Source organism: Salmo salar, chromosome ssa24 (assembly GCF_905237065.1).
Source record: "Salmo salar chromosome ssa24, Ssal_v3.1, whole genome shotgun sequence".
NCBI lineage: Eukaryota > Metazoa > Chordata > Actinopteri > Salmoniformes > Salmonidae > Salmo > Salmo salar.
In genome coordinates this window covers 152,046-390,122 of record NC_059465.1, presented here as the reverse complement: position 1 = coordinate 390,122, position 238,077 = coordinate 152,046, and the positions used below count along the sequence as shown (strand labels likewise).

Sequence of the window (238,077 nt, the reverse complement as noted above, 5' to 3'; positions counted from 1 at the left end):
GTGGGTGTAACAGGGTTAGAAATGTCCCTGTTGACTGACTTTCTCCATAATTATTTGTTTTTCATGCTATTCATGAGTTAAGTGACATCTACTGGCGTAATGTGGTACTGCAGTTCTGTGGTTACATCCTTTAGTTTAATTGACAATTTCTTGAGGTATGTATTGTGTGCCAGGCTGTCCCTTGTATTTTGATATATTTTGGGAAAATAACTTGTTTTAAGCTGTTAAACCATGTTAGCATGTATTGTGAGGGTTTAATTGGACTTCTTTCCAGTAAATGTAACTGTATGGACATTTTGGCAATTCGCTTCAGCTATGCTAGCTAGCTCCGTCCACTGTGTATTAATCAAATCAAATTTTATTGGTCACATACACCTGATTAGCAGATATTATTGTGGGTGTAGTGAAATGCCTGTGCTTCTAGCTCCAACAGTGCAGTAATATCTAACAACATATACCCAAATAGGAAATAGTATTTATTTATTTAACTAGGCAAGTCAGTTAAGAACAAATTCTTATTTACAATGATGGCCTACCAGAGAACAGTGGGTTAACTGCCTTGTTCATGGGCAGAACGACATATTTTTATCTTGTCAGCTCTGGGATTCAATCTTGCAACCTTTCGGTTACTGGCCCAACGCATTAACCACTAGGCTACCTGCCACCCCAGAAGGTGAGGTGAATTAAGACTATATACACATATGGACGAGTGATGTCAGAGCGTAATGGACTAAGATACAGTAGACTAAGATACAGTATATAAAACAGTATATACATATGAGATGAGTAATGCAAGATATGTAAGCATTATTAGGTGAATGAGATACCGTAGAATATTATAGAAAACAATATAAACACATGACCTCGCCTTCTGGATGATAGCAGGGTGAACAGGCAGTGGCTCAGGTGGTTGATGTCCTTGATGATCTTTTTGGCCTTCCTGTGACATCGGGTACTGTAGGTGTCCTGGAGGGCGAGTAGTTTGCCCCTGGTAATGTGTTAGGCAGACCGCACTACCTTCTGGAGAGCCTAGCGGTCGCGGAGCCCAGTTGCACACGGCGGGGTTCAGACCCAGGGCCTCAAGCTTAATGATGAGCTTGGAGGGTACTATGGTGTTGAATGCTGAGCTATAATCAAACAGCGAACTTACGTAGGTATTCCTCTTGTCCAGATGGAACAGGGCAGTGTGCAGAGTGATGGCGATTGCATCGTCTGTGGATCTATTGGGGCAGTAAGCAAATTGAAGTGGGTCTAGGATGGCAGGTAAGGTGATATGATCCTTGACCAGCCTCTCAAAGCACTTCATGATGACAGAGGTGAGTGCTACAGGGCGTTAGTCATTAAGTTCAGTTACCTTTGCCTTCTTGGGTACAGGAACAATGGTGGCCATCTTGAAGCATATGGGGACAGCAGACTGGGATAGGGAGAAATTGAATATGCCCGTAAACACACCAGCCAGCTGGTCTGTGCGTGCTCTGAGGAAGTGGCTAGGGATGCCGTCTGGACCGGCAGCCTTCCGAGGGTTAACACGTTTAAATGTTTTACTCACGTCAGCCACGGAGAAGGAGAGCCCACAGTCCTTGGTAGCGGGCCGAATAGGTGGCACTGTGTTATCCTCAAAGCATGTGAAGAATGTGTTTAGCCTGTCCGGAAGCAAGATGTCGGTCTCGGCGACGTGGCTGGTTTTCCTTTTGTAGTCTGTGATTGTCTGAAGTCCCTGCCACATACGTCTCATGTCTGAGCCGTTGAATTGCGACCCCACTTTCTCTATATTGACGTTTAGCATGTTTGATTGCCTTGCGGAGTGAATAACTTACACAGGTTATATTCTGACATATTACCAGTCACCTTGCCGTTGTTTTAAATGTGGTGGTCGCACTTTCAGATTCGCGCGAATGCTACCATCTAGCCACGGTTTCTGGTTAGGGTAGGTTTTAATAGTCACAATGGGGACTACATCTCCTATACACTTCCTTATGAACTCAGTCACCGTATCCCTAGATTATTTTTACTATGGGTCATGCTAACTGTCTGCTAATGTTAGCATGGACTTTGTGAAAAGTGAAATTATTATTTGGAAACAAGCGTTTTAATTCATACTATCAAGTGATATCCTCTGGGTCCACATTGTACATTTTGTTGTATATGTCTGTTACCCAAAATAAATTCAATTAAAAAATATATATTTTGTGATATCCAGATCCTGTGTCTTAACTTCAGTAACCAAGAGAATTTCCAGGTACAGTACCAGTCAAAAGTTTGGACACACCTACTTTAAAAAAAACAAGTTTCTACATTGTAGAATAATAGTGAAGACATCACAACTATGAAATAACACATATGGAATCATGTAGTAACCAAAAAAGTGTTAAATCCAAAATATATTTTATATTTGAGATTCTTCAAAGTACCCACCCTTTGCCTTGACAGCTTTGCACACTCTTGGCATTCTCTCAACCAGCTTCATGAGGAATGCTTTTCCAACTGTCTTGAAGGAGTTCCCACATATGTGACTCACCACTTGGATTCGGTCTTATGTAGCAACATTTTAAATTCTGTTTTTTACATTTGATAAAAGTAGAGACTCAGAACTACAAAATTATATACCATACACTGCATTTGAGGAAACAATGGGAAAGTAATTCTGCTTTGAATGTTGATCAACTTGTTAACCTCTCTAGGCTAGGCGGGACGAATTCGTCCCACCTACGTAACAGCCACGGCTATCCTGTGGCGCGATTTTCAAAACCTTAAAAATCCTATTACTTCAATTTCTCAAACATATGACTATTTTACAGCCATTTAAAGATAAGACTCTCGTTAATCTAACCACACTGTCCGATTTCAAAAAGGCTTTACAACGAAAGCAAAACATTAGATTATGTCAGCAGAGTACCAAGCCAGAAATAATCAGACACCCATTTTTCAAGCCAGCATATAATGTCACCAAAACCCAGAAGACAGCTAAATGCAGCACTCACCTTTGATGATCTTCATCAGATGACAACCCTAGGACATTATGTTATACAATACATGCATGTTTTGTTCAATCAAGTTCATATTTATATCAAAAAACAGCTTTTTACATTAGCATGTGACGTTCAGAACTAGCATACCCCCCGCAAACTTCCGGGGAATTCGCTAACATTTTACTAAATTACTCACGATAAACGTTCACAAAAAGCATAACAATTATTTTAAGAATTATAGATACAGACCTCCTCTATGCACTCGATATGTCCGATTTTAAAATAGCTTTTGGTGAAAGCACATTTTGCAATATTCTAAGTACATAGCCCAGGCATCACGGGCTCGCTATTTAGACACCCGGCAAGTTTAGCACTCACCATAATCATATTTACTATTATAAAAATTTCATTACCTTTTGTTGTCTTCGTCAGAATACACACCCAGGACAGCTACTTCAATAACAAATGTTGGTTTGGTCCAAAATAATCCATCGTTATATCCGAATAGCGGCGTTTTGTTCGTATGCGTTCCAGACACTATCCGAAATAGTAAAGAAGTGTCACGCGCTTGGCGCAATTCGTGACAATAAAATTCTAAGTATTCCATTACCGTACTTTCGAAGCATGTCAACCGCTGTTTAAAATCAATTTTTACGACATTTTTCTCGTAGAAAAGCGATAATATTCCGACAGGGAATCTCCTTTTCGGCAAACAGAGGAAAAAATCCCAAAGGCGGGGGCGGTCGGGGTCACGCGCATAAGCTAGTGTCTCTTGATCGGCCACTTGAGAAAGGCGATAATGTGTTTCAGCCTGGGGCTGGAATGACGACATTCTGTTTTTTCCCGGGCTCTGAGCGCCTATGGACGACGTGGGAAGTGTCACGTTAGAGCAGAGATCGTTAGTAAATGATAGAGATGGAAAAGAAGTTCAACAAATGGTCAGACAGGCCACTTCCTGTAAAGGAATCTCTCAGGTTTTGACCTGCCATTTGAGTTCTGTTATACTCACAGACACCATTCAAACAATTTTAGAAACTTTGGAGTGTTTTCTATCCAAAGCTAATAATTATATGCATATTCTAGTTTCTGGGCAGGAGTAATAATCAGATTAAATCGGGTACGTTTTTTATCCGGCCGTGAAAATACTGCCCCCTATCCATAACAGGTTAAAGTATGGGTTGTGGCGTGTCAGAGTACATTTTTTTATTATTTCACAAATTACTGGATTTGATTTGGCCAAGTGCGCTCTCTGCTTAGCAGTGGCCTCTGCTCAGTTTGGCAGCTGCGTGAGCGTGCGAGGGAGATGCCCATGTGCTTCATGGTTTACCAGATCTTTTTTCTGCTGTTTTCTTGAAGATCACTCCGCGACACACGTGATGTTCAGCAGCAGATGATGCATTGTCTGCCACTGACTTGTCATTCCCACTCGCAATCACTCACCACAGTCATCAAATGGATTCATGCTAGCCACAACTTCTGAATGAGCTCAATTGTCATGAAACACATATTTTTTGTATTTATTTTATTTCACCTTTATTTAGCCAGTTAGGCAAGTTGAGAACAAGTTCTCATTTACAACTGCGACTTGGCCAAGAATAAAGCAAAGCAGTTTGACACATACAACAACACAGAGTTACACATGGAATAAACAAAACATACAGTCAATAATACAGTTGAAGAAAATCTATATACAGTGTGTGCAAATGAGGTAAGAACAGGGAGGTAAGGCAATAAATAGGCCATGGTGGCGAAGTAATTACAATATACCAATTAGGCACTAGAGTGATTGATGTGCAGAAGATGAATGTGCAAGTAGAGATACAGGGGTGCAAAGGAGCAAGATAAATAAATAAATACAGTATGGGGATGAGGTAGTTGGATGGGCTATTTACAGATGGGCTATGTACAGGTGCAGTGATCTGTGAGCTGCTCTAACAGCTGGTGCTTAAAGCTAGTGAGGGAGGTAAGAGTCTCCAGCTTCAGTGATTTTTGCAATTCATTCCAGTCATTGGCAGCAGAGTACTGGAAGGAACAGCGATGAGTTTCTCTTTCATACAAACTTATAACGAGGAGCGCCCACAATGTGTTTTGTGCGGGGAAGTGCTTAGTAATGAAACGACACCTCCTGACCAAACATCCACAGCATGATGGTAAGCCCAGGGAGTTCTTTCAGAACAGGGCAGCATGCTTCAGGAAATAGTGCTACGACAGTGGAAAAGTAAGTAAGCTATCAAGGCATTGTTGTCATTTTATAACAGGTGATGATAAGCAGAAATAAGGGAGTACTAACTAACTCTCATAGTAGTAGATGTGAGTTTCTCTTTCAAACAATCTCCTGGCCTTGTACACAGCTAATAGCTATCATTCGCCAAAGCAAGCTAGCTACTGATAGTGCAACCCTAGTAACAGTACAGATGAAGATGAAAATGATCAGGCCTAGTGTACATCTTACTGTAGAAATGTTAATTGACCAAGAAGTTTAATTGACCATGCCTGGAGATCCTGTGTCATAACTGCAGTAATCAAGAGAATTTCACCAAGATACTGTGTGTGGTTGTCTTTCCAGTGTGTCTCCAGAGAATAAATATATCAAGAGTGAGGGGAAAAAAACCTCCTGTGTCCAGTCTCAGTTCATTTGGCCATTGTTACATTGGCAGTAGCCTAACAGGGGAATGCCATATGCCATTTGGGTGTCATGAAAGCTCCAATAGCCCCTCCAGTGGTCGAGTCAGAGACAGCAGCACCACACCACAAACACACCAATACACTTATACACACACACGAACACATACATGACCCCGAAGATTTAAGTAATGGGACACCAGATAATGTGATTTTCAGTTTATGTTCTCTGATAACTTATCTTATGTTCCCTGTCGATGGTATAAGGTGAAGGGGAGAAAATGTACTGAGAATCAGGCCGAGACTGACAGTCTGAACATGCCATGCTGAGTTAGCATTCTGTAACCATTCAACAGTTGGATAGACATCACCACCTGGTGACCGAGAGGTGGCTGCAACTTTGGCTCTGTTTTTCATCTCCAAACCAATTGCATGTAATTGAAGCAAGCCAGCTACATACCAGTGCTTCCATCTCGTGGTATGATATATGATGGAATCTTTGTATGCCATCTGAGCATGCAACAGGAAAAAAATTAACAGACCATGACAGATTATTAAAGCTACTGTCTGAGATTTGGGAATCAATTCAATGGTCATTTCAACTCTTGTCAGTCCTTGTATGGACTGGAGAGCTGTCTATGATTTTGAGAGGGTTTATATTTCCCCTAGCCTCATCGTTAGGCTGTATATCAAAAACGTAAAATCTCAGATTGTAGCTTTATTGCTAATGTTTCGTAACAGGATGATCTTTTATTCAATGACTCAAATCTGCTTTATTTGATCAGATAATTTGATTAAGCTACTCTTTTAATTTGCTCATTCAAAACCAGTTTCTTACGGTGCATTCAGAAAGTATTCAGACCGCTTGACTTTTTCCACATTTTGTTACGTTACAGCCTTATTCTAAAATTGTTTAAATAGTTTTTTCCCCCTCATCAATTTACTCATAATACCCCATAATGACAAAGCGAAAACAGGTTTTTATAAATTTCAGCAAATTCATAAAAAATGTAAAACTAAAATATCACATTTACATAAGTATTCAGACCGTTTACTCAGTACTTTGTTGAAGCACCTTTGGCAGTGATTAAAGCCTTGAGTCTTCTTGAGTATGACACTGCAAGATTGGTACACCTGTATTTGGGGAGTTTCTTCCATTCTTCTCTACAAATCCTCTCAAGCTCTGTCAGGTTGGATGGGGAGCGTTGTTGCACAGCTACTTTCTGGTCTTTCCAGAGATGTCTGATCGGGATCAAGTCCGGGCTCTCGCTGGCCACTCAAGGACATTCAGAGACTTGTCCCGAAGCCACTCCTTCATTTTCTTGGCTGTGTGCTTAGGGTTCTTGTCCTGTTGGAAGGTGAATCTTTGCCCCAGTCTGAGGTTCTGAGCACTCTGGAGCAGGTTTTCATAAAGGATCTGTACTTGGTTCCGTTCATCTTTTCCTCGATCCTGACTAGTCTCCCAGTCCCTGCCACAGAAAAACATGTTCACAGCATGACGCTGCCACCACCATGATTCACTGTAGGGATGGTGTTAGGTTTCCTCCAGACGTCCCGCTTGGCATTCAGGCCAAAGTTTTCAACTTCGTTTCACCAGAGAATCTTGTTTCTCATGGTCTGAGAGTCCTTTAGGTGCATTTTGTCAAACGTCAAGCGGGCTGTCGTGCCTTTTACTGAGAACCTTCCAGTAGGACAATCATATCTGCAGCACTCCACCAACCAGGCCTTTATGGCAGAGAGGCCAGATGGAAGCCACTTCCATCTGGCCTCTCTGCCATAAAGGCCTGGTTGGTGGAGTGCTGCAGATATGATTGTCCTACTGGAAGGTTCTCCCATCTCCATAGAGGAACTCTGGAGCTCTGTCAGAGTTACCATCGGGTTCTTGGTCACCTCCCTGACCAAGGCCCTTCTCCCCCGATTGCCCAGTTTGGCCGGACGGTCAGCTCTAGTAAGGGTTTTGGTGGTTCAAAACTTCTTCCATTCAAGAATGATGGAAGCCACTGTGTTCTTGGGGACCTTCATTACTGCAGAAATGTTTTGCTACCCTTTCCCAGAGCTGTTCCTCGACACAATCCTGTCTCTGAGCTTTACGGACAATTTCTTCGACCTCATGGTTTGGTTTTTGCTTTGACATGCACTGTCAACTGTGGGACCTTTATATAGAGAGGTGTGTGCCTTTCCAAATCATGTCCAATCATTTGAATTTACCACAGGTGGACTCCAATCAAGTTGTAGAAACATCTCAAGGATGATGAATTGAGCTCAGGATGCACCTGAGCTCAATTTCGAATCTCATAGAAAAGGGTCTGAATACTTATGTAAATAAGGTATTTCTGTTCTTTATTTTTTGTATTTTTGCAAACATTTCAAAAAAACTGTTTTTGCTTTGTCATTATGGATTATTGTGTGTAGGTTGGTGAGTACATTGTTTTTATTTAATCCATTTCGAATAAGGCTGTAACGTAACAAAATGTGGAAAAAGTCAGGTTCAGCAAATCCCCTTATTGTTTGGGATACCTTTAAATATACCTTCAGAGGTCATTCAATTCAATATTCATCAGTAAAAAAATGCAGTTTCTGTATAAAGAGACAAGACTAATAAGGGAAATACAGGAACTAATAGTACAGGTATTAAAAAAATAAAGCAAACTGGATGGAATTTGAAGGAATATTCACAAATTTCTTCCTGAATCTCCAACACAGGAACGCTACCAAAATATTTGCAGAAACTCATGGTTCTCCAAATTATATTTTATAAGAGGAAGATACATTTTTTTAAGCAGATGTTTTAACAAATGCACAAAAAGATCAGTGCGAAGGCCAAATTACAGAGGAATAACTTTTTGAGGCTATTAAATCCTTTCAGTCTAGAAAAACCCCAGGCCTTTATGGCATACCGGTTTTTAGCCACAATCGGCCCCAACCACAATTAATACATTTGGGCACAGTCGATAGCGTACCTGGACTTCGGGCTAGTATGTTGAGGGTCCGAAACCTGCTCCCTGTTTGCTATAATGAATGAGTTTGATACACCTGGTATTGGATATGGCTGAAAAAAACTTGTTAAATAGTTATTAAATAGTTATGTCCATGTATGCTGGCTGATGAATCATGTTTTATATTAAGTCCGCAAGCTAGACCCCATCAATGTCTCATTGAAGATCTATATAACTTTTCTGGCCTCTCTGGACTAAAACCTAATTATGATAAGTGTCCCATATTATGTCTTGGATCTTTAAAAAAACACAACTTTTACATTACACTGCAGTTTACCTATAAAATGGGCTGAAGGGGAAGTAGACATACTTGGTATATATATAAAACATATATAAATGAGCTCTCCACAATGAATTTCAATGGAAAACTAGTAAAAATAGGCAAGATCCTGCAACCATGGAGAGGTAAATACCTGTCTATTTATGGAGACATGTAACTGATTAAGTCCTTAGTCATATCGCTGTTTGCTCATTTACTGTCTACTCCTGATGATTTGTTTTTCAAATCATATGCGCAAAACTGGGATGCAAAACCTGTAACAGTATTCGTCGTCTGAAGAGGAAGAATCATCGGACCAAAACGCAGCGTGGTAAGTGTTCATGCTTTCTTTAATAAACTGAACACTAAAACAAAAATAACAAAGAGAAGAACCGAAACAGTTCCGTAAGGTGCAAAATATATATAATTTCTGGGTGGGTTGAAATTATTAAACATAAAAGCCGTAAACCTCTCTCTAATTTCTTCACTTATCCAAAAGTTTTACTTGAACCCAAAATGGTTCTCAAGTAGATTATTAAGAAAAGCTCATCCTTTGTTAAAAAAACTGCCTTTTTGCCTTAGTGCAGATTGCCATGTCTCATTTTCGATTAAAAAATTAAACCTTGTTCAAAGTATCTCTCTTTTTCAAACAAGCATTGCAGAGCTGGTTACAACTGCAATTTCATCCCCCAGAAAATATAGATATTATTAAAATATTACAACAAATATTATGGTTGAACTCAAATGTGCTGGTTGATAAATATCACGTTGTATAAGGATCGGAGACAGGCGCAGGAATACGTAATAGATGGTTTTATTACTCCACCCAAAATACAACATGTCATGAAAAAAGGCACGGGGACGAAGCCCAAAACAAACACGCATATAAAATATACAGGGATGTAACCCAAACAAAAGAGTGAGGTTTAAACCTCTAAACATCACACGGGACGAGACCCGTAATAACACTACACGGGGAGGCCAGCATCCTGGTGTCGCCTCTTCACTGTTGATGTTGAGACTGGTGTTTTGCAGGTACTATTTCATGAAGCTGCCAGTTGAGGACTAGTGAGGCGTAAACTAGACACTCTAATGTACTTGTCCTCTTGCTCAGGTGTGCACTGGGGCCTCCCACTCCTCTTTCTATTCTGGTTAGAGCCAGTTTGCGCTGTTCTGTGAAGGGAGTAGTACACAGCGTTGTACGAGATCTTCAGTTTCTTGACAATTTCTCGCATGGAATAGCCTTCATTTCTCAGAACAAGAATAGACTGACGAGTTTCAACAAAAAGTTATATGTTTCTGGCCATTTTGAGCCTGTAATCGAACCCAAAAATGCTGATGCTCCAGATACTCAACTAGTCTAAAGAAGGACAGCTTCTTTAATCAGGACAACCGTTTTCAGCTGTGCTAGCATAATTGCAAAAGGGTTTTCGAATGATCAATTAGCCTTTTAAAATGATAAACTTGGATTAGTTTACACAACGTGCCATTGGAACACAGGAGTGAGGGTTGCTGATAATGGGCCTCTGAACGCCTATGTAGATATTCCATTAATAATCTGCCGTTTCCAGCTACAATAGTCATTTTCAACATTAACAATGTCTACACTGTATTTCTAATCAATTTGATGTTATTTTAATGGACAAAAAATTAGATTTTCTTTCAAAAACAAGGACATTCCAAGTGACCCAAAACTTTTGAACTGTAGTGTATGTGTATTTGTACGTATCTATATGTATGTGTATATGTATGCATGTTTATATTTATATATGTGGGTATGTGTATGTACAGTTGAAGTCGGAGGTTTACATACACCTTAGCCAAATACATTTAAATTCCGTTTTTCACAACTCCTGACATTTTATCCTAGTAAAAATTCCCTGTCTTAGGTCAGTTAGGATCACCACTTTATTTTAAGAATGTGAAATGTCAGAATAATAGTAGAGAGAATGATTTATTTCAGCTTTTATTTCTTTCATCACATTCCCAGTGGGTCAGAAGTTGATATACTTTCAATTAGTATTTGGTAGCATTGCCATTAAATTGTTTAACTCGGGTCAAACGTTTCGTGTAGCCTTCCACAAGCTTCCCACAATAAGTTGGGTGCATTTTGGCCCATTCCTCCTGACACAGCTGGTGTAACTGAATCAGGTCCTTGCTCGCACACGCTTTTTCAGTTCTGCCCACAAATTTTATATAGGATTGAGGTCAGGGCTTTGTGATGGCCACTCCAATACCTTGACTTTGTTGTCCTTAAGCCATTTTGCCACAAATTTGGAAGTATGCTTGAGGTAATTGTCCATTTGGAAGACCCATTTGCGACCAAGCTTTAACTTCCTGACTGATGTCATGAGATGTTGCTGCAATATATCGACATCATTTTCCTTCCACGTGATGCTATCTATTTTGTGAAGTGCACCAGTCCCTCCTGCAGCAAAGCACCCCCACAACATGATGCTGCCACCCCCGTGCTTCACGGTTAGGATGGTGTTCTTCGGCTTGCAAGCCTCCCTCTTTTTCCTCCAAACATAACGATGGTCATTATGGCTAAACAGTTCTATTTTTGTTTCATCAGACCATAGGACATTTCTCCAAAAAGTACGATCTTTGTTCCCATGTGCAGTTGCAAACCTTAGTCTAGCTTTTTTATGGCGGTTTTGAAGCAGTGGCTTCTTCCTTGCTGAGCGGCCTTTCAGGTTATGTTGATATAGGACTCGTTTTATTGTGGATATAGATACTTTTGTACCTGTTTCCTCCAGCATCTTCACAAGTTCCTTTGCTGTTGTTCTGGGATTGATTTGCAATTTTTGCACCGAAGTACGTTCATCTCTAGGAGAAAGAACGCGTCTCCTTCCTGACTGGTATGGCGGCTGCGTAGTCCCATTGTGACGTCCTGACCAGTATAGGGGTTATTTGTTATTGTAGTTTGGTCAGGACGTGGCAGGGGGTGTTTGTTTTATGTGGTTCAGGGTGTGTTTTGTGTATGTGTTTAGGTAGAGGGGGTATTTGATTTATTAGTCCAGGGTTTGTTAGTCATTGTTCTATGTTAGTTATTTCTATGTTCTATCTAGTCTTTTTTAGTTCTATGTTTAGTTAATTGGGGTTGGACCTTCAATTGGAGGAAGCTGGTTATTGTTGCCTCTGATTGAGGGTCCTATAATTAGGAGTTTGTTTTTCATGGGATTTTGTGGGAGATTGTTCTTGTTTAGCTGTTTGCCTGACGAGACTGTCAAGTTCGTTTTGTTTTGTATAAGTTTATGTGTTTTTCTTTCTTCACCAAATAAAAAAGAAGATGAGTGTACATTTTCCCGCTGCGTCTTGGTCTCTACCCTACGACACCCGTGACAGAATCTCACACCAACCACGGACCAAGCAGCAGAGGAAGCAGCAACAGAAGGACTGTCGGGAATCATGGACATGGGAGGAAATTCTGGACGGGGCTGGACCATGGCACCAGGCTGGGGAATATCGTCGCCCACCGGAGGAGATAGAGGCAGCCAAGGCGGAGCGGCGCTGGTATGAGGCTTTATACGCGCCTATGGGGAAGCACAAGAGGCTCCCCCAATAATTTTTTTGGGGGGGGCACATGGGTAGTTTGGCGGGGCCAGGATTGAGCCGCAAGCCAACTCCCCATGCTTATTATGGGAAACAACTGTAAGGGAGTATGCGGAAGTGCGCATGATCTCGCCCGTGCGCACGCACAGTCCGGTGCGAGCAATCCCAGCCCCTCGAAAGTGCCGTGCTAGAGTAGGCATCCAGCCTGGAAGGAGGATGTCTGCACAGCGCATCTGGCCACCAGTGCGCCTCCTAGGCCCAGGCTACCCTATGCCTGCTCTACGCACGGCAACCATCAGGCCTCTGCACAGCCCAGTTCGCCCTGTACCAGCAGTCCGCTTGTGCAGGGCTGCTATTTCCATCCAGCCAGGACGGATTGTGCAAGAGGTGCGCTCCAGACCTCCAGTACTTACCCATGGCCCAGTATATCCAGTTCCTGCTTCTCGTGCTGACCCTGAGGTGCGTATCCATAGTCTAGCGTCTCCTAAACTAGCACCACGCACCAGGCTTCCAGTGGTTCAGCCCAGTCCAACTCGGCCTGTTCCTGCTCCTCGCACTAGCCTTGAGGTGCGTGTCCCCAGTCTGGTACCTCCACTACCAGCCCCACACATTAGGCTTCCAGTGCGTCAGCTCAGTCCTGAGCTTCCGACGACAGTGCCCCGTCCAGAGTGTCCGACGACAGTCCAAAGTGTCCGACGACAGTCCAGAGTGTCCGACGACAGTCCAGAGTGTCCGACAACAGAACCCCGTCCAGAGTGTCCGGCGACAGTGCCCCGTCCAGAGTATCCGGCGACAGTGCCCCGTCCAGAGTATCCGGCAACAGTATGCCATCCGGAACCGAGTGAGACGGCCTACAGTCCGGAACCGAGTGAGACGGCCTACTGTCCGGAACCGAGTGAGACGGCCTACAGTCCGGAACTGAGTGAGTCGGCCTACAGTCCGGAACCGAGTGAGTCTGCCTACAGTCTGGAGCTCCCAGAGTCGGCCTACAGCATGGAGCTTCCAGAGTCGGCCTACAGTCCAGAGCTCCCAGAGGACAGTCCAGGGTCTTCAGTGACTAGCCTCTGGCAAAGGTATGCAGTGGGGGTGGTTTGGTCAGGTAGGGGATTAAGGCCTGAGCCTAAGCCACCTCCACTGTAGGAGGTTTGGGGAGGGGGGGTGTAGCACAGGAGCCGTCAGTGACGGCAGCCACCCTCTCTTCCGTCCCTTTAGTTTTGGGATTTATTTTTGTTTTGGGGGTTATTTTTGTTTTTTTGTGTGAGGTGCATCCGGGGTCTGCACCTTTGGGTGGGGGGGGGGGGTGGGGGTACTGTCACGTCCTGACCAGTGTAGGGGTTATTTGTTATTGTAGTTTGGTCAGGACGTGGCAGGGGGTGTTTGTTTTATGTGGTTCAGGGTGTGTTTTGTGTATGTGTTTAGGTAGAGGGGGTATTTGATTTATTAGTCCGGGGTTTGTTAGTCATTGTTCTATGTTAGTTATTTCTATGTTCTATCTAGTCTTTTGTAGTTCTATGTTTAGTTAATTGGGGTTGGACCTTCAATTGGAGGCAGCTGGTTATTGTTGCCTCTGATTGAGGGTCCTATAATTAGGAGTTTGTTTTTCATGGGATTTTGTGGGAGATTGTTCTTGTTTAGCTGTTTGCCTGACGAGACTGTCAAGTTCGGTTTGTTTTGTATAAGTTTATGTATTTTTCCTTCTTCACCAAATAAAAAAGAAGATGAGTGTACATTTTCCCGCTGCGTCTTGGTCTCTACCCTACGACACCCGTGACACCCATGGTGTTTATACTTGCGTACTATTGTTTGTACAGATAAACGTGGTACCTTCAGGCATTTGGAAATTGCTCCCAAGAATGAACCAGACTTGCGGAGGTCTACAATTTTTTTTCTGAGGTCTTGGCTGATTTCTTTTGATTTTCCCATGATGTCAAGCAGAGGCACTGAGTTTGAAGGTAGGCCTTGAAATACATCCACAGGTACATCTCCAACTGACTCAAATTATGTCAATTAACCTATCAGAAGCTTCTAAAGCCATGACATAATTTTCTGGAATTTTCCAATACAGTATTTATAAATGAAATAATATGTCTGTAAACAATTGTTGGAAAAAGTACTTGTGTCATGCACAAAATAGATGTCCTAACCGACTTGCCAAAACTATACTTTGTTAACAAGATATTTCTGGAGTGGTTGAAAACCGAGTTTTAATGACTCCAACCTAAGTGTATGTAAACTTCCGACTTCAACTGTATATATAATGTCACAATGGGTGGCTTGTGGATTCAGGAGAGGTGGAGTCAGGTGCAGGAGACAGAATGATTCCGTGAATGAATTTAATAAAATATCCACACGGAAAATATGCAAAAGGTATGGAGTGCAAGGTGTGCAGAAAGAAACGCACCACCCTTAAAAGGACGTAACCAGGGACGTAGCCCAAAACGAATAACGTAACTCCAAAAGGCAAAATACAGAACCTCATAACAAAAACACACCCTGACAAACGAACAATCCCGCACAAACAACAAACCTAACTAGCTAGCCTAAATACCCTTCCCCACTAACAACTAACACAAAACAGGTGCGCAACTAATCTAGGCCTAACTAACAGAACGTGAAACATAATTCGATGGCAGCTAGTAGGCCGGCGACGACGACCGCCGAGCGCCGCCCGGGTGAGGAGGGGCGCCACCTTCCGTAGGTGTCGTGACATATAAATATATATATTTACCCCAAAAATATATAGGGGATTGGAAATGATGTTGACAATTACATTGATGGAAGCGACAATCTATCCGCAACATTAAAGCTGATCCACTCCCCAAATTAAAAAAAAATTAAAATAAATTCCATTATTTAAAAAGAATGTATAATAACAACAAAAAATAAGGGTTATTTACTTTCTATTTTCTACCCATTATTTTTTGCTCTGTCATCTCATCCTTTTCTAAATATCTTTATTGAAGATATTATTGTTTTCACTCAACTTTTTAATTAAGTTGTAATTACATAATCATAAATCATTATTTTGACACATCACCCCCTCCTCAGACATTCTCCCTTCAGACATTCTCCCACAAACCCCCGAGGTGCCTTTTTGCTAATATAAACTGATTACCAAAGTAATTAGAGCAGTAAAAATACATGTTTTGTCATACCCATGGTATACCGTCTGATATACCACGGCTGTCATCTAATCAGCGTTCAGGGATCGAACCACCCAGTTTTTAATACAAAACATTTCGTGGAATAATAGCTTATCATCAATACCTCTATTTTGATTTCAAATATTTTCTCATTCAATAATAATGATATTTGGCTATGTGATAATTTAGAAAAGACAGAAGCGATACAGTCTTTTGAGGTCATGTTCAAACATGTATTTTGGCTGCAGGGAAAGTCGATTGTGTAACGAGATTGTACTCGCTTATCTTCAGTTGGCCGCTTGGGCACATGGCAATGTGGCGAGCATGCCCTCAAGCAAGCACAGCACATACGTACTAATGCACGGAATTTAAGTAAATAAAGATACTACTTCTTCGTGGAGAAAAAAATTCTTCAATAGAATGAAGGTGGGTTTTATTGTAATCTTGGGCCTTATTACGCACACGCTCGTTCTGTACCTATGGGTGAAGAATTCGGGTACTGAGTACTGAGCGAGTTGGAGCAGAGAATTAGGGCACAATGAGCGGCCTGAGCATCTCGGACGCACTGGTTGGATTAGGTATAGTTTGAACCCAGGGACTCCTGAAAGCTTTTCAGAACAAACAGCACACTACGTTGTATAACAATCTGCATGTATCTTATAAAATCTTTTCACTTTCCTTGTGTAGTGATGCCCACAATATGTCGAGAACAAAATGTTCCAAAAACAGGACATAGACTTTGTTAGTGTCACGATTCCGTAAGGTAGGAGGAAAAGGCAGAGTCAAACACAGGAGACATAGTCCAGTTGTGCCGTAGAACGGTATATTTATTTCACCGAAAAAAACCACTCGGCGTAACAAAAGGGCATAGGGTGTGCCCAGAGACCACACGGGAACACAGTTAACCCCGAGAAAACAAAGATACGCACGGGGTGCAGCCCGACAAATATAACATTCCTCTAGCGAGAATCCGCTGGGGAAAAATGTGCAAAAAACACAAAACGTTCACAGACCTGCCCGCTGACGAATAAACAATCCCGCACAAAACACAAACCACAAGGAACAAACTAAATACCCCCCCTACTAATTACAGAAACGGAAACAGGTGCGGACTTAAACAGACAAAACACAACGAACACAGAACATTGATCGGTGGCAGCTAGTAGACCGATGACGACGACCGCCGAGCGCCGCCCGGCCGAGGAGGGGCACCATTTTCTGTGGATACTGTGACAGTACCCCTCCCCTGACGCGCGGCTCCCGCAGCGCGCCGACGCCGGCCTCGGGGACGGCCCGGAGGGTGAGGCGCCGGCCGGTCCGGATGGAGACGATGGAACTCCTGGAGCATAGTGGGATCCAAAATGTCCCTCACCGGAACCCAGCACCTCTCCTCCGGACCGTACCCCTCCCAGTCCACGAGGTACTGCAGGCCCCTTACCCGACGCCGGGAGTCCAGGATGGCCCGGACTGTATACGCCAGGGCCCCCCCGATGTCCAGGGGGGGCGGAGGGACCTCCCGCACCTCAGCGTCCTGTAGTGGACCAGCTACCACCGGCCTGAGGAGAGACACATGAAACGAGGGGTTAATACGGTAGTATGATGGGAGTTGCAACCTATAACACACCTCGTTTATTCTCCTCAGGACTTTGAACGGTCCCACAAATCGCGGACCCAGCTTCCGGCAGGGCAGGCGGAGGGGCAGGTTCCGGGTTGAGAGCCAGACTCTGTCCCCCGGATTATAAACGGGAGCCTCACTGCGGTGGCGGTCAGCGCTCTCTTTCTGTCGACCTATCGCTCGCCTCAGGCATTCCTGGACAGCCCTCCAGGTCTCTTGAGAGCGCTGTACCCATTCCTCCACCGCAGGAGCCTCCGTCTGGCTCTACTGCCAGGGCACCAGGACTGGCTGATAACCTAACACTACCTGGAAAGGTGACAGGTTAGTAGAGGAGTGGCGCTGAGAGTTCTGGGCCATCTCGGCCCATGGCACGAACCTCGCCCACTCCCCTGGCCGGTCCTGGCAATACGACCGCAGGAACCTGCCCACATCCTGGTTAATGCGCTCAACCTGCCCATTACTCTCGGGGTGAAAACCCGAGGTCAGGCTGTCCGAGACCCCCAGCCTCTCCATAAACGACCTCCACACCCTGGAAGTAAACTGGGGACCCCGATCAGATACGATGTCCTCGGGCACCCCGTAGTGCTGGAAGACATGGGTGAATAGGGCCTCCGTGGTCTGTAGGGCCGTAGGAAGACCGGGTAATGGGAGCTGACGGCAGGACTTCGAGAACCGATCCACAACAACCAGGATGGTAGTGTTCCCCTGAGATGGCGGGAGATCCGTAAGGAAATCCACCGAGAGGTGAGACCAAGGTCGTTGTGGAACGGGGAGGGGCTGTAATTTCCCCCGAGGCAGGTGCCTAGGAGCATTGCACTGGGCGCACACCGAACAGGAAGATACATAGTGTCTTACATCCTCAGCCAAGGTGGGCCACCAGTACTTTCCTTTCAGGCCTCGCACTGTCCGTTCCCCTCCAGGATGACCCGAGGAGGGTAGAGTGTGAGCCCATCGGATCAGGCGATCGCGAACACCAAGCGGAACGAACTTCAGACCCGCGGGACATTGAGGGGGAGTGGGTTCCGCCTGAACCGCCCGCTCGATGTCTGCATCCACCTCCCATACCACCGGTGCCACTAGACAGGACGCCAGGAGTATGGGAGTCGGATCGATGGTCCGCTCCTCGGAGTCGTAGAGACGCGACAGTGCGTCGGCCTTCCAGTTCCGAGACCCCGGAATGTAGGAAAGGGTGAATTGGAACCTCGTAAAGAACATGGCCCACCTGGTCTGACAAGGATTAAGTCTCCTCGCTGCTCGGATGTACTCCAGGTTACGGTGGTCGGTCCAGATGAGAAAAGGGTGACGTGCCCCCTCAAGCCAATGTCTCCACACTGTCAAAGCTTTGACTATGGCCAACAATTCCTTGTCCCCCATGTCATAGTTGCGCTCCGCCGGATTCAGCTTCTTAGAAAAGAATGCACAGGGGCGGAGCTTCGGAGGAGCGCCCGAATGCTGCGACAGCACTGCTCCGACCCCAGCCTCGGACGCGTCCACCTCTACTATGAATGGCAAAGAGGGATCCGGATGCGCCAGCACCGGAGCGTCGGTAAACAGAACCTTCAGACGACGGAAGGCTCTGTCCGCCTCTGCCGACCAACGCAGTCGCACCGGACCCCCCTTCATCAGTGAGGTAATGGGAGCTGCCACCTGACCAAAACCCCGGATAAACCTCCGGTAATAATTGGCGAACCCCAAGAACCGCTGCACCTCCTTCACCGTGGTAGGGGTCGGCCAATTACGCACGGCCGTAACGCGATCACATTCCATCACCACCCCTGTGGTGGAAATGCGATATCCCAGGAAAGAGACGGCTTGTTTGGAGAACTCACATTTCTCAGCCTTGACGTATAGGTTATGCTCCAGCAGCCGCCCAAGCACTTTGCGCACCAGAGCCACATGCGCAGCGTGTGTGGCGGAGTAGATCAGAATGTCATCGATGTACACCACCACACCCTGTCCGAGCATGTCTCTGAGAACCTCGTCCACAAAGGATTGGAAGACAGCGGGAGCATTTTTCAGCCCATACGGCATGACGAGGTACTCATAATGGCCAGATGTGGTACTGAATGCGGTTTTCCACTCGTCTCCCCCTCGGATACGCACCAGGTTTTACACGCTCCTGAGATCTAGTTTGGTGAAGAAGCACGCCCCGTGAAATGACTCCACCGCCGTAGCAATGAGAGGTAGCGGGTAACTGAACCCCACTGTGATCGAATTTAGACCTCTATAGTCAATGCACGGGCGCAGACCTCACTCCTTCTTCTTCACAAAAAAGAAGCTCGAGGAGACAGGGGATTTAGATGGCCGAATGTATCCCTGTCTCAAGGACTCAGCGACATATGTTTCCATAGCCACTGTCTCCTCCTGAGACAGAGGATACACGTGGCTTTTAGGAAGGACCGCGTCAGCCTGGAGGTTTATCGCACAATCCCCCTGTCGATGGGGGGATTGTCTTACTGAAGGCGATAGCCAAATCGGCATATTCAGAGGGAATGTGCACAGTAGAGACTTGGTCTGGACTCTCCACCGTGGTTGCACCGATGGAAACTCCTATACATCTACCTGAGCACTCCCTTAACCACCCCTTAAGAGCCCTCTGTCCCCACGCAATCTGAGGGTTGTGAGTGGCCAGCCAGGGGATACCCAGTACCACTGGAAATGCCGGGGAGTCAATGAGGAAGAGGCTGATACGTTCCACATGACCCCCCTACGTCGCCATAACCAGTGGTACAGTAGCCTCCCCCACTTGGCCGGACCCTAGTGGTCGACTGTCTAAGGCGTGCACAGGGAAGGGGTGGTCCAGCTGAACCAGGGGAATCCCTAACCTTTTAGCGACGCCACGGTCCATAAAACTCCCAGCTGCACCTGAATCGACTAGTGCCTTATACTGGAAGTTAGGAGAAAAATCAGGAAAACAAACTGAAATGTACAGATTGTCGACAGGGGGCTCTGGGTGTGGCTGGTGCTGACTCACCTGGGGGGTCGATGAAGTGCTCTGCCTGCCATCCGAACTCCGGGTGGGATCCCTCCAGTACCGGTCCGCAGTGTGTCCTCTGCGCCCGCAGTGGGTGCAGGAGAGGCCCCTCCCCCGGTCCTCCTTGATGCAGCTCCTCCTATCTCCATGGGCTGTGGAGCAGGAGGGCTGGGAGGTGGAACGAACAGGTCCCGACTGGAACGTCCCCAGGCAGCCAGCAGGTTGTCCAGTCTGATGGATAAATCCACCAGCTGGTCCAGTGTGATGGCATAGTCCCTGCAGGCCAGCTCCCGGCGGACATCCTCTTGGAGACTGCAGCGATCAAGAATCCATCAGGGCCCGCTCATTCCACCCCGACCCCGCGGCGAGAGTCCTGAACTCCAGGGTGAAGTCCTGAGCGCTCCTCGTCCCCTGTCTTAAGTGAAACAATCGCTCACCCGCCGCCCTGCCCTCCGGGGGATGATCGAATACCGCCCGGAAGCGGCGGGTGAACTCCGGGTAGTCACCCCGAGCCGAGTCTGGGCCATCCCAAACCGCGTTGGCCCATTCCAGGGCTCTACCCGTAAGACAAGAGACAAGGGCACTCACCTTTTCTTCGTTGGAGGGAGAGGGGCGAACGGTCGCCAGGTAGAGTTCAATCTGTAGTAAAAACCCCTTACATCCCGTAGCTGTCCCGTCAAACTCCCTCAGTGGCGTAATCCGGATGCCGCTCGCGACCGCTTCAGGTGGGGTTTGTAGAGGCGCCGGCTGAGGAACCGGAGCTGGTCTGGTGATTGAAGCCCCTCTCTCCCAGTTCTCCAATCTGGCCAGCACTTGGTCCATCGCCGAGCCCAGGCGGTGGAGGAGGTTGGAGTGCTGTGACACCTGTTTGGCCACTGACGGTGCTTCCACTCCTGCTGACTCCATATTTTATTTGGTGCGGGATTCTGTCACGATTCCGTAAGGCAGGAGGAAAAGGCAGAGTCAAACGCAGGAGACGTAGTCCAGTTGTGCCGTGGAACGGTATATTTATTTCACCGAAAAAAAACACTCGGCGTAACAAAAGGGCATAGGGTGTGCCCAGAGACCACACGGGAACACAGTTAACCCCGAGAAAACAAAGATACGCATGGGGCGCAGCCCGGCAAATATAACATTCCTCTAGCGAGAATCCGCTGGGGAAAAATGTGCAAAAAACACAAAACGTTCACAGACCTGCCCGCTGACGAATAAACAATCCCGCACAAAACACAAACCACAAGGAACAAACTAAATACCCCCCCTACTAATTACAGAAACGGAAACAGGTGCGGACTTAAACAGACAAAACACAACGAACACAGAACATAGATCGGTGGCAGCTAGTAGACCGGCGACAACGACCGCCGAGCGCCGCCCGGCCGAGGAGGGGCACCATTTTCTGTGTATACTGTGACAGTTAGATGTCCAACAGACCGTGATCACATCCCCAAATCAAACCAGCGCCACGCACAATGCTTTATGTAAGAGGTGATGAATAGAAGGTATTTTATAGAGTGGATTTGCTATGGATATAGAAAATGATAATTACTCTCTCCCCCAATGGGGTTCCATAGGCTAAATGCAAGTTGCAGATTCTTATGTTTAAATGTATGCCTCTACAGTCTTAGAAAAAATGGTTTCAAATAGTTATTTGGCTGGCCCCATAGGATAATCCATTTTGGTTCCAGGTAGAACCGTTTTTGTTTCCAGATAGAACACTTTTGGGTTCCATGTAGAATCTTAATGGAACAAAAAAAGGTTATTCTTTGGGGTTCTCCTATGGGGACAGCCAAATAACCCTTTTAGGTTGTAGATAGCAGAGTGTGTTCTTCTAATATATTTGTTTAATAATGGAGCAATATGTTTCCATGTGAATTATTGAAATATTGAATAGATTGTAGTGCGAAAAACAATAAATAGGCCTACAGTTCTCTCAATGTATACAAATGAGTTATGGTTTCTGTGTATCCAGATCACCTGAGGAAATGTGCGGACTAAGTGGCCACTAGCTTCACAATGATATTTACTTGACATTGTTTTGATAATTATTTCATAACTTATTTTCGAGTGTCCTAGTATGTGTGTGTTACAACCATATCCAGTCTTGCGCGTGGCTACTAGACAGTGTAGAGTAGGCTACACTCCCATTCTCCGTGTGCGCGACGATACACCCCCCTCTTTCTTTTTACTCACTCTCGGTTTCCCTATACTGTGTTGTTGAACTCTTCCTTCTAAATGTGGGGATAGCCTAGCAATTCTTAGCTTTTGAGAACATTGTGAATAATCACTGCACGGTTATGACTTCCTGTTTTGGAAGAAAATATTTTTGCGGCGCTTGCGCATTATAACTGCTCACTCAGCATTTTCTGCTGTTTTGAGTTTTTGCTTTGGATACATTTTGTTACATTGATTGTACTCTTTCTTCTGTTTACTTTCGCATGTTGGATCATGGTTACTTTCCTGATTTAGTTCGATAGTATTTCAAACGTGTAGTCTATTTTTGGGAGGGGGGGAGACTTTGTTATGTAGGGAAAGACAGGGACTTCAATGTTATTTGCATGTCACCAGTGGCGGACTTACCAATAGGCAGAATAGGCAATTGCCTCACGCCTCACATCATAAGGGCCTCTTGAATTGGGCATAATTCAAAATAAGACTAATAATAAAATAATAAAACCTTGATGGTGCATAGATTATACAGTATAAGTATTTACTATAGACTATACATGAGTCAAGAGTATTTAAAGTATTTATAAACCAAGTAAAGTATTTATAAACAAAAAATCTGATCTCTTAAACTTTTAATTCATTTTGTTCTATTTATCTATACAAAGGCCATAATTGATTTTGGCCCAATAGGCCTGCCATATTCCCACATTGAAGGAGCTTTCATTAACTTATTTTTTGCTTAAAAACCTTTAGGCCTACCTATACAAAAATTAAGAAAACAACTCTGGATCTATGCCCAGCCTGGCAAGAGTAGCCAAAAGGGTGTTTAGCATCCCCAGTGGCTCTGCAAGTGTGGAGAGGATATTCTCCGCTGCTGGCCGACTCTCCACACACCATCGCATGAGCCTGATGCCACAGACTGGCCAAAATTGTGTTTCTAAAAATGAATTCTAAAAATGAATTCAAAAGGCACTAATAAGTCATTTTTTGTTTAATTTTATTTCATTCTTAGTAAGCCACAGCCTATATGAACAATTGAAAGACTATAATGATTTAATACAACAAAATGTTGTTTAACCTGTTATGGCTAGGGGGCAGTATTTTCACGGCTGGATAAAAAACGTACCCGATTTAATCTGGTTACTACTCCTGTCCAGTAACTAGAATATGCATATAATTATTGGCTTTGGATAGAAAACACCCTAAAGTTTCTAAAACTGTTTGAATGGTGTCTGTCAGTATAACAGAACTCATATGGAAGGCAAAAACCTGAGAAGATTTCATGCAGTAAGTGGCCTGTCTGACAAGGTGTCGTTCTTCTTGTCTCTGTTTATTGAAGAGTGAGGATCTTAGCTGTCCCGTGACACTTCCTACGGCTGCCATAGGGTCTCAGAAGGCGGTAAAAAGTTGAATCGTGGCTTTGCAGGCTCTGGCTGAAAAAAAGTAGCGCGTTTGGGTAGTGGCTGGTTACAGTACTGTGAGACTCAGGCTCGTGCCCGCGTCGACCGAAAGCTTTGTTTACTTTCCTCTGTTTAGCTAAATGGACATTCCCGGTCGGAATATTATCGCTTTTTTACGAGAAAAATGGCATAAAAATGGATTTTAAACAGCGGTTGACATGCTTCGAAGTACGGTAATGGAATATTTAGATTTTTTTTGTCACGAATTGCGCCATGCGCACGACCCTTCTTTGCCATTCGGATAGTGTCTGGGACGCACGAACAAAACACCGCTATTCGGATATAACGATGGATTATTTTGGACCAAACCAACATTTGTTATTGAAGTAGCAGTCCTGGGAGTGCATTCTGACGAAGACAACAAAAGGTAATCAAACTTTTATAATAGTAAATCTGATATTGGTGAGTGCTAAACTTGCCGGGTGTCTAAATAGCTAGCCCGTGATGCCTGGGCTATGTACTTAGAATATTGCAAAATGTGCTTTCACCAAAAAGCTATTTTAAAATCAGACATATCGAGTGCATAGAGGAGTTCTGTATCTATAATTCTTAAAATAATTGTTATGCTTTTTGTGAACGTTTATCGTGAGTAATTTAGTAAATTGTTAGCAAATTCCTCCGGAAGTTTGCGGGGGGGTATGCTAGTTCTGAACGTCACATGCTAATGTAAAAAGCTGTTTTTTTATATAAATATGAACTTGATTGAACAAAACATGCATGTATTGTATAACATAATGTCCTAGGTGTGTCATCTGATGAAGATCATCAAAGGTTAGTGCTGCATTTAGCTGTCTTCTGGGTTTATGTGACATTATATGCTGGCTTGAAAAATGGGTGTCTGATTATTTCTGGCTTGGTACTCTGCTGACATAATCTAATGTTTTGCTTTCGTTGTAAAGCCTTTTTGAAATCGGACAGTGTGGTTAGATTAACGAGAGTCTTGTCTTTAAATAGCTGTAAAATAGTCATATGTTTGAGAAATTTAAGTAATAGGATTTTTAAGGTTTTGAAAATCGCGCCACAGGCTGCAAGTGGCTGTTACGTAGGTGGGACGCAAGCGTCCCACCTAGCCCATAGAGGTTAAATACACAACATGTAATTGATGGAATTGGAACCAGGTGTGATGGAAGACAAGACAAAACCAATGGAAAATGAAAAGTGGATCAGCGATGGTTAGAAGGTCGGTGACTTCGACCGCCGAACGCCGCTCGCAATCACACTGCACACTGCCCTAACCCACCTGGACAAGAGGAATACCTACGTAAGAATGCTGTTCATCGACTACAGCTCAGCATTTAACACCATAGTACCCTCCAAACTCGTCATTAAGCTCGAGACCCTGGGTCTCGACCCCGCCCTGTGCAACTGGGTCCTGGACTTCCTGACGGGCCGCCCCCAGGTGGTGAGGGTAGGAAACAACATCTCCACCCCGCTGATCCTCAACACTGGGGCCCCACATGGTTGCGTTCTCAGCCCTCTCCTGTATTCCCTGTTCACCCATGACTGCGTGGTCATGCACGCCTCCAACTCAATCATCAAGTTTGCAGACGGCACTACAGTGGTAGGCTTGATTACCAACAACGACGAGGCGGCCTACAGGGAGGAGGTGAGGGCCCTCGGAGTGTGGTGTCAGGAAAATGACCTCACACTCAACGTCAACAAAACAAAGGAGATGATCGTGGACTTCAGGAAACAGCAGAGGGAGCAGCCCCCTATCCACATCAACAGGACAGTAGTGGAGAAGGTGGAAAGTTTTAAGTTCCTCGGCGTACACATCACGGACAAACTGAAATGGTCCACCCACACAGACAGCGTGGTGAAGAAGGCGCAACAGCGCCTCTTCAACCTCAGGAGGCTGAAGAAATTTGGCTTGTCACCAAAAACACTAACAAACTTTTACAGATGCACAATCGAGAGCATCCTGTCGGGCTGTATCACAGCCTGTACGGCAACTGCTCCGCCAAAAAACGTAAGTCTCTCCAGAGGGTAGTGAGTTCTGCACAACGCATCACCGGGGTCATCTACACCACCCAATGTCACAGGAAGGCCAAAAAGATCATCGACAACAATCACCCAAGCCACTGCCTGTTCACCCCGCTATCATCCAGAAGGCGAGGTCAGTACAGGTGCATCAAGGCTGGGACCGAGAGACTGAAAAACAGCTTCTATCTCAAGGCCATCAGACTGTTAAACAGCCACATTGAGTGGCTGCTGCCAACATACTGACTCAATCTCTAGCCACTTAATAATTAATAAATGGATGTAATAAATGTATCACTATTCACTTTAAACTATTCCACTTTACATAATGTTTACATACCCTACACTACTCATCTCATATGTATATACTGTACTCTATACCATCTACTGCATCTTGCCTATGCCGTTCGGCCATCGCTCATCCATATATATTTTTATTCATTCCTTTACACTTGTGTGTATAAGGTAGTTGTTGTGAAATTGTTAGATTAATTGTTAGATATTACTGCATGGTCAGAACTAGAAGCACAAGCATTTCGCTACACTCGCATTAACATCTGCTAACCATGTGTATGTGACAAATAAAATATGATGTGATTTGAACAATTTAAAAGGGTGAAAGGTGGTATGCAGTAATAATTCGTTTTTTTATTTTTCAGTATTTTTTTCAGTGTTTGATTAATTTAGTTTGCAAATAATGATATCGCTTCTGTAGTTTGTCAAATACAGTGTACCTGCTGCGAAAGATGGAGGGGATGAGAGGCAAGAACATTAGCTCATCTTCATGCAAGGTGCATCCACATGTGCAAGTAATTCACCTTTTTTATTCAATATCTCATTGACTTTAACATTTGAATAGCAGTTTTCTCCAAACATTGTTTTTAACAAAAAAATGTGTCCATAACTTTCCTGAATTGAAGCATGGGACCAAATTCATTGTGCCAGTTTTCCATGCTTATGGACATGACTTGACATACCTGGTACTTGAACATTATCATTAATATTGTCAGTAGGTATTTATTCATATTTTAAGGTTTAACCAAATAACCCATATGACATGATTTAAAATTTCTAGATGAAATTCAACAGCTAATATGTCGAAGGTGCTGGACTGGCAGATGGAGAGGCTGTTGTCGTATCGGAGGCGCTTTGGGAGGATCACCAAAGAAATGACGCCGTCCCATCGTATTGACCTCCTGACTGATGCACTTCTCCACCATGGGAAAAAGATACGCCAGAGGCAACGTTAGTATACTTGGATTTGTTATTAATTTACTTGATGCTGGTTGACTCTGGTGATGTTCCTAAAATTTCCTGTTTCTTTTGTTTTAGTGGACAGAGGCTTTCCGAGCAACAGAAGTTGCAACAGAGGCAGAAAGGGAAATGGCAGAAATTGCAGTCTTTTTCAGGTAAACCATTGTATCAATAATCTAAGCATAGAATTTCAGTATTGATTAGAAATGTTGTCACATCTGTCACTGTTATGTTTTAGGAACAACACTGCCTAGAAGGACAGCATCCTGGAGTCGCCTCTTCACTGTTGACGTTCAGACTGGTGTTTTGCGGGTACTATTTAATGAAGCTGTCAGTTGCGGACTTGTGAGGCACCTGTTTCTCAAACTAGACACTCTAATGTACTTGTCCTCTTGCTCAGTTGTGCTCCGGGGCCTCCCACTCCTCTTTCTATTCTGGTTTGAGCCAGTTTGCGCTGTTCTGTGAAGGGAGTAGTACACACCGTTGTAAGAGATATTCAGTTTCTTGGCAATTTCTCACATGGAATAGCCTTCTTTCCTCAGAACAAGAATAGACTGACGAGTTTCAGAAGAAAGTCCTTTGCTTCTGGCCATTTTGAGCCTGTAATTGAACCCACAAATGCTGATGCTCCAGATACTCAATTAGTCTAAAGAAGGCCAGTTTTATTGCTTCTTTAATTAGAACAACAGTTTTCAGCTGTGCTAACATAATTGCAAAAGGGTTTTCTAATGATCAATTAGCCTTTAAAAATCATAAACTTGGATTAGCTAACACAACGTGCCATTGGAATAATGGGCCTCTGTACGCTTATGTAACTATTCCATTAAAAATCTGCTGTTTCTAGCTACGATAGTCATTTACAACATTAACACTGTCTACACTGTATTTCTGACCAATTTGATGTTATTTTAATGAACAAAAACTTTACTTTTCTTTTAAAAACAAGGAAATGTCTAAGTGACCCCAAACCTTTGAATGGTTGTGTGTGTGTGTGTGTGTGTGTGTGTGTGTGTGTGTGTGTGTGTGTGTGTGTGTGTGTGTGTGTGTGTGTGTGTGTGTGTGTGTGTGTGTGTGTGTGTGTGTGTGTGTGTGTGTGTGTGTCAGTTGAAGTCGAAAGTTTACATACACTTAGGTTGGAATCAGTAAAACTAGCATTTCAACCACAAATTTCTTGTTAACACACTATAGTTTTGACAAGTCGGTTAGGACATCTACTTTGTGCATGACACAAGTAATTTTTCCAACAATTGTTGACTGACAGATTATTTCACTTATATTTCACTGTATCACAATTCCAGTGGGTCAGAAGTTTACATATGCTAAGTTGGCTGTGCCTTTAAACAGCTTGGAAAATTCCAGAAAATGATGTCATGGCTTTAGAAGCTTCTGATAGGCTAATTGTACCTGTAGATGTATTTCAAGGCCTACCTTCAAACTTAGTGCCTCTTTGCTTGACATCATGGGAAAATCAAAAGAAATCAGCCAAGACCTCAGAAAAAACATTGTAGACTTCCACATGTCTGGTTCATCCTTGGGAGCAATTTCCAAATGCCTGAAGGTACTATGTTCATCTGTACAAAAAATAGTATGCAAGTATGGGACCACGCAACCGTCATACCGCTCAGGAAGAAGGGTAGGCTTGCAAGCTGAAGAACGCCATCCCAACCGTGAAGCACGGGTGTGGCAGCATCATGTTGTGGGGGTGCCTTGCTGCAGGAGGGTGTGGTGCACTTCACAAAATAGATGGCAACATGAGGAGGAAAATTATGTGGATATATTGAAGCAACATCTCAAGACATCAGTCAGGAAGTTAAAGCTTGGTCGCAAATGGGTCTTCCAAATGGACAATGACCCCAAGCATACTTCCAAAGTTGTGGCAAAATGGCTTAAGGACAACAAATTCAAGGCATTGGAGTGGCCATCACAAAGCCCTGACCTCAATCCCATAAACAATTTGAGGGCAGAACTGAAAAAGCATGTGCGAGCAAGGAGGCCTACAAACCTGAGTTACACCAGCTCTGTCAGGAAGAATGGGCCTAAATTCCCCCAACTTATTGTGGGAAGCTTGTGGAAGGTTACCCAAAACTTTTGACCCAAGTTAAACAATTTAAAGGCAATGCTACCAAATACTAATTGAGTGTATGCAAACTTCTGACCCACTGAGAATGTGATGAAAGAAATAAAAGCTGAAATAAATCATTCTCTCTACTATTATTCTGACATTTCACATTCTTAAAGTAAGTGATGATCCTAACTGACCTAAGACAGAGAATTTTTACCTGGATTTAACGTCAGGAATTGTGAAAAACTGAGTTTAAATGGATTTTGCTAAGGTGTTCAGCTCGACATTAGCAAATTGTTTACAAGGCTTCAAGTGAAAATTGCATTCCACTTGGAGATTTGGACGATGTGGGCTACTTCAGTCAAGGTTTGGTCTTAAATACAAACATCTGTAATGGGTTCAGGGTTGTTTATACTAGTGACAGGTGTAGTGGACTACTAGCTAAACCAGCAAGGATGATGAGGAAATATATGGCCTTTGGTTATCGGTGGAGTGAAGAGAAGTGGACCCACCAGAAAAGTATCCAAGGCAGGATACCCAGAAGAAACCACAAAGGTCTGAAACAAAGAATGTGAAATTGCTAATTATACATCATTGCACTTATAAGGCCCATAGCCTTTCCCCTGCATTCACAAACAGGTAGGCACTATTTGTAGCTCAGCCCCCACAACAACTCCCCTACAGTAATGTATCTGAAAGATAATTGGTCTCAACTGAACATTTTGGTTTCAACGACCCTGTTTTTGTTGTTGCTTCAGGGTCTTTGCTAGTTGCAATGTGGTTGCAGAAGCATATTTTGGACAAACTTTTGAAAATTGCCATCAAACGATTAGGTAGAATGTAGACCCACCGGCTGACCAGGTGAGGATGGAACAAGGGGTTTTGGGGAGTCTGGGGGGCCCCGGAGGTCCAATGACGCCAGACTGTTCCTCACCACGTCAAGGGGTACTGGAGATCCACTGGGGCCCGGCTGTCCCTTGTCATATCTGGATGGGACTGGAGGTCCACTGGGGCCTGGTTGGACCTCTCCCCTTCTTGGGGGCACTGGTGGTCCAATGAGGCCCGGCTGGCCCTCGCCACTTCTTGGGAGACTGGAGGTCCACTGGGGCCTGGCTGGCCCTTGCCACTTGTTTTGGGGACTGGAGGTCCACTGGGGCCCGGCTGGCCCTCGCCATGTCTGGGGGGGACTGGATGTCCACTGGGGCCCGGCAGGCCCTCGCCACATCTGGGGGGGACTGGAGAAATGTGCAAAAAAACGATTGTTAAGTTACACTAATAGGCTATCAAGAAAGATCTGAAAGATTAATATCAAAGGTGAATATTGAATAACAAGGCAAAACCATATGTTACAGGACATTACTGCCATTAATAAGGCATTATTCTACACATGATCAGAGAGGGTAGGAGACATTAACCCCTTTACCAAAAGAGCAACTTCTATCTACAAAAATCAATTATTGTGCAGAGCTTCCCTTACTTCTTTTTCATACAATAAACCTCTTGCATACCGTTGTTAAGAGTCATTTCAGGGGCCGGCCTACAAAATCTATTCAGTTATATCAAGTAATAATTTCATCGGAAAATGTAACAATAATAGAATGAGACAAAGATATAAATAATTTACACATACTCATTTCAAATTTGAAGTCCCTTGCCTTTGCCAGTATGTCTTCCAGCTGCTTCTTCCCAAAAGATGACGGTCGATTGATGGTAAACTCATTCCCCAGACATCTAATGGCGATGGTCCCCCCCTCAAAAGAGCGGTAGGGGAACCAACCATTTCCACCACATTCATCTAACAGGGAAGACACAGAGAGCTTGGCATGGATAACATACATACTGTATATATCAAACATAAAATGTTACATACTACATTACTGGTAACACTAAACAATAAAATTACATTTAGTCTGTAATCAATTGAAGTGACTAAATGTATGTGCAATCTATTGATGTGCCTAAATGTATCGGTAATCTATTGATTTGAATAAATGTATCTGCTGTTTGCTATTGTCAGAAAGGAAATCACTTTAAACATAAACATACTAAATGCAAAATTGAAGACGTCTTTAACTGCCTGAAATAGATCTGCTGGGCTCCTCCCACCCTCCTCTGTGGTCCAGTTGTGTTTACACCTATGAACAATTAAAATAACATGGTGACGAATGACACAATATAGGACAAGGACAAGTAAACCCACCTAATTATTATTATAGGTATTTATGGTAAATATGCTTAGGAAAACAAGAAACACAGCAACCACATTGTCTGGCTTTTAATCTGTTTTCAATAGTACTTTACCTGCAAATTGTCTGACAACTCCAGTTCACATCACAAACTATTGCGCTCCACTAGTGGACAGATGCTGTACCTCCTTTTGTTCTCCATTTCTAAATCAACATCTGCACTTTGAAAGAGTATTTTTATCATTATTTTATTAACTTCTATGGGCTAGGTGGGACGCTAGCGTCCCACCTGCGGGACACAGCCAGTGAAATATCAGGGCGGCAAATTCAAAAACAACAAAATGTCATAATTCAACTTTCTCAAACATACAACTATTTTACACCATTTTAAAGATACACTTCTCCTTGATGTAACCACTTTGTCCGATTTCAAAAAGGCTTTACAGCGAAAGCAAAACATTAGATTATGTTAGGAGAGTACATAGACAAAAATAATCACACAGCCATTATCCATGCAAGGACATGTGTCAAATAAAACCCAAAACACAGCTAAATTAAGCACTAACCTTTGACGATCTTCATCAGATGACACTCCTAGGACATTATGTTACACAATACATGTATGTTTTGTTCGATAAAGTTCATATTTATATCCAAAAACAGCATTTTACATTGGCGCGTGATGTTCAGAAAATGTATTCCTACCAAAACGTTCGGTGAATGTGCACATCAATTTACAAAATACTCATCATAAACGTTGACAAAATATATAACAATTATTTAAAGAATTATAGATAGACTACCCCTGGATGCAACCGCTGTGTCAGATTTGAAAATAGCTTTACGGAGAAAGCACATTTTTGAATATTCTGAGTACATAGCTCAGCCATCACGGTGAGCTATTCAGACACCCGCCAAGTTCGGGGCAACCTAAACTCAGAATTAGTATTAAAAATATTTTCTTACCTTTGCTGATCTTCGTCAGAATGCACTCCCAGGACCGCTACTTCCACAAGAAATGTTGTTTTTGTTCGAAATAATCCATATTTATGTACAAATACCTCCGTTTTGTTCGTGCGTACAGATCACTTATCCAAAGGCATAACGTGCGAGCGCGGAACGAGAGACGAAAAGTCAAAATGTTCCATTACCGTACTTAGAAGCATGTCAAACGCTGTTTAAAATCAATCTTTATGGTATTTTTACCGTAAAATTGCGATAATATTCCAACCGGACAATAGCATACAATATCAAGAAGAAAAAGAAGGAGGGGCGCGCTCACGGGACCGAGCATATCCAATCCCTTTGTTGCAAGGCAGACCACTCAGTAACTGAGCTCCTATTATCTGCCCAGTGACACGAAAATGCTCAAACCACTTTCTGAAGGCTTTAGACAGCCTTAGGAATTGCAACGTCACCCCACAGACACTGTAGCTTCAATAGAGAATCAAAAGAAGAACTACAATTCTCAAACTTTCCACTTCCTGCTTGGATTTTTCTCAGGTTTTTGCCTGCCATATGAGTTCTGTTATACTCACAGACACCATTCAAACAGTTTTAGAACCTTCAGAGTGTTTTCTATCCAAATCTACTAATAATATGCATATTCTAGTGTCTGGGCCAGAGTAGTAACCTGTTTAAATTGGGTACGTTTTTCATCCGGCCGTGAAAATACTGCCCCCTAGCCCAGACAGGATAATGAAAGCATAAAGATGCTGATGAAGAAATACAGTACTGTACAGTATATGCTTTCACATTTGGATAATAAAGCATTTAAAGCATTTTGAAGATATTAGCCATGTGCATTTGTTTATTAGGCTACTGTGCAGTCAAACAAGTAAACGTAGCCTACAATACATACTGTAGTAAACATGGGAAAGTGCCTAATTCCTTACATAATTTGGGCAAGCGGGAGACCAGGGTTCAATTCCCCAACGAGGAGGAAATGAGTAGGCTGTCCTTGTAAATAAGAATTTCTTCTTAACTGATTCCATAGGTGTTATATATTTGTGATGTCTTCACTATTATTCTACAATGTAGAAAATAGTAAAAATAAAGAAAAATCCTGGAATGAGTAGGTGTGTCTAAACTTTTGACTGCTACTTGCTTAATTCATTTGAATAATATTATGGTGTTTCTATTCCAGGAAAAATGAAAAACCCTCTGGGTTTCCGTTAGGATGGAATGGAAAATATGGCACTGTACAACGTGACGGTTGGCAGTTCAGTACTGGGCTATTTAGCTAAAGAATCCCTGTGTTGTGCGGGCAGGGCACGTGGGAGACCAGGGTTCAATTCCCCAATGGGGAGGAAGGAGTAGGCTGTCCTTGTAAAGAATCTGTTCTTAACTGACGTGCTTAGTAAAATTCAATCTGGAGTGCCTGCGCTCATAAATTCAGAGCTTTGTCAATCTGTAAATTCAGACCGTTTTGCTCTCGGAGTGCACACTGGACGTTCGGGCCGAGGAGTAGGGTTGACTTGAGCGGTCTGGCCTTACAGCTAACGTTGGCTAGCTTGCAAGCTACTTCCAGACAGAAATGAGACCACGCTGACCATTTTACTCGTACTAGCAGAGCTGGTTAGGCAGTTTTCGTGTTAACCAGAGCGTTGGTGACTGTAACTGTGCTGCTGGAAACAATTTAATTACGCTTTTTTGCATACGTTTACAGACACCGGCCATATTCAACGGGTGTTGAGAGCTTGTAAATTCATTATTCTGCGCTCTGGTACACTCAGACGAGAGTGCTCTGAAATCGGAGTAGATAGCCAGAGCGAATTTACGAAAGCATCCGAGTGTCCATTGAGAACGCACAACGACTATAACATTTAGCTAAGCTAAGAATGACGGGAATAATCAAGTCAATAAACGTTGGGTAATTAAATAGCCTATAGTTAATATACTGTCAAGTTTGATGTATAACTACTAACGTTAGGTAGATAGCTAACATACCGGTACATACTGCTGTAATGATATGCTATGTGGTTCTTATTTCAAAAGTCATTACTTTATTACATTGAGTAGCAAGCTACCGCGAGGACGCGCTCTATCGACTCTGCTGCTTGAGCATGCTTTTGGCGTACAGTCGATAGTGCGCTGGACTTCGGGCAAGAAGGTTGAGGGTTCGAAACCTGCTCCCTGCTTGTTTCATTTGAAGTCATGCACAATTATAAGTTTATTATTTGGTTTATATTGCCCATTCAATGTCAGTTAGAGACACAGTAGTGTACTGGGACCCAAAAGCATAATCAGTACTCTAACTCCCCCTTGGTCGTTAGGGAAAATCTGGTCTGTGATAGGAGTTTTTTTTCACACCTAGCCTAGCTATTGGACTATTCTTTAGTAAAGGCTGAATAGTCTAATGTTCAGCTATTATCCCCCCTCCCCAACTTGCAAGAAATTGTTGTTACTCCCATCTCATTCCTCGCCCTCTTCCACGCGTCATTCTCCGCCTGAGTGGCTCGCTTGTGGGGTGCTGTGTCACGTCCTGACCATAGAGAGCTCGTATTTTTCTATGGTAGTGTAGGTCAGGGCGTGACTGGGGGGTTTTGTCTAGTTTATTTATTTCTATGTTTGGTTCTAGTTTCTTTTTTCTATGTTGGGTTTTTTGTCTAGTTTAAATGTTCTATGTTGTGTTCTAGGTTCTTTTTTCCATGTTCGGTTTTTTGTCTAGTTTACATTTTCTATGTTGTGTTCTAGGTTCTTTTTTCTAGGTTGGGGTTTTCATATGATTCCCAATTAGAGGCAGCTGGTCATCGTTGTCTCTAATTGGTGATCATATTTAAGTTGTTGTTTTTCCCACTAGTGTTTGTGGGAGATTATTTTGAGTTTATGCATGTAGCCCCTCTTCATCAAGGTTTGTTGTTTTTGTTAATTGTCTGTCTTGCATAGTTTCACATAGTAATAATGATGTGGAACGATACGCACGCTGCGCCTTGGTCTCTTTCATACGACATCCGTGACAGAATCTCCCACCACCAAAGGACAAAGCAGCGTGCCCAGGAGGAGCAGGGATCCTGGGCCTGGGAGAGAAGAGAGTGGAGGACATCCTGGACCTGGAAGGAAGTAATGGCAGGGGACAAGACCCTGCAATGGAAGCAGGCGGAGACAGCGAGAGAGGAACGGCGACGATACGAGGAACTAGCATGGCAACAATGGAAGCCCGAGAGGCAGCTCAACAAAAAGAATTGGGGGTCGGCACACGGGGAGATTGGCTGAGTCAGGGTTGAGACCTGAGCCAACTCCCCTTGCTTACCGTGGGGAGCATGTGACCAGTCAGGCACCGTGTTATGCAGTGATGCGCACTGTATCTCCAGTGCGCATTCATAGCCCGGTGCGCACTGTGCCTGCTCCCCGCATTTGCCGGGCTAAAGTGAGCATTCAGCCAGGACGGGTTGTGCCGGCTCAGCGCTCCTGGTCTCCGGTGCGTCTCCTCGGTCCAGGATATCCTGCACCAGCTCTACGCACTGTATCGCCAATGCGCCTTCACAGCCCAGTGCGCCCTGTGCCAGCGCCCCGCACTTGCTGGGCTAAAGTGAGCATTCAGCCAGGACGGGTTGTGCCAGCTCTATGCTCCAGACCTCCAGTGCGCCTTCACTGTCCAGTATATCCTGCACCGGTTCTACGCACCAGGTCTCCAGTGCGCCTCCACAGCCCAGTACGTCCTGTGCCTGCTCCCCGCACTCTCCCTGAAGTGCGTGTTCCCAGTCAGGTATGTCCTTTGCCTCCTCCTCGAACTCTCCCTGAGGTGCGTGTCACTAGTCCGGTGACACCTGTACCGGTCCCACGCATCAGGCCTCCAGTGTGCCTCCCCAGTCTAGTACATCCTGTGCCTGCTTTTCGCACTTGCCCTGAAGTGCGTGTCACCAGTCTGGTGCCACCTGTCCCGGCTCCACGCACTAGGCCTCCAGTGCGCCTGCCCAGAGCTTCTGGCGACAGTCCCCAGTCTAGAGCTTCCGGCGACAGTCCCCAGTCTAGAGCTTCCGGCGACAGTCCCCAGTCCAGAGCTTCCGGCGACAGTTCCCAGTCCAGAGCTTCCGGCGACAGTCCCCAGTCCAGAGCTTGCGGCGACAGTTCCCAGTCCAGAGCTTCCGGCGACAGTTCCCACTCCAGAGCTTCCGGGGACAGTTCCCTGTCCAGAGCTTCCGGCGACAGTTCCCCGTCCAGAGCTTCCGGCGACAGTTCCCCGTCCAGAGCTTCCTGCGACAGTTCCCCGTCTAAAGCTTCCGGCGACAGTTCCCCGTCCAGAGCTTCCGGCGACAGTTCCCAGTCCAGAGCTTCTGGCGACAGTTCCCAGTCCAGAGCTTCCGGCGACAGTCCCCAGTCCAGAGCTTCCAGCGACAGTTCCCTGTCCAGAGCTTCCGGCGACAGTTCCCCGTCCAGAGCTTCCGGCGACAGTTCCCCGTCCAGAGCTTCCAGCGACAGTTCCCCGTCTAGAGCTTCCGGCGACAGTTCCCCGTCCAGAGCTTCCGGCGACAGTTCCCAGTCCAGAGCTTCCGGCGCCGTTCCGCAGCCCGGAACCTCCTGAGACGGCCCGCAGCCCGGAGCCTCCAACGACGGCCCGCAGCCTCCTCAGACGGCCCGCAGCCCGGAGCCTCCTGAGACGGCCCGCAGCCCGGAGCCTCCTGAGATGGCCCGGAGCCTCCAGCGGTGGCCCGCAGCCCGGAGCCTCCAGCGACAGCCCGGAGCCTCCAGTGATGGCCCAGAGCCTCCACCGATGCTGGCGGGTTCGCAGGATGAGAGGGTTCTATGTCCTGCACCAGAGCCGCCTCCTATGCTGGCGGGTTCGCAGGGTGAGAGGGTTCTTCGTCCAGCACCAGAACCACCTCCGATGCAGGAGGATCCGCGGGATGAGAAGGTTCTTCGTCCTGCACCAAAGCCGCCACCAACACTAGACACCCCCCCTAACCCTCCCTTTTGGTTTCAGGTTTTGCGGCCGGAGTCCGCACCTTTGGGGGGGGTAATGTCACGTCCTGACCATAGAGAGCTCGTATTTTTCTATGGTAGAGTAGGTCAGGGCGTGACTGGGGGGTTTTGTCTAGTTTATTTAGGTTCTTTTTTCTAGGTTGGGGTTTTCGTATGATTCCCAATTAGAGTCTCTAATTGGGGATCATATTTAAATTGTTGTTTTTCCCACTAGTGTTTGTGGGAGATTATTTTGAGAATATGCATGTAGCACCTCTTCGTCACGGTTTGTTGTTTTTGTTTATAGTTTATTGTCTGTCTTGCATAGTTTCACATAGTAATAAAGATGTGGAATGATATGCACGCTGCGCCTTGATCTCTTTCATACGATATCCGTGACATGCTGGCAGGATATGGCAGCACCTTCGGCTGTGCATCAAGAATTCTGTATAGCAAGTTTGTATGAAGGTCTGTTTACTCACAGGCAAATTGTTATATGCTATGGAGGTACATTTGTGTATTTTTCTTGAGAGCAAAACATTTTTTATTTTCAACCAAAAATAATAGTTCTGAAAGCAAAAACGAGGCTTCAAAGTAAAAACAAATGTTGCAATCAAATATTTTGTAATAGAGCTGTCATGACTTCAGCCGAAGTTGGTGCCTCTCCTTGTTCGGGCGTCGTTCGGCGGTCATCGTCACCGGCTTTCTAGCTGCCACCGATCCATGTTTCTTTGTCCATTTGTTATGTCTTGATTGTTCACACCTGGTTCCCATCTCGTTATGATTATTTCCCTATTTAAACCCTCTGGTTCTCATGATGTTTTGTGCGTTATTATTATCCTGTTTGTCGTGTTAGTTATACGTTATTTTTACTCAGTTCGGTATCCTGCGCTTGACTCTATTCCTCATCTTCACTATACTGACACTGACAGAATAACGCACCATATTATGGAGTCAGCAGGCGCATCAGTTCCTCCGGTACCAGTAGAGGAACAAGTCCAGCAGCACGCGACAATGCTACAACATCTTGGCACAGCCATGGATCGCGTGCTGCTCACCATGGAGCATTGGGAAAAAGGGGTTTTTCCTACGACTTCATCCACATCACCTCAACCAACACCACCGCTGCCCACCCCTCTGTCAACTGGACCCAGTGGGATTAGGCTCTCGCTTCCGGGGGCTTATGATGGAACAGCTGCCGGGTGCAAGGGTTTCCTGCTCCAGATGGAACTATACCTGGCGACCGTTCACCCAGTGCCCTCGGGATACGAGAGCATGTCCGACCTCATCTCCTGTCAGTCTGGGAAAGCCCTTGAGTGGGCCAACGCGGAATGGGGGAGTATAGACGCTACGTTGGTCCGCTATGAGGATTTCACCCGTTGCTTTCGGGCTGTCTTCGATCATCCACCTGAGGGGAGAGCGGCGGGTGAACGGTTATTCCATCTCAGATGGGATGAGGAGTGCTCAAGAGTTCGCACTGGACTTTAGGACCCTGGCTGCCAGCGCAGGATGGAATGAGAGGGCCCTGATCGACCATTATCGATGTAGTCTACGAGAGGATGTCCGTCGGGAGCTGGCCTGTAGGGACACCACTCTTACCCTCGACCAGCTGGTGGATTTATCCATCCCTGCTGGATAACCTGTTGGCTACCCGCGCATGTCCAGATCAGGGTCCGTCCGTTCCATCCCCCAGTACCTCCGATTCTACACCTATGGAGCTCGGGGGAGCTGCTCTAAGGGGGACTGGAGGGGAGCTATTTCCTGCACTACCTGTGGCCGCAGAGGACACACTGCTGGTCAGTGCTGGAGAGGTACCCCAGGAAATCGAGGCAGCAGGCAGGGTACTGGTGGATCATCCCAGGTGAGTAGGCACCCAACTCACCCAGAGCTTCCTGTTGCGCACATGTATATATCTATAGAGTTCCCTGAGTTTTCCCCGAATTCTCAGCATAAGGCGCTAGTAGATTCAGGCGTAGCTCGGAACTTTATTGATTGTGTGTTTGCTCGTAGTTTAGGGATTCCTATTGTTCCTGTTGATGTGCCCTTCCCTGTACATTCTTTAGATAGTCGTCCTTTAGGATCAGGTCTTATAAGGGAGGTCACGGTTCCACTATGCATGAGAACGCAGGGGGGTCATGAGGAGAGAATTAGTCTTTTCCTGATTGATTCTCCTGCGTTTCCAGTGGTATTGGGGTTTCCCTGGTTGGCTTATCATGACCCCACTATTTCGTGGCAACAGAAGGCTCTTAACCTGTCTGGGATAGGGGGCAGTATTTTCACAGCCGGTTAAAAAACGTACCCGACTTAAACTGGTTACTACTCTTGCCCAGAAACGAGAATAAGATTCCAAGTAGGAAGTGGCCTGTCTGCGATTTTGTAGTTCTCCTTTTGCTTGTCTATCGAAACTACAGTATCCATGGGGTTATGTTGCACTTTTTAAGGCTTCCATTGGCTCTCTAAAGCCGCCAGAAAGCGGATTGGGGCGTCTCCTGTCTCTGGGCAAAGTATAGTAACTCAGTTTGTCAGTGGTCTGCCTGAGGACAAAGGGAATGGAAATGCGCTTCATGAGACCTCGACATTTTTTATTTTCCTCTTTGAATGAATACAGTATTGTCCGGTTGGAATATTATCGCTATTTTACGAGAAATATACAATAAAAATTGATTTTAAACAGCGTTTGACATGCTTCTAAGTACGGTAATGGAACATTTTGAAATGTTTTGTCTCGAAATGTGCTCGCACGTTACCCTTTGGATAGTGACCTGAACGCACGAACAAAACGGGGGTATTTGCACATAACTATGGATTATTTGGAACAAAAACAACATTTGTTGTGGAAGTAGCAGTCCTGGAAGTGCATTCTGACGAAGAACAGCAAAGGTAATCCAATTTTTCTAATAGTAATTCTGAGTTTAGGTGACCCCGAACTTGGCGGGTGTCAAATTAGCTAGCCGTGATGGCTGAGCTATGTACTCAGAATATTGCAAAATGTGCTTTCGCCGAAAAGCTATTTTAAAATCTGACATAGCGATTGCATAAAGGAGTTCTGTATCTATAATTCTTAAAATAATTGTTATGTATTTTGTCAACGTTTATGATGAGTAATTTAGTAAATTCACCGGAAGTTTTGGGTGGGAATGCTAGTTCTGAACATCACATGCTAATGTAAAAAGCTGTTTTTTGATATAAATATGAACTTGATTGAACAAAACATGCATGTATTGTATAACATAATGTCCTAGGAGTGTCATCTGATGAAGATCATCAAAGGTTAGTGCTGCATTTAGCTGTGTTTCGGGTTTTTGTGACATATCCTCTTACATCTAGACGTTCCGCTAGCGGAACACCTGCTCCAATATCCAATGATAGGCGTGGCGCGAATTACAAATTCCTCAAAAATACAAAAACTTCAATTTTTCAAACATATGACTATTTCACAGCATTTTAAAGACAAGACTCTCCTTTATCTAACCACACTGTCCAATTTCAAAAAGGCTTTACAGCGAAAGCAAAACATTAGATTATGTCAGCAGAGTACCAAGCCAGAAATAATCAGACACCCATTTTTCAAGCTAGCATATAATGTCACAAAAACCCAGAAGACAGCTAAATGCAGCACTAACCTTTGATGATCTTCATCAGATGACACACCTAGGACATTATGTTATACAATACATGCATGTTTTGTTCAATCAAGTTCATATTTATATCAAAAACAGCTTTTTACATTAGCATGTGACGTTCAGAACTAGCATACCCCCCGCAAACTTCCGGGGAATTTGCTAACAATTTACTAAATTACTCACGATAAACGTTCACAAAAAGCATAATTATTTTAAGAATTATAGATACAGAACTCCTCTATGCACTCGATATGTCCGATTTTAAAATAGCTTTTTGGTGAAAGCACATTTTGCAATATTCTAAGTACATAGCCCAGCCATCACGGGCTAGCTATTTAGACACCCGGCAAGTTTAGCCTTCACCAAAATCAGATTTACTATTATAAAAGTTTGATTACCTTTTGTTGTCTTCGTCAGAATGCACTCCCAGGACTGCTACTTCAATAACAAATGTTGGTTTGGTCCAAAATAATCCATCGTTATATCCGAATAGCGGCGTTTTGTTCGTGGGTCCCAGACACTATCCGAAATGGTAAATCAGGGTCGCGCGCATGGCAAAATTCGTGACAAAAAAATTCTAAATATTCCATTACTGTACTTCGAAGCATGTCAACCGCTGTTTAAAATCAATTTTTATGCAATTTATCTCGTAAAAAAGCGATAATATTCCGACCGGGAATCTCCTTTTCGGCAAACAGAGGAAAAATCACAAAGACGGGGCGGCCAGGGCACGCGCCTAAGCCCACAGTCCCTTGATCGGCCACTTGAGAAAGGCGATAATGTGTTTCAGCCTGGGGCTGGGATGACGACATTCAGGTTTTTCCCGGGCTCTGAGCGCCCATGGAAGACGTAGGAAGTGTCACGTTAGAGCAGAGATCCTTTGTAAAAGATAGAGATAGCAAAGAAGTTCAAGAAATGGTCAGACAGGCCACTTCCTGTAAAGGAATCTCTCAGGTTTTGACCTGCCATTTGAGTTCTGTTATACTCACAGACACCATTCAAACAGTTTTAGAAACTTTGGAGTGTTTTCTATCCAAAGCCAATAATTATATGCATATTCTAGTTACTGGGCAGGAGTAGTAACCAGATTAAATCGGGTACGTTTTTTATCCAGCTGTGAAAATACTGCCCCCTAGCCATAACAGGATATATGCTTGCTTGAAAAATGGCTGTGTGGTTATTTGTGTCTATGTACTCTCCTAACATAATCTAATGTTTTGCTTTCGCTGTAAAGCCTTTTTGAAATCGGACAATGTGGTTAGATTAACGAGTCTTAACTTTCAAATGGTGTAAAATAGTCGTATGTTTGAAATATTGAAATTATTGCATTTTTGAGATATTAGTATTTCGCGCCACGCGATTCCACTGGCTGTTGAATAGAGACGCTAACGTCCCACTTAGCCCATAGAAGTTAAGGGATGGTCACATCAGTGTTCAGGGAGGTGTATCGGTGTTTCCATAGGTGCAACTATGGTAGAGAGTCCAAACCAGGTCTCCACCATGCACATCCCCTCTGAATATGCCGATTTGGCTCTCGCCTTCTGTAAAAAGAAGGCGACTCAATTACCACCCCATCGACGGGGGGACTGTGCGATAAATCACTTGGCAGACGCTGCACTTCCCAGGAGTCACGTGTATCCTCTGTCACAGGAGGAGACGGCAGCTATGGAAACATATGTCACCAAATCTCTGGGACAGGGATACATTCAACCTTCCATTTCACCTGCCTCCTCAAGTTTCTTTTTTGTGAAGAAAAAGTATGGAGGTTTGCGCCGTGCATTGACTATAGAGGTTTAAATCAGATCACTGTGAAGTATAGTTACCCTCTGCCTCTTATAGCCAGTGTGACTGAGTCATTGCATGGGGTGCGCTTCTTCACCAAATTGGATCTATGGAGTGCTTACAACCTGGTGTGTATCCGGAAAGGGGATGAATGGAAGACGGCATTTAGTACCACATCTGGGCACTATGAGTACCTTGTCATGCCGTACGGGTTGATGAATGCTCCATCCGTTTTCCAATCCTTTGTTGACGGGATTTTCAGGGACCTGTACGGACAGGGCGTAGTGGTGTATATAGATGACATTCTAATATACTCCACTACACACGCCGAGCATGTGGCTATGGTGCGCAAGGTGCTTGGTCGACTGCTGGAGCATGACCTGTATGTGAAGGCTGAAAAATGTTTGTTCTTCCAACAGTCCGTCTCCTTTCTAGGGTATCGTCTGTCAGAGTCAGGGGTGGAGATGGAGAATGACCGCATTTTAGCCGTGAGTAATTGGCCGACTCCAACCACGGTAAAGGAGGTGCAGCGGTTCTTAGGGTTTGCCAACTACTACCGGAGATTTATCCGGGGCTTTGGGCAGATAGCGGCTCCCATTACCTCATTGCTTAAGGGGGGACCGGTGCGACTGCAGTGGTCAGCTGGGGCAGACAGGGCTTTTAATCAACTGAAGACTCTGTTTACCTCGGTTCCGGTGTTGGCTCATCCTGATCCCTCCTTACAGTTCATAGTAGAGGTGGACGCGTCCGAGGCTGGGATAGGAGCTGTACTGTCTCAGCACTCGGGTACGCCACCGAAACCCCGCCCCTGTGCGTTCTTCTCGAAGAAGCTCAGCCCGGCGGAGAGAAACTATGATGGGGGGATCGGGAGTTGTTGGCTGTAGTTGGAGCTCTGAAAGCGTGGAGGCATTGGCTTGAGGGGGCTAAACACCCTTTTCTCATTTGGACCGATCACCACAATCTGGAGTACATCCGGGCGGCGAGAGAATGAATCCTCGCCAGGCAAGGTGGGCCATGTTTTTCACCCAATTTGTGTTTACTCTATCCTATCGACCAGGTTCCCAGAACGCTAAGGCAGATGCACTGTCTCGCATGTATGACACAGAGGAACGATCCATGGATCCCACTCCCATAATTCCGGGCTCCTTGCCTGGTGGCACCGGTGGCATGGGAGGTTGATGCGGACATCGAACGGGCGTTACGTGCGGTACCCACTCCCACCCAGTGCCCAGTTAGACGTAAGTACGTTCCGTCTGATGTTCGTGATCGACTGATCTGTTGGGCTCATACGTCACCTTCCTCTGGTCATCCTGGCATCGATCGGACAGTGCGCTGACTTAGTGGGAAGTACTGGTGGCCCACTTTAGCTATGGACATGAGGGTGTATGTTTCCTCCTGCTCGGTGTGCGCTCAGTGTAAGGCACCTGGACATCTGCCCAGAGGGAAATTACAACTCCTACCCGTTCCACAACGGTCATGGTCACGTCTATCGGTGGATTTCGTGACGGGGATCTTCCTCCGTCACAAGGGAACACCACGATTCTGGTAGTTGTGGATCGGTTTTCTAAGTCCTGCTGTCTCATTCCTTTGCCCGGCCTCCCTACGGCCCTACAGACTGCGGAGGCCCTGTTTACTCACGTTTTCCGGCACTACAGGGTGCCTGAGGATATAGTGTCTGATCGGGGTCCCCAGTTCACATCAAGGGTCTGGAGGGCGTTCATGGAACGTCTGGGGGTCTCGGTCACCCCGAGAGTAATGGGCAGGTGGAGAGAGTTAACCAGGATGTGGGTAGGTTTCTGCGGTCTTTATTGCCAGGACCGGTCAGGGGAGTGGTCGGTGTTTATCCCCTGGGCAGAGATGGCCCAAAATTCCCTCCACCACTCCTCCACTAACCTGTCTCCATTTCAGTGTGTACTAGGTTATCAGCTGGTTCTGGCACCGTGGCATCAGAGCCAGATCGAGGTACATGCGGTGGATGATTGGTTTAGGCGCTTGGAGGATACCTGGAATGCTGCCTATGTACGCCTTCAACGGGCCATCAGGCGACAGAAGGCGAGCGCCGATCGCCACCATAGTGAGGCCTCGGTATATTTACCGGGAGACCGGGTCTGGCTCTCGACCCGAAACCTGCCTCTTCACCTGCCCTGCCGGAAGCTGGGTCCACGGTTTGTGGGGCCATTTAAAGTCCTGAGGAGACTGAACGAGGTATGTTATAGGTTACAGCTTCCCACTAATTATCGTATTAACCCCTCGTTCCATGTGTCACTCCTCAGGCTGGTGGTGGCTGGTCCTTTCCAGCAATCTGAGGTACGGGAGGTTCCCCCGCCCCCTCGATGGGCCCCGGCGTATACTGTGAGAACAATCATGGACTCCAGGCGTCGGGCTAGGGGTCTTCAGTACCTCGGGGATTGGGAGGGGTACGGTCCGGAGAAGAGATGCTGGGTGTTGGCGGAGGACATACTGGACCCTTCCTTGCTGATCGCCCTGCGCCTCGTCCTCCGGGTCGTCCCCAAAGCTGGTGTGGTCGCACTGCTGGAGCCGCGCGTCGGGGGGTACTGTCACGACTTCCGCCGAAGTTGGTGCCTCTCCTTGTTCGGGCGGCATTCGGCGGTCATCGTCATCGGCTTTCTAGCTGCCACCAATCCATGTTTCTTTGTCCATATGTTATGTCTTGATTGTTCACACCTGGTTCCCATCTCGTTATGATTATTTCCCTATTTAAACCCTCTGGTTCTCATGATCTTTTGTGCGTTATTATTTTCCTGTTTGTCGTGTTAGTTGTGTTTTGTCAATATTGTTTATCCCTGCGTGGATTTTGACTGATGAGTTTTTCTATAGTAAAATTACTGTCACGATCGTCTAAAGGAGTAGACCAAGGCGCAGCGTACTTAACCTCTCTAGGGTATGTGGGACGAAATCGTCCCACCTACTCAACAGCCAGTGGAATCCCGTGGCGCGTTATTCAAATACCTTAGAAATGCTATTACTTCAATTTCTCAAACATATGACTATTTTACACAATTTTAAAGACAAGACTCTCGTTAATCTAACCACACTGTCCGATTTCAAAAAGGCTTTACAACGAAAGCAAAACATTAGATTATGTCAGCAGAGTACCCAGACAGAAATAATCAGACACCCATTTTTCAAGCTAGCATATGTCACATAAACCCAAACCACAGCTAAATGCAGCACTAACCTTTGATGATCTTCATCAGATGACAATCCTAGGACATTATGTTATACAATACATGCATGTTTTGTTCAATCAAGTTCATATTTATATCAAAAAACTGCTTTTTACATTAGCATGTGACGTTCAGAACTAGCATACCCACCGCAAACTTCCGGTGAATTTACTAAATTACTCACGATAAACGTTCACAAAAAACATAACAATTATATAAAGAATTATAGATACAGAACTCCTTTATGCAATCGCTATGTCCAATTTTAAAATAGCTTTTCGGCAAAAGCACATTTTGCAATATTCTGAGTAGATAGCCCAGCCATCATGGGCTAGCTATTTAGACACCCACCAAGTTTGGCCCTCACCAAACTCCAATTTACTATTAGAAAAATTTGATTACCTTTGCTGTTCTTCGTCAGAATGCACTCCCAGGACTGCTACTTCAATAACAAATGTTGGTTTGGTTCAAAATAATCCATAGTTATGTTCAAATATCCTCTGTTTTGTTTGTGCGTTCAAGACACTATCTGAAGGGTGACGAAGGGTGACGCGCCCGACGCGTTTCGTGACAAAAAAATTCTAAATATTCCATTACCGTACTTTGAAGCATGTCAACCGCTGTTTAAAATAAATTTTTATGCGATTTTTCTCGTAAAAAAGCGATAATATTCCGCCCGGGAAACCCTGTTTTAGTTCAAAGACGGAAAAATAAAAACATGGTGTCGCCTCGTGCACGCGCCTCAGTCTCATTTTTCTCTGATCGACCATTATCCAATCCATTATGCGCTAGTGTTTTTCAGCCAGGGTCTGCAAAGACATCATTCACCGGTTTGCCGCCTTCTGAGAGCCTATGGGAGCCGTAGGAAGTGTCACGTTACAGCAGAGATCCTCAGTTTTCAATAAAGAGAGTGTAGAAGCCCAAGAAATGCTCAGACAGGCCACTTCCTGTAAGGAATCTTCTCAGGTTTTTGCCTGCCATATGAGTTCTGTTATACTCACAGACACCATTCAAACAGTTTTAGAAACGTTAGGGTGTTTTCTATCCAAAGCCAATAATTATATGCATATTCTAGTTTCTGGGCAGTAGTAATAACCAGATTAAATCGGGTATGTTTTTTATCGGGCCGTGCAAATACTGCCCCCTACCCTAGAGAGGTTAAAGTTCCACATGTTTAATAAATATGAAACTCGCCAAAACAATATAGGCGAAAACGAAGCGTGACGTTCTGGGCTGCTCTCATGCAGCTACACAAACACAAGATCCCACAAAACACAGGTGGGAAAAGGCTGCCTAAGTATGATTCCTAATCAGAGACAACGATAGACAGCTGCCTCTGATTAGGAACCATACTCGGCCCAAAACAAAGAAATACAAAAACATAGAAAAAGGAACATAGAACGCCCACCCTAGTCACACCCTGGCCTAACCAAAATAGAGAACAAAAACCCTCTCTATGGCCAGGACGTGACAAATACGTTTTACTCAGTTCGGTGTCCTGCACTTGACTCTATTCCTCATCTTCACTATACTGACACTGACAAGATCGCAGAACTTTATGCATTTTATTCCACAAAAATATTTTGAGAACAAAAAATGTATTTGAAAACAAAACTACAATTTCATTTCGCCATTTTTTGAGTGTCAGTTTGGATACAACCAATACTGTTCAGCCTTTCTTTTCGACACAAAGGAAGTCATAGCGGACACCTATGAAGGACTGTGTGATGGCATCTCAGGTAAGCAGCACTGGGCGTTCATCCGTCCAACTTCTACATAGCTAGTAGTTAGCTCCTACGATTAAGTGACGGTTCATAAATTCTACTATATTACATAGATACATACAGTCGTGGCCAAAAGTTTTGAGAATGACACAAATATTAATTTTCACAAACTTTGCTGCTTCAGTGTCTTTAGATATTTTTGTCAGATGTTACAATGGAATACTGAAGTATAATTATAAGCATTTCATAAGTGTCAAAGGCTTTTATTGACAATTAGATGAAGTTGATGCAAAGAGTCAATATTTGCAGTGTTGACCCTTCTTTTTCAAGACCTCTGCAATCCGCCCTGGCATGCTGTCAATTCACTTCTGGGCCACATCCTGACTGGTGGCAGCCCATTCTTGCATAATCAATGCTTGGAGTTTGTCAGAATTTGTGGGTTTTTGTTTGTCCACCCACCTCTCAAGTTCTCAATGGGATTAAGGTCTGGGGAGTTTCCTGGCCATGGACCCAAAATATCGATGTTTTGTTCCCCGAGCCACTTAGTTATCACTTTTTCCTTATGGCAAGGTGCTCCATCATGCTGGAAAAGGCATTGTTCGTCCCTTAACCTGTTATGGCTAGGGGGCAGTATTTTCACGGCTGGATAAAAAACGTACCCGATTTAATCTGGTTACCACTCCTACCCAGTAACTAGAATATGCATATACTTATTACATATGGATAGAAAACACCCTAAAGTTTCTAAAACTGTTTGAATGGTGTCTGTGAGTATAACAGAACTCATTTGGCAGGCAAAAACCTGACAAGGTTTCAGGCAGGAAGTGGCCTGTCTGACAAGGTGTCGTTCTTCTTGTCTCTGTTTATTGAAGAGTGAGGATCTTAGCTGTCCCGTGACACTTCCTACGGCTGCCATAGGGTCTCAGAAGGCGGTAAAAAGCTGAATCGTGGCTTTGCAGGCTCTGGCTGAAAAAAAGTAGCGCGTTTGGGTAGTGGCTGGTTACAGTACTGTGAGACTCAGGCTCGTGCCCGCGTCGACCGAAAGCTTTGTTTTCTTTCCTCTGTTTAGCTAAAAGGAGATTCCCGGTCGGAATATTATCGCTATTTTACGAGAAAAATGGCATAAAAATTGATTTTAAACAGCGATTGACATGCTTCGAAGTATGGTAATGGGATATTTAGATTTTTTTTGTCACGAATTGCGCCATGCGCGCGACCCTGATTTACCATTTCAGATAGTGTCTGGGACGCACGAACAAAACGCCGCTATTCGGATATAACGATGGATTATTTTGGACCAAACCAACATTTGTTATTGAAGTAGCAGTCCTGGGAGTGCATTCTGACGAAGACAACAAAAGGTAATCAAACTTTTATAATAGTAAACCTGATATTGGTTAGTGCTAAACTTGCCGGGTGTCTAAATAGCTAGCCCGTGATGCCTGGGCTATGTACTTAGAATATTGCAAAATGTGCTTTCACCAAAAAGCTATTTTAAAATCGGACATATCGAGTGCATAGAGGAGTTCTGTATCTATAATTCTTAAAATAATTGTTATGCTTTTTGTGAACGTTTATCGTGAGTAATTTAGTAAATTCTTAGTGAATTCGCCGGAAGTTTCCGGGGGGTATGCTAGTTCTGAACGTCACATGCTAATGTAAAAAGCTGGTTTTTGATATAAATATGAACTTGATTGAACAAAACATGCATGTATTGTATAACATAATGTCCTAGGGTTGTCATCTGATGAAGATCATCAAAGGTTAGTGCTGCATTTAGCTGTCTTCTGGGTTTTTGTGAGATTATATGCTAGCTTGAAAAATGGGTTTCTGATTATTTCTGGCTTGGTACTCTGCTGACATAATCTAATGTTTTGCTTTCGTTGTAAAGCCTTTTTGAAATCGGACAGTGTGGTTAGATAAAGGAGAGTCTTATCTTTAAAATGCTGTGAAATAGTCATATGTTTGAAAAATTGAAGTTTTTGTATTTTTGAGGAATTTGTCATTCGCGCCACGCCTATCATTGGATATTGGAGCAGGTGTTCCGCTAGCGGAACGTCTAGATGTAAGAGGCTAACTGTTCCTGGATGGTTGGGAGAAGTTGCTCTCGGAGGATGTGTTGGTACCATTCTTTATTCATGGCTGTGTTCTTAGGCAAAATTGTGAGGGAGCCCACTCCCTTGGCTGAGAAGCAACCCCACACATGAATGGTCTCAGGATGCTTTAGTGTTGGCATGACACAGGACTGATGGTAGCGCTCACCTTGTCTTCTCCAGACAAGCTTTTTTCCGGATGCCCTAAACAATCGGAAAGGGGATTCATCAGAGAAAATGACTTTACCCCAGTCCTCAGCAGTCCAATCCCTATACTTTTTGCAGAATATCAGTCTGTCCCTGATGTTTTTCCTGGAGAGAAGTGGCTTCTTTGCTGCCCTTCTTGACACCAGGCCATCCTCAAAGTCTTCGCCTCACTGTGCATGCAGATGTACTCACACCTGCCTGCTGCCATTCCTGAGCAAGCTCTGTACTGGTGTTGCCCCAAGCTGAATCAACTTTAGGAGACGGTCCTGGCCGCTTGACTTTCTTGGGCGCCCTGAAGCCTTCTTCACAACAATTGAACCGCTCTCCTTGAAGTTCTTGACGATCCGATAAATGGTTTATTTAGGTGCAATCTTACTGGCAGCAATATCCTTGCCTGTGAAGCCCTTTTTGTGCAAAGCATTGATGACGGCAAGTGTTTCCTTGCAGGTAACCATGGTTGACAGAGGAAGAACAATGATTCCAAGCACCACTCTCCTTTTGAAGCTTCCAGTCTGTTATTCGAACTCAATCAGCATGACAGTGATCTCCAGCCTTGTCCTCGTCAACACTCACATCTGTGTTAACGAGAGAATCACTGACATGATGTCAGCTTGTCCTTTTGTGGCAGGGATGAAATACAGTGGAAATGTTTTTGGGGGATTCAGTTCATTTGCATGGCAAAGAGGGACTTTGCAATTAATTGCAATTCATCTGATCACTCTTCAAAACATTCTGGAGTATATGCAAATTGCTATCATACAAATTGAGGCAGCAGACTTTGTGAAAATTAATATTTGTGTCATTCTCAAAACTTTTGGCCACGACTGTACATACCGTAGAATGATAAATCATGCAATTTATTATTCTCAAGATAACCAAAAACATTTAGCTATGAACGCCTGTTCTTGCCATTTTCAGTTGAATTCATCAAACTTTCTTTCATGGCAACTCATAAGCAGGCCATGTCCTATTTGTTTCATAGTCGATATATAATCATATTTCATGACAGTGTAACGGTTAGCTTTTTTTACAGAAGGATGAAAGAATACTATTTGTCTGTCAGGGAATGCTATTCTGATATGTTAGATGAAGAGTTAGACCAGATAGTCAGGGCCATTAAGGCAAGGATGCCCCATGCGGGCTTTAGAATGGTCAAAGGAAGTCTTCAAGAAATGAGCCATCGTGTACAATAGCAAAGAGTTAGGGAGTCTTAGCAGCGTGTAGATGGTGCAGATATCATTTCCAGAATGATCTAGCTTCGTTGCATTGCTCTGCAAAAATACTCTGTTCCTGCTCCCCTGGTTAACAGGTTAAACATTTCACTTTTAATTCCAATGCTTTTTTTCAAGATACAACATTGTCATCTTTGGCGGTATAGATGGATTTTCAAGGAAGGTAAGTAATTATTTTGCATGCGTATTGCATATTTCCCATCAACTAATGAACAACCACAATACCAGCCTGGCGTTAAGCTTCCTGTGCTGTATTGACGTATCCTGAAAATGACATCTGCTGCTTTAGATTGAACGGTCATATCTCAGTTATTGTTTTCATATCTACAAAAAATAAGCTATTTTCTTTACTGCAGAGTGCGAGCTGATCAAGGGGTCGAAAATGTAGATATTGCCAGATGTTCACTGTCCGAGGAACAGGCCATGTAAGCTTTATTGCTGGCAAAAGTGTCCATAACCAGAGGTAATTAATTAAACTGTTCTGTGTTCTTTTTCTCTCTTCCTCTCTGCCTGTCTTGTTGTACATGGAACCTGTCTCACATGCATTAATTAAAAAACCCTTAAGATGTCAGCTGCTAATTTTCAGATTTATACCACATAAACACTCAGCCATTTTCACTGGACTATCAAGCCCCTGTTGCTGCCAAGTCTTGATTTCACTGGGGGTTAGCCTTGCAATAACCAAGTGGTGAGACACATAGCCCTCTATATTTAAATCTTTCAGGTACACTCAGATAGGTGTCTGCGTCACATAGCCTGCGCCACATAGTCAGTAACCACACAGAGGCACACACAACTTACATTTCTATAACCTCGGACCCACCTCAATGTTCACTATTCATGGAGGAAGACCACAGGACCAGAGATTAGGTTCCTCCCCCCACAACCTTTTATTTCTCTCTGTTAAGAGTGGAACGCTTATGGGGAGATGTTTGGAGTGCTGTGACATGTCAGTACTACAACTTGCTGCACAGTTTGGAGGAAGAAGGCTACCTTGACCTTTCGAATTCTATCCACCTCTTCTGTGTGGGATATGTGTTACTACCTCATCTGCGGGCAGATCTGCAGCATTTCACAGAGTTGGAATAATCTCGCTTTAAGTACAGAGGCAAACCTGACACCTCACCAGCTGTTGCTGGTGGATTCAAATGATCAAGTCATCATCAAGCTTCAAGTGGTATGTATGTATTTATTTGTGATCTGGTAATGTAAAAGTCTAATAAAGACATTATCTTCTATTGTTTGTCCTCATGTGTCTGTTTTTCAGGATAAAGTACTCCACTTAGTGGGGACACCAGGTGAGACTACACACAGTTATATCAGCTGTGTTGGGGAACCCCTCCCGCATCTGAACTGGCTGACACAGAGGGCACAGCATGATCATAGGTGAGAGGTCACTTGGTCGGGTCAACAGGAAGTATTATTAAAGAGATGCTTTACATTGAAATACAGATAGAGATGTAGTAGTCCCAGAGCTAATGATCCAAGGTCAGTTTTGCATTTCACCTCCTGACGATTATAATGACTGACAGGGTTAGCATGATTAAGCTTTGTTTTTTTTTATTCTATCTCTCTATCCATCTGTCTCTCGTCTGCAGGTATGTTTTGATGTGAGAGAGGAAGCCAGTCCCGTCAACGCCACCTCACCCGCTCTTAAGATAAACTTCAGGCCGACTGGGAGCCCAAGGCTGGTTAGGAGACACCGCTAGAAACACTATGTAATTGTGATGAACTGAGAGAATATTAGGGTAGCACTGTAATTCATTAATTATATTCTGTCTTCCCTGCACCTCTGTTTAACCTCTTTACTTTTCTCTCTTCTACACCTCTCCCCACCTACTCTTTGTTTTTCTTTTTTTTATAATGCACACCATATGTGCATTGAAGTAGATTGAACTTGTATTTATAATATATTACAATTATTATATGTATAATGCATGTATTTATAACACCTGGTTAATGAACTTTCAATAAAGCGTTTCACATTCTCCACTGGTTGAATTGAAGTATCTCATTGAAATACTACACCTATCCTGTGTCCTCATTAATGCAGACCAAGGGAGTTAGATATGCATAGGAAGTGTAGTGTACTGTTCTTTTTCCTCTTCTGTATATATGAATTACAAATCAGCCTTTACTAAAATCATGTTTCTAGTCTATTGCATAGTTTCAATGTGTAATCATTGATGTCCCAGGAGCAGGAGTGGTAAACACTGTTGAAGTGAATAATTGTAATATATACATGCAGACACAGCATCATTCAAAGAATGGAGTTTGAAACACCTGGTATTGGATATGACTGAAGTATTATTAAAGATGCTTTACATAGAAATACAGATAGATGTAGTAGTCCCAGAGTTAATGATCCAAGGTCAATTTTGCATTTCACCTCCTGAAGGTGCGGTTCAGGTGAGCCGAACCACACCTTTATTTGCTATGGAAGAGTACATGATCAGTGAATATATTCAATGTACAGGCTAGTGTGGGGATCTCATGCGTGGTAATAACTACAGTACATGTATACAGGACTTGCATCCATGGCACAATAAAGCTATTATATTATTCTCAATCCATAGGCTTCATTAATGCCATTCAGACTTGAAGTCGACACAACAACTATGATAGCTGAGGCTCATAGGTTCTGAACTAATATTCATACCAAACGTTTTAGGGTCCATACACAGATCGGCTACATACTGTAGCTAGCTGCACATCCATAGGCATAAAGTTATTTTTATCCTCCACTACACAATAGGCAAATAGATAGTTAGCTAGCTATGTTACTTCAGCTGCATTGCATGGCAAATATACTGCAAAAAATAATAAAGGGAACACTAAAATAACACATCTTAGATCTGAATGAATGAAATAATCTTATTAAATACTTTTTTATTTTCTTTCTGACAGGATGAGGTCAATATCCTTCCATGATACCTGGGCCAGGTCGATTACAAAGTAGAGGTCGACCGATTATGATTTTTCAACACCGATACCGATTATTGGAGGACCAAAAAGCCGATACCGATTAATCGGCCGACTATTATTATGATTTTTATAATATGTATGTATATATATATATATACTGCTCAAAAAATAAAGGGAACACTTAAACAACACATCCTAGATCTGAATGAAAGAAATAATCTTATTAAATACTTTTTTCTTTACATAGTTGAATGTGCTGACAACAAAATCACACAAAAATAATCAATGGAAATCCAATTTATCAACCCATGGAGGTCTGGATTTTGAGTCACACTCAAAATTAAAGTGGAAAACCACACTACAGGCTGATCCAACTTTGATGTAATGTCCTTAAAACAAGTCAAAATGAGGCTCAGTAGTGTGTGTGGCCTCCACGTGCCTGTATGACCTCCCTACAACGCCTGGGCATGCTCCTGATGAGGTGGCGGATGGTCTCCTGAGGGATCTCCTCCCAGACCTGGACTAAAGCATCCGCCAACTCCTGGACAGTCTGTGGTGCAACGTGGCGTTGGTGGATGGAGCGAGACATGATGTCCCAGATGTGCTCAATTGGATTCAGGTCTGGGGAACGGGCAGGCCAGTCCATAGCATCAATGCCTTCCTCTTGCAGGAACTGCTGACACACTCCAGCCACATGAGGTCTAGCATTGTCTTGCATTAGGAGGAACCCAGGGCCAACCGCACCAGCATATGGTCTCACAAGGGGTCTGAGGATCTCATCTCGGTACCTAATGGCAGTCAGGCTACCTCTGGCGAGCACATGGAGGGCTGTGCGGCCCCCCAAAGAAATGCCACCCCTCACCATGACTGACCCACCGCCAAACTGGTCATGCTGGAGGATGTTGCAGGCAGCAGAACGTTCTCCACGGCGTCTCCAGACTCTGTCAAGTCTGTCACATGCTCAGTGTGAACCTGCTTTCATCTGTGAAGAGCACAGGGCGCCAGTGGCGAATTTGCCAATCTTGGTGTTCTCTGGCAAATGCCAAACGTCCTGCACGCTGTTGGGCTGTAAGCACAACCCCCACCTGTGGACGTTGGGCCCTCATACCACCCTCATGGAGTCTGTTTCTGACCGTTTGAGCAGACACATGCACATTTGTGGCCTGCTGGAGGTCATTTAGCAGGGCTCTGGCAGTGCTCCACCTGCTCCTCCTTGCACAAAGGCGGAGGTAGCGGTCCTGCTGCTGGGTTGTTGCCCTCCTACGGCCTCCTCCACGTCTCCTGATGTACTGGCCTGTCTGCTGGTAGCGCCTCCATGCTCTGGACACTACGCTGACAGACACAGCAAACCTTCTTGCCACAGCTCGCATTGATGTGCCATCCTGGATGAGCTGCACTACCTGAGCCACTTGTGTGGGTTGTAGACTCCGTCTCATGCTACCACTAGAGTGAAAGCACCACCAGCATTAAAAAGTGACCAAAACATCAGCCAGGAAGCAAAGGAGTTGAGAAGTGGTCTGTGGTCCCCACCTGCAGAACCACTCCTTTATTGGGGGTGTCTTGCTAATTGCCTAGAATTTCCACCTGTTGTCTATTCCATTTGCACAACAGCATGTGACATTTATTGTCAATCAGTGTTGCTTCCTAAGTGGACAGTTTGATTTCACAGAAGTGTGATTGACTTGGAGTTACATTGTGTTGTTTAAGTGTTCCCTTTATTTTTTTGAGCAGTATAAGCAAGGCAAGCTAACACAATTGTACATTCAATTTGCAGTAAATGCTTTAGCTAGCTAGATTCTTTACATCCACTGTTTCACAAGATGACAGCCCGGTTTTCTCAGGAGTCCCTAAAACATTAAACAACACAAATTACAATTTCATACTCATAACACTAGCTAGCTAGCTGGCTAGTCAGCTAACTTGCTAAATAGCGATTTTCGTAAATTAACTTTATGACAAAAGAATATGCACAATCGTTTCACTCTACATTTACTAACATATTCCTCTGAATTGTACATTTTTTGCTTGACTCATTATGACATTTTAATTACTTACATTTGCTTCCACCATAATGTTTTGTCAGCCTCCTTTGCTGAAGAAAGTCACCAGTGATGGATGGCTCGTGTGAAATTCGTCATTGGAACCACTCGATGTGATTGGTCAGATGAAAACCTTGGGACCAAAATGCATAATGAGTGCTCTAACTCCCCCTTGCGGTGGTTTGGAGCAATGAAGCCGTGACGCTGGATACCTCTAAGTCCCGCGGTGTAAGCTCGCAACTTTTAAAGGAGGAACCACTGTACAAGACAATGGGCGCTCTTGCTCCCGCGCCATGGGATACAGTTCTACCGTGACAGAGCTAAGGCGAGCACACCATGTTGTTTCACTATTTAAACAGATATTCAACTGACTAACAGGCCAGACACAGTAGGTTATAAACACACAATAACACACGTGACCCATGACTGTATCAATATTCTAAAGATATTATAGTCCACATATAATATTATTTAATAATATATGATAATACACACCATTAAGCTGACACTTTTAAGTGTCTTAGTCACACGACTTAGTCATGCGTAGCTTAACCTCTTTCTAAATATGTTGGAAAACAAATTGCTTTAACAAATCATTTTTAAATTATTTTCCAAATAAACATTATGGAAAAACCCACATTTTATTGGTGTGACATGCGTCATCTAACTGTGATAGCGCCAAGGTGAATCTCATTATTGGTGGGTGGGGATTTCCCTATATATTTCCAGTGTTTCCCAGTGGTCAGAAGATTCCCATTATTTGTAAAGGTTGGCCTGCCTTGAGAGGACAAGAGAAGTGAAGGTGACTTACACCAAACTTCCAGTAATGGTAGTTGAATCGTAAGTATGGCAAAAGTATAACCTCCAGCCAGGATCAGCTCTCCTTCTCCCTGGGCATGCCTTCCTAAACCTTTGTATGTATTGCTGTTTCTAATTTAAAGTGAAAGCTAATAAGTATATATTGGTGATAGGATCATTGTATGAGCGTTAGCGCTGAAGATTATGTGATATTACCGCGGAGTGCTCCGATGGTGATTATAGAGATGTGACTCTCTAATATTGGTGCTGAAACATATTGGTGCTTCAGAAAATAAATATGCTCTCTATTTGAAATCTATCTCAGGCAGATACAACTAATTGCATTAGGCTGTATCAAAGGCTTTGTGATTCATTGGCCAGTCAATTCAAGTGTGATAATGCCAAGCTGGATCAAAATGCTTTCTTACTGTTCACTTGGAAATGAATTAGGAAACATGGCATCACTTTGTACTTCCATAATAAATGCTATGTAATTACAGTCTAGCGATATTGGTTATTACATAACCACACAACTCCAGCCAACATGTTTCAGAACAATGTTGATACTGCATTTATTACTGTGTACTAGTTATATAGGTTTGAGGCCAGCTTGATGCAGTGTGACTAGATCCGCTGCCATTACTACTTACATGGGCATCCATCTCACAACTGCTAAATTATTATGGATTGATAAGTGATTTGTAGTGAACCGCATAGTTTTAAGTAATAGATTTTTGAATACATTTCACTTTCAAACCATAGACCTCTTTCATGTAAATCACTCATTAATGTGCAAAAACCTTCCTCAAACATGAATGCTTATTGTCAGAAAAATCCATATTCCTCCTACCCCTGGGCGAGATCAGGCAACATAAAGTTCACTCCCACTGCTATATGCTGATGACACCCAGCTCTACCTCTCCACCAAACCCACCACTCCCCTCCCTCATCAGCTGCCTTCAGGACATCCAGAGCTGGATGAGCACAAACCTCCTCAAACTCAACAGCAACAAGACAGAGGTCATGCTCATCGGCTCTAAATCCACTCTCTCCAAGCATCACCACAGATGGTTTCCCCGTCCCTCTGTAAACACGTCAAAAGTCTCCCTGGATAGTTCCCTCTCTTTCAAACCCCACATAAAAACCAGCACCTGGACAGCATTCCTCCACCTCCGCAATATCTCCAGGCTCCACCCCTCACTGTCACACTCCAGCACCGAAACCCTCATCCATGCCTTGGTTACTTCCTGACTAGACTAGTGTAACACTCTCCTCACCAGATCCCCACCAACCTCATCAACAGACTTACAACTGGTTCTGAACTCCGCAGCCAGAATCCACACCAGCACCAGATCAACTGAACAAATCAAACCAATCCTGGCTCCATGTGCAACCCTGTATTAACGTTAAAATACTCCTTCTCACCTACAAAGCCCTCCACAACCTGGCACCCACCTACCTCTCTGATCTCCTCCCAATCTATGCTCCCTCCCTCCCTCTCCTCCTCTTCTGGTCTTGTCTCCCTCCATTCCACAATGGGTGCCGGGGCCCTTAGCTCTTATTCCCAACCCTACCACCTTAAAACAAACCCTAACCCTAAACTGGGTAGCCTACCACCTTAAACCAAACCCTTACCCTAAACCGGGTTTGTATCCTCTTCCCAACACCTCCCTCTTTTTATCTGGTCCTTTGATTTTAGATTGTTTCGATTTTATATTGTTGTTGATCGATGCACTTGATTTTATGACTTCATGTATAGCATTTCATTTTATGTAGGCCTACTTTTAATGCAAGATGCCCTTGAGTGTCCTAAAAGACATCTGCCAAATTAAAATGAATTATTATTTTTAGTAGTAGTGAATCTGGATAAAAACACCCCAAAAAAGATGTAATTGGCCAGTTATCAAATAAAATGTTATTAGTCACATGCGCCGAACACAAAAGGTGTAGATCTTAGTGAAATGCTTACTTATGAACCCCTAACCGACAGTGCAGTTTAAAAAAATATGGATAAGAATAAGAGATAAAAGTAACAAGTAATTAAAGAGCAGCAGTAAAAAATAACAATATATACAGGGGGGTGCCGGTACAGAGTCAATGTGCGGGGGCACCGGTTAGTTGAGGTAGTATATACACATGTAGGAAAAGTTAATTAAAGTTACTATGCATAGATGACAACAGAGAGAGGCAGTGCAATGCGAATAGTCTGGGTAGCCATTTGACTAGATGTTCAGGAGTCTTATGACTTGGGGGTAGAAGCTATTTAGAAGCCTCTTGGACCTAGACTTGGCACTCCGGTACCACTTGCCGTGTGGTAGCAGGGAGAACAGTCTATGACTAGGGTTGCTGGAGTCTATGACAATTTTTAGGGCCTTCCTCTGACACCGCCTGGTATAGAGGTCCTGGATGGCAGGAAGCTTGGCTTCAGTGATGTACTGGGCCGTTTGCACTACCCTCTGTAGTGCCTTGCGGTCGGAGGCCGAGCAGTTGCCATACCAGGCAATGATGCAACCAGTCAGGATGCTCTCGATGGTGCAGCTGTAGAACCTTTTGAGGATCTGAGGACCGATGCCAAATCATTTCAGTCTCCTGAGGGGGGAATAGGTTTGGTCGTGCCCGCTTCACGACTGTATAGGCTGTCTCCCTATAGGCTGTCTCATTGTTGTCGGTGATCAGGCCTATCACTGTTGTGTCATCGGCAAATTGAATGATCGTGTTGGAGTTGTGCCTGGCCGTGCAGTCATGAGTGAACAGGGAGTACAGGAGGGGGCTGAGCACGCACCCCTGAGGAGCTCCTGTGTTGAGGATCAGAGTGGCGGATTTGTTGTTATCTACCCTTACCACCTGGGGGCGGCCTGTCAGGAAGTCCAGGATCCAGTTTCAGAGGGAGGTGTTTAGTCCCAGGGTCCTTAGGTTTGAGGGCACTATGGTGATGAACGCTGAGCTGTAGTCAATGAATAGCATTCACACATAGGTGTTCCTTTTGTCCAGGTGGGAAAGGGCAGTGTGGAGTGCAATAGAGATGGCATCATCTGTGGATCTGTTGGGGCGGTATGCAAATTGGAGTGGGTCTAGGGTTTCTGGGATGATGGTGTTGATGTGAGCCATTACCAGCCTTTCAAAGCACTTCGTGGCTACAGACATGAGTGCTACGAGTCGGTAGTCATTTAGGCAGGTTACCTTAGTGTTCTTGGGCACAGGCACTATGGTGGTCTGCTTAAAACATGTTGGTATTATCAGTTAATATCATTATTTAAATAATACTCTTACTTTAAAAATAATCCAGTGGGAAACAGTCTTATTTGAAATGAGGAATATATCATATTTTTCTGACTAACTAATGATTCCTGTGGAAAGACGCATTATTGAATGGAGAGGTGAAAGTGATAGAGCAATTATCAACATTTCACATCTGAATGTAGGACTACATTTTTTTATGTTGGAATAAACATTAATCAGAGAATTCATACCTTTACCCTTCAGCACCACTGTGCAAAACAAGTTATAGACAGAGACACTGCGCTTATAACCAGCAGCTTTGAGTCGGCGGGTGTTGCAGGAGGTATTAAGTGAACACCCTTAGTTACCAATCCAGTTCTGTAATTAGAAAGGAAATCATTGTCGTTAGATGTAACTCAACTAAAAAGATTCAAGCATAACATTGTATAACTTCTGTGTTGATAAAATGCAGTTTATAGTACCGTAATTAAACATGATTTTACACTGTTGCCTGATCCTGCCTAATAAGCAGTGTTTTAAGTGGTGGATTGTTTATTCTTTATTTTACAATATTCTAATAATACAGGGGGTTAGGAAAGAAAACACTTGGCCTGGGGTCGTTCAGTTGTCTTGTGCTGTGGTGCAATGTCTCCCCATTATGCTTGCACCAATCCAATGCTTTTAAATGCATGAGGTGAAATGAAAGTGTGAACACTTCTGGATGCAGGGTATCAGAACGCATTTATTTCCCCAAAATCAATTTGTCCCCCCAATCCCCCTTTCCACTAACCCCTCAAAATCCACCAACCCCGTAGTCACATGTCCCTAATTCCACCTCTCTCTCACCCCCCACCCACCCCACCCCTTCCCTCCATTTCATACTATTACTACAGTCACAGGTAGTCCTGTAGCCACAGCAGCCTCTGTCACCAGGGCTGAGGACTTCCTTTTCATACCCTGTTCATGATAAGACACAAGGGTACCCCTGATGTTAGCCGTTATGAGGTTTCTTCCTACAACAACAAAGGTATATGAAATATTAAATTGCAACATGTAAGTGTTTCCTAGTCTTTGAGCAAGAGCCTTCAGGCCTTTTTTTTTTATCTAACTGGATGGTAATTAGCCTTTGCCAGCAAGACCAAGCCCTTGGTCATTGTAGTAGGAGCCAGTCTTTTCATTATACTGCACTCTGAAGCATATGAAAAGCACTTAAAGCTGCAATCAGCAGTAGAAAGAATAAAGCATCTACCATGTTCCTGTTTGGTTAAAAAGCTATGGAACGAGGCTGGAGAAATGTTACCAATCAAATTCATAGCAAGGACTATGGATGCAAGGACTGACCATCAATGTTACAGCTTGAGGCTATACAGTGTTTGTGTACATTTACTTTGTTAACAAACATTGGAGTAAAACAGGCTTTTATTTTGGGTTCTGGTGGGGTATGACAGTTGAAATAAGCTCACAAGGCATTTATAAGTTATATATTCAAGACTCAATGGGTATATATCATTAATTTAAAAGTCCAAAAATTGAACTAGAAACGGCTGATTTCCCCTATAAAAAACAAATGACAAGTAGCTAGCTAATCTGACTAAATATTTCACCTGTTGTAGTGTTTTACTTATTCTTTTGAGACAAACATTGAAGGGAATTGTTTAACATACCTTGAGTGATGGGAGATGTCATTGCGTGGAATGGGAACAAAGAAATTATATTTAGCGTGATGAGGATAGCTAGCTAATCTTTTTATAGCTAGCTACTGTACATGCTTTAGGTGATACTAGCTATATTAGCTAGCTCAGATACTATGCAATTATGAAAATCAGCGTCTAAACAGCTCTCCAGGTTATAATTAAATCCTACTTTTATAAAGAACCATACTTGCCAATTACATAATTCAGTTGTAGAAGAACTTTCCTTAACTGTTTAGTAAATATTGGTAAATACAGCTCAAAGACAATTTCACGCGAAACCAAGGAATTTGTCTCTAAAAACTCCCGGGAAAACTTTGGGTGTGGCTTCTATAGTGAAATGCGGACTTTCAGTTAAAATCACCATTGAAAGGGTCGCGTATTACACAGTACGATGTGTGGTTTGAATCACTTTTCAGAGGTAACGCGTACCACACGTGGCGTGTGGGATACAACATTCACCATATGAATTGTGTGATTGGTAAGATGTTTCACCTTTTAATGGGGTGATTGGTGGCTTATCCGGCAGCACCCAGCACCCTCCTGGGGCAATTTATCTTCCCTTTTTCGTCTCACTAAGTGTATTGAATTCGCACTCCTTAACAGTAGGCGATAGGTGGCGCTGTATACACTTTTCAGTTGGTTGCCATCCGCCAGTACAAATTTAAAGAAGAAGAAGCGAGGAAAAGACTCGCGTATTCGCAAATATCGAAGCTGAAACAAAGCATGCAATTAATTTTTCGTTATGCATGAGACTTTATATTCGCAAAATATCTGTGAAAATGCCTAAATCAATCAAGAAGTCCTGCACTACCCAGACATCCATAAGTAGCTACTTCGGCGGGTTGAGCAGCAGTGCCTCTGACAGAAACGTTCAATCCGGTATTATCGGTAACTCTGTTGAGCTATGTGCTGGGCTGAAACCAGGACCTAGAGGAAAGGTAAGGACACAGACAGTGCGAATGTTATTGTGTAACTGTATACAAATAAAACATTTAACTCAGACATAGCCCAATCAAAGTACATGACAGAGTTGTGAGAAAGCAATGGCTTTATACTTTGCATGTAACTATTGTTGTTAGCTAACGTCACTTCCTTGCTCTCACACACACCTATATCAATTGTGTTGCACACTATGAATTCAGTTGTATTCTATTTCCCTCTACTGTGTTCTCTGTATTGTGCAGCATAAGCATTCTCCGAATAATAATCGTGGGTCATTATGGAAACGAGCCAAATTGGCCCATAATGGACAGGAAAAGGAGGACATGAACTGTGAGGTCATATCCTGGCGTGTCAATGGTGAGCACCCCTAGCCAAATGCCGTGTTCAAGACAACTCGGAACCCGGAAACGCTGACATTTCTGACTTGGAAACTCGTTGAGAAAGATGAGCACTGAGTTTCCCACTTGAAAAGTATCAAAATCAACCAATAGGAAGCTTCACGCTTTTTTGTTGTTGTTGCATACGTTTATCAGAGGTTGCGATTTTCAGAGTTGTCTTGAAAGCACCATAATACATCAGACTTGATAGCAAGGTCTCAGTCTGAAACAAAGCAATATAATTACTTTGAATGTTTTTATTTTTAAATGTTTTATTTCACCTTTATTTAACCAGGTAGGCCAGTTGAGAACAAGTTCTCATTTACAACTGCAACCTGGCCAAGATAAAGCAAAGCAGTGCGACAAAAACAACACAGCATTACACATGGAATAAACAAACGTACAGTCAATAACACAATAGAAAAAAAAGTATATTTAGCTCCCCGCAGCTACTTGCCCAAGCCTCTCCTTCACCCAAAACCAGATAGCAGATGTCCTGAAAGAGCTGCAAAACCTGGACCCATACAAATCAGCTGGGCTAGACAATCTGGACCCTCTCTTTCTAGTGCAGTGGGCAGCTGGGAGGAGGTGCTCTTATTCTCCATGGACTTTACAGTGTCCCAAAACTTTTCGGAGTTAGAGCTACAGGATGCAAATTTCTGTTTGAAAAAGCTAGCCTTTGCTTTCCTGACTGACTGTGTGTATTGGTTCCTGACTTCCCTGAAAAGTTGCATATCGCGGGGACTATTCGATGCTAGTGCAGTCTGCCACGGGAAGTTTTTGTGCTGGTTGAGGGCAGTCAGGTCTGGAGTGAACCAAGGGATATATCTGTTCTTAGTTCAAAATTTTTTGAAAGGGGCATGCTTATTTGTGGTGGTGAGGAAAATACTTTTAAAGAATGATCAGGCATCCTCTACTGACAGGATGAGGTCAATATCCTTCCATGATACCTGGGCCAGGTCGATTAGAAAGTAGAGGTCGACCGATTATGATTTTTCAACACCGATACCGATTTATTATATATATATACTGCTCAAAAAAATAAAGGGAACACTTAAACAACACATCCTAGATCTGAATGAAATAAATAATCTTATTAAATACTTTTTTCTTTACATAGTTGAATGTGCTGACAACAAAACCACACAAAAATAATCAATGGAAATCCAATTTATCAACCCATGGAGGTCTGGATTTGGAGTCACACTCAAAATTAAAGTGGAAAACCACACTACAGGCTGATCCAACTTTGATGTAATGTCCTTAAAACAAGTCAAAATGAGGCTCAGTAGTGTGTGTGGCCTCCACGTGCCTGTATGACCTCCCTACAACGCCTGGGCATGCTCCTGATGAGGTGGCGGATGGTCTCCTGAGGGATCTCCTCCCAGACCTGGACTAAAGCATCCGCCAACTCCTGGACAGTCTGTGGTGCAACGTGGCGTTGGTGGATGGAGTGAGACATGATGTCCCAGATGTGCTCAATTGGATTCAGGTCTGGGGAACGGGCAGGCCAGTCCATGGCATCAATGCCTTCCTCTTGCAGGAACTGCTGACACACTCCAGCACATGAGGTCTAGCATTGTCTTGCATTAGGAGGAACCCAGGGCCAACCGCACCAGCATATGGTCTCACAAGGGGTCTGAGGATCTCATCTCGGTACCTAATGGCAGTCAGGCTACCTCTGGCGAGCACATGGAGGGCTGTGCGGCCCCCCAAAGAAATGCCACCCCACACCATGACTGACCCACCGCCAAACCAGTCATGCTGGAGGATGTTGCAGGCAGCAGAACGTTCTCCACGGCGTCTCCAGACTCTGTCACGTCTGTCACGTGCTCAGTGTGAACCTGCTTTCATCTGTGAAGACCACAGGGCGCCAGTGGCAAATTTGCCAATCTTGGTGTTCTCTGGCAAATGCCAAACGTCCTGCACGGTGTTGGGCTGTAAGCACAACCCCCACCTGTGGACGTTGGGCCCTCATACCACCCTCATGGAGTCTGTTTCTGACCGTTTGAGCAGACACATGCACATTTGTGGCCTGCTGGAGGTCATTTTGCAGGGCTCTGACAGTGCTTCTCCTGCTCCTCCTTGCACAAAGGCGGAGGTAGCGGTCCTGCTGCTGGGTTGTTGTCCTCCTACGGCCTCCTCCACGTCTCCTGATGTACTGGCCTGTCTCCTGGTAGCGCCTCCATGCTCTGGACACTACACTGACAGACACAGCAAACCTTCTTGCCACAGCTCGCATTGATATGCCATCCTGGATGAGCTGCACTACCTGAGCCACTTGTGTGGGTTGTAGACTCCGTCTCATGCTACCACTAGAGTGAAAGCACCGCCAGCATTCAAAAGTGACCAAAACATCAGCCAGGAAGCATAGGAACTGAGAAGTGGTCTGTGGTCCCCACCTGCAGAACCACTCCTTTATTGGGGGTGTCTTGCTAATTGCCTAGAATTTCCACCTGTTGTCTATTCCATTTGCACAACTGCATGTGAAATGTATTGTCAATCAGTGTTGCTTCCTAAGTGGACAGTTTGATTTCACAGAAGTGTGATTGACTTGGAGTTACATTGTGTTGTTTAAGTGTTTCCTTTATTTTTTTGAGCAGTATATATATATATATATATACACACACACACACACACACACAGCTCTGAAGTGACAACGATACTGAAGAGTCTGCTTAGGAGACAAATACTCTCAACTGTTTGAATAATAAAAATAGAGTTTAAGTTGCCTGTGATGAATGCTGAAAACAAAAACTGTCATTTCTATATGCAGGAAATCCTATTTTAATAATGGGCATGGTAAGAATTGACTACCAAAGTGCGAGTCATAATTCCCATGACACCTTCTAGCAAAATCTGAAAAGCGGTTCCTTCATTTATTCCATAGGATATTTTTAGATTAATTTAAAATAAGGTCTGTGTTTGGTTTAGGCTTAGACCACCTTGCCAATTTTATAACTGTGTAGATATCCATAGGATATAACTCTGATCAATATAAGCGAAGATAAAAAATTTTGTAGAGTGGATTTATGAAAATATGTTGACAAACGTTACGTAGTGAGATTTACACGGGTATCAAAACGTCGAGGCAGTTTAAGCACAAAACACAGACCTTATTTGAAGTAGATCAAGACGTTCTCTATGGAAGACATGAACGGTAAAATAACGAAGGAACCCCTTTCAAGTTCAGCCGCAAGTTATTACAGGAATTATGACGCGTCGACTATTTCTCTCTAAACCATATACCTTTGACTATTACGAGCCTGCTGCTGCCTACCACCGCTCAGTCAGACTGCTCTATCAAATATCAAATCATAGACTTAACTATAATATAATAAACCTTAGTTTCCGGATTTGACCATATAATGACCTATCATCTCGAAAACATTATTCTTTCAGTGACATACGGAACCGTTCCGTTTTTCATCTAACGGGTGGCATCCATAAGTCTAAATATTCCTGTTATGCACAACCTACAGTGTTATTTCATAGTTCCGTAAAATTCTGGCAAATTAGTTCGCAACGAGACAGATTCTGTATACCCTGATTCTGCGTGCGACGAACGCAAGAGAACTGACACAATTTCACCTGGTTAATATTGCCTGCTAACCTGGATTTCTTTTAGCTAAATATGCAGGTTTAAAAATATATACTTCTGTGTATTGATTTTAAGAAAGGCATTTATGGTTAGGTACAGTCGTGCAACGATTGTGCATTTTTTTCCCGCAAATGCACTTTTGTTAAATCATCCCCGTTTGGCGAAGTCGGCTGTCATTGTTAGGAAGAAATAGTCTTCACAGTTCGCAACAAGCCAGGCGGCCCAAACTGCTGCATATACCCTGACTCTGTTTGCAAGTGAAGTGACACATTTTCCCTAGTTAAAAGAAATTCATGTTAGCAGGCAATATTAACTAAATATGCAGGTTTAAAAATATATACTTGTGTATTGATTTTAAGAAAGACATTGATGTTTATGGTTAGGTACACGTCGGAGCAAAGACAGTCCTTTTTCGGGAATGCGCACCACATCGATTATATGCAAAGCAGGACAGGTTAGATAAACTAGTAATATCATCAACCATGTGTAGTTAACTAGTGATTATGATTGATTGATTGTTTTTTTTATAAGATAAGTTTAATGCTAGCTAGCAACTTACCTTGGCAACGTAAAGCAGGTGGTTAGAGCGTTGGGCTAGTTAACGTAAGGTTGCATCCCCAAGCTGACAAGGTAAAAATCTGTCGTTCTGCCCCTGAACCCACCGTTCCTAGGCCGTCATTGAAAATAAGAATGTGTTCTTTGACTGACTTGCCTAGTTAAATAAAGGTTTAAAAAAAAAAAAAAAAAATATATTTTTTAAATCGGCAAATTGGTGGCCAAAAATACCGATTGTTATGAAAACTTGAAATCGGCCCTAATTAATCGGCCATTCCGATTAATCGGTCGACCTCTATTAGAAAGGCCTGCTCACAAAGTGTTTTAGGGAGCGTTTGACAGTGATGAGTGGTGGTCGCTTGACCGCAGACCCATAGCGGATGCAGGCAATGAGGCAGTGATCGCTGAGATCCTGATTGAAAACAGTAGAGGTGTATTTGGAGGGCAAGTTGGTCAGGATAATATCTATGAGGGTGCCCATGTTTACGGATTTAGGGTTGTACCTGGTGGGTTCCTTGATAATTTGTGTGAGATTGAGGGCATCTATTTTAGATTGTAGGAATGCCGGGGTGTTAAGCATATCCCAGTTTAGGTCACTTAACAGAACAAACTCTGAAGATAGATGGGGGGCAATCAATTCACATATGAATCCAGGGCACTGCTGGGAGCTGAGGGTGGTCTATAACAGGCGGCAACAGTGAGACATATTTCTGGAGAGATACATTTTTTAAATTAGATGCTCGAACTGTTTAGGCATAGACCTGGAAAGTATGACAGAACTTTACTGCAGGCTATCTCTGCAGTAGATTGCAACTCCTCCCCCGTCGGCAGTTCTATCTTGATGGAAAATGTTGGGGATGGAAATCTCAGAATTTTTGGTGGCCTTCCTAAGCCAGGATTCAGACACAGCAAGGACATCAGGAATGGCGGAGTGTGCTAAAGCAGTGAGTAAAACAAACTTAGGGAGGAGGCTTCTGATGTTAACATGCATGAAACCAAGGCTTTTACCATTACAGAAGTCAACAAATGAGAGCGCCTGGGTTAACCTCCACATCACCCGAGGAACAGAGGAGGAGTAGGATGAGGGTATGGCTAAAGGATATCAAAACTGGTCGTCTAGTGCGTTGGGGACAAAGAATAATAGGAGCAGATTTCTGGGCGTGGTAGGATAATGCAGGGCATAATGTACAGACGGGTATGGTAGGGTGCGGGTACAGTGGAGGTAAACCTAGGCATTGAGTGAAGATAAGAGTGGTTGCATCTCTGGACGCACTAGTTATGCGGTGAGGTCATCGCATGTGTGGGAGGTGGGACAAAAGAGGATCTGAGGCATGTTGAGTGGGACTAGGGGCTCCGCAGTAAAATAAAACAATGATAACTACCCTTAACAACAGTATACAAGGCATATTAACATTAGAGAGAGACATAAAGCGAGGCATAAAGCAATCACAGGTGTTGATTGGGAGAGCTGGCTAAGACAACAAAGGGTAAGACAACAACAGCTAATCAGCTAAGACAAGGTAGTTGTTTTCTCTGACAACTGCTATAAGCCAGAATGATGAATAAAATGTTATTTGAGCTTACTCTACCGTTTGTCTGGGCGGTTGGTCCTTATGCCTCTGAAAATTTTATACAAAATATCTACAGGAAAGTATTATTAAACCGACTTTTCAAAACACTGGTACTGCCGTTGAGATTTCAATCTCCTGGCACATGGGCAAAACCATATAAACACCTACAAGAGCTTGGTAGGTATATGTGCATGTACTTACGTTGTGCACGTGTATCCGTGCATGTACTTGCTTGTGCACATGATTAACGAACAAGCTGTGAGAGCCATGCACAGAAACTCATTTTGAAGTGCGATTTAATAATACTTTCCTGTGGATATTTTATTTCAAATTTCCAACAATATAAGGATGAAACCAGTGGACACTAGGTAGACTAACTTCAAATGAAGTTTATTCAACATTCTGACATGTAAAGGAGCTGTTAACTATTTTGGAAGCTTCAAATTAGAGAGTGGAGGCTTGTCCAGTCCACACTCAGAATTATAGTAGGCACCCCCCTGAAAATGTTAACCCAAATCAGAAAATGATTTACCTTGAAGGAGAGTGTATAAATATGTACTTTGAAATAATTCAATTTGCCTGCAATCCACACTTTGGGTTTGTTTACACAGCCACTACCAGTTTTCATTTCAACTCTTATCCCTTTCTCCTATCAGAAATCAGGGTCCCCTCCTCTCGAGGGGCAGGCATCCTCTCCTCTTCCACCCTGGAGAGACTGAAGGGCTTCGTCTGCCCTAGTGAGCCCCAAGGCAGAGGCCCTCCTGGGCCCCGGAATGCGGGTGGCGGGCCTGGGGATGTAGGTGGTAGGCCTGGTGACGTAGGCGGTGGGTGTGCTCATGGAGGTAATGGGCCTGGGGATGTAGGAGGTAGGGAGGCTGTGGCCCACGGAGAAATGACTGGTGATCAAGAGAGACAGAAAAGTGAAGAGGAGTGGCGGAGTCCAGAGCCATCAACCAAAAAACAGGTAAGTGATCATCATCACCTTTCTCTTTGATTTTCTTCTAATTAATTGTATTCTGTGAGTTTGAAACTGTATGTTAAAGTTGCTCTATGTAGAAATCGCTCCGGCATTAACTATTTGCTAAAATTCTAATAGTTTGCTTAATTTAAGTTTGTGACAAAAGAAGCAAGTATAGTGTGAAGAATCATTGTACCATCTACACTGCTGTGAAATGTGTTCTCCATAACCAAAAATATTGTATTTTCAGCTGTTTGAAGCTGCTGTACAAAACTGAAAGTAAACTTAAGAACAGGAAGCATAGCAATAGTACACATATAACAGATCTAACGCTTCTTACTTGCTTTCAATGAGAATGACACATCTATAACACACATTTCTATGTGAATTTGGTCATGTCACCCAAAAAGTTACATATTGCAGCTTTGAATGGAAACTTTATTGTTGTGATCCTTCCCAGGCCCTCAGCCTCATTCAGTTTGCCAAGCCAGGAGAAGGAAGAAGAATAAGAAGGGGGGGTGTAATGAAGACTCCTCCAGGAGTAGGGGGTGAAGTCTCTGTGACCAGTGCCCCCTGTAGGATCTCTAAGAGTGGGTACACTCCTCTAGAGCAGCAGTACCTGCAGATTAAAGAGCAACATAACGACGCTCTATTGGCTGTGGAGTGTGGATACAAGTACAGGTTCTTTGGAGAGGACGCAGAGGTGAGAGGCGTGTGCGTAGAGCGGCGAAGAAGCTGAACATCTTCTGTCACCTGGACTATAACTTCCTGAAGTGTGTTAATCAATGTGTGTATGTAGATAGCAGCAAGGGAGCTAAACATCTGTCACTGGTTTGTGTGTGTAGAAAGCAGCGAAGCAGCTGAACATCTTCTGTCACCTGGACCATAACTTCATGACGTGTAGCATTCCCACACACCGCTTGTTCGTTCACGTACGACGCCTTGTCTCCCAGGGCTACAAGGTGTGGAACAGGGCAGATTCAAGATTCTCCAGTCAGGCCCATTACTGTTGCAACTCATTATTGAAGTCAAAGGGCAGACAGAGTATTTTAAGTAATGTAATGTTTTAGGCATACAACTGTTAAATGTCACCATAGCCTTTGTTTATGTGTGATGTTATTGTCTGCCACAGATTAACAGTCAAATGCTATTAATCTCAGACATTCATTTAGGAAGAAAAATAATTATTTGTCAGTGATGACAGATGTTAGTGTTTCTGATTTACGTTTGATTGACTGTGATTGGTTCTCTCACCTCAGGTGGGCGTGGTGAAGCAGACAGAGACGTCGGCCATTAAGGCCTCCGGAGCCAATAAGAACACTTTGTTCACCCGCCAACTCAGCGCACTCTACACAAAGTCTACACTGGTGGGGGAGGGTATCCTTACATATGCTGGTGTGTGTGTTGTGTTATTTACCATATCCATACAGGTGATGTATGGACCAGGCATAAGAGTAGTCAATTGCTCACAGCTGCAGTAGTGTCCTCCTGTGTGTGATGTCTTCATTCCACTATAGTGTGCTTATTAACCCTTGACCCTGGGTATCAGACGTCAACCCAGTGCATAGTCTGGTTGATGTGGAGGAGGGAGAGTGTGATGATGTGGTGACAGATCCTCCAGAGAGCTACCTGCTCTGTCTCAGTGAGACCTGGGATAAACACAGAAAACAACTAATCATTGGGCTGGTGGTGAGTACACACTCAATTGTACGCACACGGGCTCAAAGTGGGGTAATTCAGACCTGAGTTATGTGCACGTAAATGGAACTTCATTCCCCATTTTACACACTTTTCTCTCTAAGCGTATTCTTTACGCATGTGGAAACCATGAATAAAGTCGAGCGACCCTGCCGGTTCCAAGTGGAAAAAGCATTTACTTAATTTTTTTACGATAGAAATAACAGCATACTCCATGCACTGTAATTTATACATTGATAAGAGCTAGGTAAATGAGTAATCAGTTTGGATAAGGGGATTGTGTATGTGTATAGGCCAAATAACAATTGTTTTAGATATATTTTACCTTATCACTGGATATTCATGTGAAACCAGTCATGGTAGGAAATGGAAAAACATATCAACATGTATTCTTTATGCTTGAAGATGGCGCCGGAAAGGATGGCTGCCGTTTCATGTGCTCTTAACCAACCGTGCTATTTTATTAGTTTCTTTGCATTTTCTCTAACTTTTCTTTTGTACATAATGTTGCTGCTACCGTCTCTTATGAATGAAAATAGCTTCCGGAAATCAGAACAGCTATTACTCACCTTGAACTGAACGAAGTATTTCTCTTTAATGAGTCGGAACGAGAGGGATTTACTCCAGACACCCGAACAGGCCCTCATCCTGTCATTTGCAGGAGAAAGAAACAGAAAAGATAACAGGGAAAGAGATTGGAGTGCCTTGTGAGGATCCGCCGAAAAGTGGCTAATCTGCCCTTGCCATCCGTACTACTGGCCAACGTACAATCGCTGGAAAATAAATTGGACAAGCTAAAAACATGTATATCCTACCAACTGGACATCAATAACTGTAATATCATATGTTTCACCGAGTCGTGGCTGAACGACGACATGATTAACATACTGCTGGCAGGTTACACACTGCATCGGCAGGATAGAACAGCAGCCTCTGGTAAAACAAGGGGTGGCGGTCTATGTACACTACCGTTCAAAAGTTTGGGGTCACTTAGAAATGTCCTTGTTTTTTTTTAAGAAAAGCATAATTTTTTTTGGTCCATTTAAAATAACATCAAATTGATCAGAAATACAGTGTAAACATTGTTAATGTTGTAAATGACTATTGTAGCTGGAATTTATTCTTATTTTTTATGGAATATCTACAAAGGCGTACAGAGGCCCATTATCAGAAACCATCATTCCTGTGTTCCAATGGCACGTTGTGTTAGCTAATCCAAGTTTAACATTTTAAAAGGCTAATTGATCATTAGAAAACCCTTTTGCAATTATGTTAGCACAGCTGAAAACTGAGCAAGTGGACAAGTACATTAGAGTGTCTAGTTGGAGAAACAGATGCCTCAACTGGCAGCTTCATTAAATAGTACCTGCAAAACACCAGTCTCAACGTCAACAGTGAAGAGGTGACTCCGGGATGCTGGCCTTCTAGGCAGTTCCTCTGTCCATTGTCTGTTCTTTTGCCCATCTTAATTTATTTTTATTGGCCAGTCTGAGATATGGCTTTTTTTTGTTTGTTTTTATTTTGCAACTCCGCCTAGAAGGCCAGCTTCCCGGAGTTGCCTCTTCACTGTTGACGTTGAGACTGGTGTTTTGCAGGTCCTATTTAATGAAGCTGCCAGTCAACTTGTTTTCTCATGGCTCACTCTTGTCCCTCTGCTCAGACATATGGTGAGCTATATGTTTGGAACCTCAAATCACAGTTTCGAATCGCAATACGTATCGTGAGGTCCATGTGAATTCCCAGCCCTAGTTTTCTTCAATTTGTAGGCTATAAGTTAAATATTATTAGCCACTATCGGTAGCGACCATAAGTAATAAATATTTAATAATTTAGTGTTTGTTCCCTTTCCTTACATTCATAGAATTCCATTCCTCTTTGTTTGACTTAGCCTAACTTTATTTGTTTCTTCAGTAAATGCTGTCCTGTCCTTGTTATTGAGGGTCAAGTAATAGTGGATACTATTTTATGAAGGCCAATTACAAATTTATAGTAAAAATAAATCACGACATGTACAGTAAGCTTATTAAATCATTATGGAGCTCAAACCATTACTTTGAACTTGACGCATGGCGCAAGACTTGGCACTTGTCATCGCACAGTTTCATGATCAGTGCGGGCAATTAGGGTATATTTTATCATACTATTCTCCATATTACACTGCGTGCACAATTATTAGGCAAATTGTATTCCTCGGGATTAATTTTATTGTTGAACAAACACAATGCTCTCAGTCAATCCAAAATGTTATTGAACCTCAAACCTGAATGTTTAACAAAGGAAAAGTGAGTTTTGTCTTTCTCAGGGAAATATATAAGTGTGCAGAATTATTAGGCAACTAAATTACAAAAATAATTTCTCTCAACTCACTTGTTTATTCTCAATTTTTAGAGTAAGTGTAACAGATAAGTAACACAAAATGACAATTATATAACATTTTTGGCCTTTCAAAAATATTCAGTGACCAATATAGCCACCCTTATTTTCAATAACTGCCTTCCATCCATGGAGTCTGTCAGTTTCTTTATCTGTTCATGATCACTTTTCGCTGAAGCAGCAAACACAGCCTCCCAAATGCTGTTCAAAAAGGTGTATTGTTTTCCATCACTGTAAATCTCACGTTTGAGAAGGGCCCACAAGTTCTCAATAGGATTTAAGTCCGGTGAGGAAGGGGGCCAGGTCATTATTCAGGCATCTTTGAGGCCCTTGCTTTCTAGCCAAGCAGTGGAGTACTTGGATGAATGGGATGGAGCATTGTCCTGCATAAAGATCATGGCCTTCTGGAATGCTGAGGACTTCTTCCTGTACCACTGTTTGACGAAAGAATCTTCCAGAAACTGGCAGTAGATTTGGGAGCTGAGTTTCAGTCCATCTTCAACCCGAAAAGGTCCAACTACCTCATCCTCAATGATAGCAGCCCATACCAGTACACCTCCTTCACCTTGCTGGCACCTGACTCAAAGTGGTGCCCTGTGTCCATTACTGATCCAGCCACGGGCCCATCCATTTGGTCCATCAAGAGTCACATTCATTTCATTTGTCCATAAAACCTTTGAAAAATCTGTCTTCAGGTATTTCTTTGCCCAATCTTGACGCTTCAACTTGTGAATCTTATTCAGTGGTGGTCTTGTTTCAGTCTTCTTGACCTTGGCCATGTCTCTGAGCACTTGACACCTTGTACTTCTGAACACTCCAGGTGGGTTTCAGTTCTGGAATACGGTGGGACTGGAGGATAATGGGTTCCTGGTAGTTTGACATTTAATTATTCTCAAGTCTTCTGCAGTTAATTTGCGCCTTTTCTTCCCCATGTGTTTTTTGCGCCCCAGTTGACTATTCGCAACAAAACGTTTGAATGTCCGGTGGTCACACCTCAATAGTTTAGCTATTTAAAGAGTGTCGCATCCGTCTGAAAGGCATTTTTACATTTTTGGCTTTTCAGTGTCAGTTAAATTTATTTTTTTGCCCATTTTACCTGAGGTAATGAGGCTGCCTAATAATTATGTACACCTTGATATAAGGTGTTATTCACTTTCGCCACACCCTCCCTCATTACACAAATACATATCACCTGAAAATGATTAAATCCAATAAGCATTCAAGTTTATATGGTTTGGAGTTTGAAAATGTGAATAGAAATAATGATAAGATCAGAATACTCACTTGCCTAAAAATTGCGCACGCAGTGTATGATATTGTATATTACTTCCAATTTTACCATTGATGAACTGAATATTGAAGCTTTCAGAATTAATCAAACCACCTTTTTCATTTCTGCGTAAAGGCTCTATTTTTTTTCTTCGATTTTTTTTTTATTCCATTCCGTTTACCTTTCTTTCCTCTGTCTGTGTAGTTGTTCCTGAGGGTCGCTATCAATAGTGGATAATATTAAGCTAAAGTAGTGCAATAATTTGGTACCTGCAGCCTATTTGAATCATTATTTAACTCAGACCAAACTTAGCAGTTTAAACCTGGAGCCTGGTGCACGGTTCACAATGACTGGACTGTTGTCATTACAGTTCCATGATTAGTGAGGATTAGGGTAGATTTATAGGACTATTATTCAACTCCTATTGTGCACTTTTCTCACCTTCCAATATTTTATGGATTGAACCAGTATTTTTTTTTTTTTATTGATCAATATATTTCGTATCTAAAGGCTTTGAAAACCATTTTTCATTATCCATAAATACTTTCCTAACCCTAAATATTCTGATCTTGTAGATAATTGAATCTACCAATTGGTGCTGAAATGTAGACAAATATATATATTAACCCGTTCTCTCAATGTGTGTGTGTGTGTGTGTGTGTGTGTGTGTTAGGCGGTGCAGCCCAGTACAGGTGACGTGCTGTTGGATTGTTTTGTGGACGGCTCAACGCGTTGTGAGCTGGAGGGGCGAGTCTTAAAGGTCAAACCTGTAGAGATCCTGGTGCCCTCTGACCTCTCAGACTCCTCCCACAGACTGCTGCAGAGCATCGTCACTGCCAGGTAACCTCTAACCCTGACGTCTCATTCTCCTCAGACTGCTGAAGAGCACTAAAGCTTTTGTTTGCTACAAAAGAAAAGGTGATGCATCTCCCAAAAAGACTGGGACATCAACAACAGCCTAGTTTCTGGCTGGTTTGGAAAATAGACATGAATACATTTGACCTCTTACACAGCCTGATTCTGCTCTGACCTCTGCATATATTAAAGTATTTTCATTTTATAGCATGCAGTGAGAGGGAGGGAGGGAGATTCAGAATAGTGATGGGGCTGGGATTCAAACCCACGTGGGGGTTGTGCATGTGTACTACAGGTGGTGTTGTTTCCCGCTAGACCAGCCTTTGGCACAACCTTTGCAGTTGTGCCATCTCTGACTGGGTGGCAGTGCTAGGTGCTGAACACTAGGGGGAAGTAAACGTCTGTGTGTGAGAGTGAGAGAGAGATATACACACACTGTGCGCTCCTATGATCTACCCTTTTACCCCAGAGTTAATTTAAAGTCATTGTTTTGGTAAGCATGAGTTTCCACTACATTTATTACACCAGTCAATTCCTTTTTAAATTCATGAGGGGATGTGAACAAGGAAACATTGTTGTACGTTCTCTAAGTGACTGTGAACACTGAGGAGAAGGTAATGTCAGGTTCTCATCTCCACTAGTCATAAAGCATGGCTGCCCAACCCTGTTCTTGGGTTTCGCTCCAACCCTAATCTAGCACACCTGATTCTGATAATTAGCTGGTTCATAAGCAAATCGGTTTACTTACAACTGGGGTTGGAGTGAAAACTTACCGGGGGTAGCACTCCAGGGACAAGATTGGGCAGCCCTGGTCTAAAGATTTACTCCTCACTGCTGATGGTCTCTGAGTGATGTCATTTATGAGTGAGTGGCTGCAGGATGCAGGGATGTCTTCTGCACTCTTAACTTTCCTTCTCTCCCATCCCTTTCCCTTTCTATTCACACTCTTCTGACCAACTTCCCACCTGCTGTCATTTCTGTCCCTTTCTCCCTCATCTTTCAATCATTTTTCATTCTAACTCATTTATTTCCTTTTTCTTTGTTCTCATTTTATGACGTCTCTTTCTTTCACAGCTTTCTCTCTTATTCCTTTCTGCCATGTCTGTGTGAATCTCTTAACCTCATCTCCTCTGCCCTCTCTTCTGTTGAAGAGTGTGTGTGTGTCAAAAAGGAGATGATCTCACATTCTCCTGACCTTGTGAATTTCATGTGCATTGTGTAAAAGTTGTTTTATATGGTTAGCCTGGTGTTTTATTTTTTATTTAATTTTTATTTAACTAGGCAAGTCAGTTAAGAACAAATTCTTATTTACAATGACCGCCTACCCCGGCCAAACCCAACCTGGACGATTCTGGGCCAATTGTGCGCCGCCCTATGGGACTCCCAATCACGGCTGGTTGCTTGGAATCGAACCATGGTCTGTAGTGACACCTCTAGCACTGAAATGCAGTGCCTTAGACCGCTGCGCCACTCGGGAGCCCTATATTGTGGGTATATCATCTTCTGTATGATGACATGTGTTTTAGCATCTCCGGGTGCTACTAACGTTAACTTGACTTGTCTTTGGTGGTGGGCTAGCCAGAGAGGCCCCTTTAGTAACAGTCTCTGTGTGGTTGTCACATGGCTGTCAAGTGACCAGTTAATGAGATCCTGGGAGGGTTCCAATGTAGGTGCTGTGTCAAGTCTTTCACGCTGCTAAAATGTAAGACCCTTAACATTTTCACGGTAACGTTCACATGCGTAGGGTTGCAAAATTCCACCCGTGATTTCTGGAAAACTTTCCCCAATTCCCAGGCTAAAGGAATTTTGCAACCATACACATGCACACACTGATGTCAGTGTTGGACTTGTGAGGTTTTCTAGAAATCACAGGTGGAATTTGGGGAATTTTGCAACCCTACCCATGTGAATGTTATGGTGAAAATAAGTATTCAACCCCTTTGTTATGGCAAGCCTAAATACGTTCAGGAGAACATTTTTGCTTAACATTTTACAATTGTAGAATAGTGAAAATTCACTTTGTCTAAGGATGACAGAGAATTAGTGTAGGGGTCTATGATCCTACTCTGATATACCATCCTACTCCATTATCATGTGAATGCTATAAGGTCCATAATCATATCCAGTGGGTATACCAAGGTTGCGAGCCTTGCGTCACCACTTGGAATCAAATGTATTTATATAGCCCTTCTTACATCAGCTGATATATCAAAGTGTTGTACAGAAACCCAGCCTAAAACCCCAAACAGCAAGCAATGCAGCTGTAGAAGCATGGTGTAGAAGCACGGTGGCTAGGAAAAACTCCCTAGAAAGGCAAAAACCTAGAGAGGAACCAGAAATGCTATAAGATGCACGTGTCTAGGTTTACCGTTATGCAATTATTAAGAGGCTAACACGGAACCCAAACCGGCTGCGCCATCGTGCATGAATGTATTTTGTCCCCCCACTCCCAACGCGATCACGACACGCAGGTTAAAATATCAAAACAAACTCTGAACCAATTATATTAATTTGGGAACAGGTCGAAAAGCATTAAACATTTATGGACATTTAGCTAGCTAGCTTGCACTTGTTAGCTAATTTGTCCTATTTAGCTAGCTTGCTGTCCTGGGATATAAACATGGAGTTGTTATTTTACCTGAAATGCACAAGGTCCTCTACTCCACCAATTAATCCACACATAAAACGGTCAATCGAATCGTTTCTAGTCATCTCTCATCGTTCCATGCTTTTTCTTCTCTTGACTTTATATTGCGATTGGCAACTTTCATAAATTAGGTGCATTACCGCCACTGACCTCGTTCGTCTTCAGTCCCCCACGTGGGTATAACCAATGAGGAGATGGCACGTGGGTACCTGCTTCTATAAACCAATGAGGAGATGGGAGAGGCAGGACTTGCAGCGCAATCTGTGTCAGAAATAGATCTGACTTCTATTTTAGCCCTTGGCAACACAGACGCTCGTTGGCGCACGCGAGCAGTGTGGGTGTAGTAATTGAATAATATAGATTTCTAACAAGGAGCTAATATCTTGCAATCAATGGCCGAGCATTAAATTATTGAGTTACAGATGCACAGTTGGAGACCAAGCATAATTGCTATGTATGTTGTGAATAACATTTACCATTAGACATTTCACCAAATAATAATTCAAGAAATATTACTCAAATGTGAGAACTACATTTAAAAGTGATCAGATTTTATTACAGTTCCGCAATAAGAATACAATTAGCAAATGGTACATACCAGAAATCTTCACGATAAAAATACAAAATATTCTATGTCTTAACAGTATAGAAAATTCACCGCTATGATATACAAACGTAGATCGGTTTACCAATGACTCCATGATCAGTGTTTAAACCATGACCAACATCTGCTCTTTAATTATTTGTTCTTCTTACTTAAATTTTATTAAATTTTTTAGGTATTTTCTTAACTGCATTGTTGGTTAAGGGCTTGTAAGTAAGCATTTCACTGTAAGGTCTACACCTGTTGTATTCGGCGCATGTGACAAATAAAATTAGATTTTGATTTAAACCCAGTTTTTATTCTTCCAAGAGCACTAAATCCCAGTATATCCCATCGTCTAATTAACTTCACTTTGCATGTCCCAAAACATTCAAACAAAAAGCATGAAAGCACACGCATTCTTGGATCTACTCATCAAAAACCTTATCTAAATTATATTGCCGCATTCCTGTGTCGCTTGTCTTTGAACTGTCCGACGAACAGAATAACAGTTTCTTTGTAACAATAAATCCATAGAACTTACAGTACAATGAACCATATCAAAATTCATAGCTCTTCATGAACTCTTGAAACAATCCAAACATGACAATTTAATTCACACTAACATAAATTTTGTTGATTTCAAGTTTCGTCAGTACTTACCACTCCTGGTGAGTGACCCCAGGCCACGGCGAAGGTGTGACTCTCTCCTATGAGATATAAATATACAGACATCCGTCTGGATAATGCCATATTGAATCAATATAGATGTAGATGGGTAAAAATAAGAAAAATAGACAATGAATATCCCTTTGAGCATGGTGACATTATTAATTACACTTTGGATGGTGTGTCAATACACCCAGTCACTACAAAGATACAGGCATCCTTCCTAACTCCGATTCCGGAAAGGAAGGAAACCGATCTGGGATTTCACCATGAGGCCAACTGTGACTTTATAACAGTTAGAGTTGAATAGGAGAAAACGGAAGATGGATCAACAACATTGTAGTTACTCCACAATACTAACCTAAATGACAGTGAGAAGAAGGAAGCCTGTACAGAATACAAAAATTCCAAACCTTGCATCCTGTTTGAAGTAGTACTTTAGTGTCTTATTGCAAAAACATTTTGACCTGAATACAAAGTGTTCTGTTTGGGGCAAAAAAAACTCTTAGTGATGGCTGCATCATGTTTTGGGTATGCTTGTCATTGCTAAGGACTTGGATGTTTTTTAGAATAGAAAGAAAAGGAATAGAGCTAAGCACAGGCAAATTCCTAGAGGAAGACCTGATTGTCTGCTATCCAACAGACACTGGGAGACAAATTCACCTTTCAGCAAGACAATAACCTGAAACATAAGGTCAAGTATACACTGGAGTTGTTTACCAAGACGATATTCAATGTTCCTGAGTGGCCTAGTTTCAGTTTTGACTCAAATCGGCTTGAAAATCTATGGCAAGACTTGAAAATGGCTGTCAACGATAGCAATAGTAAACAACGAACTTATAGGGCTTAAAAAAATTATAATTACACTACCGTTCAAAAGTTTGGGGTCACTTAGAAATGTCCTAGTTTTTTTATGAAAAGTGAATTTTTTTGTACGTTAAAATAAAAATCAAATTGATCAGAAATAGTGTAGACATTGTTAATGTTGTAAATGACTATTTCCAGCTTTTAATTAAAAAAAAGGAATATCTACATGGGCGTAGAGGCCCATTAGCAGCAATCATATCTTGTGTTCCAATGGCATGTTGTGTTAGCTAATCCAAGTTTATCATTTTAAAAGGCTAACTGATCACTAGAAAACCCTTTTGCAATTATGTTAGCACAGCTGGAAACTGTCTATAGCTGGTATTTTATAACCATCTCTAGCTAGAATGGAAGTCAGCTGGAGGCATTTTGTGTTTGTGTCTGTGTTTTCAACAATTGAATCCTACAGACTAATATATGGTTGGTTCAATTGGTTGTCTGTGTTTGTGGAGTGTGTTGCTGTTAAAGAGAATCCTCCAATCTCTCTCTCTCTCTCTCGAGCGCTTTGGTTGTCTTGGAAACAGCAAGAGATGACAAAGCCACAGAGTCCTTGAAATCACAGGAGAGAGAGACTTTCATAGGAATAAATACTTGTCAGGCACAAGCAAAAAATGGGTACTGTATGATGTTGACAGACATTGAAGATTCAGTAAAACAAATAATAGTTTTTTTCCCCCCACAAAATTAAAATCACAGTGCAGTTATCACAAAAAATATTATTTTCTATGTTATTGGCTAACTAAACGGTAGCCTATAAAGGCCTGGGGAAAGTTGTGTAATTTTAGTTAAACCAGAAAGGAAAAGGCGAGCTTTAGGCTACTTTGAATTTGCCAAAACAAGACATTGCGAAATACAGATTACTAAGACATTCCTTCTGCCTGCCCCTTCCTCTCTCTCCCTCGCGCTGGCTCGCCTGCCCTTCGCTACTGATGCGAGTGGGTGTTCAGTCTTTGGCCTGTTGTGTGTAGAATATCCTAGCCTATTCATTGATAATGGGCTCTGCTCTACTGAAATTGTGAGACATTGTAAGCCAAGAAATTGCCAGATACAGCATTTTATTGCGAAATGCAGCTTTTGATTATCGATAGATAGGCCTAGTGCACAATTCTGACTCTGTCTGTCTGGTGGCCGACCTGCCTATACTGTTTACATTTACATTTAAGTCATTTAGCAGACGCTCTTATCCAGAGCGACTTACAAATTGGTGCATTCACCTTATAATATCCAGTGGAACAACCACTTTACAATAGTGCATCTAAATCTTTTAAAGGGGGGGTTAGAAGGATTACTTTATCTGTTTCCCTCCCCTCTTTCCCAGTCCCTCGCTAGCTCGCTATGAAAGATGCAGGTGTTTGTGTTCTCGGAAGTACTAGTCTCCTCCGTTCCAAAAATACTGAATCTTCCGTTGGCTCTGTTTGCGTAGACTGTGTTAGACCCCTTAAGAGTCTATATTATTGAGAAATTAAGGCCTATATAGGGCTGCTATGGTGACCGTATTACCGCCACACCGGTGGTCACAAGTCATGACGACAGTCAAATCTACGTGACCGTTTAGTCACGGTAATTAGGCTTCTCCAAGCTCTGATGCTACTGATGGTCATTAGTAGCGTACCACACTTGCTAACTGCCTGCTACTCTATTGTCCCTCTAATCATTCTGACATCAATGCAAATGTTTTCGAAAATCTAATCAAACACCTCATGAGTGCCCATGAGCTCATGTTGCATAACATTTCTGTAGGCTATGCAATTGCTTGAGAAACACAGAATATTGATGGGCTCTATTAAGAGAGGGTCCCATCAGCTTTCTATAGGCTGGGCCTACTAAATTGTATTTATCAACTTTCCTAATATTAAGCACATTGCTTCACTTTAACACAGGAACATAGCCTACCTGGCTGGCATGAAAATGAACCATGGGAAAAGCGTCCTCCATTTGTTATTTAAGTGCATAGATGACATGTAGTTTTTTTCCCATGCCCCTGTTCTGAGACAGGTGCATGATAATGGTCCATTCTAAATCAAAACTAATTTCACACATATGATTTAGTATATGTAAAGACAGTCAATTAAGAATAGGCTATTGCCACACATCAGACTATCACATGAATGATGTATTATACTGAATGATGCCAGCTTGTGCATTAAGGCAAGAAACAGCGCATACCTTTTTTTTGCGACTTTTTGTAATCATAGTCGCACACCTCATGTATCCTAGCCCATAGGCCTATATGTTTTGATAAGGTTTGTATCACAACTAAAGTGGACAAATAACTTCTTAAAATTAAGCACATTAATCTGCTTTATAACCGGTATAGAGCCTAACTGGCATACATACTGGAGTGTGTTTCAAGTTTGGGGATGATAAACTAACTATTAGGCTATCAGCATTTTAAGCTAGACGATCAGCCTCATTGCTTTGAAATTTTTTTTGATGCGAGTGGTTGTATTAATTTGGGATCTATCTCATCCCACAACTGTCCCAGAGTTTGGCTTATTTATTTATTGCACAGAAGGACAAGTTGACCAATAGAATAGGTCAAATTCTGTACTATGGGGATAGTAGATTGACATAGGCTAGTGCTTTTGCTGTTTGTTATGCCTACACATATTGTTGGCTTACGAAAGTAGGCTAAATGTTCTAACATCTTCAATATACGCAGTGGAATTCGATAATAGGGACGTGCGCAGTTGCGTCCTCTGTGTCTGTCTTCATTCACTTGTAGCCTACTTCTTTCCTGAAATGCCTGTGCGGGCATTGGCTACATCTGAGACAGCCATGTGAGTGAGAGTTTCATCGGAGCACGACAGCCGGGACAAGGGAATTATAATTAGCCTATTATATTTGGCCCAACGGCCACTTTGACCGCAAAAGGCATGGATTTTTTTAGGGAGCATTACGGCCACACAAGGGGGATGCTGCCGGGAAATTCAAGGACTGGTGAGAATATTATCAAGTGCTTGTCAAATTGTGAATGAGAGACTGATTAAGTGTGTGCAGCTTGCAACTTGTGTCCCATCATGCAGCCTTAGAATGTATAAAAAATCTAAACATATAGCCCAACATTTGTATTACAACTATAGTTGCATAAATAACTCTAAATTAAGCAAATAGGACCAGTTTCTTTGTTAACTGCTCAACACAGAATAGCTTCATGTGTGCATTTCCTTTTAAAATAGTTTGGAGAAAATATCCTTTCTATTTTATTATTATTATTATTATACCTTTATTTCAACAAGGAACACAGACTGAGACCAAGGTCTCTTTTACAGCTGGGCCCTGCGTATACATGTTTACACATACAGTTTAGGTACAATGATATAAGAAACTAAACAAGACAAACAATCATAGATAACACAAAAAAATACAGCAGCAAATTACATTTACACACAAGTTATTCCCCTAACAGCACAAAAACTTGCATTACCTGAAACAGTTACAAGCAATACAAAAATCCTCCAATACATTTTTTAAATGGGCAAGGGGGACAAGAGGCTCAAGTTTAAGTTTAGTCTGCAGGCAATTCCATAAGCAAGGAGCGTAACAGGAAAAGGCAGCCATACCCAACTCTGTGGAAATCGCATGGGCCTCAAGTGTAATCCATGCTTGAGACCTGGTTTTAGGAATTCTAATATTGATGAGTGATGATAAATAAGAAGGTAGTTTATTCAGAAGTGCTTTATAGACAAACACGAGAGCATGTTGTTCTCGTCTCACAGACAGCGAAGTCCAACCTACATTTTGATATAAAACACAGTGGTGAGTTCTGTAGCTAGCACCCGTAATAATAAACCTAAGTGCGCAATGATAAGTAGCATCCAGCGATTTAAGTGTGGATGCCGTAGCATGCATGTAAATAATATCCCCATAATCTATAACAGACATAAAAGTAGCTTCCACAATTTGTCCTCTATTTGTAGAGGACAAACATGTCCTGTTTCTATAGAGGAAGCCTAGCTTGATTTTTAGCCGTTTACAAGGTTCGTCAATATGCATTTTAAGAGACAATTTATCATCCAACCATATCCCTAAGTATTTATATGGAGAGACCTGATTAATTCGAGAGCCATCTAAGCTCGTAAGTGCAAGTGTATTTTCAACCAACTTTTTGAATCTAAAAATCAGAATGTGTTTTCTTTGCATTTAAAACAAGTTTCAGCTGACCCTTGTAATATCTTCATCTGTCTCCAATAGTGATAATGCTTGGGTAGCCGTTGAAGCGATAGAGTACATGACAGTGTCATCAGCATATAAATTAATTTGACACTTTCTTATCTCATCACCGATATTGTTTATGTAGAGAGTGAACAGTAATGGACCAAGTATAGAACCTTTTGGGACCCCTTTGACCAACTCCAATGACTCCGACTGGATGCCGTCGACTCTAACAGCCTGACTTCTATCCTTTAGATAGTCATGAAACCAACAACAGGCATCCAATCCCAGTCCTATTGACGACAGCTTACCCAAATGTATCACATGGTCTACAGTGTCAAAAGCTTTAGACAAATCTATGAACAAGGCGGCACAGTACTTACTTTTTTATTAAGCTATGTTCAATTGTATTCTTCATACTATAAAATCATTTTAAAAATAATGCCACGGAATTCTAAACAACTCTTGGCCTCTAAATGAACGAGTGTAGCCCGGAATTCTAGCCATATCAGGGGCTAACATAAGGACAACGCAGAGTATGCTTTTTTGTTCTTCTGAAATAGACTACATTGTTCATATGTTTCTTTAGACCTGTCCAAAATAAATAATGGATTTATTGTTATGGTGTAGGCTATATTAAATGGATTTATTAGACATTTTAAAATGTAGATGTTCCAAAGGTCTGCATCATTGGCTTGTAGGTGTGTGGAAACCAGGAGATGCTAAATGTTTTTATGCTAATTAACGGTCAATTACCGTGAGACGGGCAGTTATTTGCTTGACAATCACCGGCTGACACAATTTCATGACCGCCACAGCCCTAGGCATATATACATTTCTCAAAAAGTGTCCACCCCAAAAATGTGGAATAAGCAGGCTTTGATTTCTTGTCAAACAGGTAGAAAAGGGGCTCTTAGAAAACATCTACCAGAAAAAGTATTAAAAGATTTTAAAGTACATCAACACAAATGTTTTGATGTACAACACTTATAACAAATATCAACACTTACAGTGCCTTTAGCCAGAATAAAAAAAATATAAAATTGCAATTTTGTTGTCACTGGCCTATACAGCCCAAGTGTCAAAGTGGAATTATGTTTTTTGATGTTTTTGCAAATTAATAAAAAATGAAAAGCTTAAATGGCTTGAATCAATACATATTCAACCCCTTTTATGACAAGTCTAAATTAGGTCAGGAGTAAAAAATTTGCTTAATAAGTCACATAATCAATTGCATGGACTCACTCTGTGTGCAGTAATAGTGTTTGACATGATTTTTGAATGACTACCTAATTTTTGTACCCCACACACACTTATCTGTAAGGTCCCTCAGTCGAGCAGTGGATTTCAAACACAGATTCAACCACAAAGACCAGGGAGGTTTTCCAATGCCTTGCAAAGAAGGGCACCTACTGGTCGATGGGTAAAATAAAAAAAGCTGACAATGAATATCCCTTTGAGCATGGTGAAGTTAGTAATTACACTTTGGGTGGTGTATCAATACACCCAGTCACTACAAAGATACAGCCGTCCTTCCTAACTCAGTTGCCGGAGAGGAAGGAAACAACTCTGGGATTTCACCTTCAGGCCAATGGTGACTTTAAAACAGTTAGAGAGTTTAACTTCTTTGGGATAGGGGGCAGTATTTTCACGGCCGGATAAAAAACGTACCCGAATTAAACTGGTTACTACTCCTGCCCAGAAACGAGAATATGCATATAATTAGTAGATTTGGATAGAAAACACTCTAAAGTTTCTAAAACTGTTTGAATGGTGTCTGTGAGTATAACAGAACTCATATGGCAGGCCAAAACCTGAGAAGATTCCATACAGGAAGTGCCCTGTCTGACAATTTGTTGTCCTTCTGTTGCATCTCTATCGAAAATACAGCATCTGTGCTGTAACGTGACATTTTCTAAGGCTTCCATTGGCTCTCTAAAGCCGCCAGAAAGTGGAATGGGGTGTCTGCTGTCTCTGGGCAAAGAACAGCAGCAGAATTTTTAAGTGGTCAGCCTGGGGACAGTGAGACTGAGATGCGCATTCACGAGACTACTCCATTTTTTTCTTTCAGCCTTTGAATGAATACAATGTTGCCCGGTTGGAATATTATTGCTATTTTACAAGAGAAATAGCATAAAAATGTATTTTGAACAGCGTTTGACATGCTTCTAAGTACGGTAATGGAATATTTTGACATTTTTGGTCACGAAATGCGCTCGCGCGTCACCCTTCGGATTGTGACCTGAACGCACGAACAAAACGGAGGTATTTGGATATAACTATGGATTATTTGGAACCAAAACAACATTTGTTGTTGAAGTGGAAGTCCTGGGAGTGCATTCTGACGAAGAACAGCAAAGGTAATCCAATTTTTCTAATAGTAATTCTGAGTTTAGTGAGCCCCAAACTTGGTGGGTGTCAAAATAGCTAGCCCGTGATGGCTGGGCTATGTACTTAGAATATTGCAAAATGTGCTTTCACCAAAAAGCTATTTTAAAATCTGACACCGCGATTGCAAGGAGTTCTGTAGCTATAATTCTTAAAATAATTGTTATGTATTTTGTCAACGTTTGTCATGAGTAATTTAGTAAATTCACCGGAAGTTTTCGGTGGGTATGCTAGTTCTGAACATCACATGCTAATGTAAAAAGCTGGTTTTTGATATAAATATGAACTTGATTGAACAAAACATGCATGTATTGTATAACATAATGTCCTAGGAGTGTCATCTGATGAAGATCATCAAAGGTTAGTGCTGCATTTAGCTGTGGTTTGGGTTTATGTGACATATATGCTTGCTTGGAAAATGGCTGTGTTATAATTTTTGTCTGTGTACTCTCCTAACATAATCTAATGTTTTGCTTTCGCTGTAAAGCCTTTTTGAAATCGAACAATGTGGTTAGATTAACGAGAGTTATCTTTAAAATGGTGTAAACAGCCAATGGCGCCGTGCGATGCCATTGGCTGTTGGCTAGGGGTTCCGCAGGCGGAACGGGGTTCCGCTAGCGGAACGTCTGTCCTCAGCAGGTTAATGGCTGTGAAAGGAGAAAACTGAGGATGGATCAATAACATTGTAGTTACTCCACAATACTAACCTAATTGACAGAGTGAAAAGAAGGAAGCCTGTACAGAATAAAAATATTCCAAAACATGCATCCTCTTTGCAGTATTACTTTAGTGCCTTATTGCAAAAAATGTGGCGAAGCAATTCACTTTTTGTCCTGAATACAAAGTGTTATGTTTAGGGCAAATCCAATACAACACATTACTGAGTACCACCAAAGACCTGGATGTCGATTTAAGGCACCTCTTTGATTCCCTTTCCCCCTCCATCTTTTCAAGCATAGTGGTGGCTGCATCATGTTATAGGTATGCTTGTAATCATTAAAGACTGTGGAGACACTGGGAGAGTAATTCACCTTTCAGCAGGACAATAACCTAAGACACAAAGCCAAATCTACGCTGGAGTTTCTTATCAAGAAGACAGTGATGGTTCCTGAGTGGCCGAGTTACAGTTTTGACTTAATTCTACTTGAAAATCTATGGCAAGACCTAAAAATGGTTGTCTAGAACTGAACCACAACCACTTTGACAGAGCTGTAAGAATTTAGAAAATAGTCAAATGTTGCACAATCCAGGTGTGGAAAGCTCTTAGTCTTACCCAGAAAGACTCACAGCTGTAATCGCTGCCAAAGGTGCTTCTGCAAAGTATTGACTCAGGTGTGAATAAGTTATGTAAATTAGATATTTCTGTATTTCATTTTCAATAAATGTGTAAGCATTTCAAAAAACGTGTTTTCACTTCATCATTATGGGGTATTGTGTGTAGATGGGTGAGGAAAAAGTATATATTTAATCTAAACTCAGCAAAAAAAGAAACGTCCCTTTTTCAGGACCTTGTCTTTCAAAGATAATTTGTAAACATCCAAATAACTTGACAGATCTTCATTGTAAAGGGTTTAAACACTGTTTCCCATGCTTGACCCATAAACAATTAATGAACATGCACCTGTGGAACGGTCGTTAAGGCACGAACAGGTTACAGACGGTAGGCAATTAAAACTTAAGACATTAAAGAGGCCTTTCTACTGACTCTGAAAAACACCAAAAGAAAGATGCCTCGTGCTGCAAGGAGGCATGAGGATTGCACATGTGGCCAGGGCAATAAATTGCAATGTCCGTACTGTGAGACGCCTAAGACAGCGCTACGGGGAGACTGGACAGACAGCTGATCGTTTTCGCAGTGGCAGACCACGTGTAACAACACCTGCACAGGATCGGTACATCCGAACATCACACTTGCAGGACAGGTACAGGATGGCAACAACAACTTCTCGAATTACACCAGGAACGCACAATCCCTCCATCAGTGCTCAGACTGTCCGCAATAGGCTGAGAGAGGCTGGACTGAGGGTTGAGGCTTGTAGGCCTGTTGTAAGGCAGGTCCTCACCAGACATCACCGGCAACAAAGTCACCTATGGGCACAAACCCAACGTCGCTGGACCAGACAGGACTGGCAAAAAGTGCTCTTCAATGACGAGTCGCGGTTTTGTCTCACCAGGGGTAATGGTCGGATTCGTGTTTATCGTCGAAGGAATGAGCGTTACACCGAGGCCTGTACTCTGGAGCGGGATCGAGGTGGAGGGTCCGTCATAGTCTGGGGGCGGTGTGTCACAGCATCATCGGACTGAGCTTGTTGTCATTGCAGGCAATCTCAACACTGTGCATTACAGGGAAGACATCCTCCTCCCTCGTGATACCCTTCCTGCAGGCTCATCCTGACATGACCCTCCAGCATGACAATGCCACCAGCCATACTGCTTGTTCTGTGTGTGTGATTTCCTTCAAGACATGAATGTCAGTGTTCTGCCATGGCCAGCAAAGAGCCCAGATCTCAATCCCATTGAGCACGTCTGGGACCTGTTTGCCCGGGAGGGTGAGGGCTAGGGCCATTCCCCCCCAGAAATGTCCGGGAACTTGCAGATTCCTTGGTGGAAGAGGGGGGTAACGTCTCACAGCAAGAACTGGCAAATCTGGTGCAGTCCATGAGGATGAGATGCACTGCAGTACTTAATGCAGCTGGTTGCCACACCAGATACTGACTTTTGATTTTGACCACCCCCCCCCCCCTTTGTTCATGGACACATTATTCAATTTTTGTTAGTCACATGTCTGTGGAACTTGTTCAGTTTGTCTCAGTTGTTGAATCTTATGTTCATCCAAATATTTACACTTGTTAAGTTTGCTGAAAATAAACGTTACAGCCTGAATTCGAAATAAACTCAGCAAGAAAAGAAACGTCCTCTCACTTTCAACCGTTTCTTTTTTTGCTAAGTTTATTTGGAATTCACGCTGTAACACAACAAAATGTGGAATAAGTCAAGGAGTATAAATACTTTCTGAAGGCACTGTATATTTACTTTAGGTTATTTTTCGGTAAGTTTAAGAAACATGGCCTTCTCTTACCAAAAATCAACATATCTTTAAGATATTTTAACATTTCTTTAATACAGCATGTGGAGGGAGGATAATGAAAGTTCAAAGAAGTAACACGTAAAGGTAGACCAATCAATTAGATATAGTGTTTTTACAGATATCAATTGACTTTATTAAGTGATTAAAACAAAAGATTCTGTTACCAAATCAGTAATAGAATTTGCAAAAAATCGTTAACGTTAATTCAGCAATTGAATTGGCTACAGTGCGGAATCATAGCAGTCACAAACCACAGTTGGGTCACCTGCTAATGTTCTCCCTTCCGCTGGCATACTGTTATGTTCAGCTAATAACTTCTTTCTGTTATCTGGTGGTCAACCCCTCGCTCTCTTCTCTTTCTTCTGTCTCTCTCCAATTTAATGTCACCGCTCCCAGCTCTTATTGACACCTACTCATGAACCCCATCTCTTTCCATTTACTGTAACCAGCATCCTCACCCACTGACCGACACCAGACGGTTTAGTTTACATACATTATTCGGTTGGTCCGAACCAGCCCTGATTTCAACATCCACAGACGTCTTGACAGGCCTTAATTTGGCCCAAACATACACTAAGTGTACAAAACATTAGAACACCTTCATAATATTGAGTTACACTCCCTTTTCCCCTCAGAACAGCCTGAATTTTGTCAGAGCATGGACTCCACAAGGTGTCGAAAGCATTCCACAGAGATGCTGGCCCATGTTGACTCCAATGCTTCCCACAGTTGTGTCAATTTAGATGAATGTCCTTTGGGTTGTGGACCATTTCTGATACACACGGAAAACCCTTGAGTGTGAAAAACCTAGCAGCATTGCAGTTTTTGACACACTCAAACTGGGGTGCCTGGTGCCTACTACCATACCCCATTCAAAGCGTTTGTCTTGCCCATTCACCCTCTGAATGGCACACATGCACAATCCATGTCTCAAGGCTTAAAAATCCTTCTCCTCCCCATCATCTACACTGATTTTGAAGTGGATTTAACAAGTGACATCAATAAAGGATCATAGCTTTCACCTGGATTCATCTGGTCAATCTGTCATAGAAAGGGGTGTTCCTAATGTTTTGTACACTCAGCGTAGACGTCCGTGATTGGTTAAGACCAAATCTGAACCCATTAGATGTTTGTTTCACAAGTTTGGACAGCACGGTAGAGTACAGTAAAGAAAAGTAGATTATAGTTCAGTACAGTATAATACAGTATGGTAAAGAAAAGTAGAGCATTGTTCAGTAGAGTATAATAGAGTGAAGTAGAGTTCCGCACAGTACTGTAGAGTTGACTACACTATCATGTACTGAACTATACTCTACTGTACTGAACTATACTGTGCTGAACTCTACTGTTCAGTGCTGTACTTTACTCTACTCTGTACACACTAGAGTTGACTAAACTATAATGTACTGAACTCTACTGTACTGATCTCTACTGTGCTGTACTTTGATGTCCAATCTAAGTCATCTATGATTGGTTCAGATTTGGTCTGGACCAACCAAATTTGGTGTTTGGTGGCAGAGCTCATTAATATAATAGCCAGTGTATAGAATAATACCCAAATATGCATAGTAAGATATTGCATATTCCTACCTTTGTGTACCTATTTAGGATACATCACCAAGAAGAGAATGACTTACATATCCATAATTATGCCTTTCTGTGTAGTACAGATCAGGGAGCCATGATGAAATTATGTAACCGCAATTATTTTACCAGGTATAAATCCACTTCAATAATCCAATTTTTTTTTTTTTTTTTTTTTTTATATATATATATTTTTTATAAACTCAAGGTGTCATGTCATAGCTGACACCCCATTCTTCCTGCAGACATATTTTAATCTTAATTCGTAGCAGATATTTAACAGAATTTTGGGAAGACATGTTCACACAAAAAACAGGGAGATTTTACAGAAATTATGTTACCAAACTTTGCATCTGCACAGTTCTTCCAGTAAATGTGATTTTTGCACATGTTCAGTGTACATTGTTAAATATAGTCCTTGTATGGTTTGTTAAACTTTGAAATCTGTTTTTTTTGGCGCAATTCCGTTATCGTGGAATTACCCATAATGCAAGCATAATGTAAACAGATTGTCACATATGACGATCTTCATCAATGTTATTGTTAAATTACTTTTTTATTAAATATATTTCTTAGATATTTTTATTCACTTTTTTTGTAACTACGGTACCAGTCAAAAGACACAAATTCAAGGGTTTTAATTTATTTTTACTATTTTGTACATTGTAGAATAACAATGAAGAATCATGTCGTAACCAAAAAAGTGTTAAACAAGTCAAAATATATTTCTCATTTTAGATTCTTCATAATAGCCACCCTTTGCATTGATGACAGCTTTACACACTCTTGGCATTCTCTCAAACAGCTTCACCTGGAATGCATTTCCAACAGTCTTGAAGGAGTTCCCACATACACTACATTTCAAAAGTTTGGGGTCACTTAGAAATTGCATTGTTTTTTCTTGGCAATTTCTCGCATGGAATAGCCTTCATTTCTGAGAACAAGAATAGACTGACGAGTTTCAGAAGAAAGGTCTTTGTTTCTGGACATTTAGAGCCTGTAATCGAACCCACAATGCTGATGCTCCAGATACTCAACTAATCTAAAGAAGGCCAGTTTTATTGCTTCTTTAATCAGAACAAGTTTTCAGCTGTGCTAACATAATTGCAAAAGGGTTTTCCAATTATCAATTAGCCTTTTAAAATGATAAACTTGGATTAGCTAGCACAACGTGCCATTGGAACACAGGGGTGATGGTTGCTGATAATGGGCCTCTGTATGCCTATGTGCTGTAGATATTCCAGAAAAAATCAGATGTTTAAGCTACAATAGTCATTTATAACATTAACAATGTCTACACTTAATTTCTGATCAAATTTATGTTATTTTAATGGACAAAAAAAATTGATTTTCTTTCAAAAACAAGGACATCTCTAAGAGACCCCAAACTTTTGAACGGTAGTGTATGCTGAGCATTTGTTGGCTGCTTTTCCTTCACTCTGTGGTCCAACTCATCCCAAACCATCTCAATTGGGTTGAGGTCGGGCGATTGTGGAGGCCAGGTCATCTGATGCAGCACGACATCACTTTCCTTCTTGGTCAAATATCCCTTACACAACCTGAAGGTGTGTTGATTCATTGTCCTGTTGAAAAACAAATGATAGTCCCACTAAGCGCAAACCAGATGGGATGGTGTATCACTGTGGTATCCATGCTGGTTAAGTGTGCCTTGAATTTTAAATAAATCACTGACAGTGTCACCAGCATAGCATCCCCACACCATCACACCACCTCCTCCATGCTTCACGGTGGGAACTACACATGCAGCGATCATCCGTTCACCTACTCTGTGTCTCACAAAGACACAGCGGTTGGAAGAAAAAATCTCATTTGGCTTCATCAGACCAAAGGACAGATTTCCACCGGTCTAATGTCTATTGCTCGTGTTTCTTGGCCCAAGCAAGTCTCTTCTTCTTATTGGTTTCCTTTTGTAGTGGTTTCTTTACAGCAATTTGACCATGAAGGCCTGATTCACGCAGTCTCTTCTGAACAGTTGATGTTGAGATGTGTCTGTTACTCGAACTCTGAAGCATTTATTTGGGCTGCAATTTCTGAGGCTGGTCTCCTCTGCAGCAGAGGTAACTCTGGGTCTTCCTTTCATGTGGCGGTTCTCATGAGAGCCAGTTTAATAATAGCGCTTGATGGTTTTTGTGACTGCACTTGAAGAAACTTTCAAAGTTCTTGAAATTTTCCAGATTGACTGACCTTCATGTCTTAAAGTAATGATGTACTATTGTTTCTCTTTGCTTATTTGAGCTGTTTTAGCCATTATATGGACTTGGTGTCTTACCAAATAGGGCTATCTTCTGTATACCACCCCTACCTTGTCACAACATAACTGATTGGCTCAAATGCATTAGAAGGAAAGAAATTCCACAAATGTACTTTTAACAAGGCATACCTATTAATGCATTCCAGGTGACTACCTCATGAAGCTAGTTTAGAGAATGCTAAGAGTGTGCAAAGCTGTCATCAAGGCAAAGGGTGGCTATTTGAAGAAATCTGAAATATAAAATATATTTTGATTTGTTTAATACTTTTTTGGTTACAACATGATTCAATATGTGTTATTTCATAGTTTTGATGTCTTCACTATTATTCTACAATGTAGAAAATAGTACAAATAAATAAAAAACCTGGCATGAGTAGGTGTGTCCAAACTTTTGACTGGTACTGTATATTTTTCTTAAATATTTTACTTGATCTTAGATTTTTGTGCCTGAGTTGTTCTGACTAACAGGTTGATTCTTATAGGAGCTGGTGTAATAACCTCTCTCTACCTCCTATTCCCTCCTTCTGTCACTCTTTTCTACCTGCCTTCTCCCTCTCTCCCCTCCCTCTCTATTTGCCTCTCTCTTTCTGCAGTGTGCAGGCTGGTGATGGTGTACGTATAGAGAAGAGGGACAGTGCTCAGTTTGACTTTGCCTCTGCAATGAACACTGTCACTGAGTTCTATTGTCACACACAGGACTCAGGTGTGTGTGTGTGTGTGTGTGTGTGTGTGTGTGTGTGTGTGTGTGTGTGTGTGTGTGTGTGTGTGTGTGTGTGTGTGTGTGTGTGTGTGTGTGTGTGTGTGTGTGTGTGTGTGTGTGAGTGAAAAAAATAAAATAATAGAGGCTTCATGTCATGAATTACAGATCTGTGCTTCCATCTGTCCTTTAAGTGAAAAATATTTTCTGTTGGGACAGCGTGTACTGTAGGTGTGGATTTTGGCGACGCTGGCGGACGATCAACAAAACAAGTATTCTCAAACAAAATGAGGCACGAGGTTGTGACTCATGGCAGTGTGTGCGTGTTTGTGTGACCATCCCCAGGTTCCAGACCTCTCTCCAGTATAGCCTCTTTGGAAAGCCCTGTGGTCTGCTGTCTGGGTCCTCTCATCCACTACCTCACAGAGTTTAACCTGCAGAGAGTACTACTGCACCACAGGTACTCACACACATACACACACACCGCCCTTGTGGTTGCCACAGACTGACTCCCTGTGACTCTTGTAATATTGTATGTGGTAATTCTCTGTGTGTGTGTGACTTTAAGTTCGTTCAGGCACCTCTCCTGTGAGTCAGACGGTATGGTCCTCAGTGCTCCCACTCTCAGAAACCTGGAGATACTCACCAACCAGGTACGTGTTAGTGAATGAGTGGTTGCTCCACTAAATGTTTTGCGATTATGCTGCGGGACTTAGAGGTAATTTGTGGTTTCGTATGGTACCCTGCGTCACTACTTCATTGCTCCAGACCAGCGCAAGGGGGAGTTGGAGCACTGATTATGCTTTTGGGTCCTACTGTGTCTCTAACTGACAATGAGTGGGTGACATACACCTAACTAATTATCGATAGATATATAATTGTGCACGACTTAAGTATTACTTACTAAAACTGTTGTTACACTAAGGTTTTTATTCTAAGAGTAACTTACACTGCAGTTAGGATGTGGAAATGTTAGGATTATTTTGCTCTTACTGTAGTACTGTAGTCTACTCCCGACCCCGTCACGTTGTACAACGCCTGCGTGGCGCAGCGGTCTAAGACACTGCATCGCAGTGAAAGCTGTGTTGCTACAGATGCTGGTTCAATAACGGTGCCGGCCTCGAATGGGAGACCCATGAGATGACTGTAGGTTTTTGGTTTCTCTCCCTCTAAAAACAGAAATAAATAATTCTAAAAAACAAACTGGCTTTATTTACAAATTAGTAACAATGTCTCACCCCATGTTCAAGAATGGCCTTTTTCTCTGCCTTTTTTTCGCTCATTTTACGTTATTTGCAAACGAAATCATCTCAAATATTTTTTTTTTAAACAAAACGATTATTATTAATTTAGAATGATATAAAAGCCCCTTGGATATTCACACATATATATTATTAACCCTGTTATTAGCAGGACAATATATATTGGTCATATTGGTATCCACTGAAGTAGCAGTGGGCGCGAGAGGTTCAAGACATGAGTGCAAGGGGCACGGGATGGGCCGCAGAGCCATGCACAGAAGACGGACCTAGCCCATGAGGATGGGCGGGGGGGGGGGGTGGACCCCTACCCCGCCCCTCTGGGTAGCACAGAACAACACTTTAACTTCTCTAGGGCCGGCGGGACAAAATCGTCCCACCTACGTAACAGCCAGTGGAATCCTGTGGCGCGTTATTAGAAATGCTATTACTTCATTTTCTCAAACATATGACTATTTTTACACCATTTTAAAGACAAGACTCTCGTTAATCTAACCACACTGTCCGATTTCAAAAAGGCTTTACAACGAAAGCAAAAAATTAGATTATGTCAGCAGAGTACCCAGCCAGAAATAATCAGACACCCATTTTTCAAGCTAGCATATAATGTCACAAAAACCCAGAAGACCGCTAAATGCAGCACTAACCTTTGATGATCTTCATCAGATGACACACCTAGGACATTATGTTATACAATACATGCATGTTTTGTTCAATCATGTTCATATTTATATCAAAAAACAGCTTTTTACATTAGCATGTGACGTTCAGAACTAGCAATACCCCCCGCAAACTTCCGGTGAATTTACTAAATTACTCACGATAAACGTTCACAAAAAGCATAACAATTATTTTAAGAATTATAGATACAGAACTCCTCTATGCACTCGATATGTCCGATTTTAAAATAGCTTTTCGGTGAAAGCACATTTTGCAATATTCTCAGTAGGTAGCCCGGCATCACAGGGCTAGCTATTTAGACACCCAGCAAGTTTAGCATTCACCAAAGTCAGATTTACTATAAGAAAAATGTTATTACCTTTGCTGTCTTTGTCAGAATGCACTCCCAGGACTTCTACTTCAATAACAAATGTTGGTTTGGTCCCAAATAATCCATAGTTATGTCCAAATAGCGGCGTTTTGTTTGTGCGTTCAAGACACTATGCGAAAGGGTAAAGAAGGGTGACGAGCATGGCGCATTTCGTGACAAAAAAATTCTAAATATTCCATTACCGTACTTCGAAGCATGTCAACCGCTGTTTAAAATCCATTTTTATGCAATTTTTCTCGTAAAAAAGCGATAATATTCCGACCGGGAATCTGTATTTAGGTAAACAGACTAAAGAAAATAAAGCATGGGGTCGACTCGGGCACGCCCCTAAGCCCATTGTCCTCTGATCGGCCACTTGCCAAAAGCGATAATGTGTTTCAGCGAGAGGCTGCCTCGATATCATTCAGCTTTTTCCCGGGCTCTGAGAGCCTATGGGAGCCGTAGGAAGTGTCACGTTACAGCAAAGATCCTCAGTCTTCAATAAAAAGAGCCAAGATGAACAACAACTTGTCAGACAGGCCACTTCCTGTAAGGAATCTTCTCAGGTTTTTGCCTGCCATATGAGTTCTGTTATACTCACAGACACCATTCAAACAGTTTTAGAAACTATAGGGTGTTTTCTATCCAAAGCCAATAATTATATGCATATTCTAGTTACTGGGCAGGAGTAGTAACCAGATTAAATCGGGTACGTTTTTTATCCGGCTGTGTCAATACTGCCCCCTAGCCCTAACAGGTTAAAATGGTGTAAAATAGTCATATATTTGAGAAATTGAAGTTCTAGCATTTTTGAGGTGTTTGTATTTCGCGCCACGCGATTCCACTGGCTGTTGACTAGGGTGGGACGTTTGAAGTTAAATGAATAGAGATCCTGGTCATGGTGCTACAGTATGTTGTTACAGCATAATCAAAGTGAGGATAATCGGTGATCTGCTGTCTACTTATGGTCTATTGTAAGCTGAAAGTCACACCTTTCCAGTACTCCTCACCTCACCCCAAACTCCACCCTTAACACAGTTACCATTCAAAAACGAGCTCTTTATCTAAATAAAAATGACATTGCGACCAAAGAGGACAGACAAAATGGACATTGTTTTCATCAAGCCAGCTTCTTTCTTTGTTGCTACTCGTTCCTGGGTTCGAAGAGATGCCACGAGTTGGCACAGAATACCAACTGGGATGGATCCCGAGGCAAATGTTGCTTACCAGTGAACCTCCGGGTGTTCATAATTAATACTGTGGCTCAGAAGTTTTTGTCTTTAATAAAGAAATGTTTTGGTTATCCTGACCTGGACACCATGTACAGTATTATAATAGCCCTCCTGATTGGCGCAGCAGTTTAAGACACTGCATCGCAGTGCAAAATGCATTGCTACAGATGCAAGTTCGATACCCATGCCGGCCGCCACCGGGATACCCATATGTAATTGTTGGTCACGAACCTGCATCTGTAGCAATGCATTTTACACAGTGATGCAGTGTCTTAGACCGCTGCGCCAATCGGGAGGGCTATTATAATAATGTACATGGTGTCCAGGTCGGGATAACCAAAACATGTAATTTTTTAAAGACTATCAGAAAGAATGTTGCTACATATTTATTTTGATCCAAAGCCTGAATGAGTGAGTCACTCAGCTTTATGTAGCTGCCGGGCTATTTGACTGTGCCATCAACTTGATAATAAATAACGATATTTTGTAGGTTATTTCGTAAAAAAAATAAAAGTGAGCGATTTTAATCTGAATATCAAAATATTTTCGATATACTGTAGGCCTACTGTAGGCAACATGAGTCTAACTAGTGTTGAGTAATGTGCTGTTAAAAGTGGTGTAGGTCTTATTTAAAAAGCATATTGAAGTTAGAAGCAATAGCATTTGATGCAATAGCCTACCCGCTGTGGTCACTATTTTAGCACCGTTTCGCGCTGCTTTGAGACAAGTATGGGGTCTGGTCTTGGTAAATCAATGAGAGTTTTTTATTTTCACTGAATCTCTGTTTGTGTATTGGTTAGACTAGAATTATACAATTAGGGTGTGGACATGCTATGCTCTTAGTACTGTAGCCTACTCCCGACCGTCACATTGTACAGCTCCATATTTTCCGTTCCATCCTAACGGAAACCCTGAGGGTTTTTCTTGGAATAGAAACACCATAATATTAATCAAATTAATGAAGCAAAATGTATTAAAATCAGTCCCATATACTATGTTTTTACAAAAAAGGTTTTATATGCTCTTGTACAGCCACTATTGAAGGCTATCAAATGCTTCTCAAATATGCCTCTGGTGGTCAAACTAGCACTAACTAGCTTTAATGGTTACAATGGCTGACACTTAAATAACGTGCCATAGAATTCTGCTGCACCATGCAAGCTGTGCTGCAGTACGCTGCAACTTTTACATGGCGAACCACTGTACTTTTCCTCCAGTTTACTTGTATACAACAAGGCCGTATTTCATATGTAACTTTATCTTATATAATGGTACTCAGGTCAGACCATGGGTTCGTGGCCTAAAATGTGCTATTTTGTGCCCTAAATTCAGTTTGGGCAATTGTTATTGTGGAGCATTGGAACGGTACGATATTACTAGGCCAAGTGCAGTACTCTTTTTCACAGAAAGGTTTGTGTGCGTGTGTTACAGACAGATGGAGGTATGAAGGGCAGTTTGTTGTGGGTGTTAGACCACACCCACACCTCATTTGGTAGAAGACTGATGAGGAAGTGGGTAAGCCAGCCCCTCAAAGACGCACAGTAAGTACACACTGAATCCCAAACCAGTCCTTTGCCCATACTAACTTGCTTGGAGGGCCCTCCGTGGTCATCTGTTGCTGACGAAACTCTGAGGATGACTTCAAGAGTGATGAGTGAATCAAACAACGGCTCATAATAATGGCTGGAACGGAGTGGCATCAAACATAGAAACCATGTGTTTGATGTATTTGATACCATTCCACTCTAGCCATACCATGAGCCTGTCCTCCCCAATTAAGGTGCCACCAACCTCCTGTGGGATCAAATTAACCCATCAATTTCGGGACACACTTGGGACTTGAATGATGCAATTTATGTTCCACGTTAAATAATAAAACAAGGATTAAATTAAAATGAACAAATTTCCCCTGTCAAGATAGAAACCTCCGTAACAGTTACACATTTAAATTGTGAGGTATTTCATTTGTTACATGTGTCAAGCCTAGAAATCAGACACAAACAAATGCATTTCGCATATAATTAGGCTCACCTTTCCATTATTTTGTATGACATTGTTAACGCCAAACATATTGCGGTGCATGTTGGGATAGCACTTTGCTCTTGAGCTGGCAGCATTGCTGGCTCAGTCAAAGTGGCCCCTAAACCCATGATCATTTTAAATCCCTCAGATTTACATCACTTGTGCATATGGTGGAGGCGTGAGTGAATTTGGAAATGGAGGGGCGAGTGGAAAGGAAAGGGACTGGTTTGGGCTTCAGCAACCGAGTACGGTGAAGTTGCCATGAGGCCCTGATCTTGTGTCAGTTTTGCATTTCCCCCATTAATGGTTAAGGTTAAGGATTAGGGGAGGGGAGGGGAAGCTGAACCTAGGAATATGTACCTAGGGGAAACTTTACCCTGGAGCAAGTACACACACGGACCTATGCAATCCTTTCAGATCTGCACTTAGTGTCTGAGGGATAGGGATGGATTTGGGGTTGGGCTGAGACTGTAATCTCACTTACTCGCTCAGATCTGCTGTCAGGATTATAAATCTTCGATTCTACCATCAGATAGGTTATGAGAGAACCCTGCTTCACGCTTACATGAATAAAACCCAGATTACACACACATGCCTGCACACATGCACATGTCTCTCTGCACTCTGCAGTCCCACTCTAACGCCTAATGCACATTGTGTTGCTGGGGAGGAAACTGAAAATAGCACTTGTGCTTCTGTATACAGAATGTCAACCCTGGAGGCTCTTCTTCACCCCACAGGTCTATATGTGAGAGACAATTTGCTGTATGTGAGATCCTGGAGTCTGATGCCGTCACCCTGCCCTCCGTTAGAGCCCTGCTCTTCCGACTGCCAGACCTGGAGAGAGGAGTGTGCAGCATCTACCACAAGAAGGTACACAAACAACACTCACAAATCAAATACGCTCACGCATGCACACACACACGCACACACGGTCTAGAAGCAGTGGCCTCACTCAAAGATTAAAGAGTGACCACTCTAACAATGGAAATGCATGTCATCGATGATTGAAGGCAGGCGAGATCAGGTAGGACCATTCTAGCCAATGATAGGGAAGATACGCGGGTGAACAACAGGCACAAGTAAGTTGTTTATTTCAATGTTGCTGGAATGCCACGTGCATCCACTTATATCAGTACATTTGTAAAAGCCTAAACATTACGAAACTTATATTCGATCAAACAAGCCTCACGTAATTCAATATTCTCTCATAGACCTCAATACAAAAAAGGGCTTCTCACACCCGGACAGATTGTGAGCGAAGCAAATCCTCTAGCTTCACCTCTTTCTTTCTGCCTCACTGTCATATCTCCCCCCCTCCCAGTATGACATTGTCCCTTTCTTCCACAAGCTTCACTCAAATGTCAGGACAAAGAGCTTTCATCAGTGTGTGCATGTGCTTATTTGATGCTAAACCTTGCTCTTGTCCACAGTATCATTTTCTCAGCTTGTACTCTTGCCTCAAAATCTGCTGAAAGTTTCATCCTCACTGTGATTGGTTAAAAGTTTTTTCTAAACTATTCCACCCTCCCTACACACACACACATACACATACACATTAATTGTCATATTTTGCGATCTTTAGATGGATGAGTTGTGTAATGGTCTGCTTCTCTATTTTCATAATGGAGAGAGGAAATGGAATGGTTATGGTAGCAAGCCTTCGTGTGCTCTCGACCATAAAAACCATGTCACTCGACCCAAAGCCAGAGAACCATTAAAACTGTGACACTCATTAACCCTCTGACCTGTTTTAATGCCAATATGAAGTCAATATTATCTATAACGCCACATCCCTCCAATAACAGTAATACACCACTGACATACAGGTCACTGAATCAATAAAACTGTGGTATCTATAATGATTAACAATAGTATATTTTTAAAACATAGTGCCTTCAGAAAGTATTTCCGCCCCTTGACTTTTTCCACATTTTGTTGTTACAGCCTGAATTTAAAATGGATTACATTTATATTTTTTTGTGACTAGCCTACTACACACAATACCCCATAATGTCAAAGTGGAATAATACAATTAGTAAAAAATGAGTCAAGTATTCAACCTCTTTGTTATGGCAAGCCTAAATACGTTCAGGAATAAAAATGTGCTTAACAAGTCACATAAGTTCCATGTGTGCAATAGTAGTGTTTAACACGATTTTTGAATGACTACCTCATGTCTGTACTCCACACACACAATTATCAGACAAGCTAAGACATTTCAAACACACAAAGACCAGAGCGGTTTTCCAATGCTTTGCAAAAGAAAGGCACCTGTTGGTAAATGGGTAAAAATACAGAAAGCAGACGTAGAATATCCCTTGAGCATGTTTAAGTTATTAATTCGACTTTGGGTGGTGTATCAATACACCCGGTCACTACAAAAGATACAGTAATTCCTAACTCAGTTGCCAGAGAGGAAGGAAACCGCTCAAAGGATTTCACAATGAGGCCAATGGTAACTTTTTAAAACAGTTACAGAGTTGAATGGCTGTAATAAGAGGGAACTGAGGAAGGATCAACAACATTGTAGTTTCTCCACAATACTAACCTAATTGACAGAGTGACAAGAAGGAAGCCCGTACAGAAAAGAAATATGCCAAAACATGCATCCTGTTTGCAACAAGGCACTAAAGTAATACTGAAGAATTTTGAAATTAATAATGGGCAAATGTTGCGCAATACAGGTGTGAAAGCACTAAGAGACTTACCCAGAAAGAGCCACAGCTGTAATTGCTGCCAAAGGTGACTCTAACATGTATTGACTTGGGATTGAATACTTATCTAATCAAGATATTATTGGTGTTATTTTTCATAAATGTTTTAAAAATATTAGAATTTTTCTTCCATTTTTGACAGAGTATTTTGTGTAGATCGTTGACAAAAAAAATGACAATTAAATCCATTTTAATCCCACTTTGTAACACAACAAAATGTGGAAGAAGTCAAGGGGTGTGAATACTTTCTAAAGGCACTGTATGTCATGTGGACAGATAATGGTGGTTATAGATTTAGATGGTGCTGCTCTTTGTTGAGTTTTATTGAAGAAGTAGATTGGCTTTTAACGTCTGTGTGATTGAACACAGGTTAGTGTGTGACCAACTCAGTGCCCTTGTGGTTAGAGTGGCCGCCCTGATATTGGAAGTTTGGGAATTCAATCCCCAGCCAAATCATAGGTAATATCTGACACACAAACGGGTACTATGTTGAAGTTTTAACAGGTCAGATAAAACCTACCCAATTATGGTCTCCAAATCAAAGGACCGAGGCTGTCGTCTACCAAAAGCATCTCGTCCATCTGTAGAAGTAGCCAGAGTTGAGGCAGAGTTCATCAGTAACACATGGAATGAAAAGGTGAAATCTGATATACAGTTGAAGTCGGAAGTTTACATACACCTTAGCCAAATACATTTAAACTCAGTTTTTCACAATTCCTGACATTTAATCCTAGTAAAAATTCCCTGTCTTAGGTCAGTTAGGATCACCACTTTATTTTAAGAATGGGAAATGTCAGAATAATAGTAGAGAGAATGATTTATTTAAGCTTTTATTTCTTTCATCACATTCCCAGTGGTTCAGAAGTTTACACTCAATTAGTATTTGGTAACATTGCCTTTTAAATTGTTTACCTTGGGTCAAACGTTTCGGGTAGCCTTCCACAAGCTTCCCACAATAAGTTGGGTGACTTTTGGCTGGTGTAACGGAGTCAGGTTTGAAGGCCTCCTTGCTCGCACACGCTTTTTCAGTTCTGCCCACAAATGCACCAGTCCCTTCTGCAGCAAAGCACCCCCACAACATGATGCTGCCACCCCAGTGCTTCATGGTTGGGATGGTGTTCTTCGGCTTGCAAGCCTCCCCCTTTTTCCTCCAAACATAACAATGGTCATTATGGTGAAACAGTTATATTTTTGTTTCATCAGACCAGAGGACATTTCTCCAAAAAGTACGATCTTTCTCCCCATGTGCAGTTGCAAACTGTTGTCTTTGCTTTTTTTCTGGAGGTTTTGGACCAGTGGCTTCTTCCTTGCTGAGTGGCCTTTCAGGTTATGTCGATATAAGACACGTTTTACTGTGGATACAGATACTTTTGTACCTGTTTCCTCCAGGATCTTCACATGGTCCCTTGCAGTGGTTCTGGGATTGATTTGCACTTTTCGCACCAAAGTACGTGCATCTCTAGGAAACAGAACGCGTCTCCTTCCTGAGCGGTATGACGGCTGTGTGGTCCCATGGTGTTTATACTTGCGTACTATTATTTGTACAGATGAACGTGGTACCTTCAGGCGTTTGGAAATTGCTCCCAAGGATGAACCAGACTTGTGGAGGTCTACAATTTGTTTTTCTGAGGTTTTGGCTGATTTCTTTTGATTTTCTCATGATGTCAAGCAAAGAGGCACTGAGTTTGAAGGTAGGCCTTGAAATACATCCACAGGTACACCTCCAATTGACTCAAATGATGTCAATTAGCCTATCAGAAGCTGGTAAAGCCATGACATAATTTTATGTAATTTTCCAAGCTGATTAAAGGCACAGTCAACTTAGTGTATGTAAACTTCTGACCCACTGGAATTGTGATACAGTGAATTATAAGTGAAATAATCTGTCTGTAAACAATGTGTCAGGCACAAAGTAGGTGTCCTAACCGATTTGCCAAACTATAGTTTGTTAACAAGAAATTTGGGGATGGTTGAAAAATGTGTTTTAATGTCTCCATCCTAAGTGTATGTAAATTTCTCACTTCAACTGTACAAATCTATACTCTGTTGAAGTTTGAACAGGTCAGACCAAGCCTCCTAATTATGTTCTCCCCATCGTTGACCAATGGTGAGCAGGCTGGAGGTGTTGTTTGTTTGTTCTTGAAAACATTTTTTTTTAAACTTATTATTAACCCCTCCACCCCCCCCAAATATAATTTAGTTTTTTTACAACTTTTTTTGCTACATTTACATACACTACCTTTCAAAAGTTTGAAGTCACTTAGAAATGTCATTGTTTTTTAAAGAAAAGCTTTTTCCCATTAAATAAAACTGGCCTAAATAAAACAATAAAACTGGCCTTCTTTAGACTAGTTGAGTATCTGGAGCATAGCATTTCTGGGTTCTATTACAGGCTCAAAATGGCCAGAATGCCAGCATCCCGTAGTCGCCTCTTCCCTGTTGACGTTGAGACTGGTGTTTTGCGGGTACTACTTAATGACGCTGCCAGTTGAGGACTTGTGAGAGGCGTCTGTTTCTCAAACTAGACACTCTAATGGTCCTCTTGCTCAGTTGTACACCGGGGCCTCCCACTCCTCTGGTTAGAGCCAGTTTGCGGCTGTTCTGTGAAGGGAGTAAGTAGTACATAGGGTTGTACGAGATCTTCAGTTTCTTTGCAATTTCTCGCATAGAATAGCCTTCATTTCTCAGAACAAGAATAGACTGACGAGTTTCAGAAGAAAGGTCTAGAAGCTTGTCAGGTTCTGATCATCTTACGTTGCTTCTTCACCCGAGATTAGTCCCCAATTGCTAATGAATCAGTTCTTTATTCTCCAGGCTCCGCTTTGTCATCAAAATGGACAACCTTGCAATGATTGACATGTATCCATTGTGATTTTCCCTGGACTTTTACTGCTGACCTCATTATGAGCAAAACTTGATAAGGACCTTCCCATTTTGGCCCTAATGTGTCTGTTACATATTTTTTTACACTACATCATGTTCCCCCTCTGGAGTTATTACCCACGCCTCTTTTACTTGTCTGTCTGCTTCCCCTACTGCATTAGAGAGTTAAGCATTGTGTCACTCATAAAGTGAACGTCTGCTTTTCTCAAATTTAACGTGCCTGGTTGTGACATGGGTCGACCTGTGGCGACCTCAAAGACTCAACCCTGTGGTTTTGTTATGTGTTGCCCGTATACTACATAATACCGTAGGCCAGGTATTTCCAAACTGGGGTACGCGCAATGCTGTCGGAGGTACGCCAAATAAAAATGTGATTCACAAATAAATAAAAAAAAAATATATATATATATATATATAATTCTTTTTTGAAATTGTTAAAGAAAACAAACAATTCTTCACATTTTCAAACCGTACATTTATATTTTCCAACGGGTTTTTTTCTCACCTGAGTAGCCTCGTTTCACTGCCAAAAATAAAATTAAACCATCTAGTGTTCAGCGAAATAACAACACAATGACAAATACAGGTAGCCTAGTCAAATAATTAACATCCAATCACATTAACTGTTACTCTCTCGTGGGAAACCGTCACTCTTGCGCTGACATTTAGAAACGAAACATGACCATTTGAAAAATAAACCACGGGAGTTTTTTGAGCGAGAATAAAGACGACTTTTGAGACGTAAGACATGTATAAAAGCAACAGATACCATTAATAAGGAGCTAGAAGCGTCTTATATGGTGAGCTACCGAGTGGCTAGGACAGGCAAGCCCCATACTATTGTGGGGGACTTAATTCTTCCTGCTACCGCGGATATGACTGGGACAATGCTGGGGGAAAAGGCCCAAAAAACTATACAGACAATGACTTCATCAAACAACACTGTTTCACGACGCATAAGTGACATGGCAGGAGATGTTTTGAAACAATTACTGCTTCGCATAGACGCCAGTGAATTATATGCGTTATACCTAGATGAGTCAACAGACGTGGTGGGCTTGGCACAGCTCCTGGTATATGTCCGTTACGTTTATGGGGTGTCAATTAAGGAAGACATCCTCTTCTGGAAACCAGGACAACATGAGAGGATATTTTTAAAGTACTGGACAGCTATGTGACATCAAATGGACTTTGGTGGTCAAGATCTGTTGGTATCTTTACTGATGGTACAAAGCCAAGACAGGGAGACATAGTGGAGTGGTAACGCGCGTGCAAGCAGTTGATCCCGACGCCACTTGGGTACACTGTAGCATCCACCGAGAGGCTTTTGCTGCCAAGGGAATGTCTGACAGCTTGAAAGACGTTTTGTACACTACAGTGAAAATGCCTAGCTTTGTAAAAGCAAGGCCCCTGATCTCTCGTGTATTTTCTGCATTATGCAATGATATGGGCAGCGACCATGTAACGCTTTTACAACATACAGAAGTGCGCTGGTTAACAAGGGGCAAAGTATTGACGCGCTTTTTTAAATTGAGAGACAAGCTTAAAGTTCTTTACTGACCATAATTTTCAGTTGTCTGACCGCTTGCATGATAACGAGTTTCTCACACGACTGGCCTATCTGGGTGATGTTTCTCGCCTGAATTATCTGAATCTAGGATTACAGGGACTCTCCATAACTATATTCAATGTGGGGGACAGAATGATTAAGAAGTTGGAGCTCTTTTCTGTCTGCATTAACAAGGACAACACACAGGTCTTTCCATTATTGTATGTTTTTTGTGTGCAAATGAACTCAAGCTTACGGACAATGTCAAATGTGATATAGCGAAGCACCCGAGTGAGCTGGGTGTGCAATTACGCAGGTACTTTCCCAAAACGGGTGACACAAACAACTGGATTCGTTATCCCTTTCATTCCCTGCCTCCAGTCCACTTACTGATATCTGATCAAGAGAGCCTCATCAAAATTTAATTTAATCAGAAGCCACTGTCAGATTTCTGGATAGGGCTGCGCTCAGAGTTTCTTGCCTTGGCAAATTACACTAACACTGTTATCAAGAAATAATTTCTCATCCCTCTTCCTTACTTTGGCTAATACAGTTAACCTTTCTGGCGCAGGGGTCCCGCTAGCGACCCACCTCGACAACATCTGGTGAAATTGCAGAGCACCAAATTCAAAATACAGAAAACGTAATATTAAACCTTCATGATAATACAAGTGTCATACATGATTCTTCAGCATCGTCGGATTTCAGAAAGGCTTTATGGCGAAAGCACAGCATTTGATTATCTGAGGTCAGCGCCCCACAACAGCATATTATCCAAACAAGCACAGGCGTCACAAAATCCCAAATAGCAATAAAATAAGTGACTTACCTTTTGAAGATCTTCCTCTGATCGCAATCACAAGAGTCCCAGGAACACAATGAATGGTCGTTTTGTTCGATAAATTCCTTTTTATATCCCAAATAGTCCGTTTAGTAGGCGTCATTGAGTTTAGTAATCCACCTGTTCAGAATGCAGACATAAGAGTTCCAAAAGTTACCAGTAAAGTTTATCCAAACAAATCAAACAACGTCTCTAATTCATTATTAGGTACTCTAATATCTAAATAAAATGTCATATTTCATACAGAGCAAACTATTTTCAATAGGAAAGGAAAAGAACGCAGCGTGCTCCCTCGGTCATGCGCGCAATGAGAGTAGTTTTGCCTTGGGACTTCCTGAGGATAAACAACTATTCCTCGTTGGTTTTTCAGAATACAAGCCTGAAACCATGTATAGACTGTTGACATCTAGTGGAAGCCATAGGAACTGCAATTTGGGAGGCGGAAGTCTTTGGTTTCAATAGCTTAAGCTTGGAATTGGCTGGAAGGTCAACAGAAAAAAAATTGGTCCTTGGGTTTTCGCCTGCCAAAACAGTTCTGTTATACTCACAGACATACTTTTAACAGTTTTAGAAACTTTAGAGTGTTTTCTATCCAATACTACCATGAATATGCATATCCGAGCTGGGCCTGAGTAACAGGCAGTTTACTTTGGACACCTCAGTCATCCAAAATTCCGAATACTGCCCCCCTATCCCTAACAAATTTTAAATACCGTCTTGTTTTTGTCATCAAGTTAGACATTCTCTGTATTTTCCCCCAAGCTTTTTGTATATCAGACAGATTCCATCTTTGTCAACAATGACAGAATGTCTTTATCTCTTGCCTACACTTGTCTACTTTGAAATGGTTCTTCATATCACTAAAATATTTTTCATGCTCACATCCGGAGGAGCTGTTCTGCCCTTCTCCAGAGTGTTTTTCTCACTTAACAATGGCATTACATTAACTTCAAAAGTTGTATAATATATATATATCTATATGTTGATATATTTATATAACCCCATGTATAACCCCTTTTGAGGACTCAAACCTCTTATCTTCTAGAACACAAATTGTTTCTGTAGGGCCTGGTTACCATAAAACTTGTGTTAACTTCAAAATCTTGTTGAAGGCTTACATTACCCACACATGTACAAATTGCTACTCAAATAGCAACTCACTTCTATGCAACAAAAAGGACTCAAACCTTTTAATAGAGGACTTGAACCCCTATAATAGATATTTAACAAATCTGTAACAGAGCAAATAAACGACTAAACCCTGTAACAGAATAAAGTACTCAAACCTTATACATCACAGATACGTATCACTCAATGCATGCACTAATTTTAACCTGATTTGGTTATTTTAAATGACATCGGTCTAGACTCACCCAGCAATCAGGAGATTAAGAGTTGAATCCTGTGGGTTGCGCTCAGCCCTCTCTTTTCCCTGCATCAACACACAGTTGAGTTTTTCCTTGTTGTTGGTCACAACCAATTAATCTGGGTCACGGCACCAAGTGCTAGCAGTTGATGTTACTCTTCAATAACACAGACCCCAAAGTAAATCAGGGCGAGAAAAATAGGTTTATTCAAAGAGCATAGATGTTATGCTGAGAGGTAGATGTTTATTTGTATTTATTATGGATCCCCATTAGCCGCTGCTAAGGCAGTAGTGTATAGTGTGTATGCTATTGTGTATGCATGTGTCTGTGCCTATGTTTGTGTTGCTTCACAGTCCCCGCTTTTCCATAAGGTGTTTTTTTTTTTTTAAATCTTTTTTTTTTTTAATAAAATGTTACTGCTTGCATGAGTTACTTCATGTGGAATAGAGTTCCATGTAGTCATGGCTCTATTTAGTACTGTGTGCCTTCCATAGTCTGTTCTGGACTTGGGGACTGTGAAGAGACCTCTTGTGGGGTATGCATGGGTGTGCGAGCTGTGCACCAGTAGTTCAAACAGACAGCTTGGTGGATTCAACATGTCCATACCTCTCATAAATACAAGCAGTGATGAAGTCAATCTCTCCTCCACTTTGAGCCAGGAGAGATTAACATGCATGTTATTAATATTAGCTCTCTGTTTACATCCAAGGGCCAGCCGTGCTGCCCTGCTCTGAACGAATTGCAATTTTCTAAGTATTTTTTTGTGGCACCTGACCACATGACTGAACAGTCGTCCAGGTGCGACAAAACTAGGGCCTGTAGGACCTGCCTTGTTGACAGTGCTGTCAAGAAGGTAGAGCAGTGCCTTATCATGGACATACTTCTCCCCATCTTAGCTACTGCTGCATCAATATGTTTTGACCATGACAATTTACAATCCAGGGTAACTCCAAACAGTTTAGTCACCTCAACGTGCTCAATTTCCACATTATTACAAGACTTAGTTGAGGTTTAGGGTTTCTTGAGTGATTTGTCCCAAATACAATGCTTTTAGTTTTAGAAATATTTAGGACTAACTTATTCCTTGCCACCCACTCTGAAACTAACTGCAACTCTTTGTTGAGTGTTGCAGTCATTTCAGTCGCTGTAGTAGCTGACATGTATAGTGTTGAGTCATCCGCATACATACACTCTGGCTTTCCTCATTAGTAAAGATTGAAAAAAGGAATGGGCCTAGATAGCTGTCTTGGGGAATTCCTGATTCTACCTGGATTATGTTGGAGAGGCTTCCATTAAATAACACCCTCTGTGTACTGTTAGACAGATAAAGAGTTATCTACAATATAGTAAGCCATAACACATACGTTTTGCCAGCAGCAGAATATGATCCATAATGTCAAAGGCCACACTGAAGTCTAACAAAACAGCCCCACAATCATTTTCTCATCAATTTCTCTCAGCCAATCATCAGTCATTTGTGTAAGTGCTGTGCTCGTTGAATGTCCTTCTCTATAAGCATGCTGAAAGTTTGTAAATTTGTTTACTGTAAAATAGTATTGTATCTGGTCAAACACAATCTTTTCCAAAAGTTTACTAAGGGTTGGTTACAGGCTGATTGGTTGGCTATTTGAGCCAATAAAGGGGGCTTTACTATTCTTAGGTAGCGGAATGACTTTTGCTTCCCTCCAAGCCCGAGGGCACACACTTTCTAGTAGGCTTAAATTGAAGATGTGGCAATGTCGTCTGCTATTATCCTCGGTAATTTTCCATCCAAGTTGTCATACTCTTGTGGCATGTCATTCCACACTAACGTTACGGAATTTAAGATTACAATGCTTTTCTTTCATAATTTGGTCAGGTATACTTGGATGTGTAGTGTCAGCATTTGTTGCTGGCATGTCATCCCTACATTTGCTAATCTTGCCAATGGAAAAATCATTAAAGTAGTTTGCAATATCAGTTGGTTTTCTGATGAATGAGCCATCTGTTTCAATGAATGATGGAGCTGAGTTTGGCTTTTTTCCCAGAATTTCATTTAAGATGCTCCAAAGCTTTTTACTATCATTCTTTATTTCTTTTATCTTGGTTTCATAGTGTAGTTTCTTCTTCTTTTTGTAGTTATCTTTTTATTAGAATGTTGTTTATTTTAACAGGGGTTACACAGACAACAAAATTGAGTGAGGATAAAATGAATAAGGATAGAGCAAAACCTTATACAAAAAGGCCGTCATAAAAATATATACAAACATCACAATTATAACATGGAGACCAGATTTTCCAAAATGTATCAGACCTCTGGTGTAAATCAAAGGTAAGGTTCTCTAGAGGTTGGATAGCAGAAGCTTGAGAGAGCCACATTCTCACAGATGGTACTTCAGGTGTGGAACATAATAACAATATGCATTTTTTTGTCTAAGTAAACAAGGGTATTGAACAGACGTTCATTGTCAGGATCAAACACAATGTTATAATCAAAGTAGAGCAAATATGACTTTGGTGAAAACTCAAATTGTCTTCCCAAGATCTTCTGGATGTGTAAGTGAATATCATTCCAATGAGACTGGATTCTGCTACAGTACCAAAAAACGTGCATGAAGGTGCCAGTATCCTGTTTACATTTGAAACATAATTGTGATGCATTGGAATACATTCTGTGAAGGCAGACAGGTGTAAAGTAGGTTCCGGGGGATCTGGATTAAGGGCAATCGGTGAGCAGAGTGATATTTTGTCTGGAATCTGCAGATGCCTCCTTGCATCTTTCCAAGCTAAGAGTGTATTATGTGTTGTAAAATTGTCAGGTAAGGACTGGATCTTTTCAAAGCTATTAATAAATGGTACGGAAGCTAATTCTCTTGGATGACATGCTATTGATTCCATCCCAACCCAAAGTGAGGGGCGTCTGTCTAGGCACCAACTAATCATGTGCTTGATCTGAGCAGACCTGTAATATAGTTGCAGATTTAGCAAAGATACCCCTCCTGAATTCCTAGGCTTAATTCGTTTGGTTAATTTGATTATAGGTTTCCATTGTTCCAGATATATTTTGATAAGTTGACATTTATTTTCAGAAAAAAGGACTGAGATACAGTGCCTTGCGAAAGTATTCGGCCCCCTTGAACTTTTCGACCTTTTGCCACATTTCAGGCTTCAAACATAAAGATATAAAACTGTATTTTTTTGTGAAGAATCAACAACAAGTGGGACACAATCATGAAGTGGATGAAATTTATTGGATATTTCAAACTTTTTTAACAAATAAAAAACTGAAAAATTGGGCGTGCAAAATTATTCAGCCCCCTTAAGTTAATACTTTGTAGCTCCACCTTTTGCTGCGATTACAGCTGTAAGTTGCTTGGGGTATGTCTCTATCAGTTTTGCACATCGAGAGACTGAAATTTTTGCCCATCCTCCTTGCAAAACAGCTCGAGCTCAGTGAGGTTGGATGGAGAGCGTTTGTGAACAGCAGTTTTCAGTTCTTTCCACAGATTCTCGATTGGATTCAGGTCTGGACTTTGACTTGGCCATTCTAACACCTGGATATGTTTATTTGTGAACCATTCCATTGTAGATTTTGCTTTATGTTTTGGATCATTGTCTTGTTGGAAGACAAATCTCCGTCCCAGTCTCATGTCTTTTGCAGACTCCATCAGGTTTTCTTCCAGAATGGTCCTGTATTTGGCTCCATCCATCTTCCCATCAATTTTAACCATCTTCCCTGCCCCTGCTGAAGAAAAGCAGGCCCAAACCATGATGCTGCCACCACCATGTTTGACAGTGGGGATGGTGTGTTCAGGGTGATGAGCTGTGTTGCTTTTACGCCAAACATAACGTTTTGCATTGTTGCCAAAAAGTTTGATTTTGGTTTCATCTGACCAGAGCACCTTCTTCCACATGTTTGGTGTGTCTCCCAGGTGGCTAGTGGCAAACTTTAAACGACACTTTTTATGGATATCTTTAAGAAATGGCTTTCTTCTTGCCACTCTTCCATAAAGGCCAGATTTGTGCTGTATACGACTGATTGTTGTCCTATGGACAGAGTCTCCCACCTCAGCTGTAGATCTCTGCAGTTCATCCAGAGTGATCATGGGCCTCTTGGCTGCATCTCTGATCAGTCTTCTCCTTGTATGAGCTGAAAGTTTAGAGGGACGGCCGGGTCTTCGTAGATTTGCAGTGGTCTGATACTCCTTCCATTTCAATATTATCGCTTGCACAGTGCTCCTTGGGATGTTTAAAGCTTGGGAAATGTTTTTGTATCCAAATCCGGCTTTAAACTTCTCCACAACAGTATCTCGGACCTGCCTGGTGTGTTCCTTGTTCTTCATGATGCTCTCTGTGCTTTAAACGGACCTCTGAGACTATCACAGAGCAGGTGCATTTATACGGAGACTTGATTACACACAGGTGGATTCTATTTATCATCATTAGTCATTTAGGTCAACATTGGATCATTCAGAGATCCTCACTGAACTTCTGGAGAGAGTTTGCTGCACTGAAAGTAAAGGGGCTGAATAATTTTGCACGGCCAATTTTTCAGTTTTTTATTTGTTAAAAAAGTTTGAAATATCCAATAAATTTCGTTCCACTTCATAATTGTGTCCCACTTGTTGTTGATTCTTCACAAAAAATTACAGTTTTATATCTTTATGTTTGAAGCCTGAAATGTGGCAAAAGGTTGAAAAGTTCAAGGGGGCCGAATACTTTCGCAAGGCACTGTATATGACGGGATATTTTGGAATAAATAATTTAGCCAAGGAAGGATATTCACCCTGACGCCATTAATCCTGCCAAAAAGAGAGTTTGGTAGGGTAGACCAGTTAATCAGATCCTGTTTAATTGTTGTGAGCAAAGGTATATAATTTGAAGTGAACAGGTCTTTAAGACTTGGAGTAACATATATGCCCAAGTATTTTAAGGCTGTTTCAGTCAATTGGAATGGAGATATTGTTTCTAAGTTGATTGTAGAGGGGATATTCAAAGGTAATGCCATGGATTTATCCACATTAATTTTGTACCCTGACAGGTTACTATATTCATATATGATGTCCATTACTGCAGTGACAGAGGTCTCTGGTTTAGACATGTATAAAAGCACATCATCAGCAAATAATACAATTCTATGCTCTTCATCACCCATAGAGATGCCCCTGACGTTATTACTAGACCTCATTGCCTCAGCCAGTGGTTCTATGACTAACGAGAACAGAGCAGGAGATAAAGGGCAGCCTTGACGACAGCCCCTATCAATATTAAATCTTTCTGATCATTTACCATTTGTGTTAACGGCTGCTGATGGGTCAGGAAAAAATACATTTTACTAAATTAATAAAATGGTCACCCAGATTAACTTTTTCTAATACAATAATTTCCATTCAACTCTATCGAAAGCCTTTTCGGCATCGAGAGAGACAATGAGTGCAGGGTCTTTTAATTAGTATCAGGCTAATGGATGCAGTTTTCCAAGAATCTGGTATGATGTCTCTTTCGAACATATCATTTAGAGCAGGCATGAAGATGGGACATATCTCAGACCAGAATTTCTTGTTGAACCCTGCCGGGAAGCCGTCTAGGCCAGGTGCCTTGCCAGAAGGCATTGCCTTAATAGTTTCCCAAACCTTTTCAGGAGTAAAGGGAGCGTTTAGCCTATTTCTGTGCTCATCTGATATAGTGGGCAAGGTTATCATGGAACGCCTCGCCAATATCCAATGGTAGCGCCTGGCGCGAAATACGAAAAACCTTAAAAATGCTATAATTTCAATTTCTCAAACATATGACTATTTTACACCATTTTAAAGACAAGACTCTCCTTTATCGAACCACATTGTCCGATTTCAAAAAGGCTTTACAGCGAAAGCAAAACATTAGATTATGTCAGGAGAGTACCCAGCCAGAAATAATCACACACCCATTTTTCAAGCTAGCATATATGTCACCAAAACCACAGCTAACTGCAGCACTAACCTTTGATGATCTTCATCAGATGACAACCCTAGGACATTATGTTATACAATACATGCATGTTTTGTTCAATCAAGTTCATATTTATATCAAAAAACAGCTTTTTACATTAGCATGTTTTGTTCAGAACTCGCATACCCACCGAAAACTTCCGGTGAATTTACTAAATTACTCACGATAAACGTTGACAAAAAACATAATTATTTTAAGAATTATAGATACAGAACTCCTTTATGCAATCGCAGTGTCCGATTTTAAAATAGCTTTTCGGTGAAAGCACATTTTGCAATATTCTGAGTATATAGCCCGGCCATCACGGCTAGCTATTTTGACACCCACCAAGTTTGGCACTCACCAAACTCAGATTTACTATAAGAAAAATTGGATTACCTTTGCTGTTCTTCGTCAGAATGCACTCCCAGAATGCACTTCAACAACCAATGTTGTTTTGGTTCCAAATAATCCATAGTTATATCCAAATCGCTCCGTTTTGTTCGTGCGTTCAAGTCACTATACGAAGGGTGACGCGCTGGCGCGTTTCGTGACAAAAAAAATCAAAATATTCCATTACCGTACTTCGAAGCATGTCAAACGCTGTTTAAAATCAATTTTTAATGCGATTTTTCTCGTAAAATAGCGATAATATTCCAACCGGGAGACGTTGTATCCGTTCAAACACTGAAAGTAAAACATGGAGTCGTCACATGCACGCGCGCACCAGTGTCATTGTTCTCAGAAGGACCACTCACCAAAACCCCTGCTGTTTTTCTCCCAGAGACTGCAGAGCTATCATTCAACGTTCTTGCGCCTTCCTAGAGCCAATGAAAGCCTTAGAAAATGTCACGTTACAGCAGAGATCCTGTATTTTCGATAAAGAGGCTATAGAAGGACAAGAAATCGTCAGACAGGGCCCTTCCCATATAGAATCTTCTCAGGTTTTGGTCTGCCATATGAGTTCTGTTATACTCACAGACACCATTCAAACAGTTTTAGAAACTTTAGGGTGTTTTCTATCCAAATCTACTAATTATATGCATATTCTAGTTTCCAGATTAAATCAGGTACGTTTTTTATCTGGCCGTGAAAATACTGCCCCCTATCCCTAACAGGTTATCTTATTCAGATATTTTGTGATTTCGTTGTTCGATCTTCTACATTGTGAAGTATAAAGCGATTTATAGAAGTCGCAAAACTCATTATTGATAAGCAATGGATCATGAGAAATGAAGCCATCTGCCGTTCTTATAGAGTTAATAGATCTTTCATTTTGTTCTTTTTTAATTTGGTGTGCAAGTAGATGTCTCGGACGGTTACCAAACTCATAATATTTTTGCTTGGTAAAAAACAACTTTATTATTATTTTTTATTTTTTTTACATGTTTTGTATGCTCTAAATTGAGTTTGGCCTTGCGGGCCTAAAGTAAATGAATATAGCCTAGTAAATACACCCCTTTGCCTACCTTGTTGCCCGACTAAATGAGCAAATTAACAGGAACGTCATTGGGATTTGGCTTATTCATTCATACATTTTTTTGAGAAAGAACCTCATTAGTTCTATAAATAAAAAGCTTAGTTACATTACACCACAACGCTTATTAACGATTCCTTTGAATACCATTGCATGGTAGATGGTTCTGACCCGAGGTATTCAGCCATCTGTATGTGGTGCATTATTTTGCTAGGGCAAATAAAAGTTACTCAAGTTCATGTTTATACACTGACCATGTGTGCACCCTAATAACACAACTAGCAACTTTCACGGATCTGGGTTCTGTGCCGCTGTAGAGTGGATATTGTCCCGGTAGAAGGTGAGCGCAGACTGGGGATCTTCAAATGTGTGGCTAGCCCCCTGTAAAGTAATCCTCATTTATCTGGGTGTATCAGGCCAAATCTGACTCCTGCCTTGTGAAGGTGGGCTTTCACATCTTTGTATGCAGCTCTGCGTTTTGCCAGATCTGCAGAGTAATCTGGGAAGATATGGATCCGCTTGCCATTGTAGTTCAGTTGTCCTCTTTCGCGGTAGATGCAAAGAATTTTGTCTTTGGTCTGGAAGTAATGTAGGCGGACCAGCATTGCTCTGGGAGGGTGACCGGGCTGTGGTTTTACCGCTAGAGTGCGATGTGCCCTGTCGATGACTGGGGGCTGGTCAAACGTCTCTCCGCCGAGGACGTCAAGCAGGAAAGTGGCCATGAACTCAGTAGGATTGCGCCCTTCTGTCCCTTCTGTGATTCCGACCACACGTATGTTCTGTCTCCGGGAACGTTTTTCCTGTTCATCTAGACTAACCTTTAACTTCACGTTCTCGGAGGTAAGCTCGTGGTTTTTTGTTTCCAATTCGGTAAGCCAATTATCTATGTCGGTCAATGGCGTTTCCATATCCTTTATTTTTGGGGTTTGTGTCGCGAAAGTCGTTTGTAATGTTGCCATAGTTGACTGGACATCATAATTTCAGCTCGAAGACTTGAGGAACGAAGTTTGGTCATGAAATCAGAGCGTAGTGTAGCCATTTCTGCACGGATGGTGACTAGCGTCTCCATAGCGTTAGCATCTGCCATCTTGTTGCTAGTCTTCGACGTGTCTTGTTTTCCCGGTTCCGGACATATCCAATAATGTCACCCGAATGTTGCTAGAGTCAGTAGGTGTGCAAAATTAGTTCTTGTTTTGATAGATAAAAGGTTAAAACATAGAAGTATCAGCCCTTAGTGGAGTGGCCTTGGAACACATCTTTATGTAGCCATGTTGAAACCGCACCCATTTTCTTCCTTTTATTCAGTTTAGTCACATTATTTGCCAAAAGGCACTTATTTACTTATTTGCCATTCCTTTTGCCGCATCTTAAATGCAAGTAAAACTAAATGCATGCTCTTCAACTGATCGCTGCCCACACCTGCCCACCCGTCCAGCATCACGACTCTGGACGGTTCTGATTAGAATATGTGGACAACTACAAATACCTAGGTGTCTGGTTAGATTGTAAACTCTCCTTCCAGACTCACATTAAGCATCTCCAATCCAAAATTAAATCTGGAATCGGCTTCCTATTTCGCAACAAAGCATCCTTCACTCGTGCTGCCAAACATACCCTCGTAAAACTGACTATCCTACCGATCCATGACTTCGGCGATGTCATTTACAAAATGGCCTCAAACTCTACTCAGCAAATTGGATGCAGTCTATCACAGTGCCATCCGTTTTGTCACCAAAGCCCCATATACTACCCACCACTGCGACCTGTACGCTCTCGTTGGCTGGCCCTCACTTCATATTCGTCGCCAAACCCACTGGCTCCAGGTCATCTATAATTTAATGAATATCGGTTTTGTTTCAATCAAAAATAGCAAACCGAGTGTTTTCCAGCATACAATGTTCAGCTGCGCACTCTGATGACGACATGACGTGCAACAAGTACGGACACATCTGTCCTCAGTGATTCTCTCCACAGAACAAAGGGACAGGATGTATTTTATAACCCAGCCCTAGCCTGTGGTTGACCAATTAGGATTCCTTGCAATAAAACTGGACCAATGGCCAAATAACAAGTATCCTATTTCAGGCTCAATGTGTAGACAAATCCCTTCCATGTCTCTGAAAAAAACACTATTTCCATTGATCGTTAGTACTCTATTAGTACTCTATTGACTTTTAGTCCTCTTGACCTTTCGGCCTCGACCTTTAGTCCTCTTAGTCTTCTGTATTTATCTTGAAATATTCTTACACTAGTCAGCCCAACAGTCTTGAATGTTGGGCCGAGTAGCCTCCCCTTTACAGACCATGCGGTACCTTATATAGCTGATACCAAGAATGCTCAGTCATAGCTGGTTCAACCCCTCCCATATAGATTGGGGAGCACCATAAGCCACTTTGGATTCATCCTCTGGTGTGGTCTCCCAGATGCCAGTACAATTAGGAATACTGCAGCCTTTGTTCTGTTCCTCCAGGCAATCTCGATCTCATTGACACCCACCACATCTCATCTATGGAATGCCAGCTGTAGGTTTTTAGGCTCTTCTCAGTTCACACAGACATTTAATAGAACAGAAATGTCTTACTGTTTAGTTAAGTATAAAATTGTCAAATATCCAACAAATCAGGTAAATATGTAATTTTTCTATCACATATTGTAATCCAAACCCAACCTTAATTTACTTGTTGTGATGCACTGACGTTCCAAACTCTGTTTTAGACGAGATTAACTTCATTACCAAAATTATCCTATTACACTTTTGTAGTGACTTTTGACACTAGAGTAAATGATTCTGACTTATATTGATGCCACATAGGCTGTTTTCAAAGGGAGGGTTACTTCCTTACTTTACAGGTTAGTGTGTGTGTCCTAAGACCTACTTTACACCTTCCGCTTCAATTGAACATCTCCGCACAGGGTTCCACGTCCGCACACCACCTAGGAAAAGTGTCCTGCGGACACAGAGATTTCGGAAGTCCGTGCGGACATGTGTGGAGGGTAGCAGACATTCGATATTTGCATAATTTCATTTGAGCCGACCTAACAGTGCGGAAGCGTAAGATGTAAATTAGGCTTAACAGCTGTCATATCAGTATTCGATGAGAGTGAGGAATTTGCATCCCATCTCTCTCCCCACACATACATACTCTTGTTTTATTCCATGATCTAATTTATACATTCTTAGTTATGTCAATGATATTACCTCACCACAGGGAAATATATGAAAGATGAATTGAGTTTTAATATCAAACTCACACATTGCATTCTAATGACCCATGTGTTTGCATGTGTGTGTTCCAGTGTTCCACCCAGGAGTTCTATCTCATCAGCAGCAGTCTTTCTCGGCTGGGGGTGGAACTACAGGCTCTGCTCCCATCCATCCAATCACAGCTCAGCTCCACTCTGCTCCGAGGGCTCCTATTGGACACACCTGAACTGCTGGCTCCCGCTCACAACTTTCTCAAAGTCCTCAACGAGAAGGCAGCCAAGTGAGTCACCACAGTGTGTGTGTGTGTTAGGCTTGAGCGGTATACCGTATACTGGGGTATTTGGAAATAGCCACGGGATGAATTTTAAATACCTTTGAAACTATGTCTTTGAAGTTTTTCAATACATTTTAATCTTTGTAGCTACTTTTTAAGTAAATACATGCAGTCAACTTGTGCAATACGTTAGGAAATAAAGCAGATCGCATTGATCATTTCACCTGCCACAGTGTTTTACATTATGAAGCTTACCGTAGTTCCCCAGAACATTTGAGCCAGTTACGTGTTTGTTTGTAAATAGCACAACGAAAGAAAGCTGGAGCAGGTGAGTCCAGCTGTGTATTGACAGGTGCCGCATTTTATATTGAAAGGCAAGTGTTTTTTTTTTGTTTGTTTTTTTGCTTTAATAGGGGCGTGCAACTTTAGTTTTCCTTCACAGAAAATACATTAGTACAACGCATTTAGCAGAAACTGACAACCCGAAGTGCAACGCTATTTGGCTGGCAGCCACCCAAGTAAATGAGCTGACAATGAAAAGTTTTTTTGCAAAACCGTTACATGGCCATCATATTTCTAATGTTTATCATAGAAAGAAAATGTAGCCAGCTACATTTCCTAATGTATTGCTTAAAGTTAATCTTGCATTTTATTTGAGAAAAGTGGGCTACACTGAGAAAAATACCAGAGAAAAGTAGCGACACAGAGCCCTTATTGCTGATAGAATGTCCATTTTTGAATTCTCATCTGAGTGGAGAATCAAATCAGTCTTTATTTATACAGCACATTTCAGACATGGACTGCAACATAATGTGCTTTACAGGAAAAAACAAATAAAACAATGCAAATATAAACTGAAATAGTTATTACACAACAAACATATGAGGATAACAAAACTAAATAATAACAATGAAAACTGAACGATTAAAAAGCACCTTAAAACCTCTTACATCTAGACGTTCCGCTAGCGGAACACCTGCTCCAATATCCAATGATAGGCGTGGCGCGAATTACAAATTCCTCAAAAATACAAAAACTTCAATTTTTCAAACATATGACTATTTCACAGCATTTTAAAGACAAGACTCTCCTTTATCTAACCACACTGTCCGATTTCAAAAAGGCTTTACAGCGAAAGCAAAACATTAGATTATGTCAGCAGAGTACCAAGCCAGAAATAATCAGACACCCATTTTTCAAGCTAGCATATAATGTCACAAAAACCCAGAAGACAGCTAAATGCAGCACTAACCTTTGATGATTTTCATCAGATGACACACCTAGGACATTATGTTATACAATACATGCATGTTTTGTTCAATCAAGTTCATATTTATATCAAAAAACAGCTTTTTACATTAGCATGTGACGTTCAGAACTAGCATACCACCGCAAACTTCCGGGGAATTTGCTAAGAATTTACTAAATTACTCACGATAAACGTTCACAAAAAGCATAACAGTTATTTTAAGAATTATAGATACAGAACTCCTCTATGCACTCGATATGTCCGATTTTAAAATAGCTTTTTGGTGAAAGCACATTTTGCAAAATTCTAAGTACATCACCCAGCCATCACGGGCTAGCTATTTAGACACCCGGCAAGTTTAGCCTTCACCAAAATCAGATTTACTATTATAAAAGTTTGATTACCTTTTGTTGTCTTCGTCAGAATGCACTCCCAGGACTGCTACTTCAATAACAAATGTTGGTTTGGTCCAAAATAATCCATTGTTATATCCGAATAGCGGCGTTTTGTTCGTGCGTCCCAGACACTATCCGAAATGGTAAATCAGGGTCGTGCGCATGGCGCAATTCGTGACAAAAAATGTCTAAATATTCCATTACCGTACTTCGAAGCATGTCAACCGCTGTTTAAAATCAATTTTTATGCAATTTATCTCGTAAAAAAGCGATAATATTCCGACCGGGAATCTCCTTTTCGGCAAACAGAGGAAAAATCACAAAGACGGGGGCGGCCAGGGCACGCGCCTAAGCCCACAGTCCCTTGATCGGCCACTTGAGAAAGGCGATAATGTGTTTCAGCCTGGGGCTGGGATGTCGACATTCAGGTTTTTCCCGGGCTCTGAGCGCCCATGGAAGACGTAGGAAGTGTCACGTTAGAGCAGAGATCCTTTGTAAAAGATAGAGATGGCAAAGAAGTTAAAGAAATGGTCAGACAGGCCACTTCCTGTAAAGGAATCTCTCAGGTTTTGACCTGCCATTTGAGTTCTGTTATACTCACAGACACCATTCAAACAGTTTTAGAAACTTTGGAGTGTTTTCTATCCAAAGCCAATAATTATATGCATATTCTAGTTACTGGGCAGGAGTAGTAACCAGATTAAATCGGGTACGTTTTTTATCCAGCCGTGAAAATACTGCCCCTAGCCATAACAGGTTAAGGAAAAACAAAGCTAAAAAGGTGTGTTTAAAAATTCCCACAGTTTCGTCCCCCCCCCAGGTTCTCTAGCAGGCTATTCCAGAGGTTGGGGGCATAGTAACTAAAGGCTGCCTCTCCATGCCTCTTGGTCCTAGGCTTTGTGATAGTTAAAAGGCCAGTACCAAAGGACCTGAAGGACCTACTGGGTACATAACTTTAAAGCATGTCTAACATGAACTGGAGTGCACAATCGTGGATTATTTTAAAAACCAGTGTTATGTGTGCTCTCTGTCTGGTCTTGGTCAGTACCCGTACTGCAGCATGAATTAAAATGTGCGACCAGATTCTCTCTCTGTGCTTTGGCTCCAACAATAAGTACAGTGTCTTCGGAAAGTATGGGCTCCCGAGTGGTGCAGTGGTCTAAGGCACTGCATCTCAGTGCTAGAGGTGTCATTACAGACCCTGATTCGATCCTGGGCTATATCACAACCGGCCATGATCGGGAGACCCATAGGGCGGTGCACAATTGGCCCAGCGTCGTCCGGGTTAGTTGAGAGTTTGTCCGGGGTAGGCGGTCATTGTAAAAATAAGAACAAATTCTTATTTTTACAAACTGACTTGCCTTGTCAAATAAAAGTATTCAGACTCCTTCACTTTTTCCACAATTTGTTACGTTACAGCCTTATTCCAAAATTGATTAAATAAAACATGTTCCGCAACAATCTACACACAATACCCCATATTGACAAAGCAAAACAGATTCTTAGAAATAAAAATAAATAAAATGAAATATCACATTTACATAAGTACTCAGACCCGTTGCTATGAGACTCGAAATTGAGCTCAGGTGCATCCTGTTTCCATTGAACATCCTTGAGATGTTTCTACAACTTCATTGGAGTCCACCTGTGGTACATTATATTAATTGGACATGATTTGGAAAGGCACACACCTGTCTATATAAGGTCCCGCAGTTGACAGTGCATGTCAGAGCCCAAAACCAAGCCATGAGGTTGAAGGAATTGTCCGTAGAGCTCAGAGACATGATTGTGTCGAGGCACAGATCTGGGGAAGGGTACCAAAATATTTCTGCAGCATTGAAGGTCCCCAAAAACAAAGTGGCCTCCATCATTCTTAAATGTAAGAATGAGAGCTGGCCACACGGCCAAACTTTGCAATCGGAGGAGAAGGGTCTTGGTCAGGTAGGTGACCAAGAACCCGATGGTCACTCTGACAGAGCTCCAGAGTTCCTCTGTGGAGATGGGAGAACCTTCCAGAAGGACATCCATCTCTGCAGCACTCCACCAATCAGGCGTTTATGGTAGAGTTGCCAGACAGAAGCCACTCCTCAGTGAAAGGCACATGATAGCCTGCTTGGAGTTTGCCAAAATGCACCTACAGGACTCAGAGCATGAGAAACAAGGTTGAATGGTCTGATGAAACCAAGACTGAACTCTTTGGCCTGAATGCCAAGCGTAACTTCTGGAGGAAACCTGACACCATCCTTATGATGAAGCACGGTGGTGGCAGCATCATACTGTGGGGATGTTTTTCAGCGGCAGGGACTGGGAGACTAGTCAGGACCGAGGGAAAGATGAATGGAGCAAAGTACAGAGAGATCCTTGATGAAAACCTGCTCCAGAGCGCTCAGGACCTTAGACACACACCCAAGACAATGCAAGAGTGGCTTTGGGACAAGTCTCAATGTCCTTGAGTGGCCCAGACAGAGGACCGACTTGAACCCGATCAAACATCTCTGGAGAGACCTGAAAATGGCTGTGCAGCAACACTCCACAACCAACCTGACAGAGCTTGAGGAAATTGAGGATATGCAGAGAAGAATGGGAGAAAATCCCCAAACACAGGTGTGCCAAGCTTGTATCATCATACCCAAGAAAACTCAAGGCTGTAATCAATGCCAAAGGTTCTGCAACAGAGTACTTTGTAAAGGGTCTGAATAATTATGTAAATGTAACATTTCCGTTAAAAAAGAATAATAATATTTTGCAAATATTTATCAACCTGTTTTTGCATTGTCATTATGGGGTATTGTGTGTAGATTGATGAGGGGGAAAATGCAATTTCAGCCATTTTAGAATAAGACTAACGTAACAAAATGTGCAAAAAAGTCAAGGGGTCCGAATACTTTACGAACGCACTGTACCTCAGTCTTGTCTTGATTTAGCTGGTAGTTGTGAGCCATCCAAGTATTTAAATCACGAATACAGTGTAATTTATCTGTGGCGCTTAAATCCACTGGTGACAGAGTGTTGTGGCTTCCTCTTTACCATAGCCACTGCCCAAGCCTGAAGCGGGGTTGTTTGGTATGCATACAGTCCACACTCAACGTTTCCAAACAGCCAAACATTCAGTGAGGTCCAGGGATATGGTACAACAAAAATGTTTATTCTTCTTATATCTAACAAAAAAATTATTATCCAATCAACTTAAAGCATAGATTACTTGATATGGAAAATACATATGACCTGTTTCTATGTCTGTATATCTGTATGGTCAAAAAACTATACCGCTCCCGCATCTAGCAAGGACTCCCTTCCCCGAAGGCCCAACTTCCTGCCTTTATCCTAACACTCTTACCACAGTACAATGAATGGGCAAGAGGGGGGGACAAAATCTAAGTTACACTAACAACAAATGAATATATCTCAATCAGGTAAATATAAATCATAAAGGTACGTACCTAATATTTCATCATATACATTCATATTTAATATATTTACACAAATGTACATGGAGCTCGGTATGTTCAGTCTTTTTATACAAATATGTCCGAATCGGCTCTAACACAGAGAAATGTAAAGTTTGGTATCGTCTGTGTAGCAGTGAAAAGCATCTAGATTACTTTTCTTCAGAAGGGGTTTCACCATAGCAGTTTTTAGTGCAGTGGGAAAAGTACCTGTGAACAGGGAGTGATTAACAATAGCTTGCACTTTTTCAGATATGCAATTAAAAACTGTTTTGAAGAAGGAGGGGATAGGATCGAGAAGGCAGGTAGAAGGCTTAAGTTGATATTTCACTTTCCTTAGCATGTCTGTCAACCAGGGAAAATAAATTCATAGTTCCTTTGCGTGGTATGCTAGGGCACATATCATCAAACTTATCATCAGGTCTTATTATTAATCTTGCATTATTCTTATTATTATGATGATTATTAGTGATGAAGTTAGAAAAATGAGCCCGCCTGGCATTTCTAAATGCCTTGATATCAGAATATCATAATGGCCCTGCAACTTCGACTTTCTCCACTTCTGCTCTGCCTTTCTGCACTTTCTCTTTAATTTATTAGTTTGCTCACTCATCCAAGGGGCTTTCCGTTTGGACGTGGCCTTCTCTAACTTTACAAGAGCTTTGGCATCAATTGTTGCCCTTAATTTGCTATTAAAGTTATCAAAAAAATCACCACAAAAGGAAGACAGAATATGTGATGGAGCATTGTTCATACATAGGGTTGCACATTTTGGGGAATATTCAGAGGTGGAAACTTTTCGTGGGAATTAACGGGAATATATGGGAATATATGCACATTAATATTAATACCATTTAAATGTAATGTTTTTTGCATTGGATTTAAACTCAGCCTTTCAAAGACAATATGTAAAAATCCAAATAACTTAACAGATCTTCATTGTAAAGAGTTTAAACACTGTTTCCCATGCTTGTTCAATGAACCATAAACAATTAATGAACATGCACCTGTGGAACGGTCGTTAAGAGACTAACAGCTTACAGACGGTAGGTAGGCAATTAAGGTCACAGTTATGAAAACGTAGGACACTAAAGAGGCCTTTCTACTGACTCTGAAAAACACCAAAAGAAAGATGCCCTGTTGTAAGGCAGGTCCTCACCAGACATCACCGGCACAAACCCACCGTCGCTGGACCAGACAGGACTGGGAAAAAGTGCTCTTCACTGACGAGTCGCGGTTTTGTCTCACCAGGGGTGATGGTCGAACTCGCGTTTATTGCCGAAGGAATGAGAGTTACACTGAGGCCTGTACTCTGGAGCGGGATCGATTTGGAGGTGGAGGGTCCGTCACGGTCTGGGGCGGTGTGTCACAGCATCATCGGACTGAGCTTGTTGTCATTGCAGGCAATCTCAATGCTGTGCGTTACAGGGAAGACATCCTGCTCCCTCATGTGGTACCCTTCCTGCAGGCTCATCCTGACATGACCCTCCAGCATGACAATGCCACCAGCCATATTGCTTGTTCTGTGCGTGATTTCTTTCAAGACAGGAATGTCAGTGTTCTGCCATGGCCAGCGAAGAGCCCGGATCTCAATCCCATTGAGCACATCTGGGACCTGTTGGATCGGAGGGTGAGGGCTAGGGCCATTCCCCTCAGAAATGTCCGGGAACTTGCAGGTGCCTTGCAAGTTCCCGGAAATGTCCGGGAACTTGCAGGTGCCCCTCTTTTGTTCATGGACACATTATTCCATTTATGTTAGTCACATGTCTGTGGAACTTGTTCAGTTTATGTCTCAGTTGTTGAATCTTGTTATGTTCATCCAAATATTTACGCATGTTAAGTTTGCTGAAAATAAACACAGTTGACAATGAGAGGACGTACATTTCTTTGCTGAGTTTATTTACCATATGATATGGAGACAGAAACATATACATTTTACCTTATCATAAGTTGACATAATTGCAAATGATTAAATCCTTCCAATAGAAATAAAACATTTACATTTAGTTATGAATTGAACTTTCATTAAATGAGATGATTCCACTGAACAACAAAAGAAAGGGAATATTGAATGATCCTCAATGATCCATCGCGTCTCCCAAAAATGTTTTCAACAGACATCTGTAAAAGTATAGTCTAGAAACTAAAGCTTTTTCTTCCTCTCAGGCTTCCATGTCTTCTCCCTGGACATCCTCAATGTCCACCTCTTGAACATCAGACTCTGAGGCCTCATCTTCACTGTAACTTTCCAACCTTGTTGAGGATGGCTTGTTGTCAGGCTCAAAAAGCCTCAAATCTGCCCGGATGACCACCAATTTCTCAACCCTTGTATTGGTCAGCCTGTTGCATGCTTTGGTGTGTGTGTGTGTGTGTGTGTTCCCGAACAAGGACCAGTTGCACTCTAAGGCGGCTGATGTTGGTGGGATTTGGAGGTGGATGGCGGCAACAGGGGAAAGAGCCTTAGATCCACAAAGTCAGTTCCACCAGGTGGCTGATGAGATATGTTGGCACGACTGCCTTATTGCAACTCCATCCCAAAGCCCTTGCTTGGAAGTGTACTTCGCCAGACTGCCATGAACCTTGCCCTCATCCAGGCCAAGGTGGCGAGAAAAATTAGTGATGACACCATAGGCTTTGTTGATCTCTGCACCAGACAGGATGCTCTTGCCAGCATACTTGGGGTCCAACATGTACAGTGAGGGAAGAAAAGTATTTGATCCCCTGCTGATTTTGTACGTTTGCCCACTGACAAAGAAATTATGTCTATCATTTTAATGGTAGGTTTATTTGAACAGTGAGAGACAGAATAACAACAAAAATATCCAGAAAAACGCATGTCAAAAATGTTATAAATTGATTTGCATTTTAATGAGGGAAATACGTTTTTGACCCACTCTTAATCAGAAAGATTTCTGGCTCCCAGGTGTCTTTTATACAGGTAATGAGCTGAGATTAGGAGCACACTCTTAAAGGTAGTGCTCCTAACCGCAGCTTGTTACCTGTAAAAAAGACACCTGTCCACAGAATCAATCAATCAGATTCCAAACTTTCCACCATGGCCAAGACCAAAGAGCTCTCCAAGGATGTCAGGGACAAGATTGTAGACCTACACAAGGCTGGAATGGGCTACAAGACCATCGCCAAGCAGCTTGGTGAGAAGGTGACAACATTTGATGCGATTATTTGCAAAAGGAAGAAACACAAAAGAACTGTCAATATCCCTCGGCCTGGGGCTCCATGCAAGATCTCACCTCGTGGGGTTGCAATGATCATGAGAACAGTGAGGAATCAGCCCAGAACTACACGGGAGGATCTTGTCAATGATCTCAAGGCAGCTGGGACCATAGTCACCAAGAAAACAGTTGGTAACACACTACGCCGTGAAGGACTGAAATCCTGCAGCACCCGCAAGGTCCCCCTGCTCCAGAATATATATACATGCCCGTCTGAATTTTGCCAATGAACATCTGAATGATTCAGAGGACAACTGGTGAAAGGGTTGTGGTCAGATGAGACCAAAATGGAGCCCTTTTTTCATCAACTCAACTCGCCGTATTTGGAGGAGGAGGAATGCTGCCTATGACCCCAAGAACACCATCTCCACCGTCAAACATGGTGGTGGAAACATTATGCTTTGGGGGTGTTTTTCTGCTAAGGGGACAGGACAACTTCACCGCATCAAAGGGACGATGGACGGGGCCATGTACTGTCAAATCTTGGGTGAGAACATCCTTCCCTCAGCCAGGGCATTGAAAATGGGTCGTGGATGGGTATTCCAGCATGACAATGACCCAAAACACACGGCCAAGGCAACAAAGGAGTGGCTCAAGAAGAAGCACATTAAGGTCCTGGATTGGCCTAGCCAGTCTCCAGACCTTAATCCCATAGAAAATCTGTGGAGGGAGCTGAAGGTTCGAGTTGCCAAACGTCAGCCTCAACCTTAATGACTTGGAGAAGATCTGCAAAGAGGAGTGGGACAAAATCCCTCCTGAGATGTGTGCAAACCTGGTGGCCAACAAGAAACGTCTGACCTCTGTGATTGCCAACAAGGGTTTTGCCACCAAGTACTAAGCCATGTTTTGCAGAGGGGTCAAATACTTATTTCCCTCATTAAAATGCAAATCATTTTATAACATTTTTGACATGCGTTTTTCTGGATTTTTTTGTTGTTATTCTGTCTCTCACTGTTCAAATAAACCTACCATTAAAATTATAGACTGATCATTTCTTTGTAAGTGGGCAAACGTACAAATCAGCAGGGGATCAAATAGTTTTTTCCCCCACTGTATATATTTTCCCCAAAATATATGGGGGATTGGAGATGATGTAGACAATTACATTGATGGAAGCTGCACAGTCTATCCACAATATTAAAGCTGATCTACCCCCACTTAAAAAAAAGACCACTACCACTATCTGTAGTACTAAATCCATGTGTATGTATAGTGCATATGTTATCGTGTGTGTGTTTGTACATGTGTCTGTGCCAATGTTTGTGTTGCTTCACAGTCCCCGCTGTTCCATAAGGTGTTTTTTTAATCTGTTTTTTAAATCTAATTTTACTACTTGCGTCACTTAGTTGATGTGGAATAGAGTTTCATGAAGTCATGGCTCTATGTAGTACTGTGCGCCTCCCATAGTCTGTTCTGGACTTGTGGACTGTGAAGAGACCTCTTGTGGCATGTCTTGTGAGGTATGCATGGATGTCCAAGCTGTGTGCCAGTAGTTTAGACAGACATCTTGGTGCATTCAACATTGTCAATACCTCTCATAAATAAAAGTAGGGATGAAGTCAATCCTCCACTTTCAGCCAGGAGAAATTTACATGTATATTATTAATATTAGCTCTCTGTGTACATCCAAGGGCCAGCCGTGCTGCCCTGTTCTGAACCAATTGCAATTTTCCTAAGTCCTTTTTTTGTGGCACCTGACCACACGACTGAACAGTTGTCGAGGTGCAACAAAACTAGGGCCTGTAGGACTTGACTTGTTGATAGTGTTGTTAAGAAGGCAGAGCATTGCTTTATTATTGACAGACTTCTCCCCATCTTAGCTACTACTGCATTAATATGTTTTGACCATGACAGTTTACAATCTAGTGTTACTCCAAGCAGTTTAGTCCTCTCAACTTGCTCAATTTCACATTATTTATTACATGATTTAGTTGCGGTTTAGGGTTTAGTGAGTGTTTTGTTCCAAATACAATACTTTTAGTTTTAGAAATTTTTAGGGCTAACTTATTCCTTGCCACCCACTCTGAAATGAACTGCAGCTCTTTGTTGAGTGTTGCAGTCATTTCAGTCGCTGTAGTAGCTGATGTGTATAGCGTTGAGTCATCCGCATACATAGACACTCTGGCTTTACTCAAAGTCAGTGGCATGTCGTTAGTAAATATTGAAAAAAGCAAGGGGCCTAAACAGCTACCCTGGGGAATTCCTGATTCTAACTCGGTTATATTTGATAGGCTTCCATTAAAGAACACCCTCTGTGTTCTGTTAGACAAGTAACTCTTTATCCACATTAAAGCAGGGGGTGTAAAGCCATAACACATACTTTTTCCAGTACCAGACTATGATCAATAATGTTAACAATAAGGTAAGGTATTGCAGAAGTTTATGCAAGCAGGCTTTATAGACAAAAAGAGCGCAATTGATCGATCTTCGAGACTTCAAAGAGGGCCTGCCTACTTTTTAATACAAAATGTAATTGATGTGTACTGAACATATCACCCGTAATAAAGTGCAATGTGCTATGATAAACTACATCCAATGGCTTCAATACATTCCTATAGACGATATCGCCATAGTCAATAACCGGAATGAATGTTGACTTAATTATTTGTTTTCTGCTATTTACTGAAAGACAGGACCTGTTCCTATAGATGAGGTCTATATTAATTCTTAATTTAACAAATTCATCAACTTGCTTTTTGATTGATAGCTTTTCGTCATTCCAGATGCCCAGATATTAAGAAGTGGGCACCATCCAAATCATCTGAAACATTTTTACGTCATTTTGTAAATAACATATACTTGTTTTACCTGCATTAAGTACAAATTTCATTTCATCAAAAGTTTTCTGTTTCGAAATAAAGGCAGATTGAAGCTCTGACTAAGCTTGGTCAGCTGTGGGGCAATGGCATACACCACAGTGCCATCTGCATACAGGTGAAAGTAAAACATATGTGTGTGTGTGTGTGTGTGTGTGTAGGTCAGGGGATAAGAGGGAGCTGTTCTGTGACCTATCGGGCTTCCCAGTGCTCCAGGGGAGGAGAGTCGAGATCCAATCGGTTCTGACTGAGATACAAGACCACCGGAGAGAGGTCCGAAAAACACTCAGGACCCCCACACTGGACTACGTCAGAGTCAGTGGACAAGAGGTAACGGAGAGAGAGAGAGTATGTGTGACAGAAGCTGCAGGTGGACAGGGGAGTGTGTGTTTGTGTTAGGTGGAGACTAATATCATTTTAGCCCTATTCCCACTACAAGATATGAAGGAGAGTCTGATAATTCTACTTTTCAATTCACATTACAGCCTTGCCTTTCGCTGTGGCTGGCAACGTCCCATACTTGGTCCACAGCTCAAAATGACAATTTTACAATTAAAAACTAAAAATGGTGTTTTAATTGAGAAAGAGGCATTGGTCTGAAGCCAATAAAGAAAGGAAATTCACGTGAGCACCACAATGCCTACTCCACCCATGCTCAGCCAAGGTTTTCCAGCACACAACTTTGACTTACTACAGTAGCTATGTTGGTCTATTGTAGACAAAAGCACAGTTGCTTTAACAGCATGTATTCATCACGTAGCGAGAAATTCACACTTTGGATGGCTAGGCTACCTAGGCCTTTTGAATCCAAAATTATTGACTGGAATTAATTAATCAATCATCACAATAGTGATGACATACTGGATGAGTGTCTTTTTAATTACAGCTGCCAAGGCCTACACAATGCAACCCTGCATACAGCGAGCCTGTTAGTTTTTGTCCAATCGCAGATGTTGTCTGTTTAAATGGTTTTACTGTTTTCATCCTCCCTGGGCCAGGAGTCTTTCCAGTATTTATTTTTTTACCATATGACCTTATTGTTAATTTGGTCCCACATAAAAATGTTTTTACAGATGATTTATTACTATGTCATGTGCTAAAACTAGGATCCGGAGTTGGTTAGGTTAGCATACTACCAGATCAGGAAAAACTCTGGGCCCCAGGAAAACAATTACCCCACCATCACTCTGGGACCTGTGGTGCCACCTCTGAAATCAACGCTACAAATGAAACAACATATCCTATTTGTATGATCTATATTTTCCATGTTTTTGGTGGTGGGGATGGGCTTCTATAGTTTTACAAGGATCAGTGCAGCCGGCGGCTACTGTGACAATTTCAGAATGTAACAGGCACAAAATCTATAAAACAAGTCTCAAATATTAGGAAAATGTCTATACATTTCAACTGTTTAAAAAACATTGCACTGCTATTACCATTTATATTGTAGGAGTGTTAACTCAACGAGACAATTCTGTTTACACTGCCCTGCTTCAAGTGGTGCAACTGTTGGGCGAGTGTCATGCGCTACTTCCAGAGATAGTGGTCGAGACGTAGCAAGTACGCAAGTTTGCATTTGAGTAATATGTGTAGTCTATGGTATTTTTACAAAAAGTTTACTAAGTGTGAAGATGCCTTTTGTGTAGGTGGCTGAGTCACAGTGGTGATCTAATTTAGGCGTGCGTGTATGTTTGTGAGAAAAGCTGCGGGTGAATAGGTGAGTGTATGCGTTTGTGTTTGTGTTAGGTGGGCACTGATGGCCTCATTTTCTGTAGGTGGCTAGGTCACCGTGGGGATCTGATTTTAGTTGTGTATGTGTGTGTCTGACTTATTAACTGCTTAAATGTAACCTAATGTAATCCCCCAAAGTAATTATTTATCATAAGAGGGCCATAAACCAGGGTTTCCCAAACTCTGTTCTGGGGCCCCGCCTAGATGCGGGGGGGGCTTAACAATACACAGCTGATTCAAATAATCAAACCTTGATGATGAGTTGTTTATTTGAATCAGCTATGTAGTGCTACAGCAAAAACCAAAACGTGCACCCAGAGTTTGGGAAAACCTGCCATAAACAATAATTAGTAATGCTCAAGAAAGTTTCAAATCTCCCCTTACTGGTAAAAATAGTTATACATTGCTGAGGTGTAGTCACTTTTGAAGACACAAGCTCAAGTACACAGTACAAATATGAAAATAGGGTTCAGCCAGGAGTTGATGGACAGTCGGAAGAGCGAATGAAATGGTAGGAGGGACAGCCTAGCTTCAAATGGTGTCAGATTTCACATCCTGCGTCACACAGGCAGAAGAGACAAACTCCTTTCCGTAAGAATCAGGGCTACCTCTCAATGCAAGCCATTTCGATCTGTGGTGTCCACATATCGATTTATAAGCGCAAATGTCTGTCCTAACCGGTACCAGAACCACACAGGTCCCCAAAACAGGGGACTTTACATCTTTAAGGCTTGTTTGTGTGTTTTAATCAAATTGATGTTGTCTCTGCAGGCAAGTTATTTATCTACCCTCCTGTTCTACCTCCTAACCTCTCTCCATCCTTGTCTCTCCCACTACATCCCTCTCTTCCCGCTTCCCTCTTTGCCTCCCCCATCCCAGTTCTTGATAGAGGTGAAGAACTCTATGGTGTCTGTGGTTCCGTCCGACTGGGTTAAGATCAGCAGGTGAGAACACAGAGAGGACAGAGATGGGAGTGTTACACATTTTGTCACATTTTATTTATCTGTTCTAATCAGTGTTGTCTCTTCCTGTTATGTCTACCTTTCCCCTCCGTCTCATTTCTCTGACCACCGTCTTGTAAGATAGAGGTCCTGACAGGAAATTGTGATATTTGTTGAGCTGGGAAATGAAATCAAAGGCCATGATCTATGACTGAGGATGAATCGCTCTCTCTCCCCCTCCCTCCTTCCCCTACTCCCTTCCTTCAAGTACTAAGGCAGTGAGTAGGTACCAGTCTCCGTACCTGATAGGAAGATGTAGGAGTCTGTCCCAGCTCAGAGAACAGCTGCTCATCGACAGCCAGAAAGAATGGACCAACTTCCTACAGTATGTATCCCTTATTCATCACCTACAGTACATCAATTTCATGTTGTTAACATCCATCCAAAGTGGGGAGGGGGTTGATGTGTAAAACAGCAGAAATTCCAATGGGAGGTTTAAGACCTAGTTTAAAGGAGCTACATGTAACATTTCCACCGGCAACTAACACCAACTGTCAATTACATATCAGTAGTAGCAAAGTGCTAGAAATCCACGAGAGTAAAACATACTTTTTAGAACACTGCACAATGCAGCTAATTAGCATTTCACTTCTAATTAGCACTTTTACTGGGACTACAAGCCAGTCCAGCTGATAAGGTAAGAAGCAGTAATATGCCATTTTAGGTGTTTTAAAGTGACCTTAAAAAAAAGCATGAAAAAATCTAAATGAAAGACATCCTTCCCTCCAACCCGCCATGTCAGGTCTCCTGGCACCTCCACTCCTATGAGGGACAGCTCCCCAAATACCAGTCAAAGCTCTTCTCTGTCGTGGCACCACAATGGAGGAACAAGCTCCTTCCTGAAATCCAGACAGCAGAGTCCCTGCCCAGCTTCCAATAATGTCTCTTCAAAAGCCTCTTGGTTTAACCCCCAAGCACCCCCTTGCACTAACACTTGCACTTTATTTTCTTACTATCACTGATTGTGCTAATAGCTGTACTTGGAGGAAAGTTTTACTTGCAGCGACTGTGATATGCGCTTGTCTTACCTACCTTAATGTAACAGTATTTCTTCCGTCGCTCTCCTCGCCACAATGTGGGATTGAACCAGGGACTCCCTGCACACATCAACAACAGTTACCCTCGAAGAACCGTTACCTATCGCTCCACAACAACTACTTCAAGGTCTCGGAGTGAGTGACTAGGTCTGTTGCGGTGACTGTATTACCGCCATGTGTCATGACCGCAGTAAAATTCCATGTCACGGTAATCTCCTCTTATGCACTCTGGACAAGCTTTGGTAGTACCCAACTTGCTAATGACCATCAGGTCCTAATGGCCTGGTACACGGGGCTCTATTGTCCCTCTAACCATTGATATCAATGCAAATGCAATCGAAAATCACATCAAACACTTATCATCAAAACAGTATCATGCTTTTAAAACTCACCTCACTGTGCTGATCAATTTGAAGAAATTTCAACAGCAGGTTGAAACTGAGTGTAAAAAATGGTTGTTGTGGATGTTTTTTCAAAGCCTAACAGAACGAAATTTCAAAGGTGATGATTCATTTAAAACACCCATACGCATATTAGAGTTTATGCATAGGCCGTTATACAATACATAGCCTACCACATATTACCCATGCCAGAAAAACAAAAAACAAAACTGATTTAAGACGGTACATAATAGGTCTAGCCCAGTGGGGGTGCTTGCCTGTTTGTATGTTATTTTGACATTAATACGTGTCACATATCAGTTTGCCAATGAAGCCGCATACAAACATGGTCTCTTTTTTTAGTTTTCTTGCTCCAAAATGCAGGTGTTTCAGCCTATCTCAGTTCTTTCTGTGGTGGTGTGGCAAGCCAACAGAAAATACGGAGCGTTGCGCCATTATTGGCTCTGTTCTGTCACTCATGGGGACACTACGTCACCTCCAAGTCTAAGGGTAGAGCTAGAAACTTGTAGCCCCTTGGATAGTGCCATAGAGTTACATTAGAAGTGCCCATCCAAGAAGGCTCAAGGTCATTGGCCACAGATAAAATGACTTCAAATCACGTTATATGTACTGTAGCTTTGATTGAACTGATCATGTCAACATCATACTTTCAAAATCTTAGCTAGCAGTCATCAACATGAGTCAAGTCGACAATCTACTGGCAAATCCTTTTTAATCCTTGTCTTATGAAGAGAAATAATGAAGAGAAGTTACAGATAAAACATATCGGTGCTCATTGGGCCATTAGACATGAACATTACACAACAAGTTGGAAATCGCAAATTCAACAATGAGTGGTTTGGAACGAATCAGTGACAGTGGTTAATCACTAGCCTGTGGAGTGGCTATGTGGTCCCAAGTCTGGGTTTCAGGATCTCTTTTCCAGGCTTAAAATGATTAACATTCAACATTGGCCATGCTGTCAATGAAGCATGATTTGTGTCGCGCTCAAAACAACTGTTAACTCGGAACTGCGAAAACGTGACTTCAGTGAGTTCAAGACAACTGGGAAGACGGGAATAAACGAGCTCTGACAGGGAAAATACGTTTGAACGGTCATCTGGCCTCTTTCTAGAGCTACGACCTGAAGATCAATGACGTCCTCATGATTCAACCTTTTTTTCCGAGTTCCCAGACGTTTTGAAAGCACCATAAATCCAGAGAATGCCGTATTTTGATGACGAAATATGCCCACAAAGGACCGCCGCGCCACCTTCCTGTTCAAGTGAGCACATCATAACAAGTTGAGTCCAAAAATGTATTGTTTGCTGCTGCATGAATTATATAATATGCCAGGGAGTTATGTATACTGTAGCTAAGAAAGTAATAATAAGTGTATGTTTTGTAGTAAGATGTTAGTAGCCCATGTGCCTCACCCTAATAATTTGGTCTATTCACCCCTCTTAATTTAGACTACTGTTCTGACTTGGTAGTGCACATGTAGCCTATAACTTGTTTTGGAGAAATGTAATCATTGAATATTGTAAGAGCTTTCATTGTCTGCTTATATGCCACTTTTATTTATTCTACGGTTCTGACTTGGCATACAGGGAGAACATTTCAAAAGTGCTAAACAAATAGTTATATTGACTACGTCCGTCCTAGCTCGCTCATTAATGTCTTAATCGAAATTATGGATTGCCTCTTATCCGCTTGTTGTCCCCTTATGACATAGTTTGTACATCTCAATTGTCATTAGAAACCACATTTGTTTAAGCAAGTCAGCCATATCAGCTTTGTTTTTTTAAAAGGCAGTAAATGAGGCTGAATGAACTGTTTCGCTGCCACAAAAGGCTATACTGATAGCCAGATGTAACAGTGGTAAAGTATTGGGACTGCTGTTGGGACAGCATTATGTAGGCCCTAACAGTTTGTGGGCACCGTTTGTCACCGTTATAGTGCACTAAATGTATTCTTTAGTGTTGTGTAGTGGCTTTGCTGGCATGCATCCCACTTTTCTATATTTTGTTTTGCCCCACCAAGATTTACATGCTAAAATCGCCTCCAGTCTAGCCTATTCTCCAAAATTAAACAAATTTGAATAATCGCCTTTTGAGTGTGGGCTGTATCTTTATTCATACTGGATGGACTTAATGCTACACTCCCAAATTTCTATCCAGCAGTCTGGGAGAGAACGCATAGCCCTGGGCGATGCTGTTGGTTCATTGATTGTGCAGGGCAGCATACAGAGTTAGCCTACAATTATAGTACATTTATATTGGATTTTGAATAGCCTAGTAATAGGGCATTTTTTTAAGTTTCAAAATTAATTAGGTGACACATTTACCTTTAGCCATAGAGAATATCTCACCACCGTGCATTTCCATCTCCTCTCTCTCCTTTATTCCTTTCTAGAGCGCTCAGAGGGGCTGTCAACAGATTAGTGAAATATGTTTTTGTACGAAAACATGTTACTTTCGATGTTCCCGAACAGATTTCACTTGGTTTCCCAAATTAAGCACTGAGTAGCAGCAGGAACAGGGTTGGAGCAGCTCATATTAAGCACATGCTTCGGTCTAAAACTGAAGTAGCTTACTCGGAATCATTGACGATCCCAGACGATCCCGCAGGTGAAGAAGCTGGATGTGGAGGTCCTGGGCTGGCTTGGTTACATGTGGTACCACACCTGTCAGGTGGATAGATTATCTTGGCAAAGGAGAAACGCTCACTGACAGGGATGTAATACATTTGTGCACAAAATTTGAATTAAATAATATTTTTGTGTGTATGGAACATTTCTGGGATCTTTTATTTCAGCTCATGAAACATGGGACCCACACTTTACATTTTGTGTTTTATCTTTTTGTTCAGTATATCGAAATACATTTTACATTAGTAAAGTCAAGATTAAACTTTATTATTTAATTACTGCAGTAACGGAGCTTGTCAATGACCCACCTGTACAGTAGGTGATTCGTTGAGAGCCCAAACAGCAGAACTCAGCCACAGCATTTTATAACAAAGTCCATCCTCCTGGATATTCATGACAAATCACAGATGAGAGAATTTATACAAAAGTACATTTTGCTCTCATGCAACAAACGTCAAGATTTACATGGCGCCAAATATCTGTCTCTAGTTCATTTACTTCTTTCTTATACAGAAATACTAATGCAACATAGATACTAGGTCCTTTCCTTAAATAAACTGGAGATTGCGTCTCCCTGGCACCGACAGACAGGCACACAGACACTAATCATGGAAGGGAATGTTGTTTTACCACCAAGCCATCGTAAATCTACTGTCAATGTTAAATCTCAGAGGCTTCTCTCTCCACACAGACACATAAGAGTTCTAAGAACTCTATTATGTTGCCTCTAAGAAAAACAGTGTAAGTACTAATATAGGCTTACATTCTATTATAAAAGTAATGTGATTTAACATAATGTTGGAATTCTACGACACAGCCCATCATTTCTAATACACAAACAAAGGTCACAACTAAAGTTGCCAAGTATCTCCAAATCTAGCATATATGACCTGTTAAATTATCACTTTTACGCTCAACTTCATATGTGCACTCGCTCCCGAATGGGAAAAATATCCTTTCTATTTTATTCAACTAAGTTCAATTATATTCTTCTTACTATAAAATCATATCATATAAAATAATGGCATGGGACTTCTAAGCATATCTTGTCAGCTAAATGAACAAGCCTATGACATGGAGCAGAGCCAGATAACATACAGTAGGCCAACTCATATTCTGTTCTTCTGAAATACATTTTCTCTTTATCATAATGTTTTTTTAGACCTGACCAAAATAAATAATGGATTTATTGTGATGGTGTATATTAAATACATTTATTAGACTTTTTTAAGTTTATATAGGTGTTCCAAATAGGTGCACACCGCTAACTAGCTAGCCATTTTGCACTGGTTACACTCACCCCCTTTTGACCTCCTCCTTCTCCACAGCAACCAGTGATCCGGGTCAACAGCATCAATCTAACAGTATTGCTTCTGTCCCTCTCCTCGCTCCACAAAAGCCACGACCCTTGCAGAGCAAGGGAAACAACTACTTCAAGGTCTCGGTGCGAGTGAAGTCACCAATTGAAACGCTACTAGCGCGCACCACTAACTAACTAACTAGCCATTTCACACCGATTACATTAAGACAACCGCATATCACTTTTGGTGCTAATGTTTGGTAGTTTTGCCTGTTCCCCTTCTACACTCAAACTCTCTCTCTCTCCCGCTCTCAGTCAGTTTGGGGAGTACTACCACACTATGAAGAAGGCTGTTGGTAACTTAGCAACAGTGGACTGCCTGTTCTCATTGGCTGAGGTGGCTAAGCAGAGGAACTACTGCAGGTAATCACTCTGATGACCTTTACCTTAGGTATGAGTGTGTGTGTGTTACAGTTTTAAACAGCCTGTGAGGAGGAGTGGACTGGGCCCAGAAGGCTTAGTTCTACTGCCAACTACACCCTAAACATCTCCCTCTCTCTATCCCTCTATCTCTGTGTCCCTCTCTCGCCAACTACACCCCCTACTTCTCACCTCAGAGTATATAACTGTGTGTTCTCTCCCAGGCCGGTGTTGTGTGAGGGAGACCGTCAAATCGTGATCAGGGACGGCAGACATCCTGTGATAGACTTACTGATGGGAGAGCACACACAATACGTCCCCAACAACACAGAACTACAGGTATACAGACAAACACACACACAAGCTGGTGTAGATTAATCCTTCTCCCTGTGAAATGCGAAAGGCGCCAATAGGAATCCGAGCTCTCATACTGCCCACCTACTCACTGTACAGATCAGCAATGTAATATCGACCTCTCCCTCTCTTTCACTCTCTCTCCATATATCGTTCTCTCTCTTTCTCTCAAATTTTATTTGTCACATGCTTCTTAAACAACAGGTGAAATGCTTACATTGAAAATGGCATGTTTACTTATGGGTCCTTTTCCAACAATGCATAGTTTAAGATAAAAAATATAAATAGTGACATGAATAACAATAACATGTCAAATTAACATGGTACCAGTACCAAGTCGATGTGTACGGGTGCGAGGTAATTGAGGTAGTAGCTATATACATATAAGTAGGTCTAAAATGACTAGGCAATAGGATAGGTAATAGACTGTAGCAGCAACGTATGTGGAGCAACAGCCTATGTATGTGTGCGTATGTTATGTGGGTGTTTGTATTGTGTATGTGTTGGGGTGTAAGTATGTGTGAGTGTGTGGGTAGAGTCCAGTGTGTGTGCATAGTCAGTGCAAGAGAGAGAGTTCCAGACTTCGGACAGTGGTACCGCTTGCCGTGCGTTAGCAGAGAGAACAATGGCTTGGGTAGCTGGAGTTAAAAAAAAAAAAAATTGGGCCTTACTCTGACACCGCCTGGTATAGAGGTCCTGGATGGCAGGGAGTCAGCCCAAGTGATGTACTGGGCCGTACTCATCACCTTCTGTAGTGCCTTGCAATCAGGTGCCTTGCAGTTGCCGTACCAAGCAGTGATGCAGCCAGTCAAGATGCTCTTAATGGTGCAGCTGTAGAACATTTTGAGGATCTGAGGGCCCATGCCAGATCTTTTCAGCGTCATGAGGGGGAAAGGCACTGTTGTGTCCTCTTCACAACTCGGTGAAGTGGACACCAAGGAATTTGAAGCTCTTGACCTGTTCCACTACAGCCCAATCGATGTAGATGGGGGCGTGCTCGTCCCTCCTTTTCCTGTAGTCAACGAACAGCTCCTTTGTATTGCTGACGTTGAGCGATATTTTGTTGTCCTGGCACCACAACTGCCAGGTCTCTGACCTCCTCTCTATAGCCTGCCTCGTCGTCGGTGATCAGTCCTTCAACCGTTGCGTCGTCAGCAAACTTGATGATGGTGTTGGAGTTGTTGGTGAACAGGGAGTGCAGGAGGGGACTACACATACACCGCTGAGTGGCCCCCGTGTTGATTGTAAGCGTGGCGGATGTGTTGTTGCCTACCCCCAACGCCTAGGGGCGGCCCGCCAGGAAGTCCAGGATCCGGTTTCAGAGGCAGGTGTTCAGTCCCAGGGTTCTGAGCTTGGTGATGAGCTTAGAGGGGACTATGGTGTTGAATGCTGAGCTGTAGTCTATGAACAGCATGCTTACATGCACTACTGTTCAAAAGTTTGGGGTGACTTAGAAATGTCCTTGTTTTTTAAAGAAAAGCTAAATTTTTTGTCCATTAAAATAACATCAAATTGATCAGAAATACAGTGTAGACAATGTTAATGTTGTAAATGACTATTGTAACTGGAAACGCCGATTATTTAAAAAAAAAATTTTTTAGTGGAATATCTACATAGGCGTACAGAGGCCCATTATCAGCAACCGTCACTCCTGTGTTCCAATGGCACGTTGTGTTAGCTAATCCAAGTTTATAATTTTAAAAGGCTAATTGATCATTAGAAACCCCTTTTTGCAATTATGTTATCACAGCTGGCAGCTTCATTAAATAGTACCCACAAAACACCAGTCTCAACGTCAACAGTGAAGAGGCGACTCCGGGATGCTGGCCTTCTAGGCACAGTTCCTCTGTCCTGTAACAATGTAAGCTGAGAGTTGGGAAGCAAGTTCAGGGAGTGAATACATTGAATAAATAAATGAACAAAACAAGAAACACAAACAGCGCACCGACGTGAAACAGGAACAATGACGACTGGGGAAGAAACCAACGGGAGTGACATATAAAGGGCAGGTAATCGAGGAGGTGATGGAGTCCAGGTGAGTGTCATTATGCGCGTAATGCTGGTGACAGGTGTGCGCCCTAACGAGCAGCCTGGTGACCTGGAGGCCAGAGAGGGAGCACACATGACAGCACCCCCCGACGCATGGCTCCAGCCGCAGGACGCCGACCAAGATGACGATCCTGGGGATCAGGAGCGGACCGGTCACCTCTGCTAAGGTGCGGGAACCTGTCGATCCGGCTAAGGCGCGGGAGCATGAGCGTCGGAGAGAGAGCATACGTGGAAGTTCCCCCTCCCCGGCGTGTTCGGGCTCCAGCCGCAGTACGCCAACCACAGGGACAATCCCAGGGATCCGGAGCGGACCGGTTGCCTCCGCTGAGGCGCAGAAACCTGATGAACCAGCTGAGGAGTGAGAGCCTGATGAGCTGGCTGAGACCTTCCCGGTTGCCTCGGTTGAGGCACGGGGACCTGTTCACCCAGCTTAGGCATGGGAGCCTATCAAACCCGCTGAGGCATGGGAGCCTACAAACCGGCTGAGGCCTCCCAGGTAGCTCAAACACCCAGACCTGACATCACCCCCAACACAAAAACATAACAAAAAAACACTCCCTGATGCTTCCCTTTGTTGAGTTCTCATTCTGTAACGATGTACGCTGAGAGTCGGGAAGCAAGTTCAGGGAGTGAATATATTGAATAAATAAATGAACAAAACAAACACAAAGAGCGCACTGACATGAAACAGGAACAGGTGATGACTGGGCAAGAAACCAAAGGGAATGACATATAAAGGGCAGGTAATCAAGGAGGTGATGGAGTCCAGGTGAGTGTCATTATGCGTGTAACGCTGGTGACAGGTGTGCGCCCTAGCGCCCTGGTGACCTAGAGGCCGGAGAGGGAGCACACATGACAGTCCAGTGTCTGTGTTCTTTTGCCCATCTTAATCTTTTCTTTTTGTTGGCCAGTCTGAGATATGGCTTTTTCTTTGCAACTCTGCCTAGAAGGCCAGCATCCTGGAGTCGCCTCTTCACTGTTGACGTTGAGACTGGTGTTTTGTGGGTACTATTATTGAAGCTGCCAGTTGAGGACTTGTGAGGCGTCTGTTTCTCAAACTAGACACTCTAATGTACTTGTCCTCTTGCTCAGTTGTGCACTGGGGCCTCCCACTCCTCTTTCTATTCTGGTTAGAGCCAGTTTGCGCTGTTCTGTGAAGGGAGTAGTACACAGCGTTGTACGAGATCTTCAGTTTCTTGGCAATTTCTCGCATGGAATAGCCTTCATTTCTCAAAACAAGAATAGACTGACGAGTTTCAGAAGAAAGGTCTTTGTTTCTGGCCAGTCATCTGTGGATCTGTTGGGGTGGTATGGGAATTAGAGTGGGTCCAGGGTGTCTGGGATGATGGTGTAGGGGTCAACCATGACCAGCCTTTCAAAGCATTTCATTGCTTTACTGTAGATGTGAGTGCTACGCAGCGATAGTCATTTAGGCAGGTTTTCTTGGCAGATGTTACCTGTAATCCATTGCTTCTGGTTGGTGTATGTACAGTATCTACAGTCACTGTGGGGAGGAGGTAATCAATCCACTTATTAATGAAGCCGTTGACTGATGTGGGTGAATTCCAGAACGTATTCCGGTCTGTGTCATATTCCGGTCTGCTCCATCGGACCACTTCCATATTGAGCGCATCACTGGTACATCCAGTTTGAGTTTTTGCTCATAAGCAGGAAGCAGGAGGATATAGTTATGGTCTGATTTGCCAAAGGGAGGGCGAGGGAGGGCCTTGTGTCCATTTCAGTGTGTAGAATACAGGTGATTTTGAGTTTTGTCATCTCAAGTTGTACATGTAACATGCTGTTAAAAATGAGGTAAAACGGATTTCAGTTTCCCTCTTATTCTCTTTCATTCTCTCCCTCTAGATAGAGCAATAAAATAAAAGCATCTATTTCTTCGTGCTCATATGGTCATTACTGTCTATGGACTGTTTATTCATGTTCATAATATTACCATGTTCATATCATGTCCATAAGTCATAACATTCAATGAGAGGGTGGATAGAAAGATAGTAGGATAGGGATCTCACGATACGATACATTTCACGATACATACCCTATTCGATACATATTGTGATTCGTTATGCATTAAGATTGAATATGTATTGACATTTGATTCTGCAACAGGGTGGTACTGAGAATTGAACACCTAAGGTCTTAAATCTTTCCAGGCAGAAACAATTTTGCCTGATTACTCTGCTTACAACTGCTCAATGTCAGAATATCAATTGATATACAGTCAGGTCAAAAAATATTGGTACCTTTTGATAAAGATGAGCAAAAAAAGACTGTATACAGTAATATAAATCACAAATACTGAGCTATATTTGGGAAATTATATTATTTTATACTAATACAAGTTTGAGGAGCCAAGTTTGAGGAGGCTCAAACTTGGCCACAAGTGGCTCTTCCAGCAAGACAATAACCCCAAGCACACGTACACATCCACAAAGAAATGGTTAATTAACCACAAGATCAACATTTTGCAATGGCTATCTGTCTCCGGACTCTATTGAAGACCTGTGGTTTGAATTGAAGAGGGCTGACCGTAAGTACAGACGAAGGATATCAAGGATCTGGAAGGATTCTGTATGGAGGAATGGTCTAAGATCCCTCCCAATGTGTTCCCCAATCTCATAAAACATTTTAGATAAATAGCCTCAGTGGTATTATCCTTGCAAGTTGAAGTATTGAAAACAGGGGTATCAATCATTTTGACCCCTATCTTTTTGAGGATAAACAACTAAGAAGAAGTATCATGATTGTCACATGATTTTAAAGAGAAAGAAAATTAAGTATTAGAGTTGTTTTCTCAGCTGCTATATGTCGGAGGTCGTGGCTTTTAGCTTAGGGGTGTCAATAAAAAAAAAAATAACACCACTTAGTTATTAGCTATTTACACTTTGTCCCCCCCTCTCCGTTTGTTCAGGGTGACGGGAGGAGGACTCTGATAATATCAGGCCCAAACATGGGGGGTAAGAGCTCCTACATCCGCCAGGTGGCACTAGTCAGCATCATGGCCCAGGTGGGATCATATGTACCAGCTACAGAGGCAAGACTGGGCATCCTGGATGGCATATACACCAGGTACACACACACACACACATACATACATATATATACATGATATATATATATATATATCAGTAAATGTGATTAATGATTGACACATTGTCAGCCCCTTGTTGCCCATTATCGACTCATTAGCATCTTAGTTCTGCAATCAACTGTGAGTGGTTCTGGTGGCATTTGTAGCTCCTCAGTGGTTGCCAGGTAATATGAGAGAGACCAGAGACGATTCTCCCTCTCACACACGTGCACGCACACACACATACACGAGCGAGCGTGTTTCTGTTCACCGCTTATGCTACCATGTGAGCAGAGAGAGACTAAAGGAGGTATTGGGATCCATAATAAATACAAAAACAGCAGACTTTATTTTTTTCTCCATCGCTCTGTTTTTCTTTTGTTTTCTCTTTGTCTTTGTCTTTCTCTCTCTTTCTCTAGTGAAATTAGACTTAAGACAATATTGAGTACTGCATGGCCAACACTGCCCCTACCGGAAAGGTACATATTAAAATCGTGTTGTGTGTGTGTGTGTGTATATATATATATATATATATATATGTATATATCTCGATCGATCGATAGATATCTATATATACACAAATATATATATATATATATATATATATATATACAAATTGCACAATAACACACCTCTACGGATAGTATTGGCCACATAAATGTTTACTTTTGTTTTGATATTGTTAACTTGAGTGCGTGGCAGCCAAACAAACACACATCAGCGTTAGAAGAAGACTTTCCCTAATTCATACCGTACTGCTGGCAGCAGCTACTCTTCCTGGGGTCCAGCAAAATGAAGGCAGTTATATATTTTAAAAACATTACCATACATTTATAAAGGATTTCACAACATATTAAGTGTGGTCCCTCAGGCCTCTACTCTACAACCACATATCTATAACACAAAATCCATGTTAAAAATCCATGTTATCGTTTCTTTGTATGCGTGTCTATGTTTGTGTTGCTTCACAGTCCCTGCTGTTCCATAAGGTGTATTTTTATCTGTTTTTTAAATCAAATTTTACTGCTGGCATGAGTTACTTGATGTGGAATAGAGTTCCATGTAGTCATGGCTCTATGTAGTACTGTGCGCCTCCCATAGTCTGTTCTGGACTTTGGGACTGTGAAGAGACCTCTGGTGGCATGTCTTGTGGGGTATGCATGGGTGTCCGAGCTGTGTGCCAGTAGTTCAAACAGACAGCTTGGTGCATTCAACATGTCGATACCTCTCACAAATACAAGTTGTGATGAAGTCAATCTCTCCTCCACTTTGAGCCAGGAGAGATTGACATGCATATTATTAATATTAGCTCTCTGTGTACATCCAAGGGCCAGCCTTACTGCCCTGTTCTGAGTCAATTGCAATTTTCAGGTGCGACAAAACTAGGGCCTGTAGGACCTGCCTTGTTAAAAGTGCCGTTAACTTCTTTGGGATAGGGGGCAGTATTTTCACGGCCGGATAAAAAACATACCCGATTTAATCTGGTTACTACTCTTGCCCAGAAACGACAATATGCAATATAATTAGTAGATTTGGATAGAAAACACACTAAAGTTTCTAAAACTGTTTGAATGGTGTCTGTGAGTATAACAGAACTCAGATGACAGGCCAAAACCTGAGAAGATTCCATACAGGAGTGCCCTGTCTGACAATTTGTTATCCTTCTGTTGCATCTCTATCGAAAATACAGCATCTGTGCTGTAACGTGACATTTTCTAAGGCTTCCATTGGCTCTCAGAAGGCGCCAGAAAGTGGAATGACGTGTTTCCTGTCTCTGGGCGAAGAACAGCAGCAGATTTTGTGAGTGGTCAGGCTGGGGACAGTGAGACTGGAGATGCGCGTTCATGAGAATTCTCATTTTTTTTCTTTCAGCCTTTGAATGAATACAACGTCGCCCGGTAGGAATATTATTGCTATTTTACGAAAAAATTTGACATGCTTCGAAGTACAGCAATGGAATATTTTTACATTTTTTGTCATGAAATGCGCTCGCTTCACTTCGGATAGTGACCTGAACGCACAAACAAAACAGAGGTATTTGGATATAACTATGGATTATTTGGAACCAAAACAACATTTGTTGTTGAAGTAGAAGTCCTGGGAGTGCATTCTGACGAAGAACAGAAAAGGTAATCCAATTTTTCTAATAGTTGTTCTGAGTTTAGTGAGCCCCAAACTTGGTGGGTGTCAAATTAGCTAGCCTGTGATGGCCGAGCTATGTACTCAGAATATTGCAAAATGTGCTTTTGCCGAAAAGCTATTTTAAAATCGGACATAGCGATTGCATAAAGGAGTTCTCTATCTATAATTCTTAAAATAATTGTTATGTATTTTGTCAACGTTTATCATGAGTCATTTAGTAAATTCACCGGAAGTTTTCGGTGGGTATGCTAGTTCTGAACAAAACATGCTAATGTAAAAAGCTGGTTTTTGATATAAATATGAACTTGATTGAACAAAACCTGCATGTATTGTATAACATAATGTCCTAGGAGTGTCATCTGATGAAGATCATCAAAGGTTCGTGCTGCATGTAGCTGTGGTTTGGGTTTATGTGACATATATGCTTGCAAGCGTCCCACCCCTGGTACACCCTATCAACAGCAGGTGAAATATCAAGGGCGCCAAATTTGAAAACATTTAACCTCTCTAGGGTCGGCGGGACGAAATCGTCCCACCTACTCAACAGCCAGTGGAATCCTGTGGCGCATTATTCAAATACCTTAGAAATGCTATTACTTCAATTTCTCAAACATATTACTATTTTACACCCTTTTAAAGACAAGACTCTCGTTAATCTAACCACACTGTCCGATTTCAAAAAGGCTTTATACAATGAAAGCAAAACATTAGATTATGTCAGCAGAGTACCCAGCCAGAAATAATCAGACACCCATTTTTCAAGCTAGCATATAATGTCACAAAAACCCAGAAGACAGCTAAATGCAGCACTAACCTTTGATGATCTTCATCAGATGACACTATGTTATACAATACATGCATGTTTTGTTCAATGAAGTTAATATTTATATCAAAAACCAGCTTTTTACATTAGCATGTGACGTTCAGAACTAGCATACCCCCCGCAAACTTCCGGTGAATTTACAAAAAATTTACTAAATTACTCACGATAAACGTTCACAAAAAGCATAATTATTTTAAGAATTATCGATACAGAACTCCTCTATGCACTCGATATGTCCGATTTTAAAATAGCTTTTCGGTGAAAGCACATTTTGCAATATTCTAAGTAGATAGCCCGGCATCACAGGGCTAGCTATTTAGACACCCAGCAAGTTTAGCACTCACCAAAATCAGATTTACTATAAGAAAAAATGTTATTACCTTTGGTGTTCTTCGTCAGAATGCACTCCCAGGACTTCTACTTCAATAACAAATGTTGGTTTGGTCCCAAATAATCCATAGTTATATCCAAACAGCAGCGTTTTGTTCGTGCGTTCAAGACACTATCCGAAAGGGTAAAGAAGGGTGACGAGCACGACGCATTTCGTGACAAAAAAATTCTAAATATTCCATTACCGTACTTTGAAGCATGTCAACCGCTGTTTAAAATCAATTTTTATGCCATTTTTCGCGTAAAAAAAGCGATAATATTCCGACCGGGAATCTGCGTTTAGGTAAAAAGACGAAAGAAAATAAAGCATGGGGTCGACTCGTGCACGCGCCTAAGCCCATTGTCCTGTGATCGGCCACTTGCCAAAAGCGCAAATGTGTTTCAGCCTGGGGCTGCCTCGATATCATTCAGCTTTTTCCCGGGCTCTGAGAGCCTATGGGAGCCGTAGGAAGTGTCACGTTACAGCAAAGATCCTCAGTCTTCAATAAACAGAGACAAGAAGAACAAGATCTTGTCAGAGAGGGCACTTCCTGTAAGGAATCTTCTCAGGTTTTTGCCTGCCATATGAATTCTGTTATACTCACAGACACCATTCAAACAGTTTTAGAAACTTTAGGGTGTTTTCTATCCAAAGCCAATAATTATATGCATATTCTAGTTACTGGGCAGGAGTAGTAACCAGATTAAATCGGGTACGTTTTTTATCCGGCCGTGTCAATACTGCCCCCTACCCCCAACAGGTTAAATGTCATAATTCAAATTTCTCAAACATACAACTATCTTACACCCTTTGAAAAGATAAACATCTCCTTAATCTAACCACGTTGTCCGATTTCAAAAAGGCTTTACGGCGAAAGCATAAAGTTAGATTATGTTAGGACAGTACATTGAAAATAGCTGTGTGTAATGTTTTGTCAATGCAAAGACAGGCGTCTTTTACGTTCGTTCAAACATGTCAAACGTTGTTTAGCATAAATCATTAGGGCCTTTTTCAATCAATCAGAACTTCAATAATATTCAAGGCGGACGATTGTATACTCTTTTAAAACATATTGGAACGAGAGTACCCAAACATGCACTCGCGCACCAGAGTAGTATAGGCCATCCGCTTATGACCAACTTTCCAAGCCTCTCGTTCGGTCAGTTTTCACAGTAGAAGACTCAAACCACTTTGTAAAGACTGGTGACATCTAGTGGATGGCATAGGAAGTGCTCAATTATTAATAAGTCCCTGTGTGTTTCAATGGCATAGGCTTAAAAGTTATTCAACACATCAGATATCCACTTCCTGTTAGAATTTGTCTCAGGGTTTTGACTGCCATATGAGTTCTGTTATACTTACAGACACCATTCAAACAGTTTTAGAAAATTCAGAGTATTTTCTATCCAAATCTGTTAATAATATGCATATCCTAGCTTCTGAGTTGGTGTAGGAGGCAGTTAAAAATCGGCACATATTTTTTTCTAAATTCTCAATACTGCCCCCTAGCCCCAAGAGGTTATAAGGTATGACCCAGGTGCAGACAGTGTTGAAGAAACAGAAGTTTATTCTTCAAACAGGGGCAGGCAAATGACAGGTCAAGGCAGGCAGGGGTCAATAATCCAGATTGGGTGTAATTCACCGGAACAGCAGGCGGGCTCAGGGTCAGGTCAGGCAGAGGTCGGTAGTCCAGAGTAGTGGGGCAAAGGTACAGGACGGCAGGCAGGGTCAGGGCAGTCAGAAAGATCAACACTGGGAAAACTGAAAACAGGAACTATAGACAAGACAAGAGCAAAGGGAAAAACGCTGGTAGGTATGAAGAACAAAACTAACTGGCAACAGACAAACAGAGAACACAGGTATAAATACACAGGGCATAATGGGGCAGTTGGGCGACACCTGGAGGGGGATGGAGACAATCACAAAGACAGGTGAAACGGATCACGGCATGACAAAAACAGCCCCCACAATCTTTTTAGCGTAAATTTCTCTCAGCCAATCATTAGTCATTTGTGTAAGTGCTGTGCTTGTCGAGTGTCCTTCCCTATAAGCGTGCTGAAAGTCTGTTGTCAATAAAATAGCATTGTATCTGGTCAAACACCATTTTTCCCCAAAAGTTTACTAAGGGTTGGTAACCGGATGATTGGTCGGCTATTTGAGCCAGTTAAGGGGGCTTTGCGCTTCTTAGGTAGGGGAATACATTTTGCTTCCCTCCAGGCCTGAGGGCACACACTTTCTAGTGAGCTTAAATTGAAGATATGGCAAATAGGAGTGGAAATATAATCCACTATTATCCTCAGAAATGTTCTATCCAAGTTGTCAGACCCCGGTGGCTTGTCATTGCTGATAGACAATAATTTTTTTTTCACCTTTTACTTTACAGAATTCAAAATTACAATGCTTGTCTTTTATAAATTGATCAGATATACTTGGATGTGTAGTGTCAGCGTTTATTGCTGGCATGTCATGCCTAAGTATGCTAATCTTGCCAATTAAAAAAATCATTAAAGTAGTTGGCAATATCAGTGGATTTTGTGATGAATGAGCTATCTTTTTGGCCAAAATTTAATTTAAGGTGCTCCAAAGCTTTTTACTATCATTCTTTGTCATTTATCTTTGTTTCATAGTGTGGTTTCTTCTTCTTTTTATTCAGTTTAGTCACATGATTTCTCAATTTGCTTCACGCTTGCCAATCGGTTGTACAGCCAGACCTATTTGCCATCTCTTTTGCTTCATCCCTCTCAACCATACAGTTTTTCAATTCCTCATCAATCCACATGGATTTAAGTTTTTACAATCATTTTCTTAATGGGTGCATGCTTATTAGTAACTGGGATGAGAAATAAATGTGTCAAGTGTTGCTCGCCATTACACACCATGGACCAACAAATATTCTTCACATCAACAACATAGGAATCACTACAAAACGTATTGTATGACCTCTTATACACTATATTAGCCCAGCCTTTGGAACTTTGGTTTTCCTAGATATGGCTATTATATTGTGATCACTACATCTGATGGAATTGGATACTGCTTTCAAACTAATTTCTGCAGTATTAGTAAAGATATGACTAATACATGTTGATGGTTTCATTCCTGTGCTGTTTGTCACTACCCTGGTAGGTTGATTGATAACCTGAACCAGGTTGCAGGCACTAGTTACAGTTTGAAGATGTCTCTAGAGTGGGCAGCCTGATGAAAGCCAGTCAATATTTAAATCACCCAGATACCTCTATTGATATCACATACAGTATCAAGCATTTCACACGTGTTATCCAGATACTGACTGAATGGGCTTTAAGTGAGGCAGGTGAACCTGTAACCATATTACTTCAACAGTATTTAACATGAGATCCTCTCTAAGCTTTACAGGAATGTGGTTCTGAATATACACCGCAACACCGACATTTCTGTATTTTCTGTAAATGTTAGAACCTTGTACTGCTACCACGGTATCATCAAAGCTATTATCTAAATGAGTTACAGAGATTGTCAGAATGTGAATGTCATCTGTTACTAGCAAATTATTGATTTCAATAACCTTGTTTCTTAAGCTACATATGTTAACATGTTAAATTAGGTTATTTACATTGTCTTCCAACGCCCCTAGGATAATGTACATTTGCTGAAGCATTATGACATCTCAGCGACACAATGAGCTGGACTTGGGTCATTGATAAGTCTTATAATGCTGAGAAAGGATCCAGCAACCCAAATTATTTCGGTGGATCCCATCCTCCTTATAATACAAGCTTTCTTTCCAGAAGGTATCAGAATTCTAAATAAATGTTACACCCACAGAGCAGCAATAGTCTCGTAGCCAGTTATGGAGGGCTAAAAGTCTGCTGAACCGTTCAATGCCACAATTTAGGGAGGGCAGAGGGCCAAATATTATGGGGCGTTTCTTGGTGTCAAGTAGAGCCTCAATCTGTTCTTTAAAATCCATCTTGAGCCATTCTGAGCTGCCCTTCATAATGTCATTTGACCCCACATGAACCATGACAGTATCAGCACCCGGTGACTGACTCACAGCCTCGGGAAGCAACCTGGTGATATCCTAAACTTTTGCCCCAGGATAACACAAAGTCTTTGCCCCAGGTACAGATATATGCCTCACCATTGAACTCCCTATAAAAATTACCGGAATGATCACGGCCTCGAAGAACATTGCGAGGCCAGAGCCACAGAACTCACCTGAGAAGCTCTGATCCAGAGAGCACGGCCCAGCGGAGGGGGGCCGTGGTGGTCCAGGCTGTGCCCAGGCAGTTGATTGACTAGGACAGGGAGAGGTAGCTGGATGGGCATCCACAGCCATGGCGGGAACACTCAAGCCCCCGGCAGAAAACAGCTGGTACAGGGAGGGTTTTGCTTGGGTAGGACCGTCATTGTAAATAAGAATATGTTCTTAACTGACTTGCCTAGTTAAATAAAATAAAAATACCTCGTTCTCCCTACCATTGTGACAATGAGTCATCATAGTGCTGCATCAAATGTTCATGATCTTAGGGGCATTGGCAAACACAATGTAAGTCATTTAATTTATGTACCCCTAATTGCACCGAATACATCTGTTTATCCTACAGCTATTGTAAGCAGTAATCATGAGCCTATAAACCAGAGTTACACTGTTAGCACTGAGGCGGTGTGCAATAGTAGGAAGACCACTTTATGCAGCTCACCCTGCACTATCAGCTCCAATGTAAATAACATAAGTCTACCTCTGATAATCAAGCAACCCAGAAAAGTGCTAAAAATAGCCCATATTGACATATGTAGCCTAGGTTAATGAAATGAATAATTTGCTATTAACAGATGACATTCATATTCTGACAATCTCTGAAACTCACTCCAAATCCATAGGATATAGTGAGCACAATATAATAGCCATATATCGGAAAACCAAAGTTCCAAAGGCTGGGCCTAATATAGTGTACAATACGTTTTGTTGTGATTCATATATTGATGATATAAAGACTATATGTTGGTCTGTGGTGTGTAATGAGGAGCAACCAGACACTGCACTCGACGCATTTATGAAACTACTTATTCCAGTTACTAATAAGCACGCACCCATTAAGAAAATGACTGTAAAAACTGTTATATCCCTTTGGATTAATGAGACATTGAAAAATTGTACGGTTGAGAGGGATGAGGCAAAAGGTATGGCAACTAAGTCTGGCAGCCCAAATGATTGGCAAACGTACTGCAAATTAAGAAATCATGTGACTAAACTAAATAAAAAGAAAAAGAAACCACACTATGAAGCAATGATAAATTCTTTAAAGAATGATAGTAAAAAGCTTTGGGGCAGCTTAAATGAAATTTTGGGGAAAAAAGCCAACTCAGCTGCTTCATTTATTGAATCAGATGGCTCATTCATCACAAAGCCCACTGATATTGCAAACTCCTTTAATGACTTTTTCATTGGCAAGATAAGCAAACTTAGGGATGACATGCCCGCAACAAACGCTGATACTACACATCCAGGTATATCGGACCAAATTATGAAAGACAAGAATTGTACTTTTGAATTCCGTAAAGTCAGTATGGAAGAGGTGAAAAAATGATTGTTGCCAATCAACAATGACAAGCCACCGGGGTTTGACAATCTAGATGGAAAATGACTGAGGATAATAGCAGACAATATTGCCACTCCTATTTGCCACATTTTCAATTTAAGCCTACTAGAGAGCGTGTGCCCTCAGGCCAGGAGGGAAGCTAACGAATAATAAAGCCCACCTTTTTTTTTTGGACCAGATACAATGCTGTTTCACAGTAAACAAATCGACAGAACAGAATTTCAGCATGCTTATAGGGAAGGACACTCAACAAGCACAGCACTTACACAAATGACTGATGATTGACGATAAAATGATTGTGGGGGCAGTCTTGTTAGACTATAGTGCATCTTTTGACATTATCGATCATAGTCTGCTGCTGGAAAAAGTATGTGTTATGGCTTTACACCCCCTGCTATAATGTATATAAAGAGTTACTTGTCTAACAGAACACAGAGGGTGTTATTTCATGGAAGCCTCTCAAATATAATCCAGTTAGAATCAGGAATTCCCCAGGGTAGCTGTTTAGGCCCCTTGCTTTTTTCAATTTTTATTATCGACATGCCACTGAGTAAAGCCAGAGTGTCTATGTATGTGGATGATTCAACACCATACACGTCAGCAACTGAAATGACTGCAACACTCAACAAAGAGCTGCAGTTAGTTTCAGCGTGGGTGGCAAGGAATAAGTTATCCCAAAATATTTCTAAAGCATTGTATTTGGAACAAAACACTCACTAAACCCTAAACTTAAACTAAATCTTGTAATAAATAATGTGGAAATTGAGCAAGTTGAGATGACTAAACTGCTTGGAGTAACACTAGATTGTGAACTGTCATGGTCAAAACATATTGATGCAGTAGTAGCTAAGATGGGGAGAAGTCTGTCTATAATATAGCAATACTCTGCCTTCTTAATAACACTATCAACAAGGCAGGTCCTACAGGCCATAGTTTTGTCGCACCTGGACTACTGTTCAGTCGTGTGGTCAGGTGCCACAAAAAGGACTTAGGAAAATTGCAATTGGTTCAGAACAGGGCAGCACGGCTGGCCCTTGAATGTACACAGAGAGCTAATATTAATAATATGCATGTCAATCTCTCCTGGCTGAAAGTGGAGGAGAGATTGACTTCATAACAACTTTTATTTATGATAGGTATTGACACTTATGATCACTCGGCTAAGCATGCCTCTCCTTAATGTCAATATGCCTTGTCCATTACTGTTCTGGTTAGTGTTTATTGGCTTATTTCACTGTAGAGCCTCTAGCCCTGCTCATTATACCTTATCCAACCTTTCAGTTCCACCACCCACACATGCTATGACATCACCTGGTTTCAAGGATGTTTCTAGAGACAAAATCTCTCTCATCATCACTCAATGCCTAGGTTTACCTCCACTGTATTCAGAACCTACCATACCTTTGTCTGTACATCATACCTTGAAGCTATTTTATCGCCCCCAGAAACCTGCTCCTTTTACTCTCTATTCTGGACGTCATAGACGACCAATTCTCATAGCTTTTAGCCGTACCCTTAGCCTACTCCTCCTCTGTTCCTCTGGTGATGTAGAGGTGAATCCAGGCCCTGCAGTGCATAGCTCCACTCCTATTCCCCAGGCACTCTCTTTTGATGACTTCTGTAACCGTAATAGCCTTGGTTTCATGCATGTTAACATTAGAAGCCTCCTCCCTAAATGTGTTCTATTCACTGCTTTAGCACACTCTGCCAACCCGGATGTCCTAGCCGTGTCTGAATCCTGGCTTAGGAAGACCACCAAAAACTCTGAAATCTTCATCCCTAACTACAACATTTTCAGACAAGATATAACGGCCAAAGGGGGCGGTGTTGCAATCTACTGCAGAGATAGCCTGCAGAGTTCTGTCCTACTATCCAGGTCTGTACCCAAACAATTTGAACTTCTACTTTTAAAAATCCACCTCTAAAAACAAGTCTCTGACCGTTGCCGCCTGCTATAGACCACCCTCTGCCCCCAGCTGCGCTCTGGACACCATATGTGAACTGATTGCCCCCCATCTATCTTCAGAGCTCGTGCTGCTAGGTGACCTAAACTGGGACATGCTTAACACCCCGGCCATCCTACAATCTAAGCTTGATGCCCTCAATCTCACACAAATTATCAATGAACCCACCAGGTACCACCCCAAAGCCGTAAACACGGGCACCCTCATAGATATCATCCTAACCAACTTGCACTCTAAATACACCTCTGCTGTTTTCAACCAAGATCTCAGTGATCACTGCCTCATTGCCTGCATCCGTAATGGGTCAGTGGTCAAATGACCTCCACTCATCACTGTCAAACGCTCCCTGAAACACTTCAGCGAGCAAGCCTTTCTAATCGACCTGGCCCGGGTATCCTGGAAGGATATTGACCTCATCCCGTCAGTAGAGGATGCCTGGTTACTTTTTAAAAATGCCTTCCTCACCATCTTAAATAAGCATGCCCCATTCAAGAAATGTAGAACCAGGAACAGATATAGCCCTTGGTTCTCTCCAGACCTGACTGCCCTTAACCAACACAAAAACATCCTGTGACGTTCGGCGTTAGCATCGAACAGCCCCCGTGATATGCAACTTTTCAAGGAAGTTAGAAACCAATATACACAGGCAGTTAGAAAAGCCAAGGCTAGCTTTTCAAGCAGAAATTTGCTTCCTGCAACACAAACTCAAAAGTTCTGGGACACTAAAGTCCATGGAGAATAAGAACACCTCCTCCCAGCTGCTCACTGCACTGAGGATAGGAAACTCTGTCACCACCGATAAATCCACTATAATTGAGAATTTCAATAAGCATTTTGCTACGGCTGGCCATGCTTTCCACCTGGCTACCCCTACCGCGGTCAATAGCACTGCACCTCCCACAGCTACTCGCCCAAGCCTTCCCCATTTCTCCTTCTCCCAAATCCAGTCAGCTTATGTTCTGAAAGAGCGGCAAAATCTGGACACCTACAAATCAGCCGGGCTAGACAATCTGGACCCTTTCAAAAATGTTCTGCCGAAATTGTTGCAACCCCTATTACTAGCCTGTTCAACCTCTCTTTCGTGTCGTCTGAGATTCCCAAAGATTGGAAAGCAGCTGCGGTCATCCCCCTCTTCAAAGGGGGGGACACTCTTGACCCAAACTGCTACAGACCTATATCTATCCTACCCTGCCTTTCTAAGGTCTTCGAAAGCCAAGTCAACAAACAGATTACCGACCATTTCGAATCCCACCACACCTTCTCCGCTATGCAATCTGGTTTCAGAGCTGGTCATGGGTGCACCTCAGCCACGCTCAAGGTCCTAAACGATATCGTAACCGCCATTGATAAGAAACAATCCTCTGCTGCCATATTCATTGACCTGGCCAAGGCTTTCGACTCTGTCAATCACCACATCCTCATCGGCAGACTCGATAGCCTTGTTTTCTCAAATGATTGCCTCGCCTGGTTCACCAGCTACTTCTCTGATAGAGTTCAATGTGTCAAATCGGATGGCCTGTTGTCCGGGCCTCTGGCAGTCTCTATGGGGGTGCCACAGGGTTCAATTTTTGGACCAACTCTTTTCTCTGTATACATCAGTGATGTCGCTCTTGCTGCTGGTGTGTCTCTGATCCACCTCTACGCAGACGACATCATTCTGTATACTTCTGGCCCTTCTTTGGACACTGTGTTAACAACCCTCCAGACGAGCTTCAATGCCATACAACTCTCCTTCTGTAGCCTCCAACTGCTCTTAAATACAAGTAAGACTAAATGCATGCTCTTCAACCGATCGCTGCCTGCACCTGCCCGCCCGTCCAACATCACTACTCTGAACGGTTCTGACTTAGAATATGTGGACAACTTTCTAATACCTAGGTGTCTGGTTAGACCGTAAACTCTCCTTCCAGACTCACATCAAACATCTCCAATCCAAAGTTAAATCTAGAATTGGCTTCCTATTTCGCAACAAAGCATCCTTCACTCATGCTGCCAAACATACCCTCGTAAAACTGACCATCCTACCGATCCTCGACATCGGCGATGTCATTTACAAAATAGTCTCCAATACCCTACTCAATAAACTGGATGCAGTCTATCACAGTGCCATCCGTTTTGTCACCAAAGCCCCATATACTACCCACCACTGCGACCTGTACGCTCTTGTTGGCTGGCCCTCGCTTCATACTCGTCGCCAAACCCACTGGCTCCAGGTCATCTACAAGACCCTGCTAGGTAAAGTCCCACCTTATCTCAGCTCACTGGTCACCGTAGCATGCGCTCCTGCAGGTATATCTCTCTGATCACCCCCAAAGCCAATTCCTCCTTTGGCCGTCTCTCCTTCCAGTTCTCTGCTGCCAATGACTGGAACGAACTACAAACGTCTCTGAAAGTGGAAACACTTATCTCCCTCACTAGCTTTAAGCACCAGCTGTCAGAGCAGCTCACAGATCACTGCACCTGTACATAGCCCATCTATAATTTAGCCCAAACAACTACCTCTTCCCCTACTGTATTTATTTATTTTGCTCCTTTGCACCCCATTATTTCTATTTCTACTTTGCACTTTCTTCCACTACAAATGTACCATTCCAGTGTTTTACTTGCTATATTGTATTTACTTTGCCACCATGGCCTTTTTGCCTTTACCTCCCTTATCTCACCTCATTTGCTCACATTGTATATAGACTTATTTTTCTACTGTATTATTGACTGTATGTTTGTTTTACTCCATGTGTAACTCTGTGTTGTTGTATGTGTCGAACTGCTTTCCTTTATCTTGGCCAGGTCGCAATTGTAAATGAGAACTTGTTCTCAACTTGCCTACCTCGTTAAATAAAGGTGAAATAAAAATAAAATAAATAAATAAACACGTTGAATGCACCGAGCTGTCTGTCTAAGCTACTGGCACACAGGTAAACTACTGGCATACCCCACAAGACATGCCACAAGAGGTCTCTTCACAGTCCCCAAGTCCAGAACAGACTATGGGAGGCACACAGTACTACATAGAGCCATGACTACATGGAACTCTATTCCACATCAAGTAACTGACACAGTAAAATCTGATTTAAAAAAACAGATAAAAGAATACCTTATGGATCAGCGGGGACTGTGAAACAACACAAACATTGGCACAGACGCATGCATACACACACACACTCCATAACATACACACTATTACATACACATTTAGTACTGTAGATATGTGGTAGTGGTGGAGTAGGGGCCTGGCACACAGTGTGTTGTGAAATCTGTGAATGTATTGTAATGTTTTTAAAATTGTATAAACTGCCTTAATTTTGCTGGACCCCAGGAAGAGTAGCTGCTGCTTTGTTATGTGGATCACTCCTCTGAGCGCCAACTTTGGCTAATTTACAGGCTGTGTGTGTGTGTGTGTGTGTGTGTGTGTGTGTGTGTGTGTGTGTGTGTGTGTGTGTGTGTGTGTGTGTGTGTGTGTGTGTGTGTGTGTGTGTGTGTGTGTGTGTGTGTGTGTGTGTGCTCGCGCACACACAGGAGAAACCTCTGTCCCTCTCTCTTTTTTCCTCTCTCTATGTTTCTGTCAAACCAGGTCAACAAACTTCAGTTGTTGTGGGTGTAAAGAACAGTACAGTTTTCGTAGGGTATAAAAGGCTATCTAAGTACTATGGCTGTAGATCAGAGCTCTGCCAGTCTTTAAAGCACAGCAATGCTTGAAGTATGAGGGTTTCTCTGATGCTTTTTCTCTTCCCGCTCTCTTTTTCTCCCCATTTCTCTCCCCCTCTGTTCTGAAGTACTGCCCTGTAGAAGTAGCTGATGTTCCCTCTAGTACCAACACTCACATGTTCCCACTTTTCTTCTTCTCTTTCTCTCTCCTACATCCCTTTCTCATTCTCTCTCTTCTCTCTCCTAGACTATAAATAAGATATGCTGTATGGCCATTTACAATTAAGTGTTTTGGAGAGAGGAGAAAGATTATGCTTTATCTGGATAATAAACTCATTATGAATATATACTCCTCTGAGATGACTGAAAGAGAAAAGGTAGATTCCTCCATCCTCCTCTGCCAGTCTTATCCCTCTCTTTATCTCACACTTTGTGTCTGTGTGTTATAAAGGACAGAGAGAATGCTATTTTAGTTCTGGTGAACTCAAGAGTTCACCAGAGTGTTCCCTTGGTTGGAGAGTGTGTATGTGTCTCGTTGTTTGTGCGTTCAGGGCTGATGGTATTTGACTTCTGATGGACGAGTGCATGTGTGTTGTCCATGTGTTTCTGATGGTATTTTATCTCTGATGGACATATTGAATCTGAAGGTTATGGAGCATATTTTCTCTTTTCCTCATTGTTGTTATGGAAACCGCAGAGGAAATGAAATGTAGAAAGCTGTTTGAAAAGGACCTTACATCGACCGTACATTCAAACCAGCCATTACTATTTGTTCTCTGATGTCTCCTATCTTCTCTTCTCTGTTTTCATGTCATATATTATGTCAAAATGGTTTTCATGTCTTGATTCTGCAGTCTGTATTGTAGCATCTCTCTGACACAGTGCTTTAGATGCAGCCTGCATGGACTTTGAGCTTCAGAAGATCCACACGTAGTCAATCCCTTATCAGCAGAAACACGATAGACTAGTCTCTCCAGGATTTTGTGATCAATTAAATAAATCAACAATTTCCCGCATTTTATGCAGATTTGAAAAATCACCGCACTATTACCGGTTGACAAGTAGCCTAGCGGTTAGAGAGGTGAGCCATCAACCCTCAAATATAATACAAAAATGTTGTGAAATGCTGGAGGGACTGATAGACCGCTGTTTCTAAAGACAGTTTAGTAGTAGAGATGATTGATCCCTGAGTGAGGATAAGCTTACTCCAGAAGTGACAGACCCCTTCAATCTATGTAGACTTTAAAGGGCTGTTTCTGTGACACAGATTCTGCCTAATCCTGGACTAAAAAAGCATTTTCAGCTGAGATTCTACATTGAGCCTGCTTTTAAGACTAGGCTTAATCTGTGTCTGGGAAACCATCCTTCAATGTAGACTCTCTATTGAAAGTGTTTTTAGTCCACAAGTAGGCTCATCATGGTCCATTCACCCAGACCCAGCCCTGAATGTTTCATAGCTGGATTGACGGGGATGTTTTGTGTGAAGGGCATGGTTGTTGTGTAAAGGGCAAGTCTTCCAATGTTCCACTGGCGTCTGTTCTGTTGGAAGTGTGGACAGAGGTGGCATGGAATGGCTTTCGGGTGGGTGGGTTTTTTAGAGCACGGCATGGAGGGTCCTACAACCCATCTGGCTTCGCTTAGACTCTGAGTTTTCGCTGGCAAACTGCCTCTACTCTGGAGGCCTAATCGAGAGAATAAATAATTAAATAATGGAGGAAGTGAAACAGAATAAATAAACAAATGAATGCGTACAGCGAATCAGCAGAAAATCACTCCCTAAACGAGAGGAAACTCAGACAGCCATGATGTCCACAGATGCTTATGGTCTGGTGAAACGCAGCTAACAGCTCCTTATTTTGTGAGTGAGTGCTAGTCCGTACAGCCACAGAATATAAAATTATCCAAATAATAGTTTCATTGTTTTATTTAGAAATAAATGACCACACAGTTTGCTCTGGCATGTTATCTACATGGCAACACTGAGCCAGCTGAATAGCCTCATGGACTTATACTCTACGTCTATCCACTGCAAGGCTACATTATATATTTGACTGATAACATTTTCCTGGAGTGTGACACACATGCACGCAACGTGCACACCTTAATTGGTTGAGGAGATGCAGAGGCATGCTGACCCACACCCCTCCCCTCTCTCTGGCATGTGCTGTAACCATGGTTTTTAAATTATTATTATTTTTATTTAACCTTTATTTAACTAGGCAAGTAATTTAAGAAGAAATTCTTATTTACAATGACGGCCTACACCGGCCAAACCTGGACGATGCTGGGCCAATTGTGCTCCACCCTATGGGACTCCCAATACAGCCTGGATTCAGGTTCAGTGACGCCTCTAGCACTGAGATGCAGTGCCTTAGACCGCTGCGCCACCTGGGAGCCCCAAGTTGCATCTGTTGTTACAGACGTTAGCAGCTAATCTGATTGGTCAAATGACAATAAGCATGTTGAGAGGTGCGGAAACCATATTTAAAATGAAATGAATGTTGCTTGTATTGGTAGGAGTTGAGTTGTCCTGCAATGCACTAACTGGCTGTAGTCATACTACTGGGACAATTGGGCTGTATTGTTGACTGTATATTTGGATTGTTTGATTTGTATATTGAAATGTTTAGAGGTGAACAATCCATTATTAGTCAATGGTTATCAGTGAGAGTCCAGAGCTGGCTAGGGACAGACTAATCTAGTTCATGTGAGTTGTGATTTCTCTCTCTCTCTCTCTCTCTCTCTCTCTCTCTCTCTCTCTCTCTCTCTCTCTCTCTCTCTCTCTCTCTCTCTCTCTCTCTCTCTCTCTCTGTGTCTTGTCTCATTAATCTCTTATCCTGTGATTTGCTGCATGTTTATCTGACAGCATTTCAACAGAATTCTCATCTGCATCCTAATCTAAGGCTCTGCTCACACGCAGACACACACCAGGATTTCCGTTAGCCGTTAATAGCCTGCTTTTGTCCGATTTATTTTTACATTTTATTTTCGAAAAGCAGATTAAATTAAATTGTCAATTTACCGGGAGAATTAGGGGAAAAAATCCCATTATGAAATAATGCTTTTTAGCCTATTTAATGATGGAAATACCAGTCGATGGAAATATATTTGACTGGTCATGCTTATCGGCCTATAGGTTAATTTGCATACTTTTATAGAATTAAATTAGCGCTTGTACAAATTAAATTGGCGCGTGTACAGTATTTCCATTACCTATCTCATTACATGCGTACAGCATACAGATACAGAGCCTTTGAGTGGAACGTCTGTCAGACAGGGCAAGAGATTGGTGCTTTCAACACAACTGGAAACTCTGAAATATACGAGATCAAATCATGACGTCAGTGATCTTCAGGTCGGAAAGTCGGAACTCTAGAAAGCGGCCCGAGTTCCCGAGTTGGAATTCCAAGTTGGATGACCGTTCAAAAATATTTTTCCCAGTCAGAGATATTTCTTTCCCCTGTTGTCTTGAACGCACTGAAGTCTGAGATTTCCGAGTTCCCAGTTGTTTTGAATGCGGCATTAAACGGCAATGGAAGGCAGGCTTCATCAGTGCGTCACACACCACTTTGCAATGAGCTGGAGGCAGTATGCATTTTCCAAACATTCTGAATTGTTTGAAACCTGAATGCTTTAATATACACTGAACAAAAATATAAACGGAACATGTAAAGTGTTGGTCCCATGTTTCATGAGCTGAAATAAAAGATCCCAGAAATGTTCCATACACACAAAATCTTATTTCCCTCAAGTTTTGTGCACAAATTTGTTTACATACCTGTTAGTGACCATTTCTCCTTTGCGAAGATAATCCATTCATCTGGCAAGTGTGGCATATCAAGAAGCTGATTAAACAGCGTGATCATAACAGGTGCACATTGTGCTGGGGAAAATAAAAAACCGCTCGCAAGTGCAGTGCCCTTTTGACAATGGTGTTTTCTTGCTAATTGCATTATGGAACAAACATTTGGCCTACTACATTGTGCACATTGCTGTGCTTATAATGTGAAGAAATAATAGTTTATCAACATTTTAAGCTGAACGTTCTGATCTGTTGCTTCAGACTCATTGCGTTTTAACGTTTTTTTTTTATGTAGCCTAGGCCTACTGGTTGTTTACTTTTGGGATCTATCGTCCCACAACTGTCTTAGTCTGTTTGGAATAGAATATTTATTTCTCGACAAGCTGACCAATAGAATAGGTAGCCTAGTCGTTTCTACTATAGTAGATTGACATAAGCTAGTGTTTTTGCTGTTCATTACTCGTCTTGTTGGCTGACGAAAGTAAATGTGGACAGTTATTCTAACTAATCAGAATTCGGTAGGAAGGGGCCGCACATCGTTGCATCCTCGACTTGCATGTTCTGTTAGTATTTATTACCATATTCTAAATGTGATTTCTGTCATTCTGAGCACTGTGGGTGGATGCCCTAATCAGGTTGCGCTCCTGATGCATATGGATCCGGTGTCGGGGAAATTAAAATCTTTCCAGTCAAATGTTCAGTAAACACATTTTCCTAACAGAAACCCTGACACACACACACACACACACACACACACAGTAATGTACACCTAACCTTGTGGGGACACAATTCAGTCCAATTCAAAATCCTATTTTCCCTAACTCCTACCTAACCTGTACTCTTACCCTAACCGTAACCCAAAAACCTAACCCTAAAAGAAACCCTAGCTCCTAACCCTAAAATGAACCCTAGCTCCTAACCCTAACCCTTGACGTAATTCTAACACTAATTCTTACCTTAACCCTAAACCCCCTAGAAATAGCATTTGACCTCGTGGGGACTAACAAAATGTCCCCAGTTGGTCAATGTTTTGTTTGTTTACTATTCTTGTGGGGACTTCCGGTCCCCACAAGAATAGTTAAACACGCACACACAACACACACACACACACACACACACACACACACACACACACACACACACACACACACAGCCTCTAAAATTACTTGAAATAGTATGTGGACATTCAAATTTGTGGATCCGGCTATTTCAGCCACAACCGTTGCTAACCGGTGTATAAAATCGAGCACACAGCCATGCAATCTTCATAGACAAACATTGGCAGTAGAATGGCCCGTACTGAAGAGCTCAGTGACTTTCAACGTGGCACCGTCATAGGATGCCACCCTTCCAACAAGTCAGTTCGTCAACATTTCTGCCCTGTTATTGTGAAGCGGACAAGTCTAGGAACAACAATGGCTCAGCCGCGAAGAGGTGGGCCACACAAGCTCACAGAACAGGACTGCCAAGAAACACGTTCTCTGGTGTGATGAATGACGCTTCACCATCTGGCAGTCCGACGGACTAATCTGGGTTTGGAGGATACCAAGAGAACGCTACCTGCCCCAATGCATAGTGCAAACTGTAAAGTTTGGTGGAGGAGGAATAATGGTCTGGGGCTGTTTTTCATGGTTCAGGCTAGGCCCCTTAGTTCCAGTGAAGCAAAATCTTAACGCTACAGCATACAATGACATTTTAGACGATTCTGTGCTTCCAACTTTCTGCCAACAGATTGGGAAAGGCCCTTTCCTGCACAAAAACGAGGTCCATACAGAAATGGTTTATCGAGATAGGTGTGGAAGAACTTGATTGGCCTGCACAGAGTACTTACCTCAACCCCATCTAACACCTTTGCGATGAATTGGAAAGCCGACAACGAGCCAGGCCTAATCGCCCAACATCAGTGCCCGACCTCACTAATGCTTATTTGGCTGAATGGAAGCAAGTCCCTACAGCAATGTTCCAACATCTAGTGGAATTCCTTCCCAGAAGAGTGGGGGCTGTTATAGCAGCAAAGGGGGGACCGACTCCATATTAATGCGCATGATTTTGGAATCAGATGTTCGACGAGCAAGTGTCCACGTATTTTTGGTTACGTCATGTACCTGTGTGTGTGTGTCCCTCTCAATCCCTCTCTTTTCCCTCTTCTCTGTTCATTTTTTGTTCTGTGAGTTGAGTCGGAGTCTGTAGGAGGGGGTTCAATGTTGTGCAAGGAGATTGTGGACAGTAGGCTATTGGTGTCACACAGGTCCAACAAGTGTAGGTATTAGTACAAATACAAACTGTTCTGTCTTTTCACTGCCTTGTGGAACACACTCACACACACAAACACCCTAAAGCTGTGTTCCTCCTCTCTGCCTGTAAAATGTAGAAATGAAATGAGTAGAATGAAATAGACACATTTCATTCTAAAATTCTTCTCTCCTGTGTGTTATTGGTCTGTAGGATGGGAAGGTCTGAAAGCATAATTAATGTGTGTGTTGGTAGAATGGGGGCGTCTGACAGCATCTATAAGGGCCGGAGCACATTCATGGAGGAGCTGACGGAAGCCTCGGAAATTGTCACCCGGGCAACCGAGAGGTCATTGGTCATCCTGGACGAGTTGGGGCGGGGCACCAGCACCCACGACGGGATAGCTATCGCCTATGCTACTCTGGAGTACTTCATCAGAGATGTGAGTGTGTGCATGCATCTGTATGTCATCCTATTATCCTATCCTAGTCGTTGAACGAGCATACTTCCACAACAAGACTCTTTTTTTGGGGGGGGGGGGTCCCTTCGCTTTAGATACAATTACGACGTAATATTGTGGCACCCTTGCACATTTTTTTTTCTAAAATAAGTAGAAATAGATTTAATTTTTTTACATTTATTTAACCTTTTATTTAACTAGGCAAGTCAGTTAAGAACAAATTCTTATTTACAATGACAGCCTACTGGGGTGAGTGGGTTAACTGCCTTGTTCAGGGGCAGAATGACAGATTTTTACCTTGTCTGCTCGGGGATTCGATCCAGCAACCTTTCGGTTACTGGCCTAACGCTCTAACCACCCTGCTACCTGTAATTGGATTTTCAACATTGCAGAACCAATAGTTTTTTTACAGAATTTACCATTTAAATTTTGAAAATAAAAACAAATGGCAGAATTATTGGCACCCCTGAGCTAGGTACATAGCCCTTGGCCAAGAACTGCCAACACATGCTTTTTGTAGCCATCAATGAGCTTGCAGCTCCTTTCTATTGGCATTTTGGCCCGCTCTTCAACTTCAAACTGTTCCAATGTTTGTGGGTTGCCTTCGACCAACTGCTGTTTTCAGATATCACCATAGGTTTTTGATGGGATTCAGATCTGGGCTCATCACTGGCCATTCCAGAACAGTCCGCCGTTTCTTCTTGAACCAACACTGGGTGCTTTTTATGTGTGTTTGGGGTTGTTGTCCTGCTGAAAGACCCACGAAATTCAAAGGAGACCCAGTTTTTGGACAAAGGGTTGAACATTGAACTCCATAACACCTTGATAATCTGTTGGTTTCATGTCTTGCACATGTTCAAGGCCCCCAGTACCAGAGGCAGCAAAGTAAACCCACAGCATTGTCAAACCTCCCCAATGTTTGATTGTAAAGAGGGTGTTATTTTCTACACTATAGTTCACTTGACTGTAAGTGTAAAGGCCAAAACACACCGTGCTGTTGAACGGTAAAAAGCAGCGGGTGGCCATCCTATCATCTCTGACCAGAAAGTCGGCGGTCATTTTCTGTTCAATCTTGACGAATCTACATGTTAAATCACCACACACATGGTGATTGCGAACACTACAGCCACCCACTGCTTTTAGACGTTCGTCGTCATGGTGTGTTTTAGCCTTCCTGACATATGCCTCCCTGGCTTCACTGGTAACATAGTGCTATATACACTTTTCAATACACACACACCTCCCTCCCCCTGTACCCCATAGAGCTGAGTCAACACCTCCAGTGGGGTTTGATGTCAGACGCCATCCAAATCACTAAGTTATGGCCTCCAATAAAGCTTATTGGTGATGTGTGTGGGTGTTTTGTGTGTGGGTGTTTTTTGTGTGTGTGTGTGTGTGAGAGCGCTGTGATAGTTTGTTTTCCATACGTAGAGTAGGCCCTAGAGAGAGACTGGGAACCGAACAGAGCTAGAGGGAGTATAAGAGGGAGTATAATTGGGGGAGGTAGAATTGATCTATAATGCTAATATAATGGAGCTGCTTGTTAGTGTTTGTGTGTGTGTATGTGTGGGAGAGGATCTTACATCACCTCTGCTTCAGGAACTGCATTTTTTTAAATTTGTTTTAAAAGGAGGAGGGGAGAATTGATCCAAATAGGAGGTAGAGAGAAGAGGAAGGCAGATGCATAAAGAGCAGGAGAGGAGACATGAAGAGGCAGAGATAGAGGTGTGGAGAGTAGAGAAGTTACCTGATGTCCCTCAGGACTCCTCTGGATGTTGTTGAAAATTGTTGCTGGTTTGACTCTTAAGTGACAGAACAGTGGCTTGTTACCTGATCTGTGTGTGCGTGTGTGCTCTCGTATGTGGGTGCGTGCGACTGCATGTTAATGGTCTCTCTGCCTTTCAGGTCTCATTTAGTTCCATCTGGACTCCACCGCTCCAGGGGGAATATATATTTATCAGCGCACATTCAGGTCTTGGAGGAATGAGCTTATTGGTGCACATGGGGTATCTTGTTTAGCAGAATCTACAGTGGTGAGGAATCACCCACCATATGTTTACTAGCTGGAAAGCTGATGGAGCTGGAGAGAAATGGGCCCCTGTGTGCAGCTCCATGATAATGCTCACACTGGCTGTAAAAGCTGTGTTGTTGTCAACCTCTGCGCACACATCCAATCAAGGTTTTACTATGTGGTTGTTGGTTCACCTTCCTCAATTGAATGTGCTTATTGTCCCTCTGGATTGGAGCGTCTGCTAAATGACTCAAATATATTCATCTAAATGCAATCAAGCTAAGTTGGTCAATTAGCTTTTATTTCTATTTAATCTTATTCATATCACAGAAAACACTGGCCTCGTTTTAGATTTGGTTAATTAATTAACGCTAGCGGCCATGACTGAATTCAAACGTGAGTTAGTTTCTGTGTGTGGTTTGATGTCGGTGTCTCAGGTGTGTTTTTGCAGGTAGGAAGAGTTAGACAAATTATTCTGACAATTAGCTTCAGCCGACTGGTGTGCGACCAAGGCAAAGTTGGTTTAACTTTGGATAGCTGATCTCTGGGGGTAGTTAGGGACCGTCAATAAATTACACAATGTAATTGAGACAATATTTTTATGTTCACATAAAAGTTTATTGCTTGTGTACACAGTTTAGCAGATGTTATACCAGGTGCAGCAAGATGCTTATGTTACTAGCTCCTAGCAATGCAGCACAATTGTCAAACAAGTACACAAAAAAATCGAAATGTAAAAGAAATCAAGAAATGTTGGAACGAATCCAATTGACAACCCAAAAAGTATTATAACAGTAATGCAATCTGTTCATATATACACAGGATAAATTTACGCAAGATGTACTAAGAATGATACAGTATGTACAGCAGTAAATATATTAGAGTGCGCTATCTATGTCAAGCTTCCAGCATATAAATAGATATGTGGTGTGTATAAACAGTATAACTAAAATGCAATGAACAGTAGTTGAAATATTAGAATGAGCTATGTTGAGAATACAGTATTTAAATATACAGTATAAAACCCCATGGTACAGTATATTATAGACGCAACGATAGTTTTCTTGCTGGAAAGATGGATAGAAATGTTGCATTCTTCTATAGGGACATGTCGGTAAGTTTAAAACAGTGACACTTCAATGACAGCGAAAGATTACATATCAGAAGTGCCTTCCGGTTGAATATCAGAGAATGAACAACAATCTTTTCTCTGCTATATTTTACAGAAAATCATGAAGGAAAGCTAATTAATTACATAGGGTTAACAGGCTAATATTTAATTATTGTTGAAGTAGAAACAAAATGATAGACAGAATTAGGATTACAGATCATAAGCTGTGTTCAAATACCCATACTAACATACTACATACTTAATGAGTATATACTATATACTATTAGTTAATTTTTAATATACTGTCAATGAACGGTAAACTTTCAGTTGAGAGTACTAGCGCTTCGCCTGTCTACCGGAAGTTGATGCTGTTGCTACGCAACTTCTTGCTAGCTAGACATCTTACGACTTCATTAACAATGTCCATTAAGAACGCACAACGACTATACCACTTAGCTAAGCTAAGAATCACTTGAATAATTAAGTCAATAGGTTGCGTTCGTAAATTCACTCTGGCTATTCACTCCGATTTCAGAGCATTCCCGTCTGAGTGTGCCAGAACACAGAATAACTGATGAATTTACGAACACTCAACACCCGTTGAATATGGCTGATGTCAGTAAACGTCGGCAAAAAAGCGTAATTAAATTGTCAGCAACGCTCAGGATAACATGAAAACAGCCTAACCAGCTCTGCTAGGGCGAGTAAAATGGTCAGAGTGAGGTGTTCTCTTATTTGTGTCTGGAAGTAGCTAGCATGCTAGCCAATGTTAGCCAGTTAGCTTGGGTGCTTGACTGCCGTTGTGAGGTCAGAACGCTCGGATAAACCCTGCTCCTCAGCTCCGTAACCGAACCGTTCTGAATTTACGAACACATCTTTAGTAGCCAACTAACGTTTGGTAGCAAGCTAGCATACCGGTACATACTGCTGTAATGATATGCTATGCGGTTCGTAAGGATAGTGTAGCTAACAAATTGTTAGCCAACATAACGTGTAACTTATCTTATTTGAAAAGGCATTACTTTATTACATTGCAAAAAAAATGTTTTTGTTAAAGCAAAGAATTTGTATCCACTCATCGGATTTTCTTTATATCTGAAAATGTTGTGAAGCCACGCCCATTTTATGAAGAATTGCGTTATGGGCCCTAAAAACACGGAAATAGTGTCCACTGCCTATATTCTTTGTATTTTGGTGAATGTAGTACTACATTTGGTAACTTTTGGCATACTAACTATACCTATACTATGACCAATAAGCATACAACATACTCAATTTATGTCACAAATAGTATGGTTAGTATGAGTATTCGAACACAGCTATACTGTCTCATTCAAAGTGAAATATGCAGCATGTCCTCATTGGAAATCTACCTGTTATATGTACCAAGCTGTTACGCAAACATGAAACCTAGCCACTCTCTTGTACCTTAGCAGCAGTTGCTAGATGGCTACACTCGTTTTTAGCTAGCTAGTTAACCTGTTAGGGCTAGGGGGCAGCATTGACACGGCCGGATAAAAAACGTACCCGATTTAATCTGGTTACTACTCCTGCCCAGTAACTAGAATATGCATATAATTAGTAGATTTGGATAGAAAACACTCTAAAGTTTCTAAAACTGTTTGAATGGTGTCTGTGAGTATAACAGAACTCATATGGCCGGCAAAAACCTGAGAAGATTCCATGCAGGAAGTGGAAATCTGTTTTGTGGAATCACCTTCAACACTTTGCCTATGAAACACACCGTGAGTTAGGATTCATTTAGTGGTTTGAGTCTTCTCCGGTAAAAACTGACCGAACGAGAGGCCTGGAAAGTTGGTCATAGGGGGAGGGTCATTACTACTATGACGCGGGCGCCCGTGGGTACCCTTTAGTTCCGAAACGTTTAGTAAGACGATGCAATCGTCCGCCTTGAATATTATTGAAGCTCTGATTGAAAAAGGCCCTAAAGATTTATGTTATACAACGTTTGACATGTTTGAACTAACATAAATATATATTCTTTGCACATTCGTGACGATAAGTCCCGCGCGCCTCGTACATTATGAGTAGCCTTCGGAACGCGCTAACAAGAAGGAGCTATTGGGACATAAATTACTAACTTTTTCGAACAAAACTACATTTGTTGTGGACCTGGGATTCCTGGAAGTGCCTTTTGATGAAGATAATCAAAGGTAAGGGAATATTTACAATAGTATATTTGATTTTAGATGGTTCCAAGATGGCGCTAACCTGTATCGCCTAGCCTATTTTTCTGAGCATAGCACCTCGTTTATTGCAAAGTGTGATTTCCCAGTAAAGTTATTTTTAAATCTGGCAATGCGGTTGCATTCACGAGATGTTAATCTATTATAATTCTTTGAATGACAATATAAAATTTTAACAATGTTTTCGAATAGTAATTTTGTAAATTGTAGCACTGATTCCCCCGGAAGCATTTGAGGGAAAATATTTTCTGAACGTCACACGCCGATGTAAAATGCTGTTTTTATATATAAATATGAACTTTATCGAACAGAAAATGCATGTATTGTGTAACATGATGTCCTAGGAGTGTCATCTGATGAAGATTGTCAAAGGTTAGTGCTGCATTTAGCTGTGTTTTGGGTATTTGTGATGCATGCTAGTTGCTTTGAAAATGGCAGTGTGATTTTTTTTTGGCAGGGTACTCTCTTAACAATCTAATGTTTGAGAAATTGAAGTTATAGCATTTATGAGGTATTTGTATTTCGCGCGACGAGATTCCACTGGCTGTTGACTAGGGTGGGACGCAAGCGTCCCAGGTTCCCAGACAGGTTAAGGTATGCTTGTCATCGGCAAGGACTAGGGAGTTTGGGGGGATGAAAAGAAATGGAATAGACCTAAGAACAGGCAAAATCCTATAAAAAAAACCTGGGTCCGTCTGCTTTCAAATCAAGTCACATGTGCCGAATACAACAGGTGAAATGCTTACTTTACAAGCCCTTAACCAACAATGCAGTTCAATAAATAAATATTTACTAAATTAACTAAAGTCAAATAAATATATATATATATATATATATATATATATATATATATATATATATATATATATATATATATTAATAATAATAATAAAAAATGAACAAAATAAAATTACATAACAATAATGAGGCTGTATGCAGGGGTACCGAGTCAATGTGCGGGGATACAAGTTAGGTAATTTGTAAAACGACTATGCATAGTTAATAAACAGCGAGTAGCAGCAGTGTAAAAACAAAGGGGTGGGGGGGGTCTCATCATTGTTGGTGATCAGGCCTACCGCTGTTGTGTCGTCATCAAACGTAATGATGGTTTTGGAGTCATCGTTAGCCATGCAGTCATGGGAGTACAGGATGGGACTAAGCACGCGGTGCTGAGAATCAGCATGGAAGACAGGGTCTATGGTGGTCTGTTTGAAACATATAGGTATTACAGACTCAGTCAGGGAGAGGTCGAAAATGTCAGTGAAGACACTTGCCAGTTGGTCTGCGCATGCTTTGAGTACAAGTCCTGGTAATCCGTCTGGACCCGCAGCTTTGTGAATGTTGACCTGTTTAATCTTAGGTAGCGTCCCACCTGGCCAACATCCAGTGAAATTGCAGAGCGCGAAATTCAAACCTCAGAATTATAAATATTTAACTTTCATAAAATCACAAGTGTAATACATTGTTATGTGAATTAAGTTATCAATGTTCTTAAGCCGAACTTCAATTAAACTACTCAGTCTACCCCACCAGAGTGTGTAAGATTCTGGTTGAATGAAGCAGACGGATAGCCAGCCTAAAAGGTTCAAACCGTTTATTTATGAGAGCTCTGAAAATCCTTACAATGTACAAAGCCTTTTATATTAACACACACACACACTAAGTTACATCAGTAGAGAACTCCACCCAGCTTTAAGCGACTGTATTTTTCCACAGTACCCAGACCACCTGTCACCTTATCTTTTACCAACCTAGCTGTTCCCAGGCCGTTGTTTCTCTCCCTAACTTAAGGAGGCCTCTTCTCCTGTTCCTTTCCCAAGGTCGTTTTATCAACTCTGCCCTGCTAATTTTGAAGTGGTATCAGTGTCTTACACACAGTATTGCAATATAGTTTTTAACTTCTTTGGGCTAGGGGGCAGTATTTTCACATCCGGATAAAAAACGTACCGATTTAATCTGGTTACGACTCCTGCCCAGTAACTAGAATATGCATATAATTATTGGCTTTGGATAGAAAACACCCTAAAGTTTCTAAAACTGTTTGAATGGTGTCTGTGAGTATAACAGAACTCCTATGGCAGGCAAAAACCTGAGAAGGTTTCATGCAGGAAGTGGCCTGTCTGACAAGGTGTTGTTGTTCTTGCTTCTGTGTATTGAAGAGTCAGGATCTTAGCTGTAACGTGACATTTCCTAGGGCTCCAATAGGCTCTCAGAGCCCGGGAAAAACCTGAACGATGACGAGGCAGCCTCAGGCTGAAACACATTATCGCCTTTTCCAAGTGGCCCATCAGAGGACAATGGAATTAGGCGCGTGCCCGATTCGACCCCGTGCAGTATTTTCCTTCGGCTGTTTAGCTAATTGCAGATTCCCGGTCGGAATATTATCGCTTTTTTACGAGAATAATGGCATAAAAATTGATTTTAAACAGCGGTTGACATGCTTCGAAGTACGGTAATGGAATATTTCGAATTTTTTTGTCACGAAATGCGCCATGTGCACGACCGTTATTTACCATTTCGGATAGTGTCTAGAACGCACGAACAAAACGACGCTGTTTGGATATAACGATGGATTATTTGGGACCAAACCAACATTTGTTATTGAAGTAGAAGTCCTGGGAATGCATTCTGACGAAGAACAGGAAAGGTAAGACCATTTTTGTTATAGTAAATGGGATTTTGGTGAAGGCTAAACTTGCCGGGTGTCTAAATAGCTAGCCCTGTGATGCCGGGCTATCTACTCAGAATATTGCAAAATGTGCTTCATCCGAAAAGCTATTTTAAAATCGGACATATCGAGTGCATAGAGGAGTAATGTATCTATAATTCTTTAAATAATTGTTATGCTTTTTGTGAACGTTTATCGTGAGTAATTTAGTAAATTGTTATTAAATTCCCCAGAAGTTTGCGGGGGTATGCTTTTTCTGAACGTCACATGCTAATGTAAAAAGCTGGTTTTTGATATAAATATGAACTTGATTGAACAAAAAATGCATGTTTTGTATAACATAATGTCCTAGGTGTGTCATCTGATGAAGATCATCAAACGTTAGTGCTGCAGTTAGCTGTCTTCTGGGTTTTTGTGACATTATATGCTAGCTTGAAAAATGGGTGTCTGATTATTTCTGGCTGTGTACTCTGCTGACATAATCTAATGTTTTGCTTTTGTTGTAAAGCCTTTTTGAAATCGGACAGTGTGGTTAGATTAACGAGAGTCTTGTCTTTAAATAGCTGTAAAATAGTCATATGTTTGAGAAATTGAAGTAATAGCATTTCAAAGGTTTTGAAAATCGCGCCACAGGATTCAACTGGCTGTTACGTAGGTGGGACGAATTCGTCCCGCCGGTCCCATAGAGGTTAACCCATTATTATAGCCTTATTTCAACAGGTTATAGGGTTTCTGAGTGAAATCATTTAGTCAAACCTTTAATCATATAATTTCCATTACATACATCAAAATAAACCTTAACTTCTTGTTAATCCAGCCGCTGTGTCAGATTTCAAATAGGCTTTACGGCGAAAGCACACCATGCAATTATCTGAGGACAGCGCCCCGCATTCAAAAGCATGAAAAACATATTTCAACCAGGCAGGTGTGCCACGAAAGTCAGAAATAGTGATATTATAAATGCTTTACCTTTGATGATCTTCTTCCGTTGGCACTCCAAAAGGTCCCTGATACATCACAAATGGTCCTTTTGTTTGTTAATGTCCTTCTTTATATCCATAAAAACTCAGTTTAGCTGGTGTGCTTCAGTCAATAATCCACCCAGTTTCCCTCCATCAAAATGCATACAAAATGAATCCCAAACGTTACTAATAAACTTTTCCAAACAAGTCAAACAACGTTTATAATCAAACCTTAGGTACCCTAATACGTAAATAAACGCAAAAATGTAAGACGGAGAATCGTTATTGTCTTTACCGGAGAAAAATACCAAAGAACGAGCTCTCCTCCACGCGCTTGGAAACACTACAGCCAAAATGGGAGCCACCTAGAAAAACTACAATTTCTGGCAAATTTTTCCAAAAACCAGCATGAAACTCTTTCTAAAGACTGTTGACATCTAGTGGAAGCCCTAGGAACTGCAATCTGGGAGGATTTCGCCTTATAATAAAGTGACAGCCATTGAAAACAGTGGTAAGCTGAATTTTCTTTGGGGGGGATGGTTTGTCCTCGGGGTTTCGCCTGCCATATCAGTTCTGTTATACTCACAGCTTCAGTGTTACTTGCCTCGAAGCGAGCATAAAAGGCATTAAGCTCATCTGGTTGGCTCACATCTGGGCAGCTAGCGGCTGGGTTTCCCTTTGTAGTCCGTAATATTTTTCAAGCCTTGCCACATCCGACGAGTGTCAGAGCTGGTGTAGTAGGATTCAATCTTAGTCCTGTATTGATGCTTTGCCTGTTTGATGGTTCGTCTGAGGGCATAGCAGGATATCTTATAAGTGTCCGGGTTAGTTACCCGCTCCTTGAAAGCAGTAGCTCTAGCCTTTAGTTCGTTGAGGATTTTGCCTGTAATAATAATAAGTGCATTGATGACGTCGCCCCAACAGTGAAAAGCACAGAAAATGTACGTATGGTCACTGTTGGGGCGACGTCGTCAATGCACTTATTGATGAAACCAGTGACTGAGGTTGTATACTCCGCCATTGGATGAATCCTAAAACATGTTCCAGTCTGTGCTAGCAAAACAGTCCTGCAGTGTAGCATCCGCGTCATCTCTAACCACTTCCGTATTGAGCAAGTCACTGGTACTTCCTGCTTAATTTTTGCTTGTAAGCAGGAATCAGGATAGAATTATGGTCAGATTTGCCAAATGGATGACGAGGGAGAGCTTTGTATGCGTTTCTGTGTGTGGATTAAAGGTGGTCTATAGTTTTTTTTCCCCTTTGGTTGCAGATGTGAAATGCTGGTAGAAATGAGGTAAAACGTATTTAAGTTTGTCTGCATTAAAGTCCCCGGCAACTAGGAGCGCCGCTTGTAGATTAGCATTTTCTTGTTTCTTTATGGCCTTATACCGCTCGTTAAGTGCGGACTTAGTGCCAGCATCGGTTTGTGGTTGGAAATAGACGGCTACGAATAATATAGATGAGAACTCTCTTAGTAGATAGCGTGGTCTTCAGCTTATCATGAGGTATTCTACCTCGAGACTTGTTAAATTTTAGACATTCTGCACAAGCAATTATTGACAAATAGACACACACCCCCGCCCCTCGTCTTACAAGACGTAGATGCTCTGTTCTGCCGATGCACGGAGAAGCCAGACAGCTCTATATTATCCGTGTCGTCATTCAACCACGTCTCGGTGAAACATAAGATATTACCGTTTTTTAATGTCCCGTTGGTAGGATAGTCTTAATCGTAGATCGTCCAGTTTATTTTCCAATGATATGAAGGGTAGTGGTGGTTTACCTACTCGTCTGCCAATTCTTACAAGGAACCCGCCCTTCTCCCCATTCTCCTCCGTCTTTTCTTTACACTGATGACAGTGATTTGGGCTTTGTATTGACATAGCAGTATACCTTTTGCGTCAGACTTATTAAAGAAAAAATCTTCGTCCAGTTCAAGGTGAGTAATCGCTGTTCTGATGTCCAGAAGCTCTTTTCGCTCATAAGAGACGGTGGCAGCAACATTACTTACAAAATGAGTTACAAACAATGCAACAAAAAAAAATACCAGTTGGTTAGGAGCCCATAAAACGGCAGCCATTCCCTCCGGCGCCATTAAATATGACACTGGGAGAATTCACCTTTCACCTTGAGCATGGAAAAAAACAATAGCGTTGCAGTTCTTGACATATTCAAACTGGTGTGCCTGGCACCTACTGCCATACCCCTGTTCAAAGTCACTTATTTTGTCTTGCCCATTCACCCTCAGTCTATGTCATGGAAAGCCTCCTCCTTAAATTTGTTGTATTCACTGCTTTAGCACACTCTGCCAACCCGGATGTCCTAGCTGTGTCTGAATCCTGGCACCAAAAACCCTGAAATTTCCATCCCTAACAATAACATTTTCTGCCAAGATAGAACTGCCAAAGGGGGCGGAGTTGCAATCTACTGCAGAGAGAGCCTGCAGAGTTCTGTCTTACTATCCAGGTCTGTGCCCAAACAATTTGACCTTCTACTTTTAAAAATCCACCTTTCCAGAAACAAGTCTCTCACCGTTGCCGCTTGCTATAGACCACCTTCTGCCCCCGGCTGTACCCTGGACACCATATGTGAATTGATTGCCCCCCCATCTATCTTCAGAGCTCATGCTGTTAGGTGACCTAAACTGGGACATGCTTAACTAACCTCCAGACGAGCTTCAATGCCATACAACTCTCCTTCCGTGGCCTCCAAGTAAAAACTAAATGCATGCTCTTCAACCGATCGCTGCCCACACCTGCCCGCCCGTCCAGCATCACTACTCTGGACGGTTCTGACTTAGAATATGTGGACAACTACAAATACCTAGGTGTCTGGTTAGACTGTAAACTCTCCTTCCAGACTCACATTAAGCATCTTCAATCCAAAATTAAATCTAGAATCGGCTTCCTATTTCACAACAAAGCATCCTTCACTCATGCTGCCAAACATACCCTTGTAAAACTGACTATCCTACCGATCCTTGACTTCGGCGATGACATTTACAAAATAGCCTCCAACACTCTACTCAGCAAATTGGATGCAGTCTATCACAGTGCCATCGGTTTTGTCACCAAAGCCCCATATATTACCCACCACTGCGACCTGTATGCTCTCGTTGGCTGGCTCTCGTTGGCTAGCCCTCGCTTCATATTCGTCGCCAAACTCACTGGCTCCAGGTCATCTATAAGTCTTTGTTAGGTAAAGCCCCGCCTTATCTCAGCTCACTGGTCACCATAGCAACACCCAGCGTAGCACGTGCTCCTGCAGGTATATCTCACTGGTCACCCCCAAAGCCAATTCCTCCTTTGGCCGCCTTTCCTTCCAGTTCTCTGTTGCCAATGACTGGAATGAACTGCAAAAATCACTGAAGCTGGAGACTCATATCTCCCTCACTAACTTTAAGAACCAGCTGTCAGAGCAGCTCACAGATCACTGCACCTGTACATAGCCCATCTGTAAATAGCCCATCCAACTACCTCATCTCCCATACTGTTATTTATTTATTTTGCTCCTTTGCACCCCAGTATCTCTACTTGCACACTCATCGTCTGCACAGTCAATCACTCCAGTATTTAATTGCTATATTGTAATTATTTCACCACTATGGCCTATTTATTGCCTTACCTCCCTTATCCTACCTCATTTGCACACACTGTATATAGACCTTTTCTATTGTATTATTGAGTGCATGTTTGTTTATTCCATGTGTAACTCTGTGTTGTTTGTGTCGCACTGCTGTGCTTTATCTTGGACAGGTCGCAGTTGTAAATGAGAACTTGTTCTCAACTAGCCTACCTGGTTAAATAAAGGTGAAATAAAAATAATTGTATTTAAAGCAGGTGTTCCTAATGTTTTGTACACTCAGTGTACATATAGAGTGGGTATAACATCATGTAAACATTATTAAAGTCAGAGACCAGTGGGCAGCAGTCTCTAAGGTGCAGGGTAGAGTACTGGGTGGTAGCCTGCTAGTGACAGTCTCTATGGTTTAGGGCAGGGTACTGGGCTGAAGTCGGATAGTGATGACTGTTTAACAGTCTGATGGCCTGGAGATAGAAGCTGTTTATCAGTCTCTCGGTCCCAGCTTTGATTCACCTATATTGTCTTAGCCTTCTAAATGGTAGAAGTGTGAACAGGCTGTGCTTTGTAGTCACTTTTGACAGATTAAATGTTTGATGCCACATAGGCTGTTTTCTAAATGAGAAGTTTAGGGGCATTTGCTCTTTTAAACTATCCACATTTGTAAAACAAAAACAGTTCTCTGAAAGAGCTCTAAAGGTTTCATGTTTTACAAAATAAATAGTTGAATGTTCTTGTTATGTAAATTGGGGAAATGCAAATGTTTAAGTAGCAGCTAAGCCTTTCTGGGATGTTTTTGGCGGTTGTTTGGCTAGAAAAGCACAGGCTAACGACCTGTTGTGTAATAGCATTGCTTTGTTTGAACAACTTCAAAGGAAGGAGTTTATAAAAAGACAAACATGGCACTGTTTCAGGGCTTTTACTTCTCCTTCATTTTGTAAGCAATACTAGGTAGCTACAGTAAATACCCCTGATGCATTTCTGTGATTTCCAGTCCATACACATACTATCACCATACCCCCTCTTCCTTTTCCTCCTTCTTTTCCACACCATCATCATTACCCTCATCACCATCCGACATGAGTCTGCATCAGAATAGGAGTCCTGTTTGTCATAGTAACCAGTCTGTCCCGGTCTCCTATGCTCACCTGTGAGGTAGATTGTAGTTATGTATGTGTCTTGTTTCCTAACACTCTGATTGGAGCATTGTGAACAGACAGCCTTGAAGTTCAACGTTCTCTCTCTTTCTCTGGGTACTTGGAGGGGGAGGGAGAAGAGAGAGAGACTCTGGTTGCCATAGCAAAGGTCTCCCAGAGACTTGGAGAAAGAGAGAGCTCAGAGGAGTTCCGTTGGCAGTCACAGAACCAGCACTTGGTCTGGTGAGATACATGGTGTGCAGGCTTTAGTTCCAGCCTAGCACTAATCTCCTTTGACAGCCTGTTAACATAATAATGTTACATATCTAGCACATTTATTTATTTATTTTATTTAACCTTTATTTAACTAGGCAAGTAAGTTAAGAACAAATTCTTATTTACAATGACGCCTTTTACATTTCACAGTCTGCACTGTTACTCCCACATTGTCTTGTATGACTATATACAACTGCAAGGCATTTTAACTTCATTGACCTTATTTTCATCATTTCAGCACCATCATGTGAGAACTGGTTTTGGAATTTGGCCCTGGAAATAGCTTGCTATTATTACAATTAACACCACAATACCAACCCCTGTTAGACTACAATGACTTCTATTAGATGAGTGGTCCCACCCTGTACCCTGACCTCTAACCTCCGAGGGTCATCGGGAGGGCAGGTGGGGTTGTCCTGGCAATCTGTTGTTGACCTTAGGATACACGACTGGGGCGGCAGGTAGCCTAGTGGTTAGAGCGTTGGACTAGTAACCGAAAGGTTGCAAGATTGAATCCCCGAGCTGACAAGGTAAAAAACTGTCATTCTGCCCCTGAACAAGGCAGTTAACCCACTGTTCCTAGGCCGTCATTGAAAATAAGAATTTGTTCTTAACTGACTTGCCTAGTTAAATAAAGGAACAAAATAAATAAAAATAGGCCCGGTTTCCCGGACACAGATTGAGCCTAGTTTTGCACTGAAAAACCTGATCAATGGAGATTCTCAGTTGAAATAGCTTTTTAGTCCAAGACTAGGCATAGCCTGTGTCTGGGAAACTAGCCCATAGTGCTATAATGGCCTTTTACCTTGAACACCAGACAGCAGGTTAACCAAGGTACACAAATTGGCACACACACATATTCATAGTGCTGGCTATGATACAGGTAGTAAGTTCCCTAGTACAAAGCTCCTCTCCTCTTCAGGTCAGGAAAAGTTGCCACCAGGTGACTACTCATCTCTATTTATCCTCCTCTTTCCTCCCTTCCTCTTGCCTCCTTGTCTCTCCTCCCTCTGTGTATGAGATCTGTCTCAGAGCTCAGTCAGAGCCTCTAAACAGGTTTCACAATAAGTGTAAAGCAATAGCATGAAGAAAAATTATTACCTGGGTTGATTGAATAGGGTCATACACTTTTCTTTTTATTTATACAGGTGATCTCAATGAAATTGAAAATATGATTATTCACTTACTGTTGAATGTTTGACCTCAATCTCTTGCTCTCCCTTGGTCTCTATCGCCCTCTCTCCCTTTCTCTCACATCCTCTCTCTCTATCTTCATCCATTTTCCTCCCCCTTACCCCTCTCAGGTGAAGTCTCTAACTCTGTTTGTGACCCACTACCCTCCTCTGTGTGAGCTGGAGAAGGTGTATCCTCTGCATGTAGGCAACTTCCACATGGCCTTCCTCCTCAATGAACCAGACATCACCACAGACGGTACGCTGTGTGTGTGTGTGTGTGTGTGTGTGTGTGTGTGTGTGTGTGTGTGTGTGTGTGTGTGTGTGTGTGTGTGTGTGTGTGTGTGTGTGTGTGTACACATGCTTGTGGGTCTTAGTGGGGATTTCCTACACTTGACAACTTGTTACAGCTGTTATAAGTCATTTGATAATAATCTGCCAATTTATTTTTGTCATTACATGTTTAATCCTTTCTCATGGTTGGTGTCTTGATGGATTTGTCCAGAATCGTGTGACATAAAACATACATTTGTTTGAGGAATGTCCAGAGTATTTTGTGTCATTCGTTACGCCGGTGAAGACAGTTGTGCCTGGATCCACGTTGGCTCAAATATCCCTAGCGAATTGATGTTGATCATCTGTTGTCTGCATGATTTGGGCTCCCGAGTGGCGCAAGACACTGCATCTCAGTGCAAGAGGTGTCACTGCAGTACCTAGTTCGAATCCAGGCTGCATCACATCTGGCCTTGATTGGGAGTCCCATAGGGCGGCGCTCGATTGGCCCAGAGTCGTCCGGGTTTGGCCAGGGTAGGCCGTCATTGTAAATAAGAATTTGTTCTTAACTGACTTGCCTAGTTAAATAAAGGTTAAATAAAATAAAAATGTCTCATTAGGGGTGAGGTGTCTCATTAGATGTAACAGAAAGCATCAAGGTAATGAGTTCCTCTTTTCATATGTTTTTGTGCCATGGATTGAACATAGTCTACTGTGCGCAATTGTGTAGGATAGACTATTGTGCAACACCGGATATAAGTATAACAAATTACATAGCCTAGAGGGCTTATTCACAATATGATCTGGTATTGAAATAACATGACAAATACATTTTTGTTTACATGTTACACCTGCAATTTTAAACAGTACAAGGGGCTTGAAGTAGCCTACTTGAATATGGGGCTCAGAAATGTAAGTACTGGAATGAGCCTACCTTTAAAATCAGACATTTCCTCAATTTGGTGCTTGAAAAGTCCTTGTAATTATTGTTGCCAATTTCTAAGTTCTCCTGCTCCCTTATAATTTTCTGTATCTATTTATTTCATTACTTTTTGTGAGAGCCAACTGGGCACAGACTTCAGTTCAATGTCTTGGTTCAATGTGGTTCAATGTAGTTTCATTGAAATGTGGAAACAACGTGGATTCAGCCGGTGGGAGATGTGTCCACTTTCATCATTTTCCCGCTGCTTCAATTGAAGGGTGTTGCTCTACTCTGTTGCAGTGCGGTTATTATGTGGACGACAACATCTAATGTTGGTTTCAACTTGGCTTTCCATACAAATCCTTCCATTACAAAAGGAACCAGTTTTTTGGTTTCTTTCTCATTATAAAAACAGTAATTGTGAGATTTAGTTGTTACCGCTATTCATGAACATAGTGTCACGCCCTGATCTGTTTCACCTGTCCTTGTGCTTGTCTCCACCCCTCTCCAGGTGTCGCCCATCTTCCCTATCATCTCCTGTGTATTTATACCTGTGTTCTCTGTCTGTCTGTTGCCAGTTCGTCTTGTTCATTCAAGCTAACCAGCGTTTTTCCTGTCAGGTCCTATCGTTTCCCAGCCTCTCTTTCCTCATCCTCCTGGTTCTTGACCTTTGCATGTCCTGACCCTGTACCCGCCCGACCTCTCTGCCTGACCCTGAGCCTGCCTGCCGTCCTGTACTTTTGCTCCACCTCTGGATAACTGAACTCTGCCCGTCCCTGACCCGGAGTCCGCCTGCCGTCCTGTAGCTTTGCCTTGACCTGTCTTGCCTGCCCCTGTTCCTACAATAAACATTGTTACTTCGACAGTCTGCATCTGGGTCTTACCTTGATTCCCTGATAGTACGAACTGGCCATGACTGACCCAGCAGACTTGGACCAGCTCTGCTACGCCATCTCCTCCCAAGGAGCCACCATTGGTAGGCACAAGGTGTTGCTTCGCGGTATGACGGAGGGGTTCCAGACCACGGCCGAGCATCTTAACCTAGCATTGGACATTGTGCGGGAGCAAGTCCGTGGGTTGCCTACTAAGCAGCCAACCACGACGGTAACCTCCCAGCCCTTCTGTAAACCGTCTGGTAGCAGCGCCATCACCCTGGTTTCCCAGGAACCCCGCTTACCTCCAGGGGAGCGCTATAATGGCGATTCCAGAACCTGCCGGGCCTTTCTCTCCCAGTGCTCCCTCGTTTTCGAGCTGCAGCCTTCTTCGTTCCCCTCAGACCGCTCAAAGATAGCGTATATTATTACGCTAATGTCCAGGGGGGCACTTGCCTGGGCCATGGCGGTTTGGGAGCAACAATCCGCCGTCTGCTTCAGTCTGGAGGTATTTGTGGCAGAGGTGAGAAAGGTGTTTGAGGCTCCGGTGTCTGGGAGAGAGGCTGCCCGGAAGTTACTCCAGCTTCGGCAGGACACCCTCAGTGTGGCAGACCGTGAAGTGGAGTGCCTGGAACCCGGAAGCTCCACCTTTGCTCCACCTCTGGATAACTGAACTCAGCCTGTCCCTGACCCGGAGTCCGCCTGCCGTCCTGTACCTTTGCCTTACCCTGGATCTTCGACCCCTGCCTGCCTTGACCTGTCTTGCCTGCTACAATTGCTACAATAAACATTTTTACTTCGACAGTCTACATCTGGGTCTTACCTTGATTCCTGCTACATACGCTTTATTGTGTGTCTGCTACACCGAACAAAAATATAAATGCAACAATTTCAAAGAATTTACTGAGTTACAGTTCATATAAGGAAATAATTCAATTGAAATTAATTTATGAATGTAATTTATTAGGCCCTAATCTATGGATTTAACATGACTGTGAATACAGGTAGGCATCTGTTGGTCACAGATACCTTTAAAAAATGGTTGGGGCGTGGATCAGAAAACCAGTCAGTATCTGGTGTGACCACCATTTGCCTCATGCAGCACGACACATCTCCTTCGCATAGAGTTGATCAGGCTGTTGATTGTGGAATGTTGTCCCACTCCTCTTCAATGGCTGTGCAAAGTTGCTGGATATTTGCGGGAACTGGATATTTGCATCCCAAACATGCTTAAAGGGTGACATGTCTGAGTATGCAGGCCATAAGAACTGGGACATTATCAGCTTCCAGGAATTGTGTACAGATCCTTGCGACATGGGGTTGTGCATTATCATGCTAAAACATGAGGTGATGGTGGCGGATGAATGGCACGACTCAGAAACTCATCACAGTATATCTGTGTATTCAAATTGCCATCGATAAAATGCAATTGTGTTCGTTGGTCACCCCCTCCCCTTTTTGCCCTTAGAACAGCCTCAATTCATCCGACATGGACTCTACAAGGTGTCGAAAGCACCACAGGGATGCTGGCCCATGTTGACTCCAATGCTACCTACAGTTGTCAAGTTGGCTGGATGTCCTTTGGGTGGTGGACCATTCTTGATACACAATGGAAATGGTTGAGTGTGAAAAAAACATCAGCGTTACAGTTGGTGACACAAACTGGTGCACCTGGCACTTACTGCCATACCTTGTTCAAAGGCACTTCAATATTTTGTCTTGCTCATTCACCCTCTGAATGGCACACAAACACAACCCATTTCTTAATTGTCTCAAGGCTTAAAAATCCTTCTTTAACCTGTCTCCTCCCCTTCATCTACACTAATTGAAGCGGATTTAACACGTGACATCAATAAGGGATCAAAGCTTTCACCTGGTCAGTCTGTCATGGAATACTCAGCGTATGTACAATTGTATAACATTGAGGTCCTTAAAAATTACAAATAAGTACTTGAAAAAGTCCCTGAAAGTCCTTGAATTTGACTTGCCAATGTCTGTATGAACCCTGCTTGAAGGATGTGTAGTCCTAGCCATATGTTGTAGTATAGGTGGAGTTATGGGCCAATTTGCATATATTCACTATTATTCCTCTAATTACACATAGAACTGCATACAACTCCTTTTTATTTTTGTTTCAAAACAATTAAACAATGTCACACATTGCCCTATTATTTATAGAAATAACATTGTGTAGAGTTTAACCAAGGCTGTGGGTTTATTAAGGGTTAGTTAGGACGGTGGACTTAAGTCCAGTAAGGCTAACCATAGCGAAGTTGTGTTTATACCTTTCTGTGTGCGTGTGTGTAGACATTGAGGTGCAGCCAGAGTTCATCACCTTCCTGTACCAGCTGACTGAGGGGGCGGCAGGGCAGAGCTATGGGCTAAATGTTGCCCGATTGGCTGAGATTCCAGAAGCTATACTCCACATCGCCGCACGCAAAGCACAGGAACTAAAGAACATCGTCGACGCCCGGAGGTACACATACAAAGACACACACTGTCCCACACAGTGGGACACTCTTTCGGCTGAGCAGTCCAATGACTGAGTATGAGAACACTTCTGCAAAACTTTTTAAATCAATCTTTACTAATGACATGCCACTGGCTTTGAGTAAATCCAGTTTGTCTATGTATGCAGATAACTCAACACTATACACTTCAGCTACTACAGCGACTGAAATGACTGCATCACTTAACAAATTGCTGCAGTTAGGTTCAGAGTGGGTGGTAAGGAATAAGGTCCTAAATATTTGAAAAACTAAAAGCAACCTCAACGAAATCTTGTAATAAATAATGTGGAAATTGAGCAAGTTCAGGTGACTAAACTGCTTGGAGTAACCCTGGATTGTACACGGTCATGGTCAAAACATATTGATACAACAGTAGCTAAGATGGGGAGAAGTCTGTCCATAATAACGCGCTGCTCTACCTTAACAGCACTATCAACAAGGCAGGTCCTGCAGGCCCTAGTTTTGTCGCACCTGGACTACTGTTCAGTCGTGTGGTCAAGTGCCACAAAGAGGGATTTTGGAAAATTGGCTCAATGTGGAGTAGAGATTGAATTCATCACTACTTGTATTTGTGAGAGGTATTGACATGTTGAATGCAATGAGCTGTCTGTTTGAACAACTGGCGCTACTGACACCCATGCATACCCCACAAGACATGCCACCAGAGGTCTCTTCACAGTCCGCAAGTGCAGAACAGACTATGGGAGGCACGCAGTACTACATGTGACTTTATTCCATATCAAATACCTGATGCAAACAGTAGAATGAGATAAAAACAGAAACAAATACAGCAGGGACTGTGAAGAGACACAAACACAGGCACAGACACATGCATACACACACACGATAAACTATACACACACGTACGCAAGGATTTTGTGTTGTATATATGTGGTAGTAGAGTAGTGGTCTGAGGGCACACAATTTGTTGTGAAATCTGAAGTGAATGTATTGTTTTTAAAATGGTATAAACTGCCTTAATTTTGCTGGACCCCAGGAAAAGTGGCTGCTGCCTTGGTAGATCCAAGTGTCGGCTGGAGTGGTGTAAAGCTTGCTGCCATTGGAGTCTGGAGCAGTGGAAACGTGTTCTCTGGAGTGATGAATCACACTTCACCATCTGGCAGTCCGATGAATGAGTCTGGGTTTGGCGGATGCCATGAGAACGCTACCTGCCCCAATGCATTGTGCCAACTGTAAAGTTTGTTGTTGGAGGAATAATGGTCTGGGGGTGGTTTTTCATGGATCGGGCTAGGCCCCTTAGTTCCAGTGAAGGAAATTCTTAACACCACAGCATACAATGACATTTTAGACAATTCTGTGCTTCTAACATTGTGGGTACAGTTTGGGGAAGGCCTTTTCCTGTTTCATCAGGGCAATGGATTGTACTCGGTCACAAAACGAGGTCCATACAAAAATGGTTCGCCGAGATCGGTGTGGAAGAACTTGACTGGCCTGCACAGAGCCCTGACCTCAACCACATCAGACATCTTTGGGATGAATTGTAACGCAGACTGCTAGCCAGGCCTAATCACCCAACGTCAGTGCCCAACCTCACTAATGCTCTTGTGGCTGAATGGATGCAAGTCACCACAGCAATGTTCCAACATCTAGTTGAAAGCCTTCCCAGAAGAGTGGAAGCTGGTATAGAAGCATAGGGGAGGACCAACTCCATATTAATGCCCATGAGATGTTCAACAAGTAGGTGTCTGCTTACTTTTGGTCATGTAGTGTACATTTGGGCAGTACCAAAACCAGTGATTGTCTTTTCACAGCTAAATCTGCAGAGCTAGGATGGTTGTATTCCCCATATATATAACATTCTATTGGTTGCAAGAATTTGTATAATAATTTAAATAGAAAAACTCAGTTTTGAATCCGGCGTCATTTTGTGTATCAGTTCATAAACCATGTGCCATGGAATCGGTGTGTCAAATCTCCTCCCAACTGCATCTGCGCAGCTGTCAATTTTTTGGTCCTTAAATCAAACTGGTATACTGTTTTATTCCTAATTTATTCAAATAATTTATTCATAGCCAATTTTTTGTCTTTAGTGCAGGGCCGACAGACATGTTCCTTACCTTCTCCCGTTTCCACTTGCCTTGTCCATTTTTGTAGTAATGCTGCAATCAGTTGTAATTTTGGATAGAGCAGACATTTCCATATATTTGTTAACTGCATGTGTGACGTAACTCGAACAGTCCTGTTTATGATATAATTTACAAAGATTATACCATATTAAAATGAAATTGCAACCAGCTTTTTAAAAAAAACAAACATTTAACCTCTTACATCTAGACGTTCCGCTAGCGGAACACCTGCTCCAATATCCAATGATAGGCGTGGCGCGAATTACAAATTCCTCAAAAATACAAAAACTTCAATTTTTCAAACATATGACTATTTCACAGCATTTTAAAGACAAGACTCTCCTTTATCTAACCACACTGTCCGATTTCAAAAAGGCTTTACAGCGAAAGCAAAACATTAGATTATGTCAGCAGAGTACCAAGCCAGAAATAATCAGACACCCATTTTTCAAGCTAGCATATAATCTCACAAAAACCCAGAAGACAGCTAAATGCAGCACTAACCTTTGATGATCTTCATCAGATGACACACCTAGGACATTATGTTATACAATACATGCATGTTTTGTTCAATCAAGTTCATATTTATATCAAAAACCAGCTTTTTACATTAGCATGTGACGTTCAGAACTAGCATACCCCCCGCAAACTTCCGGGGAATTTACTAACAATTTACTAAATTACTCATGATAAACGTTCACAAAAAGCATAACAATTATTTTAAGAATTATAGATACAGAACTCCTCTATGCACTCGATATGTCCGATTTTAAAATAGCTTTTTGGTGAAAGCACATTTTGCAATATTCTAAGTACATAGCCCAGCCATCACGGGCTAGCTATTTAGACACCCGGCAAGTTTAGCCTTCACCAAAATCAGATTTACTATTACAAAAATGTTATTACCTTTGTTGTCTTCGTCAGAATGCACTCCCAGGACTGCTACTTCAATAACAAATGTTGGTTTGGTCCCAAATAATCCATCGTTATATCCAAATAGCGGCGTTTTGTTTGTGCGTTCCAGAAACTATCCGAAATGGTATATCAGGGTCGCGCGCATGGCGCAATTCGTGACAAAAAATGTATAAATATTCCATTACCGTACTTCGAAGCATGTCAACCGCTGTTTAAAATCAATTTTTATGCAATTTATCTCGTAAAAAAGCGATAATATTCCGACCGGGAATCTCCTTTTCGGCAAACAGAGGAAAATTCACAAAGACGGGGGCGGCCAGGGCACGCGCCTAAGCCCACAGTCCCTTGATCGGCCACTTGAGAAAGGCGATAATGTGTTTCAGCCTGGGGCTGGGATGACGACATTCTGTTTTTTTCCCGGGCTCTGAGAGCCTATGGAAGACGTAGGAAGTGTCACGTTAGAGCAGAGATCCTTTGTAATTGAATGAGATGGCAAAGAAGTTCAAGAAATGGTCAGACAGGCCACTTCCTGTAAAGGAATCTCTCAGGTTTTGACTGCCATATGAGTTCTGTTATACTCACAGACACCATTCAAACAGTTTTAGAAACTTTGGAGTGTTTTCTATCCAAAGCCAATAATTATATGCATATTCTAGTTACTGGGCAGGAGTAGTAACCAGATTAAATCGGGTACGTTTTTTATCCAGCCGTGAAAATACTGCCCCCTAGCCATAACAGGTTAAATGTTTTATTTTATTTAACTAGGCAAGTCAGTTAAGAACAAATTCTTATTTTCAATGACGGCCTAGGAACACTGCCTTGTTCAGGGGCAGAACGACAGATTTTTACCTTGTCAGCTTGGGGATTCAATCTTGTAACCTTTCGGTTACTAGTCCAACGCTCTAACCACTAGGCTACCTGCCGCCCCTTTCTATGGCTTCTTTTAAAAATAGCAATATTTTGGAGATTATTTCATTTTTAAATAATCGAAAGTGAAAGGTTGTAATCTGAATGATGGGAAAAGTCCATTCTTGAACATGAGGTGAGCTATTGTTTCATATCTGCGTGAGAACCAGTTAGGATTTAAGTATAGTTTTTGTATGATTGAAGACTTTATTAAGAGTTCCAATGCTTTAGTAATTAATCATTTCTGCCCCTGGAATTCATATTCATTATATAAATAGGCCCGTTTAATTTTGTCAAGCTTGTCATTCCAAATAAAGTGCAATAGTCTTTGCTCATATAATTTAAAAAAACAAGTCATTAGGTGTAGGCAGTGCCATAAGCAAATAGGTAAGCTGGGATATGACTAAAGAATTAATCAGGGTGATTTTTCCACGGTAACAAGATTTGATCTAATTTGGCTAACTTTCTAATAAAATGTATTGTAGTGAGATCATTTCATTCTTTCGGGATATGAATACCAAGTATGTCCACTTCACCGTCTGACCATTTTATTGGTAAACAACACGGTAATGGCAAACTTTTATTTTTAGTAATTCAATATAAAATATGGTGCATTTATCATAATTCGGTTTTAATCCAGAGAGGTTAGAAATGTTATATAGATCCTCTGTGAGGCTGTGCAGGGATCCAAATTGCGGATTTAAAAGAAAACATGAATCAGCATACAATGACACCTTTTGTTTTTAAGCCCTGGATTTCTAGCCTCTTGATATTTTTGTTGGATCTGATTTTAATAGCTAACTTTCCGATGGCCGTAATAAATAGAAATGCCTATCATGGACAACCTTGTTTTACTCTTCTTTACAATTTAATACTTTCTGATAAGTAGCCATTATTTACTATTTTACACCTGGGGTTACTATACATAACTTTAACCCATTGTATAAGAGATTCTTCAAAATTCTGATGGTCCAGGCATTTAATGAAATGCTCTATGCATTTTGCTAGGATTTTGGCATCACAACACTGTGTAAGGGGTCTCCAGTTTTTTAGGTGAACTGGATCTTTATACGGTATTTACCACCTGGGTCCTATTTCAGTAATAGTGAATTCAGACCTTCTTGCTGAGTATCTGATAGTCTATTGCTTTTATAGGAGTGGTTAAAAGGGAACTTTGAGTACATCGAAAAATATTTGATACAACTCAACTGGTATGCCACCCAGCCCTGAAGTTTTCATGGACTTGAAGGCTTTAATTGCATCTAGAAGTTATTCCTCTGTAATTAGACCTTCACATGAGTCTTTCTGTATAGCTGTTAATTTTACTCTATTAATAGAAAAAAATCCTTACAATTAACTTCAGTTAATGGAGATGGAGGAGACTGAAATTAAAACATGAATCATGGATGACGCTGTCATTTATAGCAAGTTTCAGTAAATTATTTTTGGTCGCATTTCTATGTTGAAGATAAAAAAAGAATTAGGTGCATTTTTCCCCGTATTCCAGTTCGCCTTATTTTTATAATATATTACACTTGATCTTTCTTCAATAAGTTCCTCCATTTCTTTTTGTTTTTCCTCTAACTTATCCTGTGCCTCTATGGTACAATTTTTATTACCGTCTATCTGCACTGTTAGACCTTCTATTTCCTTTGTTAATATGGACTCTTTTGACCCTAAATTGCTTTTGTTTTAGAGATGAGTGTTGAATTGCATGGCCTCTAAAGGCACATTTAAAAGTGTCCCAAACAATAAGGTTATCTGCTGTACCTATGTTCTGTAGGAAAAAGTCAGTTATAAATGATTCTGTCTTGGTTAAAAACTATTCTGTCTTGGTTTAAAAACAAGTTGTCATCCAGTAAGCTTTGACTATATTTCCAGTATCCTCACCCTTGCAGAAATTCTGTAAGAGTAATGTGTATACCAATTATTTGATGGTCCGACCGCATTCTGTCCCCAATCAACACTCTTTAAACATTTGCTGGCAACGAAAATGACATAAGGAATTAGTCAAGACGACTTGCTTGATTGAGCCTCCTCCATGTATATCTCACTAGGTCAGGATATTTAAGCCTCCATATACCCACTAGTTCCAATATATCCATAATATTCGTAATTTCTTTAAGTGCATGAGGGTGATAGTTTGTAATGTGAATTCCTTTACGGTCCATTGAGGTACTTAAAACCATACTATAATCTCCTACTGTAATAATTGAGTCATGTATTGCCTGTAAACTCGATAAATTATTATACACTGCCGTTCAAAAGTTTGGGGTCACTTAGAAATGTCCTTGTTTTTTAAAGAAAAGCTAATTTTTTGTCCATTTAAATAACATAAAATTGATCAGAAATCCAGTGTAGACATTAATGTTGTAAATGACTATTCTTTCAAAAACAATGACATTTTTCAGTGACCCCAAACTTTTGAACGGTAGTGTATATATTTTTGAAGAAGCGTGGATCATCATTATTTGGACCATGTAGATCAATGAGCCAAATCTGTTTATGGTCCAGTAGCATATTTAAAAGGATCCACCTTCTTTGCTGATCTGTTTGAACAGTTTGCACATTCGGATCAAAATTATTGTTCATTAATATCATCACCCCTTTTGACTTCTTCTAAAGGTGTAAAATGAGTTTCCTGTAAACAATAGATATTATATTCCTTCTCTTTTAGCCAGGTAAAGACTGATCGTCTTTTATTATTATCTGCTAAACCATTACAATTATAACCAGCTATACTTATTTCACCACTTACCATAATGAGATACACGTTTCGATTATACATACCATAATATGTTTGTAAACTTACCATTAAGAAATACCATGATAATTGAGTGTCCATATAGCTGTACGATGATATTTTCACTGTTAAGCATAATGTGGGTGGGACAGTGATGGCGCCGGAAGGTAGGGCTGCCGTCTTATTGGCTCTCAACCGATCATGCTATTTTGTTAGTTTTTTCGTGTTGTTCGTAACTTGTTTTGTACATAATGTTGCTGCTACTGTCTCGTATGACCGAAAAGAGCTTCTGGACATCAGAACTTGGAATATTCACCTCAAATTGGACAAGGAATTCTTCTTCAATGAGTCGGACGCGAGGGATATACTGCAGACACCCGACCAGGCCCCGATCCCCGTGATTCGCTGGAGAAGGAAACAGAGATTTCGAGGCAAAAGATCAGGGTGTTTTGCGAGGATCAGGCGACGAGTGGCTAATCTTTCCTTGCCTTCCGTTCTGCTAGCTAACGTTATATCGCTGGAAAATAAATGGGACGAACTGAAAGCACGTATATCCTACCAATGGGACATTAAAAACTGTAATATCTTATGTTTCACCGAGTCGTGGCTGAACGACAACATTAAGAACATACAGCTGGCGGGTTATACACTCTATCAGCAAGACAGAACAGCAGCCTCTGGTAAGACAGAGGGCGGGGGCCTATGGACTTATGTAAACAACCGTTGGTGCACGATATCTAAGGAAGTCTCAAGGTTTTGCTCGCCTGATGTAGAGTATCTCATGATAAGCTGTAGACCACACTATCTACCTAGAGAGTTTATCCGTTTTTTTTCGGAGCTGTCTACATTCCACCACAGAGCGAGGTTGGCACTAAAACCGCACTAAATGAGCTGTATTACTGCCATAAGCAAACAGGAAAATGCTCATCCAGAGGCGGCGCTCCAAGTGGCCAGTGACCTTAATGCAGGGAAACTTAAATCGGTTTTACCGAATTTCTATCAGCATGTTAAACGTGCAACCAGAGGGAAACAAATTCTAGAGCACCTTTACTCCACACACAGAGATGCATACAAAGCTCTCCCTCGTCCTCCATTTGGCAAATCTGACCATAACTCTATCCTCCTGATTCCTGCTTACAAGTAAGAATAAAAGCAGGAAGCACCAGTGACTCGGTCTATGAAAAAGTGGTCAGATGAAGCAGTTGCTAAGCTACAGGACTGGAATATGTTCAGAGATTCTTCCAATGGCATTGAGGAGTACACCACATCAGTCACTGGCTTATCAATAAGTGCGTCGATGACGTCGTCCCCACAGTGACTGTACGTACAAACCCCAAACAGAAGCCATGGATTACAGGCAACATTGGCACTGAGCTAAAGGGTAGAGCTGCCGCTTTCAAGGAGCGGGACTCCTTGATATATTATAAGAAATTCCGCTATGCCCTCCGACGAGCCATCAAACAGGCAAAGCGTCAATACAGGACTAAGATTGATTCGTACTACACCGGCTCTGACGCTTGTCAGATGTGTCAGGGCTTGCAAACTATTACAGACTACAAAGGGAAGCACAGCCGAGAGCTGCCCAGTGACACGAGCCTACTAGACGAGCTAAATAACTTCTATGCTTGCTTCGAGGTAACACTGAAACATGCATGAGAGCATCAGCTGTTCTGGATGACTGTGTGATCACCCTCCGCGTAGCCGATGTAAGACCTTTAAACAGGTCAACATTCACAAGGCCGCTGGGTCAGACGGATTACCAGGACGTGTACTCCGAGCATGCGCTGACCAACTGGCAAGTGTCTGCACTGACATTTTCAACCTCTTCCTGTCTGAGTTTGTAATACCAACATGTTTCAAGCAGACCACCGTAGTCCCTGTGCCCAAGAACACTAAAGTAACCTGAATAAATGACTACCGACCCTGTAGCACTCACGTCTGTAGTCATGAAATGCTTTGAAAGGCTGGTCATGGCTCACATCATCACCATTATCCCAGAAACCCACTCCAATTTGCATACCGCCCCAACAGATCCACAGATGATGCAATATCTATTGCACTCCACACTGCCCTTTCACACCTGGACAAAAGGAACACCTATGTGAGAATGCTATTCATTGACTACAGCTCAGCGTTCAACACCATAGTGCTCATCACTAAGCTAAGGACCCTGGGACTAAACACCTCCCTCTGCAACTGGATCCTAGACTTCCTGACGGGCAGCCCCCAGGTGGTAAGGGTAGGTAGCAACACATCCGCCACGCTGATCCTCAACACGGGGTCCCCTCAGGGGGTGTGTGCTCAGTCCCCTCCTGTACTCCCTGTTCACTCATCACTGCATTGCCAGGTACAACTACAACACCGTCAGTAAGTTTTCTGATGACACACCGACAATGATGAGACAGCCTATAGGGAGGTGGTCAGTGACCTGACCGTGTGGTGCAAGGACAACAACCTCTCCCTCAACGTGATCAAGAAAAAGGAGTTGATTGTAGACTACAGGAAAAGGAGGACCGAGCACTCCCCCATTCTTATCGACGGGGCTGTAGTGGAGCAGGTTAAGAGCTTCAAATTTCTTGGAGTCCACATCAACAACAAACTAACATGGTCCAAGCACACCAAGACAGTCGTGAAGAGGGCACAACAAAACCTATTCCCCCTCAGGAGACTGAAAAGATTTGGCATGGGTCCTCAGATCCCATACAAAAGGTTTTTGCAGCTGCACCATCGAGAGCATCCTGACGGGTGACATCACTGCCTGGTATGGCAACTGCTGGGCTTCCGACCGCAAGGCACTACAGAGGGTAGTGCATACGGTCCAGTACATCACTGGGATTAAGCTCCCTGCCATCCAGGACCTCCATACCAAGCGGTGTCAGAGGAAGGCCCGAAAAATTGTCAAAGACTCCAACCACCCTAGTCATAGACTGTTCTTTCTGCTACCGCATGGCAAGCGGTACCGGAGCATCAAGTCTAGGTCCAAGAGGCTACTAAACAACTTCTACCCCCAAGCCATAAGACTCCTGAACAGCTAATTAAATGGCTACCCAGACTATTTGCACCCCCCTGCTGCTGCTACTCTCTGTTATTATAGCCACTTTAATAACCCTACCTGTATGTACATAATTACCTCGACACCGGTGCCCACGCACATTGACACATTGACTCTGTACCAGTACCCCCTGTATATAGCCCCGCTATTGTTATTTACTGCTGCTCTTTAATTATTTGTTTTTCTTATCTCTTTCATTTTATGTAGGTATTTTCTTAAAACTGCATTGTTGGTTAAGGGCTTGTAAGTAAGCATTTCACTGTAAGGTCTACCTACACCTGTTGTATTCGGCACATGTGACCTCTAATTGTTCTCCAATATTCCACCAGCTAAAACCTCCCCCATCCCAAGTCGGGTTGTCGTCCCAGTGACTGGCTGGCAATCCCTGTACACATGGATCCTAGGGCCTTTAAGAGATACGGGCCCAGCCTACAGGGAGGAGGTGAGTGCCCTGGCGGAGTGGTGCCAGGAAAATAACCTCTCCCTCAACGTCAACAAAACAAAGGAGCTGATCATGGACTTCAGGAAACAGCAGAGGAAGTACTCCCCTATCCACATCGACGGGACCGCAGTGGAGAAGGTGGAAAATATTTAAGTTCCTCGGCATACACATCACTGACAATCTTAAATGGTCCACCCACACAGACAGTGTGGTGAAGAAGGTGCAACAGTGCCTCTTCAACCTCTGGAGGCTGAAGAAATTCGGCATGGCCCCTCAGAAACTTTTACAGATGCACAATTGAGAGCATCCTGTCTGGCTGTATCACCACCTGTTACGGCAACTGCACCGCCTGCAACCGTAGGGCTCTCCAGAGGATGGTGTGGTCTGCCCAACGCATCACAGGGGGCACACTGCTTGCCCTCCAGGACATCTAAAACACCCGATGTCACAGGAATGCCAAAAAGATCATCAAGGACATCAACCACCCGAGCTACGGCCTGTTCACCCCGCTATCATCCAGAAGGCGAGGTCAGTACAGGTGCATCAAAGCTGGGAATGAGAGACAGAAGCTATTTTTCAATCTCAAGGCCATCAGACTGTTAAATAGCCATCACTAGCAGGTTACCACCCGGATACTCAACCCTGCACCTTAGAGGCTGCTGCCTTATATACATCGACATGGAATCACTAACCACTTTAATAATGGAACACTAGTCACTTTAATAATGTTTACATACTGCTTTACTCATCTCATATGTATATACTGTATTCTATTCTACTGTATTTTAGTCAATGCCACTCTGACATTGCTCGTCCTAATATTTATATATTTCTTAATGACATTCTTTTACTTTTAGATTTGTGTATTGTTGTGAATGTTTAGATACTGCTGCACTGTTGGAGCTTGGAACACAAGCATTTCACTATGCCTGCAATAACATCTGCTAAATATGTGTATGTGACCAATAACATTTGATTTGATCCTTTAAAAATAGCACATTGCCACTTACAGTACAGAACCAGATTCTCAGCCAACAGCATTTTGAAGGCCTTCACCTCTGTTTTACTGAATCTAGTTATTTAAAAATATATATTAAAAAACATTGCATATCTTAATTTATTCCCACAATTGACGAATAATTCACATAATAATATCAGCACTTCCACGAAGGATTGTTACCTGTAACAAGGGCTGGCAGTATGAATTCTACATTTTGTCAACAGATGTGGGATGCATAGACACACTGAACCCACCCCATCCAAACAAACACCTCTGCCCCTCTCTCCCCTTCCGCCCATAGATCGACCCCCCCCGCACACACAAGCTAAAATGTTCAGCAGTTGTTCCATCCTGGGCCCCAACTCAAGGGAAGACTTGATGTGTGAATGTGTAAAACAGTTTGTCTATATACAAATTGAGCAGCATTGGGAAGATTTAATTAACCAATATCTAGTCCTAGCTTATAGAGCTCAGATACCCCTCTTCCCCCCAACACCCACACACGCTGGTCCCCCGTTATGACCAATCTTATCAAGAACCTCTGTGCAGTTAGACCATTTTGATTATTCTGTGCCGCCATGGCCACAATAATATGCCCCCTCTCTGATTGATTGTCCTAGTGTGACTCCCTCCCCATGGGTTACTGCAGCCAGTGTAGCCAGCAATGCCAGTACCTGGGGGTACTCCACTGGAATTCCCACCGGCTAGGTATGGGTTCTCATTAGCAGCTTTGAGAAAATCCTAGTATATTATGCTCACCCATTCGGGGGCTTAGACTTATGGACCTACTCTGCCAGGCAGGCTCAGACTCTTGAGGGGGTGGTGCTGCTTCAGTGAGTCTCTGACTGCGTTCACATTTCTGTCATGGCTGCATAGCCTACTTGCAGTAGGAAACCATGTGTTTGATGTATTTGATACCATTCCGCTCCAGCCTTCACCAAGAGCCTGTCCTCCCCAATGTCCTCTGTTTGTAGAGTTTTTATTTCTATCTTGTTGATTAAGCCTACCTTTTGGCTTTGGGTACTTTGTGTACCAGTTCCTTGTACAGTGAGGGAAAAAAGTACACTGCTCAAAAAAATAAAGGGAACACTTAAACAACACAATGTAACTCCAAGTCAATCACACTTCTGTGAAATCAAACTGTCCACTTAGGAAGCAACACTGATTGACAATACATTTCACATGCTGTTGTGCAAATGGAATAGACAACAGGTGGAAATTATAGGCAATTAGCAAGACACCCCCAATAAAGGAGTGGTTCTGCAGGTGGGGACCACAGACCACTTCTCAGTTCCTATGCTTCCTGGCTGATGTTTTGGTCACTTTTGAATGCTGGCGGTGCTTTCACTCTAGTGGTAGCATGAGATGGAGTCTACAACCCACACAAGTGGCTCAGGTAGTGCACATCAATGCGAGCTGTGGCAAGAAGGTTTGCTGTGTCTGTCAGCGTAGTGTCCAGAGCATGGAGGCACTACCAGGAGACAGGCCAGTACATCAGGAGACGTGGAGGAGGCCGTAAGAGGGCAACAACCCAGCAGCAGGACTGCTACCTCTGCCTTTGTGCAAGGAGGAGCAGGAGAAGCACTGCCAGAGCCCTGCAAAATGACCTTCAGCAGGCCACAAATGTGCATGTGTCTGCTCAAACGGTCAGAAACAGACTCCATGAGGGTGGTATGAGGGCCCGACGTCCACAGGTGGGGGTTGTGCTTACAGCCCAACACCGTGCAGGACGTTTGGCATTTGCCAGAGAACACCAAGATTGGCAAATTCGCCACTGGCGCTCTGTCCTCTTCACAGATGAAAGCAGGTTCACACTGAGCACGTGACAGACGTGACAGAGTCTGGAGACGCCGTGGAGAACGTTCTGCTGCCTGCAACATCCTCCAGCATGACCGGTTTGGCGGTGGGTCAGTCATGGTGTGGGGTGGCATTTCTTTGGGGTGCCGCACAGCCCTCCATGTGCTCGCCAGAGGTAGCCTGACTGCCATTAGGTACCGAGATGAGATCCTCAGACCCTTTGTGAGACCATATGCTTGTGCGGTTGGCCCTGGGTTCCTCCTAATGCAAGACAATGCTAGACCTCATGTGGCTGGAGTGTGTCAGCAGTTCCTGCAAGAGGAAGGCATTGATGCTATGGACTGGCCCGCCCGTTCCCCAGACCTGAATCCAATTGAGCACATCTGGGACATCATGTCTCGCTCCATCCACCAACGCCACGTTGCACCAGACTGTCCAGGAGTTGGCGGATGCTTTAGTCCAGGTCTGGGAGGAGATCCCTCAGGACACCATCCACCACCTCATCAGGAGCATGCCCAGGCGTTGTAGGGAGGTCATACAGGCACGTGGAGGCCACACACACTACTGAGCCTCATTTTGACTTGTTTTAAGGACATTACATCGAAGTTGGATCAGCCTGTAGTGTGGTTTTCCACTTTAATTTTGAGTGTAACTCCAAATCCAGACCTCCATAGGTTGATAAATTGGATTTCCATAGATTTATTTTTGTGTGATTTTGTTCTCAGCACATTCAACTATGTAAAGAAAAAAGTATTTAATAAGATTATTTCTTTCATTCAGATCTAGGATGTGTTGTTTAAGTGTTCCCTTTATTTTTTGAGCAGTATATTTGATCCCCTGCTGATTTTGTACGTTTGCCCACTGACAAAGAAATGATCAGTCTATAATTTTAATGGTAGGTTTATTTGAACAGTGAGAGACAGAATAACAACAAAAAAATCCAGAAAAACGCACGTCAAAAATGTTATAAAATGATTTGCATTTTAATGAGGGAAATAAGTATTTGACATCTCTGCAAAACATGACTTAGTACTTGGTGGCAAAACCCTTGTTGGCAATCACAGAGGTCAGGCATTTCTTGTAGTTGGCCACCAGGTTTGCACACATCTCAGGAGGGATTTTGTCCCACTCCTCTTTGCAGATCTTCTCCAAGTCATTAAGGTTTCGAGGCTGACGTTTGGCAACTCGAACCTTCAGCTCCCTCCACAGATTTTCTATGGAATTAAGGTCTGGAGACTGGCTAGGCCACTCCAGGACCTTAATGTGCTTCTTCTTGAGCCACTCCTTTGTTGCCTTGGCCGTGTGTTTTAGGTCATTGTCATGCTGGAATACCCATCCATGACCCATTTTCAATGCCCTGGCTGAAGGAAGGAGGTTCTCACCCAAGATTTGACGGTACATGGCCCCGTCCATCGTCCCTTTGATGCGGTGAAGTTGTCCTGTCCCCTTAGCAGAAAAACACCCCCAACGCATAATGTTTCCACCTCCATGTTTGACGGTGGGGATGGTGTTCTTGGGGTCATAGGCAGCATTCCTCCTCCTCCAAACACGGCGAGTTGAGTTGATGCCAAAGAGCTCCATTTTGGTCGCATATGACCACAACACTTTCACCCAGTTGTCCTCTGAATCATTCAGATGTTCATTGGCAAAGTTCAGACGGGCATGTAAATGTATTCTTGAGCAGGGGGACCTTGCGGGCGCTGCAGGATTTCAGTCCTTCACGGCGTAGTGTGTTACCAATTGTTTTCTTGGTGACTATGGTCCCAGCTGCCTTGAGATCATTGACAAGATCCTCCCGTGTAGTTCTGGGCTGATTCCTCACAGTTCTCATGATCATTGCAACTCCACGAGGTGAGATCTTGCATGGAGCCGAATAATCGCACCAACTGTTGTCACCTTCTCACCAAGCTGCTTGGCGATGGTCTTGTAGCCCATTCCAGCCTTGTGTAGGTCTACAATCTTGTCCCTGACATCCTTGGAGAGCTCTTTGGTCTTGGCCATGGTGGAGAGTTTGGAATCTGATTGATTGATTGCTTCTGTGGACAGGTGTCTTTTTATACAGGTAACAAGCTGAGATTAGGAGCACTCCCTTTAAGAGTGTGCTCCTAATCTCAGCTCGTTACCTGTATAAAAGACACCTGGGAGCCAGAAATCCTTCTGTTTGAGAGGGGGTCAAATACTTATTTTCCTCATTAAAATGCAAATCAATTTATAACATTTTTGACATGCGTTTTTCTGGATTTCTTTGTTGTTATTCTGTCTCTCACTGTTCAAATAAACCTACCATTAAAATTATAGACTGATCATTTATTTCTTTGTCAGTGGGCAAACGTACAAAATCAGCAGGGGATCAAATACTTTTTTCCCCTCACTGTATTTGGTTATTTATTATTTCATGAATTATCCTATCTTTTATCTATTTATAAATACTATACATAAAAAATATAATAGCAAACATTTTACAACATTCCCTAAATTGAATAGTATAGTGTATTTATAGTTAAAGTCTTAATTGTTCTATTTTATTATTTCTTATTTCTAGGCTTGCCTTCATCTTTTTACGGACATGCCCAAGCACACCTAATTTATCATTTATAGATTTTAGCAGTTCGGTTTCCACGTACAGGGTGGTGAAATAGGTAATCCGTGTCAGTCAAAGAGTCTATACATTTTCCTATATAGTTTGGTTCTCTATTCTTTCTGTGTTTACTCTCTGCTATGATTTGGTGTTGACTGTGTTGGTTGTCTTTGTCTATACAATTCTCTGGCCTTAGAAGCTGTTTTGAGTTATCCAGTTTGGATGTTGTTGCGCACGAGTGAGCAGATCAGCGTAAAAGTACTATTATTTAGTCAGTTTTAGGGACATTCATTTATATGCTTTTTCACAAGGCATTCTTAACCGCCATGCTACCTTCTTATTGAGTCATTGTTAGTTTTACACTTAAGACATGCCGTAGAATTTGTGAATGTTGTGTCTTGTGTAATTCATTCTATACATTATTTTATACTGGATTAAGCATACATTTCCATTAACTCTAATTTCGTTCCCTGCATCTTGTGCCAAAGTCAGTTATTTTTAAGTCTTGGTTCCAATAGTTGATATTTTTTCTAAGAGATTGTCAGATGGATAGGCTCTCTGCAAGGTTTTGTATATCTTACCGATCATACGAATATCTTTTTCTAACTCAAATAGGATTTCCTCAAGATTGCTTTGATGTCCAAAAGATTTCAAATCAAAATGTCTTGATATGAAACTTTTCAGTTGCATGTATTAAAAAATATCTGCATTGGTCAGTCCAAACATTGCTTTTTAATTCCGTCAAGGAAATATATTTATTTCCTATTACCAAGTAATTTACGGTTTCTATACCTTTACTTTTCCATATGAACCAATTTATCATTGAATTCTAAAAATATGTCCGTGGATTGTTCCATAGGGTTGTGTTTTTCGGGAGTGATTTTCGGGAGTGATTCTTGTAGAATACGTAAAATATGCTTCCATATTGTTAGTGTCCTTAACTATGAAGTTGTTAATGTTAGCTTCATTGTTGATAATTAAATACAGAAATATCTGATTACATTTTTTCAAGCTGTTGAATAGGTTGTTGATCATTGCTAGACAACAATTTTCAGGTCTTGCCATACATATTTAAGTGGATTTAAGTCAAAACTGTAGCTCGGCCACTCTGGAACATTCACTGTCTTCTTGGTAAGCAACTCCAGTGTTGATTTGGCCTTGTGTTTTTGGTTATTGTCCTGCTGAAAGGTGAATTTATCTTCCAGTGTCTGGTGGAAAGCAGACTGAACCAGGTTTTCCTCTAGGATTTTGCCTGTGCTTAGCTCCTTTCCACATCTTTTTTATCCTGAAAAACTCCCCAGTCCTTAATGATTCCAATAATACCCATAGCATGATGCAGCCACCACTATGCTTGAAAATATGGATAGTGTTATCCAGTAATGTCTTGCATTGGATTTGTCCCAAACATAACACTTTGTATTCAGAACAAAAAGTGAATTGCTTTGCCACATTTTTTGCAGTATTACTTTAGTGCCTTGTTGCAAACAGGATGCATGTTTTGGAATATTTTGTATTATGTACAGGCTTCTTCTGTTCACTCTGTCAGTTAGGTTAGGTGTTGAATGCTTAGCTGGACAGGAAAATGGTCCAATTCAAACACTTATCAAGAGAACATCCTTGGTCATCCTTACTGCCTCTGATCTGGCGGACTCACTAAACACAAATGCTTTGTTTGTAAATTATGTCTGAATGTTTGAGTGCGCCCCTGGTTATCTGTACATTTTTTAAAGAACAACATTTTGCCGTCTGGTTTGCTTAATATAAGGAATTTTACTTTTGATACTTAAGTATATTTAAAACCAAATACTTTTAGACTTTTACTTTTTTTGCTAGGTGACTACTTTCTATAAAGGTGTCTTTACTTTTACTCAAGTATGACAATTGGGTACTTTTTCCACCACTGGTGACTGGGTTTATTGATACATCATCCAACGTGTAATTAATAACTTCACCATGCTCAAGGGGACATTCAGTGTCTGTTTTTTTTTTAATCTACCAGTAGTACAGATGAAACACTGACGTCATCAGAGCGCAACGTATGTTTGTTGTTGTTGAATGCTGTCGAACGCTGAAACCTGAACTAAAGACCTCGGTTTAAAAGCTGACAGTGTTTTTATATACTTTTATTTGATTTTGAATCCTGCGGCTCTGTTGGGCTAAATTGCTGTGAGCGCTGCTATCTGTCCAGGGATCCTGCTAGCTGGGTGAAAGCCCAGCTAGCCTAGAGTGTCTCAAGTGGAGGTCGCTGTTGAACGTTTCCAAAAAAGCAGGAGCTGCGTTTACTTTGCTTTGTTCCGGGACAATGTGGACCGCGTTGACTTTCAATGTAGCAACTGCTTTGCTTGCGGAGGACTACAGGAGCGAAGTAGCTACTCTTAGCAAGCAATTAGAAAATCTACATAAGCTACTGGGGAACCCACGCCCACCTACTTTTTCTTCCACGCCAGTAGCCGTACGCCTCTCTTGTCTGGTGGAAGTTTCACCGCCGTGTCGGCTCTCCACAGCCAACTGGCCGGTGCCAGGCAGGGTTCCATCCCGGAAGGGGTCTCCCCCTTTCCTGGAGAACGGAGCTGATCTCGACCCAACCAACTAGCCATGGAGGGACGTCACACGCCATGGAAGTCGAAGAAGGTGTCCTCTGACAACGGGGGTCTCAATGGAGATGTTGAGCTCGGAACTGACACAGACCAGAAACAGCTTTGCCGCACTGGATCCAGAGGTTCCGGCACCTTCATCTGTGGTGGCTTCCCAATCAAGATTGGATCCGGAGGTACCTGCATCTTCGTCCTCGGCTCTGTCTCCCTTTCCGGTGGCTTCTACCTCGGGTTCAGATCCTCGGAGCTCCCATCCTCGGAGCTCTCACCATACCGCGAGGCTGCCTGAGAGACCGGCCCATTCAACATTACAGGCAGCTCTATGGTGAGATACATCTCTGTCCCCAAGGCAAAAACCCTGTGCAACCCAGGAGCACAAGTACAGGACATAACAACGCTGCCTCTGACTGTTCTACCACAGATGCCGGGAGCTGACACTGTCGTAGTGTCCATGTGGGGTCAAACGACATCAGGAGGGCTAGCTCGGAACATTTGAAAATTGATTTTAAAGAACTGATTTTAGCATTAAAAGACTCCAAAAAACAGCCAATAATTTCAGGTCCAGTACCATCGTTGGGCCACGGGTGTGAAAGATTCAGCAGACTGCTGGCATTACACATCAGGCTAAGACTACTGTAGCTCTGCTGGAGTCACTTTTATTGATAATTTTGACACCTTCTAGAAACAGAAGATACTCTACAGGAATGACGATCCATCCAAATCATCTTGGCTCCTGGACTCTGTCCACGCATTTCAAGGCTGCGTTGAAACAATGACTGGTAAATGATCCAAGACCACCTCAGTTAATCCCTACCATTGTGACAATGAGTCGTCATAATGCTGCATCAAATATACATGATCTTAGGGGCATTGGCAAACACAAGTCACAAGTCATTTAATTTATGTACCCCTAATTGCACCAAATACATCTGTTTACCCTACAGCTATTGTAAACAGTAATCATGAGCCTATAAACCAGAGTTACACTGTTAGCACTGAGGCAGTGTGCAATAGTAGGAAGACAACTTTATGCAGCTCACCCTGCACTATCAGCTCCAATGTAAATAACATGAGTAAGTGATAAGCTTCCCAGTAAAGCATTAAAAACAATCAAGCAACCCATAAGTGCTAAAAATAGCCCATATTAACATATGTTGCCGAAACAAGGTCCATGAAGTCAATAACTTTCTTGTAACAGATGACATTCATATTCTGACAATCTCTGAAACTCACTTAGATAATACCTTTGATGATACAGTGGTAGCAATACATGTTTATAACATCTACCGAAAAGACACAAATGCCAACGGAGGCGGTGTTGCGGTCTATATTCAGAACCACATTCCTGTAAAGCTTAGAGACGATCTAATGTTAAATACTGTTGAAGTAATATGGCTACAGGTTCATCTGCCTCGCCTAAAGCCAATTCTTGTGGGAAGCTGCTATAGACCAACTGCTAACAGTCAGTATCTGGAAAATATGTGTGAAATGCTTGATAATGTATGTGATATCAACAGAGAAGTCTATTTTCTGGGTGATTTAAATATTGACTGGCTATCATCAAGCTGCCCACTCAGGAAACAACTTCAAACTGTAACCAGTGCCTGCAACCTGGATCAGGTTGTCAGTCAACCTACCAGGGTAGTTACAAACAGCACAGGAATGAATCATCAACAAGTATTGATCACATTTTTACTTATGCTGCAGATATTTGCTTTAAAGCAGTATCCAAATCCATAGGATGTAGTGATCACAATATAATAGCCATATATAGGAAAACCAAAGTTCCAAAGGCTGGGCCTAATATAGTGTATAAGAGGTCATACAATAAGTTTTTTAGTGATTCATATGTTGATGTAAATAATATTTGCTGGTCTGTGGTGTGTAATGAGGAGCAACCAGACGCTGCACTCGACGCATTTATGAAACTACTTATTCCAGTTACTAATAAGCACGCACCCATTAAGAAAATGACTGTAAAAACTGTTAAATCCCCTTGGATTGATGAGGAATTGAAAAATTGTATGGTTGAGTGGGATGAGGCAAAAGGTATGGCAATTAATTCTGGCAGCCCAACTGATTGGCAAACGTACTGCAAATTAAGAAATCATGTGTCTGAACTAAAGAAAAATAAACTACACTAGGAAACAAAGAAATTCTATAAAGAATGATAGTAAAAAGCTTTGGGGCACTTTAAATTACATTTTTGGGAAAAAAGCCAACTCGGCTCCTTCATTTATTGAATCAGATAGCTCATTCATCACAAAGCCCACTGATATTGCAAACTACTTAAATTACTTTTTCATTGGCAAGATAAGGAAACTTAGGGATGAAATGCCAGCAACAAACACTGATACTACACATCCATGTATATCGAACCAAATTATGAAAGACAAGAATTTTACTTTTGAATTCCGTAAAGTCAGTGTGGAAGAGGTGAAAAAAGTATTGTCGTCTAGTAAATATGCATAAAGGGTCTGACAATCTAGATGGAAAATTACTGAGGATAATAGCAGACAATATTGCCACTCCTATTTGCCACATCTTCAATTTAAGCCTACTAGAGAGTGTGTGCCCTCAGGCCTGGAAGGAAGCTAAAGTCATTCCGCTACACAAGAATAGTAAAGCCCCCTTTACTGACTCAAATAGTCGACCAATCAGCCTGTTACCAACCCTTAGTAAACTCTGGAAATAATTGTGTTTGACCAGATACAATGCTATTTTACAGTAAACAAATTGACAACAGAATTTCAGCATGCTTATAAGGAAGGACACTCAACAAGCACAGCACTTACACAAATGACTGATGATTGGCTGAGAGAAATTGATGATAAAATGATTGTGGGGGCTGTCTTGTTAGACTTCAGTGCGGCTTTTGACATTATTGATCATAGTCTGCTGCTGGGAAAATGTATGTGTTATGGCTTTACACCCCCTGCTATAATGTGGATAAAGAGTTACCTGTCTAACAGAACACAGAGGGTGTTCTTTAATGGAAGCCTCTCCAACAAAACCCAGGTAGATCAGGAATTCCCCAAGGTAGCTTTTTAGGCCTCTTGCTTTTACATTTTTTTACTAACGACATGCCACTGACTGAGTAAAGCCAGAGTTTATATGTATGCGGATGACTCAACGCTATACACGTCAGCTTCTACAGCGACTGAAATGACTGCAACACTCAACAAAGAGCTGCAGTTCATTTCAGAGTGGGTGGCAAGGAATAAGTTATCCCTACATATTTCTAAAACTAAAAGCATTGTATTTGGAACAAAACACTCACTGAACTCTAAACCTCAACTAAATCTTGTAATAAATAATGGGGAAATTGAGCAAGTTGAGATGAATAAACACTTGGAGTAACACTAGATTGTAAACTGTCATGGTCAAAACATATTGATGCAGTAGTAGCTGAGATGGGGAGAAGTCTGTCTATAATAAAGTGATTCTCTGACTTCTTAACAACACCATCAACAAGGCAGGCCCTACAGACCCTAGTTTTGTCGCACCTTGACTACTGTTCAGTCGTGTGGTCAGGTGCCACAAAAAAGGACTTAGGAAAATTGCAATTGGCTCAGAACAGGGCAGCACGGCTGGCCCTTGGATGTACACAGAGAGCTAATGTTAATAATATACATGTCTATCTCCTGGCTGAAAGTGGAGGAGAGATTGACTTCATCACTACTTATTTATGAGAGGTATTGACATGTTGAATGCACCGAGCTGTCTGTCTTATTTACTGGCACACAGCTCGGACACCCATGCATACCCCAGAAGACACGCCACAAGAGGTCTCTTCAGTCCCCAAGTCCAGAACAGACTATGGGAGGCACACAGTACTACATAGAGCCATGTCTACATGGAACTCTATTCCACATCAAGTTATTGACGCAAGCAGTAAAATTAGATTTAAAAAAAAAACACCTTATAGAACAGCGGGGACTGGGAAGCAACACAAACATTGGCACTGACATATGCACACGCACACACACGATAACATACTCACTATACATACACATGGATTTAGTACTGTAGATATGTGGTAGTGGTGGAGTAGGGGCCTGAGGGCACACAGTGTGTTGTGAAATCGGTGAATGTATTGTAATGTTTTAAAATTGTATAAACTGCCTTAATTTTGCTGGACCCCAGGAAGAGTAGCTGCTGCTTTGGCAGCAGCTAATGGGGATCCATAATAAATACAATAGGTGCCCTTCTTTGGAGGCATTGGAAAACCTCCCTGGTCTTTCAAATCAATTTACTTTGTCACATGCGCCGAATACAACAGGTGTAGACCTTACCAGGAAATATTTACTCATGAGCCCTTAACCAACAATGCAGAGTTTTTAAAAAGTAAGAAAAATTTGCTAAATAAACCAAATGAAAAATAGTAACAATAGAGGCTATATACAAGGGGTACCAAGTCAATGTGTATTGGGTACAGATGGGTTAGTTGAGGTAATTGAGGTAATATGTACAGTACCTTCGGAAACTGTTAAGACCCCTGGAGTTTTTCCTCATTTGGTACGTTACAGCCTTGTTCTAACATTGATTAAATAAAAAAATAATACTCAGCAATCTACACACAATACTCCATAATGACAAAGCGAAAACGGGTTTTTAGAATTTTTTGCCAATGTATTAATAATTTTTAAAAACATACCTTATTTACATACAGTACCACTCAAAGGTTTGGACACCTACTCATTCAAGGGCTTTTCTTAATTTCTTTCCTATGTTCTACATTGTAGACATCAAAACTATGAAATAACATATATGGAATCATGTAGTAACCAAAAAAGTGTTATGCAAATCCAAATATGCATAAATTATACATAAGCATAGGCCTATATTTGAGCACCCCCAAAAAAAACTGAATTAAAATAATGATTGTGCAGTTATACAATGACATAGCCAACCACATATTACGCATATCTGCATATATATATATTTTTTTTACTGATTTAAGGTGTCTTTGGTACTGATAATCACCTTTGAGTGTGGACTGTATTATTATGCATACTGGATGGACTAGTTACCTTATGCTATGCTCAAAAAATGTATATATTTGAGTCTGGGAGAGAACTTACAGGCCTATGCGAAGCTGTTGATTTATTGATTACATTTTTTATATTTTCATAATTAATAGGCTGACACATTACTTTTAGCAACAGAATATCTCACCATCATGCATTTCATCTCTTCTCTCACCTTCCATTCCTTTCTGGAGCATGCAGAGATCGGGGCAGTCAACAGTTTAATGAAATATGTTTGTTGTGAAAACATGTTACTATCAATGTTCCCGAACAGATTTCACTTGGTTTCCCATATGAAGCACTGGGTAGGTGCAGGAACAGGGTTGGAGGGCGCACGGCATACAGAGTTTGGGCGGAATATCACCTTTCGAGCAGCAAGAGGCTGCATGCTCCTCAAACAGTGGTTGAGGCATGAAGTGAAATAACCGGAGTAGCCTGCCAGTGGGAAAGCGGCCTCCATTCGCTATTCGAATGCCTGTTCCTGCCCATTTGATAATGGGCCATTCTAAAACGAAACTAGCCTGAGGCAAGGAAGAGAGCGCAAGCTTTTTGTGACTTTCTCAAATTATCAGTAGCGTATAGTCGCATCATGCAGCCCATATGTTTTAATTTCTAAGACAGTCTAAAGTTTATCATTCACAACTAAAGTTGCCAAATAACTCTAAATGTAGCATATAGGACCTGTTTGAAATTATCACATTTATGCTCAACTTAGCCTTTTCATATGCGCACTTGCTCTGGAATGGGAAAAATATCCTTTCTATTTTATTCAACTAAGTTCAATTATATTCTTCTTACAACAAAATAATGGAATGGGACTTCTACGCATATCTTGTCAGCTATATGAACACACCTACAGACTATAGCATGGCCCATAGCCAGATAACATACAGTAGGCCAACTCATATTCTGTTCTTCTGAAATACATTTTGTAATTAACGCATTTGTATCTTTATCGTTTTAAATTAAACTGATTTGGCATGTATTCATTTTATGAGGGCTGCAAGATGTTTACCAGGTTTATTTGAGTAGTAGGCTTTATTGGAGATTAACCTGTATGTGTTGGCTCACTTCAAAAGTAAAAGATCATATTCCTGCTTATGTTCAGAAATTGTATTTTCTTCTTTACCCTATAAAGATTTTGTGCTTTTTCTAAAATAGTGATTTATTTTTGTTTAATTTCTAACTCCGTGTCAGTCGTCAGTTATGTGGAGGTGAGGATAGATTCAGGCGCAGCACACAGAACTGAGTAAAATAACGTACTTTACTCTCGGAAAAAATCATAAACCAATAATCCACGCAGGGATAACAATCCTGACACAAAACAACTGACACGAAGTCAAGAAACAACCACGCACAAAACATAATGAGAACCAGAGGGTTAAATAGGGATATAATCATAATGAGATGGGAACCAGGTGTGACCACTCAAGACATAACAAATGGAAAAAGAAACGTGGATCGGTGGTAGCTAGAAAGCCGGTGACGATGACCGCCGAACGCGGCCCGAACAAGGAGAGGCACCAACTTCTGCGGAAGTCGTGACACTCAGATTTAACTATTACGGAATATGAAATTATCATTCCCCTAATAAAATCAAGATATTCTAATCGTGAGGATGGTTATTGCGCAGGGTCTGCTTGTGTCAGGCAACCCTCAGGCCAGGGCGTACAGAGCTAGTTTAGTCAGTCTCCCTCTTTAATCCTCTCCATAGGAATTACCTGTCAGCAGAGGCACACACACACCATGTAATCCCCTCCATATGAAATGTGTGTCTCGTGCCAGACAGTCAGAGCCCGTGGGATGCAGTAGAGTACTGGCTTGCCACTCATTCCTCTACCATCAAGGCTCAGTTCACCCCTGGGGACCGGTGTCTTATTTTTAGTGAGAGAACCCCAAATCTTTCTCAAAGAATCAGATTGGTTTTTGCAGGTTCCACCATCCTGACACCAGCCCATTCCTTTAAAGGATCTAGTAAATTTCCACCTGCAACTAGCGCCAAATGTCAATTGCATACCAGTAGTAGCAAAGGAATATATATCCATGAGTGTAAAACATACTTTTCAGAGCGTAGCATTTTATATGTGACTATCTGGTCCGGCTGCACTCTGATTCTACCATATTGCGGACACTTATCAGTCCTTTCAGATCTACATAAATGGCGGGGGGCTTGATATTGGGCAACATTTCAGAACACACAAAATGGATTTACTTCAAGACTGAAATATTTGTAGTAGAATAATTCCATATGATTCTCTGTTGGCCTCCACTTATATTGGATCGAATTAAAACCTCTCTCTCTCGCTCTCTCTCTCTCTCTCTCTCTCTAGAAAGAGCAAGAGGTTGTTTGCTGAACTGTGGCGCATCGACGACAGAAAGGCTCTTTTGGACTGGGTACAGCTAAACTCCTGATCACACACATGCATGCACGAATGTACACACACAGAAATCCCTGGCCGTTGTGACTCTAAGCCTGGTTTGTCCTGTTGTGTTCTCCATAAAGTCTCTCTAGCCCTGACTCAGGAAGGACTAAAGCCCTGAGGGAACAGGAGGAACAGCATTAATCTCTGTGTCTATAGAAAATGGACACACATACCATTAAATGCCTGAGCACATGCAAGTGCGCGGCGGATTAGCGGGACAAGTGATGCGAGACCTATCTCTAAACCCAGTCATTTTTTTATTGAACCTTTATTTAACTAGACAAGTCAGTTAAGAACAAATTCTTATTTGCAATGACGGCCTACACAGGCCAAACCTGGACGACGCTGAGCCAATTGTGCGCCGCCCTATGGGACTCCCAATCACAGCCAGTTATGATACAGCCTGGATTTGAACCAGGGTGTCTGTAGTGACGCCTCTAGCACTGAGATGCAGAGCCTTAGACCACTGCGCCACTCGGGAGCCCCAAGTCAGCAAAGAGACGGAACAGTGATCCTGGATTTTTCAGAACCAGTAATTGCCTGAAGGCCGCTAGGACCACAATGGCCATCTCCATCACTATAATGTCTGTGTGTGTGTCTGCTTCCTCTGACCAGCATAGATTATCTCTCAGTCTTTGGCCGGGATTTCAATCCAAGGTGCGTTATAGAGCAGTGCATGCATAATAATGAATTAATAATATTGTTTTTCTTTGGTACCAGGTAGTTTAATTGTATTAAAGTAAGTAAATACCTAAAAGTACCCAGTTACCACATAGATTGTTGGTCAATACCAGCTGAAACAGCAAGTTTATCTATGGTTAGGGAAACTCATAGCATTAATGGCATGGCTGCACGCTTGCTGTGATTCCAGTATGAGACCGCGCAGAGAAGCAGGGAATATAGTTATTTTGACAAGCATAGGCGAGAGACATGCTTTGATAATGCAACCTATGGTTTACAGAATGAAGTCAGGAATTTGCATTCGAGACAGGATTTAGGATTTTGGTTTCAGTGTGATTGGGACTGGATAGGAAAATGGCCTAGGCTCTAGGACAGGAGAAGATAGTTTTCCCTCATGCCTCTCTGAATTGTTAGGACTTCATGTCTGTGACAGAGAGGCCTTCAGTGGGGCAAAAAAGTATTTAGTCAGCCACCAATTGTGCAAGTTCTCCCACTTAAAAAGATAAGAGAGGCCTGTATTGTCATCATAGGTACACTTCAACTATAACAGACAAAATGAGAAAAAAAATCCAGAAAATCACATTGTAGGATTTTTTAATGAATTTATTTGCAAATTATGGTGGAAAATAAGTATTTGGTGAATAACAAAAGTTTATCTCAATACTTTGTTATATACCCTTTGTTGGCAATGACACAGGTCAAATGTTTTCTGTAAGTCTTCACAAGGTTTTCATACACTGTTGCTGGTATTTTGGCCCATTCCATGCAGATCTCTAGAGCAGTGATGTTTTGGGGCTGTCGCTGGGCAACACGGACTTTCAACTCCATCCAAAGATTTTCTATGGAGTTGAGATCTGGAGTCTGGCTCGGCCACTCCAGGACCTTGAAATGCTTCTTACGAAGCCACTCCTTCGTTGCCCGGGCGGTGTGTTTGGGATCATTGTCATGCTGAAAGACCCAGCCACGTTTCATCTTCAATGCCCTTGCTGATGGAAGGAGGTTTTCACTCAAAATCTCACGATACATGGCCCCATTCATTCTTTCCTTTACACGGATCAGTCGTCCTGGTCCCTTTGCAGAAAAACAGCCCCAAAGCATGATGTTTCCACCCCCATGCTTCACAGTAGGTATGGTGTTCTTTGGATGCAACTCAGCATTCTTTGTCCTCCAAACACGACGAGTTGAGTTTTTACCAAAAAGTTATATTTTGGTTTCATCTGACCATATGACATTCTCCCAATCCTCTTCTGGATCATCCAAATGCTCTCTAGCAAACTTCAGACGGGAGGATTTGAGTCCCTGGCGGCGTAGTGTGTTACTGATGGTAGGCTTTGTTACTTTGGTCCCAGCTCTCTGCAGGTCATTCACTAGGTCCCCCCGTGTGGTTCTGGGATTTTTGCTCACAGTTCTTGTGATCATTTTGACCCCACGGGGTGAGATCTTGCGTGGAGCCCCAGATCGAGGGAGATTATCAGTGGTCTTGTATGTCTTCCATTTCCTAATAATTGCTCCCACAGTTGATTTCTTCAAACCAAGCTGCTTACCTATTGCAGATTCAGTCTTCCCAGCCTGGTGCAGGTCTACAATTTTGTTTCTGGTGTCCTTTGACAGCTCTTTGTTCTTGGCCATAGTGGAGTTTGGAGTGTGACTGTTTGAGGTTGTGGAGAGGTGTCTTTTATACTGATAACAAGTTCAAACAGGTGCCATTAATACAGGTAACGAGTGGAGGACAGAGGAGCCTCTTAAAGAAGAAGTTACAGGTCTGTGAGAGCCAGAAATCTTGCTTGTTTGTAGGTGACCAAATACTTATTTTCCACCATAATTTGCAAATAAATTCATTAAAAATCCTACAATGTGATTTTCTGGATTTTTTTCTCTCATTTTGTCTGTCATAGTTGAAGTGTACCTATGATGAAAATTACAGGCCTCTCATCTTTTTAAGTGGGAGAACTTGCACAATTGGTGGCTGACTAAATACTTTTTTGCCCCACTGTATGTAGTGAATTTTGCATGGGCCTATCAAATTTGAGACTGTCTGAAGAGACACAATGACAGCTCAAAGAGGCACATGTTATTTTATAGGTTACTGTAGGGGTTTTCTGTAGGGTTTATTAACTGCATTCAGGTCCCGTGTGCAGTTCAGCAGTGTGCTTTGAATTCATGGCGACTTTGTGTGAAGTAAATACGCTAGGCTAAAGGCTTCCATGCGACAACCTGTTTGGATAATGTGCTATTTTATTTTCTGCTAATCTGATGCTGTGTATGTTGTGTATTTTGTGGAAATGCATTAGTGCCGACATTGGGTAATATTTTTGTAATTTCCCAGTTCTTGTCATTTACATTTTTGGGGGAAATGTGAATAGCGGGGACAGTCCCAGGCTCCTGGTTACCCATGTTAATCCCTAATTCAGATTTAGTCTGGGTACCAGTCTGTTTAGCTATCATTCCACTGCTTGCCACTCCTGTCATTTGGAAAGTGGCAGGAGTGGAATGTTACCCAGGCTAATTCAGACTGTGTGGGTAGAATGAATTCAGACTTGTACAATTCAATAAAATAAATACTGTTGAATCTGTGTTAATTTCTCTAGTGTGAAATTCACTGTCTAATGAAATACTTACCTTCCTTTTTTAATGTCTGATTTAGTTTCAGTGATACCGTTTGGGTAACGCTTTACTTGACACCCAGTGTCATAACAGCAGACATAATATGTGACATTGTGTTATTTTATGGATGGTTATGACGCCTAAATTAGTTTCAAAACCCACATTTTATTTAAAGTCATGTTTTTTCATATTATTTTAAATAACAAGAAGCATTATGACCATCATGTGTTACTTTACTTAGACTAAGAGAATACACTTTATGAAACTGTCAAAAAGCGTTATGACCATCATACCATATAAACCAGAAAGGTCTATCAAATCAAATTTTATTTGTCACATGCACCGAATACAACCTTACTGTGAAATGCTTACTTACAAGCCCTTAACCAACAATGCATTTTTAAGAAAATACCTAAAAAATGTAAGATATAAAAGTAACAAATAATTAAAGAGCAGCAGTAAAATAACAAAAGCAGGCTATATACAGGGGGTTCCGGTACAGAGTCAATGTGTGGGGGCACCGGTGTCGAGGTAAAATGTACATGTAGGTAGAGTTATTAAAGTGACTATGCATAGATAATAACAGAGTAGCAGCAGCGTAGAGGAGGGCAGGGGGGGCAATCCAAATAGTCTGGGTAGCCATTTAATTACACTGCTCAAAAAAATAAAGGGAACACTTAAACAACACAATGTAACTCCAAGTCAATCACACTTCTGTGAAATCAAACTGTCCACTTAGGAAGCAACACTGATTGACAATACATTTCACATGCTGTTGTGCAAATGGAATAGACAACAGGTGGAAATTATAGGCAATTAGCAAGACACCCCCAATAAAGGAGTGGTTCTGCAGGTGGTGACCACAGACCACTTCTTAGTTCCTATGCTTCCTGGCTGATGTTTTGGTCACTTTTGAATGCTGGCGGTGCTTTCACTCTAGTGGTAGCATGAGACGGAGTCTACAACCCACACAAGTGGCTCAGGTAGTGCAGCTCATCCAGGATGGCACATCAATGCGAGCTGTGGCAAGAAGGTTTGCTGTGTCTGTCAGCGTAGTGTCCAGAGCATGGAGGCGCTACCAGGAGACAGGCCAGTACATCAGGAGACGTGGAGGAGGCCGTAGGAGGGCAACAACCCAGCAGCAGGACCGCTACCTCCGCCTTTGTGCAAGGAGGAGCAGGAGGAGCACTGCCAGAGCCCTGCAAAATGACCTCCAGCAGGCCACAAATGTGCATGTGTCTGCTCAAACGGTCAGAAACAGACTCCATGAGGGTGGTATGAGGGCCCGTCCACAGGTGGGGGTTGTGCTTACAGCCCAACACCGTGCAGGATGTTTGGCATTTGCCAGAGAACACCAAGATTGGCAAATTCGCCACTGGCGCCCTGTGCTCTTCACAGATGAAAGCAGGTTCACACTGAGCACATGTGACAGACGTGACAGAGTCTGGAGACGCCGTGGAGAACGTTCTGCTGCCTGCAACATCCTCCAGCATGACCGGTTTGGCGGTGGGTCAGTCATGGTGTGGGGTGGCATTTTTTTGGGGGGCTGCACAGCCCCCCAAAGATAGAAATTCGTTGAAACAGATTTAAGTTTCCCTGCATTTAACGTCCCCGGCAACTAGGAGCGGCGCCTCTGGATGAGCATTTTCCTGTTTGCTTATGGCGGTATACAGCTCATTGAGTGCGGTCTCAGTGCCAGCATCGGTCTGTGGGGGTATGTAGACGGCTACGAAAAATACAGATAAACTGTCTAGGTAGACAGTGTGGTCTACAGCTTATCATGAGATACTCTACCTAAGGCGAGCAAAATCTCGAGGCTTCCTTAGATATCGTTTACCAGCTGTTGTTTACAAATATACATAGGCCGCCACCCCGTCTTACCAGAGTCTGTTCTTCTATCCTGCCGATAGAGTGTATAACCCTCCAGCTGTATGTTGTTAATGTCGTCGTTCAGCCACGACTCGGTGAAACATACGTTTTTAATGTCCCGTTGGTAGAATATACGTGCTCTTAGTTCGTCCCAATTATTTTCCAGCTATTGAACGTTGGCTAACAGTACGGATGTCAAAGGCAGATTAGCCACTCGTCGCCTGATCCTCACAAGGCTCCCTGATATCCTTCCGTGAAATCTGTTTCTTTCTCCTGTGAATGACGGGGATGAGGGCCTGTTCGGGTGTTTGGAGTATATCCTTCCCGTCTGACTCATGAAAGAGAAATGCTTCGTCCAGTTCAAGATGAGTAATCGCTGAGACGGTAGCAGCAACATTATGTACAAAATAAGTTATAAACAAAATAGTACGGTTGATTAAGAGACAATAAAACATCAGCCATCTCTCCTCAAAAAGCGGTTGTCTTGTCCTGTTCGTGAAATCTGTTCCTGCATTCATCCCAGTCATCAGAAACCGAGCATTGGGTTAGGTGCATGTCTGACATCAATGTGTGCGCAATTACAATGATAATTTAATATGGGTAATTTCATAGTTTTTTATGTAACATAAACATAAGTTATGACCTACTACATGAGTGTAAAAACCCACAAAACCTACCACGGTAGTTATTTTATGGCTGGTTATGAGTCATAACCAGCCATAAAAAGTAATTAAATAACGCAATATATGTGACAACAGGTCTAAATATATCATGACAGTGTTATGACCGTGTCATAACGTGTTATGGCGCTGGGCATCAAGTAAAGAGTTACCAAAGTTTGCAGCAAATTTGAAATACAGCATGTACTGTATGTGTGGTAGGACTATGATATCGTGCGGTTGACCATTTTTTACTGATCTAGAGAATTCATGTAAACCATGCAACAGTAGGCCTAGGCTACTCAAGAAAATGGTGATGAGCGGAAACCTTGGAGAGGCAGTGTGCCTACATACATGCCCTTATATCAGTAATCAGTCAAAAAGCGGTTGTCACACACACTCCGCCTTTCATTCCACCAACTCGACTGCCTAAACTGCGGTGCACCAGTGCCCAACAAGCTAAGAGCATCAACATAGCTGTCTAGATTCCAAAAAATGCTGGGTTGTTTGGATGACCCAACTGTTGGGTTGCAGTTATTGGGTTACTTACGTTGTTTTCTTTAAACGGAGGAAGGTTAGGTTGTTGATGCTGGGTTATTGAGATATGACCCAGTGGGTCAGATCAGAAGACTGGAGGTGTGGTTTAGTAGGGGCGTGGCTTTCAGAAAGTAATTTTTGGACACCTGTAAGAGTAAATGTCATGCCGGTTCATCTGTTCTGTTGTATTATCACGTTAAGGTTGAACACTGACACTTTTGTAGCTTACACAAGTGTATGTGTCCCTTAAGAGCATATGCATATCCCAATGTTGGGATAGTTTCCACTTTTTTTGCAATATGTAAAAAATAATAATTTTATATTACAATATGTAATGTGCAAAAAATATTCAAGGAAAATGTATGTCTACAAACTTAATGATGAACATGAAATTACATTTACTCTCACTGTTGGCCAAAATAACTATCTGAAAGCCACGCCCCTAATATGCCATGCCTCCTGAAAATAACCGATAGATGGGTTGGTTGTTTTTTAGCCACAAAACCGACGAGTGCACAACTATGGGGCAAAACAGAAGGGGTTGGCTTAGATTGTTGATACCATGTAAACTATATTTAGCCTCAAATGTTTATTAAAAACATAAATACATTTTCACAATGAGCACTTGTCTCTCAAATACATAGTTACAGTTGTTGGTTAGCTAGCTAGCTAGCAAATGTATATTAGCATAGACGTGATATCAGTCAAAACACACACAAAAAAAACATGGTATCAAGAACAAGATTAAAAATGTAGCTGCAAGCAGCAATGCCAGGGTTCAAGCTGTGGGTTCACTTTGCCACCATCAGGACAAATTGGAAACATTTCCCTATTTATGTTCTGTACTCCTTACCATGCTTGCCAAATATCAACATTCAAAATCAAACAGATCGATCAATATGCTTTTACTGTATTTTGGACAACTTTTATAATGTTGACTAATTTAAAATGTATTCTTCTCCAGAATCGCTGGACCGATAGGCACCAAATTTGGTACAGCATGTAGCATCTATGGACGCATGTCTTAAAACGCAACATTTTCCAATAGTCTAGCTAAAACAACATGACCGCTATAAGCCATCCTTCAAGTTTTTTCCTCTCCAACAGCACCATCATGTGGCCAAACTCTACAGGTTAGAGTTGTCACACCTCCCTGAGTGTGTGCGCCATTACTCCGAGTCAAACCGATCAAGTGATATAAAATCTGCCTTTATAGCGCCACCATGTGGTCGATCTGAATGTGCTTGCATATGTTGAGTCTTGACAGTGTTTGGAACACAAGTTTTTTCCAATACTAATATCTGAGTCTGATTTATATGCATTTATGTGCCAGGCCCATCTGAATGTTTATTGTTGGTTTAGATACTAGTCTGGAAAATGTTGCATTGGGAAACATTGGTCCATAGATGCTACATATCAAGTTTCGTGCAGATCGGTCATTCGATGCCAGAGGAGTAGCTTTTTGAGTTTTATTTCTTACTAATTCATAATGGTGGAAAATCTATATTGGAATGACATTATGGGTTATTGAGGCAAATCAAATTTTATTTGTCACATACACATGGTTTGCAGATTTTAATGCAAGTGTAGCGAAATGCTTGTGCGTCTAGTTCCAACAGTGCAGTAATATCTAACAAATAATCAAACAATTACCCAACAACAACCTAATACACACAAATCTAAAGGGATGAATGAGAATATGTAAGTATATGGATGAGCGATGGCCGAGCAGCATAGGCAAGGTGCAATATATGGTATAAAATACAGTATATACATATGATATGAGTAATGTAAGACATGTAAACATTATTAAAGTGGCATTATTTAGAGTGCATAGTATAAAGTGACTAGTGATCCATTTATTAAAGTGGCCAGTGATTGGGGTCTCAATGTAGGCAGCAGCCTCTCTGAGTTAGTGATTGCTGTTTAGCAGTCTGATGGCCTTGAGATAGAAGCTGTTTTTCAGTCTCGGTCCCAGCTTTGATGCAGCTGTACTGACCTCACCTTCTGGATGGTAGCGTTGTGAACAGGCAGTGGCTCAGGTGGTTGATGTCCTTGATGATTTTTTTGGCCTTCCTATGACATCGGGTGCTGGTAAGGTGTCATGGAGGACAGGTAGTTTGCCCTCGGTGATGCGTTGTGCAGACCACACCACCCTCTGGAGAGCCTTGCAGTTGAGGGCGGTGCAGTTTCTGTACCAGGCTGTGATACAGCCTGACAGGATGCTCTTGATTGTGCATCTGTAAAAGTTTGTCAGGGTTTTGGGTGACAAGCCAAATGTCTTCAGCCCCCTGAGGTTGAAGAGGCACTGTTGTGCCTTCTTCACCACATTGTCTGTGTGAGTGCACCATTTCAGTTTGTATGTGATGTGTACGCCGAGGAACTTAAAACTTTCCACCTTCTCCACAAATATGTTTTGTGTGAAGAGAGGGACCTATGTACCAATTTTTTGGACGCTAGCTAACATGGGGTGAGAGGCGTGACCTTTGCATGTTAAAGTAGTCAACATCATTGAACATGTTCCAAAATACATCCAACGCACATTATACAGCATGATCAGTTTGATTTTGAGTTCTGATATTTGGCAAACCTTGTAAACCGTAACTCGTCCTAAGGCCAATTTTTTTCTGACAGTGGTACAGTTATATCATAGCTGAACACCGGCATCGGACTGAGCTTGTTGTCATTGCAGGCAATCTCAACGCTGTGCGTTACAGGGAAGACATCTTCCTCCCTCATGTGGTACCCTTCCTGGAGGCTCATCCTGACATGACCCTCCAGCATGACAATGCCACCAGCCATACTTCTCATTCTGTGCGTGATTTCCTGCAAGACAGGAATGTCAGTGTTCTGCCATGGCCAGCGAAGAGCCCGGATCTCAATCCCATTGAGCACGTCTGGGACCTGTTGGATCGGAGGGTGAGGGCTAGGGCAATTCCCCCCAGAAATGTCCGGGAACTTGCAGGTGCCTTGGTGGGAGAGTGGGGTAACATCTCACAGCAAGAACTGGCAAATCTGGTGCTGTCCAATATAGTTTACGTGTAGTTTGGACGGGCCAGCTGGGCAGGCAACTGTTGTCTTAGTCAGAAAATACACTATCATCTTATTATAGTGTTTACAGTCTATGCACTTCTGGATCAATCAATACATTTTCTGACTGATTACAATTTACATTTGGTGTCCTGAGGTTTCTTATGACCTATTTTAACATAAGCATTAATTTATCAATGTATTACTTATTATGGAATGTAAACACAATTGAAATAACAACAGTCAGAATGAACATCATGGCCATTCTAGTAGTTATGGAATTCTGGCGCTCCAAGTGTTAAAGCTGAAAGTAGTGTTGCCGAGGCCCAGGACAAATTGGACTCATCGCCCCAGGATGTGCTACTTCTGTACTCCTTACCACGCTTGGCAAATATCAGAACTCCAAATCAACCAGATCATGCAATATGTTTTTGATGTATTTAGGAAAATAATTTCTGATATTGACCCATTTAAATGTCTTTTCTCCTGAAATGCTGGACCAATCGGCCGCTAATTTGGAATATATCATCTATGAATGCAGGTTTTTAAACGCAACATTTTCCAAGACTCTGGCTAAAACAACATGTTTTTTCCTGTCCAACTGCACCACAATGCGTCAAACTCATCCATAATCTAAAGGTTAGCTAGACTCACCTCCCTGAGTCAAACAGATCAAGAGATATAAACATGTGCCCGTCATAGCGCCACCATGTGATCGATCTGAATGTGCTTGCATATGTTGAGTTTTGACAGTGTTTGGAACATGTGCGCCAAGTTTTGTTACAATACGAATGTCCGTGTCTGATCTATATGAATTTATGTGCCAGACCACGCCCACAATAGAGGATGTTAGTTGGTCAGTAGCCATGTTGTTTGACATACTAGCCTAGAAAATGTTGGATTTGGAGACATTGGTTCATAGATGCCATGTATCAAGTTTACTGCAGATAGGTCATTCGGTGCCAGAGGAGTAACATTGATAACCGCCATCGATAAGATACATTACTGTGCAGCCGTATTCATAGACCTGGCCAAGGCTTTTGACTCTGTCAATCACCACATTCTTATCGGCAGACTCAACAGCCTTGGTTTCTCAAATGACTGCCTCGACTGGTTCACCAACTACTTCTCTGATAGAGTTCAGTGTGTCAAATCAGAGGGCCTGTTGTCCGGACCTCTGGCAGTCTCTATGGGTGTGCCACAGGGTTAAATTCTCGGGTCGACTCTCTTCTCTGTATACATCAATGATGTTGCTCTTGCTGCTGGTGATTCTCTGATCCACCTCTACGCAGACGACACCATTCTGTATACTTCTGGCCCTTCTTTGGATACTGTGTTAACCTTTCTGGCACAGGGCTTCCGCTAGCGACCCACCTCGACAACATCCGGTGAAATTGCAGAGCGGCAAATTCAAAATACAGCAATAGTCATAATAAACATTAAAAAAAAATACAAGTGTTATACATTGGCTTAAAGATGAACTTCTTGTTAATCCAGCCGCTTTGTCAGATTTCAAAAAGGCTTTACCACGAAAGCATACCATGCGATTATCTGAGGACAGCGCCCCGCATACAAAAGCATGAAAAACATTTTCCAACCAAACAGATGCATCACGAAAGTCAGAAATAGCGCTAAAATATATCGCTTACCTCTGAAGATCATCTTTTTGCAATCCCAAAGATCTCAGTTACACAATGAATGGTCGTTTTGTTCGATAAAGTCCTTCTTTATATCCCCAAAATGTTTGTTTATTTGGCGCGCTTGAATCAGAAATACACCGGTTCCAACTCGCCCAACATACCGACAAAGGATCTAATAAGTTACATGTAAACTTGGTCCAAACGTTTCTAATCCAACCTCAGGTACCCTAAAATGTAAATAATCGAACAAATTTAAGAAGGAATAAAGTGTTTCCAATACCGGAGAAAAACAACAGGGAGCGTGCACTCATTCACGGGCACCAAAAGACAAGAGTCCACCTGAGTGACACTTAGAAAGAATATGACTACTTCTTCATTTGTAAAAAAAAAAAAAAACATCGAACAATTTCTAAAGACTGTTGACATCTAGTGGAAGCCATAGGAACTGCAATAGAAATCATTGGAAAATCCAATGACATCAAAATATTTTTTTTTCTGGATGGATTGTCCTCGGGGTTTTGCCTGCCAAATCAGTTATATTATACTCACAAACATTATTTTAACAGTTTTAGAAACTTTAGAGTGTTTTCTATCCAATAATACAATGTATATGCATATCCTAGCTTCTGGGCCTGAGTAACAGGCAGTTTACTTTGGTCACCTCAGTCATCCAAACTTCCAAATACTGCCCTATCCCTAAGAAGTTTAACTAACCTCCAGACGAGCTTCAATGCCATACAACTCTCCTTCCGTGGCCTCCAACTGCTCTTAAATGCAAGTAAAACTAAATGCATGCTCTTCAACCGATCGCTGCCCGCACCTGCCTGCCCGTTCAGCATCACTACTCTGGACGGTTCTGACTTAGAATATGTGGACAACTACAAATACCTAGGTGTCTGGCTAGACTGTAAACTCAACTTCCAGTCTCACATTAAGCATCTCCAATCCAAAATTAAATCTAGAATCGGCTTCCTATTTCACAACAAAGCATCCTTCACTCATGCTGTCAAACATACCCTTGTAAAACTGACCATCCTAACGATCCTCGACTTCGGTGATGTCATCTACAAAATAGCCTCCAACACTCTACTCAGAAAATTGGAAGCAGTCTATCACAGTGCCATCTGTTTTGTCACCAAAGCCCCATATACTACCCACCACTGCGACCTGTACGCTCTCGTTGGCTGGCCCTCACTTCATACTCATCGCCAAACCCGCTGGCTCCAGATCATCTACAAGTCTTTGCTAGGTAAAGCCCCGCCTTATCTCAGCTCACTGGTCACCATAGCAGCACCCACTCGTAGCACGTGCTCCAGCAGGTATATCTCACTGGTCGCCCCCAAAGCCAATTCCTCTTTTGGCCGCCTTTCCTTCCAGTTCTATGCTGCCAATGACTGGAACGAACTGCAAAAATCACTGAAGCTGGAGACTCATATCTCCCTCACTAGCTTTAAGCACCAGCTGTCAGAGCAGCTGACAGATCACTGCACCTGTACATAGCCCATCTGTAAATAGCCCATCCTACTACCTCATCCCAATACTGTATTTATTTATCTTGCTCCTTTGCACCCCAGTATCTCTACTTCACATTAATCTTCTGCACATCGCTTCACTCCAGTGTTTAATTGGTATATTGTACTTACTTCGCCACCATGACCTATTTTTGCCTTACCTCCCTTATCTTACCTCATTTGCACACACTGTATATATACTTTTTATACTGTATTATTGACTGTATGTTTGTTTATTCCATGTGTAACTGTGTTGTTGTGTGTGTTGAACTGCTTTGCTTTATCTTGGCCAGGTCGCAGTTATAAATGAGGACTTGTTCTCAACTAGCCTACCTGGTTAAATAAAGGTGAAATATATATATATTTTTTGAAATTGATAGTTTTTTTACAAAATTCTAACAGCCGGAAAATTCATCATGGCGGACCTTATTGGTCCTCCTCGTCTCCTAAATAAGTCTATATAACACACTGTCATTTTTAGAATCTTAATATCACAAACAGAATTAACCAATTTTAGGACATTACATTTTTTGAATGGTTTTCCTGTTACCCCTCCTCCCGACAGTAGGGCCTGCTTCGCTCCTTCTCCCGATAGTACCGTGCCCAGTTGATAATCACCTTGATAATTGCCTCGAAACTGAACATAAACTATACCGAAACTAATTTCCCACATATAACAGATTAAATAAATTAAGTTTATGGTGGGGGAGAATGGGGGAGTTGATGAGTGAGGGGACGCAAACAATGAATAATTAACAGGGCGGGCGTATTGTATTGATCTATTCTAATTATAAACATAAAATGGTGTACCCTATCAGTCCACTAAATCCAAGAGGTCTTATTAGTCTACTCTAGGCCTACTTGGAGTAGGCTAGACAGTGAGAGTGTGCATAATTTACAATGGCAAGACCAAGACAAATGGATGCATATGCTACGCTAGTGTTGCTACACGATCTGAATGAAAACCACTCAGATGGAGGGGAAGAAATTATCATGACATCTCTGATGATGATTATTCTGAACAGCTTTCCATACCTGGGAAAGGATCCATATTGGGCAGCAGGTGTCGGATAATGTTTCAGGTCAGATGGCACGACTGTAGTCAGTGAAAGGAGGAACTCGCCGCTTGCCTGTTTATATGTTTTACAACATGCTTGATTAGCTGCTACAAACACACGTGTTGTTCAAGCAGTGCATGTACAACACCATGAGCAAGAGAGAGACATATGAGGACCAAGGCAGCAGCAAATATTCCATGGGAGCCATTGCACAAGCCAAATTGCACACAGTTCCCGCGGAGGAGAAACTGCATGGTGGGCAGATGCACTAAGAACAGAACCCACAACACTTGTTTCACCTGCAAACAACATGTTTGTAGGAAGTGTTGCAATCAAGTAAGAAAGTTAATATTCGTGGCGAATGTTAGGACAAGGGATAAAAGCTAAATGAGATCCAACTGTTGCGTGAAGACGAGTGAGGCTACAAATAATGTGTCCAATAACTAATGATAATATAACATTTTTGACTGCTGTCATATTGACACTTACTGTATATTAATTATAATGCCATTGTAGCTATTGTGCTGATTTTCACTACTCACAAGCACACTTGGCGCTTATGTTGATGTTTAGGCTACTGATATATTCAGATTTTTTTTGTCATAATAAAAATAAGCTTTTACTGTGTTCCAACGCACATGATTTCTGTTTCATAGTTGTAACAAAGACACGCCAAGTATAAAATGTATTTCAGTATTCAGACTTTTTCCACATTCTGTTACGTTACAGCCTTATTCTAAAATGTATTAAATTGTTTTTTCTCCTCAATCTATACACAATACCCTATAATTACAAAGCAAAAACAGGTTTTTAGAAATCTTAGCAAATTTATAAAAAGTAAATAACATAAATACCTTATTTACATAAGTATTCAAACCCTTTGCTATGAGACTTGAAATTGATCATCCTTGATGTTTCTACAACTTGATTGGAGTCCACCTGTGGTAAATTCAATTGATTGATCCAAAGTTTTGGAAAGGAACACACCTGTCTATATAAGGTCCCACACTTGACAGTGCATTTCAGAGCAAATGAGGTCGAAGGAATTGTCCGTAGAGCTCAGAGAGAGGATTGTGTCGAGGCACAGATCTGTGTCCCCAAGAACACATTGACCTCCTTCATTCTTAAATGGAAGATGTTTGGAACCACCAAGACTCTTCCTAGAGCTGGCCACCCGGCCAAACTGAGCAATCGGTACAGAAGAGCCTTGGTCAGGGAGGTGACCATGAACCCGGTGGTCACTCTGACAGAGCTCCAGAGTTTCTCTGTGGAGATGGGAAAACCTTCCAGAAAGACAACCATCTCTGCAGAACTCCACCAATCAGGCCGTTATGACAGAATGGCCAGACGGAAGCCACTCTTCAGTAAAAGGCACATGACAGCCCGTTTGGAGTTTGCCTAAAGGACTCTGACCATGAGAAACAAGATTCTCTGGTCTGATAAAACCAAGATTTAACTTAATTTAGCTTCATGTCTGGAGGAAACCTGGCACCATCTCTACGGTGAAGCATGGTGGTGGCAGCATCCTGCTGTGGGGATGTTTTTCAGCGGCAGGGACTGGGAGACTAGTCAGGATCGAGGAAAAGATGAACGTAGCAAAGAACAGAGAGAACCTTGATGAAAACCTGCTTTAAAACACTCAAGACTTCAGACTGGGGTGAAGGTTCACCTAACAGAACAACGACCCTAAGCACACAGCCAAGACAACGCAGAAGTGGCTTCAGGACAAGTCTTGAGTGGCCCAGCCAGAGCCCGGACTTGAACCCGATCAAACATAAAATACTCACCAAATACAGGTGTGCCAAGCTTGTAGTAATACCCAAGACAAATTGAGGCTTAGGTTGGGAGTCATAAACTCATTTTTCAACCACTCCACAAATGTATTGTTATCAAACTATAGTTTTGGCAAGTTGGTTAGGACATCTACTGTGTGCATGGCACAAGTAATTTTTCCAACAATTGTTTACAGACAGATTATTTCACTTATAATTCACTGTATCACAATTCCAGTGGGTCAGAAGTTTACATACACTAAGTTAACTGTGCCTTTAAACGGTTTAGAAAATTCCAGAAAATTATGTCATGGCTTTAGAAGCTTCTGATAGGCTAATTGACATAATATGAGTCAATTGGAGGTGTACTTGTGGATGTATTTCAAGGCCTTCCTTCAACCTCAGTGCCTCTTTGCTTGACATCATGGGAAAATCAAAAGAAATCAGCCAAGACGTCAGAAGAAAATTGTAGACCTCCACAAGTCTGGTTCATCCTTGGGAGCAATTTCCAAATGCCTGAAGGTACTACGTTCATCTGTACAAACAATAGTACACAAGTATAAACACCATGGCACCATACAGCTGTCATACCGCTCAGGAAGGAGACGCATTCTGTCTCCTAGAGATGAACGTACTTTGGTTCAAAAAGTGCGAATCAATCCCAGAACAACAGCAAAGGACCTTGTGAAGATGCTGGAGGAAACAGGTACAAAAGTATCTATATTCACAGTAAAACGAGTCCTATACCAACATAACCTGAAAGGCCGCTCAGCAAGGAAGAAGCCACTGCTCCAAAAACACCATAAAAAAGCCAGACTATGGTTTGCAACTGCATATGGGGACAAAGATCATACTTTTTGGAGAAATGTCCTCTGGTCTGATGAAACAAAAATAGAACTGTTTGGCCATAATGACCATCATTATGTTTGGAGGAAAAAGGGGGAGGCTTGCAAACTGAAGAACACCATCCCATGCTTTGCTGCATGAGGCGCTGGTGCAGTTCACAAAATAGATGGCATCATGAGGGAGGAAAATTATGTGGATATATTGAAAGTCTTGACCTCAATCATATAGAAAATTTGTGGGGAGAACTGAAAAAGTGTGTGCGAGCAAGGAGGCCTACAAACCTGACTCAGATACACCAGCTCTGTCAGGAGGAATGGGCCAAAATTCACCCAACTTATTGTGGGAAGCTTGTGGAAGGCTACCCAAACGTTTGACCCAAGTTAAACAATTTAATGGCAATGCTACCAAATACTAATTGAATGTATATAAACTTCTGACACACTGGGAATGTGATGAAAGAAATAAAAGCTGAAATAAATCATTCTCTCTACTATTATTCTGACATTTCACATTCTTAAAAGAAAGTGGTGATCTTAACTGACCTAAGACAGGGAATTTTTACTGGGATTAAATGTCAGGAATTGTGAGAAACTGAGTTTAAATGTAATTGGCTAAGGTGTATGTAAACTTCCGACTTCAACTGTACATGTGATATTTCAGTTTTTCATTTCTAAAAACCTGTTTTTGCTTTGTAATTATGGGGTAGTGTGTGTAGATTGATAAGGGAAAAAATGTGTTTAATCAATTTTAGAATAAGGCTGTAACATAAAATATGGAAAAACTGAAGGGGTCTGAATAATTTCCGAATGCACTGTACTAAGAAAAACAGACATTTATCAACATAGGGCGACCAGAACATATCATTTCAGAGATCTCTGTGAGTTGTTCAACATAAAGGATGCAAAAAAACTAAAAGCAGCTTTAAACAAATCTGTGGAAGCCTGAAAGTCTAAATTGAATTAATGATGATAGATACATAGGAAGTTTCTGCATGAGTGCTTTGTAAAAAAAATAAATAATAATAATGCTGCTCTTTCCTTACATACAAAGAGGCCCAACCCACTTTTTGATACAAAACACAATGGTGAGTTCTATAACCATCACCAGTAATAAACCTAAGTGTATTTGTATTTATTATGGATCCCCACTGCCAAAGCAGCAGCTATTCTTCATGGGGTCCAGCAAAATTAAGGCAGTTTATACAATTTTAAAACATTACAATACATTCACAGATTTCACAACACACTGCCCTCAGGCCCCTACTGCACCACTACCACCTACATTACTAAATCCATGTGTATGTATGGTGCGTACGTTAACGTGTGTGTGTGTTTCACACACACAAACAGTGTAGATGCTGCTGCATTCATATAGTTAGTTGAATGTAGAAATTGAAGTTGTAAAAGCGAATAATTGTTGTTATCCTCTCTGGGCTAGGTGGGACGTTAGCGTCCCACTCTATTCAACAGCCAGTGGAATCGCGTGGCGCGGAATATAAATACCTCAAATGCTATAACTTAAATTTCTCAAACATATGACTATTTTACACCATTTGAAAGATAAGACTCTCGTTAGCCTCTCTGGGCTAGGCGGGACGAATTCGTCCCACCTACGTAACAGCCACTTGAAGCCTGTGGCGCGATTTTCAAAACCTTAAAAATCCTATTACTTCAATTTCTCAAACAAATGACTATTTTACAGCTATTTAAAGACAAGACTCTCGTTAATCTAACCACACTGTCCGATTTCAAAAAGGCTTTACAACGAAAGCAAAACATTAGATTATGTCAGCAGAGTACCAAGCCAGAAATAATCAGACACCCATTTTTCAAGCTAGCATATAATGTCACAAAAACCCAGAAGACAGCTAAATGCAGCACTAACCTTTGATGATCTTCATCAGATGACAACCCTAGGACATTATGTTATACAATACATGCTTGTTTTGTTCAATCAAGTTCATATTTATATCAAAAACCAGCTTTTACATTAGCATGTGACGTTCAGAACTAGCATACCCCCCGCAAACTTCCGGGGAATTCGCTAACATTTTACTAAATTACTCACGATAAACGTTCACAAAAAGCATAACAATTATTTTAAGAATTATAGATACAGACCTCCTCTATGCACTCGATATGTCCGATTTTAAAATAGCTTTTTGGTGAAAGCACATTTTGCAATATTCTAAGTACATAGCCCAGGCATCACGGGCTAGCTATTTAGACACCCGGCAAGTTTAGCACTCACCATAATCATATTTACTATTATAAAAGTTTGATTACCTTTTGTTGTCTTCGTCAGAATGCACTCCCAGGACTGCTACTTCAATAACAAATGAGGGGTTTGGTCCAAAATAATCCATCGTTATATCCGAATAGCGGCGTTTTGTTCGTGCGTTCCAGACACTATCCGAAATGGTAAAGAAGGGTCGCGCGCATGGCGCAATTCGTGACAAAAAAATTCTAAATATTCCATTACCGTACTTCGAAGCATGTCAACCGCTGTTTAAAATCAATTTTTATGCCATTTTTCTCGTAGAAAAGCGATAATATTCCGACCGGGAATCTCCTTTTCGGCAAACAGAGGAAAAAAATCACAAAGACGGGGGCGGTCAGGTCACGCGCCTAAGCCCAGAGTCCCTTGATCGGCCACTTGAGAAAGGCGATAATGTGTTTCAGCCTGGGGCTGGGATGACGACATTCAGGTTTTTCCCGGGCTCTGAGCGCCTATGGACGACGTAGGAAGTGTCACGTTAGAGCAGAGATCCTTAGTAAAAGATAGAGATGGAAAAGAAGTTCAAGAAATGGTCAGACAGGCCACTTCCTGTAAAGGAATCTCTCAGGTTTTGACCTGCCATTTGAGTTCTGTTATACTCACAGACACCATTCAAACAGTTTTAGAAACGTTAGGGTGTTTTCTATCCATATGTAATAAGTATATGCATATTCTAGTTACTGGGTAGGAGTGGTAACCAGATTAAATCGGGTATGTTTTTTATCCAGCCGTGTCAATACTGCCCCCTAGCCCTAACAGGTTAACCTCTTGGGGCTAGGTGGGACGCTAGCGTGCCACCCGTGGTGCACTCCATCAACAGCAGGTGCATTTCAAGAGCGGCAAATTTGAATCCAAATAAATGTCAAAATTCAAATTTTTCAAATATACAACTATTTTACACCATTTGAAAGATAAACATCTCCTTAATCTAACCACGTTTTACGATTTCAAAAAGGTTTTACGGCGAAAGCATAAATTTAGAGTATGTTAGGACAGTACATTTACAAGAGTTGTGTGTAATGTTTTGTCAATGTTTAGCCTTCCCTGTAGCTCAGTTGGTAGAGCATGGTGTTTGCAACGCCAGGGTTGTGGGTTCGATTCCCACGGGGGGCCAGCAAAAAAAAAATGTATGAAATTGTATGAAATGTATGCATTCACTACTGTAAGTCGCTCTGGATAAGAGCGTCTGCTAAATGACTAAAATGTAAAATGTAAATGTAAAGTCAAAGACAGGGTCACCAAAACCATAAAACCAGCTAAAATGATGCACTAACCTTTTACAATCTCCATCAGATGACACTCCTAGGACATTATGTTAGACAATGCATGCATTTTTAGTTCTATCAAGTTCATATTTATATCCAAAAACAGCGTTTTACTATGGCATTGATGTTGAGGAAATCGTTTCCCTCCAATAACCGGCAGTCAAGTCAGCGTCACAAATTAAATAATTAAAATTAGAAAACATTGGTAAAATATTATATTGTCATTTAAAGAATTATAGATTTACATCTCTTGAACGCAATCAACTTGCCAGATTTAAAAATAACCTTACTGGGAAATCACACTTTGCAATAATCTGAGCACTGCGCCCAGAAAAATACGCGTTGCGATACAGACTAGACGTCATGTTGGGGAGATCTAAAATCGAAAATACTATGTAAATAATCCATTACCTTTGATTCTCTTCATCAGATGTCACTTCCAGGTATCACAGGTCCATAACGAATGTAGTTTTGTTCAAAAAAGCTCATCATTTATGTCCAAAAATCTCCGTCTTGTTAGCACATGATGTAAGCCAGCCGGACTTCTCGTCATGAACGAGGGGAAAAAATATATTTCCGTTCGTTCAAACATGTCAAACGTTGTATAGCATAAATCATTAGGGCCTTTTTTAACCAGAACATGAATAATATTCAAGGTGGACGAATGCATACTCTTTTATAACGTATTGGAACGAGGGTACCCAACATGAACTTGCGCGCCAGGTGTCTAATGGGACATCATCGTTCCATGGCTCTTGTTCGGTCAGATCTCCCTCCAGAAGACTCAAAACACTTTGTAAAGGCTGGTGACATCTAGTGGAAGCAATAGGAAGTGCCAAAATATTCCTAAGCCCCTGTGTTTTTCAATGGGATAGGTTTAAAGTCAATACAACACATCAGGTATCCACTTCCTGTCAGAAAATGTCTCAGGGTTTTGCCTGCCAAATGAGTTCTGTTATACTCACAGACACCATTCAAACAGTTTTGGAAACTTTAGAGTGTTTTCTATCCATATATAATAAGTATATGCATATTCTAGTTACTGGGTAGGATTAGTAACCAGATTAAATCGGGTACATTTTTTTTATCCAGACGTGCAAATGCTGCCCCCTAGCCCTAACAGGTTAATCCAACCACGTTGTCCGATTTCAAAAAGGCTTTACAGCGAAAGCAAAACATTAGATTATGTTAGGGGAGTACATAGCCAAAAATAATCACGCAGCCATTTTCAAAGCAAGCATATATGTCACAAAAACCCAAACCACAGCTAAATGCAGCACTAACCTTTGATGATCTTCATCAGATGACACTCCTAGGACATTATGTTATAATGATGACACTCACAGACGCCATTCAAACAGTTTTACGTCCAACGTTTTTCATTCAGCTTTTTCGCCTTGGCCGATTTATCTGCTCCACCACACACCTGTCTGGTAAGGTTGAACGCCTCCTCTCCTATTCAGCCTCCCAACAAAAGCTCTCCCAAGCGGGTGTGACACCTACTCCCGTTGCCTGCTGAGCTGTTGCTTGGATCCCACCCAGCGATTTGCTCTCTGCCTGCCCTGACCTGTCTCCCTCTGTCTGGTACAGATACTCCCGCCACACTTCCCCCATCTCGCAAACTTTCGCTCGCCTCAAGCACACACATGCACTGTGGACTTTGGACTGATCTGAATTTTTATGTAGACTACTTAACTTGTAAATCTTATTATTTGAATCTTATTATTACTCATAAACACTTAATTAACTAGCATAGGCCAACTATTTATTTATTTTCTCTGACTTTTATAGCCTACTGGATTCATAGGGAGCTACTCACTCACATTATTTTGTTGGGGCGAGTGACTCTTTGAACTTACAATGGCTAGCCCCAAGCCGTGCTGTTTGCTCCATGACTGCTGCGCGCTTTGTTGACTATGAACTTGCTCGTTTCGTTTACCCAGACTGTTTGTTCCCATACTCACGGCTCTCTCTCTCTATTGGTTACACGGACTCTATTCTAAGCCTCTCATCCTATTCTAACCCTCTCTCGCTGGCTTTCTATTCATGTTACCTGATGAAATTGCTGTACAATATGAACTTGTTGCCATCTGATGCACATTCAAATGTCATAAAAAAATAAACACTGCAAAGCTCTCCGTCCTCTGCAGTACCCTGATTTTATTTCTGCTGATGATAGCTGCAAATGTGCATGTACCCCTTGGCCCGTTTACTGTTAATAGTCCCAATTCCGACTTGTGTTCTGATGATTTCTGCTTCACTGATTTCTGCTCTCATAAAAGCCTGGGTTTTCTGTACGTTAACACTAAAAGCTTATTACCTCAAATTCATCAATTGAAAGTGGGGGTTCACAGCTCAAATCTCGATGTGATGGTCATTACTGAGACATGGATAAGAAAGAGTGTTCTGAACACTGATGTTAACCTTACTTGTTATAACCTTTTAGACGAGACAGATCTTCCAAAGGTGGTGGAGTGGCAATCTTTACCAAGGACCACCTTCAGTGCTCGGTTGTCTCCACGAAGTCTGTCCCCAAACAATTTGCCTTTCTGGTTTTCAGCATTAAGATTTCAAATAGTTATTTGTTGACTGTTGCTGGGTGTTACCGTCCACCATCATCACTGACCTGTAACCTACTGGCCCTAAGCTTTCTCCTGGCCCAAGCTCAAGCTCATTTAATACCTACCATTGTGTCACTGAGTTGTCATAATGTTTCAGCAAATGGGCATTGAATGCCACTGCTGATCCTACAGCTATTGTATGCAGTGATCATATGCTTATGAACCAGAGTAATACTGTTAGCACTGAGGTGGTGTGCCGTAGCAGGAAATCCAATGTGTGCAGCTCACCCTGCACTGACATAAATAACCCGAGTATGTCTACCTTTGCTAAGCTTCTTAGTAAAGCAAGAAAAACAATCAAGCATTTAACAAAAGTGTTAAAATAGCTCATGTTAACATATGTAGCTTAAGAACAAAGGTTAATGAAATCAATAATTTGCTAGTAACAGATGACATTCATTTTCTGACAATCTCTGAAACTCACTTTAATAATACCTTTGATGATACAGTGGTAGCAATACATGGTTATAAGATTTACTGAAAATACAGAAATGCCAAAGGTGGAGTTGTGGCTGTTTATATTCACAACCACATTCCTGTAAAGCTTAGAGAGGATCTTATGTTAAATACTGTTGAAGTAATATGGCTACAGGTTAATCTGCCTCACCTAATGCCCATTTTGGTAGGAAGCTGCTACAGTATAAACCACCAAGTGTTTACAGTCAGTATCTGGATAACAAGTGGAATGCTTGATAATGTATGTGATATCAATAGAGAGGTATATTTTATGGGTGATTTAAATATTGCCTGGCTTTCATCAGCCTGCGCACTCAAGAGAAAGCTTCAAACTGTAACTAGTGCCTGCAACCTGGTTCAGGTTATCAATCAATCTAGAAAAAAGAAACGAACACCTATAAAGGCGAGGTGCTGGCTAGCGGAGTAGAAAACTAGAAAATAAGGGAAAGCCGCACACTCTCTAAGAGCTCAGATGCAAAAATGTAATAACCTAATAACCAACGTTTCGACAGCAAAGCTATCTTCATCAGGGTATCATCACAAAACACTGCGAGATGAGTCATTTATATAGTGTCAGAAGACACACAGGTGTTTGTAATCATGGCCAAGTGTGGCCTAATATCATTGGTTAACTCAAATATTTAAATAAAATGGCATACAAAGAACATACAAAAAGACAAACAAATGGATAGCATACGATCATAGCATTTGTAGTCTAAAATGTATCTAACAAACAATTACAATGGCAAAATCACAATAATCACAAGAATGGCTTCAGATCAAAGTCTATGTTGAGACCGAAGGGAGCAAGGGTCTTTAAATTAAAGATCCAGGCAGCCTCTCGTTTTAACAATAAATTATCAAGGTCACCCCCTCTCCTCGGGAGGGTGACATGTTCAATGCCAATATAACGCAGAGACGAAATCGAAGGGTTTGCTTCCAAAAAGTGGGCCGCAACTGGGTAAGTCAAGCTTTTGCACCTAATGGTGCTACGATGCTCTGAGATACGTACTTTTAATTCACGCTTTGTTTTACCCACATAATTTTTACCACAAGGACAAGTTATAAGATAAATAACTGTCTTAGTGGAACACGTAATAACACCTGGGATAGATTTCCCTGTTTGGGGGTGTTTGAAGGATCTACATTTATAAGTGCCATTGCATTGAGCACAGCCATTACACTTGTAATTTCCATCCAGTATGGGCGTATTTATCTTATAACTTGTCCTTGTGGTAAAAATTATCAATCATTCATTGAATCAGGTGCTACTTTAATGATTTTTTAATTGGCAAGATTAGCAAACTTCAATTTAAGCCTACTAGAAAGTGTGTGCACTCAGGTCTGGAGGGAAGCAAAAGTTATTCCGCTACCTAAAAATAGTAAAGCCCCCTTTATTGGCTCAAATAGCCGACCAATCAGCCTGTTACCAACCCTTAGTAAACTTTTGGAAAAAATGGTGTTTGGCTTTAAACCCCCTGCTATATTGTAGACAAAGAGTTACCTGTCTAACAGAACACAGAGGGTGTTCTTTAATGGAAGCCTCTCCAACAAAACCCAGGTAGAATCAGGAATTCCCCAGGGCAGTTGTCTAGGCCCGTTACTTTTTTCAATCTTTACTAATGACATGCCACTGGCTTTGAGTAAAGCCAATGTGTCTGTATGCGGATGACTCAACACTATACACGTCAGCTACTACAGCGACTGAAATGACTGCAACACAAAGAGCTGCGGTTTCAGAATGGGTGGCAAGGAATAAGTCATTCCTAAATATTTAAAAACCTAAAAGCATTGTATTTGGGACAAATCATTCACTAAACCCTAAACATCAACTAAATATTGTAATTAATAATGTGGAAATTGAGCATGTTGAGGAGACTAAACTGCTTGGAGTAACCCTGGCTTGTAAACTGTCATGTTTCAAACATATTGATACAACAGTAGCTAGGATGGGGAGAAGTCTGTCCATTATAAAGAGCTGCTCTGCAATCTTAACAGCACTATCAACAAGGCAAGTCCTACAGGCCATAGTTTTGTCGCACCTGGACGACTGTTCAGTCATGTGGTCAGGTGCCACAAAGAGGGACTTCAGAAAATTGAAATTGGCTCAGAACAGGGCAGCATGGCTGGCCCTTGGATGTACACAGAGAGCTAATATTAATAATATGCATGTCAAATTCTCCTGGCTCAAAGTGGAGGAGAGATTGACTTCATCACTACTTTTATTTGTGAGAGGTATTGACATGTTGAATGCACCGAGCTGTCTGTTTGAACTACTGGCACACAGCTCGGACACCCATGCATACCCCACAAGACATGCCACCAGAGGTCTCTTCACGGTCCCCAAGTCCAGAACAGACTATGGGAGGTGCACAGTAGTACATAGAGCCATGACTACATGGAACTCGATTCCACATCAAGTAACTCACACAAGCAGTAAAATTAGACTTAAAAATCAGATCAAATATACCTTATGGAACAGTGGGGACTGTGAAGCAACACAAACATAGGAACAGACACATGCATACACACACGATAACATACGCACTATACACACACACACATGTACACATGGATTTGTGTTGTAGATATGTGGTAGTAGAGTTGGGGCCGGAGAGCACACACTTAATCTGTTGTAAATGTATTGTAATCTATGAAAATATATAGAACTGCCTTAATTTTGCTGAACCCCAGGAAGAGTTGGGGATCCGTAATAAATATAAATACAAATATGCATTTATGTGCCAGACCATGCACACATGTATACTTATTGGTCAATAGCAGCCATGTTGTTTTAGCTTCTAATCTGGAAAATGTTGAGTTGGGAGAACTTTGTCCATAGATGCCACATATCAAGTTTTGTGCAGACCGGTCATTCGGTGCCAGAGGAGTAGCGTTTTAAGTGTTTTTCACACAATTCAAAATGGCATTGCATTGCATGAGAGGGTGTGGCCCATGGGCCTTTACCATCATGCCAAGTTGCATCTTCCTAGGCATTACCATCTCACAGGAATTTAAATTTAGCTTTACGGAAGAAAATGAATAATAATAATAATGAATGCCAACAATAGAATAGGGTTTGACCAGCTTTGCTGCTTTAACCCCTAATAATAATGAACCAGTAGAAACACAATAGGGTTTGACCAGCTTTGCTGCTGAACCCCTAACCAGAAGAAACAATAGGGTTTCACCATCTTCGCT

The 238,077-nt window shown here is 42.1% G+C and overlaps 1 protein-coding gene and 1 long non-coding RNA gene across 9 annotated transcripts; both read left to right on the top strand.

Moving 5' to 3' along the window:
• The first annotated feature begins 26,273 nt into the window (after positions 1 to 26,273).
• On the top strand, positions 26,274 to 27,152 carry LOC123730371 (uncharacterized). The gene is made up of 3 exons (XR_006761733.1): positions 26,274 to 26,551; positions 26,818 to 26,987; positions 27,075 to 27,152. It is a non-coding gene; the product is annotated as an uncharacterized lncRNA (long non-coding RNA).
• Positions 27,153 to 62,316: 35,164 nt separating this feature from the next.
• On the top strand, positions 62,317 to 213,263 carry msh3 (mutS homolog 3 (E. coli)). Of its 8 annotated transcripts, XM_045707200.1 has the most exons (25): positions 62,317 to 62,607; positions 62,854 to 62,968; positions 69,372 to 69,679; positions 70,134 to 70,376; positions 70,519 to 70,635; positions 70,933 to 71,050; positions 71,223 to 71,362; positions 75,688 to 75,854; positions 94,713 to 94,822; positions 95,162 to 95,276; positions 95,385 to 95,469; positions 99,769 to 99,878; positions 101,100 to 101,232; positions 120,437 to 120,624; positions 131,919 to 132,087; positions 134,368 to 134,432; positions 134,698 to 134,814; positions 140,172 to 140,279; positions 140,501 to 140,615; positions 145,606 to 145,763; positions 166,580 to 166,766; positions 182,039 to 182,165; positions 186,281 to 186,449; positions 211,958 to 212,021; positions 212,131 to 213,262. In XM_045707200.1, exons 1-25 carry the CDS (start codon positions 62,416 to 62,418, stop codon positions 212,137 to 212,139), a joined length of 3,429 nt encoding a protein of 1,142 aa, XP_045563156.1. In that variant the 5' UTR covers positions 62,317 to 62,415; the 3' UTR covers positions 212,140 to 213,262. The 8 variants fall into 8 exon arrangements, with proteins under 8 accessions (XP_045563156.1, XP_045563157.1, XP_014025956.2 ...); XM_045707201.1 differs by lacking the exon at positions 186,281 to 186,449; XM_014170481.2 differs by having other exon boundaries at positions 211,958 to 213,261.
• The last annotated feature ends 24,814 nt before the right edge of the window (positions 213,264 to 238,077 follow it).

Excerpts from the sequence above, each read along its gene's own strand:
- msh3 (XM_014170481.2), top strand. The coding sequence starts at position 62,416 with ATGAGACTTTATATTCGCAAAATATCTGTGAAAATGCCTAAATCAATC. Across the intron at positions 70,636-70,932 it reads TTGTCTCCCAGGGCTACAAG|GTGGGCGTGGTGAAGCAGAC; the intron begins GTGTGGAACAGG and ends CTCTCACCTCAG. Across the intron at positions 71,051-71,222 it reads GTCTACACTGGTGGGGGAGG|ACGTCAACCCAGTGCATAGT; the intron begins GTATCCTTACAT and ends CCTGGGTATCAG.